The 261,014-nt window shown below is 38.7% G+C and overlaps 16 protein-coding genes and 2 long non-coding RNA genes across 39 annotated transcripts; 7 read left to right on the top strand and 11 right to left on the bottom strand.

Moving 5' to 3' along the window:
* Positions 1–21,218: 21,218 nt before the first annotated feature.
* LOC115429938 (aryl hydrocarbon receptor-like) lies at positions 21,219–44,488 on the bottom strand. Of its 2 annotated transcripts, XM_030149771.1 has the most exons (11): positions 44,168–44,488; positions 39,367–39,545; positions 28,479–28,573; positions 28,307–28,396; positions 28,100–28,205; positions 27,039–27,181; positions 26,752–26,954; positions 26,548–26,657; positions 26,307–26,448; positions 23,836–25,401; positions 21,219–22,919 (listed from the first exon to the last, which is right to left on the bottom strand). In XM_030149771.1, exons 1-11 carry the CDS (start codon positions 44,224–44,226, stop codon positions 22,844–22,846), a joined length of 2,769 nt encoding a protein of 922 aa, XP_030005631.1. In that variant the 5' UTR covers positions 44,227–44,488; the 3' UTR covers positions 21,219–22,843. The 2 variants fall into 2 exon arrangements, with proteins under 2 accessions (XP_030005631.1, XP_030005632.1); XM_030149772.1 differs by lacking the exon at positions 44,168–44,488 and having other exon boundaries at positions 39,363–39,502.
* A 352-nt stretch (positions 44,489–44,840) lies between these two features.
* On the bottom strand, positions 44,841–51,828 carry mat2al (methionine adenosyltransferase II, alpha-like). The gene is made up of 9 exons (XM_030149773.1): positions 51,454–51,828; positions 51,188–51,265; positions 48,171–48,293; positions 47,961–48,073; positions 46,366–46,509; positions 46,056–46,274; positions 45,645–45,827; positions 45,355–45,488; positions 44,841–45,264 (listed from the first exon to the last, which is right to left on the bottom strand). The coding sequence occupies exons 1-9, from the start codon at positions 51,527–51,529 to the stop codon at positions 45,162–45,164; spliced, it is 1,173 nt and encodes a 390-aa protein (XP_030005633.1). The 5' UTR covers positions 51,530–51,828; the 3' UTR covers positions 44,841–45,161.
* Positions 51,829–55,977: 4,149 nt separating this feature from the next.
* On the top strand, positions 55,978–59,627 carry LOC115429187 (vesicle-associated membrane protein 8). Of its 3 annotated transcripts, XM_030148450.1 has the most exons (4): positions 55,978–56,072; positions 56,332–56,520; positions 57,399–57,569; positions 57,701–59,627. In XM_030148450.1, exons 2-4 carry the CDS (start codon positions 56,518–56,520, stop codon positions 57,836–57,838), a joined length of 312 nt encoding a protein of 103 aa, XP_030004310.1. In that variant the 5' UTR covers positions 55,978–56,072; positions 56,332–56,517; the 3' UTR covers positions 57,839–59,627. The 3 variants fall into 3 exon arrangements, with proteins under 3 accessions (XP_030004310.1, XP_030004311.1, XP_030004312.1); XM_030148451.1 differs by lacking the exon at positions 55,978–56,072 and having other exon boundaries at positions 56,128–56,520; XM_030148452.1 differs by lacking the exons at positions 55,978–56,072; positions 56,332–56,520 and adding an exon at positions 56,667–56,990.
* On the bottom strand, positions 59,283–63,473 carry LOC115429184 (heterogeneous nuclear ribonucleoprotein D0-like). 5 transcript variants are annotated; one of them, XR_003936741.1, is made up of 9 exons: positions 62,995–63,473; positions 62,234–62,402; positions 61,916–62,077; positions 61,674–61,805; positions 61,476–61,575; positions 60,814–60,972; positions 60,618–60,710; positions 60,173–60,274; positions 59,283–59,385 (listed from the first exon to the last, which is right to left on the bottom strand). XR_003936741.1 is itself a non-coding variant. In XM_030148443.1 (8 exons), the coding sequence occupies exons 1-7, from the start codon at positions 63,159–63,161 to the stop codon at positions 60,643–60,645; spliced, it is 957 nt and encodes a 318-aa protein (XP_030004303.1). In that variant the 5' UTR covers positions 63,162–63,473; the 3' UTR covers positions 59,283–60,274; positions 60,618–60,642. The 5 variants fall into 5 exon arrangements, 3 of the variants coding, with proteins under 3 accessions (XP_030004303.1, XP_030004301.1, XP_030004302.1); XR_003936740.1 differs by having other exon boundaries at positions 60,173–60,710; XM_030148443.1 differs by having other exon boundaries at positions 59,283–60,274.
* Positions 63,474–63,562: 89 nt separating this feature from the next.
* On the top strand, positions 63,563–67,573 carry enoph1 (enolase-phosphatase 1). Its single transcript, XM_030148444.1, has 6 exons — positions 63,563–63,880; positions 64,242–64,343; positions 65,366–65,568; positions 65,664–65,796; positions 65,965–66,088; positions 66,620–67,573. The coding sequence occupies exons 1-6, from the start codon at positions 63,797–63,799 to the stop codon at positions 66,757–66,759; spliced, it is 786 nt and encodes a 261-aa protein (XP_030004304.1). The 5' UTR covers positions 63,563–63,796; the 3' UTR covers positions 66,760–67,573.
* A 419-nt stretch (positions 67,574–67,992) lies between these two features.
* Positions 67,993–70,565, bottom strand: tmem150c (transmembrane protein 150C). 4 transcript variants are annotated; one of them, XM_030148445.1, is made up of 8 exons: positions 70,417–70,565; positions 70,094–70,186; positions 69,931–69,984; positions 69,805–69,837; positions 69,646–69,713; positions 69,436–69,563; positions 69,140–69,317; positions 67,993–68,553 (listed from the first exon to the last, which is right to left on the bottom strand). In XM_030148445.1, exons 1-8 carry the CDS (start codon positions 70,422–70,424, stop codon positions 68,342–68,344), a joined length of 774 nt encoding a protein of 257 aa, XP_030004305.1. In that variant the 5' UTR covers positions 70,425–70,565; the 3' UTR covers positions 67,993–68,341. The 4 variants fall into 4 exon arrangements, with proteins under 4 accessions (XP_030004305.1, XP_030004307.1, XP_030004306.1 ...); XM_030148447.1 differs by having other exon boundaries at positions 70,094–70,177; positions 70,417–70,545; XM_030148446.1 differs by having other exon boundaries at positions 70,094–70,183; positions 70,417–70,537.
* A 2,385-nt stretch (positions 70,566–72,950) lies between these two features.
* Positions 72,951–88,282, bottom strand: sec31a (SEC31 homolog A, COPII coat complex component). 8 transcript variants are annotated; one of them, XM_030149329.1, is made up of 28 exons: positions 88,079–88,282; positions 87,110–87,189; positions 86,281–86,404; positions 85,999–86,197; positions 85,807–85,902; positions 85,352–85,492; positions 85,085–85,227; positions 84,891–84,990; positions 84,598–84,759; positions 84,097–84,249; positions 83,770–84,000; positions 83,598–83,672; positions 83,455–83,496; positions 82,338–82,745; positions 82,013–82,127; positions 81,616–81,794; positions 81,409–81,535; positions 81,133–81,278; positions 80,516–80,689; positions 79,756–79,998; positions 79,036–79,137; positions 78,292–78,394; positions 76,377–76,793; positions 75,774–75,829; positions 75,434–75,682; positions 75,172–75,291; positions 75,012–75,083; positions 72,951–74,592 (listed from the first exon to the last, which is right to left on the bottom strand). In XM_030149329.1, exons 2-28 carry the CDS (start codon positions 87,186–87,188, stop codon positions 74,413–74,415), a joined length of 4,236 nt encoding a protein of 1,411 aa, XP_030005189.1. In that variant the 5' UTR covers position 87,189; positions 88,079–88,282; the 3' UTR covers positions 72,951–74,412. The 8 variants fall into 8 exon arrangements, with proteins under 8 accessions (XP_030005189.1, XP_030005190.1, XP_030005191.1 ...); XM_030149330.1 differs by having other exon boundaries at positions 75,434–75,679; XM_030149331.1 differs by having other exon boundaries at positions 76,428–76,793.
* A 1,053-nt stretch (positions 88,283–89,335) lies between these two features.
* Positions 89,336–90,251, bottom strand: LOC115430202 (uncharacterized). The gene is made up of 3 exons (XR_003936900.1): positions 90,142–90,251; positions 89,643–89,666; positions 89,336–89,434 (listed from the first exon to the last, which is right to left on the bottom strand). It is a non-coding gene; the product is annotated as an uncharacterized LOC115430202 (long non-coding RNA).
* A 2,372-nt stretch (positions 90,252–92,623) lies between these two features.
* LOC115430199 (scavenger receptor cysteine-rich type 1 protein M130-like) lies at positions 92,624–105,638 on the top strand. Its single transcript, XM_030150113.1, has 10 exons — positions 92,624–92,727; positions 94,340–94,372; positions 94,622–94,912; positions 95,922–96,218; positions 96,300–96,599; positions 97,769–98,071; positions 98,146–98,445; positions 101,110–101,436; positions 103,320–103,405; positions 105,484–105,638. The coding sequence occupies exons 1-10, from the start codon at positions 92,688–92,690 to the stop codon at positions 105,568–105,570; spliced, it is 2,064 nt and encodes a 687-aa protein (XP_030005973.1). The 5' UTR covers positions 92,624–92,687; the 3' UTR covers positions 105,571–105,638.
* A 1,096-nt stretch (positions 105,639–106,734) lies between these two features.
* lin54 (lin-54 DREAM MuvB core complex component) lies at positions 106,735–119,558 on the bottom strand. Of its 3 annotated transcripts, none has more exons than XM_030149576.1 (14): positions 119,447–119,558; positions 116,816–117,582; positions 115,687–115,798; positions 115,425–115,555; positions 114,609–114,764; positions 113,835–114,036; positions 113,670–113,743; positions 113,394–113,591; positions 113,198–113,289; positions 112,838–112,909; positions 111,609–111,711; positions 111,391–111,528; positions 111,096–111,298; positions 106,735–110,031 (listed from the first exon to the last, which is right to left on the bottom strand). In XM_030149576.1, the coding sequence occupies exons 2-14, from the start codon at positions 117,551–117,553 to the stop codon at positions 109,830–109,832; spliced, it is 2,421 nt and encodes an 806-aa protein (XP_030005436.1). In that variant the 5' UTR covers positions 117,554–117,582; positions 119,447–119,558; the 3' UTR covers positions 106,735–109,829. The 3 variants fall into 3 exon arrangements, with proteins under 3 accessions (XP_030005436.1, XP_030005437.1, XP_030005438.1); XM_030149577.1 differs by lacking the exon at positions 119,447–119,558 and adding an exon at positions 119,175–119,329; XM_030149578.1 differs by lacking the exon at positions 119,447–119,558 and adding an exon at positions 118,242–118,880.
* Positions 119,559–120,960: 1,402 nt separating this feature from the next.
* On the top strand, positions 120,961–126,537 carry cops4 (COP9 constitutive photomorphogenic homolog subunit 4 (Arabidopsis)). The gene is made up of 10 exons (XM_030150398.1): positions 120,961–121,089; positions 121,745–121,824; positions 121,965–122,116; positions 122,766–122,869; positions 122,954–123,107; positions 123,194–123,344; positions 123,448–123,618; positions 124,165–124,280; positions 124,462–124,546; positions 125,849–126,537. The coding sequence occupies exons 1-10, from the start codon at positions 121,016–121,018 to the stop codon at positions 125,980–125,982; spliced, it is 1,221 nt and encodes a 406-aa protein (XP_030006258.1). The 5' UTR covers positions 120,961–121,015; the 3' UTR covers positions 125,983–126,537.
* A 1,572-nt stretch (positions 126,538–128,109) lies between these two features.
* plac8.2 (placenta associated 8, tandem duplicate 2) lies at positions 128,110–129,292 on the bottom strand. Its single transcript, XM_030150724.1, is given in 5 exon segments — positions 128,110–128,265; positions 128,949–129,009; positions 129,011–129,059; positions 129,195–129,264; positions 129,266–129,292. Coding segments are annotated over 5 exon segments (312 nt in total). The 3' UTR covers positions 128,110–128,160.
* A 3,807-nt stretch (positions 129,293–133,099) lies between these two features.
* On the top strand, positions 133,100–191,930 carry adamts6 (ADAM metallopeptidase with thrombospondin type 1 motif, 6). The gene is made up of 25 exons (XM_030149898.1): positions 133,100–133,583; positions 134,772–135,193; positions 135,336–135,718; positions 137,397–137,571; positions 138,231–138,454; positions 138,564–138,647; positions 139,870–140,015; positions 143,208–143,251; positions 145,432–145,537; positions 146,987–147,133; positions 153,812–153,953; positions 160,385–160,492; positions 162,952–163,097; positions 165,245–165,308; positions 167,495–167,597; positions 168,473–168,606; positions 173,034–173,157; positions 173,849–173,929; positions 176,661–176,824; positions 178,840–178,978; positions 180,642–180,771; positions 184,984–185,188; positions 185,822–185,998; positions 188,452–188,608; positions 189,522–191,930. The coding sequence occupies exons 2-25, from the start codon at positions 135,094–135,096 to the stop codon at positions 189,629–189,631; spliced, it is 3,393 nt and encodes a 1,130-aa protein (XP_030005758.1). The 5' UTR covers positions 133,100–133,583; positions 134,772–135,093; the 3' UTR covers positions 189,632–191,930.
* On the bottom strand, positions 159,900–161,755 carry LOC115430028 (uncharacterized). Its single transcript, XR_003936863.1, has 3 exons — positions 161,550–161,755; positions 161,159–161,312; positions 159,900–160,178 (listed from the first exon to the last, which is right to left on the bottom strand). It is a non-coding gene; the product is annotated as an uncharacterized LOC115430028 (long non-coding RNA).
* A 15,571-nt stretch (positions 191,931–207,501) lies between the features above and the next one.
* On the bottom strand, positions 207,502–236,348 carry cwc27 (CWC27 spliceosome associated cyclophilin). Its single transcript, XM_030149899.1, has 14 exons — positions 236,122–236,348; positions 235,664–235,760; positions 235,453–235,565; positions 235,177–235,320; positions 234,965–235,063; positions 234,747–234,850; positions 234,544–234,613; positions 234,065–234,144; positions 233,935–233,968; positions 233,626–233,795; positions 222,624–222,727; positions 216,024–216,133; positions 215,788–215,891; positions 207,502–208,063 (listed from the first exon to the last, which is right to left on the bottom strand). Exons 1-14 carry the CDS (start codon positions 236,161–236,163, stop codon positions 207,901–207,903), a joined length of 1,434 nt encoding a protein of 477 aa, XP_030005759.1. The 5' UTR covers positions 236,164–236,348; the 3' UTR covers positions 207,502–207,900.
* A 442-nt stretch (positions 236,349–236,790) lies between these two features.
* ppwd1 (peptidylprolyl isomerase domain and WD repeat containing 1) lies at positions 236,791–243,116 on the top strand. The gene is made up of 11 exons (XM_030149079.1): positions 236,791–236,955; positions 237,060–237,162; positions 237,301–237,404; positions 237,548–237,668; positions 237,748–238,195; positions 238,290–238,480; positions 239,297–239,486; positions 239,576–239,757; positions 240,537–240,618; positions 240,705–240,887; positions 242,688–243,116. The coding sequence occupies exons 1-11, from the start codon at positions 236,823–236,825 to the stop codon at positions 242,829–242,831; spliced, it is 1,881 nt and encodes a 626-aa protein (XP_030004939.1). The 5' UTR covers positions 236,791–236,822; the 3' UTR covers positions 242,832–243,116.
* trim23 (tripartite motif containing 23) lies at positions 242,984–250,798 on the bottom strand. Of its 2 annotated transcripts, XM_030149080.1 has the most exons (11): positions 250,691–250,798; positions 249,808–249,970; positions 249,293–249,414; positions 248,924–249,202; positions 248,158–248,340; positions 247,860–248,075; positions 247,098–247,232; positions 246,881–247,010; positions 246,658–246,768; positions 244,859–244,983; positions 242,984–244,728 (listed from the first exon to the last, which is right to left on the bottom strand). In XM_030149080.1, exons 1-11 carry the CDS (start codon positions 250,787–250,789, stop codon positions 244,549–244,551), a joined length of 1,743 nt encoding a protein of 580 aa, XP_030004940.1. In that variant the 5' UTR covers positions 250,790–250,798; the 3' UTR covers positions 242,984–244,548. The 2 variants fall into 2 exon arrangements, with proteins under 2 accessions (XP_030004940.1, XP_030004941.1); XM_030149081.1 differs by lacking the exons at positions 249,293–249,414; positions 249,808–249,970; positions 250,691–250,798 and having other exon boundaries at positions 248,924–249,007; positions 249,079–249,186.
* Positions 250,799–251,242: 444 nt separating this feature from the next.
* Positions 251,243–255,788, top strand: mzt2b (mitotic spindle organizing protein 2B). 2 transcript variants are annotated; one of them, XM_030149082.1, is made up of 5 exons: positions 251,243–251,350; positions 251,481–251,688; positions 251,779–251,939; positions 254,400–254,537; positions 255,290–255,788. In XM_030149082.1, the coding sequence occupies exons 2-5, from the start codon at positions 251,516–251,518 to the stop codon at positions 255,433–255,435; spliced, it is 618 nt and encodes a 205-aa protein (XP_030004942.1). In that variant the 5' UTR covers positions 251,243–251,350; positions 251,481–251,515; the 3' UTR covers positions 255,436–255,788. The 2 variants fall into 2 exon arrangements, with proteins under 2 accessions (XP_030004942.1, XP_030004943.1); XM_030149083.1 differs by lacking the exon at positions 254,400–254,537.
* The last annotated feature ends 5,226 nt before the right edge of the window (positions 255,789–261,014 follow it).

The raw sequence follows: 261,014 nt of genomic DNA, 5'->3' as shown, positions 1-261,014 counted from the left end.
TAGGTACTTTAAACTACTACAACTAATATTCCTCATGAATTAACAAAACTCTTGCCAGTGAATCCATCCAACAGAGTAACAACTGCTGATGTAGCTGCCTGTTTTTTGTGTTTTGTTTGTACAGAGAACAGAGAGCTGCCTCTTGCTGCTAAAAATGAGGTTTATGTGAATGTTAGTGCAGAAAAATACCATAAATGAGGATATGATTTATTGTAATGTATATATCTGCAGGTTCTTCTGGTTTATGTGAAGTTGATGGATTCAGTGCTTACTTAAAACAGACTGATTGATGAAGCTGCCAGAAAAGTGGGTATAATCTGGTCTCACTGGTAGTGACTGCAGCTACAGGGGGAAACATGATGTAAAAAGTGAAGTATAAATGTAAAGGGCAGTGAGGTATTTTGTAAATGGACTGGTTGGGGAGAGCGTGTTCCCTGTTGTTTGCGTGTTCAGACAGGAACACCACTGGGGTGAGAAGCATGAATGATTCAGGGGGCCCAGATCTTGACAGGAGCTCAAGAGGAGACCAGGGATTAGAGATATTTATTGTGTCAGAACTGCTGCTGAATTGTAGAGAGGGAGCCCTGTATTTCTTTACACTAAAAACCACTGTTCAACATTGTGAAACAGTGAACTTTAGTGTAAACTGGACACAGTCACACATGGTGCACTCTGAGTAGATATATCTCATATCTTTTTGCGATCATCACCAGGAGAACATTTTCAACAGTTTCATCCATGCATAAATACACTGTTCATCACTGTAATGAGTTTATCTGTCTTCTTTTCTCCCCATTTCCAGTTACAGTACCACCTGCTGCTTCTGCAGGACAGAGTTATCAGCAGCCTCATTTCAGCACACATGCTCCATGCTGAGTAAATGATTTAGGCCCCCCTGGCTGCAAATCTTTACTATTGTCTCATTTTACCCTGCAGACAGCACAGTAGAAGCACAGTAATGACTGAGCCTATTCACCCAGCATGGAAGTAACCATAGGTGGGCTGGGGGAAGACAGCAACACACACACACTTATAGTCGACAAAGCGTCTACCTCCTACTAACAACCAGATTGATGTTCATTTTTTATGAATTTAGGGGCATTTTTCTTACATTGCTTTGAATTTACATTCCAGCTGCTCATTATGTCCAGAGATTCTCTTCTGTTTTTTTCACTATTACATAAACACTACCCCATAGTATACAATAGTGCTGTGTTTTCATGTTTTTATTTGAGACGATGAATGCACCAGGAAGGCTTTGCTCTTCACAAGCTACTGTACAGTATGTTGTTGGCTTTTGGGCAAATATTCATGCATGCATTGCACTCAAACAGATTAAAATGGAGAGTAGCTCCAAGGTTATAGTACTTTTTTCCACACACTGCATACAAGAATACCCACACATGTCTTATCAGATATTCATGGTGACTCTTAATTGTAAACTTGCAATGTTTTATTTTGTAACTATATCACTAAAGGTGACCTTTATGTCTTGTTGAATTTATTGTACCTCGGTGAATAACATACATTCAGCTTTATGGTAACATGCATGCATTATATGTGACAACTATTCAGGTATTCAGGCATAAAGAATTCTCCCATTAATATGATTTCTATGGATAGACTCTCTCTGCTCAGCTAAGATGGCTAGTATGGGTGATAATGACACTCTCGCTCACTCCTGGGGATAATCAGACACACACACACACACACCCTCACACATACACACACACACACACACACACACACACACACACACACACACACACACTCACACCACACACACAACACAAACCATAGTATCCTTTCACGCTGGGCTCATTTGCATTCTCATCAGTATGCATGAAATTTCTGGCTGAACTTTAATACCCTAACTGCTGCATAATACACTTTAATGAGCATAAAAGTGAGCATGACAATTAAAACTCGCATTAATCACTAAACGCTGAGGGGTGGGGACGTGGGGATGAAATGAGAAAGAGAGGGAAGATGTGGGAGGATACAGAGGACTGGGGGATACTGAGCAGGAAGAAAAGAAATTGAAAACAGTAGAAAGGATGGAGCAAGTGGATGGTATGGAGCAGAAAAAGGAGGAGGAGAGAATGACAGAAAGAAAGAGGCAATAGAGATGAGAGCTCTTCTACTTAAGTGTTAAGGTTGATGAGGAGCTGGCAGCGGCGTCACCACGGGAACAGCCGATGAATGATGTGTTTTCATCTCAGAAGTGTGTGGACAAGCATAGCCCAGCTCTTCCTGTTCCAGCTCTTTTTTCATCCTGTTTTTTCTATCGTTTTCCGCTTTTTCACTGTCTCTCCTTTGTTCCTCTTTCACTTAGAAAACTGCCAGAGAGTAGGAGTACCTAGCACAAAGAGGATTATGTTCCCTGATAATGAAAACCAAGCAGTTCTTACACCTATACCTTCCCCCCTGCCTTGTTCCTTCCCTTTGGAGGTATGAATATTCTGCTCAAAGAATCAAATGCACATGTGATCCCATTTGGATTTTTCACACCTCTGATCTTTCCCCTAATGCAACACCATGAAGCTCAGTTGTAAATTTCACTCTCCTCTGTGGCTGTGTTTGTGTATTTCCAGATTTTTTGATGCCAATTTGAGTGATGCCACTGGGCATGCATGAAATCTTACAGTCACTCTGTCTTGCAAATATATGCTTGGGCAAATACAAGCTTTACACATTCTCAAAAATGTGTGAACACACAAACATAACCTCTGAATGTACAGACAAAGATATGGCACATATTCACTTGGAGGCACCACATTGACACACATGAATTATTTTGCTGCCAAAAACACTGTATAATTTATTGTGTTCTTACACATCGTAATTACAGCCATTTAATATCAAGATGTCCGTGTTCAGCACACACACAAGCACACAAGATGAACACATACACACTCATGATCTAATCACCATTTTCGTTGCAGAGTTGACACATTTCTAGAGTGTTTGACCCTCCTTTGTCCTTTCTTTAGCTGAACTCACCAGTGAACCCAGAAGCGTATGTGTATGTGTGTATGTGTGTGTGTGTGTGTGTCTGAATCAGGAGGAGGCATAATAAAAACCCCATCTGCATTTCCATAAATCAGAGAGGCATGTTTGTTGTCACCCAGTTGAGGGGCCCAAGAGCGTGGCCCCAGGGTCTGCAGGGATTATAATCCATGCAGTCTATGTGAACACGCATGTGTGTACGCGCATATTCATGTAGATACAGTATAAAACATTCTCTGTAATGGTACCCACAATTCGTACTCAGAACATCCATTTATTGTTTAACGCAGCTCTTTTCCCTTTTCTTGTTCAGTCCGTCTGGTCTCTTTCCTCCATTTTTAAATACCTTTAGAACATATTAAACTTGCACTTTCAAGAATTTCTGATAATGATAAAAAAAAAAAAAAAAAAAGATCACTTTAAAACAGTCTTTAAACAAATCAAATAAAATCAAATAAATCAATAAAAAAATCAAATAAAAATAAAATCAAATAAAAAACTCTTGCTTCCATTTTTGAGATTTATCAATCTCACAAGTATGCATTTAAATGAGGTGATTAACATGAATACATATTTACACTGGCACACTCAGATAATCCACTTCATTCCATTTTTCTGTAAACCTGATCACTGCCTGTGTGTTTTTGTTTAAAGTCAATCAACAGAAGCTCCAGAGCGACAAAGTGCAGCAAACTGTCAAGTCATAGCCACTGAACATAAGTATAATCCTTAATAATTTATACCATAATGCTAATATGATAATATTAATGTAATGATAATGTAAGATATGTACCAGACATGAGTTTTAAAGTGAGTCGTCCCGATGAATAATTTATTTCATGAACTTGCTTAATAAATGTTTTAATAATCTGGATGCATTCAAAACGTATTAGTGTAAAACAGATTTGAAGGGAGATTATACAACGGAACACTTTCATTCACATCAAACTCAGAGGCTACTTTTAAAATAATACGGAGATCATTGACAGCCTTTGTTAAATGCATCTGTCTTCTTGTTTCTGATATGTGGAGCTGTCATTCTGGCTCGCCGGGAAATGACAATCACATCATATAGTTCATCTAATGTTCATATCAAACCTTGGAGGATGTGATACATTCATGAGGGAGATATATCAGGGACAGTTTCTAAACATGTCTTAGCTATTCATTTAGACTTTTTGGCCTGAATATTTTTGTTTTGCTTCAGGTTATGTTTATATCAATAAGTGTCAATTTTGTAGAATTTGAAAGTTCAGATGTCCTTCACTCTGCATGGTACCATTTAGACCAGTGTTTCCTGTATTTTCTGCATGTCCTCTTTACTTGTAAGAAGAGCACATTTGTGCATAAATTAATCCCCAACCATTTTACTGCCAGCTCGTTCCACAGCACTTATAATCATATACATTGAATAGGTAAACCAACCATTTCAAATCACAAACTTGCTAAATATTACACTTAATATTTAATAAATGTGATGATTAAATGGCTTTAGACACAGTTAATAGGATCATTTTTTTCTCTTATCACTAAATAACCACAATAGCTAGCTTTGTATATAAGATTCAATGTAATAAGTACAATTATGAAAAAGGAACTAACAAAAACATGCATTCTGTGATTGATGTGAAGGAGTGGGAGGCATTTCTCACAGAGTGGATGATCTGTGATAAATTCCTTTCATAGAGTGCAATTTCAAGTGTCTGAACCAAATTCTAAACCGCAGATCTAGTTTTTTATGGCATAAATAATAATAATAAAAAAAGATCAGTGCTTGATAAATGTTTTCCAGAATCAACCTCAAAAGTTTTTTGCACCTACACCATCAAAATATGTTTCATTTCTACACATTTTTTTGTAGCTTCGGGAAAAATATTTGGGCTAAATTGTAACCGTGAGCCTGTAACTACAGATGAATATTAATTTAGATTGAGGTAAAGCTAAGTAAAGGTACAGTGATCCTTTGTTGCAGCGTATAACTTTCATCACAAATATTTTTTTCACTTTTGTAAAACCCTAGTGATAGCATAATTATCACTAATCCATTAGCTTTTCCTTGCTTACATTCCTGGATCACTTCCATCACAGTGAACAACTTCAAAGATGACTCCATCATAAACACAGTCCATTTGTTTACATAACAAACCAAAACGTCACTTGGGCCTTTTCAGAAATTTTATTGCAAAGTGCATTGTGGGAGTGGGAATTCCACACAGGAGCAATTTTGCTATGTCTTCGTGAGTGCTGAACCCAAATGTTGCCTTTACCGCCATCCATTGACTAAACTCATTCTGCAAAACAACTTGGTGGACTGTAATTTTACGTTGTAGCGATCTGATACGTTTTCTTGCCAAATCTGAGAGAAACCACTTTTGCTTGGTCACCATTCCCGCAATGCACTTTGCGACAAAATTTCCGAAAAGCCCTGAGTGACATTTTGGTCCAAGTCATCTTCAAACTTGTTCACCGTGAGGGAAGTGATTCAGATGCATAAGCACGGAAAGACTAATGGATTAGTGATGATTAGGCTATCACTCGGGTTTTAAAAATTTGAAGAAAAATTTGCGATGAAAGTCATACGCTGCTTTAATGGCAGAAAATTGCGTGAATATATCATATTCACACAATTTTCTGTGTCTTTGCATCTGAGCTGTAGGAGGCTTATGTCCCTGCATTCCCTGTGTCTTAGGACTGTGGGTGTTAAGATGACAAAGACAAATCTCCCATTTAGTCAAATTTCACAAGTCGTAGAGTCTACACATACCTCTTTCCTCATTCCCCCCCCCCCCCTTTTTCTTTATTTTAAACATTAGATAAAACAAGGACAGAGTAGGAAATGGAGGAAAAAAAACTGACCCAGAGCCTCTGGGCATGTCATGTAGCAATTTAAATTAATTTGAGACTCTTAAACGTCTCCAAGCCCATCATTTAACCCCCTCTATCATCTATGCTCTTTTCAATTACACAAAGGATCCTTAAACTGTTATTAAACCACAACCCACCCCCTAAAAGTTAATCAGAAACTTTCAGTAAGAGTTTTTGAAATAAGTTTTTTTTTTTTTAATCCTCTTTTTTTGTTGAAGAACTACCCCCAAGACTTCACCCTGCTCCTCTGAGGGCTCCCATCGTCAAAGATAGCGTGGGCGTATGTGTGATTGTGTCCCATCTGATCTGATCCAGTGGGTTTGCAGTGGTGAAATTGATCCCTGTGGTAGCTACACTGACAGGCCTGAGGAGCCAGTGTTCAAATGAATTAGGAAGAGGAGAAGAAGACAGCGAGGGCTTTCTGTTTGTTCTGCCTCTAAATAATACAACACGATGACAGCCAGCAAACAAAAGCATTTGTGTAACGAAGAGCGATACAGGGGATAGGATATAACACAGTGGAATGCTTAAATTACAGATGAGAATGGAAACATCTTTTTTGATGTTTTGTTGTCTGTTAAACATTGATGGGAGCCAAACCAGTGGGGACGGAGCTAGTGAGGAGGCTACAAAGAGCTGGCTCAGTGGTTGTCCGTCCAAAAATCCAGGAAAGAAACTGGAAGCCTGCGAGCAACAAACTGGAGCACTGGGCTCTGCTCCCAAATGGACACCACTCTCTTTTTTCATATTCGCCAGCGTCATATGTTTCCAAAGTTTGCTCCATTTTAATTGTGTTGCTTGGGGGTGAAAAAACAAATGACAACCAAGTGATTGTATCTAAATTCCCTGAATGTGATTAAACATAAATGTGTAAAGGGTCGGCAGGGAGATTTAGCACTAAATAATTGACAATGCTCTATTATATTGCTGTAGGAATTATTCTGCCTTAAAATACTCATTTCACTGTGCATGTGTTTTTTAACATTCATAGCATCTCAAAAATAATTGAAGGGCCTGTGTGTTGCTAAATATTTCATCTCCTTTGCCTCTTTTCCAAATTTCGCAGGATGAACGATGGCTTTTGCACCCAAAAAAAGAAGGATATGAATATTTCAAGCATTTAAATAATTAAGTCCAAAGTGTTTGGGGCGGCAAAGCCCTGATAAACTAATCTGAGACGGAGAAAAGAAAAAGGTCTGAGAGGGACATTAGAAATTTATTATTTTATCAGCAGCTATTTATTATTAACATAGCGAGATCCCATTAGCATTCATAGACAAAGGGACTCCTGGGAGGATGCCCTGTGGATTTCAAGGTGATACATTAAACAGAGAACTTATAGGAGGAGACGGTATCCACCACTGCCCCTCATCTGCATATTAGCCAACATCTTTCACTCACCACAAGCTCTGGGATATCTTCAGGTGGATTGTGCGAGTGGATGGCAGATTTAGGACATGAAAATGAACTCTTCTGACTTCATAGTGTCACATGCTAAATACTTCATGACAGAATCTCACAATAGGGTCACAGCTATGACCGGCAACACTTCACTTGACAGTTTAAAGCAGCACTAATGAATATTTTCATATGACCAAATTAATGTATAATGTAAAGGTGCTGCTCAAAGTGTAAAACTGGCACTAGCATCACGCAACTCTGCAGCGAAATACTACTAAAAAGATTCAGGCCAAAAAGTCAAAATGAAAGGACATTTTAGCATCTTTCCCTCAGTACTTTGCTTTTATAACCCACAAGGTTAACGATATAATTCATGGTCCCCATTCATAGTAAAACCACAGATGCGGAGGATATTTGTTTTTACAAAAAAACTCCAATAATCCCCATTCACGCTGTCATCTTTATCTGTCTGCAGATTACATTAAAAAGGCAGGAACACAGTGGTGGACTTAGCTGCTAAAGTCTTTGATGTTCATCTTAGGAGGAAAAGGAGACCAAACCAGCTAAACAGGAAGGTGAATTTGGAATTACATAGAAGCTATAGTGCTAAAGGACTGAGTATTTCCCACTTCATTCCAGATTTTGGAGAAAAAAACAACAATGCCCCAATCATTGTTTTCTATATTTGTGCTTTTTTTTTTTCAGGTTGCAATTGTGTTGGATGGGTTTTTCAGTTGGTTTCACTGTTAGATATCACTAAATATTACACAGTGGAATGAAAACACCTACATCCTGCAAGACAGTGGAGAAAGTATTAAAGTAAATTCAAACCCAACCCTATCTTGACCGCTATGCATCCACCCTATATTCAACAAGGACGTGAACATTTCTTCCTGAATTTCTTGACATGGTGTCAAAACAATCCAATGGCGAAATCTGACAGAGTCTGAAATTCTCCAAATAACATCTCTTGTCTGTTATTGAAGATTAAAAGGTTAAAGGTTAAGTTGCTTTATTGTGTCAATAGGCAAATTCCATCTCTGCATTTTACCCATCATCATCAATATCAACCTAGTATTGACCAATATATGTTTTAACCAACCTATCTGTTTTTACTTTACACCTTCACATTTGTTCTGTTTTTGTTATCGTTAAAATTTATGGGAGAAAATGTAAAACCATCAAAGTGGCTAACTCCCCTCCTTCCAGCTTTGGCTTCATTTTCAGGAGAGAAGTACGATGTAGTGTTGATTACACGTGTAAAAGTTACACATTTTGCAAACAGTGAAGAGAAGAAGCAGGAACACTACACTGGCCAACAACAGGATTCACCTCCCATGGGGTCTCTCAGGGTGTTTTCACACCTAAAAGTCTAAACCCAGGCACACATTTTCTTCTTTTTTTCTTTTACAGTGTATATATTTGTTCTGGTTAGTTTTACACTGCAATTTTGGGAACAAATACATCCTTTTGTCATCATCTATGTGTGCTGCATCTCCCCTCAGGACGGCCGCGCATCTGATGTCTGTATGTTGTTATGTTTGTCTTATTTATTAATTTTTAAAGTTATTTTCTGGCCATTTTTGCCTTCATAAGAGACAGAGATTTGAGATCAATGTGTAAAGTGGAGAGAGACAGAAAAGGAGGGTGACATGCAGCAAAAGCCAGGGAAAAGACCGGAAATCAAACCCAGATGTGTTTCCCCAATTTGCCTTATTTTTTTTTAACTTCATCCACCTTCTGATTTCCTTCTTACACTATTTTTTGTATCTTTGCCTAGATTCCGATGATTGGTCTGAAAGCCCAATCTATCCTCAAACACTAAAAGTATTTTCATACTGTACATGGACCCAAGTATGGTTCAATTTGATCTGACTGGATCACATCTTTTGGTTGGACCGTGGTGCAGGGGATGTTTTACACTTAAATATTTTTTTGGCTCAGCTCAAACAGGAAAGTGCCAAAGTCCAGACTGAACAAGGCAGGTGTGAATGTGCTCTGATTATATCTATAATTCCACTGTGGTGAATTCTCACAGGCTGCAGTATCAAACAGGTAATTGACAAAAAAAGTCTAAAATTACCCCATCTCCCAGTGGTGGAGAATCATCTAACAGCTCTGGAAAATGATCTAGATTTGTATTAAAAAATAGGAAATACAAATTTATCTGTTTCACAAATTGTCAGAATTATTTTGTATAGATTGCTATAACAAGAGCAAAATAACAGGAGCAAAATTCAAACAGTTTTTCTGTCTGTGTCTCAATGTACATTTAATTTACATATTCATTTCTTTGGCCTGCTCCGTATAAAAGGTGTAGAGTGTGTAGAAGGTGTAAAAGGACACAGACTGGTGTCAGTGGATTTGCCTGAAGTGGTGGGACTCCTCTGTGACCAAATACCCATCTCCTCTCTCACCCAAAAGAACCCATTAATATTTCAAATTAATGCAAATAACCCCAAATGATGAATAATTGCCCCATATCAAAATTCAATTACTGTTAAACACTGACGAATAGCTGATTGAAAATTATGAATAATTTCTTTGACAGAAGCAGTCATAGAAAAAATGAAGCTCTCCTAATAAGACAGAGACAGACTGAGTTGGACTGAAAATGTACGAACAAAAGGACGCTTTTACAAAGTCAAAGTCTGTATTTTAACCTACTTGCCTTGTGTACATCAGTCAGTCTCTTTTACAGTGTAGAATGTGCGTTTATATGGTGTTTAAATTCTTTTCTATGAAGATAATGCAGGGTTAACTGAGTCAGAGTATGGTATAATGCAGAGCACAGGCCGTCATATCAAGTTTAAAGTGTTTATTTTAATTTAATTTACTGTTTGACTAATAAAACAACCATTAGCCTTTAAGGTAGAATTTTTCGTGTGGGCTTTAAGACTGAAAATCACCACTGTGAGATGAGGTGCTTGAAGAAGAAATGCTTTGTTTATTTCAGGGCCTTATTTATGCACAGATAGAAGCTCACACACCAACCAAGGACAGTCAAGGTGTGAGGAGGACCGTCCAAAAGGAAGACTCTTTTAAACCCAAAAGCTACGTCAGGCTTTTACTGCATGCATTAGACACATGATAACAGTAACAGTTCACACACAGGATGGAGTCTGACATATAGGTTGATATTTTAAGATGAGAATATCACCTTGCTGATACAAAGAACAATCACACTACAGGACATACAAAGGCCATAACAGATTAGGACACATATAAGACTACTAAGAACGCAACTGGGACACTGCGTAAACTGGGAAACTGAGGAATTTTTCTAGCATTCTGTCATCACAGATTGTGATGAGAATGTTGTCCTAACAAACTCCAAACTGTAGATACTGATTCAGATTTGTTTATTTTTCTTATATTCCAGTCGATTCTTCCAGCAGGATAACCACAATTTCCACAAAGGCCGGAACATTGTCAAAAGTGAAATAAAGACTAAAGGTACTTGTTAATTTGTTTGAATCTTATTCAACTGACGTATACAAAAAAGTTCACTCTTGGATTTAACTCAGCAAATAGTTCAGATCCATCCATTGGATAATTATTACAATGATTACCTGTAACGTGTTTCAGCTGCAACAAGTTCTTTAAGTGATACAGTGAGTGGCTTCTCGTGTCTTAACCCATAAAGACCCACAGCAAATTTTGTGGTAGTTCCCAAATGAACTTTCCCTCTATTTTTAACCTTTCTTAAATGATTTATCACAAAAAGTGAAAATCAGGTATTTCGCTGTATTTAATTCACTAATCATGTAGATGTTTATAAAAGCTCAAATTAAAGTTGAGGGTTATTATATGAAAAGCAGAGAAAACTGAAGAAAAAGGGACTTTTTCAGTAAAATATACCATGACCTGAACATAAACCAGGCATCTCCATCCACTGTCATTGATCCAACTCCATGGGTTTAACTGGTGAATCAATGTTGTAGAAGATGACTGTGTTTCCACGGTAACTATGGAGCCTCTGAACATCCAAATCGGTCATATCTAATGACCATGAAAACCTGATAAACTGTATTTTACACCAATTATTTACATGTATTGATAGGATTAGTGGCTATTTAACTTTTTGTATCAGTAAGTGATAATGGTCGCCAGTGGATGTTTGGGTCTTTATGGGATAAACAAACCATCAGTTTTGATACAGAGCATAAAGACTGGATTGTGTTTCAATGTCATGTGGTCTGATGAGTCCAGAGTGATGGCTGCATCAGGGTGAGAAGAGAGGCAGATGAAGGGATTACCCATCATGCCTAGTGCCTATAGTACAAGCCTACGGGGGCAGTGTTATGATCTGGGGTTGGTTCTGTTGGTCAGGTCTGGGTTCAGTAACTTTATTTGTCCATAAAATGAGTTCATTTGAACCTGAATAAACTGAATAAACAGGTCTGAACATCAGTGGATTTTTTCTTTGCTGATGACACAGACATATTCCAAAATGACAAAACCTAGATATTTTGGGATCAGATTGTGAAGGAGTGGTTCAGGGAGTGTGAAACATCATTTTAACACGTGGATTGGACAGCATGGAGTCCAGACCTGAACCCCAGTGAGAATCTTTGGGATGTTCTGGAGTAGACTTTACACAGTGATCTGAGTTTTCATCATCAATACAAGATCTTGGCTCAAACAAATGCATCTATGTGATGCTTATTGTGATGCTGCATAAGCATTGTGTAGCATAAAAAATGTTACAGACAATGTGTCCTGGAATCAAAGTTAAAGGTGTTGTGTGACTTTTTGGACAGGTTGTGTGTGTTAAACATACATATATAACTTATATTTGCCTGCCCTGGTCACTGGGGGTGGGATGGGGGTGGGGGATGCACTAGTTGAAACCAGAAAAAACTCCAGGTTATGATGATGATGATCCAGTCGTCATCCACCTCAACAAACCTCTGTATCATTTACAGAAACACTGTCAGGTTCTTCAGCCCAATTTCGTCTCAGACGGAAAGAAAGACAATGCAAACGTTTGCTGTTTTGTGAAGAAAAATCTGCTCTATTTGTTCTGATAAATGCTCCAAACTCTGAAATAAAGAATCACACATCAAAATTATAGGGTGATATTCAGCCGTCTCGGACCCACAGGGGGAAGGGCCTCCACTAGTCTACTGCTTGACAGTTGAAGTGGCCCAGAATGCACTGCTCTCAATGCTTCATAAATCCCCTTATTTCCTTGTGAAAACAGCTGACAGTTTCAGAAACAGATTCACCGGAGGAAGGAGAGGAATTATTGTCTGACATATTAATTAGTATAAATGCAAGAATTTGTTTTTCAGATGGTTTGAGATGGTTCTACTGGAAGAAAAGATGTAATTTGGAATTCTTATTAGGTGTGATTTTAATTCATCCTGTCTGTTTTTGTTTATTTTGATTCCGGTTGAGTTTTTTTGTGAGTGTATAAGTGGGTTTATTAATGCTTTATTCAAAGTAATTGACAAGCATTTATTTGGTTTGATTCAGTTTTTGTGTCAGTCTTATTTTTACAGGTATTTATGATTAAAGTATTGATTTATTCACAAAGCGGAAGACTGAAAGAACGCATGATATCAAATATGATTTATAAGAATAGTTTGATAAAACACATTTATGTTTTCAAAATTGTTTTAAGCCTGCATATTATGAACCAGTAATGGTGAGGAAAATCTAAAAAGAAGATGCAACTCTATTTTGTTTAATTTATTCTCATTGTTCAGTGTAATTTTACTTATTTTTTGTGTTTCTGAAATGTTTCTTTCCATACATATTATTTTTTCACTACTAGTTTTCATCGTAGTTAACTATGGAATGAGGTGAAACTTCATGTTCAGCTGAAGGCCAACAAATACTCGGAGCTCGTCCTACTAACAGATGATGGACAGTCAGGGTAGGTCCACCTTACGACCATCAGCATCATCATCCTCACCATCTGTTTCTACATGTGACTCCAGTGCTGCAGACTGAGGCAGGGGTTTCTGTAAAGTGGAGCTGCACTGTCACAGATCTTTTTCCCATGAGTCTCCCAATTTTCACTGCCTACTCCTGTGAGTACTCCAGGGATGTAACACCTCCTGAGTATGACGCCTCGTTCCAGTTTCCACCCATATGACCACAGAAAAATAACAAATAATAACAAGATGTCAGTGGTGATGCTTCACAGAGATGAAGCAGTGTTAAATCAAAGGGTTCACTCTGGTGTGGGAAATAATGAAAATGCGATCATTTGGTGGCTTTGACATGAAACCATGATGTTTTATTAGACATAAAGGCAATAGAACTGACATTATGTCTATTTGTGGTTCAAAGTATGGAACAATTTCTCTTCTTTGACCATGCTGAAATGCGTTTCTCTTTGTGCATATCCCGAATTAAAGTTCACTGTTCTCTGGTTCAACCAAAGATGAAAGTACAGGAAATGAATTGTATTAAAACAATCATCCCTCCTCTCCCAGGTCAAGTAGCTCTCTGAACATTTCCTCTGTTGTTGACAAAGTTCTTACTTTGGCAAAAAATAACACACATTCAGGAAACAACCAGCGAGGCCTGTGTTCACCAAAGTAATATCCATTTGAAGTTCTTCTCTGACCTAGAAAACTAACTCCTGCAGAAATTGCTCTCCCAGTCAGCCATTGAGCTGACTCATTCAGAACTCTTAACACCCTTCCTCCCCGTGTTCAGACTTTTACTGCAGCGTGTTTCTAGTTTCCAGTACTGAGAAGTCACACTGTCGATCACCAGAAACATGAATCATATTGTTCCTGCACGTGCATGTGAATACACAGATGAACATGAATATATGGTTGCAGTATGTGGACAAACTAATCTCAAAATCAGTCCATCATTACTCTGAGAATAAAGAAAACTTCATATTACCACTGCGTCGCTGTGAGAACATGATTTCCGTTTTAACTCATAAGGACCCAATGTGACATTTGTGGCAGTTTCAAAATGAATTTTTCTCTATAGTTAACCATTCGTAAGTAGTTTATCACCATTTATTGTAATATTATCTTATGCATTTTGGGCTTTTTTCAGTGAAAATAACTACATATAATTTACTGTTCACTTATACTCCCTTATATGTCATATTGTGTGGGAGTGTGGGGCTCAACATATAAAGCGACCGTAAATACTATGGTCCCCCTACAAAAATGAGCCATACGTATTATTAATAAGGCCGGTTACTATGAACATACTAATGAATTGTTTATGAAATCCCATATTATGAAATTTAATAATTTGGTTTACTATAAAATAATGCAAATAATGTATAAAGCCAAATTAAAGTTACTCCCCGTCTGTGTACAAAGGTTCTTCTCAACACATGAGTCTAAATATGATTTGCGAGATGTTTGTAAATTTGTTGTACAAAAAGCTATAAAAAGAGACAAAAAGAAGATGTATATCTGTTGTTGGAGTTAAACTATGGAATGAGGCCAGCATGGATTTAAGAATGTGAAGCCCATTTTTGATATTTAAAAAACATAGTACGTAAGGCAATTTTTGAAGGATACAGTTGTTAAGCTCTAATAAGTAATAAGTAAATTATTTATTTTTGATACTACATTAAATTACCATTAATTTGGTGGTTAAGTTTTCTATTTCTCTGGTTTATTTTCACCTTTTTATGTTTCGCTTGTTTGTTTGCTTGGATACATTGTTTTTTTGTTTTTTGTTTTTTTCTTTTTCCTATATTGGATGCTGGGTAGCTGAATTTGTTATGTAGGGCAGGCATTAATATAAGCATTTTGCTTCTGCCTGTGCCTTTTCAGTCATTAACCTGTTGGTAATGTTTGTAATGTTTGAAGTGTTGTTGTTGACACTGGTTATTATGTGATGACTGAATAAAGAATTTCATCATCATCATCATCAAAATCAGGTATTTTCCAACATTTAATTTACTGATCATGTAGATGTTCACAAAAGCTCAGAGTAAAGTTGAGGGTTATTATATCAATAACAGAGAAAAGAGAGGAAAAAGTGACTTTTTCAGCAAAATCTCCCATTAACTGAACATACACCCAATGTGTCCATCCACTGTCACTGATCCAACTCCATGGGTTTTACTGGTGAATCAATGTTGTAGAAGATGACAGTGTTTCCACGTTCACTATGGAGCCTCTGAACGTCCAAATCGGTCATATCTGATGACAAACTGCATTTTACACCAATTATTTACATGTATTAATGAGATAAGTGGATCAACAGGGATTAAACAGTTACATCAGTAGAGGATTTTGGCAGATGGGGGATGTTTGGGTGTTTATGGGTTAGTACAGGAGCACTGCCTCTCCATCGTCCACATCATCCCACTGACAGACAGGTCCCATGATGCAATTTTCCTGTAATCAGCTGACCTCTGAGACTGTAGCTCATATTTTTCCTCCATTTGTGAAAAGGCATCTTTTCTTTTTAGGAACATTACTTACCACTTTATGTACAACAGTTAACCCAGCGATGCACCTGCAGGACTTCAGCCACAGACTGAGCACTGACAATACAGCAGCGCCATCTTCAGGAGGTGCATAAACAGAACAGCTGTACGTGTTGTGTTATTATAAAGATAAGATAAGATAAGATAAGATAAGATAAGATAAGATAAGATAAGATAAGATAAGATAAGATAAGATAAGATAAGATAAGATATTCCTTTACTGATCCCACAATGGGGAAATTCACGGTGTTGTCAGCAGCATACAGGGTGGGGAAGCAAAATTTACAGTGAACATTTAGTTGTTTTTTCTCAGCAGGCACTACGTCAATTGTTTTGAAACCAAACATATATTGATGTCATAATCATACCTAACACTATTATCCATACCTTTTCAGAGACTTTTGCCCATATGAGTAATCAGGAAAGCAAACGTCAAAGAGTGTGTGATTTGCTGAATGCACTCGTCACACCAAAGGAGATTTCAAAAACAGTTGGAGTGTCCATAAAGACTGTTTATAATGGAAAGAAGAGAATGACTATGAGCAAAACTATTACGAGAAAGTCTGGAAGATACTATTGAAGAATGGGAGAAGTTGCCACCCGAATATTTGAGGAACACTTGCGCAAGTTTCAGGAAGCGTGTGAAGGCAGTTATTGAGAAAGAAGGAGGACACATAGAATAAAAACATTTTCTATTATGTCAATTTTCTTGTGGCAAATAAATTCTCATAACTTTCAATAAACTAATTGGTCATGCACTGTCTTTCAATCCCTGCCTCAAAATATTGTAAATTTTGCTTCCCCACCCTGTAAAACATACACATAAACATACACATACACGTAAAACAAACAGTCATATAAATTTGAATAAAAAAGTGTTTAAAAAGGAGAGTGCAAATATGGTTTGATATGATGTAGTGCAATGGTTATAAATATATATATATATATATATATATATATATATATATATATATATATATATATATATATATATATATATATATACTTCACTTGTTTTAGCCTTAGATATCGACTCTTCTCTCTTTAAAGTAAAAATTGTTAGCTATAAAACAATGCTCTATAATAAGCATTAAGAATTGCTAGAGCTGTAGCTTGTATGTTACTGTGTTTTGTGTGTTTTATTGTGTTTTGGCCACTTGGAGGCAGCAAAAAGTAACAAAACACAGACACATCACAGTCACATAATAGTCCTAATTGTGGTTCCTTATGGTTCTGCTCTGCCTTGTTTTCCTGTGCTCTCTATGTTGAATTTAGGCACATGTAAGGACAAAAAAAGGCTAAATTTACATAAAGTCATTTAGTTTTTGTGTTTACAATAAATATATACAGATCCTTTTGAGACCTAGCAATGCATTTTAGTCCTCTGCAGGGGACAAAGGTCTCACAGCTTTAAGAGTTTCTCAAAGCTTTAACTTTTTTTAGAGAATAAAATGGTTGTAGCTCATGTGATTGTTGTGTGATTATTTTGTGTAATAGATATATTATAGACCTAGTCAGTGAGTGACAGATAATGTTAGAGCCATTTATTATTTATTTATTTTAGCTTAATAGCCATAAGAATGGCAGTGTAAATTGTTTTAATGTGTGTAATTTTATGTAACTATGTTTTTGTTACTAAGGGTAACATGTAGCATTTTAATTTCATATAAACACTTTTAACCGGTTGTATAATGTACTGTCCTTTTTCAAGCTCTCTAACCTCTTGGAATAATTTGGTTAATCTTTATAATTTGGTTGCTTACAGAAATGAGTCAAGTTTCCAACTCAACTATCATACATAACTAACATAACTATGACATATTCCAACCTGTGAGGCTTATACGAAAGAAAATTTTCCAAACAGCATCATGTAAGGACACAATTTTTGTTAGATGTTTGAAGAGGTTTTACAACTATTACAGTTGCATTAACTAGTTCCTTGCTCACCAGTTTACACTTAAACACTAAATCTACAGTTTCTGAGTCTACAGTTGTTGTGGATGCCTTGAGAAATGTTTGAACTTTAACCTTTTAACCTTCCGTGGTGATCCAAGCATTATAAAAAAAAAAAAAAAAAAACAAAGGATTTGTTTGTGTATTTTTGGGTCCAATATATTAATAAAGATAAAGTGTAAAAGAATGATCAGATAATATAGGTGAAATAGTGCTGAAAAAACATACCAAACACAGGTATGGTTAACATTTTACATGTGCTATATAAAGACAAAATCTGAAGTATTGAAAGACGGCTAAAATAGGCTCAGACCCCCAAGGGTTCAACACCTGCTTCCATTACAAACCACCAGATAAGTGGGCACAATCCACTCATGAAAGGACATGCTCTATAAAACCAACTGAACCTTTGTCTTGGTTCTTTTACAAAAACCGAAGAAAAATATGAAGTTCATGCGGTTTATTGTAGTTACAGTCTCAGGTTACAGAGGTGTCATTTTGGCTTTTTGTGGGAGGGTCTGGTCTGGGGTCTGGGGTCTCTGTTCCCCCTCACAGGTCCATCGCTGACGTCTCCTACGATGTTATCTACACACACATCTAGAAACATCAAGAGCAGAGGTATTCAAATCTGGTCCTCGAGGGCCAGTATCCTGCATGTTTTAGATAGTTCCCTCTTCCAGCTCACCTGGAAACAATGACATCATTATCAGGCTTCTGCAGAGCTTGAAGATGAGCTGATCTTTAATTGAACATGAATATTTGCATGGATTTGGAACATTGGGTGAAGGTCAGGTGACACCACTACTACTACTACTGCTCCTCCTACTACTACTACTACTACTACTACTGCTCTTACTACTATTACTACTACTACTACTACTCCTACTACTACTACTGCTCTTATTACTACTACTACTACTACTACTGCTCTTACTACTACTGCTACTACTACTACTACTACTACTACAACTACTGCTCTTACTACTACTACTACTACTACTACTGCTCTTACTACTACTACTACTACTACTACTGCTCTTACTACTACTGCTACTACTACTACTACTACTACAACTACTGCTCTTACTACTACTACTACTACTACTACTACTACTACTACTACTACTGCTCTTACAACTACTACTACTACTGCTCTTACTACTACTACTGCTCCTACTACTACTCCTACTACTGCTCCTACTTCTACTACTACTAATACTGCTCCTACTTCTACTACTACTACTACTACTACTACTACTGCTCCTACTACTACTACTACTACTACTGCTCCTACTACTACTACTACTACTACTACTACTACTGCTCCTACTACTACTACTACTACTACTACTCCTACTACTGCTCCTACTCCTACTCCTACTTCTACTACTACAACAACTGCTCCTACTACTACTACTACTCCTACTACTACTGCTCCTACTTCTACTACTACTACTTCTACTACTGCTCCTACTTCTACTACTACTACTACTGCTCCTACTTCTACTGCTCCTACTTCTACTACTACTACTACTGCTCCTACCACTTCTACTACTACTACTACTGCTCCTACCACTTCTACTACTACTACTGCTCCTACTACTGCTCCTATTACTACTACTACTACTACTGCTCCTATTACTACTACTACTACTACTGCTCCTACCACTTCTACTACTACTACTGCTCCTACTACTGCTCCTATTACTACTACTACTACTACTGCTCCTATTACTACTACTACTACTACTGCTCCTATTACTACTACTACTACTACTGCTCCTACTACTTCTACTACTACTGCTGCTCCTACTACTACTGCTACAACTACTACTGCTGCTCCTCCTCCTCCTCCTCCTACTACTACTACTAGTTTTCTGCATCTTCTACCATGTCCTCCTTCCCTTCATTCATAACATAATCCTCCTCTTTGGTAGTTCAGTTCCATCTCCATCATCCTTCTACTAGTATATTCCATATCCCTCCTCTGTAAATGTCCAAACCATCTCAACCAGGCCTCTTACTTTGTCCCCAAAAGGTCCAACCTGAGCTACGTAGTTCCTAATCCTGTCCATCCTTGTCTCTCCCAAAGAAAATCTCAACATCTTCAGCTCTGCCACCTCCATCCCTGAACAACACTAATAACATAAAATGGCCAGATAATTTTAATAGTATTTCAAAATCAATCACAAACAGATATTATTCAGATTTGGACTTGTAGAAAACAGAAACTACTACTTAGTGTCTTTGTTGACCTATTACTGTTACTGCCACATGATGGTGCCAAAGTAACATTTTTACTATTTTCTAAGCTGTTTTCAGGTTATTCTGATGTCAGAAATGGGTCAAATTAATAGTTAGTTCCATGACAATGACTAAATAGATAACCATGGACAGGTGGACAGATTAAAACTCTCAGTATGTGGAGCCTATGTGATCAAATTTCAATCTAATTTGTTAAAAATGACAGGAAGTCACATAATATCTTTTAAAAGACTTCTTTCTTCTGTGATATCCCATTGGTCACTCCTGATTTCTTATGTTCTCAACAAACAATGCATAACTAAACCTGAACTGCTCTGTCTTTTCTCAGCCAAGTCCCAGAACAGTCATTTATTTTTAGAGCTACTTCCTCTCTCCCTCTCTCCTTTCCTCTCAAGTCATCTCCCACTCTTTGTTTTGCTTTTAACAGAGCATCAGATTCCTTGCGTGAGAGTGTCGTATTGGGTCCAGTTGATTGTGATATTAGGTTACTTTATTTTTCAAGTCTTTAATCCCTCATTCAGACAGACCAGTCAGCCTTTTCTTCAGGGAAGGCTCAGATTTCTGAACTGGAGAGATGGCCTTGAAAAAAAAAAAAAAAAACAGCTTAAATACAGGTTTTGTGCATTTTTATTTTTTTTTTATATATACAAGTAAAATAGTGGTTTGGCATTGAATTAGGCGATAGCTCACTTAGCAAGAACTCAGGAATCTAGGAGAGAAACCTAAAAGAACCATACAAGGAGTTGATCATTTGAGTAGATTGGCTTGCAGCACCTCAGAATACTGCAACAGGAAAAGAAAAAGATCTACTGTGGTCAATTATATTCATTTGACAAGCACTCAGAAGTCATTAGGTGGATTGGTGTAAAGGTGCTGACAAATAAGCAGTTCTGTTTTCTTTTAAGGGTTAGTCAAAGACAGAGACATTCCTGCCCAGAGGAAACTGTACAGACTGTGAGGGGAATATGCTGTGTAAGCTCAGACTGGTGGTTACATAATGGCTTGTGGGAACGCATATCTCAGAGGAGGGCTGATATGGGAGCAGGAAGACTTGAACAAAACAGCAGATGTGCCATCATGCCCACAGATAGCCTGCAGATAACAAAGAGGTTTGACGCTGAAGCTGGTGCTGCAGATGGAGCAGATGATCCTAATGGGCTGAACCCGATACCTGCTCGTGTCTCGGTCTGTTATAACGTTGGCCCACGACACAGTTTCAACACAATGAGCCAGTGTCCCTACGTGAACTGCACAGATAACGCTACATGTGTGGCATGGGAATAATACATGAGGCTAAGCAAGAGGTTACATCTCTTTAATGGCAAAATAAATTAGACTTGTCCCTAATGGTTATATCGGATACACAAAGGATTCAGCTACAGAGTGTAACATTACACATAATTACAGAAACAGAATAATATGGCAACCTCCTACAAGCAAATATCCAAAAATGTACATATTTTGCTGCATGTATGTGGTATGATTTAAAATAACAAACAGAACACAAGCAGATGAGATGGTTACATTATTTAAAATCATGATATGTAGTATACTTATACACTTCTGACTCACCCTCATTCAAATCTTCACAGTGAGCAATAAAGATACATCTTTCCTAAGTAATAGTAAAAAACAATGGGTAAAGAGAGAGTGTACATTATTAACTATAGACCCAATACGCCTTTTTAAAGTACTTTTTAAAGCACAGAAGTTCTTTTTGCCTTATTTTTGGTTTAGTTTTATTTATTTATGGCAACTGCAGCAGTTGTTTCCACGTTATTTACTGTCTTGTCTGTTTGAATAAAAAGAATAAATATAAAGATAGTTATATGATAGATGCTGTAAAATGTGAAGTCAAAATATCATGGTCAGAGGAGCTACCATGTTGCTTCTGTGTTGACAAAGTCTGAACAGTGACTGGTACATAAAGCTGTCTAACACGTGTCCAAAAACACCTGTGACAAGACACCTACAATCCCATGATCCTCAGTCCCAGGGATGACTTTGTACAAGAGGTACAGAATATTTTGACCAATTATGTAAAAAACAAAACTGTTTTTAGTGTGTTAGAAATGCATGAGCAGTGGTTAGAATAGAAGTAGATGCTCAATTTAAATACATGTTACAGTACTTTAATACTGTATTGTATGTGTTTACGTCATACATACTTACAAGATACAAAACTGCATTTAAATATAGTTCAGTCAGATGTCTTTCCAACAAAAAGGTGTTGAGAAAATATTCATTTCTATTAATTTCACAGCTGAACACATCCAAAGTATTTGGAGACTTAAACAAGGCCAATAATAATAATAATAATTATAATAATCATCATCATCGCCTCTCCTTGGTCACAGAGAAAAGGCTGCATTTTCTCTAAACAAACTAAACGAATGAGCCGATTATTTTCTTCGCTTTGTCAAACTGTACAAAGTCTTTTTTTTTTTTTTTACTGTGATGTGTAACAAAAAAACAATACAAACAACCACACTGACACAAACTGCAAACAACAGTGTTTTTACAGATTCACACTGTGATATATATTCAATATGAACAATTGATTGACTCCTCTTTGGGAGCAGTTTAACATTTTGTAATTCCTCAAACTCTGTGATACAGAAAGGCTAAAATTTGGGTTTCGTCTCTTCTTCACATATAAGTCTGCATGAAATATACCCGGCTGCCCACATCTTCCATTTATCTGACTGAATACTTCAACATAGCTGGCTAACTGCAATGTGTATAACATAATGTGTTTAAAGCAAATGACTGCATAGGTAATTTGAGAGGATGACATCTGCAAACATCAGCGGCATATTTCTGAACAATGCTTATTTTACTTGCAAGTCTTTAGTTGTGTGTGTAAAAGATAAAAGAATACAACATGAGTGCATGCAGCAGTCATCGATCACTGAGCAGCTATTGACCAGTGTTCTGGGAAAGGTTTGGAAATGCAGAGAATGTAAATGGGTTGACGACATCGTTCATCATGGATCTGTGGGAGAAAAAGGAAATATTGTTATCTATCAGATCAATTCCTCTAAATTAGGGTATTATTACTGTTTATTAAGTCCACTTTATCAGTCAAAAGCCTCCTGACCTGAAATCTTTACAGGTATGCAACAATTTTACAGATATAATAAATACAGTCCTCTTAAACTACTGACAGATGTGAACTTATAATTGAATATTGGTTTAATGTGTCTGATATAAAGCCTTTAGTTTTCATAATGTGTAGTATTTTAAGAGCTCGTCTGCTGTTAACATTGAGAAAAAAGCACAAAAGTTAACAGGGGATTCACCATTTAAACAGAAAACTTATTTACAAAGTTTCAATGGCAATTATAGTAATCAAAGCCACTGTCTTGATTCTGTGGTTCAGCTGATGCTAATATGATGCACCAGGAGTCACAATACGTCAAATCAAATGGGTATTTCCCAGAGACCCTTTTGTACAAAATGGCTCCTTTGTCTTACTATCTAAAAGCTGCACAGGGAAATAAGAGGGGATTTTGCATTAAAAATCAATCCTCCCAAATCTAACTAATCCTAGCGTACTGTGTGTCCATTCAGGTTGTGCAAGCGCTTCAGCTGTCTGTAATTTAATTTTGTGTGCAGGCAATGAACAGGACTTTAACTCCCACAACGACGGACACTTGAAATATTTCATCCCAAGTCTGTGATTGGATTCACACGGAGAGGCTCATCAAAACAGAGCCAGAACTGCCTGTGGCCTACTTAATATGGCTTCTAAGACAAATCAAAACCATCTGGATGAAGGATTGAGACATAGTCATTCTAAGAGAGAAGTAATCCTTTAATATAAGCCAACCACAATTAATATTCTAACAACATTTTAACTCAAAAAAGACTGGAAAGTTACTCAAAATGATGTCTGTACTGCAACTTACCTTTGATTCAATGTTCCTACAGATGAGTCAAGAGAATAATGATTAGTGGGATATTGTGATCCAGCTGAGTTCAGACCCGAGCCGTCTCCTCCCAGATCACCCACACTGATGTTTGCACAGGGAGCCACCTGCATCGTCCCCTCATGTGGAGCTGCGAGCCAGATACCTTCAACTGCAGCAGCCATGCCTGAATGGGGAATAATGAAGGGAGTGTTTGTAGTGGTCTCAGTGGATCCCGCAGAGCACGGCGGTCCCAGGAGAGGCCTGTTCTGTGTGGTAGAAACAGTAGCAGAGTTCGGTATGTGACCTTCTCTGTTTCCATACTTGCAGCTGCCTGATATTCGCTGCATTTGTGAGCTGCGCTGGAATGACGGAGCTGCTGGCTTCACACTGGCCGATGTGTGCGAGGAATGTGTCAGCGTGTGGCGGTGAAAACTTTGAGGCAGCTGCTGCAGCTGTTTCCACGCTGTTAGTTCACATTGTTGTTGAGATGTGCCCTGACTCTGTGGATGTGGAAAAGTGTGCTCCAAACTTTGCCCTCTAACTAAACCAGCCTGAGTGTGGTTTACTGGATAATATAGACTTTGGTTCATCTCCTCTAAGCGACAACAGTGGCTGCTGTGAAAACTGTTGGTGTTTTGCGCAGATGGAAGCCAAGTCTGATGTGATACTTCAGGCTGTGGATGAGCAACGTGGCAGGATTTTGTAGACACCATTTGATTGTCACAATGGTGAGTGCTGCTGTTTGAAGGCCAAAGCAGTGATGAGTGTCCCTTGTGGGTGTTGGCGTACTGTGTGAGCGCCCCGCTCTGAGACACGCCTGCAAAAACACCTTTCAGTCCAGTCTGCTGCTCTGTTCCATTCTGGTTAGGCTTGATGTCTGTCATTCCCTGCACAGACCCGACATGCTGAGCTTGATTGGACAAGCTATGAACTGTCTCAGCTGCATGAGATGCAGACTGATCTGAACCTGGCAAATACCCTCCAGTCTCCCTCCTCAGAGCCTCCTCTACATATGAGAACACATCATTTGGCAGGATCTGATTTAATTCCCTCGATGCGTCTCCTCTCTCCCTGTTCATCCTGATCAGTGTGTTCTCCCACTCTTTCAGCTCTGTTGCCTCAATCTCAAGATCCTCTGCCCATCCGTCTCCAATGTCTCCCAGTATCTGTTCCAGTGACTCAATCATGGCTTCTGATGTGAGCTCTTCTACACTTGTCCTCTTCTGGGACGTCTGGGGCTGACCCGGCACGTTGAGCAGAGCGTGGCTGTCCAGGAAGGCTTGCTCGAAGGCCTGCTGAGGTTGTTCAGAAGTGGAGTACTCTATCTGGGTAAAGTCTGGGAGCTGGGGGCTGGGCGGCTGAGGCTGGGTGTAAATAGTGTGGTCCTGCTGGCGGAGGGATCCCAGCAGAGAGGCGGGGTCCAGGGGCTTTTCTGCTGTAGAGCCAGGAGGACCAGGGATGGATGCATCCAGGGAGATGTCGTAGAGGACGGCTTCACCTGTGGCGATGTTAAAGGGGAGCTGCAGCCTTCTCTGGCGCAGGTGTTCCTCTCCTTCTTCATTCCTACAGAAAAACCAGGAGGGATAGTTTTAGATACTGGAAAATAGAAAATGATCCTTTTAAACTGCTCCTTTCAGAATTCTTTTATTTTTTTTATTGATTTTATATGACTTATTCTAGTTTTATTTATTTGTTAATTTTAAATGGTTTTGATCCACATATTAATTCTAACTATTTGTTTTTTTTTATCTTTATGTTTTTTTTAATTCACATATATGATTTACATTAACTGTGTTTCTATCTTAATTTTTACACACTGTACCTTATATTGGCACCCCACAAGTGTGCTTTGCTTGTCCTAATTAAAACCCTTAGGAGTCCCAGGACGTGCCGTTGTGTCCAAATCGCGACAGTTTTAAAATGACATAGCAGCAAGGTGCCAGTCATCACTTTGGTGTGCATTTGATGCAGGAAGAGACTGTAAAAACGGGCTTCTAAGAGAAGTGCTTGCATGAAAAAACCCATGTGGCATCATATTCTGACACCTTTTTTTAGTAGTTGTGTCTTGCTTTCCTAAAAATGCCTGAGCCAAATAGTTGTATAAAACTTTATTTCCTAAATTTATAATTTTTTTTTTTTTGAAGTTTTCAATTTATATGTTCATTCTAAGTTATAAAAATGGTTTAATCAACATGTTTTTGGTGAAAAACAATAAAGAATCTAACTTTTTCCTATTTGGATTTCGTGTTTTTTGTATGGTTTTAGGTTCAGTGTTAATACAACATGTCAAATTGAAAAAATAACTGTAAAGTCACACAGGTGAGGTTGTGCTGAAAAAAATTATACCAAACAAGGCAATGTAAACAGTTTTTTTTTTTAATGAGAAATATAAAGGCAAAACCAAAAATATTCAAAATTAGCCAAAATGCACTCTGACTCCTAAGGGCTGTGGTAAGGAAGTGACTTACGTGAGGGCTTTTTGGCGAGCAATGATGAAGTCTGGTCTCTCCCCCTTAAAGACTACCCTGGCAGAAGCCTGAACCCACTGCCAATGCCCCGTTTTGGTCAGTAGTCTGAAGTATGTGAAGCCACTGTCTCCAGTCTTGATCACTAAGAACAAAGGTTGCACAATAACTCAGAATTTGTAGTGGATTGTACATGCTACTCATTGTTTGTGATCTATGCAGTAGGTCTAATAGAGTAACTCACTCCTGAGGTGGTTGTCAGCGCAATACATCATGTCAGCAGCATGGAGGAACTGATAGCCAGAGCCCACTGTGACAAGCTCCATCTCTGAAAAACCCAAAACGACCTTCCCCCTGAATAGAAAATAAAACACAAGGCCACAGTTCAGAAAGAGGTCATTCCACTTTCATACTGTACTGTGAGTTGCAGAGTAAATCTGACACTGACCTGGCGTCAATGCCCATAGGGGCAAAGTCCATTCTGTGTTTAGTCTCGAAGATCAGGGACTTGGTGCGGATCTCCATGACTGAAGGAGGTTGTACAGGCATTGCGATGGCGAACAAGGCCAGCTGAGGATGAGCCACACCCCCATCAGCCTTTACATATTCTTGCATATGCAGGTACTTCAGACGTCCAGTAAAGTTTAGAGCCTGGGTGGGTGGAGGAAAACACATGTATCAAGTTCAGTAATTCTAAACCTTTCTTGGCGCAGATGCTGAGGTGATCATAGTTACCAGGAATCCGGAGGTGTTATCAAGGAGGCAGCGAACGCGACAGCAGAAATTTCTTTCCAGGAAAGAGGAGTTTTCTGGAGGGATGTACTGAGGCATGAAGCTTTGAGAGCTGCTGCTGCTGGTTTTAGAGTTTGGCTGCACTTCTGTAAAGAAACACATCAACCTGGTATGTTTCTATACTGTTAAACCTTTCATCATGTTGTTACCCAGGTATATCTTAAGGACTGTAATCAATGTAATCTATTTATAAAACATATTTGTCTCCAATATGTACCATCTGTCTGAAAGCTACAGGAGCAACAACAAAAGGCCAGAATTTGACAGTGTATTCTGCAGCTTTCTCCTGTCAGTCCAGATCAAAAGACTTAAAATAAATACAGATGACCTGATGTGATTTCATAGAGTAAAGCAGTAGAGGCAATTCCAAATCACAACTGACAGAATCTCATCAGTAACTTGGAATTACAACTTGCAGTTGTGTGTACAACCCCGTGCCTGTCTGAAAACACCTGATCAGCCAAAAATCTGCGTCACAGAAGAGATTTCCTAAAGGCTTAAAGCACAAAGAAGGAATAGATGCAGGCATTTCATGCCCTCTCAGACCACTTGAATTACAATATGCTGAAAGGTAATTCTGTATTTTTTGCCTAGTGAAGCTAAGACTAACAAGCACTGAGTCTTTATTATAATACATGCACATTTATGGGCACATGGAGACATCTTGGACCTTTTAGTCTGATTAGTATTTTTTAATAAGTGACTCAAAACTTTAACTCTAATTATTTAGATGTACATGTACAAGTAATGTAATTAAAAAGTATTATCAATGCAATCTTAATCTCACAAAATCTGGTTTTGCATTTGTTTTTATTTTCAAAAAAAGGTCAATAAGACGTCAGGAGTTTTGGCAGTGCATCTTGTGATGATGTATTGACTGTGAAACCTTTGAAGGAACACACCTACCAAATTACCTGCCTGTGTTTCTAAATATCTATAAGTGATCAAGTGATCTATCAAAAATGTAGACACAAAGATTAGATATCGATGGCCAGAATCCATACCTGAACTGGTCCCGTTGGGGTTGAGAGCAAAGTGGAGCTGACACTTAAATAGCTCTCTGTCGTCCATGTGAATGAGGTCATACACACTCTGATAGACCACATCAGACTGACAACAGAAAAGAGGAGGAAGAAATGACACACATTTAATCTTGAATCTCTACAACGCAAAAACACAACACTGAGGTGTGTTCAGGGCCTCCATGTTACCTGACGGAAGCCCAGATAGTCCTCGATGGTCCGGGACGTGTAGAAGATGGTGCCATCACTCATCACAACCAAAACAAAACCATTCAGCGCCTTCAGAAATGATGCAAATACACCACCACATTAACACTTAAAAACACACACGTACACATATATAACTGCATGTGGACCGTACCTGGAGAAGTAGCTCTCCCTCTGACAAACTGACTCCATCCAGGGACACGTTGCTGCCGTTGCTGGGAACCAGACATGCATTTTTCTGGAGTGCTGCTGCAATGTATAGAAAGTAAACAGCTTAACAAAAACAGCTAATATTTTTCTGTATCTTTATGGAAGGGTACATGCAATTTTAATGCCATGAAGCAGAGTTAATGTACAATATAAGGAGGTCATAAAACACAAATAAGATGGTGGAAAAACATTTATTCAGTCCAAGATAAGTAAGAGGAGCATTTAGGCTCACTTTCTGAACCATAATCAGTTGGACTGACATTACTGTTACAGAGCTTACAATACAAGAACTCATTATCATTTGTATGAGTTCTGTTTGCGTTCTGCAAAACCGTCAAATAACAGAAAAAGGACAGCTGATTAGATTACAGATCCTAAAAACATTAACTAAGGCGCCTTTACTCAACTGATGGAACCTCAGTATGGGTGTGATTAGAAAAATAACCATTGTACCATTGTTTTTTTTGACTCATTGATCCCATTTCCCAAGCAAGCCAAATATCCAGTGTGGTTGTAAAACAATCGCTGCATGCGTCTTTGCTGCTTAACCACATCCCTGCTTATGTTTCACTGGTTTGATTCAGGGAAAAAGTATCAATGAGGCAGACCAAATGCAGGCCAACAACAAAAAAATACACAAATCACACGCTGTCAATAAGGCAATGTGCCTTAATGTGTTTATGAAAGAAGGGCTCACAGTTAAGACATCAAAAATGAATGCAAGTTTAACTGACCACAATAGTCACTTAGGCCAACTCACAGAGAAATTCAATGTTGGGGGTTTTAGAGTTTTTTTTTTAAAAAAAAGCCCTAATTTCATTTTAAACTTTAGCAAAATCCTCTGTAATCTAATCTGTGATCACTGGCATTCAGTCAGCTCAGCAATGCTTCCTTTCCTTTTCTTACAGTAATGACTCTACTGCACGCTAACAAACGTTCCTACCCCCCCTCATTTCCTCCCACCTCTCTCCCTCCCAGTTTAAAACAAACTCAGGAATGCGCCTTGACATCCCGGTCAAGAGAAGCTTTCTAGAACTCAGCGAGTGAAAGAATCTCGAGTTTGTTATTATAGCATGAACTGTAACTAACTCTGGGGATCTGCTCAGTGGAGTAATACATCAACATGTCGACAAGAGTTAAGCTCTGCGTGACACCGAGACATTGGACATTATGTATGACATACACAATGATGTGAAAGACTAAACAAACTGGACAGATTTAGTGACCCTGTGCTCCCCCTCCTCCGCTAAGGTGTGTGTGTTAGCAATGCAACGACCACACATCAATGTAAGTGGCTTTAAACTAATGTGAACAGGCTCAAAACAGTTCAACGATGTAAATATCCAAGTAAGACTATGTGTAGCATTACTTATCTGACAGCACTCACAAAATACAGTTGAAGCTAATTAATTCTGCAAGTACGTAGATATAAACCAAAGGATTTCAGGACAAACAGGAAGGATGTGTGACCCAGCTGGTTACTGAGTGATATAGTCAGAATGTGATGATAAAATAAAATATTTCTTCTTCTTCCTCTGATTAGATACTCTGCTGGGGCCTCATGTATAAAGCGTGTGTACGCACAAAAACCTGGCGTACGCCCTTTTCCACGCTCACGTTCAGATGTGTAAAGACTGAAATGATCGTGGAAATGTGCGATCCTTCACGCCAAGTCCATAGCTGCGTACGCACGTTTCTAGTGCTGTGGAACCTTCTGCGACACTTAGAGGTGACACTGGGAAACTGTTACTAATGTGACAAAGGTCATTCCTCTGATTGATGTGCACATCAGAGATACACAGAAGAACAATGAACACACCAGCACGTCATCCTACTGCCAGAGCAGCACATCCACCACCAGAACCAGAACCAACCAGACCCTGGACCCATCAATGCCAATCCTGCCTGGGAGGACATTAAGCAAAAACCATATAAAGAGACAAGGACCCAAAATTCATCGGTTGATAGATGCATTTAATGTAGTGTTCATGTCTGTGAGAACATTTATTAGTTGGTCCAGTCGCTAATTGACTCCACCGATTGTCCTCATGATGTCCTAATGTGACCCGGGTCAGCACGGACCCATGCCGGTGTTCTGGACACCGGCCGGCCGGGCATCAGCAGTGGGCTGTGGCAGACTGGAGGACCAGCTGACGCCAGGGAGGCAACAGGACGCCTCTGTGACAGGAGGATGATACTGCGTCTGACCGTCCTCTGTCTCATTGTTGGAAAATAATAATTTGAGTGATTAAACATGAGTCAAAGTCTTTGATTTCCTCTTTGATATCCTGACATGATTATGCATGAACCTTTATCTAGTTTAGCTGTGATCAGACTGTTGTATGACCCGTAGAATAAACTAATGTGTGACTTACACAAATACTAAATATATATTTACCCTGGTGCTGATCCCAGTCAGCCCTGTGAGAAAAGTGTCACCCACAATATCGTCAACTTTCTGCTCAGTCTCAGCACGTCTCTTTTCTTCTTCTGCCTGTTTTGGCCTCCGCTTCACATCCACCTTGACGTCATCATGTGATCATACAGACAGGGGAATCCCAGAGGGAATCCCACCTGCAGACCCCGTTTATACTGATTTGCATATTTAAATGTGGGCGTGGAGAGGGAGGAGTCAGGTACTCTAACATATGCGCTCAACTCCACGCTGACTGGGATGTATAAAGGAGGTGTACTTGGATTCGGGCGTACACTCAGTTTTATACATCTGGATTTTTTTGTGCGTTCTGACTTTTCTGGATTTGGGCGTACACCAGGTTTCAGTATGAAATCCACGCAAGTCTTTATACATGAGGCCCCTGGTGTTTTACACCCTCTACTGACTTGTGATGTGTGCATGTGCATCAAGTTGATCATACTGATACTGAGGAAAATTATGCAGCCTGATCAAAAAAGTCCCAGCCGAATTTACTCCCGCAAATAGCTGAGATCCTTCCACTGGATAATTACTGCGCTGATTAATATGTTTCAGCTGGAAACAAGTTCTTTAACTCTAACTGATGCAGTGAAGAGCTTCTCATTTCTTAAACAAGCATCAGTTTTGATAAAGAGCATAAGAACTGGATAACACCAGCATTCGTCAGGCTCATATTGTGAGAGTTGTTCAGGGAGTATGAGACATTATTTCCACACATGAACTGGCCACCACAGAGACCAGACCTGAACCACATTGAGAATCTTTGGGGTGTGATGGAGAACACATTACGCAACGGTCTGACTCTCCATCATCAAAACAAGATCTTGACCACAAGTTATTGCAACTATGGTCATAAAAAATGTTGTAACATTTATCATAACCCTGCATAAACATACTCCATGAATTACTGAAATTCTTCCTTAAGAAGACAATGCTCAAATTTCTCAGTAATCCTCCCTAAAGCTGTTGAGACATTTTACTTGCAACCCATATATGACCAACCAACTGATCTATGTTGCTGACTAGATCTAATACAAACACTAAGGGTAAAGGAGAAATAGAAAGTCATTGGTCTAAAATGCTGCTTTCATTAAAGGAGTGATATTTTGTCTTTTTAAAGGAAATTATGCATTTTAAAACATTTCCCTGTGGTCTAAATAAACTGTAAATGCTATGCTTGGGTCTGCATTCTTCATTAATTAAACTCCACAGGTCCATCTTCAACCCTATTTCGGACTAATGACACGAGAAAGGTCATTTTGAGCACTGGCCCTTTAAATCCCAATGAGCCACTTCATGCCCTGCCCCTTCCAGGTTGCTGACCATGCTTTCTCTCCTTTTCAGCCACTTGTGATCATTAATGCAACCAAGAACTGAACATTTTAGGCAATCGGCTCAAAGTTTGGACATATTTTCAGTTTTTACAACCGCTGCTGCTGATAAATCAAATTCAAACTTTTTGAACTATGAGGGTCCCTAAATACACAAATAAAGGTACCAAAAACTAATAAAAATGGGTTTAGCAAAATATGACCCCTTTAAAGTTTGTTATTCAAATATGCTTTTGGGGAACAATACTCAAAGGCTGCAAAGACAGCATTGGCTCTCAGGCTAGAGTATGTGGGTTCATCACATTTATCTTGTAGCATACTTCTCACAACACTAATCTACTTCCTGTGTTCAGAAGTGAACTGGGAACAAAGCGGTTCTGGTTCAGAGTTGGGTTTGGGCAGCTGGGATTATGGCCCGGATATGGAAGGTTTGAGTAATATCCTGGATATTCGCTGCTTCTTTTTGTGGTTATATTACTGAAGATACAATATGGTTGTAACATGACACCTGAAGTTATCTCGCTGCAATAAATTCAGCATAATACATACAATAATAGTAATGTTAACAGTGACTACATTTCATTTAGACACTACAATTTCAATATCAGTTTTCTGACACTGTACAAATTGTCGTGGTTAGTGGGATATGCATGTTATTAACAATGTACATGTACTTTACATTACTCCTAAACAAACAGACCATCTCCTCCTGTCAGAGGATAGATTACATTGCTTTTTTGCTTAAAGGTTTTCTTTTTAACATGTATATGGCTGTCTTCTGTCAGCAGGGACACGGTGTCAACCTTTGTTCGACTTTCTGTTGTCAGCCTCCAGGTGTGTGGTCTCTGTGAGGGGCCTCAAAGGGTAGACACAGAGAGGGAAAATATACACTGACAGCACTAAAAACATGGAGAACTGAACTGAGAAAGACAAATGCTTCTCATCAGTGTAAAATCAAAGGTGTAAATTACCTGAAATGTTAGAATAGAGGATATTTCTTCTAACTTAATAATCTGCTGCCAGTCCTAAATAATATTAATTTATCTCCCAATTAAGCAGCAGGTTCACATACACAGTATTCATGCTCAGCATCTCTGTCCTGTCAGTGACTCAGTGGTGCAGACACAGATTTATCTTTCTGGAAAAATGCAGCTGGACGTTGAGTTAATGACCTCACTGACCTCGCCGCAACCTCACTCAACCCCGTTATCAACAAACACAGGAAGCAGACACGCCAGCTCACCAGCCAGCCACGACCCAAACAAACACTCCTCTCTTTGTGGTGTCCGACTTCCTGGAGAGTTCAGACTCTGCACCTGTTACTATGGTGAGCAGGAGTCACTGTGGTAACCTCCACTCCTGGTGATGACATCGCCAGAGACTCTATTTACTTGAGCATCATGCTACAAACATACAGAATAAAACAGTAAGCTTTACTAGCCTTTTATAATCCATGTTGTTAGACTGACAACTATCCCTTTGAGTTCAGCTCTCTACTGGTAAATCTGTAAACATGGTCTCTACATCAAAATTACAAACACGCTCAAGGATGCATAGATTATATGGCGACAGAATCATAAACCACTCTTACCTCTGATAGCTGCATTAATTTTGTAATCTTAAAACCTAAACTCAAGAATCTAAATGAACATTCCACTATCATGACCTAGAATCCAGTTAGGTTTAATTAGTTTTACCATCAGGCAGTATGGTGGTACAGTGGTTAGCACTCCTCACAGAAAGAAAGTCCTGGGTTCTCCCCGTGTCTGCATGAGTTCTCTCCGACTTCCTCCCACCACATGCACCTTAATAGGTCAACTTAAATCACCCGTTGTTGTGGATGTGAGAGTGAAAGGTTGTATATGGGTCATTCCATATGAAATAAACAGATTTTAAGAAAATTTCCCACCTGACCCTCTCAGAGTTTTCTAAATTTTTAAATACTTACAGAGCATTATAAATTATATAAATAAACAGATTTTAAGAAAATTTCCCACCTGACCCTCTCAGAGTTTTCTAAATTTTTACATACTTACAGAGCATTATATACGATGGGAAAATCCAAAATTTCAAGGCTTAATTGTAAATAGCTCCAAAGTTATGACCATTTGAAGTAGGTAGGGGGTACCCTAAAATTGTGACCAAAATTAAGACTTGAAATTTTCGGCTATTTTCAGGCTTCTATAACTTTTGAACAACAAGAGCTAGAGGTCTGAAATGTTCAGAATCTACAGTCCTAAGAAATGTGAAAATATTCACTTAAAATTTATAACTGAAAGTTACAGAGAATGACAAAGTTGAGATTTTATCCATCGTGAACTTCTAAAATGCTACATTTGGCCACTCATTACACAAAAAATAATCATCATATTCATTAGAAATTTTATATGCTATACCTTGGCTACTTAGGGAATGGATCTGTGTACAATGAAGGTCCTATGTTATGTTATGTATGATATATGAACAGCTTAAAATCAAAAATATCTGTCCGATCTTCGGATTCAAAGGTCAATATCAGCATGTGGGATAGGTAGTATCACAAAATAAAAGACACCATGTGAAAGTACAGGAATTGCCCTAAATTTTTACACCAAGCACAACTTGCTTCTATAAATCCCATATTTTAGCCGAAAACATACATATTTAATTTGAACATTTAACACAGAAGGATTTATAGAAGCAAGTTGTGCTTGGTGTCAAAATTTAAAAGTAAAAGACACCATATGAAAGTACATGAGATTTATAGAACTGATGACACATCCAGGGTGTACTCTATGCCCAATAGGAATGGGATAGGCTCCAGCATCCCCGCAATCCTCTTGAGGATTAAACGATTCAGAAAATTAATCAGTTTTACTCTCTAATGATGTTTCTTCATTTTGATTTTTACGATGTTCTGACATCTAGAAGAGTAAAAAAAAAGATCGAGATAGAGTTAGACTGGACTAGACTTTGGTGTAAATAAAAAGCTGGGTACAGTTCTCAAAGCAAGGTTTTCTGGCCTTATATTATCTTAATAATATAGATTAACATTAGCCTGCATTTGGGGAAAAGGAGAAATAAAAACTTCCTAAACATAAGTGAAAGTAATACATTTAACAAATGCTTAAGCACCTCTTCCAACTAACAGATATCTTCTTTAAAGCAAGTTAACTGTCATGTAAAAACATTTACACAACAGCTTAAAGCTTCCATTGAATATTAAAATATATCTATTATATTCAGTGTAATTGCAGCTCTACTGATATGAAAGTGTCATATATATTTCTGGTAATATTGTGAGGTGACATATTATGGGCGGCCAGAAACAAAATAGTGTTTCAGAGCAAAACAAAGAATTTGTTTTTATTTTACACACGTAAACTACACCAAGAAAGTGTATCATACACCAGCCAGTCTCTGTTTTTGTCTTTTCTTTAAAACAAAGACCTCAAACACCTGAGAGAAGTGTGTGAGAGAACTGTGGCAACATCTTGTGTTGTTTTTACATGAGCCCTAAACAAACATCCTGTACAATCAGGGAAAACTGCTGTGGAAGATTAGACAAATTAGGGTAAAGCCACAGGAACAAAAACACAAACTACAACACTTTGATGCAATAAACACATTACACTATCACAGCTGACCTTGTAATAGTCAGATATGATACTGCTTATACACTCTTTATAGGCCACGAACACACATACAATAGCCCCTTGCTTAGCCCTTGCATGACTAAATCTGGGTCAAGAAGATTTAGTGTCGCCTCTTCATTTCAGGCCCCAGAGGGATGGGTCTGTTCATTCTGGTAGGTAGATAAGAATTAAAAGAAACTGGAGCATAATCGAGTCAATAAAGAGCTCAAATGACCACAGCACATCTTATCTGTTAACTTGATTCAAACTTATAATATTTCCAAGTTTAATTACAAAACTTTTATTTTGTTATATTTGGCTCATTAAGGTTTAGGAGAATGAAATAATCCCTAATTAATAGTAATCACATGACAAAAGAATTGCTCTGTTAGATTCTAATTAATTGTTTGTATTTACAGAGAAGGCAAATTACAGTTAAATCGCCATGTTTTTACTGTAGCTTTGAATGTATAGTACTTTTTTCAATTTTATTCCACATCCAGTACTAAGGTCCATTACTGTCATCTATGATGTTTGAATGCGGACCAGAGTAAAAATCCCCTTGACTGAAAGGCCCAGAGCTGACAAAACAAACAGACTGACTTCCATTTTGCAGCCACCATAGGAGAGGATAGGGTTTATTTAGGTTATTGTTGGACCAGTGTAAAATTATGGTTTGACATGAACCAAACCGGTATACTGCACTTTTTTGCAAGGTGTTGGACATCGACTCAACAGAAGAGACAAAATGAGACTACCAAAGCCCATGACTGAGTATTGCAACTCAAGCCCATTTACCAGCGGCACTGCATCACTAAGGTGGTTTAACAACCACCAATAAACACTAAATAATGAGGTGAAGAAGCAGGAACAGAAGCAAAACCGTAACATCTTCAGCACTGTCGAGATGGGGCTGGTGTTGCAAGACAAAAACAACACCATGAACAGGTTTGACATTAGTTTTTCCTGCAGGTTTTACATGCTATGTCACCTCTGTTTTTCAGATCATCTCTTGGCAGCCATGTTACCATGTTGGTGCAGTTTTAGTCTGCCATGTAACCTCAGATGTCACCTCAGAAAGAACGCAAACTTTCTAGTAAACAAACACAACATTCATTGTGTGTCTTTCCCTGTTGAAATGTGATCTTCCTTCATGTTGCCAACGTTGGCTTGCAGTACATTACTTACAGTTAATCAGAGACCAGTGGCTCCATTAGTCTGTTTGTAACAATACAATATAGAACAATATACTAATATTACGTTCATCACTTTGTTTTGTTACTTATTAGTGATGCAAACTTCCCTCTAATTTAGTGAAATGATCCCATTGACACAGGTTGCTGATGTGAGATGCAATGTTAGTTAGGAGGTCTGAATAAGTCATTTAAGCTTCCACACTAGACTTTCATTACTGGATGTCGTTAAATATCACACACTGAACCTCAAATGCTTGTAATCATCTGACATAGCCTTCAGTGAATCTTTCATTACAGCAGAAAGTCTAAAGCAGTGTTTTTCAACCTTGGGGTCGGGACCCCACATGGGGTCGCCTGGGATTCAAATGGGGTCACCTGAAATTTCTAGTAATTGATAAAAATTAAAAAAAAAAAAAAGGTAAACTCAACACAGAAAAACTCCGGTCTGACTAAGAATCGAACCTGGAACCTTTATCGGTGTTATCACACTAACTGGCCTTGACAACCGCTTGTTGTGATGCTGAGGAGGATGGATGTCAAAGTTGCGTGCAGATAAAATATCGCATGACGTACAATGATGCGGGAGCAGCTGTAGTGACGTAAATCCAGTCTTCTTTGGGCCAGACTCAAAATGAAATGAAATTATTTTCTTGTTTTCACTGTAATTTCTGTCCTTAACCACAAAATCATGTTTTTGATTTCCAACTATTTCTGACAAGTATAATGTACATAAATAAATAAAGCTTCATAAATTTATGAACATGGCAGTTTGCCCAACATCGTCAAGAGCCCTCATGTCGTGCCACTGTGCTTCAGCGCTGCTGGCCCTCCTCGCTCTGCGCCCTCCACCCCCTCTGCTCCATCAACAGCAGTGATCAGCCGGCTGATAGCAGAGCCAAAGAGAAAGAGTCTAGAGGGAGAGGGCTTGGAGAAGTCCCCTTCTCTCTGGAGCCTTAATGTCACAGGTTGAATATGTGGATCATAAAGGGAGTAGTATGTGTCTGATGACACCACAGACAATCCTCCTCTTTCTCTAAAGGAACAGTGAATACCAGATTGATCAACATATGACTCCAAATTACATGCCAGTATTACTGTGACTACTGCCTTGTCAACAGCAACTGTTTATGAAGCTTATCTGTTAGAAAACAGCATATTGTAAAACTACCAAAGGAGGAGTGGAGGCAGCACAAATTTGACAAAGGTGGCCACTTCCTAACTACCTATAATGGAAAAACCCTGCAGATAAGTTACAAAAGAATTTGTATAAGTGACCTGTTGTGCGATTTACAGTTATCAAGTTGCTTCTGTGCATGTAAAACCTACAGGTTGATGGGAAGTTTTACAAACTATCAGTATCAGTTAAACTTGGCTGTGGCAGAAGGCTGTACAGTCTCCACCTGTCACACTGGAATATTTGAAGCCTGTTAGAGGACTACGATGTACCAACAGAACTGGAGTTACACACAATAACCAGTACACATGAAGTAATGGTAATGTCATTGTGTCCCTGATTTATATTGAAATGAAATTTAACATAAGACGTCCTAATAAATTATAAACGCGATTAGATTTCTCTTTGTAAAGCATGTTTCTGCTCGCAGTTATCCGCCAAATTTCCCTACTCCAAACTGTCATGATTATACATTTGTACCAAAGTGTAGTAAATACACAGAAGGAAAAACGCATTAAAAGTAAACTTCATGATAGTCAGTCTCCTAGTAATGATGTGCTATTTAGTCTAACAAAACAGTGTGCTGTACCAGAGGTCATCAGGGTCAGCTTGTTTTGGGTTTGGTGACAACAAACTTACACCTTAAGCTGATCCTGTGACAACTTTCACAAAGGTGACTATTTCAGCCAAATTCATCAGTGTAGGTAACCACCTCAGAGCTCTGCCTAGGCACTGAGCTGCTGCTCTGCCTGTCTCACGTTCCTCTGCCTCTTCTCTGCCCCACAGCACACTCCTCCTGTTTCCCACCCAGCAGGGCTACTATTCATTTTTCACAGCATCAAGTTCCCTCTCAGACACCCCAAACACTCAGATAGGCCACAAAAATGTCTGGAGCAGCATATTTGAACACCCGACACACTGTCCCACATACACACACACTCCTGCACAACATCTTTGAATGTGTATGTTTCATGAATACATGCAAGTTTTGTTACTTTTCATGAGTAAGTGAGGCTTTGCTCTGAATGACCACAAATATCTGGGTGTGTGAACTGAGCACATGAGAAAGAATATATTACCGACCATGGAAGTAACTCTTAACCTTGAGGTATCCCACACTGAGCCGGAGCACTGACAGTTTGTCCAAGCAACTCTTGACCTCTTCGGGGAAGTTCAGGAGGCTGGTCAGGCGGTCGAGCTCTGTGTTCAGCCGGTCCCGGTGGCGTTTGGACGGATTGGTTTTCACAGGTGGAGGCTTCACACTAAACAAGACAAAATATGTTCAGCGATACTGCTTGCTAAAACATGTTTGTTGTTTTGATAATCTGCAGCACACAGTGGAATTTCCATGGGTTGAGGTGGAAGTATCTGGTATAAGGTTGAATTTTCATATCCTGTAACAAGCTTTAACTGCAGCTGGGATGTGCACATCAAAATCTGTGGATACCTGGATGTAGGATATGTGTCACATTCATATACATAAACTTAAAAAAGCATGCATACAATGCTGTGCATGTGCGTAAAATCCCAATATTGAATTTCTAAAAGATAAAGTTGGCTGTTGTCCAAATTAACTCTAAAAGACATCAAACAATGCATCAACTTAATGGTTTGAAGATGTGACAAAGACAGAGAGTGTTGTCATATTTTGTTATCACCAAGTGAGAATTACACATTCATTCCCTTTGTCTTGGATTCATTTCTAAAAAAAGACAAACAAACACACACACAATTACAAAGGAATTTGTTGCGGAGAAGCCCAATCCTGTGTTACGTCAGAATTTTCAGACAGCATGTGTCTGTTGTTCTTCCACTTGGTCTATGCCATTATTACTACAAATTACACACATAATTCCTCTCATACAAGTCCCAACAGGCAGCAGCCGTGTGTGCCGTCTCTCCTTAACTAAACACAGAGATCTAAAAAAAGAGGTGAATGAAAGAGAGAAGCTGGCAGGAATGAAAGAGGGAAAACACAGGTGAACCACAAAGAGAAAAGAGTGAAAATAAAAAGGAAGAAAACAAAAATGTTAAAAACCTGAATTCAGCAAGATTTGAAATTCAATACGATATTTGTAATTGCATTACAGACAGCTGCTTAAAAAAACAAGGTGGAAAGTAAAACAACAATAACAGCATGGTCCATTGACAACAGCAAGCTGATAAAAGCAAGACAAAACAATGATTAGTGTTATAGGAATAAACAGCTTAAACAGGATGAACTCAAATAGAAAACAAGAATAAATTAAGGTATAATGCTAAAGAGAAACTGCTTTGAAATGATCATCCTTGTTTGTTTTGGATATTTTACGCAGCAAGGATCAACAGCCAATCTACATATCCTGCATTCACACAGCATTTTTTTTTTAATAGATTCAGCGTCCATTACAAAGTACATGATTTTAACATCCTCACGTCTATCACAGTGTAATGTGTTTAGTTAGTCCTTCTAAAGTGCACACTGACACTGAATATGACTCATATTGCTGTTTTATACACATTTTATAGTTGAAAGATGGGATCTCTAAGTGAAAATGAAACTTGGATAGCACCACATCTTCACACATCACATCCACGACTCTTCAGGACCAGGTTTTCAATCCTGGGGTTAGGGTGGTTAGGATTTTACTTTGAGGCCCAAATCTGATATTGAAAAACGACCACTTTCACACAAAAAGTAAAATAACTGATCAGTATCCTATGTACTATGTTATGTTATGCCACTGTAGGTTATTTTCACCACAATAAATACTCTACTCATTACTCTCTGATAACTGATCCCCATTTTCCCTTTAGTTATTACATCTTTAAAAATTCCATGGACATGTTCAGCTGCTTTGTCATCATCATCATTTGCAAAGATCTTTTAAGTTTTTAAGTCTGTACTGCGTCTTTTTAATGGGTTTATGGCTGACTTTGAGCACATTAATGCAAACAAGATGCAATCGGTAGCATTTGCAGCATCATCGTGCATAACTGTCACGTACATTACTACAAAAAGTGGGCAGGGACTGGCTCAGCTATGGATCTTTTGATGGTCAGAACCTCTGTGGCGCTACATTAGTTTTAAAGGAATGATACCCCCCCTCCATCCATGAGTCACATAACACCTGTCCTGCAACAATTCCACTGGCTTCCTGTTAAATCTTGCATCATATATAAAATTCTACTTCTTACCTTCAAGGCCATAAACCACCTTGCCCCTCAGTACCTCAGGAACCTCCTCAACACAAACATTCCCACCCGCAGTCTCAGGTCATCTTCATCTGTCCAACTCACCCTCCCACCTGCCCGCTTGACTACCATGGGGTCCAGAGCTTTCAGCCGCTCAGCCCCCCACCTCTGGAATGCCCTCCCAGAACACATAAAAAACTGTGATTCTATTACCACCTTCAAATCCCAGCTTAAGACTTATTTATTCAGACAGGCCTACTCAATTCCATAATTTCACTTTTATCTACTGCCATTTTATGTACCTATGTGTTTTATATATGTATATATGTAATTTTAATTGTGTTTTATTTATTTTTAACAACTTTGTACGGTGACCTTGAGTGTCCTGAAAGGCACCTATAAATATAATTGTATTATTATTTTTTTTGTTTGTTTTTTTAAATGAAATTATGCATTTTAAAACATTTCTCTGTGGTCTACATAAACTGTAAATGCTATGCTTGGGTCTGAATTCTTTATTAATTAAACTCTACAAGCCCATCTTCAACCCTATTTCTGAGTAATGACACAAGAAGGGTCATTTTAAGCACTGGCCCTTTAAATCCCAATGAGCCACTTCATTCCCCGCCCCCCCCAGGTTGCTGACCGCGCTTTCTCTCCTATTCAGCCACTTGTGTTTGTTAATACAGCCAACAGCTGTACATTTTAGGCAATCGGCTCAAAGTTTGGACATATTTTCAGTTTTTACTACAACCGCTGCTGCTGATAAACAATTATGGCATACATGGAGAAATGTCCATCAGAAGTCTTGACCTTATATGTGCAAATGTCATGACGTAACTAGTTATAAAACTTACCAAATTAAGCAGGAATTGAAACAGGTTGTAGAAATCCACTAATATAAAGATAGCTTTGCAGCACCTGGAGGGTTCAAATTCAAATTTTGAGAACTATTAGGGTCCCCAAATACACAAATAAATGTACCAAAGACTAATAAAAGTGGGTTTAGCACAGTATGACCCCTTTAATTTTACTATTTTAATTTTACAAAAAACTAATTTAGCAACTCAGCAAGCTAAATCATAAAAGAAAGGACCTATCTATGAAATAAAGTCTTTTCTCAAGCTGAAATGATTTCCTAACGGATGATACGTATTTCACATAAACCACACACATACATTTAAGTAGTCAAACCAGTGGAAAAGGCTTATTAGCAGTTCTTTTTAATGGCCTTGGAGCAAAGTCAAAGAACAACTGTGCTCATTTAGACAATCGTGGCTCTGGATCCAGAAATGTGAGGCCCAGCTGAGTCAGGTTACAGCTTAGGTGGCACCTTCCTGTTCCATACATTGTCAAAAAGAGCTGGGGTTAAATATATATTCTGGCTTTTCTGTGATGTCTTTGTTAAAAGAGACTTCAAAAAATAATCTATACAGTATGTTTGATTGTATATGGGCCCCCTGGAAAAAAAACGACACGAGAGGATTATCTGTACAAGGAAATGTTTACATAGTTATTTGCAAAAACCACCCTCACACTACCATGTGTTGAAGAAATAGAGAAAACAGGGAGCTTGTATTAGACATCTAACATAGCAGAAATGTCTAAGATCATTCATTAAAATCTACTGTTCAAAACCTCATTTGATAGCGATAATTGTATTTTAATTCTAATACACAGATTGGCCAAACTTTCCAATAAAAAAATCTTTAAGCATAGAAGCCTGGGAACTGCTGAAACATATTTAGTTTCTCCTGAATATGCAAGGCTGAAGTGCAAATGTCTTAGGCCACCTTTAGCAATGCTGTTTCTACAAATGCAACAAGAATACACAGGGAAAGAGGGCGCACAGTATTAAAAACTCACAATAGTATGAACTAAATAGATTCTACAGGCAACGGTCAGCATTTAATGTGACAAAAAAAAAAATAGCCAAGCCAATCAGAAACAACTGATATGTTGAATAAAACTTGGTGCAAAGAGCAGTAAATATCATATGGTGTGCCCAGAAGAGATGTGTACTATGGAGGGAAGTCCCACTAAATAGTGGAATCTTTGTTTTGTTTTTGTTTTTTTGCTTTCAATGTTCTTCTCATATTTCCTATATATTCCACTTGTGAACAGAAACTGAGTACCATAATTTTGGAAAACCAACAAACCTGGTAGCCTTAGACTTTTGCACAGTGCTGTACATGTATATAGTAATTTGTAAGTATTAGTTGTTTAATTGTACATCACAGCATACAGCACACTTGAGATATGCTGTTTTTTTACTTGATCAAGTATGGTTATTGTAATTCATGTTGGCTAAAAGTTTCCAATGAGGCTGACTTCCTCTGACCTTTCACAGCTAGAATAACCACCTCCACAGCCTCCATCTCACCTATTTTGATGCCATCACATTAAGATGATGGCTTTAAAATGCAGATACTGTTCACTGACAACAAATATATATATCTAAAAAACACTCCTGTATGTGTGTAAGTTATGTATAAGCAGAAACTTAGAGGAAACCTCATGTGGAGATAAGAAGTACTGATCTTCACTGATAGTACCAATTACAGTTTGATGACTGTTGCTGATGATTGACGGATGCTAGCTCCGCCCACTGTCTGCGACCTCCTGGCCATGTCATTGTTGTATCCTCTGTTATTTCATACCCTGCGGACACGTATCATAAGGGTAAACGGCGTTAAGAACTAAAACTTACTTTTTCTGAACGGGTTTCTTCCTCCTCTTCACCGCGTACCCTCCTCCATTCCCCAGCATGGCGCCGCTCAACTTACACCAACTTTCTGTGCTCCGTCACTTCACAAGGGGGTAAAAAAAAAAGAACCAAAACAGCACAAAATAACCTCACACACAGACACACCCCGTCTGCTCTCCTTCTGGTGTACAAACTCCCATCTTATTCCTTTAAAACACACTCTATTCCCTGCGTCTCGGTGAATAATCCAGATGTGTGTAGCGTCGGCCCCATTAACCGACCCTGTTCCAGAGCAGTTTAAAAAGTCGCACTCCCAAACACACAAGGCAAGTACAGTACAGCCCTCCTCTGTCCAATGTCAGCCAATCACAGACGAGCTTACATATACCCATGTCTCTAGAGGCTTATGATTGGTTCAGACCTCTTTTTATCTATTTTTGTGGCTCCAACATGTACAAGTAACTTCATCTTCCTCCAACCGTTGTAAATTACTCAGTACAGGAAAACCAGGCAGCTCAAGCTCACATTATGCAGTGTAAAATCAGCTCACAACTGCAGATGCCATAACACAACCATATTCAACTTCCTCATGACAATGTTGTGTAACCTGTAACTCCCTCCAGTGGAAATGATAGTTATCACAGGTTGGTCACATGGATGAGGAAAAGAACACATACAGCATATTTGGAATTTCTTACAAACAAGATTTTTTTATTTTTTTTATTTTGACAGTGGTGTTCCAAATATAGCACCTTAAAATCATTGCATACTAGTTTGTATTAAAAATCGTTCCTAAAACATTTGCTTTGTTACAAAAAGATAGAAATAAATCAAAGGTCATTTATTATTAAAGGTACTGACCCCTACCTTTGCACAGTTTAAGGTCAGAAATCACACAAGACATTTATGCTTTCAATTACACAATTTTAAAAGTCATAGAAGTATTGTTTGAGGAATCATTAATAAGACATGGTTTGAATGTCTTCAACCCCCAGACTCAAAACACCAGAGGCTTTGGCTTTTCCCAGGGGAACTCCGCTCTTCCAAAGTGACCGTAGCAGGCAGTGGCCTGGTAAATTGGCCTCTTCAGGCCCAGCTCTCTGTAAAACAAACAGTAACAATAACAATATTTTATTTGTAACATCAACTACCATATGAGGTTTTGCAGGATGCAAAAAATCCACACATACTTCACTATGACTCCAGGTCTCAGATCAAAGTTCTTTTGCACAATCTGCAGCAGCTCATCTTCATCCCTCTGTGAAGTACCGTAGTGGAACACTGAGATGGACAGTGGATGGCTCACACTGATAGCATATGAGATCTGAAAAAAAAAAAAAAAAAAAAAAGAAAAACACTCAAGACCCCTCAAACATTAGATCATAAGATGTGCTACTGAAGTAAGGGTAATCCCTGTGTAACTAAAAAATAGTCTTGTGGTATGTGAACCAGACAGGAGCACAAACAGCTACATCCTCACCTGGACAAGGACCCTCCTGCACAGCCCAGCTTTGACCAGAGACTTGGCAACCCAGCGTGCTGCGTAAGCCCCTGACCGATCCACTTTAGAGTAATCTTTCCCAGAGAAGGCCCCTCCTCCATGCCCGCCCCATCCTCCGTAAGTGTCCACAATGATTTTACGTCCTGTCAGGCCTGCATCGCCCTGTTGATCCGAACACATCACAGTCACCTAATGCTCCATCTGGACATAGAATCGACTCACTAAACAGTAATGAAAGCACAGCTTTTTTATGATTATACACTAATGGAAACATAATTCTGCATATTGCATTCCATTTTGTCATTAAATCCTTTTAAAAGCCCCCTACATCTTACACACTTGACCAAAAATGACACAGATTACACATTTAATTCAAATCCCTTTACTCACCTGTGGACCTCCAATGAGAAATTTCCCACTTGGCAGTAGATGGTAGATTGTCTTTTCATCCAGGTACTTGGCAGGAATGACAGCCTTTATCACTTTCTCCCTCAGGTTGCGCCTGATCTCCTCTAGGCTAATATCAGGACTGTGTTGTACTGAGATGACCACAGTGTGAACCCGCAGTGGCTCCATGGCTCCCATGTTGTCAACATACTCCACTGTGACCTGCAGGTTGAAGGGACAGTGGGACATCATCACTTTATAACACTGATAACAGAGACAATGTACATATGCTTTCAACACTGCAGTGGCAGACCTGTGTTTTGGAGTCTGGTAGTATCCATGGACACTCGCCGTTGCGTGACAGCTCCCTCATTCTGTAGTTGAGCTTGTGAGCCAGAAGGATGGTTAAAGGCATACACTCGTCAGTCTCATCTGTAGCGTAGCCAAACATCAGACCCTGACGAGACAAACAATACAACGGATGTCAAAATACAGTCATAAAAAGATGCAGCACTTAATAGTTTATTGGCACAATTGGGTAGAAATGTCAAAATAACCTTTCAGTATTTTGTAAGTTAGGTGGTCTGAGAGGAAAGAAGAATTCGACCTACCTCTCTAGACTCTGTTTTTGGGCCCTAGAACATGTACCCTCATTTGAAAGGTTTAAATATGTGACAGCTGTAATTACTGATTACTGTTAAGATTGTGTCAGATATGACAAACGTTGTAGTCTTTGATTCAATGTTGAAGTGTTTTCACTTTTGCAAACTGGTGTGAAATGGCATTGGATCATGACTTGGACTGAGAGCTGCTGAAAGAAGGTGTGTATTTTCAGATTCTGTTTTTTTATTTTCCCGATTTTGCAACTTAACTTGGTAAAATTACTAAACAAAGATAAAAAGCCCAGAAAAAGTGTCTATCAGGATGTAATATTTACCACATTTGATTCAAGTAAAAATTGTTGACCAAAATTAAAACACCGGAATAAATTACCAAAGTCATATTTCTATTGTATAGTATATTTATTATATTTCATTTTTATTTGCTCTGGTCCAGTTCCTATAAACCTATACAGTGGTACCTTGACTTACGAGTGCACCAACTTATGAGTTTTCCGAGTTATGAGCCATCATTCAGCCGATTTTTTGCTTTGAGTTGTGAGTCAAAATCCGACATACGCTGCCACAGGTTGTTGTAGCCAATAAAAAGAAAAATGTTGGAGGACAGCCAGTAGATATCCTTGTGCTGGATCCTCAATCTCTCTGCTCACCACGGGATCTTGAGGAGTACTGATGGGTTCCTCCTGTCAACCCCATTTTTATATAACATATCGGTGGCTCTGGAGTCTCATGAGGCTCTTTCATCCCTGAGGCTCCCTGAAGCTTTGGAAAATTAATGAGTATTTAATTTAATTTAATTCATTTTAGTTTGTTAATTTTTTAAATGTAATTCTAAATTTGAAGATTATGGTGATATTAGGTATTACAGATATTATCTCCTGCTGCACAACAAAGTCTGGTCGCTGTCCAGAGAGGAGGTGCTGAAATGCTTTGCCACGTGTCTGGAAGAGGTGAAAAGAGGTCATCCAGAACGCGTCAAACACGTCTACAAACATCAATATGCGTCGGAGATAAGTTCAATACAAGTTATACAAAGGTTCAAAGCAGGTAACTCATAGGTTAGTAATATGTTTTGGATACGTTAGACATTATCTCGATGTATTTCGACTCATGGGGTTGGAATGGATTAATGGCATTTCAATGGATAAAACTAATATACAAGCAAACTGAGTTACAAGCTCAGTCACAGAACAAATTACACTTGTATGTCAAGGTACCACTGTATATACTTTGTTTCCTTCTAATCCAAGATAGACTATATTTGAGGATGAAAAATCAAGTACTGAACCTGGTCCCCTGCACCGATGTCCTCCTGATCCCGGCCCTCAAAAACACAGTCGGATATTTCCACACACTGTGGCTCCAGTGCCACCAACAAGTTACAAGTCTTATAGTCGAACCCTGCACATCATAAATAGGACAAAATCAACAAACGCCTTAAACTCGACTATTAGATTTATTGGTCATTTTATGAATACTAAATATAAACATGCTTTACCTTTAGACGAGTCATCGTAGCCGATCCTCTTCACTGTGTTTCGGACCACAGACTGAAGGTCCACGACGGCTTTTGATGTCACTTCTCCAACTAGTAAAATCATGCCCGTCTTTGCAACACATTCTGTTACAAAAAAAATACCATTTCATCCATTATTTTTACAGGTTAATGGTTTAACCTTCAAAGATTTGCAGCAATTTTCAGGGTGTCTACTTCCTCTGTAGGTATTTTGTTTTGAGTGGATCTCTCCTTCACTGCGGTTCTCCCCGAGGTTTCTCTTTTCCCACTGGGTTTTTGGAGTTTTTCCTTGCTGAGAAGGACTTAATCCATTTCCTTCATCTACTGTTTATTTGACTGTTGTTTATTTTCATATTCAACTAATTCTGTAAAGCCCTGTGAAGCAACCTTGTTGTGATATAGAGCTCTACAAATAAAATTAAATTTTTTTATAACATATTCTAGCATAATTTTCTGTTAATTTCAATACATTTACTTCATCTGAGAATGAATGAATTTACTAGAATTAAAAAAACGAGACAAAAATGTAAAGTTGGACTTAAATAATTTATATTTTTCTGTGTGTATCAAAACTTTGTCTTTGAGTTGTTTTTCAGTGAAAAAAGGTGTATTCTTATATTTCATTTACTGAGCCTATAAATGTGTCCAAAAACAAGTCACTGAGTAAAAAAGTTTACTCTATTGTGAATTCAACGTCAGCTGAACATGAACAAATGTAAACAGCAGTAACATGTGATAGCATGTATGTATTCACTGAATAGTTGAGAAACTCTGCTTTATCTGACTTTTTAAAGTTTAAGGACAGGATTAGCAGTTCAAATCTTAATATGTATTTAAGAACAAAAGCTATTTATAGTCAGTAGTGCGTTAATCAATTACATTTATTTTGCTCTTTACACCACTGTATAGATAAATACTCCTCGGTTATTTAATTAATGAGGCCTTATCTACATCAGTGTACTCCAGCATCAAAGAATGGTTCTATAAATGATTCGCTAGCCAGAAAATCTGAGTCACTGTTTTAATACAATCGACATAGAGAAGCCTCACAGTTATGACCTCTAACAAATGAGGATGACAGGAGTTATAGGATTCCTCCTTTTTGTCCATGTGTCTGTCAGTAAGATTGTACAAAAGCTACAGTGCGTATTTTCCTGAAACTTGCCGGAAGCGTAGAGCATGAACCAAGATGGAACCATTACATTTTGGAGCAGATCCATGAAAAAAAAACAAAAAACAGGCTTTTTTTTTTTTTTTTTTATACATGGGTTGGACTAAATAAGGTATGTGTTCTCAGAGCACAGGGTGTCCTCCTAGTTCCTGTTGTCATTACAAGATTAGAAATGTAAGTTATGTCTATTTAAAGGGAACAGCTCTACAGTATTTGAAATATATCTATCTTCAAGGTCACTATGGTAGTGTATATTTCTACTGAGGCCTCACAGCTGTGTAATCCACTGCACGAAGCCAGAAATAACTAAAAAGTAAATTCTATCTTTGACCCTCTGTACTAACCTCTTTCAAAATGTAACAGGGTCATCCTTAGGCCCGACTCTTATCCCTTTTACTCTTTTTTTTTTTTGCACATACTGATATGCACAGTCATGGCCAAAAATTTTAGAAATAACACAAATTGATTCCTCGTTTAATAACAGTCTTTGAAATCTATATATTACTTCTAATTGTTCTTCAATGTACCTCAGAAACACACGGGAATTTAAAAAAGCAAATTTTGCCAAAACAATTAAGGATGTAACATGTATCCCTGATAATATCATGTTTAGATACTATTCATGAGTTAAACTTGCATAAAAGTTAATGAATGGTTGCCATATTATACAGAAAATGACATCTTCCATCAAGTTTGATGAAAATCAGTGTGTAGTTTTGTGTAATCCTGCAGGCAGACAAATGCAAGTGATCGCATAACCTCCTACCTGGATGGAGGTGATAATTTAGTACACATTTTGTAAGAATGTGTTTGGTAAACAATGCAACTGGCACTCAGTGCATTTAGTATTATTCACTGTTATACACACATCTTCTTTTAATATATTGCATCGTAGGAGTATCCCTTACATTTGACTGTGCTCTGTACAATGGCAAAAAAAGGTAATTCTATTTCTTCTAAATGTTCATGAAACTAAGGAGAAAATTCTTAACCTGAACTGGATGCAAACTTTAAGGAAACTTTTAATTGTGAAAACCTTTTATGGTATTTCTAATGGGCAATACCCAGGGTTTGCACAATTTTTTCATGGTAAAATTCAAGCAATTTTAAGGGTCATCTCCAAATTTTCCAGCCCAGCACCTTATCGATGGGGTCAAATACATATCTACAGGAATTCATATACTCATGATTATTTTTGTCACTTTTTATCACAATGATGTACATTGTATTATGCTACAAACATCTAAAATTACGCTTCATAATAGTAAAAAGTTTAGAAAATAAAGGAGAACACAAAGTTTTATCTAAAAAAAGGGAAGCCATTTGGCGTTCTTTAGACACACTCGCACTGAGCCAAAGATTAAGATAAAAAGGTACCTGGAGTTGACCTGAGAGCATTCCCTAATTTTCTTTTTTGACATAAAGTTTTGTTTTTCAAAATGTTTCACCTGTCTGTAAGTAGCTTTGGCTTGCCATCTAACCTGGCAAGCCAAAGCTATATATAATATTAAAATGAAATAAATAAATCACATCACAGAGTTAGAATTGCTGGCACTTTCAAGCACTTAAACTGAAATTGAAGCACTTTTCAGACCTTGAAAACACAACATTGAAATTCGAGCATTTTCATGGATTTCAAACACCCGTACAAACCCTGAATACCTAATGTTTGGATTGGACTATTCTGTTCAGTGATGAATAGTATGAATGCATTGTTTGTGTACACATTTTTCTGCCTTTAGAAGTTGTCTTTGTACAGCGAGGTTGTCATCCTGACTGTGACGTGTATCTATCATATGGGTGATGCTTATATATAGTGTATACATACCACAGGCCACTTTGGAGTCAGGGTCTTGACTCAGGTACGCATCCAGCACAGCATCACTAATCTGATCACACATTTTATCTGCAAACACAAACACACAAATGAAGATGATGCAATTCACACGTGATCACAGCAACGACAAAAAATCACAACTGGTGACAAGTTAAACGTAATGCATTAAAGATCTGAGTGTTGCACGTGAGAGTCAACATTTCGACGTGGACTCTGCATGCGCCGACATGTCCACGGAGGAAACATGAGCACAGTACCGGAGTGTCCCTCTCCCACGGACTCCGACGTGAACAGGAAAGTCCTCCCGCTGCGTGATCCGCCGCCGGGGTTCATCTTTAGTTTAACGGTCGGTGCAGGAAAGTTGAACCGTGCGGACCCAGGCGGGCTGGAAGGAGAAACGAGGTGATGTAAGGTCGCGCGGTGTGGCCTGGGCTCTGATGTTCTCTGGTTTTAAACTCGCGTGCAGAAATGATTAACCCTGAAGGCTGGACCTCCGAACCAGGGGCGGTGGGGGCGCGCGCGTCTCTGCAGGAGGGTTTAGTCCACTAGCACATCCACTAATGTCACAAATATAAATGATCTTAAGTACTAGTTTCCCTCTCCGTTGGTTTCCTGTCAAAGTTACAAAACAGGTGTGTGTTTACGAGTTCCAATCCAATCAGGCATCTGCACGGACAGCCTTAGACATGGCTGTAGGACGGTCCACGAGACACAAAAATACCACCTGCACTTTAAAATGTCCACAGGGATTCACAACAGCAGAATAAGGACATTCGACTAAGAAACAACTCTGTTTGCAACTTTAATTTGAGAACGTTTTAAAGCAGTTTTGTCTTAACCCTTAAATTCCCACTTCTATTTTTGTTACAACTTCCAAATACATTTTTTTTTTTAACCAAATATTTTATCACCATTTTTTTTTTTTTACCTCCGCCAAGGAGGTTATGTTTTTGTCGGAGTTGGTTTGTCTGTCTGACTGTTTGTCTGTCTGTGTGCAAGATAACTCAAAAAGTTATGCACGGATTTGTATGAAAATTTCAGGAAATGTTGATACTGGCACAAGGAACAAATGATCAGGGGCACTGATCTGCCTTGGCGGAGGTCTGCGCTCTACCAGTGCGCAGAAAAGAGAGCATAGACCTCCGCCAAGGCAGATCAGTGCCACCCCACCCCGGATCACCACCAAAATTTAATCATTTATCCCTTGTGCCAGTATCAACATTTCCTGAAATTTTCATCCAAATCTGTCCATAGCTTTTTGAGTTATCTTGTACACGAACAGACAGACATTGGGGTGGGGGTGGTGGGGTGGCACTGATCTGCCTTGGCGGAGGTCTGCGCTCTCCGAGTGCTTCTAGTTATAATAATATCCTCTGCATTTTGCATTTTCAGTGAAAATCAGCTTTTCCCTACATTTAATTTACTAATCATGTAGATGTTCATAAATGCTAAGTAAATTAATAGGTTAATAGATGAAATCAGGGGGAAAATGTGGGGGGAAAAGTGGCTTTTTCAACAAAATATATCATTAACTGTGTCTCCATCCACTGTCATTTATCAAACTCCATGGGTTTTACTGGTGAATCAATTTTGCAGTAGATGACATCCAAATGGATCATATCTGATGACCATGAAAAGATGATAAACTGCATTTTACTTCAGTTATTTACATGTATTGATAGAATTAATGGATCAACAGTTATTTAACATTTTAGATCAGTCGGTGCTTTTGGTCAGCAGTGGATGTGTAGGTCTTTATGGGTTAAGCTCTTGCCTCATTTAAATGGAAGTTATCCTAACACTAAAATTTATACAAATTATACCTTGATACCATAAAACTTTCATTTTATATTCTTTATAAAGTGGAATGTTTCAAGAGTTTTTTATTTTCATTTCGATAACTTCTGTTTACAGCTCATGAAACTAAAAAGAAGCTTTATCTCAAAATATTGTAATATTTCATGAAGTCAATCAAATATATATTTATAATATAGAATTTTTAAAATTTATTTATTAATTAATTTTTTTAATTTTTTAAATTTTGCCTTTATGTAACCAGGGAGTCCCATTGAGAATAGAAATCTCTTTTGCCAGGGAGACCTGGCCAAGGTAGAAACCATGCAAAGTCCAAACAACATAAAACTCATGACACACAATGAACAATAAAACACAATAACAACTTTTCAACCATAAAGGCATCAAGGAAAACAGTGACATTCCTCCTTCACTGCATTCTCCAAGATACTTTTATAATCATTAACAGAAATTAATCTATGTAGTTTTACAGTCTTTTGAAGATTATGAAATGTCAAACTTCAACCCTGAGTGTCGTTGTTAGTTTATTTATATTGAATGCCAGATAGCAAAATCATTATGGCTTAAATCTGGCCCAAAACTGGCATGCCATTTGGCAAAGTTCTGGGCAGATGTATGGGCCCTAAATGGCCCAAAATAGGCAAGCCAAAATCAAACCAGAAGGAAGCCAAAATTCACCCAAAACAAATTGCGGACTTCCAAAATATAGCCATAATTGCCCCAGAAAAGCCCCAAATCCCCATAATCCAGCCAAAAAGTAGCCAAAACATGCCATACCATCCCTATACTTGATCCCGCTCTTTGCCCAGTCTTTTGGTTAACCAGACATATGCCATAACTCAGCCATATATTGCTATTGCCTCCATATCTATGATGGATAACCTTAATCATACCACAGTTAAGCTTAAAGGTTTTCATAATGCCAAAAGAAAGCCAAAAATGCCAAATGTATGCCATAATACTGCCAAAATATTTGCTATCTGGGATGCCACTGCACACTCCACACTTGTCACCTTTTAACCTGCAGTGATTCATGCTGTTGCACTTTTTTACATAATCTCTATGCTGCAGTTCTTTATATTGTATCACTACAGTTAACATGGAATTTAAATGTCCAATAAATAATATAAGCACAGGCCACTTTCATATACCACTGTACATATGATACTGAACTTTGGGATTTAACATGTGACTTGTATATAATACATTCCTTTACATAGTCTCTTTCCCACTCAATGTTAATTCAATTAGTCTTTTTTATACTAATGTCTATTCTATTAATACTGTTTTGAGTTGTGGGCCTCAAATTTAATGAGTCTAGAATGCATACCATTATGACCTTCTGAAAATAGAGTAAAGTTGTTCAAAATATTCTAGTTTTTTTAAGATGCACCTGTATGTACCTAATGATCATAAAATTAAACCAACTAAAAATAGGTCTGTGGTTAACGATCAATGTGTATGAATGAAGATGATAATAAAGAGGAACTTTAAAAAAAAAAAAAAAAAAAAATCCAGAATAAAATCATCTACAATAGTGAGCATACATTACATTAGAAGTTATTATGCTAAAGATAAGGTGTAAATGAGAGCAGGTCAGAATATTAAAAGGCTCAAATATAAAGTAAAGTAAAGTGCTTTTTGAGGACTCGATGATGTAGCAAAAAATGATCAGTTAAAAATGTCCATATCAGCTAACATCACAGTAAAAGTATCAGAGCAAATATCATATTTCTGTTGCTTTTGGGACTGAAGGTTGATTTTTGGTTCTGAATGAAAATTGAAGAAACCAGACAGTTATTTGTGGTTCTATTAACAATTGTTTATGGTCAGAACATGACAAACCTGAACATTTGAGAAATATAGAGGTTAAAAAAAAAAAAAAAAAAAAAATCCTGAAAACAAGATAAATATTTCTATACTTTATTTATTCACAGTATAAATTTCTTTCTTTTTTATCTATTTTATTTAACCTTCATTTAGTCCTGGCCAAGATAGACAGCTGCAAATGCTACTCACAGTTCCAAGATTACACAGTTAAAACACAAATAACAGACACATTTAACAAGAAATAGTTAGTTAAAAAAAACAAAAAAACAACAACATTTAGGAGCAGATTAAGAAAAACAAGTGGAAGTTATGGAGTTGGCCTCAAGAACTCTCAGTTTGGATTTAAAAGCACTCAAAGAAATCAGCTCAGTTTCTAGTCTTTCTGCAGCTGATTCCATGCATGAGGTGCAGAGTAAACAAAAGCTCTTTGACCCAGTTCTGTACAAACAAATAGAACAGAAAGCAATACATGATCATTTGTACAGAGAGAACACATATTAGAATTTCACTTCACTATTAATATATGTGCTGCTGTATTACTTTTGTTTTTGTACGTGCAAATCCAAAGACAACATTGACAACAGTCCATTTCCTCTTTTTTTGCAAATGTCTTGTGAATTAAAGTTCACTTGATAATATGTTGATGTGATGCTGCTCTTACAGACTCATGTGTCACACAGGTTCAATCAATCAATCAATCAATCAATCAATCAATCCAATTTTATTTATATAGCGTCATATCATAACAAAAGTTATCTCATGACACTTTACATACAGAGCCAGTCGAAACCAGACTCTCAAGCCAGGTTGTCTCCTGAAGGCTGATCTATTAAACCATTAATCATCAAGGTTTGACTTGATGAAACACCCTCTGTCTGCGCAGGTTAATGCCAACATCCTCTGTTTTTTTTTTTAACCCAGCCAAGGTGTTTTATTAACTCCTAAGAGTCTCTAGCAGTGTTTTTTTTAGATGTATAACTTCACATACAAGCAGAAGAATGCATTATTTCTTGCCATGTGTTACAGCTGATCCTCTTCTTCCACACCCTACTCTCTACATCCTCCTATGCAAAACTGATGATGCAGCCTGTTCCACACACATTGGTTCCTCTAATACAACGTATGATGGGAAAAAAGCTGAAAGAGGGGAAGGAAAAGTGAAGGGGGGAGGGTTTAGTTTTAAAGTTGCGCAGTGAGAATCGAGCCTGCTGTAGCTAAAATAACAGATAAAGTAAGTAATCAGTTTAATTTATCAATATATTGTCTTTATTTTCACTCTGCTGTGTAGGCTTGGAATAATAAGATTAATCTTTTACTTCTAAAAAAGTTGAACTTCTCAATGTTTGCTTAAGATCGAAGAAAACATCAGGATCTGGACATTTGCCTTGTTCCAGCACAGGACAAAAACTGTTAAAATTCTTTGATCTGTGGACTGAACTGAGCAATCCATGCTTTAAAGCTGTTTTCATTCAGTGTATCTTAATTCGCAGTCTGTTGCTCATTGGTTCCTCTGGTGAAGTAACAAGCCACACAACACAGGACAAGAGGAAATAAAGTGAAGCAACAACTGACTTCACCCTTTACTGCCTTGCAAATCTCTCTCTGGTGAACAAACAGAGCCCTTTGCCCAGACATATCAGCTCAGCGTTGGCCTGCATCTGATCTTCTCACAGCTGATGGTATGTAAATCACATAGATCTGACATGAACAGAACAGCTATGCTCAGTTAGATAAAATGGAAACTTTTTCAGCTTTAAGTGGTTATGTTTTCTGAGTGATATTAATGTAAACCATTTGGATGAGGGTGTAGCGGGGGTTGCTCACAAAAAGCAGGAAATGAAAGTAGAGCATGTTCATCCTATGAAATCTAGATCTTTGTGGTGGTGATGACTAGCTCTCTCTCTCTTTTTTTTTTTTAAGCCAATAAGACTTTGATTGAGGCAGTAGGTAGTTAATGAGTAACACAGAAGAGGTGCAACCTTCAGCAGACATTTGTTCTGCTCTTACTGTTATGACTCATACAGTCACAAGAAGCTCAGATCTGCACATTTGTTTATCGTCCTGGGGAACAGGACTTTGTGGAGGACTTAATTTTTCACATGAAGCTGAGTTCTCCTGTTGGATTTGACTGATTATTAGTACTGCCATGGTAAGTAGAGCATATGTTTACACTGTAGTTAAGTTTGTTTGATTTTTATCCAGGTTTTATCCGTCCTTTTCAATGTGACCAAAGTGACGGTCGATATTCTCTTTGTTTAATCTAAAACTAGTATTTTTATGCTTCAGAAAGTCTCCACACTACATTACTTGTTAAGCAGGGCTACTGTGTAACTAGCGCTTGTGGTGTACATGTGACAATCACACAGGCCTGTGTAAACTCAGTAACATCTGATAGCCTACTTTCCTATTAGCACAGTTACAGGAAGTGAGCTCTGGTCATTAGAAATTGGAGGTTGAGTGCCTGTGTTGTTCCTGTGTTTCTTTGGCAGATTTTACTGTAAAATAATGGTGGTAAATTTGAGCAAAAGTTGACCAATTTTTCTAATCTTTCATGCAGGCTGACCCAAACTTTCAGTCGCCTGCCACTGCCTCACCGACCAAGCTAGACCAAGTGCAGGGTCAGGTGAACGAGGTGAAAGTTATTCTGAAAGACAACATCAACAAAGTGCTGGAACGAGGGGACCGATTAGATGATCTCATTGGCAAGACTGATGGCCTGCAAGCGTCTGTGAGTGTCCGATAACCTGTCAGCTCAATCAGCTTGGAATTATGTTCTATTACATCTGTTTTTTGTTTTTTTTTTTACAACAGGGCAGTTAAAATGTGTCATTTATGAAGGTTTTGTTGTTTTCTTCACAGGCTGACTCATTCCAAAGAACATCCTCTCGGGTTGCCAGGAAGTACTGGTGGAAAAACATTAAGATGATGATTATAATAGGCGTGATTGTGCTGATCATCATCATCCTTATCATCCTCTTTGCTACAAAAGTAATATAAATCCAACCACTTGACTTTAACCCCGACATTTACTGTTGATTACCATGATATAAACATGTTGCCCTCAACAGATAGGAGGATGATAGTGTCCCCAAATCTAAAACTTATGACTCCTATTATACATTAACTCTTACTTACTGTTTTATTAAATTTTGACCTGTTTTGACATTTGACAAAACACCTCATACAATGTGACAAATTAAATAATTCATTTTTGTTTAAAATTTAATGGATTTTCCATGTGATTCCCCACATTGATGCTCTTCCAAATCACATCTCAATGGGAAATTAATTTATTTTTGTTACAATCATCATGGTTGTTTTCATGTTAGGTTAAAATAGGGTATTTTACTGTGATATTAGATGCTTTTTTCTCCATAAACTTGTTCTGTAAAACCTTAAGAACACGCTCTGTGCACTTTGAAGCATGAACTGAGGTTTACCATCTACTTATTGATGTCAGAGAGGACATTTATACATTTTAAATAGACCTGTGATTGAATTGAAGGTATAAACAGTACGTAAGAGGTTGCTCATAGAACGCATCCATGGACACTTTCATCATTTGAAGACATTTCTATGGATGGCTTAAATAGTGCATTGTCCAGATAAATCCATAGTATTTCCAGTCCTTTATGTATATCATGATTTTAAAGGGTTAAAGTAAAGTGTGTCATATTTGACCTCCTCTGCTGTGCTTAAGACTGAAGATAATGTAATTTAAGAATCTTACCTACAGACAATTTCCACTGTGTCATTTAGTACCAAATTGCTTTTATAGGTGAGCTCATCATATTCTACAAGATTTTATATTTCCAGATCAAAATATTTATGAAAATACTTAAACCTGTGTAAAATTTCTTGAACAGGTTACTCTGTGATGACATCTTGTACTGTGAAGTTAAAAACCAGAGTTGTATATTTCAAAATGCTTAAAGTATGTCTTTTAACACTCCAACTGTCATTAACATGTAACACAACAGAAATACATTTCACAAAGGATCACGACTACAGATACGCAATTTTAAGTTTTGTTTTTTTTTTTTTATTGTGGCATTTCTTGATGACCAATACACTGTATATACTGTATGTTTATGATGCTCAAAACTCTGTAATAACACATGTATTATAAGACTGATGACTATGATAAAGAGCATAAACTGTAAAGATGCATTGTGTTGCTTTGCTACCACCGTACTGTAAATATCAGTGATCTGTTCCGACCACTCAACTGTTGCCGCTGTGTAGTAAATGATGTGATTCACAAAGGGCATTTTAGAACATTAAATACAAAAACAAGACAGGATAAGGAACTCGGCGGAAAAAACTTGGCAGTAATCTAAATAAATGCAAAACATCAAAATCCAAAACGGTAAGATACAACAAATACTCTGGTAAATATTGAGAAAATGTAGGTCATAGTGCTCCTCGTTATTCTTTTTTTCTTTTTTTAAATCCAGTTACAAATGAACTTTGCTGGATACCATCATCTCTCTGGAAAACGCTCCTCCTGTCCTCACGACAGCAGTCTTTGAACACTCTGAAACCTATGAAAAACAAACAAAAACAATTTAGCTATAGATGAAAAAAATTACCGTCAGGCTTACACCACAAAAATAGGAATCCCTCGTGTTTATAATGTCCAATGTAAAAAGCAAACTGAGAACAATTATTTTAACATTTTACAGTTACAAAAAGTTAGTCCATAAGCTAGAAATCCTGAAGTGCAATAAATTGAAGTCAAAGCCAAAATACTAAATGGAAGAAACCTTCAATTGGTCAAAAAAAATACACATTAAAGAAAGCATTACATGCAAATTTCTGGAAATGTAATGACACTTTGATTCTTCTTGTTTTACAAAAGGTTAAGAGGAAAATTTGTTACAGGAAAATTATAGAGGAGTCTTTTCCATCGCTGTCAGTAACAAAAAACAGAGTAATACATGTACAGAAAAGTAAAGCACTTTATCCCCCAACACAGTAGAGTCCAATACGAACCAGGTTTTAGCTCATGGACTACTGGCTACAAGAGCTAAATAAAGAAACAAGCATTTTAGGTAAGATTAGGAATGCATATATTAACAATAGGAACTGGAAAGTCCAGAGAAAGCTGTACGTATCCTTTGAAAAGCAAATTGTTATTTTATCATATTTATAATCATTACTTGTGGGGGAGTAAGGGCCTGTAAAAAATGACAATTACATGTGTATATTTTACGTTTTACATTACATACATTTGCAAACAAATTAAAATAGAAAGAAAGATGACAAAGCTGGACGTGTCCCATATTGTTTAGTTTAGAAATGCTGATACAGGATGTTGTAAGACCATACCAAATGGCAGCATTCGAGAGCGTATGCTTCTCGTACCCGGTCCGCATTGAGCGGGCCCTGAGAGTATCTGGGAGTCAGCTCATGGCCTGCAAGGAAGCTCCGCTGGCAGGTACAAACAAGGTATGTCAGAGTTAGGAGACAACATACTTCCTTTTCTGTTTCCTTGCACATCCTTAACTTTGGCATCCATTTACTGTAGTAGCAGTACTTTACCTGTTAACTTTACAGTTAAAAAAAAAGAAGGTGCAAAAGAGGCAGCAGAAGGCCGGCTGTGTTAAAATAATCGCCACAACAGTGTAGCCTCTATGTTACCACTACTGTAAAGCACTTGTGGGTGCTGAGAAAAAGAAATTTATAAGAGGAAATTATGCATAAAGTTACCAAACAGCAAAGTAAATGTAACTACTTAAGTTTAAAGCAAGTAGTATTGTGTGTTTTTACATACCTACTGATCTGGAGGGTTTTCCCCATCAATACGGCTTGTAACTGTTTGAGTGACCACCACGCCTTGGCGACTTGCCATATCCACCAGACTGATCTAAAATACAACATTTATGTCATTTGATAAAAGTTAAATAACAGCTGATATGAGACACACAGTATAAAGCATGTCAAGATGCTTTTGGGACAGGTTAACTTACTATTGTAGTCACCATATCCACCATAGTAGTTGTTGTAACCAGAGTAATCATAGCCTCCGTATCCTCCATATCCTTGATTACTGTATCCATAATTTCCATAATTTCCATAGCCTTGATTCCAGTAGTTGCCATAACCCTGGTTCCAATTTTGACTGGGACCTGCAAATGAAGAGAAAGTGTAAAAGCAGAGGATGTCATCACCAGTCTTCCTTAGGGAGTTTCATCAGTGAAAAATTAATGTTAATAGGGATTGAAAAGTAACTGGCTACTAGTAACACATTCTGATGAATTTTACAGTTATGATACAGGTTTAGTGGAAATGGTCATTCTGGCATTTAATTTTCAGAAAAGAAAAATATAATGACATTGAACTCCAACATAGAGAGCAACAGAAAAAGAAGCATGTAAGACACAAACTCTCAGCAGAGTGTCCTTACTATATGACTTCACTGGTCAACCGGCATGTGCCATTTTACAAGTTTTACATTTATTGTAGCTAAAATCATAATTTCATCATAATCTCATTTGGAAATTGGTTTAACACCCACTCTTACTTGGGAATATTCTGAGTTCTATACCATTTTAATTATGTTCAGTCCTAAAATACATTTACTTTACATGCAATACTTTATGTGCATAAAAAAATGGCCTCCTCCACTCACCACCACCTCTTCCTCGTGACCTGGAAGAGTATCCACCTCTGCCTCCCCAGTACTGCTGCTGCTGGTACTGCTCCTTGGACATGGCCACTTTGATTTCGCACTGAAGAGAGGCAAAATTACCCGTTGTGTCATCACACCTCTGTTGTGAAAACGGATTTTAATGTGGAAATGGTTTTGCTGAAGACAACAAATATGTACCTTGCTTAGTCCAATATTATGGTACTTCTTCTCCATGATCTTCTTAACTGGCTCCTCATCATTGAAAGTTATGAAGCAGAAGCCTCTCCTTTTGTTTGTTTTGTTCTCCATGGGAAGTTCAATTGACTCCACCTATTCGTATCATTATTACAAAGTTATAATAATAAAAAGGCACATATAAAGAATCATACTGACAAGATTTGTTTGTATACAACTCTGAGAAGATTATATGATGTGCATACCTCTCCAAAGGCATCAAAATACTCTCTGACTTTCTCTTCAGGAGTGTCTGGAGAAAGACCTCCAACAAAGATCTTCTTCACGGGTTCCTTACTCTTCATTGCTTTGGCCTTTTTGGGGTCAATGACTTTTCCATTTAGTTTATGTTCCTTCTGTGAGGCAACCTATTTAATAGAATGATAATTTTAGATAAGGTGGCACACAATGAAACTATGACTTTTATGTCAGTGCAAAGGACACTGTAACGGTGTAGCTCTTTCCCATTAAGATGATAAGCTTAAATAAGGTAAAATACAGTGCTTAATGGGACAGGATAATACCTTATCAACACTTTCAGGTTCTTTGAAGAGCACAAAACCAAAGCCCCTTGAACGGCCAGTCATGGGGTCGAGTTTTAGTGTGCAGTCTACAACTTCGCCAAACTTGGTAAAGTAATCTTTCAGGTCTTTCTTGGTTGTGTCCCAGCTGAGGCCTCCAACAAACATTTTCCTATATAAAAGAGACATAGTTGAGAAGCATGAATAGCAGTTTTACTACATACTATAAACATCACAGAACCTTTGTACTCTTTTAATTTTAGCATCAACCTTTTCAAGCAAAAATGCTAAACTTTAAAAGCTTAAAGTTTATCAAGTGTGAGAATTGGTTTGGAATTACTTATTTATAATATACACATTACCTTTGAGAGAAATTATACTCTTTGTGTTTGCTTCTTTTTTCCCTATGATTTATTTTAACATTTTATAAAATTATTATTGTTTAAATACTCTACCAGTGTTAAAATGTAACTAAAATAGAAACAAAATAAAATAAAATGGATATAAAAGGTTAAAGAATTTCTGGAGTCTCTCCAAAGCTGCATCTATAACTTGAGTACAACATACTAAACAGTTATTGACACTTTCTGTTTTTTTAAATACTTATTCTGCGTTTAGTCTTTACAATCAGACAACAAACATATATCAAGTCCTACTCAATGCTTGCAGTCATATGTTCATAGAGCAGTTTTGTGTCTTCTTGCTGTGTTTTCTGCAGCTCCGGAGCCTTTCACATTGGTGAACTCCGTGTCATGTTTACTCACCCCTCATCCTCCTCATTTTTACTGGCGTCAATTCTGGATCCTTCGGCCTCTCCCCCCGCCAGGCCAGACTCACAACCGGCAGACATCGGGTCATCACTGTTGGCTTCTCCATCCTCCTCCATTCTCATCATGGTCGGGTCTTCACTGAATTCGTAGTCTTCCGACATGTTTAGTCTTTCAGGTAGATGATAGCTGATTAAAGTTAGTGCTGGTATGCTGCAAAACTCACGCTACGTCAGAATTCCCTGAAGATGCTAGCAGGCTAGTTAGCCGTCTGCGCTAGTGCTAGCTTGTGGTTCGCCGATAGTGTCTGGTTCTATTTTTTGCCGGTTCGTTTAGAGCCGCTGCAGGTTGAAAAAAGTTCTTCAAGTAGTAACGTTACTCTGAAAGCAAACTGTGCCCTGTTTAGGCAGTTTTCTTCAAAACCTACAAACTGTATGCGTCGTTTTGTTTTTATCGCTGTATTTTCCCTCTTCCTGTCGTTGTCGCTGTTGGATAAATACACAGTACCGCCCCCCACTGAGCAGGAAGATGAACTGACAGTTCCGCACATGTGTGTTCACTGCTGAGTCAAGTCAGTTAGCTAGGAAGCGATGCGCCCAGAGCTAGCTAGCGGGCTAGCTAGTTCATGACAACTACCGTTAAAACGCTGCTCAGGTTGACAGATACTGCACGGGTAATATTTGTTCTGCTTCGTTTTTCTGTGTAAATAAGTGGAACCAGTGCTGCCTGGGTTCAACATATTGGTGCCGTAAATTAGATAAGCTAAAGTCAGCTAGCCAGCTGCAGATTCCTTTGAAAAATGGCTACTGTTTCAATACCCGCAAATACTAGTGCACTTTTACTGGACATCGAAGGTACAACCACTCCAATCACATTTGTCAAGGTAAGTTATGACGGACACACACATGCACAAGTTAACATACAGCCCAGACCTGTAGGCTAGTCCTATGTCGATACTGAGTTACATGACAGTCTTTGTTATGCAGTACATGTTTTACATCTGCACATTTCTATGTGCATTTATTTATTTATGCGAATGTGACCAGTGTTATTGCTCTTAAACCGCATATGGCTCATAAAAGCTACCAATCCATATTAGTCACATATCGACTAAGACTATGAATTAGAAGTAGCATTTGATGCTACTGATTGTGGTTCAACTAAAGGAAATAAGTGTGTCACTGCTTGGTGTCTGTAATGAACCTGTGATGGTTCATGTAATGACTCTCTGATGCCACTTGCAGGACATCCTATTCCCATACATCAAGGAGCATCTGGAGGATTACCTGTCCACTCACTGGGAGGAAGATGAGTGCAAACAAGATGTTCATCTTCTAAAGAAACAGGTAAGGGGACAAATAATGATCAAGTGTTATTCACCACTGATAACACCCAGTTAAACAGCAACTTTTACTGTAAAACATGCTCTTCTCCTGTAATTAGTGTTCACCGAAGCCCACTGATTACACAAGCACTAATTTAGAGCTGAAGGAGTGAAGGCTGAAGACTTTGCCCTTTGCCATGTACAGCATGTCTTTTACATGCTTTGGCTTAAGTGATAATATTTTATTGTACTTTGTAGAAGATGACCATTCCAAATAAGCCTTTAAATCAACATGGGTCAAAATGGGTTATAATTTGTATACTGTTCACCCTATATTTGATGTAAACTGGGAATGGGAATTTAATTACATTGTCAAGCTGAATGATCAAGCCAAGTTAAGTTGATTAGTCATGATGTCATCAGTAATACATGACTTCCACACAAACAACCTCAATTATTATTATTGTTGTTGTTATTTATTTTATTTTATTTTTTTGCTTCATAAGCTTTATTTCTGCATCTTTATGAAGTAAAACATTAAACTCCCTCTGTCACCCTATGTAGAATTATTCAGCTGTGCTTATCATTTTGACTAATTGATAAATCATGCATATCATGTATCAGATATCAGTAATCACAACTTTAAACCAAGTCATTTTGTTAAGTCCACTGTGTTGCAGAGCTGGAACAAAGAAGAGCCAAATGTGAAATAACTGTGTTGAATAACTTAGTGTCCAGTAAAAGAAAAATCTAGACCATTGACTATTTTTTTTTTAAACATAGCGATAAACTGTTATGATTTGTAAGCATTGCTTATATATCTTTTTAACACATTTTAAAGTAATTATCTATTTTAAGAGGTAGTTGGTTATGAGTTGGATGTGTGTTATTGTAATGCATGACCTTACAGTAACCAGACTGTTTGGGTGTGTACTACATTATGTGCAGCGATGCTTCACAACATTTTGTTATCTTCATATTAATGTAAGTAATTCGCTAAACACACTACAGTGCTCTCCTAATGAAAACTCACTGTCCTGACAGATTGAAGAAGACATGAGGCAGAATCGGGCATGCCCTGTACACGCCCTGGACCAGACGGTTCACACAGATGAGGAGAAGGCCATTAGGGAAGTAGTGGATAATGTGCTGTGGCAGATGGCGGCAGACAGGAAGTCGACAGCGCTCAAACAGTTCCAAGGTCACATGTGGAGGACGGCATATGCATCTGGGAGAATCAAAGGCCAGTAAGTGATTCTCCAGACTTTTATTTAAGTCAAGCTCAATAAAAATTAAACATTGTTACTTCTTTACATTCTGATGTTGCTCCTGTTGTTAACAGGGTATACCAGGATGTAATTCCCTCGATCAGAAGATGGCGAGCACAGGGTCTAAAAGTATACATTTACTCTTCTGGTAGCGTGGAGGCACAGAAACTTTTGTTTGGATACTCTGTTGAAGGAGATGTTTTAGATGTAAGTAGCACCACTTCTCTTATTGTGTACATAATATTCATTTCATTGAAGTTAATCTATTTATTTATTTATTTTTTTAATATTTACCTCAAGAAATGGCCAGTTTTAGTTGTTGAGGCATTTGTTCAGTCAAGGTATGGGAAATAATTAATATTCTTTTACTTCCAGCTATTTGACGGCCACTTCGACACCAATATAGGTGCTAAGGTAGAAAGTAAAAGCTATGAAAATATAGCAGAGAGGATTGGCTGTCGAGCAGAAGAAATCACATTCTTGACAGACGTTACTCGAGGTAAGTACTGTTCTGAATGCGTTTGTAACAATTATGAGACCAGCCTGAGAGCGAAAATTCCAATCAAATGTCCAATCACACAATGTCAGAGTGAAAAAAAAATCCACATCCTGTCTATTTTTATGGATCAGTTCCAAAGTTTATTTTATATTTTGTTTATACAACTTTGACAATTCACTGTATAAATGCATTTGTACTTTGTGATTCCCCACTCTCTTCCTGTCCATGATAACATGATCTGTTCCAAAATGTATTAGATTCATACTTTACCCTTTCCACAAAGGTTCATGCAAATTGTTACAGTAGTGTTTTACTTAATACCTTTGAAAGACAAGTTAAAAAAACACACAAGGTGATAGAGTAACATGTAAAGGATTCAGCAGAATCTACTAGACTTACAACTATGGCTTAGAGTGTGTCTTTAAGTCTTTGTAGATTGCAATGACCTGATATCAGCTAAAGCTCTACTGAAGTGGAATTACAGTCTCATTTCCATATGTTCTTAAATGTATTTGTGGATTTGTCCTTTAGAGGCTAAAGCAGCTGAAGATGCAGGGGTGAACGTGGTGGTGGTTGTGAGGCCTGGAAACCTGGAGTTGACAGATGAGGAGAGAGCCCACTATAACCTCATTACATCATTTAACCAACTGGAAGTAATGGGACATGCTTAATGCAGAGTGTGGAGGGAAAATCTCACTGACGACATTTCATAATGACTTGTTCCGTCTCCTCTTTTCTCCCTTAACTATATTTGCAACATTTTTTATTTTTTTTCGTTCCATGGTGATGGTTTGAGATGTGTAGGAGATACCACTGGGACTACAATTAAGCCACCAGTAAGGCTGATTAAAATCCAGAACAAGAAATGCTTTGGATCCCTGGTAAATGTACGGACATAAATCTGTGGAGGGGAAACATCACTTTCTCATGGGGTCATCTCATTGACTCGAAGGAGAGGAGAAAAGTTGTAGATAAACAGGTCTGGGTCGAGGTGTAATAAGTACCAACCCTGAATGAAACTGTACTTGTAGGGTTATTTACCTTTTTACCTTTTAGATGGACAGTAGATGGTCGCCACTTTGGAATTACATCAATATCAAGTAAACTTTCCAATTCTGTGTATTATGTGTCAGTTGTATCTGTCCGTGTTTTGTAATGATCCATTCATGTACTGTTTCCTCCTGCTACACATACACAAGTGGTGCAGATGTGTGGAGTTTTATTCAGTGCTCATACCGTTGGAAACACAATGTTGTAGAAGTAGAGCTGCAGTAGAGGTGCACAGGAAGTTTTCATCTGGCACTTTGTTCAGATGTCTTAAATACAGGTGAATTATTTCAGTTTACATGTGCCATTGTCATTGTTTATCTGTAACTGTATCATAGAAGGTGAACTAAAATTGCCAAATTGTTAATTTATATGTGAAACATAATGCAGGAAACTGTAATCTAAAAAAATAACCTCCAATAAATGCCTTGTATCACATACCATGCTGTTTCTGGCTTCAGTCCGTGAATTTAGAAAAATGTATTGATTTACTCCAACACCTTGATTCCCACCATTCCAAGTCATTTATCATTGGGAGCTGCAAAGTTAGTGATAATTGGTTCCTAATTTCACTATAAATTGTCGACAAACATTGCTTTCTTTTTAGTTTGGACATTTCCCAGACACATTTAAACACAATACAGCCAACAAGTTTATGGCAACATAACTTACTCAACCTACCATATCAAATTGAATACCTTTTAAAGACTTTTTTAAGGTATTAAATGCAAATTTGTAAAGTCAAGACTTCTAAGGCTTTTTAAGACCTCGCAGGAACCCTGTGTATATGTCAAAATCACTTCCACTTGAGAAGAACAGATATGCAGTTGTGGGTGACAAGCATGTCTGTGCAACAATACATGGAAAAATCTGTAGTTTTTATTATGAAAAGTATTACATGTATGTCTTATTGAAGAATTGACCACTTGACTTGAAGCTAAAGACACTCAAAATGTTTGGAGTAAATACTTCAATGCTTCCACCTACAAACAGAATTCATACCCATGCAAAACTAGATTAAATATTTGCATAGTCACTAAAGTCAAGTCATAATCTTAAATCTAACGAGTTTTGGCTGTTCTGTAAGATATCTATGAGATAAGATTAAAAAAATGCATTTGATAAAATATGGAGATAAATACAAGTACGTAATACAATGTAACTAACAGTACCCAGAAATATCACATGAAATACTGCATCATGTTGTTAATCAACAATATTCTGCACATGTGTCATGTTCAGGTCAGTGTCAGAATCTTTCTGCTCATGCCTACAGTTGGTTTCTGTACACACAATCTCAAAGTGGTTGTAGCGAAGCTCTATGCAAAAAGAGCTGATAAAGATGAGGAAGAACATAACCAGAGCCCACTGGCTGCGCGCTGCATGCATGTGGAGGCGCTGGAACATGAGAGAGAAGTCTGCACCGGGGAGTTAAGGCTGAAACAAAAGTGACACAACATTGATGTAAAACAGATATGGTTGGGTGTAAGATTCACTTACATACAGTGAATGAATGGGAATTAAATCCACCTGCCTGAGCACAGAAGTTTAGAATAATTTCAAAGGTCTGTTTTAGATTTAGTGGGAAATAGGAGGACCTGTTTGCAGAAAATTAAATCATCATTATACAATCCCAACAAATGAGAATTCTGATTTCATTCATGAACTCTTGCTATATTATAGCTACAGAGGGACCAGGTTGCTACATTGCAGTGCCATAATTCTGCATTAGCGCTGAGCACATGTATTTTTTCCCATTTAACTGCAGGTGTCATCCAGTCTTAAATGCATTACCCCCACCCTCATTTGTGTTAATATCCATGTAACTAAAAAGCCCTGAATGGACAAAACAAACACTATAGACAGGAACTTCTGAGGCCACTGTAGGTGAAGGTGGGGGGATACTCAGCTGGTTACAAATTCCATCTTCCCTTCAAGATGTCACTAAATGTAACACACTGAAACTGTAATCATTGAATGCACCAAGTCTGGGTAAAAGGATACAAAGAACCAAGCAGAAAGTGATGCAGCCAGACAGCAGGAAACGCAACATACTTGTCTTGAACCCTTCATTCCTCAGGTTAACTTTGAAGGTAAGATAGGACTGACCCCAGCAGAAAACTGTCCCCAATCCGAAGGTCAAGAAGGTGCCAAAATTGTGAATATCCTCTTCAATAAATAGCTACAACCAAGAAACAAAATCAGAGATCCTTTACTGTACAATCACAGTGTGTGTCAAATCATCTATAAAATATCTTCTACCCTGTTTAATAGAAGTATTTGTGAATGGTGCACATTACCTGGAAGTTACCAATCAGGGTCATCCCAAAGGAGCCAATGGAGAATACCACTAGACTTGTGACGTTTTGCCAAGCCTTGTCTATTCTGTTTTTTAGCTGAAGGTATCGGAGAAGGGCAATAACGAACCCTAAAAGACAAGGAACCAGAGGCAATCTAGAAATCGAGCATTAAAATGTGCATCTATAGATTAAAAAGATCAACACACTAACCCCCAAATGCTGCCAGGTTCATGACCTCGCTGAAGATGCAACTGGCTGGAGGAGAGTTCCCTGCAATACTGAGAAGCAAAAAAAATAAATGTAGATGTGTATGAGCTGTCCAGAAAGAAACACCAGACATAAAAGTAGAAATAAACAGCGCTCATGTACCTGATGTAGGGAGGACGTGCGGATCCATTTCGTCTTTTGAAAGAGATGAGTAAAAATAAACAATCCACATACAGTATGTCATGTTAAAACTATTATTTGCTGTTGATGTTTTGGTCTGACTCTTGCCTGTATTGTGATGTCAGAGGGACTACCTGTCCAGTATTGACTGCCACAAAGTACCTGTGCACCACAGTTTATTATAAAAACACTGAATAATAAAGATGAGTGAAATGATATGATGCAGATATCAGTATGTACAGGAGAGGATGTGTCTGTGTGACAAACTTACACCACCCACAGTCCAATAGTAACACACAGAGAGTAGAGTGGAGGCAGAAGAGCCCACAGGCTAATCCCTCTCATCCTACCTCCTCTAACACCACTGAAGAAGAAAAGACAATTAGTATGGAAGGTAGTAACTTATTAAAAGCTGTCTGTTTCCGGTTGGACTACATTTAAAGTCTGTAAACAGCTATCCCACGCATACCAGTCATTTTTTTAAAGACGTCATTTCAACCGGAAGTGACTTGTTTTGACACAATAACATCTTTCACGTGCAGGTTACAGTTAAATGAATACAAGGTTTCATCGGCACATGGCTGTTAAACATACCTGTCCATTTAGTCGACGATAACCGGACGTAGAAGACCTGCATAGACACTGTCACTAACACTGATAAACATTAAGTGTCTCTGTGACCAAGGCGGGGCTGTTTTTTGGCATTATGCAGGACATTTCAGACACACATTTCAGACACACTGGTGTTAGGTTTCATTTGACTCCGCCTCTAACTAAGCAACAGCGGGAGCGCGCATTCGGAAACAAGCTCGCCCATGAGCTAGGCTACTGTACTGTACACAGTTATGAACCTGAAACCCCAGTTCATGCATCTGTCCCTAAAAATAAAGACTGTGAAGAGGAACTCAGTCTTTTTCAACTTTTTCTTTAACCCTTTCATGCGCTACTTATGTGAAATTTAGTCAAGATATTTTTCTGCAGTGTTTTTATTCCTCTTTAGACATTAAAAAAACAACAACAATGTGATCAATTTAAAAAAAAAAAAAAAAAAAAGTTACAAAAATTTCCACTCAGCTGGACACCATGTATTTAATTTTTGAAGCAAAGAAACATGTATTTAAAATCTAACATCAGAAAATGATATGGAAAACTATGCAATAAAAACATTTTTAATGCTGCTAATCAGATGTTTTCTCACATTTGAATAAACTCTAATACTAGTTATTATTCACTGCATGGAGATAATATGCAAAAAAAAAAAGTTTAAAAAAATACCTGTCAATTACAGTCTAATAACAATTAGCAATTGATTTACACTAAAACATGTCACTGCAGATCAGGTTCATCAAGAACAGCAAAGTTACAGTAATGGTATGAATGTCAGTGTATTATGGGATGGTGCATAAGTGTCTACTGTGTTGGCTGATATGGAACTAAAACAACCAAAACCCTGAATATACAAGAGAATTGCTGGAGAAGAACTGTCCACTGGAGTGACCACTGTGCATGAAAGGGTTAAAATCCTGTAATAAGCAGAGCGACAGCACTTTAACCCTTTCATGCACAGTGGTCACTCCAGTGGACAGCTATTCTACAGCTGTTCTATTGTTTATTCATGTTTTGTTGTTTTACTAACATATCAGCCAACACAGTGGAGCTTATGCATCATCCCAAACACTGCAATTCATACAATCACTGTAACTTTGCTGCTCTTGATAAACCTCATCTGCAGTAACATGTTTTAGTGTAAATCAATTGCCAATTGTTATTAGACTGTAATTAACAGTTTTCAGGAAAAAAAAAAGTTTTTTGTTTTGTTTTGGGGTTTTTTGCATATCCTCCCGAAACCCAGCAATGCATTTTGTCCTCTGTAGGGGACAAAAATTTGACAGTTTTACTTTAAAAATGCTGCATTATAAAGAACATTCCATTAAAAAATCAATCAATACATAAAAATTATTTTAAAAATGTATCTGAAAAAACTGTTGCATTATGCAGTTTACAATCAAGACAATTTTTTTAATGTAAAAAAGCTAAAACTGTCAATTTCCTGGGTCTCAGGAGGATATTATCTCCACGAAATGAGTAATAACTAATACTAGAGTATGATAACATCTGAGAAAACAGTAATAATTTAGCAATTTCTGATGATGAGTTTTTAAATAAATGTTACTTTGGTTCAGAACTTAAATGCATGGTGTCAAACTGAGTGGACATTTTTGTAACTCTACAAAGAATAGGTTCATTAAAAAAAAAAAAAAAAAAAAAAATCAATTGCATTGTTTTTTTCATGTCTAAAGAGGAACAAAACCACTCAAGAAAAAAATATTGACTAAGGTTCTCATAATTCATGCATGAAATGGTTAAAGTACACTGGTTTGCTGCTGTATCTCTGTGAGACCAGTTTGAGCTCAGGTGGGTTATAACCTATAAATAATAACCTCAAATTTTCTCTTTGTTTCAGTGTAAAAAAGTATGATTTCATAAAAATATTTAGGTTTGCAAGCAATCCTTTCACAATAAAACAACTTGAAATATCAGTGCAATATGGGCTTGACTAATCCGAATGATAAATGGCATGGAATAACGAATGACCACTGGGGTTAGGGTTAGGTCATTCGCTATTCCATGCCATTTGTCATTTGGATTAGGAAGGCCCATGCAATATTAACAATATTATGCCTGTTACTAAATGTTCGGTGGCTTCCTTGATCCACTGTGATCTGCAAGTTGTAATGCACATGTGTAAATGATGAGCTGAGGCATAATATTATCTATATTGCATTTATTTTTCTTGAGAAATTCAGGCTGTCCACATTATTCACATTTTTAAAGGATAGTTTGTAGATATAAACATTCTCATAATATCATTTTATTTTTTCACGCTAATACATAGAGAAAAGTTTGGGGTTGACATTACTTAAGCTTATTATATTATTGCTTTTACTGGCCTGGCCCTCTTGAGATGATATTGAGTTATATGTGATCACTGACCTAAAATAGTTTGACAGCCTTGCTCTACATTTATCTGTTTTTGTTGGGAAAATGGCCTTCCCATGTCCACCTATGAAGGTAAGATGCAAGTTTACACATCACACACACATTAGAATCAAAGAAATGCAAACTCATTTTGTAAATAAATACTATTTATTGAAAATATTGCATGTAGTCAATCTAAAACAAAGACTGGTTTTCTTTTATTAACAACATAAATCCAGAGACAGGTTGACCACTCAGACTACAGCCCTCATCGTAGTTGGAATCAAAGTCTGGTTTGTCGTTCGTTCTTCCATTCTCCCTCTGAGGTCTGATTAAATAGCAGATAATCACCCCAAATGACTGTAAAGATGACTGGTAGCATTTGTTTAAGCATGCATTTTTAAAGCGCAGTCTTGTAAAAGTGTATTGCACGATGCGGAGTATCATGATTACATTGAAAAATGTATTTAAAAAAACTAAAATAAAACAAAACATTAAAATATCATCAACAGATGTGATCTTGTTGCTTTGGACTGACATATCCTACACAATGAGAATACCTTGGTCCTATGTGTTTTATGCATTTTGTAGTGACACCAGTGGTGAAAGCAAGTCAGCAAAGGCAGAAACATGAGATTGGAGTACTAAAACATTTATTTAGGGGGTTTCAACTGGTACTAAACACGACACCTTTAAACTCTTTGTCTATGGCTTCATCTATGGTTCAATACAAAATGCGTGCAAACTATGATGTATTTCTATGTCAAATTTAAGCATGATGTGGCCTAAAAGATATGATAAAATGCACTGGATTTATGAATTACAAAGTACCTTTTGTTGTATCTAATGTATTAGTGTTTAGTGGATGAAACTGACTAAATGATAAGCTTTGCAAATGACTGTTATCTTGATCACATGCTCTAATGTCTTATTGGCAGTCTCTTATTAATTATTTAAATTAAAAACATTTATTTTGTTCATCTTAACAAAAAAGATTAATGCCCTCACTGCTTGCAGCATGCAGAGCTCAAAATTCCTGAATTTCCTCTTCTTCCTATTGTGTTTTAATTCCTGATCATGTATTATTATATAGTCTTATATCCACATAGTTTTTAAGTAAGGCTTTTTAATGAATCATAAAATATCCAGTACACTGGATAGGAACCTTCTCTCAGATTCTAAACTCATGTTTGCATCATGATTAAATGTCATTTACTAAAATCTTAGTTAATTTCACTCAAAGAAGAATTAACACATAATGCTTCAGTGACTAACTTGCTGACAGATTTAAGTGGTACTAATGACACAGTTTGTAGCCCTTTCTTTGCGGTCCGTCTGTGTTTGTTCATGGTCAGGGCTTTACTTTCACCACTGAGTGCAACTGATAACATGGCTTGTGTAAGAAAACATAAATGGCACAAAGAAGAACTTAACAGTATTTCCGTACATCTGAGAATTCTTCATCAAGTACGTCTACGTTGTGAGTCAAACGGAGCTCTCTGTGAAAGAAGCGACCAATGATTTTTACAGCTGACACTCAGCTCGACCCCTGACCCGTTTGTCTCTGCCCACCGCTCAAACACTCAGGAGTGGTTCAGAGTTTCTGCCTGCTCAGACCCCGAGTTTGTTGGCTTGTGTCAGCACCACCTTCAGTACAGGCATGAAAGCTGAGGTCTCACTGAAGTTGCTGCTGCTGACTATGTGGGTGTGGATGTTGAGGCCCTCTGTGTAGGACCGGGACTCTATAGTCCTGGCTATGTTATGAAGTCCTCCAACAATGGCAGGAGAGAGCTGGAGAGGAAGAGCAGGAATAACTTAAAAATTGAACTGTTTGTATAAAACCATGCTCAGACTAAAGATTCACAGCACAATAAGCAGAAACTGGCTACTATTTGCAATGTATCAGTCTGCAACGTTCAGAAAACCTGCCAGTTTATACTAATGTAATCATTATTCTACCACTGACATAGTAATATGACTGCACTGTTGTAACTGCCAGTTTTTTATACAATATGTAGTGTATTAAATATGAATAAGGGCATAATAATGTTATATATTACAGTTCCATTTCTCTTCTCCTTGCTACTTCACAAAACCTTGTCATAAGATCTTGTCATGACTCTTTTGTCTGAACTGTATAGAACAGGTTTTTTCCAGATGCCCGACAGTGACTGTTCATTAACAGAAACTGAACCAAGCTGAATACTCACAGTCTGCTCTCTGAGTTTGTCATAGAGTGCCTCCAGACGCTTGTTGGCATCATCAAGTTTCCTCTTAGTTTGCTGTAAAATGACATATGAATGATTAGATACCCATTTGTTCAGTTTGTTGTGAAAAGGGTTATTTACACCATACTTCGCATTGACTCACAGGGTCTGTAGCTACAGCCAAGCATTTCTGGATGAGCCCCTCGAATGTGGTCTTCAGGACCAGGTGCTCATCAGGGATGGGCTTCTTCATAATCTTCTCAGCAGGAATGGACTGCAGAGGCTGAAAGGGTTACAAAAGAAATGATTCAAACTCAATTCCTAAAACACTGACAAAACCACACATTGTAAAGTGAGGAGATGCTTAATTGTTTCATCATGTCTCACTCAGTTATTCACTTTTGTGACACTTGAGGGCTGTGTACCTGTATGACATCACCAGTGGGTGCCCCTGGTGCACCTTCCACGCTGGTCTTGGGCATAGCAGGGTTCATGGCTGGAGGGGACAGCTGCTGCTGGTGCATGCCTGAATAAGGGGCCTGGACACCATGTGGGGCCTGGTTCATGGCCTGGGGGGTCCCAGAGGATATGGGCAGAGCCTGAGGGTCAGCACCCAGTGGAGCCATGATGGGAGAGGTGATGGGGGCGGGAGGTGTGTAGTGTTCTGGAACCTGCTGGATAATGTCCCATGCAGTTTATGTAAAACGTGCAGCATGTTGTTTTTTTTTTTTTTTGTCTAAGTTCTGTTACAGATCAGTGACCTACCTTCTTCTTTGGTGCTCTGCTCAGAGCTGGAGGGTCATTCCAGCCGTTCTGAGGTCCTACAGAAAAAAATATCCTAATCATTCATTCATTCTCACGTAACAGAGTATAATATTTGTTACCAAATATAGCTGAATTAAAATGTATTGAATTTATCAGGGAAAAGCTTTAAAGCCCAGTATTGTTTACAGCATGTTTAGTTTGTTAATAAATTGAAAATAGTATCATCATCTAATCACCAGGACAGAAAAACTAGAAAGATATCAAATGTTAGGAGTCAAATAAATGGTCGAAAGAAAGTACAACTTTAATATTTAACAATGTAATTTTATGTTTAATTTGTGTTTTTATTTTAATTTTATCTGTGATTCTATGTTATGATTCATTCATTTATATTATTTCAAAACTTGATAAAACTTTTACAATACTGATTTGAAAACAGTTTGTCATATCACATGTCTCATGGTCGACATGCCAGCATACAGTTTTACAAGTCTGTATAATTATAAATTAATGAAGTGAGTTAATCTCATTTGTGTGTGAACATTCAGGCTGAGTAAGTTTGTGAAGGACAGTCACAGTGCGGGTGATCAGAGCCATGCAGACCTGTTTTCTGAGAGGCGGGGATCAGCTCAGGGTCAGAGTCGAGCTGTGTACCTGAGACTCCACTCGGTGGAGGGAGAGGCATGTATGACCCAGGAGATCCTGGCCCGCCATGCTGGAAAGACGCTGCCGAGGACGGAGGAATAGGAAAGGACGAGGAAGAAGTCGGAAAGAAAGTTGGATGGGAGGGAGGAGAGGAGGAGAGGCAGTGGCTGATGGGAGGTTGACCAGGATAGACTGGGGGGGCAGGCTGAGAGAGGATGGGCTGAGTGTACTGAGAGAGGAAGCCAGGGGGGTGTGGGGGGGAAGAAGGCTCTGCAGGAGGAGGAGGGGGGGGAGCAGCAGCAGAGGAGTACTGAAGAGGCTGATAGATAGGTGCCCCCCCAGCTCCAGGTGGGTACTGGTTGACCTGGGCATAGGCTGGGATTCACACAGGACACAACAGATGCTGTTAGTGAAAAACTAAACATATCATGCAACAGGAAAGAACTACAGAAGTAAACAGAGTAGACACAGTCCAGTGCATGCTAAAGTGATTCATGTTTAGCTTTAGGTTAAAAAAGACTCAACAGGCAAAGAGATAAATGTTTTAAAGTGTTACTTATACTGACATTCTGATCCTGTGTTAGTGAATAGTATTTAACAGATAATTCCAGCTCATTTCAACTTAATCTTATTTTTGTAGATTTGAAGAATTTCTGAGATGTGAGAACTAGAGGTCAGATGATAATAGTGATAATAGTTTGGTGGAGGAAAAAGCAGATAGCCGATAAATACCCCTGAAAAACAAAAATCAGTAAATAGATACAGTTGGTGGGCTGCTTAATTTTATTTTTGTTAATACACAGATGAGGTGGAAATAATACTTTGTTATATCAAATGTGAGGGACATATCCATTCTCTCTGTTAGTTACCTTTGACATTTTTCCAGTTTATTATTGGCTTGCAGCTGTTTCAGCCAGAAATGACATTATGCAAATATATGTGACTATATGTAACATACATAAACATGCACTATTGTCATGTCTGCTGCTGTTTGGTTCCATTATGCACCTTCTCACCTCATAACCGTTATTGTATTGCACTACTGCTACTACTGTAAATAGATTGACATGTATACTTTATATTATGCTCTAGTTTATTCTTTATACTGCTTATTTATTCTTATTCTATTTTTATCTCTTTTTTATTTATTTATTTATTTTAAATGCATGACATTTAACAAGGTGAGAGAGAAACAATATCTCAGTTCTGTGTGTTCTGTGCATCTAGTGAACTGACAATAAAGAATCTTTGAATCTTGAATACGGTAAATAAAACCTGTCTGAAACATGTCACATCAGATACATTTTTTATCTGGAAATGTTTGATAGACAATAACAACTCCCACAAACACCATTAAGCTAGTATGTATTTTGTTGTAGTTTTGGGAGACACTAAGACCATAAATTTACATTCTGTGTGTTTAACATTTTACCCTCAACGTCCCTTTTAATTATTTTCCATGTCTTTTAAAAACATGGATAATCATCTTGGTTTTTTACCCTTTGAACTTTTTGAAGTAAGTGTCAGTATTAGTGAGGGGAATAATTCGTCAGATCTACAAAAATGACATTACAGTTGTAATTGACAGGAATTATCCTTAACATAAAACAGTCTAAATCAAAGAGCAGAAATGTTGTCTAGTCAAATGTCACTAAAGGAAATGTTTATCAGTGTTTCAGAGAGGATGTGAGGCAGGAAAATGTCTTGTACAAACTTGTTGGTGTATTTGAGTTATTTTCATTTCACTTGCCTATTCCTGAAGGCATCTTAAAGTCACAGAACAGAGCTTTACCACATCAAATTAGTAACATTGAGGCTGGTGTCTGATTTTAGTGGCCTGTAGATGCACAATCCAAAGACTGAAAATACTTACGCTGGAACTGATGGGAGTACATGTATGCAGGAGTGGAGGAGGGCGGAGGAGCAGTGGCTGTGCCGGATGGTGGCATCCCGTACATGGGGTTTGGAGGCTCCACCTGCAAGAAAATGACAGCACTCTGTGAAAAGTGGAATGATGTTTCAAGTTGTAAGAAAAGGCAGTAAGTTGTAAGGTGCCATGAGAAGGGGTGGGCAATACTTTGAATATACTTGATGAGCTGTGGCTCTTTCTAACATGTAGTAAACTTGTACAGTATCAAAATTATTATTAAATGATTATATGTTGACTGGTGTAGCTTTTCTCCACTTTGCAGCACTGGGATGAAAACTTCACTTTTTGTGAGAAGTACATAGTCTGAAAATATAAACTGTCTTTCAGCCAAAATATATCAAAATCCGCTTTTCTTTTTCTGTCCATACTGCCCAGCTCTACATGTGAGCCAATGTATATTCGCTGCATTGCCCAGGAGGTGACGTGCATGTTATGAACCAAAAGAAGTGCAGGAGAAACAAATAAGAGGATGAGTGGAGAGTGTGCATCTATCACAGCCTGTGGAAACAGATGATACAGAGTATCAACAGGAGGTGACGTAGTGAATGGACAGACAAGTGCAAGGCATTACCTACATAATAGAGCAGCCACAGAGGAGTTTGGGATATCAGGCAACAGTCCCATTAATATCATGTGTGAGAACATAAGTAAAACTGTGTGTTAAGATTGGGTAGGCGGTCAGTATACCTGTTGGTCTGAGGCGGTGCCTACTGGAAGAGGAGGAGGGACATTGGGGAGGGCTGTGGGAGTTTGGTTACTCCAGGAGGTGACAGTGGAGGCAGCCCTCACCTGAAGCACACAGAGACACACGGCACATACGAGTGATGGCCGCACCATGGGGGAAAACACCAAACACACCGCCACAATGCACACAAGAGAGGGCTCTGTAAGAGCCAGGGTTCAAATGACACAAAACACAGTAACACCCCAACAAAAATATTAAGCATAAAGAATCCAAAAGCTCTAGTCCATAGAGTCCCTCCTGCTTTAAGCAAGTTGATCATTTATACTAACAGCACAATTTGAGCATGTGATTTAAACCCTGGCTGGAATGGAAACCACAAAACCAATCCATGAAATGACTACAACACAACAGCAATCTACAATGAGTTTTCCACCAGGTGATAGGTTAGTATGTGACCTCAGATGTCACTGGTATTGCAGGTAAAACAGTTATTTGATGAAAAACTGATAACATAACAGTCTGCAGTCAGGTTTAATAACCCAAAAACCCAGATCTCTGTGACTCCTGATGTATTCTGACAGCAAAACATTGAGCATGAAACACCAGGTCCCACACAGACTCAGGTTTTAGAATGCTATGCTTTAGTGCCAAAGTGAAGAGGAAACATTTTAGACCTCATGTGAAGCCATTCTGTATTACTATAGGAGAACAGTGTGACATACTGGTTGGTAATACTGAGGCTGTGCAGGGGCTGAGCTGGGCGTAGGCAGAGGTGCTGGAGCTGGAGCTGGAGCTGGAGTGGGCTGGACCGGGGTGTAGGGATGACGGGACAAGGCTGAGCCATGTTGAATCTGAGAGGCAGGCTGCTTAGTCTGAGCCCTCTGGGTTTGGACCGGAGCTGCTGGAGCCACCGTTTTCTGCCCCAGAGCCTGACTGAGGCGGTCACGGAGCTGCTGTACAGTGATCTGTGTAGAGGAGATGGAAAATGAAAAGATATTGTTTTCTTTGTCCAGAGCCATAAACTGGATACTAAATATATTACGTTACATACATATTATATTAGACATGTCATCCTTTTAAAATTTTTGAATAACAAAAAAATCTAAAAGTTTATAACATTTACCCTTTCTTAAACACATGTAGGTCTGTTTTAATTATTAGTGAACAAAACATTAGTGCCGCATCACTGCACCTAAAAGCTCTTTGTCAACTACCATTAAACAACTAAAGAAGAAGAATGCGTTCTACCAAACACCAGTAAAACATGTTGCTCTGTCATTAGATAGAAATGTGTAAAACTAGAGACAACTACAGGCATCAAATTTCAATGTGCCTGTCTTAAAAAAAAAAAAAAAAAAGGTTCCAGCTCTGTCAGGAAAAACTAACATGTCAAAATTCTGTCACAGTTGTCTTTGTATAATGACTGAAAGGTTTAGAGTGAATATTGAGTACTATTGTGTAACATCTTAATCTATGACGTACCTGGTTGGTGTTGTCAGGTAGGTAGGTGATAGCAGTGGACAGACTGCCCTGTGAGGCCAGAAGGTTGGCATACTGGCTCATCTTCTCAGCCAACAGGACACCAATAGCAGCAGGACCAGAGCGCTGGGTCTGCTCTACGGCACGTTGCATCACCATCACCTTCTCCACCAGGTCCTGAGAGACGGAAACACCACCTCAGCAAGAGAAAGTGGCTACAAAAACAAACTGTTCTGGGCTGAAGCTAAGTAAACTTTAGGGCTCACAGTCCAAAGGTGTGTGACCTTTATTAGTACAGGGTCACAACTTTTCTGAGTTACCAAAAATTTAAGGCATGATTTGATATCTTGTGGATTTGTCTATTTAAAGTCTCTCCATCTATGAATCTAATATAAATCACTAAATGAGTGGTGAAAAAGATGAGATGAAGAGTAAAGATTTCACTTTTTTATGCAAGTGCATGGTGATGTTTCAGACATTTTTTTAGCTCATCCAAAGTCAAAGGCAAAACATTTGATGTAGCAGCATTTAGTTTTTATGCTCCAGACAACAGGAGTCATCTGCACAAAGATAAAATAAATAAGATGAAGAAATGGAGTAACATGTCCCCACATAAACACCTGTAGAGAGAGTGGACTGTGTCCACTTTGTGCCCTGGTCCAGCAAGACACCAGTTTCTCCACGTTGCCAGCACAGATGTAACACAGACAGGCCTGAGCTTGCAGCTGGGTATCTGCCGATGCCTCCAGTCTGTCTCCGAGAAGGTCTAAAGAAAAGTGCTCAGTTAGGCAGAAGTTCACAGCTGACAGATACTGGTCTATAACAAACCAATCACAGACTTTGGAATTAGTCTACTGTTAAGGTCTTCCCAATAAACAAAGGACGTGTAAACGCACCACAGAGGGATGAAAACTCCTCGGGCTGAGCGTAGGTCATGACTGCAGCCAGAGCCTCCCTCCAGTTCTGCAGCTCACATGTCTTCAGGATGTCATGCCAGTCCTTCATCACCACTGCACTGATCAGCTGCGAGACAATACACAGTCATGTCATTCTTAATTACATCTCACTTCATGAACACGGTGAGAAAGAAAACTGGTTCTTACCTTGGTTATCTTACTGTGCGTTTTTGTAAAGTATTTTTTCTGGGTTTTTTCTAGGAGTTCAGCTCCTCCAGCAATGGCCAGGATGATGCTGTCTGCCATACGGTTGTCATGGAGACAGAGCTCCACAGCTCCTTCAAAGTCTCCAGTCAGCAGAGCCTGTGTGATCAGCCCATCCACGTCTTAAGGCAAACAAAGAGTGTTAATAAATAACAAAAGACTAACACTGCAGTCACTTCACACCCAATTTGTCTTCAGTTCCTTCTCTCTGGTTAGAGCAAACACTGACGCTGCTGTAGATATTAACTGAGGGACATCATATCTATATAAACCTACAGGTACTTAACATTTTTAACAAACTAAAACAGTGTTAATGCTAAAAGTGTTTGACAGTTGTCACCTTGACTGATGCTGAGACTGACTCCGTCTGAAGGAGCTGAAGCTTCAGGAACCTCCTCAGTTGGAGCTGAAATCTCAGCAGGACTGGGCTCGTCCTCCACTGGTGCTGTTATCTCCTACAACACCAGAGAAACAACCTGTAATGTCTTATTTCATTTTAGTTTTGTTTTTATTTTGCTTTGTCTTCCAACTATTTTATTTACTTATATGTACATATTACTTATTCATTTTTGTTACTTCAGTCTTAGTACTTTCCATTTCAGCTATTTTAAACAAGTGTTTGTAGTAGAGATCATCTCTGTAAATGTAAAAGTACAAGTGTGCACCTCCTCCAAAGGGATCTCCTCCTCCTCCTCCTCCTCCTCCTCCTCCTCCTCTTTCTTCTCTTCCTCCTCATCCTTCTTTTCCTCCTCTTCCTTCTCCTCCTCCTCCTTTTTTTCTTCCCCCTCCTCTATCTCCTTCTCCTGCTCCTCCTCCACAGGCTCCTCATTAAGAACCTGGTCTCCACCTTCTTCTGCTTCATCTGTAGCAGCATCCACTGTGTTCTTTTCCTCTACATCAAGTTCTGTTGTTTCTTCTGTCTGTGGATTAGGACCTGAGTCCAGTTCCAGTGTGGCTGCTGGTTGCAGGTTTGCTGCAGCAATCATGTCGAATGCTGCCTCAGGAGTGTCAACAGGAGGGGCAAGGCTGAGCTCTGCTAAAGGCTGCAGGGCGACTGGAGCAGGCACTTCCACCTGGGGATTGAGGAGAGAGTATGAACCCAAAATCAGAGAACACACATTTTAATAAGTAGAGACCAGATTCAAGTAGTCATTGAGGAACCAGGACCAGGTACAGTCAGCTTCAAAACCTTAAACCTCAGGTTTAGGGTTAGTGATGTTTTTTGCACAGTGTAACAAATTTAAGCAAAGTTGAAACCAAATGAACAACTTCGGTGAGTTTAAAAAAAGGGTAAATCATGTCCACCTTCCTCAAAAAGTAAGCAGCATTGATACCAAGATTTATCTTACCACTTGCAACACTTCCTTACTGCAATTGTAGGACAGAGACAGTTTACAGTCTTACAGCATGTTAGCCAGGAACAGTAACACTAATTACTGCCAACTGTAGTCTATAATTTTTTTTTTTGTGCTGTCAGTGGAAGAATGTGAAAGGCACAGTGGGTAGGAACAAAAAAACAAACAAATGGAGAGTGGTAATGTGCAATTTGGAATCATCTCAAGTAATGAAGAGAGGATGCTATTCCCAGATGTCACCCACAGTGATTTAATCTTTTTAACTGTTCATCAATTTTTCATCTTATTATTGAAACTTTTTACATCCGAAAGCTGAAACTGCACCTCACATAACTTGAATAATCTTAGTAACTCTTACAGTTTTCTAACCACAAGGCTTGCATTATGTAGCAAAACCTGCAACATAAAGTGATTTGAAACAGTTTACCTTTGGAGGATCAGCAGGCTTTTCCTCCAACGCTGCTGAAATCTGAGAAAAGGATACATTAGTTAAAAACAATTACATCAAAAACACTAAAGTAGCATACTTGGAGTAAAGGCATATTGAATATTGGTCACATTGCATCTCACTTTTAAGGCTAGCTCCTCTTTGTTGTACCCCAGAAGCTCCAAGAACCTACTGCGGATATCACTATCGAAATTAGCCTAAAAACACAAACACACAGAAAACTATAAAACTGACAGCATTATTTATTTGAAACTGAATATGATGATTAGTAATGTCTTCTTTTTGGATTCAAACCTTGAGAAAGGACCAAACAATCTTCTCAAACTCATTTTCAGCTGCATCGATCTTTTCCTGGCAGAAATCCACAAAGCTGCCTGCACTCAGAGTGGCCTGCAGCTGATCGGAGCGCTTCAGAAATGCTGTTTCTGTAACAACTTGGCTGATATGTACAATGTGCGATGTGGGCTGCTGAGGCTGCTGGGGGTTCGGCTTTGAATTCTCCAAAGATACCAGCTTCCCACCGAACTGACCATGAAAAAAAGCCAAAACAAAGCCAGTGTTTTAGAGGGAAAAACATTGAAAATTAAACCTCAGCGAGACAAAGTAAAGAAAGACACTCACAGCAAAAGTAGCTCCCACAGGTCTGCGAATCCACTTGGGTGGTTTCTTCAGGGGGTTGATTGTAGCTGGAGTGGCAGACGCCTGGGGAAGCTGCAGCGGAGGCAGAGTTTGACCCGTACCAAATGGATCCATATTCCCAAATGAGTTACTAATCTGCAACAGACACCCAGGACAGAGGCTGAAATAAACTAAGAAGTGATTAAGATTGTCCCATCCTGGAAATAAGCTTTTTCAGAAAGCTCATTGTACATTTTGAGAGAAAATGGGAATAAGGACAGACATCAGCAAGTACAAAAATCATGAAAAATAGTATTTCCAAAGACTCACGCAATCATAGAGTATCTGAAATAGCATCAACAAACACAAGGAAGCAGAAAAACTACAAGTGTAACAGTCTTTTTCTAGTCATGCTCTGCTGTTAACTTAAAATTTGGCTAAGCTTTTGATACATCTTATTTGCTGGCCTTTCTTACACTTCAAGGGAGTTTGATTTAGTCTTACCTGGTCTGCATGCCTCTGGCTTTGTGCCTGATTGGTGCCTCCCATGATGGAGTAGATATCGATGTGTCCATCAAATCCTGCAGCTGAAAGCACTGCAGGGTTCCTGGGACACCACTGGATGTCAAAGCACCACTGACTGCTGGTGGGCAACTCATACAGAACCTGAAAAACAACATGACTCAACATTAAAAAGATAGGATGTAACTCAAATAGGTCTTCTGTATAACGTCTTGATTTGTGTAATTCTTCTGCTTCCATTGTGTTAAAAAGTTGTATGCAAGGCAAACCTTTACCTCTGCTGTGTTTGGATTCCAGCACAGAATCTTACTGTCTTTCCCACAGCTCAGAAGCAGCTCAGGGTCAGCCAAGCTCCAGGCAATGGCCAGGACACCGCTGCACAAAAAGAAAATGACTTCAGAGTCCAACACACAAACAATTTTAAGAACACAAATGAACAACCGCAAGCTGTTTCAACAGGTCTATTTACCGTGTGTGATTCTCAAATATTTTGAGAGGTGAGGTAGCAAAACGTAAGTCCCACATCTGGATGACTGGCATCCGGTCGTCCTCAGAGGCCAAGACCAGCTGAGTGGCCACTTCTGGGTTCCAAGCCAACCCAGAGCAATGCATCTACAACCGAAGACATGAGCATCAGAACAATGTTTCCAGTTCATCAAGATGTCGGAATAATTAAAACCAAATAAAATCAAAGCAGTGTGCATTCCATCATTTGACTCCAAGATGAACAACGTACTCTGTTGCTATGGTCGCTAACTTTAATGATGAGGTCATTTTTGCGGAGGTCCCATACTGAAGCCCGCCCACTTGGGCTGGCAGAGGCAAGGATGTGTTGAACCTGTCTGTTCCACGCCACACAGCTGATATCTTCCAGAGGCTGTAAAATGAAAACGCCACCATTTTATTCACTGTCATCAGTTACTGTCATCTAAATACTTACAAACTGAAATTAACACATTATATCATTAGCACTGAACTGCTCATTACTATAAAAAAAAATTAACACTGGATATTAACACAAGAGATACATCAACAAATAGATATACCAAGGACATTCAGAATTTGCAATGTCATTTTCCTCTGCATAAGAAGCTTTGTATTCTGGCAATGCTTTTCACGTGCATTATAGAATTATGCAATGAAAGACTGAGACAACTTAGTACCTGACAAGGAGCACAAAACTCTGTGTACCTGTGTTTTAGGTCCTGGTGTCATTGGAGATCCAAAGTTATTCATATCCCAGATATATATTTCAGACTCATTCCCACCTGATGCAACCAGGTTTGTCTACAGTCAAAAATATACACACATTAGTCACTGGAGATGAAACATTATGAAAAAGATCACAGGAACACAGTGTTACATTTACTGACTAGAGCATACCTGGAATGGGTTAACGTCGAGGGCTCTCACTGGCCCTGTGTGTTTGTCACTCTCAGCAATGACTACATCGCTTTCTCCAGCAATGATCTTTGCAGGGTCATAAAGGATGACGTTGCCATTTTCCCCTCCAGCGATAAGGACCCCAGATGGGTGACCCTGAGCATCAATGCCAAATGGACCCCACACTAGTTTGTGGTATCTGATGGCAGGAAAAACAATGTGTGTGCCTTGAACAGCAACAAAGAACCAACTAGGCCAACAACACAAAAGTGATCTGTGTACCTGTGAGGAGATGAGAAGCTGCCGCATGATTTCATGTCCAGAGATGGATCTGCCAAGTCCAGCTTGAAGAACTCCAAGGATGCATTGGTGCTGAAGGAGGCATCAAGCTGCTGTGCTGATGTTCCTTCAGAAAAAAAGAAGCATAGAAGTCTTTGGTGCATGTCATGTTAAAATGTCATTACATTTAAAGAGTGATGCAAAAGACAAAATATCATTAAGGAGTAGAAAAAGACATGTTTAGGTTCTGTTAAATGTGTTTAGATTAAAAAAAAAAAAAGATTCAATTTTGTTCCTTCTGTTCATGTGGCCATGAATAGATTCCTTGCCACAGTTCTTTCAGTATGAAAGACAACAGGGAAAATCTGGTCTTTGTTCTCTGTAAATATGTATTAAAAAATTATCAGATGATAACAGGAGTGTTCAGCTGTCTGTTTTATCAATTGTATATCACCAAGGTACAGTCTTTTAATACCAAAATCACAGTGATGTCACAGTTTTGCTGTTGAGCTGTTAGGGAATTATGTACTGAAATGGCTGCAACTCTGACAGATGTTTAAATTCAGATAAAAGCCTTAAATTTTCTTCAAGTGAAGTGGTAAATACAATTTTGCACAAAACTGAGGAATGTCGAGCCTGTCTTTCATAACTGATGGATTAGATAAATCTAATGTTCACAAGAACATCTGGAAATTGTTAGACTTAGAAAACCCAAACCCTGTCCTCCTTTATATCAGTCTATGTTTAAATAGCTGGAAAATTTTTTTAATTATGTCCTGGTAAAACACGAAGCAGCAGCAGGCCAGTGTTGGTGTCTGATGCATGCTCATACCTGTTGCCAGGTAGATGGGGTGGTGCTCTGCAGGACTCCAGCTCTGGATGGCTGTACGGTTGACCTCTTTGAGTTTCATCCTGTAGAAATAAATTCATATTTGTAGGACAACAAAACTACAAACTACTATTGATATTACTGAGCTATATTTCTATCAAATACTGATGCATAAACAATCAATACAGCAGGTAAAGTATAGATGAAAAGTGCTACAGGCACCTTTATGTTACAAAAATTGTCCAATAATATTTCTACAAATAAAGATAATTTTACTTCACAGTGACTACTTTTGTTTTTCATCCTACTACTCTTTGTAAATTAGATTTTTGCATTGCAATGCATACGCATCTTCCACTGAAATATGGCACTGGTACTAACAGTGATGTTCTCTGTAATACACATGTTTATGCTGTAGTAAGTAATGTGTCCAGTGTTCTGAAACTGGTTTAGGTGCAGACTTATTTTCTCCTCAGTGCCTCGTGGCGGCTGCCTGTTAAATAACCTGCTATTGTTATACTTGTAAACACACTAAGTACTTTTAGTTAAAGGCGCAAGACAATGACCTCCTCTGACTGACACTAGTAAATACACAGGTATTGCAATTCGCATTTTCAGAAATAGCGTTTTGTCAAAGAAATTACATTGCATTTTCAAGTTAATATTAAAAAACAAAAAGTACAGTACGAGCTAGCAAGCTAACAGCTGATGAATCAATTAGGAGCCATACAGGCAGGTAACAAACTAAAAGGAGCTCATTAGCACAGAAAAACAGTCAATTAGCATGAAACAGACTAATGTTCACCGTCACCTTTTGTCCTCGCTTAGTAGTACACAGTGTCTTACTGCTGCAAGGCGAAATAACGTTTTGCTGCCTGCTAGCTGCCTGTGCAGGCAAATTATGACAGTGGGAGGACTGTTCACTCTTACACAAACCCACACAGATCTTATTACTTCACCAAAGAGGCTTACCTTCCCTTCTTTTCTCCTTTTTACTTTAACGCACACATAAAATGGGTTGCAAACAATATACACCCTCCACCCGTACAAGTTCCCCTTTCGGTTCTGCTTAAGGATTACAGGCTGTAAAAACACTAGAAGCTACCGGTCCCGGCTGCGGACTCAGACAGATTTCCACGTCCCCACTGGTCTCCATCAACGTGGCACTAAGCAACAGCCTCCTCCTCCCACGAAGAAGAAGCACTTCCGGGCAATGTCCGCACGCCTACACACACTCACATGCTAATAATGCTACATTAGCTATTAAAAACGTTAAAGGTCAAAATAGTAAAGACCATAACAGCTCTTTACTGTCACGTTTTAAAGTATCGACACGGAGTTTATGTTTAAGAAAGTATGACATTTTAAAGAGTTACTTTTGTCACTGTTTAGGAAAGGAATGTTGAACACTAATGTTGGAAAGAAAAACAACTCATCTCTGGTTTTACTTTTTATATGTACAGTATGTCATGGGCAAAAATGAGTTTTTGTTTATTCTATAAACCAGACATTACTCCCAAATTCCAAAGAAAAATGCCCTTTAAATTATTTCTTTCACGCTGGTCAAAGTAACAAATAGTGTTTTCAGACCTAATGCAAAAAGGCAGCATATTAATTTGTGAACAGCACAATACTGTTTTGATTTGGGAACAGTTTAGATGTCAGTATTTGAGAGAATATTAGGTTTTCTGTCATAGCTTTTATGGGCATCATCCTTTACATTTACTGGCTCACTTTATGCCACAACTACTGCAAAAGTGCAAGTTACTGAGTGATAATGTGAGAACACCCATCCTGAGGTTTCCAGTGGAGTTGTCTGGAAATTTTAAGTGGTAACTTATTCATAGATTTTTTTTTTAGCTGTATTTATTGTGCTCTTGCATAGTGTTCATTCCATATTTTGTCTTTTTTATAGACATTAAGTTTGCAACTGGTTGATTGGTACACATACACTAATTCAAGGATACTCAGACTATACTATACTTAACTATAAAGCTACAAAACAACAGCTTTTAAGTGACATAAGGAATTATTAAAACTACAAATTACTTGTTTTGCATAAAACATCTGTAAAGTCTGATAAACCTTAATGAATGTTGCCACATCTGAACCAATTTAATCACACATCCTCTGGATAGGAAATTATATACTACTATAATAAGATACGTATGTACATATTCTAACCCTGTAAAACCAAGCCACTGATTAGACAAACCCAGACACATCTACATTGGTTCACAGTTTTTATTCTTTTATTTGGTCATATGCACATTGGACTTTCAATAGTTGCGTCAAGGCGTAGTCTTCATTGTCTTCGGCTGCAGCACCCTGGACAAACACAAGTAGATACTTAATGTAAGGGAAGAAAAAGTTCTCTCAAGAAAACTGAATGACAAGTCAAATAATCCACCCTCATTCAGAAACTGGTTTATAATCTTCCCCAAACATATGGGTCAGATGGGTAGTGATTGGTATAATCATTGGGATGGTCGTTAAGTGGGAAGTTAATAAAGAACAAAACAAAACCAGTACGTACTTGTCCACAAGGCGCCTTCCTCATCTATAAAAGAATGAAACATTTCGCATTTATTTTTTCCCCAGCACAAATGAATCTGTCAGACATGTTGTACAGAACTATACAGATCTGATCACAATGGGGTCAAAAGAAAACAAAACAGACTGTCAGGCAGTCATCCTGACAGTCATCCTACAGAAAACGTTTAGACTTATTTCTGAATTAACATTTACTCTTTATGGTTCGTTACTTAACACGGGTCAAGCATATGGCAGACCCCCCCACGGAAACACTACCTGTGACCGCGTGGAGCACAGGAGACGGCCGTAGTACGTCAGACTATAGTTGTTGTTTTTTTTTTTTTACTTGATCACCAAATAATGAGCAATAGTAGCTTTACTCTATTAAATTCACAATGCTTAGCGAGCGAAGACACATGTGACAGATAAAGGTCCGGCTTTGTGTTAAACGAAGTGAACCTCATAAACTGTAATTAGAAAAACGAGCAAACGATACCTACCTACAAAAGTAATGTTATCCAAAAGTGAAGCAAATATTACAAGAATGAAAAACGGAGCATGCATTTACAACATGTGGGACGACTTCTTCTTCTTCCTTCTTGTCTTTCTTCTTCTTCTTCTTTTATTGGAAAAAAACATTACTTGTCTGCCCAGTGCTCTTTACCGCCGCCTATTACATGGGAGGACGTTTATTTACTTTTTTCCCTTTTATTTACCTGACTTAAACTCATTCGTAAACTTATGCTTTTTAGCAGGGTTTATAGAAGAGTCTATATATATATATATATATATATATATATATACATCTATCTATCTATCTATCTATCTATCTATCTATCTATCTATCTATCTATCTATCTATCTATCTATATCTATATCTATATCTATATCTATATATATCTATATATATATATATATTTATATCTCAGTGGCGGCTGCTCGTCTTTCAGACACGGGAAGCTCATTGTCGGCTTACATCAAAACAAACAAACAAAAAGAGTCAAGTTATTTAAACATACATTCGGCCCTCCGTTCCTTTTTAAGAAAATGCTCAGTGACCTTATCGTACCAAGTAGGCGTCTTTTCCAGGGACTGGACCAGTGTCCTCTCTGCTTAGATTGCCTTGGCCCATTGTGTTGTGGGTGTAAGACTTCAGCCTTTTTAAACTAGAGATGCTCCTTTCACTCCGACCTGGCCGACAGTATGATTGATTTAACTATCTACAAAATGATATTAAACTCGAACAAGAAATGATTAAATTATGTAACTGAAACAAGAAAACAGTGAAATTATGTTAAACTGAAACAAGGAAGTCCAATGAGTGTGCTTTATTTACAGTGCAAGAAATGAACGAGTAATTTCGTAGTGGTTTCTCTGATTTCACAGCAGAATGTGTGACGGTATTAAACTGAACTGTGTCTGTGAAGTAGATCTGAAAACAGCTGTCAATCAAACGGGATTCAGCCTTTCGACTGATCCTCCAATCAGCACGTGGGATTCTGGCGTCCAGCCCGGCCGAGCTCCGCCCACAGCTCCATTCACCCCCAGAGACGCCCAGCGTCCGGGGGCGGGACAACATCGTGGCATTTATCCAATTACCATCCGGTTTTGAGGCAATGAAAAAAAAACTCTTCCACTCAGTCCCATTGAAGCCCAGAGACGCCCACAGTCTACGGACAAATGCACTGAGCAGAGATGTATGAGAAAACAGAGACACGGGAATGAATGAGAAGTGAACATCGTGTCCGTTGATTTGTGATAAAGCTGATTTGAACGAACTCATCTTTAAGATGAACGTGTTCTAACACATTTATAGTCAATAAAATGTCAACACAACCGTACATGTTTAACCATTGAATTTTCGTAATTTTAGGGGAAGCCGGGCCTCCCTTGCAGTCTATGAGAAATCGCCACTGATATATATATATATATATATATATATATATATATATATATATATATATATATATATATATATATATATATATATATATATATATATATATATATATATACACACACACACACACACACACACACACACACACACACACACACACACTACTAGTCAAAAGTTTGGACTCACCTGGTTTTTCTTTATTTTCATGACTATTTACATTGTAGATTGTCACTGAAGGCATCAAAACTATGACTGGCCACATATGGAACTATGTAGTTTAAAAAAGTGCGACATAACTCAAAGCATGTTTTATATTTTAGATTCTTCAAAATAGACACATTTTGCTTTTATTACTGATTTGCACATTCTTGGCATTCTCTCAATGAGCTTCATGAGGTAGTCACCTGAAATGTTTTCCAAAAGTCTTGAAGGAGTTCCCAGTGATACTGAGTATTTGTTGGGCATCTGCGGTCCATCTCTTGCCATTTAAATTAGAAGGTGAGTCCAAATTTTTGACTGGTAGTGTATATATACATATAAAATTAATTAAACATATTCTATTCTATTTTAATATATTAGATAGAACTTTATTTATTTATTTTCTCACTAATATCAATTGCCTCTATATATGTGCAGAGTTTGAAGTAAATTGAAACAAAATTGATGTTTTATAGACATTTGAAATTCCGGCCATTATAAGTAAATGGGAGAAGAAAATTTTTTTTTAAGAATTCATAAAAAATTTTTAACTTTGACCTACTTTTCCCAAAGCGTAATCAGATCTATTCTGGGTAAGTGGCAATCTTTTAATCCAATATTGTTTGAATTCAACCGATAGTTTTGCTGCTAGAGTGTTAACAAAGAAAGAAAGAAAGAAAGAAAGAAAGAAAGAAAGAAACAAACAAACAAACATACTGAGATGAAAACAATACTCCTTGCCTCCCCTTGGGGTGGGGGGGTAATAATGTAGCTTTCATCAACCAAAAACACCCTGCAGTGGGCATGACTTAACTGGAAACAAGTCATAACTCACTATTTGTCCAATCATCATTCATTTAGATTTTGATAACAGACAGGATGAAGGACAAAAAGCAAAAGAGGTAGCTGCATCGAGCAGCTGCTGCACATTTGACAAGTTGAGTGGGCATGGATCACAGAGTGCTGATGGTGTTTCTGTCCGTCTCAGGTAAGATGAATGATAGATGAGCTGAAAGGGTTAACTGTCATACTGTGTTTCCTGTTGATGATGTGATTGAAATGACTGAGAGATGAATCAAAACTATTGGCTTATTTTAAAAATCTGTATGTTTGAATATGATTATTCATTAAAAAATATTATTTTAATGTCAGAAATTACACATGTTTGAAGATGTACTGCTTTGACAACTGATCAGTTATTTAACTTATTACCTGTTAGAAGGAAATTCTATTTGGAAGATCTTATCTTGAAAAAATCCTAATTACTGAATCTCTATTGTAAAATTTTGTACCCTTCCTATTTCCTTAATTTTTTTTTGTTATCATTTCTTTTATGTCATTCAAAATTATTAACTAAAAATGAAAAAATGCTTGCATACTGCCCAGCTGAGTATAAAATGCTGTACACTATCCTTAACACTTCCTTTATTCTTAGATTCTCATAGGTTTTGTCACTTATAATGACCCACACAATTTATGTCATTCACACATGTTCTATTTGGTTAAAATAAATTTAAAGTTAAACAGTTGTGTGTTTTTTTCCTCTCCTCTTGGCCCTTCCTTTAATCCGTGTTAACTGGTATTACACACTACAGTGACATAACCTGCTAAATTTAACATCTGTGCCCCTAAAAATGACTAAAACAGTGAATGGATTTACAGTAAATCTGCAATAAATAAATACTTACATAATACATATAAAAATGTGTTGTTTTTTTCAAATTAAACCATATAGACCCAAACAGCCACTGGCAACCAAAAGCATCTATGGATCAAAAATGTTTAAAAACTTCTGAACCACAAAATATATCAATACTTTGAAATAATTCATATAAAATGCAGTTTGTCATCTTTTCATGAGATATGAGCCATTTGGACATTCAGGGGCTCCGTAGTGGACGTGGAAACACCATCATCTTCTACAACATTGATGAAGAATTAAAACTCACATAATTTGATAAATGACAGTGGATATAGATGTTTGTTTTTCTGTTCAGTTGATGATATCTTTTCTGAAAAACTCACTTTTTCCTGACTTTTCTCTGTTTCAGATATAGTAACCCGTAAATTTAATCTGAGCTTTTATGAACATCTACATGATCAAAAAATTAAATATAGGAAAAAACCTGATTTTCACTGAAAAAGATGCAAAACACAGAGGATAATATTATAATAAATGGTGATAAATTACTTACAAAATGTTAAATATAGAGAAAAAAATATTTTGGAACTGCCAAAAAAGTAGCATTGGGTCTTTATGGGTTAAACCATCAGTCATAAATGAAATATTAACTTCCTTACTGTTAGTGGTTTTGTTTTATGGTTACAGTTCTTCATCTGCTCATGTTTACCCAACTTGATATGAAATGTGTAGGCGATATTATGCAAACATTTAGCAGAAGAACATCCCTATGAACCCAAACCACATGATTTCATATGTATTTAGATTTCATCTGATGACTGTGAGTTTCCTGTGTCTAATCTCTGAGAGGAGGCTGTGATAGCTAAAGAAACACCAACTTTGACCTATTTATTTATTTATTTTTTAAACTTTATTTTTTACTCTTTTTGCTTATTTATTTTCTGATTCCTCCCTGTAGGGCTACTGGCTGAAAACAAAGACAACTCAACAGGTAAAAATGAATAAATGAGAAATAAATGAGTGCTCTGTCACAAAGGTTTTTGAAAACTGCTTTGAAAGTACCACAATGTATGAAGACGATAATATTTTAGAGGCCAATTTCATTTATAAAATATTAAAATTGTGCTTAAAAGAGAGTGAGCTGGGTTGATAAATCATAAGTGAGAAGCAGTAATGTAAGAATTAATAGAGTGATATTTCAGAGATGGTGTATTGGTGGCATTGTCGTGTCTCTCTGCAGGGTCTTATGACTTCAGGTTGGTGGGAGGAGGAACGCATTGTGCTGGAAAACTGCAGATGAGACAACAGGCTGAGGACTGGAAACCAGTGGACGGGTTTTACTGGACCCTGAAGTTAGCAAACACAGTGTGTGCAGAGCTCGACTGTGGATCTGCAGTATCAGTGAGAAGTCTAAGTGTGGAGACCCTAGTCACAGATGTGTGGGAAATCAGACCCAACTGTGAATCCTCACTGTGGAGCTGTTTTACAACTGGAAAATATCCATCCTTAGTCCTGCAGATGACATGCTCAGGTACCAGCATTATTATTCAGCAGTGACTCTTACCCTGGCACTGTTGGTGACATACATCCTCTTGATCTGTACAAAAGAGAAACAGGCAAATATAAAACCAGACTGTGTAGGTAAAACACAAAGAATTCAAACATGCCTTACCAAAGCACTGCAGTTCTCTAAGAAACAGTCAGATTCATTAATTTTGATCAACAAATGCATTTGGCAATAAATAAATAATAATAAAAAAAATTCTTACAGTTTGTTTCATGCTGAAGTTGATTCTAGGATATAACATATTAGAAATATCATGTGTATTTGTTTAACATGTATTTTGTTTCGTTTGCAAAGTAAAATGCACTAGTTTGTTAGTTATGGTTAGGATTTGAAAACTACAATGTGTTTGTTATCATTGCAGGGCATATGTAAATATATTTTGTTAAGGCTGGAAATCAATCAATCAATATCCAGTTGCCCTGTTGAATGTTTATGTCCAGTAAATGTGTATATCATATTATCACCTTCCTAAAATAATTTCAAAAAGTCTTTTTTTTTTTTTTTTACAAGAAGGACTCTTTTGCCTAAATCATCAAATACTCAATTTCTAGTTAAGTTTTTTGTGTTTCCTGAAAAATCTGAAAAACACACACGCACGCATGTGCATGTGCATGCACAGACACACACACGCACACGCACACACACACACACACACACACATATACCAAATACACATCTTAAACACTCTAAAACACAATTACAACAGAAATTTGTACAATATGTACTAGACACATATTATCAATATGATAAGTAATAGAATACACAGATTTGTACAAAAACATAGTTGTATGTCATTATAATTATATGATTATATGGTGGTGTTAAACAGTCTGACGGCCACAGGCTATTATACTGTGCATTAAGTAACATTAGGTACATTTATATTAAATTAAAAAGCACAGAGGTGGAACAAAAGTGTCCAACATCACAAATGTATTTTCTTTGATCCAGTACTGTTTCTCTGTCTGCACAGACTCGGTCCGGCTGGTGAACGGTTCCAGTTTGTGTTCGGGCAGACTGGAGGTCCAGTCCAGCTGGTCCTGGTCCTTAGTGTGTGCAGCAGATTTTGGGCTGCAGGCCGCAGAAGGGGTTTGCAGGGAGCTGGGCTGTGGGGCTCCTTCTGGTATCGAGGGGGTCCTCTATGGAGAAGATGAGGCTCCTTTGTGCAAGACCGTCATCTGTGAAGGCCACGGTTCTGTCCTGCCAGACTGTGGAAGCTCAGGCTCAGATACCTGCTCATCCAGAAGAGCTGTGCACCTCACCTGCTCAGGTGGAGCTTTGACTTGAATGAAATCCTCATCCATTCCAATCCCGATGATCGCTAATTTGTCTTCCATTTGTCTTTGTTCAGACCCTGGTGATGTGAGACTGGAGGGAGGAGGCAGCCGCTGTAATGGCACAGTCCAAGTCAAACACCTCGGAGACTGGAGAAACCTGAAGAACTACTATGACTGGACCCTGAGGTCTGCAGCTATCATATGCAGTCGATTGGACTGTGGCTCCCCCGTGCACACAGGGATAAAAGACCATGAATCAGAGCATCTTGTGTGGGAGGTCAGACCCTCATGTGTTCAGTCCACACCCACACTGAGGGACTGTGTGACAACAGAGGACAGAGGCAGCTACTTCAGCCTGGAGCTCACCTGCTCAGGTACACAACTAATGACATTTCTGGTATATGGTAATTGTACTATCATATAGTCAGGGTTAGGGGCAACCCCCCCCCCCCCCCCAAAAAAAAAAAAGAACAATGAAAGTTTTTTCATTGGACAATCTTTAACATTTGAAATGTCCAATATATAGTGAATAGTATTGACAAATGGACTAAATATACCCAGAAAAACAAATAGTAAATAGACTAAAGATTTGATTTTAACATATTCTATTTTCTCAGTGTGAAATGAGCTGTGGAACAAGTCATCCCTCTCTTATCATTTCTTTTCTTTGAACCAGTAAAATCAGTAAAAACAGGAAATTCACCTCAACCAGAGCAGAGGAGGCAAAAAGTGCACACAAGTACAGACACTTGTGTGTAAGAAAAAAAAAAAAAAAAAAAAAAAAAACTCTGGTAAAAGTAGAAGTACTGATGCTGTAGAAGTATATACTCAAGTAAAAGTAGAAAATGACACACTCTGAAATGTCCTCAAGGATTAGAAGTAAAAAGTATTTCCACAGTTCTACCAGCTGTTCTGTGTAAAGGTTCTGAACCTCTCATCATCCATGTCAGTGTTAGTTATTCTGGTGTTGTCAAGTCTCTCTATTTTGTCTGTTTCTCCTGCTGTTTTACATCTCTCTGTCATGTGTGAACAAGTCCAGTGAGTCCATGTAGGCTGAAATTGGTACTGGTGTTGTGCACAATGATGTAAAAGAAAAAATAACATCAGAACCTAAAGTAATGACCCTGTTTTGAAAATGTTAAGACTATAAAGTACATGTGTAGGGAATAAATACAGAAGAACTGCCTCAAGTCCAGTTACTTCCCACCGCTGAGTTCTATAGGTCAGACACATGAAAACTGTGTGCACTATAGACTTCTTTTCTGTAAAGCAGCCACAGTAGTTCCTACAGACCACTACAGCAGCCTGTGCTTCTGGCTGATAAAACTGTATTTGACTAAAACAGGAGCTGTCTTTGAGCTTTTGTCGTCACATGAGTCTGTTTTTGAATTGTTGTGCTACAGTATCCTCAGGTCCTGTTGAAATGAACGAGGTCTGGGTCTTTTTCCTGTTGAGTGCAGTTTTAGTCTGATGCTACTGCCAACAGCCTGATCAGGACTGAGGTGGAGGTCTGTAGTGAATAAGTGTCTTTGTGTGTCCACAGACTCTGTCAGGATGCTCCATGGAACCGGTCTGTGTTCAGGTAGACTGGAGATCCAAACAAACCAGTCCTGGTCCTCAGTGTGTGACGGAGGTTTTGGCTTGCAGGTTGCTCAGGTGGTCTGTAGGGAGCTGGGCTGTGGGGCTCCTTCAGTCTTCCAAGGGGTGCTTCATGGAGAGGATGAGGCCCCTGTCTGGACCCGAGAGCTCCAGTGTGAAGGCAATGAGTCTACCATCCTGGACTGTGGAGGGTCCAGCTCAGGGAAGACCTGCTCAACTGGGAAAACTGTTGAACTCACGTGTGCAGGTAAAAAAAAACCTTGGGGCTGTGGTTTTGATAGGACTCTGCTTCTTCAACTGACTCCCCCCATCTCCACACAGAGCCGGTCAGGTTGGTGGGACAGCCGAGCAGCTGCGCTGGTGCCGTCGAGATCAAACATTGTGGAGAGTGGAGACCAGTGACCGACTTCTACAATCAGTGGGACCAGATGTCTGCAGCTGTGATGTGTAAACACCTGGACTGTGGTTCGGCTGTTTCAATCAACAAAAGATCAGACTTTTCAAGCAGACCCGTATGGTTTGTTTCACCTACATGTGTAAATGTGACGTCTACACATCGGGATTGTGTAGAACTGCATCCTGTCAGTGAAGATGAATCTGGCCTGGAGGTGGTGTGCACAGGTAAATTCAAAGTTTTGCTTTTATATATATATATATCAGTGTGTGTACTTCTACTGGATCAAAGAAGCAGTACCTTAGCCACGTCTGTACTGCAGTGGTGCAGAATCCAGCTCCAGAAAGTAAAAGTCCTGCCATGTATTTGTTCCAACCATTCACTGACCCAGCCCATTTTGATGAGCATAACTCCTCATCCAGGTAGATGGGATACTTAGTGGAATCATGAAAAAATGAAGGAAGGTCCGCACAACCTGTAAGCTCCCAAATCATTTATTCTGTGACGTTTCAGGCCGAGGAACTTAGGAAGGACTAAGGAACTTAGTCTGATGAAGGGCCTCGGCTCAAAACGTCACAGAATAAATGATTTGGGAGCTCACAGGTTGTGCAGACCTTCCTTCATTTTTTCATGGTTAGTTTTTTTGGGATCCTGCACACTTCCTATTTTTGGATGTGCGTGTCATCTATGTTTTTTCATAATTAGTGGAATCACCTGTGCTAACCTATAAAGACCCAAACAGCCACAGGTGACTAAAAGCATCTACTGATCTAAACTGTTTAATACCTGTTGATCCACTAATCCTATCAATACATGTAAATAATTGGTGTAAAATGCAGTTTGTCATCTTTACACGGTCATCAGATATGACCCATTTTGATGTTCAGAGGCTCCATAGTGAACGTGGAAACACCGTCATCTTCTACAACACTGATTCACCAGTAAAACTCATGGAGTTGGATCATTGACAGTAGATGGAGACACTTGTTTTTGTGTTCAGTTATTGATATCTTTGCTGAAAAAGGCAAGTTATCAGTCAGTTTTCTCTGTTTCTGATTTAATAACCCTCAACTTTAATCTGAGCTTTTATGAACATCTACATGATAAATGAATTAAATATAGGGAAATACATGATTTTCACATAAAAAACAAACATGAATGGAGATAAATCACTTAATAAAAGGTAAATCTAGAGGAAAAATTCATTTGGGAACTGACACAGAACTAGCACTGGGTCCTTATGGGTTAAGTGAACAGGTAGAACCAATACATGGCAGGATTTTTACTTTATAGAGCTGGGATTCTCCACCACTGCTGTATTGTGACTTTCTGGAAAAAACACAACATATTTCTCTGAGTCTTATTTAGGCAAACGGAGAAAAGCCTCACATTTGAGACTCTAGCACATGGGTGCCAAACATACAACCCACAGACCAAAACCAGCCCACCAAAGGGTCCAATCCGGCCCACAGGATGAATTTGTGATGTGCAAAACTGACACAGAAGACATTAATAGTGAAGAGTCACAGGCCTGTACTTTGAATTTTCTTCAAGTCACTTTGATCATAAAGTTAACAACTATATTTTTCAGTTCCAGATGGCTGTTACTAATGTTTTGTGCATTTGTAGGTCCACTGTGATGTGGGTCAGTCCATCTCAGATCACCCAATAAAATGGCATTTTTAAACCTCACCCCCTCCAATTTTTATGAAATTTGGTATATAGGTAATTCATAACCAGAAAAGCCAAAATTTCAAGTTTTAACTTTGACACCATATGAAAAATGTAGCCTTATGTGTCAGACTGAGATAGTTGTGAAATTTTCAATGACTTTCGGTTTGTGATTGACAGTATTTCTTGGAATACATCAAGTTGAGACACTGTGTATGGAAGTACGCAGAAAGGATACTGAATGGATCTCTGAAGGAATGGGCATGTCAGCTTCTACATGGTATTGCATGAAAATAAAAAAGAAAACCCCTCCAATTTCTTTATATGTTGTAGTTGACACATAGGGCTACATGTTTCATATGGTGTCAAAGAGGTCGTGCGTGTCCCACAGTGTTAATTTCAAGGTCAAAATATAAATCAAAAGGTTATCCAACTCAAAGGTGCCTAAATGTACAAAAGAATGCTAGATTTAGATTCCTTAAGGTCCCCCCTTTACAGAAATACCTTGGTTTTTAACATTGGGCCAGTGGTTGCTGAGTCACAGCAATTTGAAATTAGGCTGCCACAGCTTTTTTCGCAAAAAGTAAAAAAAAAAAAAAAAAAAAAAAAGAAAGAAACTGCCATATCTCGAAAACCGTAAAGTTAAATTTTAAAGTTTGGCTTTTATGGCAATGAATTACCCATACACCAAATTTCATCAAAATTGAAGGAGGTGGGGTTTAACTCATTGGTGAACTGAGATGGACTGACCCATGTGTAAGTTGTAATGTGCATGTGTAAATAATAAGCCGAGGCATGATATTGTTAAAATTGCACACATTTTTCTTAAGAAATTTCTCGTTGTTCATGATTGTTCAGGTTATTACATGTTTGTGAGAAGATAGCTTGTAAAAGTAAATATTTTCATAATATAATTGCGCAATTTGGAGTTGACTTTATTTATAACTTACTATGCTATTATTTTACTGGTTTGGCTCGCTTGAGATCAAATTGTGCTGTGTGGCCCCTGAACTAAAACAAGTGTGACACCCCTGCTCTAAACCTATTATGTTTGTCATTCTCGAAGCATCAGTCCTTCATGTTTTCTTTGATCCGTGTTAATCACATTCAAAACTCACACGACAAATCACATTTCCTCACTGAGAATAGACGCAAGACACTACTCATGTTTTTTTGTGTAACATGTCTGTGAGTTCATTCATTTCCCTCCATCTGAACAGATCTGCTCCTTCAGCCAAACATCTCCCTGTCTCCCTCCTCTGACGGGGTATCCGAGGTCTATCAACATGGGTTTCGGGTGCTTATGTACGCCGACTTCACCATCAGATGTTCTATTGAACCACAGTACCCAGGCGGCTCCTTCCAGCTGATCTCTGACACCTTAGAGTCACAGAACCGCACTGAGCCAGCTGTCAATCACTCAGCTGACTTCCTGTTCTCTGCTGCAGGCCACGCCCACCGCGGGGACTACACATGCATTTATCATGTCCATGTTTTCAACCACAGCTTCTCCTCTCAGAGCCGAGCCCTCTATCTCACCATTGGAGGTAACTTGAATGAGTATCCACATGAGTCTATAGTCTGTTTGCTGCTTTTCTTTCAAAACAATTGGCCTCATGCAGCAATATTCTCTTGAATTTGTCTTATATTTTATTTCATTTTTCCATTAAGAGAAAAATGTAAGATTTTTTTTAAAGAGAAAAAATAAGATGGAACAACTCTGGATGCCCCAAATGTTCTTACTAGCCATATCTGCTCTTCCACAGGTGTGCTAAATGTTGAATGTTGAAGGAAATATTGATATTTATAAACTATATGGACAAAAATGTTGGGACACATCATGGCTACAGCTTGTAAGTTGTCCTGTTCATGCTGACATTAATATTTACTTAAAATTTAATGGTAGATTATTCTTTCTAAATGAGATGTGCGGAAAGTTACGGAAGAGGATTAGGGCCACTGAAAAAAAACAAAAAAAAAAACAGGTCAGATATAATTTTTTTAATTATTATTTTGAGAAAAAAGTCAGAATTCTGAGATTAAAGTAAGAATTCTGAGATTAATTCAGAATTCTGAGAAAAAAAGTCCGAATTCTGACTTTAATCTCAGAATTCTGACTTTTTTCTCAGAATAATAATAATTTAAAAAGACATTGGACTTTTTTTTTTCTCCAGTGGCCCCAATTCTCGTCCATAAGAACACTTACAATCAAAATCATGGTTAAAAAAACAACAGCAAAAAAAAAAAACAAAACAAAAAAAAACCAAAACAAGTCCATGTGGAGAGAAATTAAGTAAAAAAAACAACCTTTGAGGCATTTTGGAAGTAAAGATAACAATTTAAAGAAAAGTAACCAACACAATACAATGATATTTACCACAATATAAAACTATATTGTGACATTTATCATTATTGTTTTGTCGACCAGACTCCTGTTAGAAAAGAAACATGTCCGAAAACTTTTGTCTTTATAGTGTATGTAGTGCAGTTCATACACAAGGGCAGATGAAAAATCCGACAAAAATAAAAATAATGTATATAAAATACAATATTTAGGAATATTATGAAGACAGGACAGAGTACATACAGTCATAATGAAATAAAAGAGACTAAAACTAGCAAAGACTTATTAAGATGATTAAAGACAGTCTAATTACACAGCAATAAGAATGGTTTTAATGTTTAATCAAAGAGCAATTTAAGTTTTTCTTTATTTTAAGATAATTGTAAAGTTTGATGCAACACAATTTAAAGTTAAACCAGGAAAATGAATCAAAGTTGGTGTAAAACAGTCAGTGTTTAGAAATCTTCATGCCTGCTTCCTTTTCCTCCTCCGTTTAATTCATTTGGACAAAACAGAGGAATCATATTTGGCTGTGAACCCAATCAACTACACACTGTGGTCTTATTCTGTCCACAAACAAACCCTGTAATGACCCTGTTGTTAAACCAAGTGAAGCTGTATGAACTTAGATGATGAGTTACAGAACATCTGCATCTTCTAATGATTCTGTATCTGATCAGGAAAGAGCAGTGAGGCTGATTTCTTGTTACTGGGGCAGATCTCTGATTGATTTGATCTGCTTGAAGGATGTTTCGGGTATAAACCACAAAGTACCATAGAACACAGGATGAGTGTTCATGGTTACATCAAAAAGCAGATCTAGACAGAGATCTGGATCTGTTGACGCACACACTTTGAACAGCTCAATTTAATTTTTGAGACAAAGCAAAACCTCTGTAAGTTTAAAAAAAAAAAAAAAGTGACGAAAATGAGCTGAGTATATATGTCCTTAGGAGGAAAATGTTTCCACATGGTGAGAAAACTTCCTTCACAGAGAACATAAAAGACAACTAGTAACTTGTTAATGTAGTTTTGGAGGTTTCCTGTGGCTTTACCTCCAATATGATGGTTTGTGGTTGGTTTCAGCTCCAGTGACTGAGCTTATCATAAGGACGGTGGTCGTTCTCCTGCTCATGGTGCTGTGTAACGCTACCCTCTACTTCTGCTGTAAGGTACTGTTGTCATCTGTATTCAGTGGACAAGTGGATTGAATGATATTTAGATTCAGACAAAAGCAGACTTAACGGGGTTATATTTTCCTAAACCAACTTGTATTAGTCTTTGGTACATTTATTTGTGTATTTGGACCCTACAGGGTGGGGAAGCAAAATTTACAATATTTTGAGGCAGGGATTGAAAGACAGTGTATGACCAATTAGTTTATTGAAAGTCATGAGAATTTATTTGCCACAAGAAAACTGACATAATAGAAAATGTTTTTATTCTATGTGTCCTCCTTCTTTCTCAATAACTGCCTTCACACACTTCCTGAAACTTGCGCAAGTGTTCCTCAAATATTCGGGTGACAACTTCTCCCATTCTTCTTTAATAGTATCTTTAAGAAAGTCGACATTGCTGTGTGATGTTCTGTTGGTAGCATGTTCTAAAACGCCCCAAATAGCAGAATCCAGAGGGTTTAGATCTGGGCTAGAAGGCGGCCATAAACATGATTCCCAAAAATCGCTAAAGTTGGATTTGTTGCTGTTGTCAACAAGTGTTTTGATGTTCTTGTGTAAGATTTTAACTTCAAATCATATTTTACTGCATTTCTAACAGTCTTGTTGTCTACCTCAAGTTCAATTGCCATTTTTCTCATGGATTCGGTTGGATCCTTGAGGATTTTGGATTTGAGAGCTTTAATAAAAGCTTTGGTACGTTTTTTGTTGCTTCTTCCACTTCCAGACTTTCTTGTAATAGTTTTGCTCATAGTCATTCTCTTCTTTCCATTATAAACAGTCTTTATGGACACTCCAACTATTTTTGAAATCTCCTTTGGTGTGACGAGTGTATTCAGCAAATCACACACTCTTTGACGTTTGCTTTCCTGATTACTCATATGGGCGAAAGTTTCTGAAAAGGTATGGATAATAGTGTTAGGTATGATTATGACATCCATATATGTTTGGTTTCAAAACAATTGACGTAGTGCCTGCTGAGAAAATACAACTAAATGTTCATTGTAAATTTTGCTTCCCCACCCTGTAATAGTTACAAAAGTTTGAATCTGAACCCTCCAGGTGCTGCAAAGCTATCTTTATATTAATTCCGGCAAAAATCTAGTGGATTTCTACAACCTGTTTCAATTCCTGCATAATTAGTTACATTTTATAACTAGTTACGTCATGACATTTGCACATATAAGGTTAAAGTTTATCATCAGCAGCAGCAGTTGTAAAAATTGAAAATATGTCCAAACTTCAAGCCAATTACCTAAAATGTTCAGTTGTTGGTTGAACTGCACCTGGAGGGGGTGGGGCGTGAAGTGGCTCATTTGCATTTAAAGGGCCAGCGCTCAAAACGACCTTTCTGGTGTCATTACAGGGTGGGGAAGCAAAATTTACAATGAACATTTAGTTGTTTTTTCTCAGCAGACACTACGTTAATTGTTTTGAAACCAAACATATATTGATGTCATAATCATACCTAACACTATTATCCATACCTTTTCAGAAACTTTTGCCCATATGAGTAATCAGGAAAGCAAACGTCAAAGAGTGTGTGATTTGCTGAATGCACTCGTCACACCAAAGGAGATTTCAAAAATAGTTGGAGTGTCCATAAAGACTGTTTATAATGGAAAGAAGAGAATGACTATTAGCAAAACTATTACGAGAAAGTCTGGAAGATACTATTAAAGAAGAATGGGAGAAGTTGTCACCCGAATATTTGAGGAACACGAAGCGTGTGAAGGCAGTTATTGAGAAAGAAGGAGGACACATAGAATAAAAACATTTTCTATTATGTCAGTTTTCTTGTAGCAAATAAATTCTCATGACTTTCAATAAACTAATTGGTCAGACACTGTCTTTTAATCCCTGCCTCAAAATATTGTAAATTTTGCTTCCCCACCCTGTACTCAGAAATAGGGTTGAAGATGGACCTGTGGAGTTGAATTAATGAAGAATTCAGACCCAAGCAGAGCATTTACAGTTTATGTAGACCAGAGTAATGTTTTAAAATGCATAATTCCATTTAAAAAAGCAAAACGCCACTCCTTTCAGAGATGTCTGCTGCCATATTTCTTTTCCAGGCCAACAGGGGGCGCTTCAGACTGAGGAGTCGAATCAGGTCCTCGGTTCATCACCTCCAACATAATGAAGAGGAGTCTGTTCTGTAGATAACATTTCTTTTCTGTCATTGCACATTATATACATCATCTTCCTGTATAAGAGGCCTATGTCTTTTTTTTTTTTTTTTTTTTTTTTTTTTTACTTTTTATCCAAGTTTTAAATTTTCAACCATTATTCTTACCATATTTGTGAAAAACAGCTTGCAACACTTACTGTACTAATAGTCAAAAGTCAACCCTTAGAGCTGAGAAAAGTTACCCTTTTTTCTTTTTTGTAATTTTCATGTGAATGTTTTAGTGATTAAAATTAAGTGCCATCCCAAAAAAACTGTAGTGCTGTGGTTAATCCTTACATTTGTGTGGGAAAACCCTGTGGATGTTGGATCTTCACCAGGGGCTGGGTTCTGAAGTAGACATTAGCACTAGTTCTCTCTCACCATGACATAAGGAAAGCACAGTGTGGAATAGTTTGGTTTCTAGGGGTTCACTAAAAACCAAACAGTGGGTTGTTAGTGAGTCCCTTGGCTTCTACACACACGATGACGTCATAAGAGGTTATAGACTGTGAAGTCAAATGAAGCAACATTTCAGTTAACAGCACCATCTACTGGTCACAGACGTCACATGTAAATATGTAAACAATGTAACCTCCTTTACACATCTCAACTTTAGTGGAAGCTACATACTTTTACCACCAACTGTTGTTGCTGTTTTGCTTTTTCAGGGAAGGCCTAGAAACTGTACTGTATATAAAGATGGACACCACAGGTCACTTCCTCCCACTGCGTAAGTATTAGGGATGTGTGATTTATCCATATGAATCACAGTCCATGATCTGAATCACAATTGTCTCACCTCTTAAAAAATATAGGTGAGTTACAACCAAACAAATAACATGTTTCCCTCCAGTTTTGTCTGCTTTCTTTTATTGTTATTTGATTAGAAACTGTGCATTTTTGCATAATTTTGGGCCGACTTCATTGCAAAATTGATAACATCTAGATGAATTTAACATTATCTATCTATCTATCTGAACGATGCACACAAATCCAACTAATGTTACTCAATGAAATGTGTTGAGGGGCTTGGATCTAAGACCTGGATACAAAATGGTTTGGTTTTAGTTTTGAGGAACCATCTCTGTGCCCATCTTTATCTACAGTCTACACTATGACCAGAGTCTGTGTGTTGTGATTATGAAAGAAGCAATGATTCTCATTACTAAAGCTTGATTTATTTTACAAATCTGCAATTTTATCTTTTTACAGGATTTAAATTTTAAATCAACTTTATACATGCTCACAAAAGTAAATGTGATGAAAGACAGTACAAAACAGATCTCTGTACTGAAGGTTTGTGCAAGGCTACTCTGACGCTGTGCGTACTGTATTATATGAACGGTAAGACAGTCATCTTAATAACAGGGTAGTTAATCAGGTTGCGGCTGAAGTCAGGATTTTGTTGTCTTTCCGTTTGTATCTGTTATAGATCCAACGAGAGACAGCAGAGATTAGAAACAGGAGAAGCTGTAGATCATGGTATTAATTCAACTCAAGTATCAAGGGGTCGGTGAGCCTGGATTAAGGAGTTACCAGGAAAGTGTTACCAGCTGCAGCTGAACAAAATATACACCTTACAAAGTCAAGTAGAATATTTAGCAACCCTTTAACATCTTCATTACTATCCCCAAACTAACGTACCAGGGAAGTGCAGGCAGTTAAAAGTAATTAACGTTGAGTCAGAAGAAGCATCTGGACAAGTGTTGATCTTAAAAACTGTGATACAGTTTAATTAAGTCAGGATGGGAGGTCAAGTGAGACATCGCATTTAGCTACAGCCACAATGATGAATGCCAACCCACTGCTAGCCCTACATCCAACACTCTGAAGAGGTTGTACGGCTGGATTACATCATGTGAGGTACTAACAAGAGCATTAAAAATAAATTAGTTTAAAAGAGATTAACTGCATTGATACATGATATCTCATAACAGAAAAATTAACCAGCTGTGACTTAACGGGGCCATTGTGCTTGTGATTTCTTTTAATGTTGCAACCTTTAACTCCAACTAAATGTGGAAAAACATTGTTTTGTGCAGACAAACGACTAGATGAGCTAAGCTTTATGGTGAATTTACAGATACAAAAGAGAAAACAAATGCTCCATTTTAAGACTGTAGATTTGATCTATATTTTGCATACTTTGTATCACTATTCTGGGAATGATCCATTTCCATCTGTCCCCATGATGAAATGCTTTTAAGCAAAACTGGACTGTCAAACAACAAGATTTGTAGTTTTCAAAAGAGGGGAAACAGGTAGTGGGCAAGTGAGGAAAAACATTGGAGCTCATTATATGAGTTTTATGTCCTCCACTCACATATCATTGGTGTCTGAAAGACCACATTTATAATTTATATAGAGAATATTTTACCTTAACAGCATAATGATGGATGATTTGATTCAGTCATGACTTTGGAAAATCTACCAAATAAAAAGCCTTTTTTCACAAAGTACATTCAAAGCAGAAAAGCACAGAAACTAATATTGCTGATGAGGTGTTGGTTTGATATACAGTAGGTGAATGCACAGTAGAATACCCAGGAACACACATTACAAGGACTCTGAACAATTCAACGGCTTTGTTCAGACCTGCAAACAAAATGGACTTTTTACTCATCCAGATTGCTTTTTAAAATCACAATCTGGTCAAGATTGAAGTTCATCCTAATCACAATTGGAGATATTTGGAAATGTTACTCCAGTCTATTTGGATTTGTGTCTTCCATGTTACATGTAATGTTGCAGCTAGAAAAGTGCTATGAAGAACAACATGGAGTTAATGTCTGAACAGATAACAAAACAAATAATCTGCTGGTTCTTTGGGGGGGGGGGGGGGGGGGTTGTCAATAAAAAAGGAATAAACACGAAAACATGAACTTATGTCACCAGTGCAGCAACATACCTACTAAATGGAGAAATGTGGCTCTATTTTCCAAGTTTTTTGTGATTTGCAAAGGCACCACTAAATGTGACACGATGAACCTTTTATAGTTAAGAATTAATTGTTGCAGCTCATGTCTGGACACAAATTTGATCACTCGCAAAAGGAGTGATGACCATCTGTCCTACATTATCTTATGTCTTCTTAAATGTTTTTGTCCTGCAGTGTAAGATGAATGCAGTCATTGGTTAAGGTGTAATATTTGCTGCTGTGCTTTTTCTGCAGTGACACATAAAAACACTCGACTCCCGATTTGTGCTCCAGTGACACCAAACCAGCCATGATTGGTTGGGTATAATTTGCTCTCTGCGTTTGTGTTTCCTAAATTTGCTGATTATTAGGAACAAGTAACCAGAACATCACTGAATGATCCATGGTAAATTTCTGATTTACTTGTGAAATCATGGCCTTTATAAGCATGTGACAAATAAAACTGATAACTAGGAACTAGGCTTCAGCACCACAAAATATTCCCCACCCCAAACCTTATACCTCTGCCAATCCACCCTTGTTCCAAATGTTCTGAACACTTCTCTGTGTGTGTGTGTGTGTGTGTGTGTGTGTGTGGGCATAAACCACTATAGGTGTGCACTGATTTACAATTTCCTTTCGGATAAAACCAAACATTGCCTCTACTCATTCTCTTTCAAACAATTTAGCCTAGGCTTAGTCAATAATTAACAATTTGCAGCACTATAAGCCACACAATATTAGCGCTCATAATGGTTACAAATATTTGTCAAAATAAATATCAAAAGATACGTGTTCTGTTTGTCTACTATAAGCACAAATATACTGATTACATAAAAATTACAGGCAACTTTTTGGAAAAACCTTGAAATGGGAAATAATAAAGGAAAACAGAATAAAATGGAAGAACAAAAGTTTGGAGAAACTGATTTGCCAGCGTCTTGTAGGACAAAGAACGTGGAGAAAAAGAAAAATGTAAGATTAAATTTACCCCTAAATCTGTTCAGCACTGGAGTCATTTTTGCTCACCACAGCCAAGGTGAACAACTGTGATAACGTCATGTGAAGGCAACTTGCTGGGTCTATTTGTCCTTCAATTACTTGCTTACAAACCAGGTGAACAGTACAAATGACTGCTCCGCGTCTGTTATTCCAGCTGGCTTTAGCAAACTCAATACTAGGGAAGCCATGTAGTCTGGGGCCATTGTTCTTCCTTTTGATGAGGGAGACAACGTGAGAAGCCCCAGGGGCCCGGGACAGTGCACATGGGTCCACGGCCCTCAGCCCCCACAGCTGGGCCAGGTCAGACGGTGGACAGAGTCACAGTGCTTGGCCTAGCAGTTGATGGAGGCACAGTCTACTTTGGCTTTCCCCGCCGAGCTGATAATCCTCATGAGGCAGTGTCCAAACTCCTCCAGGATCATCCGCTCTGCCTCTGCCTGAGGCTGATGAGTCTGTTCTGCCCGTTTGGCCTGTTCCAGCAGACACTCACACGTCGCTTCCAGTACTTCCTTTGTTACAAACGTATATGGTAATCTGCAGGACACAAGGCATTAATAAATTATTGTCTGTGCCATCACCCCTCCTCTACCAGAGTCGCCAGAGTTATAGGTATGTGACACAAAGTCTTGAAAAAATATAACAGTGACAGTTCTGTTTCCATACATGAAAGTTGTTGCTATCTATTCTTAACATAACGATCTTTTGAGAAACTTTTTATGATTTTACATGTGTCTGTAAATGGCATGTTGAAGCCTACGCTTCCTCTATCACCTATCATTACCCATTATCATTTATATACAACATGGAATAACCTTCAGAATATTCTACAACTGTGTGTTTTTGTCTCCTTGGGTGAATTTAACATTATACAACTGAAGAGTGTAATTGCTATTCCGAAACTGAATTTTGTCTCATGTACCTCAACATCTGCTTTATCACCCTTTTTTCTATCCGTTATTTACTTGTATCATATTCTGTACATTTTTGGTATGTTTGAATTGAATTTTGTATGTGCTGGGATGCTTTCTTGGTCAGGTCTACCTCAAAAAATTGATTTTTCAAAGGACTTCATGATTTAATAAAAAGATGTAATCTACATGCATTTAAACCCTTTAATGAAAAGGAAAAAAGTTTAAACATTCTTTTTTCAGCTTCAAGTAAATGGCACTATTATGATAAATTTCTCAAATAACAGAAACAAATTAAATAGGGATTTGAAAATAGAAGTGGAAATTTCATTTCACTGGTGCTCAATTTTTTAATTAATAAAATAAAACTAACCATCTGAAAATCACAGAGCATTTATTCATATTCATGTCAGCATCCTAACACTAATGCAGAGAAACTGTCTAATTCTCATTTGTTCTAGATTCTGTCTGATGTTTCACATTAAAGGCACTTATAAATAAAATGTATTATTATTATTAAGCTCAACACAGTTTATTTCAGTCATAGAAAGTCTTTGCTATGCCCAACAGCCATGACAAAAGAAAAGATCAGAGGCATTAAAACTAACTTATCTGTACAATTTAATCATATTATTATAGTCCTATAGAAGTCTCTTACTTTGTTGTTGTTGTATTAAAGTATTAGCGTACCTTCCGCCTCCACTGGAAATGACGGGTGTTGTTCTCATGAGCAGGTCTGAGATCTGTGATGACAGTTTGGTCTTGGCTGCAGTTTGCTGCTGCACTCGAACTTCTGCTGCGTCAGCTAAATGCATGAGGGTCTTCCTCTCTGGACTTTCCTCAAAGTTTTTACAGCCAATGCATTTACAAATGGACGAGCACATGATCTTTGCCTTTTAAAAAGAAGGAACGCCTGTCAAACATCTATGTTGAGAGAAACATAACAAAACACTCAGTGCAAATGATTGAGTAGCTGATGTCTCACCTCGTAGCATTCGCAGTAGTTCTTCAGGCATCCTGATCGTTTACAGTTGCAGCCTTTGCTGTGTCGACGGTCTGACTCACCCTCTTTACCTTTACCAATTTTAGGTTTGAAGGCCTCTGGATTCCGGTCCAAACACGTCTGTGAAGACACATTTTGCCTTGATCACATGTTCCTGAAGATGCAACTCAGTTACACCAACATAGACCCTTCCAGCTTACCTTTATAGCTTTGAGTCGCTCTGTCTCATGCTCCAGGTTATTGAAACAGTTATTGCAGTTACAGTTATTGCAGAATTCTCCGTTTGCAAAGCAGTCACAATATCTAAGGAGAACAAAAACAGAACAGGCTTACTGAAAGTGAATAGTTGAGCCTGAGTGAAATATGTTGTCAATCAATTTTATAGGCTGATACCAATATCAGTGGTTCAACCAAAGGTTTGGCTCATAGCAGATGATGACACTTTTTTATGTGCATTTTTTTCTAAATCTTTATACAATATAACTCTAGTGTCTCATTCTCACATCATCTTTGACTGCACAATTTATCACAGTGGTTCCCAACCTTTTCTGGCTCATGACCCTATTTTAACATTACAAATTTCTGGCGACCCCAGACATTCAAAACATTGACTTTTTTTTGGCTAAAATTAATTTGTTTTTGATCATGTAATAATTTGCTATACTATGTTGCAAATAAACATTAATTTTAGACAACATTTAGTCTGTATAATGTATATTACTATGGACGGAGGCAGAAAAGCCAGGTGTAGATTACTGCACAAAGTGAGAAATTTATTTTCCTTGGTCAGGATACGAGGGCCGTTCAATAAGTTCATGGCCTCACCCAGAACAGAACAACACAGACCGATAATTTATATTTTATTTTTCAACATAATCTCCATTTACAGCAATGCACTTGGTCCATCGATGTTCAAGCATCACTATCCCACCACGAAAGAATGTAACATCCTGTATTATAACAACCAGTATTTCTGGGTGAGGCCATGAACTTATTGAACAGCCCTCGTATGTACAGTCAGTCCAGCTTGGATTTACAAGGCTGACAATTAATACTGAACAAACAATAACTTGAACTAGGAATTATGACACAGCTGCAGCATCATAAACTGACCACAATGAACATTTGAAAGATAAATAGTACCACAGTGCTTCAGTTTCAGCTTCACAGAGTGTCATGTCCTTTATGGATTGGGATTGTCTCTCCCAACTCACCATATATTTTTAATTAGTACATTTATTTTTATCAACAACTAGAAATTTCAGGCGACCCCATCTGAATTCTAGGCGACCACATGTAGGGTCCCGACCCCAAGGTTGAAAAACACTGATTTATCACCTATGGTAATAAGGGAAATTGTGTGTTAATTGCCAATATCAGCAGAATTACATAGCATCAACAAACTGATCAAAATTACAGTTGTACTTACAGTTTGAGACACTGTGACTTGGTGCAGTTGCAGGGTTTTCGCGGTCTGGACGTCGTCTCAGCTGTTGACAAGCTGTGAATCCCAAAATAATAGAATCTATTAATATAACACTAAAATTCCAGTATGCCAGTATTAGACCAGTTTTTCCTTTATAATCAAATGATCAAAACACTGAATTGAGACAAATTGGTTAGCAAAAAAAAACTACCATTACAAACAGATATTATAATATTAACATAATAATATAAAATTAATTGAACATTTTTATACTGTAAGCTGCTTTCAAACAGAACTTTAGTGCTTCAGTTGGTCGGTCAGTCACACACACTGTGCATTAAACATCTTCCTGTCAGTTCTTACCCATTGAGTGGAAGTCTGGCCTGAGTCTGGATGCCAGCGGATGCTTGGAAACCAGAGCTGCTGGCAAGCGTCACAAAAGGTGGCTGCTGGAGCTAAAGAAATACAGGTTGGAAAGAAACAGGTCACCACAGATAAATATTGCAAAGTTTTCAACTTCATTTGCAGTTCGTACATACTGATGCTGACAACAACTAACCTGTGTGACATATTGTGCTGGCACGACTGCGTAGCCCACATTCCCGGCTCCTGGAGCTGGTGCCAGGACGGTGCCTGGAGGGAGGTTGGTGAAGTTGGGCTGGATCTGTGGTAGTGGCGTTGCAGGCATGATTAGGCGTTGCTGCGTCTGAGTGGCGGTCACCACCTGGGCTGTTGATGTCAAAGGCTTCGGTGCCACCTACAGGAAATGACTGAACTCAGCTAAAGGTACTCTCCAGAAAAACCCATGCTGAATGAATATACTCCGTTCAGTTACCTGTTTCATGGTCTGTGCTGGGACAATTGGGACCGACATCCTTACTGCTCCTGTACTGACGACCATCGGCTTAGCTGTGGAACATTAAGCGTCAGATGCTATGACAAAAGAGCTTCTACACGTACCTTTACTAAGAACTGTTAGATGTCAGATGTTGTGGGTCACCTGTTGGTATGGAGCTCGTACTGGGACCACTGGGCTGTCCTGTGCTGCTTGCTGTTGTAGCTGTGACAAGGCGAACGTAGTGGAACCTGCTACCTGGCACCTGAATCTGCTGTACATTCGGCTGGGTGGCCAGTGGGATGATGGTCTTGAACTGGGAGCCACTGACACCTCCCACTGTCACGGACTGCACTGGTTTAATATTCTGTAAGTGGTCAGATTGAATAGCAGATGCATTACTGTCATTTTCTCAGCTCCTTTAAGTGTTATCTTGTAGATGTAAACAAATCATTTCAGAGTGATATGGGTTTGAAGGATCACAGCTTTTGAACAAAATTGCATCACAATGAAAATAAGACAGAATAAATCAATTTCCTACCATCCACCTGAGGGTTGTGCCTCACTCGTTAGAAAAAGAGACAATAATATATTACAACTTTACAAGGATTTCTTTTAAAAAGTGGGAGAATCGCCTTTTGTAGCTGACCAAGAAAAAAAGTCCTGTCCTAATTAAGTCAGCTCTGAGTCTTTCTCTTCCAACAACGAAGTGTGACAAAACAGAAGGCCTAGTCAGATTTTACAGCCATCCATGTGTAATAAAAGGAAAAGGGTACTAGCTTAACAAGAAACACAAAACAAATAAAAGTTAGGTAAGTTAGTTATAGTCACTCAAATCCAGTACAATATTGATAAACAAAAACAGATCATCTGCAACAAAATCCATGGCATCAGTGCTCACACTTCAGCTGATCAAACAGCTGTGGGCTCTGGTCTCACCTGTGCTGTGGTTTGGCTGGTGGCCACTTTGACGGGCGAGGCTGATGTGGACTGCTGGACTGTGAGGATCTGCTGGCCAAGTGCTACATTCACAGGCAGTGTGACGGACTTCTGTGGGGCACTAGGGGTTGGAGACGCCACAGATACCACAGTCACCTGCAAATATGGAGGAGAGTGGGATACTGTCAGTCTAACTATTCATCCAGTCAGACATTTTAGTATTCTATACTGTGTGTGTCTGTTTGCTGTTCCAGGTCACTGCCTATATTCTGCATATTTTCTCAATGCTGAAGCACAGAAACTACTTTGGACAGGTTCTCACTAACATTTTATGCTGGGTTCCTCTCACATCACCAATGAAATCACAATGACTACCTGACAATTACAACGTCTTTCATTTGGTGCAAAGAAATGTGAAGTTACATTATAACAGGTAACAAAACATCATTTTACAAAAATGCATGTAACATTTACCGCTTCTCTTAAAACTTTACATGATTTTCAAAAAAACTGCGAATGCCTTCTTCTCATCCTTTCAGACGTTCCCTTCAGAGATCGCCACAGCAAATCACCTTCCTCCATTTAACCCTATCCTCCTTTATTTAAAAAAATAAAACTATATTTATGTAACAGTGATAGTCAGTGAAGTAGGAGCAACATAAAAGAACACTCCCGACTGTTACAATGGGAACTATTCCCATTGTTTTTCTTCTGTCACCATGATGTGAATGTAACTAACAAGATGCATCTGATCATGAATTTAAGAAAAAGTATTAAATTACAGAGTGTCCCATGTATGAGATTTGTAAAATTTACCTTACTGGGAGTCTTAAGGGGTGAAATTGCAATCTTTTTTCCAGGTATGCTTTGAATACTAGTGTTATGGGGTTCAGTCAGAGTAATGGTCCTTGCAGGCATCACTGGGGAATTCTGTGTGAGGACCCGTCCTGTAAAGAGATGATTTAAGGAAATGGATACTTACAACAGAAAGAGGGACGTCATGTCGAACACCTTAACACCAAAAACTGTTCAAATTTAACAAGTGACTAATCAACAATAACTCTGAAAATACACTTACCTGCAATAACAGGTGACACTGATGACTGAGGGCTGAGACCTTTGCTGTTAACAGTTTTTGTGATGATAAACTTGATCGGTGCTGCTGAGGATGCTGGTGTTTTTTTAGCGATCTGCAGTGACATTCAGAAATAATTATGGTATTTGTATGTATAAAAACACATGAAAATAACATGTTTAATCTGACCAAATGCCAAATAAATCTATGTGAATTGTAAAAATGGCATTTTCTCATACTTGTGTTCATTCTAGGAGCAAATCAAATCCATTTGTTTTCTCAAGCTGATACACTTGCTGATTTATAATGTGTGAGTATACCACTGTCTACATTAGATTTGTATCACATTCCTGTATTATATGTGCCTGTAAATTTTCAAATATTGTAGATGCAAATATATACCCACATGAATGTCACTTTTATGGTTGAGTAAAGCTGCCAAATACCTGCTCAACTGTGGTAACAGGTTATAGGTAGACAATGAGGCAAAGTTAAAAATAAATAAATAAATAAATAAAAGTGAAAATTTGTGCTCTGCTGTACACACTCATTTGTTCCTCAAACTGTACATTGACTAGAGTCAGATCTAAACATTTGGCTTGTAGAAAATTTCTACATCCCTACTTTCTACCTGAGTAACCAGAGAAGAACCTAAGAAAAATAGAACGTCTGTACCATCATGATATGTAACATATGTGTCTCTATTCAGCTCAGATCAGATCATGGCTGGCAGCCCATAAGTTTACATGCTGGATGTGCCCTTCAGAAGTATTAATTGCTGGAAAACTGGCTACTGCAGTGGTTAGCAAAGCCAGAAAGACTGGATTCTTTTTGAGAGTTTATTTAACTCCACAGCTGTAAGTTGTGTTTATACAATTTGAGCAGGAAGTTATAACTCTGAGTTTTGTATCAGCTGTTGACTTGATATTTACAGATGCAATCTTGGGCTGAAGTACATTTGCACCAGGGTTTTCACCATCATTCCATTTTTATAGACTAAGCCAGTTAGCCATTGCTTATTATTAACCAGTAGATGACATCTTAATGGCTATGAAAAATGTATTTTTAATATTTTAAATGTTAAAATAAACAAAACCCCTTATTGCACAGTATCAAAAGGCACTAATGTTACCTGTACAGTCTTCAGCTGCTGGGCCTGCAGTGTCGTCACCTGGTTGGTACTACTTCCCACCACTGGCTTGAGCTCCGATCGTCCCCCAATAGTCACCACTTTAAACTGTGGGGTTTGGGACTTGGTATCTCCTGAAGTCTGGGCAACCCCAGCCTTACTGCCGGTGTGTGGCAACTGCAACACAATAGGCTGCCCCGACTTCCCTATAGCTGTAACCAACAATTTCTGTCCCTCCTGCTTAATGACTTGGGGAGATCCTGCAGACTTTGCTGCTTCAGTGGCCTGTGATGAGGCCACTTTGTTGAGAATGATCTGGTGGTTTGCAGCAGAGATGGTGAAGGGAGCACTGAGCTTTTGCAAACCACTTGTAGTGATACTAGTCCCAGTTACACTATCTGTAGTCTTGGTGGTGGCTGTTGAGGTGGCCAGACATGGTTTGAGGGTGAGAAGGGGTGATGACAAACTAGAAATGGAGATAGGAATCGGATTTCCAGAGCTGATGCTCAGCGTGGAGTCTGTGGAGGTGATCAGACTCTGCGCTGCTGAAGTGGCATCTGAACAGAAGCCACTTTCAGAAGCTACAGGTGTGTCCGTTTCCATTGGAACTGATGTGTCCTCATCGGGCTCTGACTGCACAGTGGTGCCATCAGACTGGGAGTGAGGAATGTCTTCTATAGCCTCAGTATCCATGATCTCATCAGGAAGGAGGCTGTTGAGCTCTGGTGACACCACGTCCATGACTGCAGAGTCTCAGCGGTCCCTCAATTCTGCAAGAGCAATATAACTTTAACTGTCACTGTAAAATGAGTCCAAGACACATACTGTACTAAAGATGGAAAAGCCATAAAATGTGGCTAAATACGCAATGCTGAAAAAATGCATTTTTTTCTTAACCCTCCCAATAATTTTAATTATTTTAACCCAACATACAACAAGGGATGTGCACTTGTGTTATACTCCAAATATACACTTAAATTAAGAACAAAGAACATTGTTTACAATGTTCTTGCATTTGCATACAATATATTAACAACTGCAAGAATATTTATAGTTAAAGTGCTTCAAATACTAAATAAATGAGGAAAATGATAGTCCATTTCAGAATATACCATTCTGCAAAGAAAATAAACAAGTATAGCTGTATAGCTAGCGAGTTAGCCGTGCACTCTCAGCAGAAATGCCCGTTTTGATAACTTTATGCTGGTCAATAAATCACTTATCAATAATAATCAAGTGGCATTTAATCAATGAAGAAGCATGCGTTAGTCACGTTTGCCTTCTGCTACTGTTGACAGGGCCTGACAGCTGATGCTGGTTTAGCTAGGCCGCACCGATCATCTCAGGCGGATCTTTGTCCTGCTGCACTCTACTCAACATTAATCCACCGAAACACACATATGAACCCTACCCACCCCAAACCACTCACACTCAACTCACTGCTCCAAATATTTTCACGTCCTCGGATGAAACAGACAAGCGCAAACAACACGGAGCAACATTAATTCATGTAAAAACATCTCCAGCAGTGGTCCCAGCTGGGGCAAAGAGTGAGAAAGCGACAAGCTGTTTGTTGGCTTCGTTACTATTTCAGGCCGGGGTTGGATTTCGAAAGATCCGCCATTTTTACATCGTCATCAGCTCAGCTAGCTTCCCGGCTAACACAAAGCTATGCAGAGTGAGGAGGTGAATTTATTAATATTCACCTACGTAAAGGCAAGACACTAAGCAAGCAACCGCAAATCAGAACAACTACATATGAGCTACAGATAACACTAACTAGTAGCTGTTTACTAACGTTACTAGTAAGTGTTAAACTATTTTAACAGAGTCTGACAACGTAAACAACGCTAGCTCTCAATAATTCCATCTGTCACTTGGGGTATTCTTTTGGATGAGAACATTTTAGCGATGCACCATTTTAAAGCACTGAGTTTATCCATGTATAATCCCTATTTAAAGCCTAGGCTTTATGTCTACATTTCAAGTTAGCGTGGCCTGACCAATTAAAATAGACACGTCCAAGTTAAACGTCAGGTAAGTCGTACTGAGAAAAGAAAACGTATCATATACAAGTCTAGGTCCTACACAGCAAACATGTCAACTACTAAAGAGATTTTTTTAGAAACGTGAAAATAGCTAGCAGCAAATGTAGCTAAACAGCTGACCTATCCCTTTGCGTTTCGACAGAATACACTAAAGACACAGATATCGGCAAAGGTCCACTTGACCGCAAAATAAAACAATTGTCAATACGCGTCTCTGTCATGCTAAGTTAACAAGTTAACAGATATCTTGCGTCATAATTTCACAACACATTATAACACTGGTTATAAATACTGCTAATACAAACTCAACACACAGAAGTAATCACTGTAGCTGGTCAGCTGCATGTACTATGCCGTTCCCCGGGTGCTGTTTTGGTGTCTACCCTTTACTATCGTTATCATCATCAGCCTCATCAAGCCAACCCAGCGGGCAGGACAACTGTACTAGCAAACTTGCTGAGCTTGCTAACCCCAGCTAGCTAGCACTATAATATCCCTCAACATTCACCACATTCTTAGGTGTGCTGCTTTATACTGGATGCAGTGTCACAAAGCTTCACTCGGCCTTATACATAGCTGTGCTTACCCGAATTTTTGCGCTAGGCAACGTTTCCAGATAAAACGAGGAAAGGAAAAAGCGATTGTTCAAAATACCGCGCCGAGCGCCATTCCTCCCTGACATTTCACAGGCCGACCACGCCCTCTCTGCAATACGTCACCTAGATGTCACACTTAAAGGGCCAGCAACAAACAAACACCTCACCATAGTTTATCTTTTAACCAATATTCTTGATTCATTTCCAATAATTAAAATAAATTAAAATGTGTCAGTGACCACCGGTAATGTCACTATAACTAACAAAGAATATTTTAATGTGTGAATATAGTGCACACTACATATGGGCATTTATAAATAAAAAAAATATGATAAACAAAAATTAATGTCATTGCAAACAGTAACATTTGATGTGAGAGCTCATGATAGGCTTATGCACTGATGTAAAAATATCTAGTGTAAGTCACAATGTCACTTTGTCTTTGTCTATGTCTAACCCTATGGTGGGCGTACAGGTGGGAGTAGGAGAGGGTGACATTTACTGATCACACTGATGACCTGGAGGTACATACTGTTTGGGAGTCTACTACTACTACTACTCTACTACTACTTTCAGTTGCTCCCTTTAGGGGTCGCTACAACAAATCATCTGCTTCTATCTGATGCTGTACCCTGCATCTTCTTTTTTCACACAAACCACCTGCATGTCCTCCTTCACCACATCCATGAATCTCCTCTTTGCACCTCCTACCTGGTCGCTACATCATCTTCATCATCCGTCTACCCATATATTCACAATGCACATGTCCAAACCATCTCAGTCTGTCCCCAAAATGTCCAACTTCACCTTTCTCTCTGATGTGTTTGCTCCTAATCCTGTGTTTTTACTGTTGCTGCTGCATAGATTAATATCACAATATGTAAAATGCTGTTATTTAATCTCTATCAATTAAGATGATGCTGCACCGCATGAGTAGCAGCAAGTTAAGGTAAGCCCCCCACCCTTTCTTCTTGTTTTTTTCCCTTTTCTTTATGTTTTTGCTTTGTTTGATATTTTTTCTTTAATGTGGTCAAGTCCAGCTGCAACTGTGCACATAGAGCAACTACTTACTGTTTTGTGAACTTGTTGGAACTGCATCAGGAGTTATCTCCCATCTGTACTGCCTGACATATTGCAGTTCTACTTCATATAGCCTATATAATTTTATTACTTACTACTATAATTATTATTTTTCGATTGTTTGATTTTTGCACTATTTTTATGTATGCACATTTTCTTGCACCTTATCCTGTTGCAATAAAGTTTAATCTAATCTAATCTAATCTAATCTAATCTAATCTAATCTAATCTAATCTAATCTAATCTAATCTATGTTGACTGTGCTACTTTTGTAGCTGCTTTAACCATAATATGAAACCATTAGTGGATAAACTAAATACATAAGCACATACATTATTCTCGGCTGTAAACTCTCCTTCCTCCGCCGATGCCTGTGTTGGCCGCTGTGGTGGGAGTGCGCTCTGCCTGAAACACACCGGAAGTGTCGGTCCTGTCTTGTGAGAGAAAACTGATGTTGTTGACGCTTCAAAGAGACGACAATGGCCACCGAAGTGAGGCAGGAGCTTGCACAGCTGATGAATTCAAGTGGATCTCATAAAGATCTCGCTGCCAAGTATGGAACTGTGAAAACTTAACAGTGCCTATTAATATCTGTTCGTGGAGTCATGCTTAGGATGTGAACGCTGCAGCAGCTAGCAGTGAAGTAGCACAGACAGACCGAGCTAAGCTAACGTTAGCTTCTTAGCTATATTAGCCATATACTTGAATAGATTAACGTATTTTTTGTTATTATTGTATCGTTTTAACCGCAATAATGCACAGATCAATCAGCGAAGTATCTACCATTATGCTATTGTTTTTATTTTATTGAGTTTTTATTTAACTAATAGAAGATAGCTAGTGTTTACTAGCTGTACAGGTGGATTGACCATATCATAGGTTTCTGTTTTTACAGATAATGCTATTCTCAGTTAACAAGCTTCCAGCGTGGAAAGCTTTTAGCGTAGCTTATTTGGTAAAATGGTTAATGGAGACTTACGGATGCTAACGACACTGTATTACTGCGCCGGCTTAACAATAAGAACTTGGCTTAAACTGGTTACTGTTTATTGGAAAGGCAGTCAAATCAAATGTGCATTTGAATGAGCTTCATTTTATAAACTGTAAATATTTAAAGTCACCATATTACTGTATCACTCAAGTACTTGTCCATTGTTAGTTTCATTGTATTGCTACTAAAATGTATAATCTTTAAAATCTTTTTATAGATATCGACAAATTTTGGAAAAGGCCATTCAGTTTACAGATGCAGATCAACTGGAATCCTTGAAGGCCTTTGTTGAAGCAAGTATGATGTGCCTGCTTGTTTTTAATGTGATCTTTGCTTTTTGCAATTATTCTTTAATCACAAGTCATTTTGAGAAATGACACATTGAGTGTTGCGTTATTCATGACAGTGAGTGTAATATGCTGCTCTATATTTTACAGTGGTCAATGAAAATGTCAGTCTTGTCATCTCACGACAACTACTGACTGACTTCTGCACACATCTGCCTAACCTGCCAGATGCAACAGCTAAAGCAGTGTATCACTTCACCTTGGAAAAGATCCAGCCAAGGGTCATCTCCTTTGAGGAACAGGCAAGTCATCTCATGGTCTCTCAGTATTAATACATTAAATTTGCTCAGCATAACTTAAACTGTCATAGGAAAAAAAGCATCATTTGGCACCTTAGCAGCTCACCTGGTAGAATGCATTTTGTGACTAAATCACTGCTCTGGGTAGTGGTGGTTCCAAACAGTGATTTAAAGCTTTGGTTTGATCAGCCATTTTTGGTGACTCCCTCTGAAGTGCAGGGACACACTTCTTATTAGGGAACGCTAACACTGAATGTTTACAGTGATTTTAAGTGACCATTAGTGTGTCTTTTTTACCTATACAATGCAAATTTGACACAAGCATTTACACAAGCACTGATGTGTTTCATAACAGTGGAATCACATAATGCAGTTTACAGTTCCAAAAATAATTTTTGTTTAGTCCCTAGTGAAACATGTTTTTTTTTTTTTTTTTTTTTTTTTTACGTGGTGATGGAATAACTGTGGAGTGAGCAACCTTTCATCCTTCTGAACTCTGTTGAAAGTTGCACATGTAGATAAAACATAACAATTAACTTTGGCCTCTGTTGTCATTTAGTAGCCACCCATAAATAAAGCAGTCTGTACAAGGTTGTAAAAACTGACAATGGATAGTAGGTTTTTGACCCATCTTTCATATCTCTATCTTCAGGTTGCCTCAATCAGACAACACTTAGCAACCATTTATGAAAAGGAAGGCGACTGGAGAAATGCTGCCCAGGTTTTAGTTGGTATTCCCTTGGAAACCGGACAGAAGTAAGGACCTAGAAGGTTTATTATTGAATCCTTGCCAATTTCTTTTTTTAAAGATTGTCAGTATGTTTGTGTTTTCCCCTTTAGGCAATACAATGTTGATTATAAGTTGGATACATACCTGAAAATCGCCCGTCTATACTTGGAAGATGATGATCCAGTACAGGCTGAGGCTTACATTAACAGAGCCTCATTGCTTCAGAATGAGTCCTCAAATGAACAGCTGCAGATCCACTACAAGGTTCACATATGCACATTTCACAGCATTTTATTTGCACTTACTGTTGTTTGGTAGTTCAAAGCTTTTCATGCTGCTTTCTGTCTTAGGTGTGCTATGCCAGAGTTCTAGACTTCAGAAGGAAGTTTATTGAAGCTGCACAAAGATACAACGAGCTGTCTTACAAGTCAATTGTCCATGAGAGTGAACGTTTGGAAGCACTGAAACATGCCCTTAACTGCACCATACTGGCCTCTGCAGGTATTCTCGCAACTGTTATACTTATGGTTTAACTGTTGAAAATGAATATAAATAAAAAAAAACTTTTGCTTTAATATGTACGATTTATTTTTCCCTGTTAAAGGCCAGCAGAGGTCTCGTATGTTAGCCACCCTTTTTAAAGATGAGCGCTGTCAGCAGTTGGCTGCCTACGGTATTCTGGAAAAGATGTACCTGGACCGTATCATCAGAGGAAACCAGCTTCAGGAATTTGCTGCCATGCTGATGCCACACCAAAAGGCCACCACAGCAGATGGTGAGTAGAGCTATTAGCCTTTTAGACACACTGCTGTATGGCTAGATTTGGTGAGAATAAATGTAAAAACACAGGGACATTTTGTACAGTTTTGATCAAGACAGCAGGAAATATAATAATCAGCCTCTGGACTCCCTAATGATTGCACTGGTTGCAGGTAAAAATATGCAAAATGTCCACTATGAAGCCATCAACAGCCTCAGAAAACCATTTATTACAAAATATTACAGCTGATTTACAGTAAAAGTCATGTGTGACAGCTGATAGCCTTGACCTAAATCAGGATAGGAGAGTTTTTATTTCCTAAATGGCACAATGAAAAAGGGTGCAGGCATCAAAGTATGACACTAGTTTACTGATCCACCCTTTTATGGTGAAATTCTAAGGATAAGCAATTATTTTTAATAAATGTTTCCCCACAACATAGAGGCAGAGCAAAGTGAACTTGCTAATTTCTTGATTCTGTTAAAATGAAAAGAGGTACAGGAAATACAAAGAATTTAGAATCTTATGTTTAAAATATGCATTTTGTCTTGTCCATTCAAGGCTCCAGCATCCTAGACAGAGCTGTGATTGAACACAACCTGCTGTCTGCGAGTAAACTGTATAACAACATCACTTTTGAGGAACTAGGGGCATTGTTGGAAATCCCACCGGCAAAGGTGAGACCTGAATTAAATTAACAAATGACATGACGCAGTAGACTCTACACCGGTTTGTCAGCTGGACAAAGACATCTTTTGGATCCAAATTGAAAACTTATTTTTACTGTGTAATACAATATGTGCTGCTCTTGTTTAAATATTGTACCTGCAGAGAGTCACTTCCTGTTTTTGTCTTTAGGCTGAGAAGATCGCCTCCCAGATGATCACTGAGGGACGCATGAATGGCTTCATTGACCAGATAGATGGCATTGTACACTTTGAGAGTAAGTCATCATAGAAAAGGAAAAGTTTTTAATGTTGTTTGCTTTAAAAAAAAACACATCTTGAAATGCTTAAGAAAAAAATACAATATAAAACAATGAAGATATTCTATCAGTGTTAGTATTTATTTATAACCCTCAAAATCAGATGTGATCTGGTTTAGGGGAACCTGAGCATAACATGAAAAGTAATTCTCCTTTTTCGCCACTTCAAGAAGACTGGCCCAGAACTAGTTGCAGTCTAAAACAATCGGTTTGTTTATAGCTAAAAAAGAGAAAAATCCAAGAATGAGTTAACTATGAGGGAAGCCAAATCAGCAAATAAAACACTCTGTAGTCTTAAATTATTTATTATTTAAATATCTAACAAAGGAAAGGAAAACAAAATGCAGTTTCTTACCTATGTAAACTAAATGAAAGAGGAGAAAAGTATCAGAAAATAAAATGGCTGCTCACCCCTACATATAACTGCTGATTTTAAGCATTTACGAAGGTTTACAAGTATTGACAAACAGTCCAAAACACAAGTCACTCTCTACAGAATCACAGGGTTGTCAGAGTTGTTTGGGATTGGAGAGAGAGTCTCCTTTTAACGCTCATATCATCAACCCTCCACCAATCTGCTACAATACTACAATACAAACTAGAAAAGAGTTATAGCTCCTCCTTCAGGTAGGGAGGAGGAAAAGAGAGGATTCCAGTAAAAAAAACATGGTGACCACAGGGTTATAGAAATTAAAACTTTGCCATTGACTTTGTTTTTCTTTATTGTTGACATACTTATCAGGTATTATTGTGTATCCCTGAATGTGGGATAGTGGTGAACCGACAGTGACTATACACAGACACTGATGGTCTAGTGGGTTTATTTATACTAACCAGTTAGTGAGAACGCTGAATTATTCCCTCATGTTAAAATGTACAAAAATGGTAACATACATATACATGGTGATTCGTATATCCTCTATAAAGCAGAATCAGATGACCTATTTGATACTTTCAGCATTCCACCCAGTCCTGGCAGAAGTAAAGTTGTTGACTTTTATCATTTATCCAGGCATCTAGATATAATTTCTTTTCAGCTCATATGTTTGAACCTGTACTGGTAACATTTTTCAGGTGTGATGATTTCTATTAAGAATTGTAATGCATGTCCCTGTCCAGTAGGGGCAGCAACTTTTACTGGATGGACTGCCGGCTTTAACGCCACATTCATCAGATCTTCCTCACGTTCAAACATTAATCTTTCGTTCTATTTTCATGTAATGCAGGTGTGACTAATATGTTATCCTCTGTTTCTGGCAGCTCGTGAACCCCTCCCAACCTGGGACAAACAGATCCAGTCTCTGTGTTTCCAAGTCAACAACCTTCTAGAAAAGATCCGACAGGCCGCTCCAGAGTGGGCTGCACAGGCCATGGAAGCCCAGATGACCCAGTAAAATATCCTCTTCAAAATATTCCCCACGCCACACCCTTGGCTCATCCTAAAATTTTGTCTTCCTGCTAGATAATATCACTGCTTTAGGCTCAGAAATGGAAGCACCCAAGGGAAACCCTTCTGGTTTTGCCATCACTCGTTACAGATGTTTCTCTTTTTGTTAAATGTTCAGAGAGCACAGTTTTAGTACTTTTTTCTCCATTAAATAGGATTCAGGGTTTTTCAAAGCTTCTGTCTGGCATACATATGATCACAACAACAGTAAGCGTAACCTGACCTGTAGGTGTGGCTGTGTTCACCTCCTGACTCACATGGCATGAGAAGAAAACACCACATGATAATTTATAAACTTAACAGAATCCAAAAAGAGGTCAAATGTGTACATCTGGTCTATTTAAGCCTTTTCATTTCCACACACTGTCCTGATTTTAACTTAAAAATGGTGATACAACTCTATCTGTCAAGTGGTTCTCGATTTATTGCTTCATGTAAACCTTATGGCTCACACTTATGAAATTTCAGCAAAGAGAATTAAATTCAAAGCTGAGACAAGAAAGTCTGCACTGTGTTCCTTTATTTTAGATAAAAGATTGATTTCACTGAAGTATTGTCATATCTTTAAAAGTTCACTGCTCGTGTTTTATCAACAGTTCTCCTGAAGACACCACAGTTTGAGTGTTGATGTGAGTTTTCTTAGTGTTATAACTCCTACATTTAATGAGGCGTTTTAAATCATAACCAAGTTTACAATGATAAATCATCAGTCACATAGAGTAGTAGTTCTCAAACTTTTTACAGTTAAGTACTCCCTGAAATACAGGGGTTGGACAAAATAATGGAAACACCTTAAAAAATCAACAAAATATAATTTAATATGGTGTAGGTCCGCCTTTTGCGGCAATTACAGCCTCAATTCTCCGAGGTATTGATTCATACAACTTGTGAATTGTTTCCAAAGGAATTTTAAGCCATTCTTCAGTTAGAATACCCTCCAACTCTTTTAGAGACGATGGCGGTGGAAATCGACGTCTTACTTGAATCTCTAAAACTGACCATAAATGCTCAATAATGTTGAGGTCTGGGGACTGTGCCGGCCATACGAGATGCTCAACTTCATTAGAATGTTCCTCATGCCATTCTTTAACAATTCTAGCTGTATCGATTGGGGCATTATCATCTTGAGGTGAAGGTGTTTCCATTATTTTGTCCAACCCCTGTATATATATATATTTTTAGCCAAGTACCCCCAACTCTCACTTCAGCATTTTCAATTACTCAAATAAACTCACCTTTAATAATATAAAATAGAAATGTTCTTAAAATGTTACCAAAGCTTAGGTGGGGGGCTCAGAGTTTTTAAAAAATATTGAAATGAAATAAGGTCAGGAGCGTCAGTTTTATTATATGAATGTATTTACTATGTTTTATATTTATTTTGTATTCAGTACATGATGATGTTTTATATTTATTTTGTATTTAGTACATGATGATTTACTTATTGTATTTTTCCCCAAAAAATTTCAAGTACCCCCTGGGGGTCCACGTACCCCCATTTGAGAAAGTCTGATGTAGAGGATGAGAGGGGAAAAAAGAAAACAAAGCACTACTTTCTACAGGTCTAAAGCAATAAAGTGTTTTTTTTGTGTTATGCCAACATTTATTGTAAAGGTAAATATCCTCCTAAGTATTCCCCACACCACACCATTGGCTCATACAAATTTTTTCCTTACTAGTTAATATCACTGCTTAGGCTTTTTCATATTTTTTTTTCTTTTATACCAACATTTACTGTAAAGATGTAACCGTATATTTGTTTTTTATTTTTCACCTCAAGAACAATGACTATAGTCCTAAGTCAAGAAAAAAAATTAGATTAAAATAACAGTAAATCGCATTTCACCTGAATGCTTTGTCCTTAATGACTAATGTTTAATTGAGTTGAGTGAAGGAATGTCACTTCCCTCCAAGGATTATACTTAGTTTTATCTTGAACCTCCTATTGTCTTGTTCCTGTTGATGAAATGATGAATTAGCCATTTATTAAAATGCATGGTTTTCTGTTAACAGAGTAGTTCCATGAACTTAAAAATATCACATTCCAATCATGCTATGGAGTAGGATGAATATTCTGCAGGAGGTTTGTTCATGTGGGAGCCTTTGTTGAGACTCCTGCACATGTTCAGAATATCATCAGCTCGTTCCTGCGATCGATGTCCTGCTGCAGTTGGCAGATGCTGCAGAGTGGACAGCACAGCATCACCATGAAAACACTGCACAGTGAGCCCTGAACACACAGAGAAGATAAGAGGACTTAATTCATCTGGAAGCTAAATATTGTGCTAGATGTTACTCATAGAGAACACTAAGAAAATGAAGAATAGTGAATATGAATTTAAAAAACATTTGATTAATTAGGAAAGTTAGTGTAAAAAATATGTGATGCTGACTGGTAAATGAACTTGCAGTTATACAATGCTTTTCAACCTTGGCTCTAACAAAGTATTTTACAACATGTCGCATTCACAAAAGTGTCCACTTGAGCTACAAACTTCCCACTCTTTTATGGTAAATAAAAGAACCTGAAGCAATATAAGGTCACATTAGCCACTTTGTTGATATTGGTGTTGAAAGTAAGAGTAACTATTGAACATTTGTTTGTTAAGGTTGGTTGCATCAGTGTTCCATGTTGTTTATAGTTGTGCATCTGCCCGAGCCAAGACAATCAACCCTATATCTGAATGATGCGTCACATGATTTCATCTGGATTTTTTATAGTGTAATTGGAGCAAACAAATTCCTACATCTATCATATAAAAACTGAGAGATTATTGAAAATAGCTTTAAATCTCCTTTTTCAAATCTTAAACTCCTTCTAATGAGCATTAAAAACTACTGATAACAACACTAATACAGCACAACGCCATTCTGCTTTAGTCTCGCAGCACCATATTTCTACTGAAAGCTTACACTGATGTATCTGGTCCTGTAGACGCTACACATGGCCATTCTTAGACCACACAGACAGCACTATGTCAGTGGTGATGGAGCAGCCCAGACAGCAGCACAGACCGAGGCAGCCTTAGGCACAAGGGGAGAAATTATTTAACAAAAAACAAAACAAACCACAGCACATCTTGCATACAATCTCACTGTGATTACATTTCAATGTATACACACAAAAAAGAAATCTTACTGTTAGGAAGGAGTACTTACAAATACCACAGTTATCAAAGCAATCACACAACCTGGTCTGGAAGTGTGTGTGTGTGTGTGGGGGGGGGGGGTCTGCCTGGTTGGTTGGTCACAGCCATGATGAAGGCAAAAAACTACTTTTTCTCTGAGTTTTGTCTCTGACTTTTGTTTTTTATCGCTATTCTTTGGCTTAACACAAAAGAGTTATGGCCTACTTTCTGTATCTTCCCCTGCAGAGATAAAGTATAAATTACACCTCTTTTGAACATCAAACAATATGGAAACAGAATGTAAGTTATCCGTTAGGGATTTCTCAGTCAAGCAGTCATTATGAGGTAAATCTTACCAGATGGATGAACAGTTGAAGGATGGTGAGACCAGCGGATCTCCTGGACTACAGACTGAGAATAAAGGAAGTGTGAGCCTTTACAACTGATTAAAGTAGGTTGAATTGGTTTATTGTGCAATTTCTTCCCATAAAAATGGGCACTGAAGACACCTACACCACGCCCAGTTTATAACAATATACCCCAGCTTCATTATCATCTATCTTGTAATATCAGCCGTCCTTTTTGGAACCATAAAACATTTTTCATAGTTTTGGGTGAAAGAAATCTAGGTTGGGTAAAAAAAAGAGTTGAAGAACAAAAAAAAAAAACACTGTTTATTTGATTTGTATTCAATGTATTAAAATGTTAACACCATACATGATATAAATACAGGACTATGCAGAAAACTGAGGCCACCTCCAGCTTTGTTTGCTTTGATAATTATCTATTTCTCACTTTCTTTTCTTCAGATACAAGAAGAAAATACAGGGGATATGTGCACAGCCTTAAAAGCCATAGAAAAAACTGAACTAAATGGGTTCCAAAGGTTAAAGTCACTATTAAGTGTGACCCCTGACCCCATGACAAGAAGCAGCACAAACAGTTAGAAACATCTGACATGTGTTGAATGACACCTAGAATAAAACACAAGAAAATAAATGCAATAAATCTCATATTGTCTGAACAGAAGGGTTAAAGATACTCTAAGTGCAAAGGCGGGGGTGGGGGGTGTAACGCTAAATACAACCACTTTACAGTATAGAAGCTGTTTTTTCCACAGAAAATTTTGTTTTCACTGCTGTAAATACTTCCCATGCATTCAGATTAGATCTTAATACAGAGACTGACAAATGCATATGTGTGGTTATTAGAACTTTACCAAACCAACAAACCTAATGTTGGCCTAGGAACTTTACACAGAACTGTATGTTTTTGTGCCTTTTGTCATTTTTTAGTTGTTGCACGATAAAAACTTCAGTGAATTGAAGTACAATACAAAAGGTTGCCATGTAAAGATTGTCTGGACACTGAAATATTAGTCAAATGACAAAGATTAGCTGTTTTTTTTTTTACATTCTGACATCTGATTTTGAAAAAGTATTATTAAAGTACAGCATAGCAACCCATATTTTATGTTTCCTGTATCACAGAGATTTGCATTAACCCTCAAAGACCTACACAGTTACAAGCAACCAAAAGCATCTACTGATCTAAAATGTCCAATAACTTTTCAACCATTAATCCTATCCTATGTTAATAATTCAAGTGAAATCCAGGTTCTCAGCTTTTCATCAGCACCAATACGACCCATTTGGACATTCAAAGGCTTTGTAGTGAACATGAAAACGCTGTCAGCTTCTACAACAGTGATTCACCAGTAAAACCCATGGAGTTTAATAAATGACAGTTGGTGTAGATGCTTATTTTTATAATCAGTTAATGGTACATTTGATTGAAAAAGTCACCTTTTTTTCAGTTTTTGGCCTTCAGCCAACTTCTGGCCGAAGGGTATTGTAATCGTTTTGTTGTTTGTCTTTCTGTCTGTCTGTCCATTCAATGACATAATCCCATTATCTGAAGAATGCATTGAGATATCTGCACCAAATTTATACTGTGCATGCATCTTGGCATGGAGCAGAAGCCTATTAAAAATAGATGACCTTGATATACTTTTTTAAGGTCAAATGGCCTTGTGCAGTTGTAATATCTGAGTACTTTCAAATATAAATATGTATGTAATAAGTTTTACACAATGACAATCTAATCTAAATTATAGGGCAGTAACTTTCAACAGAATCTTATACTATATTTGGCCAAGGGGTATCAAAAGAGTGCAGCATGTTATGTTCTCTGTTTTGATATAATAATATTTGAATTTACTCTGAGCTTTTATGAACATCTACATGATCAGAAAATTAACTATATTCAGAGGAGGATATAAGAAATGGGGCTAAAGCACTTAGGAAAGGTTAAATGTAGGGATAAATTAATTTGGAAATCACCACAAAAATAGATGGGGAAAGAAATAATAAGAATGTAAGTATGTAGAAGAATGTAGTCTTTTTTTTTATACTGTTTATGCAGATCTTACCTGTCGTCATTTATCTCAGACGATGACAGCAATGCAATAAAGATCACATACTGTACATACATAGGGTCACTTGAATTATAAGTAAAAAGGTGGACCATCCATGTAACCTACTCACCTACACAGGAAAATTATGCAAAAGGACATGATATTGTTGAGAAAAAAAAAAGATTCTTTTACTTTTTTAACAGTAAAACAGTGTTTTTCAACCTTGGGGTTGGGACCCCATGTGGCATTCAAATGGGGTGGCCTGAAATTTCTAGTAATTGATAATTTATTTTTTTAAATTACTAATAAAAAAATACATGGTGAGTTGACAGAGACAATCACAACACATAAAAGGCAAGGCAAACTTTGAACTTGAAACTGCAGCACTGTGGTACTGTTTATCTTTCAAATGTTCATTGTGGTCAGTTTCAGATGCTGTAGCTCTTTCATAATTCATAGTTTGAGTTCTTGTTTGTTCAGTATTAATTGTCAGCCTTGTAAATCCAAGCTGGACTGACTGTACATATCCTGACCAAGGAAAATAAAATTCTCACTTTGTGCAGTAATCTACACCTGGCTTTTCTGCCTCCATCCAGAATAATATACATTATATAGACTAAATGTCATCTACAATTAGCATTTATTTGCAACATAATATAGCTAACTATTACATGATCAAAACCAAATGAATTTTAGCCAAAAAATGTTGCCATTTTGAATGTCTGGGGTCAGCAGAAATTTGTGATGTTAAAATGGGGTCAAGAGCCAAAAAAGGTTGGGAACCACTGCAGTAAAACATTGTACACATATCATACACTGAGTACTAGACACACATGGGTGTAAAGAAACAGTACTTAAGTGTTACCAGACTCACTTGCTATACTCTTTTCGGACACATGGGGTCGCTGCTTCCCACAGACTCCTCACGCGTGTCTGTGTGTAGGATGGAGCATGTAATGACGACCTGACTGTAATGATATGGGCTCCTACATAATGAGCAGCTGTAACTAAAACTCAGGAATAGGCATGATTTTCAATTTCCTACAGACTAAAGATAGACGTGGGTAAAATTACATGTAAATACACTGGGCTGCCATTAGTTTTAGAGGAGCTGCAGCAGAAAATACAGCCCACCACACACTCATTCACCTTTTTAGTCTTAGGACACTGGCATTATTGATGTATATCTAAGATGCATTTTCTTATTATCATGACATCACTTTTGATTGGGGTTAATTCACAGTTAGAGCTATAATAGTAATAATAATGTGTTTTTTTTCTGATGCTTTTAAAAGATCTGGTGCAGGTCATAATTCTCTTTGCCAGTGCATGTGTTTGTAAGTTGATTTTCTATGTTTAATGCTAGATGTGATAGTGAGGGGTGTATTCTTAAAGAAGCTGTGAGTGTTATTGCAGGCCTGGACTGATAGACATGCGCACAGCTGATGGAGAGAGGCACATCTGCACTGACGTCACCTCCCCCCTGAAAAAGCTGCCAATTTGAAGCTGACCGGACTGGGACATACCCGGTCTCTGCAATGTAGTGAGGGGAGCAGCTTCAAAAGCCAAATTTTTTTTTTTTTTTTTTTTTTTGCTCTGCTGTTTGCATGCACTTTCTCCAAGCGGTTCGCAGAATACCCTCTGCGACCTGAACTAACTTTTTAAGCCCTCTGAGCCATCACACCAAGTCTAGATTATAAAGACGACAGATAGGCTGAAAATAGAACCTTGTGCTGGAGCAAATCCAAGACTTTGAAAAGCTGAGTAACTTTTTTTTGTGTCTAGAGACAGTGTTTGGTCTGAGGTACAGTTTAGGCTACTTGCACGGGTGTCTTGTGTGAAGGGGAGAAGCACATTGCAGCTTCAGAGGATGGCAGAACCCAAAAGGAGATGAACAGAGGAGAGCAGCAGAGGTTTGTGTGCGGAACTTCAGAGCAGCAGAAACCTTTTGTCCTGAGGTCTCCCTGCACAGTTGGACCGGAGCTGACAATGAAGATGAGCATGGTAACTATGTCTTTTACACTCCCAGTCTGTGTAGGAGCAGACAGTGTCCTTTCAGACACTTTTCAGTTTCAGGGCAGATTCGGCCGAGCTTCTAAATCTTCCCAGGGACGCAGACTTTGGCTTGCAAACCAACATTTTCGCCTCATATCTGTGCGCTGCGAGTTCACACAGAGACTAGGGGGCGGGTAATTTAAGAAGAGACAATAATGCATCTAAGAGTTGCACATTTACTCTGTGAATCAACAGTTGCATTGCGCTCCGTCAACTATTGCATCGTTCTAGCTCCACATCTGCAGGGGCAGTCCGTTTGTCTGCGTTTAACTCACTAAAACACACAACAGAGCATGCTTTGCACTCTTTTTGCAACAAAACCAAAGGCGTTAAAGTGATGTCAGATAGTCAGATTTTTGCGGTTGCAGCCCCTCCTGGAGGATCTCGGTTGTGTTTGAGGTGCCGGTGTGCGGGCCGGCTGCCAACTGTCTGGGTCAGAGTGGCCAAGTAGGTAGCGCTGCTGTCTGGACCGGCTGAGTCTGAGTCTGAGCTCAACAAATATACACAGGTACAAAATGCTCTTTTTCCAAGGGTTTCTGTCCGTATTTGGAGCCCAGTTGCTTGGATATCATCCTTCAAGCCCGGATCACTGGCGTTTGTTTACAGCAGACTAGTTTGCACATGCTGCCGTTGTGCGCGTCACTAAGTAGGTAGACCAGTGTAGACCACAATCTACACAAATTCTACTGTCCACCAGTCAGCACGGTCGGCTCTGTCAAGATTTATGCATGTAAGGTCCTTTATCACCATCTCCAGTAGATCAATATATATATGAACCACTCACTCAAATAAATTCCTCACTCATCTTATCTTTACTAGAGTTTGTCCTTTAAGTGTCAGTTACCAGACTTCTGTTGTCTGAGCAACAATCTAAAGCCCAGAGACAAGCAGCAAACCTCTGATCACATGGGAGGCAACTAGACAGCATTTGGTATTTTTGGTTAATGAATGAATTAAAAGTGTGACTGATTCTGTAGATCTTCGTAGAGTGGATGAACTAATGCTTACAGCTCACGTGTGGAGATGTCTGGTGAGACTAAACCTGTGCATTTTCATTCATTATACACACACAATGTGATTAAAGTGTTGGCTGCTTCTAGTTGAAATACAATAATTTGACCTCTGATTCCTTTACAGGAATGCAGATGGATTGGTCAAGACAAGCTCCCGATATAGAGCTTCCTCTTTGGACTTACACCTGAATGTGATTGTCTCTGATGGATTACAGTGTTACCTATGAGCTGCTGACATGACTTCAGAAGCCAGTGAGACGTGGAAGCATTCGCTTTCAGGAGAAATCTGAGACCTGGATGAGCTTAGCGAGCACTTTGAGAACATTTCACACCAGTGAAGGAGACAGACCATGGACTTGTTATGGTGTGGTGTCGGACTGATCGTGTGCTTTTAACCTGTTTGTAGCACCCTCTACCCCACCCCATGTCACATCCTTCCCTGAATTATGGAAATTTTGTGGAAGACGCTGACTTGGACACTGAGCCTGGTGGTGATGGCTGCTTCTGAATTCCAAAGCATCAATAGGCTTTCACACAACTCTCAAGGTATGATGTAGACAGGTGATCAGGAGGGATGTAAAACCTCATGAAACCAATAGTATTTTCATAACCATGATCTTCTCTTCTCTTCTCTTCTCTTCTCTTCTCTTCTCTTCTCTTCTCTTCTCTTCTCTTTTCTCTGTAAAAGAGGAGTTCCTGTCCTACCTGCAGCACTATCAGCTGACTGTCCCGGTACGGGTGGATGAGAATGGAGAGTTCTTGAGCTATACTGTGAAACACCACCGGCCAGGCCGACGGAGACGGGGGGTGGTGGACCCCGTAATGGGATCGCTGCCTGCGTTAGACCCCCCAGAGTCTCGGCTGTTCTACAGACTGTCAGCCTATGGAAAGCACTTTCACTTAAACCTGACACTCAACCCCCACTTGGTGTCAAAACATTTTACAGTGGAGTATTGGGGCAAAGAAGGGCTGGAGTGGCGTCATAACATGGTAGATAACTGTCACTATGTCGGATTCTTGCAAAATCAGCACAGCACGACTAGAGTGGCACTCAGCAACTGCAAGGGCCTGGTAAGTATAAAGCAGCCTCTTTGTTTTTATTCCAAGTGGCCAGTTCACACTGTCCGACTGACACAAAGAGTTAACACTCCCCTTACCTCAAACAAACCCTGATACTAATGTCAGATAACTAATATATTCCTAGCTTGTGCTGCACTTATGTGAGCCAATCTTTCAGACACAGCGCCAGAGGATTAGACCAATTGTAGTTTGCTTAACAGAATCTTGGCTTCCTTCCACTAGCGCACTAAGTCTGCAGGCAGCTTGGGGTGAGGTGATGCTCATGGAGAAAAATCACCTCGGCTTCCTCAGCAGTGCCTTTCTTCTCATTCGGGCATTAAATGTCACACATTATTCTCATGTTTCAAATGCAACAAGATGATGTTTTTCTTTGTAAATCCGTAACGTGATGAGGGCTTTGCTTGCATTTTTTTTTTTTTTTAAGTTTTATGTTCAAAAACAAAACTGAGCAGCACTAACAAGGCATCTAATTATCCTGTCTAAGCTTTTAGTGCTCAGCCTTTCATCCACAGACAGTGTGACCGTCCAGGTTCTCTCGGCTAATCAAGAAATTGGAAGAAATTTAATAGCTGTTATCCCTTTTTCCTTCAGAATAACTCTAAAGAAGGGAAAAAAAAGATCCTATTTTTTTATTGGCAAATGTAATCATGTGGAGAAAACATGTATTACCCTTGTTGTAGCCAAATGTATTGGCAAGACCTACATGGAGTCATCATAAATTGAATTAGTGTTTGCCCTTTTTTCTAACAGCACCAAAAATGGACAAAACTGTGTCTGTGCTTTAATGTAATCAGCTGTCTGAGCGGTTTAAAAGCTTGACATCACACACCATTAAAACTTAAATCAAATCTAGCTTTGTGTGCTGGTGTGATATGTGTTTAATTGCTTTCATGGTAGCTTTCACAGAGCCAAGAAACATGCCAGTGTTCTCTACAAACTCATTCTGAAGGACTTTTCTGAGATTATGCTCTACAGGGGGTGTTAAAGGGCAGCGAGTAATTTACCTTGGTTGAAGTCCAATTAACTGCTGTGTCGGTCTTGATGTAATGTATTGCTTGGGGTTTTGATGTTTAATTGCAGACTAGTGATCAATGTATTGCAGGTGCTAAATTATGACCCCATCACCAAGAATGTAGCACACAGTGAATAAATGAGTCATTTAAAAGGACACTCTGGCTATTTAGTGTATTTAGTGCTTCCACAGCGTTTGTAAGGTTGGACAAGAATGAAAAGAAGCTGTCAAAATCATAGCAGCGGAGCCTGGTCTTAGTCTGCAGACTGGGTCATGACACTAAAACCCCACCACGAAGCTCAATCGTATCTTTCACTGGACATTTCCTGCCTTTGAAATGCATCCTCAGTTTATAACACTGTGTTTTCTGTAAAAATAGAAAACCTCCAGGCTATGTAAAATAACTCTCATGACATCATCAGAGTAACCTCGGTTTCACACACTGCAGCACAAAAAAGACAAAAAAGACTGTTCACACCCTCAAAAAACCTGATATTTAAAACTAGTGGGATGCCCTTTTAAAATGATTTAAAATATTGAAAAAAATAGTCAAAATGTTCCCCTTTTAACACAAAAAAGTTGATGTCTACATGTATGCATTTACCTATAATGTTTTTTCTGTTTATGTGTCTTTCATTGATTCTCTTCCCCTACAAGCATGGCGTTATTACAACAGAGGAAGAGCAGTATTTAATAGAGCCATTAAAGAACATATCCTCCACAACCTCCAGTGAATGGAACCTGGAAGAAGCACAGCAACATGTTATTTATAAAATGTCTGCCATTCCCTCACCACAAGAGCATAGCCAGGAGTTCAGCTGTGGCATTTCAGGTTGGTGAGCCTCCATCTGGGTTGGACTTTGTGTGGGTGGGACTGACGTAAAGGAATAACTATACATAGCAGGTTAGGGGAAGCGCTGGTTTGGTTGTAGGCCCAGGTTCTGGTAGACATGACCAGGCCTCTTGTGTGCTATAGTTGCTCCTGGTCTGGACACCTTTCAACCTGTAGAGAAAGCCTCACTCTAGCTTTCATAAAAAGGATCTTCAGAGTATAATTTAAGTCTGTCAGACTTTTATAGAAGTGCAAATCCTATTTATAGAACTAACAATCACATTGAGATTTTTAAATCCAGACAACTCATTTATACCAAATGCCATGTCTGCTGTGATATGACGAGTTGGAAAAAGAACCAGGTGGATATTTAGGTATTTGGGCCAAGGTCTTATAAGACACGGCAAAGGCTGTCATCGGCAGGAAGCCAGCATGCCCTAACATGTACCATCTTATAGCTTTTTCCCAGAGCATCTGGGTCATAAAGCAGAGGCTTTCGCTGCAAGGTTCAAAGGGGCAGATTCCCTAGGTGCATTTGCCATACACAAACCAGTAACACAATCTGTCCAGCAGATAGTGTGTCATCAATTATAAGCACATAATTCATGATTTCATAATTGGTCATGACTAACTTGTCTTTTTCTCCCTTTCCTTCACAGACCTCATTAAAAGCAGTGCACCTTGTCAGGTCAGCACACCTTCCCCGGTCCACTTGTCCCCTATTCCACAAAATGACAGTGAGCAGTCTAACAGTACCCACAGACAGAGGCGCTCCGTCAGCACTGAACGCTTTGTGGAGACTCTAGTGGTTGCTGATAAGATGATGGTCGGTTACCATGGACGCAAAGACATTGAGCACTACATCTTGTCTGTAATGAATATTGTAAGTTTAAGCCTACTTTTTGGTCATGTTGTAGGCTGATGATTATACATTGCGACATATGGACACAAATTGTCTGACTTTGTGTCTTTTCTTCTTTTCTGGAGGTCAGGTTGCCAAACTTTACCGTGATGCCAGTCTAGGAAATGTTGTGAACATTATTGTGACCCGGTTGATTGTTCTGACTGAGGATCAGGTATGAAAACCTCTATCTACTGACCTTTCTCTGCATTACTGGTATTTAATCAATATGTTCACAAAAACACAATTAGACAGGTCTTATTATATTGTCAGTCCCCTCACCTGTAGTTCAGTGTATTACTGATGGTCATGGAGTGAATGAGCTCCGTATTTTATGTGATTACCTTGGTTGAATGAGAGAGTAGAGAAACTTTTCAGATGACAGATGTGCTCATGCGTCATACCTTAGGGAGACTCAATTGTAGATCTTTACATGCATTGTACATGCATGTATGTATAATGAGAGAAGCAGAACATGTTCCTAGCATCTGTCTTTGTAAAGGGCTTATTGCTTGGTTTTATGTAGCATCTGGTCCAAAACACAAGATTATATTGTAATGTCAAGTGGAGCTGCTCTTTGATCCAATATGCATAAGTGATCTGTAAATAGTTGTAATGGTCATAAGTAGGTCAACAGATGAATGATAAATGGAAGGAAGTAGCCTGTTATGTCTCAGTCTTTGTGCTGAAATACCAATGCACTCATACAGCAATGAGAATCACTGATGGGCTGTTGAGTTGTTCAGTATTGTCGGTAAACTCACATTCAATCAATAAATGTCTTTTGCAGACCTTAAAATTCAACCATTTCTGAAAAAACTCCTGCGACTTTTTCCACTTATGCGTTTTTAGCCAATTTATCTCTATGTGCCCAGAGGATAAAGCTAATATAGCTGTTAATGTTAATGCTCATAAAACTAAGGAAAGATGGAACATTGCAAACATCGAGGTAGCCTCATCAGTGTCACCGTATTACCATGCTAATGCAATAGAGCAGCGGAATCTAAGCACAGCTGTTAGCAGGCCTGCGCATTTCCACTACTGCAGCTACTTCTAAAAATCTCATCTTTCTTCCTGCTGTAAATGTTTCTACTTTTACTAAATCAGCTCTTAAATCAAATCCATAAACATATTGGCTGTTCCAGCAAATGCTCTTCTATCCTCACCCTGATCCAAGTACATTACTCCTCCAAATAATTCTTCTAGGTAATTCTTGTACTCGGACAATGAGTGTGGCTCCAACTGTCAGCCTGACTTTGACTCTAAGTTCATTGTTTGTTATAGGCTACTGCTTAAGAAGTATTCTAGTTATTCCACATATTCTTTATGCAAAGAATGCTGTCTACATTGTAAGGCACTTACACTGTGCTGTATTTGTACTATGTGGTCTTTTGCAGCCTAATCTGGAGATTAACCATCATGCTGACAAGTCTTTGGATAGTTTCTGTAAGTGGCAGAAGTCTATCCTCTCCCATCACAGTGATGGTAACAGTATCCCAGAGAACGGCATGGCTCATCATGATAATGCTGTTCTGATCACACGGTGAGTCTGGGCTTGCATCACTCACCACATTTTGCTTGATATAATTCACAATGGAATGGACTTTGTTAGGAGGGTTACTTTTGGGATGTAATAAGTTACAGAATATTTAACTTAATTACTTAATCAAAACATAGTAACTTATTGCATTGGTACTTTTTGTCCATGTTTCTAACAAATGTTTTAAACTGGGCAATTTCTTTGCTGCAAATGAACGATAACAATGCTCACAATTGGAGTGCATCCCTTCAAATGAATGGAGCCTGTTTAGATGTAGTAACATTTCACTGTATGCACCGCTGTTGTCTGGAAGTCTGGCATTCCTGGATGGTGCAAAGGTACAACAAAATGAATATTATATTCTATATATAAGCTGTGTAATGACATTTTAATATATATTTTGTCTCACTAGCTGTAACATTTATTTTTTAATAGAATTTCATATTGGCTGAGCGTTGACATTCACTGAACCTCAAAGAGTTGTTTCATTTACCTTACACTTTAGAATAAGTCATTTTCTAATTTTACCGTAAAAGTTTGCAGGTTATTTTCTGTGCTGTTGATGTATGACTGGTGCTCAGCTGCGGTTCTGCTCTAAAATGTAGGGTTCAAGTGTTTCCTAATAGTGGACACCAGCTATGGTGCTGGTTGTACCAAATGCCCAGCTCGTCTGCACACAGTTACTGAAAACTATTAAAAAGCTGATGAGAATAAAGGCCTCAGTTCTGAAAATAAAATGTGCAGACGTACTGTACCTGTCACACTGCAATTTATGTCAAGGGTGTTACCATAAAACAGCAAACCTCTGTCATTACCTGGAATAGACCTCATTGTTGCCAGAACTGTTTTGGCTACATAACCTAGCAACTACAGTGCATATTCCTTCCCCTCACCAGTTTCTCTAAAGAGAGGATGGTGTTTTGTGATCGACATGGGCTAAAGCCAAGCATTTTGACTTGCTGAGCTCTGCACAAAACAGCCTTTCTATCATCTGTGTGCTCTTGTTTGTTGTCGGTGCGTTGATGTTTGCCAGCTCCTTTGGCTTCTGGTTTTATTATTGTTTTTAACTTCACTCACAAAGCATTTAAGGCCGCTTAGTGGAATCTACATGCATTTTTTTTTTTAGATAAATGTGTAAATGTACGCCTATTGTCTTTCAGAACTTAGTCACATGTAGCTCTTGACTTATACTGTTATATTTAGGAGCCATGCAGATCCACCTAGCGCTTCATAGTTGGTTAAAAGCAGAGAAGAACTGCAGCTGAAAACCAGCATTTCCACATCCAGATTTGCAGTATCAGTTATTTGGCTATCTAAAGCATTGATAAAACATTTTTCCCAATAGGGGGCAGAAGAACTCTAAAACAAGCAGACATACACACACCCCTAACATATTATTGACATATAACTATTATTGCTAACATTTAATAAACAGTTGCCTCTACCACCTTTATCTGTTATTAGGTTTTTTGCTAGCATTAGCCGTCCCACCTCCTTCACCAGCTAGTTGCCAGCTAACATTTTGTTTAGTGATATATGGGTTGTCGGTTTAGCCAAAGACTGTATAAAACTTGTTTGCAAAAAAAGCATTATTATCTGCTTTGAGAAACAGAGATGGTATGATGAATTACAGCAACCACATCACAAATATGTAGTTAATATGATCCAAAACTAGCAACGAATTCAGGCTAAAAATTTCAGTAAGCACAGTTAACTAATAATTTCTTGTTTTTAATCAGTCAGTTATATAGTATATTTCAATAAATACAACTGAAACTTTTTTTTTTTTTTTTAAACCTTTTTTTTTTAAATCAATGACTAAGGTTTAGATTAGATTGGTGATAAGTGTACATGTGGAATGCTAGCTTTCAAGGATGTTTTAATATGACAAAAAAAAAACTTAACCATGTAATGTCATCTTCACATAATGTATCATGATACATATCCTTAAAATGATCACATGTGGAAGTCCTATTTCTTAACAAGTTGAATAATACATGAAACAAATGAATGGTCCTAATTAATATTTGTATATTTTCTCATTTTATTTGGAAATGTTATTCAAAGTTAGAATTATGCATATAACAACATATGAATTATCAATATAGAAAATATGGCTCTCATTCATGTCAATCTACCCAAACCATGTCTGTGCATCAGTAGGAGTCCCTGCCTTAGGTGTGAGCTCCTTCTTTTGTGTCAGTTTCTGAATGGAGACCCTCCATTCCGTTACAGTTACTTTCCTCCAAGTTTGTTCATGTTGCCTTCATCCAAATTTCCCATTTGCATCCATGCAGAAAAAGACAAAGTGTCATCCAAATAATGTAAAATATTGCCATGAGGAGGATGATTTGTGACACAACATGGTAAATGATCAATCATAATGTGAAATGACATTGCCTATCATCACAGAATGTATATTGTTATATCACACAACACAACAGGAAACATCTGTCACTCAAATGAGTTGCATATCCTTGTATTCATTACTATAAAATAGACCTCTCTACTGTTGCTTTTGGTCAGTATTTGTGGCTTGTCACTTTCATAAGAGACACTGAGAGAAATTAAGGATATAAATCAGAACAAACTGACTTCCTACACGACGTCAGGATTGTACCTCATGGGTTTGATGGTGTTCTGCAGGGAAGGGGACAGAGCAGGGGGAGGATGAAGAGTTTATAGGGTGAGGGAGGGAGGACCAGGAGGATGAAATTAAATTTGCTGTGCCCTTGGTTTTAATAGATTAAAAGCTTTAGGAATGATTGGATCATTCATTTGAAATGTATGATGTGTTCTTAAAGTACTGTGGCTCCTTGGCCTCTATTGGATTACCTGTATGTGAGTTACGCGGGGCACCAATGAGGACGCAGCATGACCGGAGCTTTTCACTTCATTCTCATTCATGTCTGAACACTCAGTGTTTGCTGGATGACATTTTGCCAAAGGCTCATGCTGCCGATGAGAGGGTGAACCAGGTGTTTTCCTAGAACCAAACCTAACCCTATCACAACTTCATTATGGCAATTGTTATGCTAAAGGTTGAGATTATATCTCGCCAGACTGTGATTAAATGTGGAAAGAATGAAATGGCAAAGAGCCAGTGGAACAAAATACTGTAAAACAGAAAACAAGAAAAAAAAGAAGTAGAGTTAATTTAATTGTTAGTGTTTCTTCTTTTTTGTCTGTCTGAAGGTATGACATCTGCACCTACAAGAATAAACCCTGCGGTACCTTAGGTGAGTGGACTGTATGTTATACGTTAACATGTGCTCTCTTGCCAGTTGGCAAACTGAACTGATGTTCATTATATGATTCTCAAGTTTAGGAGTTCATTTTCCCCCTTTTCCCTCTTGAGGCGTTTTTATTTTCACGTTTGCCCTTCAACGTGTCCTCAGACAAACCTTATTTAGCAGTCTCCTTTAGAAGAGCACCAGACAGCTCCACTGAGACATAATGAGAAGGATGTTTTCACTTGTGTTATTTTATCTCCGCTCTGTTTTTTGAGGCCGGGAGCCCTGAACCTGGACAGCTGTGGTCACCTCCTCACACAGCCTCCACTTTATAAAACTTTTTTTCCCCGCTGTCTCTGTCCTCTGCCTCTAACCTCAGTTTGTCTAAGGTGTTTACACTTCCACCGAGAAAGGAAAAAGGTATGTGTTGGAAAGCTGACTGGGGGGAGGAGAAAGGGAGTTAAAGAGGAGAGTAGTGACAGAGGAGGAGATGGAGAAGGATAGGAGGAGTTGAAAAGAAAATGGAAGGGGAAAAGAACAATTATAGGGAGTGTTAAGGGTATGCAGGAGGGAGATAAAAGTACGTGATATGCTGGTTGAGGTGGTATAGGGGGTGGATAAAGGACAGTGAGCAGTCACTGAGCATAGACCCCCTCCACCTCTCCACTTCAACCCTCCGCCCCACCCTAAACCTCCAACCCACCCAGCCCTTCTCGCCCCATCTTATCTTTTGTGAAGGCCCTGAAGGCACCACAGTATATCTTGGAGGTAATATTGTGACTTCAGGGGTGGTTTGACAGATTGACCGCATTCGTCACATTCCCCCGTCGCTTTAATTGCCCTGGCATCTGCTTGGTTTCCTCGTTGTCTCACCCTCCCTCCACCCCTCAGGGATCATGATCCCAGGTCAGATCCCTGGCCTTTAGGGTCGCCGAGTAATCACGGGGCTGGAGATAATACAGAGTCCACCCTGGTGTTAAGAAAACAACTTCCATCGCGGTGTGTGTGCGTTTTGCACTCAGCCACGACCACGCACGTACACACTCACATTCACTATGCTCTCACACACTCACATTCTTAAACTAATCGTAGACTAGCCACCCTCCTTCCTTTCCCTCCCTCTCCTCCTTCTTTCTTCACCTTCAGGCTCCTTCTTTCCCTCCAGTAATGGTTTCAGTGGCCTCCTGATTTGCGAGTCTATTCTTGTTTAGCCTCTTAGTAAAGAGAATACAAAAGCCATGCCACTTTTTGTAGGGAGGGAAGAAATTCCTGCAAACTATACAGGAAAATCTGAATCAGCACTAGCCGCTAAGCTGTAATTTATGCAGTTGCTCAGAGGTGCACATGCATGTAGCTGCGTCACACTTTGTGAACGACTCAAAACACACTTCTGGGTTTAGCTGGGATGTGTGCAACTTGTGATTTTTTGATTCTGAACTAGTTTAGATTTTCAAGTTCAGTTCCAATATGAGATCAGGTGATGTTACATTCTTTTCACTTCATTCTTAAAACTATTAAAAGTTTGTCATTGTGCTTTAGAAAAATTAAAACATCTTCAAACACATTAATGCACATCCCTGATACACACACACACATACAAAAGGAGACACACACACCTGCTTTGCACTGTCATACGATCCGCTCTCCAGTCACCTGTAGATGTAATCTGTGAAGAATTGCCTCCTGTCTCCCTATCTGACCTGTCAGGCTGAGGAAAAAAGGACCTGCGACACCTGGATTGCAGAGCAGTTTTAACTTTAAACACCCTCTCCTGTCTCTCTTTTTCTCTCCCCTCCTTCTCTGACTCTAGTTCTGAAATGAGGAAAACATCTATATTTTCTGACAGATTTCTGGTGGGGCACGCCGTTGGTGAGGGAGTTCTTATATTCCCTACCTTGGCTTGTGTTTGAGGTGATCCCTTGTTACATGAATTGAAATGTATAAATCTAACCTTGTCTAGACATTTTCCAGCAGCCACTGTAGTTTGCGAGAAAAAAAAAAGCATGTCTAGCCAGTGATGCTAAACTGAACTCCCCCTGGTGAATCTACTCGCTGAGACTGCCTTTCAGCACTGCTATAAACAGGAGATCATATGAGTGGAATCCTGATTTTATGATCATGACTCCTAAGAATGCTGCGTCTTGACCCTGTGTTTGTATGTTTGTCTGGCATGTGTGTGTGTCTAGGCTTGGCCTCGGTGGCTGGAATGTGCGAGCCGGAGAGGAGTTGCAGCATCAATGAAGACATCGGCCTCGGTTCTGCTTTCACTATTGCGCACGAGATTGGCCACAAGTGAGTGTGGTTTGAGATTTATGACACTTCTAACATCTCTTTTTAATGCAAATGAGATTTTCTGTTTTGTTTTATGATCTTTAAATCTTTTATCACCTCCATGACTCTCCACTACTAATAATTTCTGCTAAACAAACAAAACCTACCAGACCTGCTTGTAGCCTTTTTCCCCCTGCAGACGCCTTGAACTGTATCTCCACATTTTTCCTCATGCAAATGTCAGTGTCCACATACCTCTGGCTCTTTCTTCCTGAATATAAAGCAAAATAATGATGATGTATTAGTCTATGTATCCCCCTCTGGAGAGTTCAGCAAGATGGCGATTTCCTTTATTATGTCTCATGTCTGCTTCTGTTGTGGGACAGTTGTAAAAATAGTCTCTGCTTCTAGAGGATGTATAAAAAAACACTGCAGCGGGGGTTTCAACCGGGTTGATTTATTTCCAGAGTAGGGTAAAATGTCATAAACGCCAGCCTTACAAAAACAGGTTCAGGCTGTGCGATGTGGTTGGGTTTGTTATATACATTAGACCTGATCTGTGCTTTTGGACTGTAAGGAAAAGTGAGCTTTGACATCCTGTTGTAACCTGAGATTTTCTCTCAAATGATATCCAGATAGATTTAATCTGTTGTTAAATGATTCCTTTTCAACCCTTAGTGTGAAATAAATTCTTGATGAGCTTTCCCAGCAGAGCACAAGGATAGGAGCTGTTTTTTTTGGTTTTGGGTGTCAGTCATTGATCAACAGGATCTCCTTGTCCTGCTCCTGTCGATGGCGACTCTCCGTTGTGGCCTGCTCAGACCTGCAGGCGCTGATTGACAGCCAGGCATCACAGTGGTGATTAGAACTTTCTCAAGCTCCAGACAGAGTTTGACCCTTAACCTTTAGTTCTCCTCCACACAGCTGTTTCAGAGCCATAGAGCTGCATCTTTACAGCCATGTCCACTAAGGTAGACATCCTCCATTCAACAACCTGGACTGCCCACAGTTATCGAACCTGTGCAGTTAACTGTCAAGGGAGGGACACTTTTATGCTAGTGGTAACTAGTAGGGATGCACCGACATATCAACCAGACATCGTTTTGGTCAGTGTGAGCCCTGCTGACTGCTGTTGTTGTATTGGCAAATAAGATGTAATTTCATTGATTTCAGTGATATCTGTATGAATTTGCAATAGTAAATTTGTGCTCATTCAAAGATTGTGTGTTTCAAAATGGTGACAGATGATAATAAGGATTTCTTTGTTTTGCTGGCATAGAAGGAGGAATTATAAAAATTTTAAACTAAAAAAACACAAACAAGAAAAATTCCCATCTATATCCGCATCAACTAATGACCAAATTCTTATTTTAAATATTGGGACGAGCCACATATTTTACAACCAGAGCATCCTTAGTTACTTGTGATCAACAGCCGGCAACATCAACTTAACTTTTTCCTTTTTTTCAGTTTTGGGATGAACCACGATGGTATTGGGAATTCCTGCGGTACCAAAGGCCACGAGACAGCCAAGCTGATGGCTGCCCATATAACCGCCAACACCAACCCATTCTCCTGGTCTGCCTGCAGCAAAGACTACATTACCAGCTTTCTCGAGTAAGTGGATGATGGTTATTCCCTGTGGGGACTGTGTGTGGATTAGCCTGTGTGTATGCGTGTGTGTGTGTGTGTGTGTGTGTACGTGTGTGTGTGTGTGTGTGGGTGTGTGTGTGTGTGTGTGTGTGTAGAGCAGAGAAATAGGTGCATGCCTGTTTTCCTGCTCAGAGCCGTCTCCTTCATAACCCACTGCCACTGGCCGGCTCTTGTGGTGACCCGCTAGGCTTCGTATATGCAAGTCGTTTACCTCTTATTCACATCCATTTCATCACAGAGATTCCTGCCAGACCTCCTTGTGGCTGCGTATGATAACTGGGTGCCTTCCACCATTGCATCTTCACACCACAAAGTGGCCAATGTTAAAGCTAATGTGGTGCGTAGTGGTGATGCGTAGGCCAGCTGTCTTGGCTTTGACCACTGCTCCACTGTTTCATGGATAGGTCAAAGAAGACAAAGTCTTAGAGAGCACTAATATACCAAACAGTACAGCAGTGACATTTGGCAGACAGAGGGACCGCTAGCTGAACTGAACCGGAGAAAGTGCTCCCAGCCTGGCATGGTAACAACTCACATAGGTCCCCAGTCCTGAGTTAGAGAAGGCCAGCTCCAGACAAAACATCTGGAGTTCAGTGTCTGGCAGGGAACAGATGCCTATGATGATGACAGAACTGAATGAAATAAAAGCTACTACCATGATCCCTGCACGTGGGCACATTGTATTTAGTCGCTTTTGGCTGAGATTTTGATAGAGCTGCTTTTAGAGAAGGTTTTAGTGTCCTATCAAAGGGAAAGTTTCTCTAATAAAAGTTAATTGAACCTTTCTTGGATAGAATTAGACTGCTTTCACACTTTGCCTGTTTGGTTTGGCTGCTGTTACCTGATAATTAAAGTCAGTGCCCAGCGACCCATTAGAACAAGACCACCTAAAAAACCAGGCCATTATTCATGATACATTAAGTCCAGCACGCTCAGTTATGCCCTCATTAACTCCTAGTGACACAAGAGAGGATACGTTAATATGTGTTGTGCTTTAAAGGTGCGGGAGACTTTCGTGACCAATTTTTCATCAAATCTGTAAAACCTCAGTCATAGCCTAAGTATCATGAATCTGTAAGTCTTTCTGCGATTACTCACCTGAATCTCTTGCATTACGGTGAACAATTTTGAAGTGTCATCCACCATAAACAAACCATGTGTTTACATCCAGAGCCGGAAGGTAACTCGGGCATTTTCGGAATTTTGTTGCGACGTGCATTGTGGGAAAGGGAGGTTCACGCAGCCGCCTGCAGCAGCAGCGGCAGCACGACCATATGATATTATATGGATGAAACAAACACGCGGAAACGGCTGAAACGCGGAAACGGCTGGAGGAATATGCATATCGGGAAGGGAGCTCCTGCCATTGCCGTTGTCAGGTGGCTGCACGAGCCTCCGTTTCCCACAATGCACATCGCAACAAAATTCCGAAGATGCCCGAGTTCCCTCCCGGGTCTGGATGTAAACACACGGTTTGTTTATGGTGGATGGTACTTCGAAATTGTTCACTGTAATGCAAGAGATTCAGGTGAGTAATCACAGAAAGACTTACAGATTCGTGAAACTTAGGCTATGACTGAGGTTTTACATATCTGATGAAAAATTGGTCACGAAAGTCTCCCGCACCTTTAAAATGCTGCATGAGCTACAGTCAGAAAATGTAGCTTCATATTTACCTCTTGTGGTTCATATGTGCGTACTAAGCAGATCAGAGGTAAAAAGGCAGAATCTGTCATTTTTCCAGTGCTGCATTTGTGTTTCTTTACATATCAATGAAAAATGAATTCATCAGTACATATACAGTCAAAACATTTACAGAAATGTGGAAGATGCTCATGGTGATTCCTTATTGTTTGAAAGAAGTAAGAATTTATCTAGTTGTGCTCATGGGACTTTGCTTGAGAACAAAACTGCTTCATAGTCAATGGCGAGAGACATGTAATTTTTTGATAAAGTTAAGAAAGTCACAGTTTGTATCAGACTGTGAAAACATTTCAGTAGAAAGACTATACACCTGAAAGCCACAGTCTCACTCCAGAAAATCAATTAAGATGTCTCTGCAGCTTCAACGTTACCAGATTTGAAGCTATTTTGATCCTTTTTTAATAATTTTTCACATAACTCTTGGAGAATTTGGTGTTGGGACCTCATACTGTTGAAATGTTTTACCTACATAAGGCTTCTTTGGTAATATTCAAGTTTTGACCCTCTCTGTCTGTAGTAGCAGGTCATGTAAGTTATAATATGGATTCCTAAACTTAACAAAGAGCATGTATCCAAATGTAATAAATACATCTCATTTGCAAAAGACATAAGGACATATTATCCTCATGTAGACTGTTATGATTTGGTGGATAATAGAGCATTGGATTGAAAGCTGCTGCTGCAAAAAAGTTGAGTAGGTTCCATATATACAGTATATCTAAATATGTAGTTTCCTTTTAAGCCATAAAGACCCAGTGCTACTTGTGTGTCAGTTCCCAAATAGTTTTATCTCTATATTTAACTTTTCTTAAGTGATTTATCAACATTTCTTATAATATTATCCTTTGCATTTTTTTTTCATTGAATATCAAGTATTTTCACATATTTAATTCACTGATCAGGTTGATTTTCATTAAATTATAATATTATCCTCTGTAGTTTGCATTTTTTTCAGTATAAATCATGTATTTTCCTGTATTTAATTTACTGATTATGCAGATGTTCTTTAAAGCTCAGAATAAAGTTAAAGGTTATTATATCAGAAACAGAGAAAACACAAGAAAAAGTGACTTTTTCAGCAAAGAAATCAATAACTGAATGTAAAAACAAGTGTCTCCATCCACTGGTCTTGATCCAACTCCATGGGTTTTACTAGTGGTGAATCAATGTTGTAGATGACAGTGTTTCTACATTCACTACGGAGCCTCTGAACGTCCAAATGGGTCATATCTGATGACCAAGAAAAGACGACAAACTGCATTTTATCGGAATTGTTTACATGTATTGATAGGATTACTGGTTCAGAAGTTATTAAAGCTTTTAGATCAGTAGATAATTTGGGTCAGATTTTGGCTATTTGGGTCTCTATGGGTTAATACTACTCCAAACTCACAGATATAATTTACACATAAATCATCTTTTAATTATTAGAGGTCTTTTTTTCCTCACTCATAAACCTGGGTGTGGCTTCAAAGTCCAGGTACAGCGTTATGGTGATGCATGAAGACGAAGCCTCTGCTGTGTGTGTCTGCTTGTGTATTCATGTTTTGTTACCGAGACCCTTCAAGAAAGCGGATAAAAGTGGTTGTGGTTGTCAGATGATGTTTCCGGCTGAAAGCTGTTAGAGGGAGGTTAGTGAACAGCGCCTGTGACAGAGATGACAGTATTATACGCCAGCTTCCAACTGGGAAACAAAGCGCCGCTTCTCTGCTGCTCTGTCGGGTTCCTCTCCACTTCTGGCTCGAGCCTCTGAGGGTGAACAAGCCTTAAAAAAAAGAGTAAAAGTTGCATTACTTCTTTTCTATGTAGGATAAACTATTGCTTAGCTTAAGTTATATCTCTGTTTTATCAGTCTGTGTGTCTGTTTTTCTTTTCATTTTGGTTTTATTGCCTTTAGCCTTTGTGTTTCTTACAAAAGGGTTCTGTCTGTAAACTCCAATTATCCTCCCTTTCTCTCCCTCAATCAGACTTTTGGATATCGCACATGCTTCTCCTTGCCAAGTAAACAACTTTGGCTGTGGTGTTGGCCTAGATTCACCGTCTTGCAAGAGCAATATGTGGTGCTTTGTTTGGGTTTTTTAGGAATGGTTTATGAATACACTCACAGTTCAGTCATAGTTTATTCTCTCGTGTTTGCATGCCAGCTTGTTATAAATGTTAAAAGGCAGGCATTTTGAGTTTATTGAGCTTAGTGAGACCACATATTCTGCTGCGTTTGATATTAAACTTGTGCCTTAACATAATTGTTAGGTTAGTCTGGCTTTATCATGCTACTGTCTCACCATTGGTTGAATCCAAGTGACACGGGTCATATGTTCATGAATGATCAGTGTCAGAGTTCAGAGACTGCTGCTGTTCCCGCTTATTAGAAGATATTTCCGCTCAGCATAATGAATTTGGCTGAATCCACCGGACGGGAAGCCTTCACGACAACGTCAAATAATAAGCCTCTATGTTTAATCTTTGACTATTTTGTCTCTCTCCAAACCAATAAATAGTGAGGCTTGCCCTGGGTGCAGAGGGAGTCAAGGAGCCTCAGAGGCCGGTTTGTCTGTCTTTCTCCCTCTCTGATGAGAGGGTCCTCCACGGAGCAAGAGCCAAGAAATGGGATTATTCCATTCACTAACTACAAACAGGGGATGGAGAGAGGAAGAAAGAAACAAAAGAGAAAGAGGGGAAAGGGGATAAGAAGTAAGGAAGAAGGAGGTCATTCCCCTCAGTCTGGAACATTTAGGTCCCACTTAAAGTGACTTCTTTTATTTGCTTCTGTGAGATGAAAACAAACAGCAGTTTTTGATCAAAGAGGAAATGTGCAACTAATGAAAATCTAATTATCAACAAAACAAGAGAAAATGTTGTAGTATTTTTTAATGTATCAATTGTTTTAAGGTATTTTTGTGTTATTTGTTAGAAAAGGTTAAAATGTGGTTGCTTTTTTCGGTTTTTGGCTAATTTTAGTACAGCGCTCTTGAACATGTAAGAAATGCACAGAAAACCCTGGTATTTTTGTGCATTTACTTCTTAGAAAGAAGTGGAGAAAAGAAAGAAGTCTGTGGAAAAGGAGCCGGAGAATGAAATGAACCAAATGGACGAGTCAGCTGGGAATTGAACCGGGGACTCAGTGCTCATGGGATCTGTGGTGAAATTTGTCTAACCACAAGGCTTTTAGGTCGCCCCGTTTGGTGAAATTCTATATTGCAACAAGTATTAGCTGTGTAGCTGAAACCTGATGTAGCTTGTTATGTTTCCATAGACGGGAGCAGATTTTAGTCAGAGAAGAGTGCGGACCTCAGAACTGGGTCAGTCCAATCCATGACACACTTCACAACTGGTCAGTCATGATGGGACACTGTCAGTACATGAGCAAATCTTGAAAACCTCCAGTATTCTCAAAAACACATCCACAAGCCAACACATAACATGTTAATTTATAATCATCTGTGTCACTGTCAGTGTCTTCATTTTAATTCCAAACACCATATTTGGTGAAATGATCATCAGTTTATGTCCATCTGCAGCTGAAAACAGTCCCTGACAGATGCACTATTAACTTCTACTTCAGACATGTTTGCTAAAAACCAGTGTCCAGCTGCTTCACCAGATCACTGAACCTTTCTTAGAAATAAAAATAAATATTAGTTGTCAAGGATTTATCTCTTCCATAGAAATGAGTGGACTATTCTTGAAATAATGCATTCATCTATTCTCTTAATGTAACTGCGGTGGTGTATGTAGCCAAGCATACACTTCCTTATCTCAAATCTTGGACACATAAAACTTGCATGGCTCAAAGTAATTAAGTGCAATCCTTTAATATTCTCATAATTTCCGTCTGTACACTTCAAGTTGTGTGCTTCAACACCAAACACATTTCACTTCCTTGCAGTCGGCGTCTAAGTTGCAGTCTGCACAATCATAAAGCACAGCACTACGTTATTGTTGTCACCCGGCCCATTTTTCCTTTCCAGGGATGGGAAGCATTCCACTGCATGTTGCAGCTGCTACAGCTGGAAAGAACACAGTGTTATAGTAAATAGTCATAGTAATATTTTGCCTCGAAATAATCAGCTGCTTTAGAGAGCAGAAAACAAAGAACACAAAAGAAAGAAATCAAAATGAAATCGGTCTTTATTTTCTTACTGGCACAAATCTTCAAGATGATTTCAGCCTCTTTGTCAATTTTCAAACAAATAACAACAAAAAAAAAGAAAGGAAAGGAAAAAGTCCACAATCTGTGAGACACACAGACAATTAAACAAGTTCAACCCAGAATAAACAGTCACAGCAACAAAAGTCATCCTGTGTGCTTTTTTGGCTCTCGCTGTAGCTCTTTATTTTTTGCTACAGAACAGTGCTTACTATAATATAAAACTGCCGTGTGTCTTTTTTTTCCTGCAAGTTCTTTGTGAGCCCACATATTTCTATCTGACAAAACAGACTAAACATAATCCAAGGCCTGGACATATGACCGTAGCTCACTCCAGATTTTTCTCTTCCCCTTGCTTTGTCATTTTATTGGCTCTTCTGTGGACTCAGTAAAAGCAGTGACATACAGAATAGAGCTGCACACATAGCCATATAATCAGAGGGGGCTGGTTTTCGAAGACAAGCATATAGTCCAACAGCCTGCCCTCTTTCCCTCTGGTAAAATGTCTCTGCTTGTGCTTCAACACTCCTTTTGATGAGGAGGTGTTGATGTGTAATATCAACATTAATTACATGTCATTTGAGATCTTTGACAAGCTTCCTACAATAGTAGTTTGGTGGTAAAATTAAATGAGTCAAACAGCAGCAGGCGAGGTTTCAAAGACAGAGGAGGAGGGTGAGGGGTGACTTTAATCGTCCAGTCCTGGCATTTCTTTCTCTGCTATCAGCCAAGTGTAGAAAGGTTCCTTTTGTGTAAGAAACAATCCTATTGTAGGTTTGTTTTTTTGACAGCTCAGGTCGGGGGACGTGTCTGGACAATGAACCTCTGAAACGAGACTTCCTGTACCCAACAGTGGCCCCGGGGCAGGTGTACGATGCAGATGAGCAGTGTCGCTTCCAGTATGGAGCCTCTTCACGCCAGTGCAAGTATGGGGTAAGAAACCAGCATCTTTCACCTGTCTATCCTCTTCCTTTAACACTGACCTGTAGAGATCTGTGTTTCCTTCACAATGAGAATAAGACAAATACATACATTTGACTTCGGCCCCCATTAGAGTTGTGCATTTGTGTCCCCTTTCACTCAATAACAGTTAATTTTAGTTGCTGTAATGCATTGACATTCATCTACTTATGTGACAAAGTTTCTCTGTGCTCACACAAATCTCAAAATGTGTGACATAACAATATTTTGGAGCCAGTCAAGACCTAGTATATAACTTTTACAAGAGCGATGTATCAGACATGTCAGACATATGTAATTATCCAAATCTGGAGTATTTTTTCTTTTGAGTCACAGCATCTGTGGAAGTATAAAGTACTTCTTTTATTGCAACAGGATGTGCTAAAAAAGAAAACCAAAGTTCAGACGTGTGACTCAGTAGTTTTATTTTGACTGTGACAGCAGGAGGGAAGTAACCTAAGAGTTTTTATTTTGGGTCATACTACTAATCTTTTGCCCTCATCATGTTACAAGATAGCACATAGATTAAGAAAAACAAGTAGTGCTCTGTATCTGTATCAGCGTTAGCTGACGTGTGGGGGATAAAAATAATCAAACTGAACGAAAATAAATGTAAATAAGCCTTCACCCACTTAAACTTGCAACTTCAAAGACCTTCAGATCAGAAAAGAAAATATATGGCATAAAAGTAATAAAATTTCATTAATATTAATGAACTAATCACTTTTTTATTGTCTGTAAAACTAAATATTATGACCTTATAATTCTTGAACCTAATCATAAAACAATGTATAATTCATACACTATGTCTGAATGAATTCTAGTTGAATGTTGTGTTCCAGTCAAGACTAAACCTCCTAGCTTTGTAGAAAATCAAAATGTCACATGACACAGGAATTATACTAAATACAAATAAACAATAAATAAATTATAAATATTGCCTTATAAGTCTTAGATTTCATGTCATTTTGTTTAAAACTAACCCATAAAGACCCAGTGTTACTTTTATGTCAGTTTCCAAATGAAATTTTCTCTATATCTAACCTTTCTTGAATGATTTATCGCCATTTATTTATAATATTATCCTCTCTATTTTGTATTTTATCAGTATAAATTAGACATTTTCCTACATTTAATTTACTGATTGTGAAGATGTTCATTAAAGTTCAGATTAAAGTTGAGGGTTATTATATCAAAAGCAGAGAAAACTGCAGAAAAAGTGACTTTTTCAGTCAAGTATGTCATTAACTGAACATAAACCAAGCATTCCCATCTACTGTCATTCATCAATGTGAGTCAATGTTGTAGAGGATGAAGGTGTTTCCATGGTAACTACGGAGCCTCTGAACGTCCAAATGGGTCATATCTGATGACCATGAAAAGATGACAAATTGTATTTTACACCAATTATTTACATGTATTGGTAGGATTTGTGGTTTTCAAGTTATTAAACATTATAGATCAGTAGATGCTTTTGTTTACTGGTGGATATTTGGGTCTTTATGGGTTAAATATGTTGTGAAACAATTCTAAATAGAGGTAAAATTACAGTTAAATAATCAGTTCAATTTGAAAAATAGTAAACATTAGACAATATGAACATTAGGCCGACATAGAGAATCCTTTACAAACTTAACTTACTGGTTTTACGTACTGAGTTCCTGTGATGTATATTATCTGTTGGGCTACTTTTTAATTTGTTTGACAGTGGGATGAAAAACAGCAAGAAAGCAATTTTCACGTCCGATGGAGGCTGCTCTGAAACGTCTGGGAACTCTTGCTGTGCATGAGAATCTGTTCCTTAAACAAATCAAAACCAACAAAAACAGTTTTTATTTCATTTGAAACAATTAAAGCGCAAATTCTCACACGGTCATCAAACGGTAGAGGATCTCTCTCTGGGATAATGACAGCTTTCCTCAGGTTTGTATTTCCTCATTGAGGTTTAAGGGGGTAAACATGTTAGGCTGATTATTGTTTTGTGATTTCCTGACAACTAGAGGTGGTTCAGGAGTGTCTTTCCACACATTGCTTTATTCTTCTTTCTTATCTTTAAACATCTCAGGCAATGAGATGAAGGATTGAAGTCAACACTCCCTTCATCTGTTTAGTTTGATTCTGTGATGATAATGATTACCCCCCTGGCTGAGTAATGAGAAAACCTCAGTACATGAAATTACAGAGGCAGTGAAAGACGAAGAACAACCGCACTGTAAAAGGAGCGGTTGAAAGAATCCTCAAAGATTTAACGAACAATAATGAAATATTGTTTTGAATGATATAAATATTTGGGCACATGATGGAAATGGGACAAAAATTAGTTGAGGTCATCCAATTATTTCATTTCATTGAAAGAAATATCTGACAGCAGATTATAACAGGCCCTGAATCAAGCCCAGTTATTTTGGCTCTTAAGCTCATAATTGTGGTTTTAGATCAGCATGAAAGAGCGTCATTTATGAGAAGACTGGTTTCCAGCACTGATTCAACAGAAGTAGATTGGAGTTTTTCATCCGACTGACAATTAAATGTGTTTCATGCAGCCGAATGTGAAAGACATACCCTCTGTGAGGACAAACACGACTAGGAAAATGGATCATATCTGTAGAAGAGTATGGTTTCTATAGCTAAAAGTCACATTTAAATCAACATTCTTGCAATTTTCCTTTTGTTTCTCACTAATATAGCACAGAAGAACAGTGATTGGAAAATAAGGGATGTTTAGCCAGAGTGTATCAGCTTTGACTGTAATCACACTCAGTCATATTGTGCTGTAGTTTTCATATTTCACTGGTAAAGCGTGTTGCTTAAGAAACAGACACCAATCCATCTTCTTCTACAGCAAGATAACAACATGAGTGATGTGTTTTTCAGTGCAGAAAACTCTGAAATCTTCACCACAAATCTGCGCTGTATCCATCCATCTTCAGGATTTACCAACACGTGATAATACTCCTAAAGAAGCATTAATGTGGAGCAATGCAACAGCAGTGTTTCTTTGAACGTGACCCCTGACACATTCGGGGGGTTCATCTAAATTGTAAGTTTTCCAAAGCCCGTGACCCAGTGGGGGGGTGTGTGTGTGGAGTGGTGACATAATACACCATGTTGCACCATGTTCCTGTGTCAGAGGTGGGAAAAGATACACAGAAACTGAGGAGAGGAGTTACATGAACAGAACACATCAACTGGAAAAATACACAAATACTTGGTACACACTTTTTTTTTTTTCAAAGATTTGTTTTTATTAATAGAAACTTTTACAGTGAGATAAAGCACATTTTACAGAAGGAACAAACATAAATGTACAGGGTGGGGAAGCAAAATTTACAATATTTTGAGGCAGGGATTGAAAGACAGTGTATGACCAATTAGTTTATTGAAAGTCATGAGAATTTATTTGCCACAAGAAAATTGACATAATAGAAAATGTTTTTATTCTATGTGTCCTCCTTCTTTCTCAATAACTGCCTTCACACGCTTCCTGAAACTTGCGCAAGTGTTCCTCAAATATTCGGGTGACAACTTCTCCCATTCTTCTTTAATAGTATCTTCCAGACTTTCTCATAATAGTTTTGCTCATATTCATTCTCTTCTTTCCATTATAAACAGTCTTTATGGACACTCCAACTATTTTTGAAATCTCCTTTGGTGTGACGAGTGCATTCAGCAAATCACACACTCTGACGTTTGCTTTCCTGATTACTTATATGGGCAAAAGTTTCTGAAAAGGTATGGATAATAGCGTTAGGTATGATTATGACATCAATATATGTTTGGTTTCAAAACAATTGATGTAGTGCCGGCTGAGAAAAAACAACTAAATGTTCATTGTAAATTTTGCTTCCCCACCCTGTATAAACTTACAAATACACCACACAGGGATGATTTTTAAACATTAGGAGAAAAAAGAAGAAATAAATAAATAAAAATAATAAAAATGAAAATCGAAACAAAACAAAAATATTACATGAACTTTTCCCATCCCACCCCCCCACACTCCTCCCTCGTATGGCTCTCATTTTCCTTTCATTTATAATACTTGGTACACACTTGAGTGAAATAAATAGTCAGGGTTAGAAATGGTGGTGGGACAAATGAAGACTGACAAACAACCCCACCTCAAATGAGCTGATACTTCAACTCCATTCATGGCTAAACAGATGACAGTTTCATTGAACTCATTTCACATAGTCTTCAAATGACCATTGACACTGCAAACATGTCAACCAACAGCTTGACTGCTTTTATTTTTTATTTCAACATAACTTTTGCTTTATGGCGCTCCCACTAAAACTGTCTCCAATAATACTTACTGCACTTGACATGGCACTTCAACATAATTGAGCTCTCAAGCCGTATTCACATGGGACCAGTAGAACCTGTGGACTTCCAGATATTTGGAGAAATTAACCCCCATGTTGGTATTTCATACACTTACTGGTAGTTCTGGTGTCAAGATTTACTATTAATAGGGAAACACTTAAATATAACTATAAAAAAATATAAAAATGTTCCTCATTGTAGGTGTCAAGCATGTCATCCATCTCATTGTCTTTTGAGATGTCTCTCCTATTAAGGATTTAGGCTTCTTTCAGTGAATATCCATACTATATTGTGACACGAGCATCCTGAAATTTCCGCCAAAACACTTTTAAGGCTTTCATTTATCATCACCAGCGCAAAACCCATAGTCCGCAACCAGGAAAGAGGATGAATAAATACATAAAGGAAAAGAAATCCCAGTTATATTGATTTTCACCAATTTTATTACATGATCTCTTCATTTACTGAAGAGGGTAGCTGATTTTTTTTTACTTCACAAAGTACAGACATGGCAGATTTATACATGGCCTTATTCTTTCAGTTTTTTTTGTCTTATAAGTCAACTTTTAACTTCTATACTATTTACTCTAAAATCTGCTCTTACTGTTAAATATGAACATCAACATGTATTTCCTATTTTTAATCTGAATCTGCCTCCTATTATTTATTACATTCTCTCTGCAGTGTGTAGGCTCCACCTCAAAGTATGTAATTGCTTCAGAGGTGGAAAAAGCTGCACAGATGTCAAAAGAAGTTTTAAAGATTATATTCAGAATTTATGGATATGGTTAAAATACCCATCTCCCGCTTTGCACCGAGAGCTCAGTGCTCAAAGCTACCAACCCTGACAGATTAACCTCTTGACTGTTTCCAAACTTCATAGAAAACAGGAAGTTGAAGGTATGAAAAACAAACACCCTTTGATGGTTATATTAGTGAGGCCCTTACATAGCCCTTGCCCTTTTTTTACTGCTAGCTTGTTCTCTGTTCGCATAAATCCATCAGGTCCACATCCACGTTCGTTAAGGCCCCGGACCGCTGACCTTTTAACAGGGCCGAGATAGTGAATGGAGCAGCGGGGTGGCTTATTGAAACCACCTGGCCAAGGGGAGTTGCTGCAACTGGAGAGTGGCAGTTTGCCGCTTTATTTAATCTGGATAGACTCAAGGAGCTCCACGGCCATGGCATATTTACTGACCTCAGGGGTCAGAATCTATACGCGGCATCATAACTCTTTTTCATTGGCTGGCTCTTCTGCTGTACACAATTGTCCTGTAAAAGCCTTTGAAATTGAGCTGCAAGATGACCCAGATCTGTTTAAAGGGAAATCCAATGCGAGGTTGCGCAGAGCTGGTTGTGTAACATGTGTTCACTTTATGGTCTTATTTATTTGGGGGCAACTTAGTGCTGTCCCACTCTGTCTCTGTTATACACACACGCTCCTATCCTTCAGTAATCTAAATGAATTCCCCTTATGTTCTAGACTGAGGAGCACAGAGTAGAGGATGGAGATATGGCGTTTATTCAGACCACTCAGTAATACCTAAGATATTTGTTAGGCCTACAAGTCATCTTTATCTTAGACTTGGGAGGCCTATTGCTCACTCTTGATTTCCCATAAGAAGCAGAAATGGGATTTCTTGAACTGATGTCACGGTCCCGTGTGGTCCTGAGGTGAACGTGAGCAAATGTTAGTCATGGTGTTGATCCAGCTGACTCTTCATTTCTCATAAGAGAACATTAAGAGCACCCGGTGACCTTTGGCGTATTGCTCAAGATGCACTGTGATCCAAAGCATATGGGCCCTTGAAGTTAGATGCCTCAGCCATCTTAATGTGGTCTCGTCAACTCCTCTCATCCTCTTGATTTGATCTGGAATCATACAGATTTATAGATGAGGATTTCCATGCTGTTTGTGTTCTTTTTTTTCTCACAGCTGTCAGAGTGGAGAAGAAAAACACTAAGAGGAAAACCACCAAAGACTACTGATAAATCTTTCTCACTCTTATTCAACAATCCACCCCTCAGTCTATTGAACTGATTTATTCTGACCAACTTGCTTTTGCCTTCTTTCCTAGGAAGTGTGTAGAGAGCTCTGGTGCCTTAGCAAAAGCAACCGCTGTGTTACGAACAGTATCCCTGCTGCAGAGGGGACTCTGTGCCAGACAGGCAGCATTGAGAAAGGGGTAAGTCTTAAACTATTTCTCATAAAGGAGCCCTGATCACTAAGTCACAGAATAATCAGATGACTCTTCAATTCACCTCAACTCCATAGAATCTGTTTTTATTTATTATTTAATTTTGCACATTGTTAATTTGCTGTTTCAGGGTTTTATCAAGTCCTTAAAAAGTCTGGTTTAGCAATCTGAATTTTACAACTTAGAGATTTTATAAATGGAATGGAGTATGAAGTTAATGTTTTTACCAATGCATTAACTTTAATCTCCCTTATAAATGTGTTTTTGGGAATAACTGTATTGCTTGTGCTGTATCAAAACCTACATGGAACCAGTAACCACTAATGAGTGAATTGAGCAGCATTTTTAGAAATTAGGTGCACACTCTTATATATAAAACAAGTACTTTGTTAACTTAAAATTTCATGTGATCACGTATGGGTAAGCTCAAAAGTACAACCAAAAAAGTTGTAAAATTGGTATGTTACTACACTTAAAAAGTCTTAAATTTTGCTTGTTTAAAACTGTACTTAGTTAGAGATCTAAAAATTTGCACTGTGTTGAGTTTTATTTAATGACCTGGGTAAATATAACCTTTATGGATTGTGTACATGGATCAGTACCTGCTGATGTGAAATAATAGCGCTCTGTCCTGCGTGCAGAAGTTAGTGTTACCTCAGTGCCTTGGCTTACATCAATTGCACTCTCAGACACACACATGCAAGCACGCCAGGCTTTAGGTCATCAGCCCACTGTTGATGCCAGCCAGGTTAGGGGAGACAGTTTTAACACGGATTACGGCAGCCATTGTCACCGGATGGTCCGAGGTCTAAAAGGGAAGAATAGGAGAGTGTCATGAGCTGTCACCCGTGATTACCATTAGCTCAGTGGAGCCTTTGAGGACCGGGGCCAACGGACAGGGTCCTGGACAACACAGGGGGCCCCAGGTTGAGCCTGGGGGGCTTTGGAACAGCTTTTGGAGCAGCTTTAGGAGAGCCACTGGCATACCCTGTCTGCCCCTGCCGGGGACAGCTTCAAAGAAATATGAATGTCAGCCATTTCTCACCCAGCGTGTAATGGAGAGAGGCCCTTCCAACAGGAGGGGGACGGGGGTGGGTGGGGGGCTGAGGGAGGTGAGACAGAGACAAACTGGCAAAGATGCTGAGGAAAATGTTTAGTGTCTAATATCACCATTTAGATACATCCTCCTACTTGCATCTTCTGTTTGTATCACTTCACCTTCCGTCTGTCATTCTGCCATCTCTCCCTCCTCTCTCTCCTTTCTACCAGTGCTAATCTTGTTTAGACAGTATCTCAGGACGTGTGCAGTGAATGAGTTGCTGAGAGAAAGAGGGCAGTAGCTCAGCATAGCCCTCACCTTGACCGCCTCTGTCTCTATGGCTTCTTAGCCTACTGACACAGTTCAGAGGCCTTCTCTGATCGCCTTCACCTCTCTAAACCATCAACAGATTAGCATGAGGCTTAAAACACTTGTACAGGACCGTGCCCTCATACTGACCATTCAGAAACTACATTGGTCCTGCGTATTGTTTGTTTCACATGTCGTTTTGTTTGGACTGAACTACCTTTAATTTAAGAAGCAGTGAGAAAAAGGTGAAATCAGTTCCTTATCTGCTAAATGAACAAACACACCACAAAAAACAATTCACACAAATTACTTTAATCATTAAAAAAATGTCATGTTTTCATTAAAATGTTAAAATTTCTAAAATGGGGAAATTCACAAGTAGAAAAGTAGCTACAGGTTAACATTAGCCTCCTATGTTAATATTACAGCTAATATTCTTTAGGGAAAAAAAGCAAACATGACAGCCACCACCTATTGTAGCAGTAAATATTTATTTCAAGTCTTCACATGTAGATATACTTTAATGTTGATATTAAATTATGAAGATGTAGTCTGTTAATAGTTTTCTAGCAAGGAAAGCTGCTCTCCTTCTTTAAGCTGGGCTATGATAAGCTAACACCACCCAAAAGCATTTATCTACTTAACTCAAGGATATAAAAATTATTTATATTTTCTTGTCGAACCCAAACAAATAATAGAAAGTGACACGTACGAGAGCAGAAATAACAGGGCTAATGTGGAAATGAAATTATAGGGTGAGTAATGGTAATCAGCTAGTAAGTTAGTGTGTGTTTAAATACACACAGAGGTGCAAAGATTGTGTCACTGAAAGAAGACTTCATCCGTCAGGTTTTGTATAGTCTACATTTCACTACATGCAGATGCAGGTTAATTTACAGTGTGGACATAAAGATGAAAAACTGTAAAAGTGACACTTAAGTATTCTCTGTTGCAATAAATAACTGGATGATGTGTGTCTGAACAATTCCCTGATGTGCCTCAGTGTTTTTGTTGTGAGAAACAATTCAACCAGACTGCGTAACAGCCAAAGTTTCCCTCATTTGTCTGTCTCTCTGTATTTCTGTTCCTCCCCCTCCAGTGGTGCTACCAGGGGGAGTGTGTTGCGTTCGGTACCTGGCCTCAGAGTGTGGACGGAGGCTGGGGGCCCTGGTCCATATGGGGGGAGTGCAGCAGGACCTGTGGGGGCGGTGTATCCTCCTCCATGAGGCACTGTGACAGCCCAGCGTAAGTAGGCAAAGTAAGCCACAGCAAGCTGAACACACACATCCAGGTCCTGCCTACAGGTGTGTGTTTGTGTACATGTGTGTGCGTGTCCTGTGTGTTACATCAGGGTGGGAACAGAGTAAATTAGTTTGTAGATAAGGTGTGGTAAATTAATAATACGTTATAATTTCCAAGGAAAAATTAACTTTTAGCTTTAACGCTCACACAGAGAGGTTTTTCTGAGAACATGAACTTTTAATTGTACACATTTTATCGTCAGCTCCTGCAGAATGTAACAAGTTATTTAGCTAAAGTGGAGATAAAGACAGGGATAAAGACATGTAAAAAGTATATGATGTAGCATCATGTGTAACCACAAATTGTTAAGATCTCATTGACTTTATAAACTCACTTTGTACTGAAGTAAATCAGAGGAATCCATCCCTGTCAAAGTGACAAGTTATAGGTTTTGGAGTAAATGTCAGAGGGCCTAAAAATTATCAATGGACATTAAAGTTTTATGAACCTGATGACACTGCAAAAGCTGCACTCTGTAAGTGCTCATTTTATGGGATACTTAAAACAAGAATATACTATGCTTTTAAGCCAAGAAATAGTGCAATATTTATCTTCAGAAAAATGGACCATTAAAACACTGATTGTTTCACTACACTTTAATGTTTTTTTTTTATTTATGGGATTTTTAGTAGCTGATGTTGCCTCATGTTTGCAAATCCAAGAAGATATTACCAAGTTCTTTTCATTACCGAGTCACTTTGGTGACTTCATGACTGTATTTGTTCAACAAATCGACACATTTCTCACATTTGTAGTTTACACGGTCCCTCAGTTGGAGAAAGGTTTGACGTTTCCTATTTGTTGTTAAATGTTCTATGATGTTACAATGGCATTCTCTCAAACTGAGATGACACACATTTATGGCTGTGATATCCCAATGCACAATCCAAAGGATACAGTTATCCTTGGTCATTATTTTGCTAAATGCAGCCAGAAAATATAACATTCAAGCAAAGTAAAAGCACAGTATGACCTAAGAACCAATGAATCAAGATAAAGCCGACTCTTTTCAATCCTTAATATTTACTAGCGGAGATTTAAAGTGATTATTTATAAGAACTGATATCTACTGAGCCTCAAACTTTTCATTCGTGTGCTCCTGTGGAGAAGGTTATTTTAAAGATGCAGTGGTCAGCACTATCCTCAATGTCAAGCTGAGCATGAAAACATGTCCTTGTGCAGTTTGAGATGTTCCATGTGCAGTAAGTTAAAACAGGGCTGCTTATTTCCCAGCTGTTTCAGCTCACTCTGTCATGTAGGTTATTGTGCTGCTTAGCATTGTTTAAGGGCTTCCCATATGCCCTCATTGCACAAATCATTGTCCAGTGTATCCTTGGCAAGAAAAATTAACCACTCGGGTCTCTAACGTCCTTCATCCTTGCGTTCCTTTGTTTTTTGGAAGCTGGATATTACGTAAAACACGTCACGGCAAGACAAGAGAAAGAGCCAGGGTGAACCAGAGGGAAGGAAAAACAGGAGGAGTGCAGTGGGGGAAGAGGATAAGGCATAATGTGGAACACCTGTGTAAGGTGATCGCTGAGTCTCAGGCATCAGTGCAGGGAGGGAGGCAGAGAAAACACAGGCAGTACAGTCAGACCAGCCTCCAACACATTCATTACACAGCCTGTCTCTCACTTTTTTCTTTGCAGTGAAGTGGAAATAGTCATGGAGGGAAGGGACGCTAATAAAGGGAAGAAGAAGGCAAGAGAGGATAAGAGAAGAAAAATAAACTTTTTTCAGAGATGTAGTAGATGTTTAGTGGAGAGAGGAGTTGTTCTGAGGTTTCATGCTTTAGTCTGCATCCCAAATCTAAATGTCATGTTACACTTAAGAGCTCTTAGAGCAGCTTGGGTTTCATGAATGAATCACTGGCACAGTGCCGGCAGATGGGCACATACACAGCAAACGCAGACACACAAACACACGGCTCTATCCGGCTTTGATTTCTTTTTGTGGCTCTTTCCATGACCATGAACCTAATGTAGATTCCTAAGATTAATTGTTGGGATGTTTTGGGGGTTGTTATTTACAGTGTTAAAAGTGCCCTCATATTTCACTTCCCACTGATCTAAGTCTTCTGTGTCTCTCAGCCCGTCAGGAGGAGGCAAGTACTGCCTGGGAGAGAGGAAGCGCTACAGATCCTGCAACACCGACGTGAGTACATACAGTACATTGCCTTTGGCAGGTCCATGCCTCCCTGCTTTGCTCTGTCTGCTTGCTATGCATGTAGGACCACCTATGGAAGTGGACCACATCAGAATTGAACAGATCAGATTCCATGTGGTTTGTACTGTTCACACTGTCATGGAAAAAAAAACTTGCATTGGAGTCACATATGAGTTAAAAAAAAATTTTGATTTGGGCAAATTCTGCCTGCAGTCTCAACACAGCCTTAGAGGACGCCTGTCTGTTAGCACCATCACGCACTTTGAAATTATTTTGACATGTTTTCAGCCTGGAACGCAGGACAGATGGTGATAAAAATGCATAAGGCAGTATTTCAATAAATGGGTTTCCTAGCCTCTTCTAGCTCACATATTGTTTGTGACTTTTCTCTTGAGTCAGCGCTGATGACAGTTTCACAGTGTATTTCATGAAAAGCAATTCGCAGACCCCTTTTTTAGGTCTGGAGCAATACTTTAAACAAATATTTAACATGGCCGCAAGTTGAAATCTCTGTTCAACTATTTCTAGGTGGCCTTTTTTTTCTCAAGGTGAAAATTGAAATAGTTAGGGCCCCGGTGGACATTCAACCGCAAGTCTTAAAAATAACAGAGGAGAGCAAGCACTGAGTGTTTTATTTGGAAAACAAACAACATCCCTAACCGCTATTTCATCACACTGACCACACCTTTCCCAGGGAAACTGTGCGTCTGTGAGCAGCAGATGCAGATACAATGACAAATACTCTCTCACACACACATAGATTGATGTTTATATCCCAACTATTTTTACACTGATCAGTGGTCAGATATTTTTTGTTAACGGGGCCTCCCTCCCTTCCTGTTGCTACTACGCATGTCCTGTGGGAGGTTACTTTATATTATAAAGATGGCTGTCTCCATTAGTATAACGCTGCATGCCAAAGCTGTAGAAAGAGGATTGGATACAAAGGCTCAGTCAGATGTATTGGTTGCATTAACTATTAAAGAAGCCACATTTGTGGCTGAAAATAATACACTGCAAATTTGTAATATTTGTTCAAAGGACAGACTGTATCAGGAAAATATTGAGGCGTTTAAAAATATACATACATCTTGCACTTTTTTTTAAAGCAATTGTGCCTGTTGGTAAAATAGCTTGAGACAGAGTAGATTGTTTGGTCAAATTTGCAATAAGCAAAAGCAGGAGAATATGACAACCCTTCTTTTCAAATTTTTCCTGTTGTGTAGATGATGAACAGATGAATACATAACGCAAACAATGCTTAGGCCTACTTGCAGTAGTAGCAGTGATTTTTCTTTTTTCTTTTTTTAATTTTTAGATGATGTTTTTCTAATCTTTTTTATATGTGTTACCAAATTTGAATCTCATTTGGTCCCGTGTGTTTGTGCAGCAGATACTTGACTCAGCCTGCATGTCTGATGTGCAAGTTAAAAGCGGCCATATTGGCAAAACACTCAAGTGGCTCAGCTTCCCTGTGGCCTGCTCTGACATGGAACACTTTCAGCATCTGAAATACAGCTTTGACCTAAGAGTTTTTATGTGTCCCAGGGGAGAGTGTTTTGGGGTTTCTAAGAACCTTTTCACACCAATAAACTCTTCCTTTCCACTTTTTTTTCCCTCAAACTCTTATTGGGCAACATCCATGCTCATAGGTGCCAACTCAGATAAGCCTGTCCAGAATCGGTCCCAGAACCAGGTCTGCACCAGCCTGCACTGGGCTCAACTTCTACCTCCTCTGGCTGTGTTTATGCTCCTGAGTACCCAGCCAAAGGAGAGCTTCATTATCCATCATAAATCCACACATGAAAACAAACCAATCCCTCCAAACAAAAAAACACACTGTTCTTAATTAGGAATTCCAAGAAAGACATCTGCTTTAGTGTCTGACAATGAAATGGGACATCTTAAGCTTGTCCAGTTGTTAATAACCATGTTGTCGGCATAAAAACTTCATAAAATAACAGTCATTGGAGATAATTCACTTAAATAGCAACATGTGTCTCAAGATGTTAAAATGCCCTACCAGTGTAATGACATATTTTAGCTTTTGTTTTCCTGATCATTTCTTAATATATGTTGCATGCTTTTTTTTTTTTTTTAATGGATTCCAGCTACAAAAAAGAAACAAATGGTGACCTTATTGTTTATTTTTGTTTCCTTTCTTTTTTTTGTAGGCCTGTCCTGCAGGGTCTCGCGATTTCCGAGAGAAGCAGTGCGCTGATTTTGACAGCATGCCTTTCCGAGGGAAGTATTACAACTGGAAGCCTTACACTGGTGGTGAGTTTTGAGTATTTCGTGCATTGTATTTTTTTTTTTTTTTTTAAACCTTCCTGTCATCCTTTTTGCATCACAAATAACAGACTGCAGGCCATTCTGCCTTGTGTATCCAGTTAACACCAACAGTGGGGAGGTCTCTTTTGATGGGTTGAGATTCTTCAGATTCCTGCACACTCTGCTGCATTCGAAGGTCTTCTCTGGACCTGCTGTTTGTTCAACCTGGAAGATTTTACATTTTGGGCAAAAATCCTGACATATGTAATGTCAAGTGGCTCCCAAAAGCAGGACTCTGGATCAGAACATATCTGACTGCGCCAAAGGGGTGGAAGTGCTATTGTACTATCACAATTATTGGCAGCAGTCGAGCAGAACAAGCCCTGTGTCATTGTTTCCCCAAGTTATCTCCTTGATGTCAGATCATGGAAAATATCCACTTAACTGAAAACATAAATAGCTCAAAGAAAAAGTGATAAAAGTTTGAAGCATGTAAACACAGCTTTATTTTCTTTCAGAGATGGAAGAGCTTAAGTCTGATCTCTTTTATCACAAGGGTATGTTTTGTCCAATCCATCAACTCCTTATTTCCAACGCTCTGTGGGCTGGGAGCCATCATGTAAAAACAGCAGATAACCTGCGTGTGGATGTCAGTGTAATTGTTGTTGGCAGTCGGTGCTTTCTCCGCCGGTGTCAGTGTCAAAGTGACGTCAGGCTGCGGGTTTTAGATCTGAGGGCTGCTGACGTTCCTGCACATGATTATTATTGTCAACATGTGAAAGAAGAGGGTTGCGAATGCTGGAGCAACACCAGTGTCAGTGGTCTCAGGGTGAACTCCGGGTAACCATGGCAACTGCCTGTGTGTATTCTGTGGAACTCAGGTGGTGTGAAGCCCTGTGCACTCAACTGCTTGGCAGAAGGCTACAACTTCTACACTGAGCGCTCTCCTGCAGTGATAGACGGCACCCGATGTCAGGCTGACTCTCTGGACATCTGCATCAATGGAGAGTGTAAGGTAAGAGAGCACAGCAGAGGATACAGACCTTATAATAATTTGCATTTCTAGAATAAATATATGTGATCAGAGAGAGTAATTATCCTTTCCTGTCTCTAATGCTATTTTGAATCTTCTCTCTAGACATCAAGAATAAATAAATAGGAAAGAAAAATAAAAAAATTTGAACTCACCATTTAAAAACTGGTTTACTTAAGCTCAAGTTTTATTTGTGGATTTATTAGTTCTAATAACACTCTACTAATGCTAAAAATAAAGTCAAAATCACCATGCATAAACAAACATGGCTTGATTGTATCTTGTCTTACCAGTAGGATCGCCTCCTTTGACCAAGTTGCTGAGCTCTGTTCTCTCTGATTGGAGAAAAAGGCCAAAGCCTAAGTTGTGATGTGCTATATCTGTCTTTTAAACACTAGTTTGCTAAACTCATAATAATTATTTAATTTTATATATATATATATATATATATATATATATATGTTTAACAGAGCCATTCTACTCCAACTCAGCCCACCAGCCATCTTATGGTCTGCTTTAGCAAAGTGATTTATCATGATATGATGACTCTGGCATTGTGACCCCTGACCCCTGAAAAGACTCCATCCACAGAGGGAATGAAAAACTATTTGCTTAAATTTGAACCATATACAGTATTTATTCAGAGGATGATCAGCCTTGCAAAACACAAAGGATTGACTCTTTGTTCATCGATTCTTACCTGATAAAGGAAAGGTAAAAAAAAGTTACGTCTTAAAAAAATATATGTGATCACAAAGGACCACTTTAAAGACTGAAACTGTATCGACATACTGGTGGAAAGAAAATGCATTTCATAAATATTAGTTTAATGCAGCTCCCTGAAATGAGCATCAATCATCATAAATTAAAATTATGCTGAAACACAGCTAGATTAATCCTGTGTGGCCTCTTGTGATGGTCTTCTGTCTTTTGTCTTGGCCTTCCCAGTCAAATCACAGCTGAGTTACACTTCAGCCGCACATTAGCTGACCTTAGCAAGAGTTTCCTCAGTCTCTGTGCCAGGTTTTTTGTTTTTTTTTTTAATCTCTGACAGCATAGTTTACTAGATACTGATTGCGCAAACATGGCTGCCAAAATACAAAACCACACCATTCTCCAGTGAAGAACAATTAAGCCTTTGAGTTGCTGGTTGTTGCTGATTGTGATCAAATAACTGGCATTGGTCTTTTTGACTCTTATCAGGACTCTGCAGCTTTGGGCAGGATTGTTTTGAGATAAATAAAGCACAAAAATCATTGTTTTTGATTGAATAATAATTTCATCTATGGTACCAGCCAAACATATGGACACACCATCTTATTCTGTGTTTTTTTTCCTTTATTTTTTGTTATTTTCTAACAATGTGGTAGCCGTGTTAAGTTAAATGCACCTCAACATGAATAACAGACAGTGTCAGCAAAGCACATCCACATCATCATATGTCCACATTTATGCTGAACATCCTGACACTTTGTGTCTTAGGAGCACAGACCGGCTGTGACCAAAAATCTCAAAATACACATTTCCACTGCATATTTCTTATTTATATTTTTTCCTACTGGTGTCCCTCAGAGTGGTTACTTGCAGCAATACAACCATGAAGGCCTGATTCATGCTGTCTTTTCAGAATAGTTAATGCTGACATGTGTCTCTGGAAAGCATTAATGTGATCTCTATTCTGAGGAGTTGTAACTGCAGAGGATAACGTCAAGTTATCCTCAGATGATAATAATAATATGATATGCAGAGGTGGAGGTAACTCTGGGTTTTTCTTTACTTTGTGAGACTGTTGGAAGGCTGCAGAAAAGTGTGCATCATTATGTTTGATGAGGTTTGGGACTTTACTTACAGGTGATTACCTCAAGAAGCTGGTACAAGTATGCAAAGCTGTTATCAGTCCAAAAGGTGGCTTCTTTGCTTTTTACACTTATTTTACTTGCTACAAATTCCATATGATATCTAATGACATAAACAAAGAAAAACATGTAACTAGAGGGTGCATCCAACCCTCTGGCTGGTACTGCATATTTGAAAATGCTGAGTTATTGAAAGGAGTTGGCATTTTATACTCTCTTTGTTTTCATGAGCATAAATCATTTTGCATTGTGTGTGTATAGTTGAAGGGTTTTGTGTATTTTGAGAGATGGAGCTGAAATAACCCTTTGGTTCCTCACTTAAGTATTTGCTTTGACTTGCACCTGACCGTACAGTTTGATTCCTGTTTGGCATAAAAATGAAGAATCTGTGCCCACAACATTACTCTGATTCTGAAAGAAAACTCCAACATGATGTGTTTTTTAATGGGAACAGAAGTCAAAGAGATGGAATATTCCTACCAGAGGAGCATTACAGGTTTATTTCCAGTCTGAATCCAGTATGTCTTTTTATTTCAGAGGCTGGCTCTCTGCGTTCACTGCCACACTGTGATAAATCTCTGGAACACTGTCTGCTTGGAAAGATTTCAGAAACACTCAAAACTGCTATGCTGTGCACATGTGTTGGAGAGAGGGAGGCACTACATATAACAGAGAATGATAGAAGTACAAAAATCCTGGTAGAGCCTAAGGAGGAGTGGGAGAGTCTGTGACAACAATAACTCTCCCATTTGTATCATCATGAAATGTTATAAGCAGTGATAAAGAAGCTGTGATGATTCAGTAAGGTTATCGGATAGTCCCAAGACATGAGCTTAGTTTAACACCAGTGTAGTAGTGGGTATAAAACTGATAAGGAGACTAAACAGGTCAGTATTTTTAGTGTATTTAGTAATTTAGTAATTATGTATTAGTGTAATTTCAGTCAGTTCATTCATATTTATTTAAAACAGAACTGAACAATGTGAACTGCACAACAAACTTTACATAAAGTCAAGAGAAAAACCCAATAAATCCTCTGTGAGCCAACAGGAGTTTTAAATACTACACATTTCCTGATTGTCCGTCATCCTAAAATACTGTATAAGAAAATGTAATGGGTTTATCGCTGCCATTTCCAAACTTAGAGTCAGGATCCAAAATGGGTCAACGAGCTGTTTTTACAGTAAAATCCACAACAATAATAGGAAGAGTGTTGTTTGCAAGAGGTTATTAAAGTTGACCTCACCAAAGCTAAGTGAAATTTAGAGAACAGTTTAGATTACACAAAAAATACAAAAAAGATGGACAATAAAAATGACAAAACTTATATAAAGAGAAAAAAAAATTACATAAAGGATGCAACAGTATGGAAACGGTGTGAAAAAAGGCACTTGGAGACAGTCCTTTGGTAGCAGAAAAGTCCATCAGTTTGTTGTTTGAGCTGCCTTTGTAAGTCCTCATTTGTCCTGGTCATTGTTCATTCTTAGTTGTTTCTAAAGTTCAACTGGACTGGTTTTTGTTCATGAAAACATTTCGTCTTTCATTCAAGAGACAAAGTTCTTCAGAAGTCTCTTGTATGAGAGAGGAAATATTTTCAAGAGCAAAAACCAGTCCAGTTTAACTTGGGAAACAACTAAGGATAAAAAGGTTTGTGTAAGTTAGCATTTCAGTAGCTTGTTTCTTGTATCTGTGACTATGCTGGTTCCTGTTACTACTTGTTGGGATGTGAGTCTAGATGTTATCTTACTATCTGTGATTGAGTCTCTGACATTCCAGCAGAGTGGAAATTGCCATAATACTTTTTTTACTGACTTTACCACCATCAGAACAATTCGTGACATATTTATGTAAATTTGGGTTCAGAGGAATTTTGGGGGGCTCGATATGAAAAAGTTTGGGAACCACTGCATTATTCATTTCACTGATTTATTTCTATGTAAATAAATGTCACTATATGCAAAATTTGTCATTGTTCATGCCAAATATTTAACATATTTCAGCACATCTGAATAGTGCTAACCTCATCATTTTAAGACCTGCATAACAGTCATTTAAACAGTCGAAATAGTCGAACAGGGGTGAATAGTTAACAAGACATTTCTCACAAGCTGTTTAGGTTAACCCTCTGAGCTCTAAACCACAACGCAGACAACAGAGGAAACTTCATCTGATGGTGGAGATATATAGATAAATAAAGAAGTGGACCGTGAGTTTTTAAACTAAGATGCTATTTCCAAGATTAATTTTCACACTCTTGTACTGGCCAGACATAAACAGTAGAGGACTGTATGAATGCAAAGCAGGGCATTGTATTCTGTTGACTTCCTCTATAAACACACTTGACAAATATCTCACAAAAATCCCCCAAGCAGTGCCTTATTTGAAGTATTTTTGGATTCAATGAAGTCTGTGGTCTGACCCTTTGTTAACAAAAAAAAAAAAAAAAAAAAAAGTGAAAATATGTTGGATCAAAATCTCAGATCTGTTTTTTAGTTTTCTTTAAATGTGATTTGCTCACTCTAATTCTCTGAATTGGTTTGTTTGGCCTCAAAGCACGTGGGCTGTGACAACATCCTGAGCTCTGACGCTAAAGAAGATCGCTGCCGAGTGTGTGGAGGGGACGGCAGCACCTGCGAGGCCACGGAGGGACTCTTCAATGAGTCTTTACCCAGAGGAGGTAATACAGATACGGTTTCCTAATTCTGGCACTTCTCCTTCATTTATATGGAAGCTTTAAAGCCAATTGGACTCATTTAGTATGAAAAAAGAATAATATGTTTTGGTTTGTGACACATTTTAAGTCACTAGAGATGACTGTGAAGAAAGATGAAGATGGAGTAACTCATTGTCCTCTTGGCAAAGCAACGTTTGTCCAAAAGCCAATACATCCCTGAAGCCAGGAAGATAATCTTTCATGGAAATGTGTCTTTTTCCTCTTTGTCACCCATCGACAGAGCATATGTTTTGGCCTATTTAAAATTATGTTGTAAGAATATAGATCAAAACATTGTGTTTCTCTCATTAATTACATCATGCAGTGAAGAAATCAGGAGTAGAGATAGGGACTTGGTGTTGGCTGCAGCCCGAGGTCATCTATAGAGAGCAAGAGAGAGAAAACATATTTCTCCTTCTATGGTATGGCTAGTAAACCATCTAAAAATACTGTGTGTGCATGTGTGTGTGACTGTGAATAAGGGAGGGGATTGTTTTGTCCTCCTGCAGGATTGCTTTGTCCTTTTTTGGGTGATTCAGAATTTATTCTATATGTGGTTTTACCTAATGTGATATACAATATGTGTCTGCTCTGTGTCATTGGGGAGTTTGAGTGCAGAAATACCACCCTAAATTTGCTTGTCCTTCTTTTCTAGGCTACATGGAGGTAATACAGATCCCAAGAGGCTCAGTTCATATTGAAATCAAAGAGATCGCCATTTCAAAGAATTATATAGGTAAGTAAAAGCCTAGTTTCATCAGTAACTAACTATGTTTATCATTGGAAAAAAGGAAAATAGCTTAATGATTACTCGGCATCCACCATTTTTAGAGACTGGTTCCAAAAAACCCTGGTTGACTTCCACTCACAATTTCTTGTGTAGAAATACTAATGTAACCAAGGGTTTTCTATTTCACTCCTGTTTACAAAGGCAACAATACGGAGCCAACAAAGAACAAAAGGCCAGAACCAAAAGTCAGCTTTACTCCTGCTGTAAGAGCAACAACAGTGGCTGAACAGTGGCTTTTCCATTCAGAGTAAAAGCTCTAAACTGCACAGTTAACATTAACTTAAAATCACTCTGAGCCAACAGGTAATACAATAAAGTTCCTTTACATTGAGTAAGTGTTGATTTTATAGGATTCGTAATGCAAACCTTTTAGTAAGAGCAATGACTATGACACCTAGCAGGTTAGCATCATTTAGCTGATTAAGCTAATATGTGCAGTTGGCTATGGTAGTATGCTAATAACTGGGAATAGCCCAGTAATTACTTTTTTAAATGTATTTATTTAACTATCCCTAACAGTACATGTCACTATTTAATGCAAACTCTGTGTTTGGAAAGTCTTGTGGAAAGATGGTCCTGAACATAAGCCACAACTCTGGCTCCGATGCAAACCACTGGGTGATCAAACACCGTATCTCCATCTCTGTATACTGTCAATGACTGGGACACAAAATATTAAAGCACATCTGAATGGAGAGGTAGCTGAATATGTTATTTTTAAGGTACAGGTGAATATACTTCCCAATATACAACAGCAAATACTAATAACATCAGGTGATCTTGCAACATCCACTCTTTTTGTTTATGTGAAAGGAAACATCTCTTCACCTCTGTGTTTAACATGTGGCTGAAACAAAACCTAAACTTTATCAGTTTACACATGCCTCAAATGTAACTCCAAACCTAAACCTAGTTGATATTATATATTCTTTATTTAACCAGGTGAAATCCTCATCAACATTAAAAATATCTGTCTTTTTATGACAAGAGGTAAGAGAAAACAACTTTCAAAACTTACAAATCATTACATATCTCAGTATACACAGATGCTGAAAAACTTCTAAATTGGTATAGGTACAAGTTTAACAATTAACTTAGTGCAAATTTAGAAGTAATTGCATTAACCAAGCTTATTGTTTTTCCCTAAAATAACAAATTCTAACAGTTTCAGGTCCCTCTATTAATCATTTAATGAGGAAAGGGCAACATATTGAGAAGCTGGCAAGAGGTTAATGTGATTATTAAATTTTACTGAAGAAAAATCTGAATGTGGTATTTTTTAACCCCCTTTTCTAAAGTAAAGAATATGGCTTTTTTTTCTCTCTGTTTTCTTTTCGCACTTTGGTCTGATAAATTTTTGACATGAAGCTGTTTCCTATTATGTGTTCTGTTCTTTGTTAGCAACATTTCCAGCCATTTCCTTATGTCATTGTGAAAAGGCAATTATAAGACGCCATTGTGTCATCCCCTGTTGACTAATGTGTAATCATAAAACAGCACAAAACTGCTGAAAAATATCTCTGCACATGTGATCGCCGCTTGGCATCAGACTCATCTGCTCCACGTTCCAGACTAAACAAAAGGCTGTTTGCAACACTGGCAACATCAGAGTCAAAACAATCAAACAACCAGATTCAATTAAGCCAGTTCTGTGTCTTTTCATTAACAAGAGAAAGACATGTGACAGTGTGTTGAATTTATAACGGATGGTGTTGATGGAGGGCTTAAGTTACACTTTGAACCAGAGAGCTGTGTCAGATTTATAGGGCCGTGGTGACAGCTGCCTGGTCCACCAGGATTATGGGGGATATGATGTCTATATATCAAAGTTTAAAGAGTGCAATTTTGGCTATTGTGTGAACTCAATTTCCCTCCCAAGCAATTTGTAACTTTGTTATAAATTTCATCTGTGACCCCAGTGATAAAGAAAATATTTTTCTTTGTAGGATTGTCTGAGTTCTTGCTATTTAGTTCTGAAAAGTTTGGATTCATTTATGTTTTATTAAAGTAAAACCTGAGCGCAACAACACAAAACAGGTGAAGACTTACATGAACTATGCATTTGAAAATAACAATCACACCATTTACAATCTCTGCCAGATGTGTTGAGAATTAATTTATTGCAAAAAGGATTGTCATATGTTAAGAAAGGGTAAACTATTGTTCAACTAATTTGCGTAAACTCTGCAGAGGAGAATCTGCGACCATGAGCCGCAGAGACAGAAAAGTGAATGGTTGGATCATTTCTCCTCAATTTGGCTCCATTTCAATGCAGAGAAAGTGGATATTTTCAGATTTGTTGTGCTTGGAGACCAGCTTTTGTTTTGACAACCAGACTGAATGGTATTCCTGAGGTTCATCCAGCCTTTCACCTGAAGTGTGTTTTCTCCCTCTTTCTAAATTAGACGTATTTACGTGTCGGTGCACGTGAATGTCTTCCTTCCCAGTGTTTGTTCAGGATTGTGTGTGTGTTTCTGCTCAGTCTGTCGAGGAATAGAATAAAAAGTCGTCAGTGACATCAGGCTGGTTCAGAATGATGATGATTGTGATGAAGATCAACAACGGCAATGACATCACACCAAATGATTGTCTCCACCTGTTGTGTCAGCTACTGTTCCTGCCTGCTTTTGATTTCAGCTTTCTGAAAGGATTTGATTTTTTTTCTGTGGTTCTTTAGCTTTGAAGTCTGAGGGGGATGAGTATTACATCAATGGCGCGTGGACGATTGACTGGCCCAGAAAGTTTGACATCGCTGGGACGGCCTTCCACTACAAGAGACCCTCTGATGAACCGGAGTCTTTAGAAGCACTCGGAGCGACCACTGAAAACCTGGTTGTCATGGTAACGACAATATACTTTTTGTGGTTAAACGTGAACATAAAAAAACTAAAGTATCACATACACAAAGGAGAAGGAGCTGAGTAATTTATTTAATCATACTAAAGGTTCATTAGTTGGGGATTAATTTCTTATGTCAGTTTGGTTAAACAGTACAATGTCATTGTCTATGAAGAAGAGCAAAATTAGCACCTGACATTGAATTGTTTTAGAATTAGAGTTTTTACCCCTCGGCCAGCTTCTGGCCAAAGGGGTATTGTAATTGTTTTGTCGTCCGTCTGTCCATTCAGTGACATAATTGCATTATCTGAAGAATGCATTAAGAGATCTGCACCAAATTCATACTGTGGATGCATCTTGGCATGGAGCAGAAGCCTGTTGAAAATAGGTCACCTTGACCTACTTTTTCAAGGTCAAATAGCCTTGTGCAGTTATAATGTCTGAGTACTTTCACATATAAATATATATGTAATAAGTTTTACACAAAAACAATCTAATCTAAATTATAGTGCAGTAACTTTCAACAGAAAATTACACTATATTTTGCCGAGGGGTACTAAAAGTGTGCAGCACGTTATGTTCTGAATTCTGTTTGTAAAAGTTGTAATCTTTGCAGAACTGACAGTTTTAGATAATTTTTACCTATTTGCTTCTTGGATGTTGGGTTAAGCTGTGGAAAGCTGTATTCACACTGCTGGTCTTAATGCTCAATTTGTGCATGGTAGTACACTTTATTATTTAAATGCGGCTGCTATCAAACCTATGTGTGAACAGTCTATGCACCTGTAGTGACCGGCATGAGCAGAAGAAGCCTCCTTCAGTGCAGAATTGTGATGTCTGTCGCATTTCAATGACATAAAAGTTCAGACTGAGGGTTCCTTGCAAAACATCAGATATGTATCATATAGACATCATCATATGTATCCAATTTAGAACCACATATGAAAGTGACCTTGGTTTAATTTGAAAAAAATCAGATTTGTGCTGTTCAGACTGTCAAAAATAATCACACATGGGTCACATGGGTAAAAAAAAGTCAATTTGGGGCACTTTTGCCAACAGTGTGAATGTGGCCAAAGGCTTGTATAATGTGGCTCTGGTGGAATAATTTGCAACTTTATATATGTTAACCAAAACCCTGTAGAAAACTGGAAGCTTGAAAAAGATCTGGACTAAAGATTTAACCAGGGCACTTGTAGACTATAAAGATGGTTGAACTTCTCAACTCAATTCTTAGAAGCTGAATGGGATTTTGACATTTCCCCCCAGAAGACTGCTCTTGCTTCACAGTTTTATATTTGTGCATTTTTGTTGTTGCTGTGTATTTAATGCTTCATGCTTTTGGTCGGTCTCAGTCCACTTAAGCTCAACATCTGGGTCCTAACCTCAGGTGACCCTCAGCTAGTGGGCTGGGGTGAAAAGCTATTTATGTGTGGATATTGAAAAAAATTGGCCTTGTGTCAAACACAATGTCACTGGATTTAGTGAGCTTTTATGTTGTTCTATAACAGTTTTGTTTTCAGCATATTGTGTGCTGTATAGTATACTGTATGTGCAGCAGTATTATGTACATCCTATGGTATGTAATATATGTGCATTTGGTTCTTTTTAATGTGTTTCATGACATTTCTTTGTGTGTGGCTGTTTGTGGATGTGAAGCAACTGTGAGGTATTTTCTTGTTGTAATACTCAGTGGTTTCTGCCATGACATGAATGCTGAAAATACCAGACCACACAGCACCGCTGGAATAGAGAAGCAACTGGCCACTCGACCACTAGCCTTTCTTTGCGGCTTTCAGAGCTCTGCCCGACTCCCTCAGTCTTTCTCTCTATCCAGTACAAACTCCACATGGCCACACTAACACAGACACCTCAGAGTGCATTTAAGATAAACGATTATATCCAAGTGCTTTTTTCATACTTACATAAAACTAAAGGTACCTTCACTTTTTGCTTGCTTTTATTTATAGTATTTCCTTCTCTCTGGCCTGACCTCTTGTTTTGTGTTTGATCTGCAGGTGCTTCTTCAAGAGCAGAACCTGGGGATACGCTACAAATTTAATGTGCCGATCCAGCGCACAGGAAGTGGCGACAATGAGGTGGGCTTCTCCTGGCACCACCTGCCGTGGTCTGAATGCTCAGCCACCTGTGCTGGAGGTAAGTCAGTGAATGCCACCACTGGTCTTGACTTCATAACTTTGAAATGACTTTGCATTGCATGTGGTTTGTCAAAAAAAGAAGTTCAACAGTTGCCATGTCAGATACTTTATTATTACTCTAAGCTATTTTGAGTATAGCACTTTCCCGTTTTCCTTTTTCATGTGTAGTCATAACCACTGTTTTACAAACACTGCTGCTCAAGTTTTTATGGTAAAGGTTTATTTTTCTCTCAGCACATACTACTGGCTGTTCAGTGTCAACCTTCAGCTAAGCTCCAGTGGTCAGCAGCCTTTTGAAAAAGAAAAAAGAACGTACTCTGAGCATTTAGGTGCTGTGGGTGTTTAAATTCTTTTTGGATATTTCTAACCTTCTCAAATGTTTAATACTTCAGGTCTTGTGTGTGTGTCATTCTGTAAATCTTTCCCAACCCGTAATTCCACCAATGCCGAAGAGCAGTGTGGGGAAACCCAGTATCATAATTTGCAACGGCTTTCCAAAATCATTACTTTATAGCTAGAGATTCAACCTCTAATAAATTCAATATGTATATTTTCCATATTTTAGCCAGCGTAATGAATATGGTGTAATTTCTGTGAATGAGCTGCTCTGCATAGCTTCTGGTTTACCAGTGCTGTGCTCAGATACAGCAACTCTTCCAGTGTGCTTGTCCTACAAAGTCAAACATTCACAATCTGAAACCGCAGTGAAATGCTGACCATGGCCTCAAGTATGACTAAACCAAACCTTTTAGCCCAAAAGCAATGGGTTTCATGTAACAATAAATAGTGTTTCTTCCCAGTTGTCAAGCGTGGCCTGGACGAGTTTGTAATATTTTGTAGAAGCATGACTGAATAAGCATGTGGGTTTTTCTGAGGAAGGATTTCCAAGTCCAGAGGACCTATTCCTTAGATGGGGAGGCACACTTGGCCTTCCACTGTCATAAACATGCCTTTGCATTGTTGATCTAAATGATCTAATTTGTGTCTGCTGTGTGTCTCAGGCTACACTGAGCTTCAAATCCTAAGAATTATGTTTAATCAGGTACCCATTTCATATAACCAGCTGAGCTAATCATGAGCTGTTGTTTAATATATCACTACAGTAATAAAACCTTTGAAAAACACCTCTTGACAGCCTTACAACTGAAATTCTTTTACCCCATGCTTCGCGCTATTCCTCCAAACTGTATTTCACTTTGAGCACAGATGGGTAGATTTTCTATACTTCACGCATACGCACACACACATCCATATCTTATTACATCTGCCAGACAAGTCTGCTTTAGGATATATCCCATGAGGGTCCAAACAGACCCTTTCTGAGTTGGTATGACATACACATACATGCCCGCATGCACACACAAAACACATGCACACACATACACACACACAGTGGGAGGTGTGACACTGATACGGTAGCCCTCACTCTCTCTGTTAGAAGCCAAAGTAAAGAGCTCCCTGCTCTGTAAAAGTGATTTGCCAAGATATCCTGCAAAGAATCAGGAATTTACATGTCTGGATTTACTACAGACTGAAAGCGATACCATCTCCGCCCGAACACAGCGCTTGACACGACAACCGACTTCCATGTTTCTGAAAGAGTTTTATGCAAGATCAGCTGAGTAGTGTGCTGTCTTATTGATCAGTCATTTCCCCTACAGGTTCCCAGAAGCAGGAGGTGGTGTGTAAGAGGTTGGACGATAACTCGGTGGTCCAAAACAGCTACTGTGACCCAGACAGCAAACCTCCAGAGAACCAGAGAGACTGCAACACAGAGCTGTGTCCTCCAGAGTATGTAAAACTCTAGTACTGTAAATCCTACACATTGTCATTTTCATTGACTGTGGAAACTATGAGAATTTTAGGTGAAAAATGATCATCATGTCATGTTTAGAGCCTGAAGCGACATTGCTATTTTCCTTAATTTGGTCCATATTAAACTATTTATATTAACAAAAGCAGTACAACATTACATTTATTTGATTATCAAATATGTGCACAGGATAAAGGGGAGGGAAGCTGAGAAATGGACAGTAAAATAGACTTTCACCTATATAAGACCTTTTTACCTTGATGTTACTCAAATGCGTCACAATCAAAATCTGAATCTTTATTATCATTATACAAAAAGTACAACAAAATTGTATGCAATACGATTCAGTGTGAAGAAAGCAATCTTAACTATCTTACTTAACATTTCTTCCTATGAACAAAGATTAAAAAAGAGAATTACTAATAAATAAACCAGCACAATAAAGAAAAAAAAAATCACCCATTCACACTCACAAACACACACCAGTGGAACAGTCAAAGGGATTAACTTGGGGATCAGTGTTTTGCTGAAGGACAGGGGTCAGAGTTCAAGACCTGCCCAATTTATTAAACCAGAGCCATCCAATTCAGTAGTCACTAATCCTACAAATTAAGTTATAATCACATTTTGTAGATGGTGCTGTGCCTCATTTCCTGTTTTTGATTTGAGAATAAACTCAAAATACATACAATTATCATTTTTTTCATGGATAAATGAATGAAGAAGTACAACTTTTTTATACTAATTTTTAGATTTTGGATTTTTTACTAAGTATAAAATGACAAATAATATGTGGATTTTTTTCCCCCATTTTTTCTTTAGAAGTTAACACTGTATATAATATATATTTCCTGCTCTAACCCCTGGCATAAATATCTAAATACATTATGTGGGAAAGACTTAACTATGTTGTTGGTAGTGTCTAATGTGTTTTTTCAGGTGCTAACACTGAGATCATTAAGGTTAAGCAACACTGGTGAAGTGGTGGGTCAAGAACCAAAACAATGAGCTAAAAGGATATAAAATGCTGCCTCAGAATGAGGTGATAACTCTCTGTGGGTTTGTCATGACAAGTAACCATGTTTGCATTAGACGCACACATTTCATTTATTGTTAATGTACAAACACAGTATATAGTGAACTTTAAAAAGCAAAAGCCTCCATAAAAGACTCATGATATTAATTCACCTTCAGTGAGTCCGTGTGGTAAAATGTGTTTGGAAGAAAATAATGAAATAAAACGGCAATGATTTATAGCTTCATATGTTAACTATTTTCAGTGTTTGCCTCGTGCCAAAAATAAGAGCCCTGAAAATGACCACCTGTGTTTGATTGTTTTGGCTACTTTGCTGATCCTTGAGGGGTAATACACACATATACAGGTGGAATATGAACTTTCATTTTGTGTCCAAATGTTCGTAAACTCAACACTGTAACTGGAAGCATGGCCAGACTTCAATCACGTCTGGAAGAAAAGGGATTAAAGGCATCAGGTTAATTAGTTTCAGACTTTCAGACAATTGTTTGTTTATGAGAGAGTGTATTTGTGTCTTTCAGGTGGATTTCAATTAAAAAAAAAAACTAATATCACTGTAAATCTACTGTATAAGTGGGATTTTGTTTTCATACAGTCAGGCTGCAGTCGCATTATTTATTTTCACATCTGTGTTTAGTGGACGCAGACTTGTGGTATCCCATTTGTTTTGGTTAGTACTTGAAAGGTAGTGTGGTGAATGTGTGTGTATTGAGTTACAGTGAACACATGACATTTGTGTCTGCGAGGAAGGTAAACACACCTTCTGTTGCTCAGAAAAGGCCAGCTTAAGGAGACCGTGTAAACACAATTGTTTTAAATAGCCAGGATTTTATGGGCTCCGGTAATGAAAGCTAACACAGATGTTTGAACACGCTGTTAATTCTGTATACATTCCTTCACATGATGTAATATTTCAGCGGCTGGATGTGTTTGGAGGGCTGTTGTCTGGGCAGTTTTATGATATTCCATTATTAAGTCTGTAGTCGGTGTGTTATCACTTTATGGACTGCCCTCAGATAGTTTAGCACTGATCTCTTAATCACACTTGACAATAACACAGTGTTTACCAGACCGTCACATCACAACATGCAAATGTTAAGTTGTAGTCAAAGTGTTATGTCCAAGAGATGCTCCTGTCTAATATTACTTTCATTTTTTAATGTGTGTAATAGTGAATATCACTTGTGGTTACTCTTACAAATAACACATTATACACGTTTTAAGAGAATAGTTCAACATTTTAACAGATTTGCTTAACTGTTTTATGTTGGTTGATAAAAATCTTGAAATATCACAAAAAACATTTATACTTGGGAGAGGTGGAAAGGTTAATGTATTGAGCAAATTTAGTGAATGGATGGACAACTGTATTAATACAAGAAAGAAACATCAATGTCTGACAAAGGCTGTGACAGAGTTTAAAATGATGTTATATGATCTGGACCAGTTCAGATTAAGAGTCTATGGGCCAGATCTACTAAGATCCCAATTTGTGTGTACTAATTTGCTTGCGCAATCTAGAATTTTGCGTGTGGGGTGTAACCACGGTTTGCGGATGATTTACTAAGATTTACTAAGAAGCGCAAATTACAACAGGTGCAAAGTCTTGGAGACCGCCCTATTTAAATGAGGGTTTTGCGTGTGCTACTGGAGACAATACACTGTAAAAACTGCTCTGGGATCCGCCAGCACTAATGGTAACAGTGCGCTGAATGATCCAGACGCACGGAAATGTAGCGTTGGAGGAATTATTAGTTAGTATTGCATGACTCATTCATACATTCATTTTTCATTTTAAAGGTGTGTGTGTGTGTGTGTGGGGGGGGGGGGGGGGGTAGTTGGATTGAATGACTGTCAGGTGCACATAATTTTGTCACACTGTAGCCTAATGTTGGTGTGTATTTTTTATCACAATCATCAGGAGTAGACAAGAGTCCCGTAAAGTGTGTGTGTGTGTGTGTGTGTGTGTGTGTGTGTGTGTGTGTGGGCATACGTCTCAATTATTTTTTCTTCCGTCATTCTAAAAATGTTCACACAAGGGTGAAAAATGCATTCTCTGCATCTCATTTCATCATTTCGATGTCTCCTAACCACTTCCATGTGTGTGCAATTACGCATCCAACCCGTGTGCACCTCCTTTTCAGACGAGTTAAATATAGACACAGTTTCTATGAGCAAAATTGCTTTGGGGTTTGATAAATCACTTTGCGTGTGCTAAATTAATATATTTACATTTTCTCCTCCCAGCACACGCACCTGCATGTAAACGCCCCATATTGCATATTCATTGTGGCAAATGTACTGCCTGGATGCAGACACACTATTTTGCACCTTTGAAAGATGCAACCCGTAGTGCACACTGCTAGTAAATCAGTTTGTACATTTTTTTTTGCGTTTGCAATGAGTTTGCATGTTTTAATACATGCAAACCTTTAGTAGATCTGGCCCTATATGTCTAGTAACTCCTCAATCAGCAGCTCACGTAGATTATTATATGAAATACTACATTTAACCCCAAAGTTTTAAATATTTTAATACTCACATAATTGTAGTCTATGGAAACTAAAAACTGCTCTAACTTTTCCTTTTCTTTTGCCGATTGTGTGAAAGTTCTGCAAAATTTGTGACACGTTTCTTTGAAAGCTGGTCTTCTTTTGTTAAGTCTTGAAGGGACTGAACACAGACAATTATTTGGGCTTATCCAGCAAAATGATGCAATAAGAAGTGAAAGTTTTCAAGGAAAATTTTGATTTTCATAAAAAATTCCTCAAGATTAAAGCTACAGCAGATATTCTTGACTCTCAACCGCTAGATTTTATAGACTGAAAACTGAGCCTAGAAAAGGTGCAGAAGTCAAGGTTTCCTCTCATATTTAAAATATTCTGAAAAATTGTCAAGTTTTTGCCCAATGACACCAAAAAAGAGGTGCTTACTGCAGCTTTAATGAAGGATGAACTTGATTTTCAGAGCCCTTTTATTTACTTTGCGCTGTGTCATGCATGCTCCCACTGCATTTTGGCAACAAGACCTTGATAAAATTCTGAAATGTAAAATATTGTAATCCCATTTTACCTGCTTACTGACAACAGCCTGTTACTTGTAGAGTTGCATGACACAACAGCTTCTGTTCATACATCATATCTCTCTCCTGCAGATGGTTTATTGGCGACTGGTCTGAATGTGGGAAGACCTGTGATGGAGGGATGAGGACGAGGACAGTCCTGTGTATCAGGAAGATCGGCCCAGCCGAGGAAGAGACACTGGAGGACACCCACTGTCTGACTCACCGACCCATTGAACGAGAGTCTTGCAACAACCAGTCCTGTCCGCCAAAGTGGGTGACCCTGGATTGGTCAGAGGTAAGAAGACTTTCTGAAAGTAACGTTCTGCTTAATCATAATGGAAAATGTAATGTTTTCAGTGGTAGAATGCAACCAAATGCTTTTACTCTTGTTTACTTTACTAATTTACTACTTGTTCTTAAGTATTTCATCTTTAAATTTCTACTCCACCACATCCCTGAAACAAATAGTAGACTTTTTACGTCTACTTCTAACACCTGTTCTGTGACCATTTATCTCCACATGTGGTGAATTTGATGGATAAAGTGCTCCTTTATGGGTTCAGTTTAAAATTCTCTGTCTTAAGCTAAATAAAGGCTTAAAACCCTAATTGGAGTATCTGGAAAATGCATGTCATTCACATTACAAACCTATGGTGCATTTCTATAGCTTAACCTACACAACAGTATTTAGCATTATCCAAATGAGTTCAGCCTTAAACATGTGTACATGCATGGAGTTGTAAAAATGAAACCAAAAATGTTATATTCAATATTAAAACAGGGACCATTTTACTGTAAAATGAATTCTTCACTCTTAAATTTTTAGTGTATTGTACTGATAGTGCTTTTAAGAGCTTTAACTGGGATATTTTCACAGGATGGTGAGATACTAAAGCCTTCTTTCTTACACCTTCTTCTCTCTCTTCAGTGCACACCTAAATGCGGCCCGGGTTACAAGATTCGCATCGCTTTGTGTAAAAGCAGCGACATGACCAAGACCTTTCCGCCCGCCCACTGCCCGAGCAACAACAAACCTCTGGTCCGAATGCGCTGCAGTTTGGGACGCTGTCCTCCTCCTCGCTGGATCCCTGGTGAATGGGGACAGGTAGGATGGTGCCTTCTTCACAGAACAGCCTTATTTTAGCTAAAGCACGATTTCAGTGAGCTTCTCAGACAGTGGTGGACAAGGTAATCCTTTAAAAGGAAAACTTGAATGTTTAAAAAACAAAGGATGCACAGATAGATTCCATGTGTTGGTGAATGGTTAATATAATTTACACCTGGTTGACACACAGGGCTCTAAGCAAGTCTGTGACGTATGTATGTGCGTGTAGAGACCGTGTGTTTGTGAGTCAGAGTGCTTCAACAGTGCTGGCTCAATGGCAGTAATATCCCCCACGGCTGTTTGAAGTTTATCTCTGCCTCAGTCCAGGCCTCTCTGTCACTTCCAGGAACACAATTTAGAGGAAGGCTGAGGAGTAGCATTCTTGGGTTCACCCTGACAGTGAGGCTGTTGAACACTTTACAACACAGCTGACTCATGTTGCGGAGAGAACGCCAAAAGATCATGCGTCAGAGGAAGCTCTATCTACAAAAAATATGGTTTGTTGTTTTGTAGGATTTGTTCAAAATTTAGTGGAATTTTAAACAGTGAACAACGATGTTTAGAAGTGTGGATGCTCTGGTTAGAGGTGATGGTTGAGGTGATGTCATTCCTTTAACACTGTTTTTCAGGTCAGATGTCAAAGGTCAGGAGTCAGGCAGTCTAGATTGCAGCTGCCCCTTGAAGCTTCTCCTCATAACAGCACACACACACAAACATCAGTGACACACATTTGCAATTCAATCAGTGCCAATAACAGCCATAAACAAAGCTGGCCTTCCTGATAACCTCAGTGTGGTCCATCAAAGAGCGGGTTCATAGCCAAGCTGAGCTGAGGTTAATGCTCCAAGAGCAACAGCTGGAGTCGGCTCTTACACAGCACTTTCACATGGACTGCAGAGTAGTGCATCTTTCTTTAGCTGTAATTACGATCCGTGCCATCGCTGCTCTGGTTCCTCCCAGGAAGGCGTCAGAAAGAAGAGATTGTTGCAGCTACTGAGATCTTGGACTCCCAGGCCAAAAGGTCACTGGTTCAAATCCCACTTAAGTCTCACCATTGACGTACACCATCTGTCATGGCCGGCAGCAGGCCCTAATAAAGACTCTCTAATTGGGAAGGGATGACATGCGAGCTCACTGATCTGAGGCAGTCAGAGAGGATCATTGAAGGTGACAGAAAGCCTTGTAGTTCTCTCATCAGGGGCGGCCCTTTGTTGATGGCAGGGTTCATATCAAACACACACACATATACACGTAGTGATGGCTGACAGGTGTGTTGTTTCTCAGTGTGTGGAGTAATTATGGAGATATCCACCTCATTTGAGGCTGTTGTTTTGCTGAAAGTGTCGGTACCTGCTGGAATTTTTTTGTAGTCTTTCTTTGTTTAATGGCCATGCTTACAACTGATTTGAGTTTTTATTACATTTGGCACATCAATAGAAGTCTGTTAAAGAAGTGCAGGTGCACATTTTTGGGTTCAGTACAAGAAATGTGTCAACAAAGTTGTTTTTTTAACGAGTTCTGTGGTGAAATTAGGTCATTTTTTCATTGGTGCTAATATGTACCATGTGCTACAGGGGCATCTTTGGACATGTCCTCAATGTACCTGTCTTTCAATTTTGTATCTTTTGTTTTTGTAGAGTCAGTGAAAGACATTGTCTTGTGCACCCTTGCCTGTCTTACATGAAGTTTATGTTGGACTCTGTATTGTGCTGGGAGTTGGTCATTTGTTGATGATGTTAGGAGACCATTACTAAGTGCACATACACAGAAAATCTGAAATGAGTTCACAACACAGATGTGATGTACAAGCTCTTATCATGGATTTAGGTAATATCAGGGCAGGAAATGTGTTGATTTTTTCAAGAACATTGTGATCCATTCACCCATTGGAAATAAAAGGACATTAACAGTCAATGGTCCATACTTCGATAACACTTCCTCAGAGCTCCTTAGTGAGCAGATGAGTTCGTGTTGCACCTGTGCTCAGTATATTTGCTTCTACAGTTGCAGCTGTATTCATTTATTTTGGTTTGTATATAACAGTATGAGCATCCATCAGAAACACCTGGCTTTAATATTTCATCTGAATGATTCACCACAGTCGCCCAGGTATACTGATGCGGCTCAGCTGTTACTCACGAAGGAATTAGTGCTCAATACCTCAACACTATTCTGTCTGTCTGCTTCTTTTTTCCTCATACACATGTGATATGAACACTAGCATGTGCACAGAGGGAAAAGCCTCAAAAAGAGCAACAGTTAACCTGCTTTCTGATAGTCAGGAAACACTGAATCAGAGTAGAGTGAAGGGGACTCTGGCTGGCTATGCTGGGATTACAGCACAGTGACACCCGGGTCAGAGTGGAAAGAAGGTCCTCATTTACCCTGTTAGATTGGAAACCTCCTCCGTGACTGCACAGCTAATAAGTTTGTTCTTATGTTTTCTGTCACAGTGCTCTGCGCAGTGCGGCCTGGGCCAGCAGATGAGGACAGTCCAGTGTCTGTCTTACACCGGCCAGCCGTCTAATGAGTGTGCAGAGTCCCTCCGACCCACCACCATGCAGCAGTGTGAGAGCAAGTGTGACGCCACTCCCATCTCCAATGGTGATGGTAAGATGACAAAGTCAACACAGTTCACATACACACACAGTTGAGTCTGCCATCACACTTTAATAGCGCTGGCTCAACTTGTCCGTGTGACGAGTGGTCTGCTTACAGTTTTCATCACATTTATGAAGAAATTTAGGTTTCTATTTACAACCGCAGTGCTCAGGTCGATTAATGTGAACCTATTGTACTTATTTGTGCATTACTTTCACAGTGCCCCAACTGAAAAGGTTATATACTGTCTTTATCTTGATCTTCACTGTTCTGCTATGACCTAAACATGCTTGGATGACACACTCTTCTGCACAATGCCAACTACATTAATCTTTCCAGCGAGGTTGGCTCCTGGTCAAAGTGAAACAGCTCAACCTTCCATATACACTTACACATGATGGATGGCTATTCAGATGCATAGAGAAGGGCCTTTCGATTAGCCTGAATGGAAAACGTGAGCAGCGTTTACAGGCTGGCTAATGGGATTAGCTGTAGGCTAATTGTTCCTTTACGGACAGCAGTGAGGCAATGTCTCGTTTCATTTGGCTCTGCAGAGGCAGGGGCCAAAGCCTAATAAGGGAAGACACTCTGATCGTGATAAGGCATTTAAAGCACTGCCTGTCCAGCATCCAGCAAGCAGTTTGTCTGTGTGTATGAGTATGCATCGTAGGGATGGCAGACAGCCCAGCGAGTGAATGAGGCCAGGATCTGTCTCAGTTTAGCCTCTGCGTCCAAGTATAGTTGCAAAGTTTTATTCTGTTGAGGCCTGAGGGAGATCCACCAGCCGTCACATAGCAGGTCACCTCTTAAAAGGAGATACACACTCATAAAAAAAGAAACATAAAGTTATTCAGGAAGCTAATTTAGAATGTGTTTCTTTTGGATATGTCTTTAATCCAGACTTTATATTTCTTTCCTGCAGAATGCAAAGATGTAAACAAAGTGGCCTACTGCCCGCTAGTACTGAAGTTCAAGTTCTGCAGCCGTGCGTACTTCAGACAGATGTGCTGCAAGACCTGCCAGGGGCACTGAGCCTTGGAGCACAAGAGTAAAACATAACGAAAGAGTGAGAGACAACAAAGACGCAAGAAAGATGGAGGGAGGCTGATGCAGCACTGAAAGGGAGAGAAGAACAAAACAGGGCAAATTGAAAAAACAAACTAACTCCAGACCCAGAAGAGGATAGAAGAAGAGTTTGGGAAGAGAAGCAAGGATTTCCCTGTTTTATCACATCTGATCCTCCTGCCCTCCATCATGGTGGAATTCAAACCACTGCTCAGCCACTAATGCTGACACAAATCTTTTCTTTTTTTTTTTTTTTTTTTTTATTTCACTTCTGTGAAGTGGAACTTGGAAGATTATTTGTTGGTGATGTTATTAATTTTATTATAATAATAATTATTAATATCATTGTTAGTCTTCCTCCATGTTTGTTGTTTAATGAATCCAAAGTGCTGGACACATCGCTCACAGAGGATGTACCACGGAGATGGAGAGACAGACGAGATGACTCCTCACTTGAGGAGGGGAGGCGGGAGTCGACAGCGACAACCTGTGTGTCGCGCTCCTGTCTTTTGATTGTGATGGTGCTTTTGGCAGGCAGGTGTTTTGGCTTCGGTGCACTTTTTGTGTAAATACTTCGCCAATTTATCGCTCAAATACCTACCATATGACAGAGAAACCCCATCGGCGTACTGTATATTTATTGTACCATTCCAAACAGAGTTGAGACATTTTCCTCTGACTATGTCTTTTGTCACATCGTAGCCTACTGTCAAGGAGGGGAATGTAATGTGACTAAAAAAAATATTCCGTGTCTCTGTGCTGGAATGAAAATATTACATACTGTAACATACATTAAACCCTTATATACTGTTAGGATTTGTATTGCATATGATCAGAAAATACCACATGGTTATTGGACATTTTGTTTTTGCAGAAGGGTGCCTTAGTTCAGAAAATTCCCCCAGCGTTGGTCAGCTCTGTCCAAAGTAGTATGAATATATGGTCAAATGGTGCCTGGGCTGCATGAAACACTGTTACACAACTGGCCTTTCCTAAACATCCCACTGAGAGAGCGTTTGGTTCGCTATTGAAGGATTCATTTTGAAGGACTCTATGAAGCAACAAGCAAAGACAGTCATGGTTTCAGTGCTGATAAGTAAGGGGCCGGCACTAAATATATACACACACACACACACACACACACACACACACTGCATTCATCATGGATATGCTGCCAGACCACACATATCCAGGCTGCAGAACCCCCTCCCCTCCACTCCAGATAAAGTTGTCCTCTTTCCCTCTTCTACTCCCCTTGCTGACAGAGAACAACAGTGAAAAACTCAATGGTGCTTTTCCTGTCTTTGATTTTTTTTAAAATTCCCATAAGTACTGTGCTTACCTCTCCTTTTCCTCCTGCTCTGCTCCAAGGGGTTACAGCCTTCCCAGGCTTCTGGTGCTACCAAGTGGGTGCTTCCATTCAGCTCTTTCCAGTGCGCTTAGAAGTGAGGCTGGATCCAAACAATATGAAATCATATCCTCGTCAGTATCTGTTACTAAATGCTGGTCATGTTATTGTTTTGTTTGTGTTTATACCTCACACTGGGAATTTTTCATTAACCGTTTATTGTTGTTTAAAAGAATACTCACCTGGTTGTACTCTGTCTTGTGATGTCATGTAAAAGAAAAAAAAGAAGACCCATTTACCCAGATGGCCTTCCTGCTGGTGTAGGGGTTGTGAAAGGGAACACCTATAAAACGTCTCCATCACACACTTGTTATGGAGCTACAGTAAGGGTCCTTGAAATCTAAGAGACAATGTAAGGAGTGCGCAAGGATCTCACCGGAGCTGTTAATGACTAATTTCTAATTTGCTGCTGCTACTCTTTTGTAGCCACCTTCAGTATGACAATGGACAGATATCAATGAGGCAATTGGGAGGGATGATGGATGCAGAGAAGCTTTTGAAATCAGTTGAAATAAAACTGCCTGCAGGATTCAGAGCCTCCAGAAAAAGAAACGAAGTGAAATCAATCAAACTGGTACTCATTGCTGTGAACTTGGATGTTTGAATGTCACATTGCTTATACCTAAAGTGCAAGAGAAATGAAAAGCATCATGTGATTAGTTGCGTATATTTTATATTCAGTATTAATGTTGGTACACTGTTACTAATTTTTTTTTTTCAAATGTAAATTATATTCTAATTTATTGCATTGTCCCACCTGTACATTTATTTCACTGCATGCAAACTGAAATTTAGCATAGTGAAAAAAATGCAGTGATACAGCCCTTCACCAACATTTTTTAAGTAGATACAATAAAAGAGCAGCTTTTAAAGAGACTATGTGTTAATGGATTCATTTCTTTCCCTGCATGTCAAAACACATCAAAACATGTCTGCACAACATTTTTTATAAGGGGAAAGCGCGACATACACTGCAGATGAAATGAGAAGTGTTGGTGCCAGGGTGGATGGTCTGTTCTCACAGGCTTTAGGAGATATATACCCTTGTCCTTCCACTCAACTCTTGGAAAGCACCCACAGTGTGAGAGCAGCTAATGGCATAACACCAGGATACCCGTTACCACCTCTGAAGAAATCCATTCATTCGTTGCCTCAGTTTAGGGTGACCAAATTGGAGGAGGTTTGTAAAAGCTTTTGTTCTTACCTAGCTAGGTCTAACACTCAAGCTGCAAGCTTCAGGCTTAATAAACATCAAGCGTTCATGTGGCTGCTTTTCTAAGTAATTAGTATGAAACACCTTTCTGCACTGTCCCAGCTCTGTTGCCATAGTGTTGGTATGAGGCCCTCCATCCTCTCATCCTGGCTTCAAGTGTCTGGATTCACTCTTAGGGAGCTGTGAGGTTTCCACTCTCCTTGGTAATTAATTCCAAATAAACAGTAACTAGCCCACTTGGCTGGGAAACGCTGCCGTCTCCTTCTAATCCACAGTGTCCAATTACAGAGGGAGACAGATGGCCTGTTTGGTCTAATGTAACCAGTTTAGAATACCTGTACGTCTGGCCCAGCTTCTGTCTCCCGTGCTGGACCGTCTGCAGGGGTCTGTGATTACATTAGCCCTAACCTGCAGAGCTGAAGGTGACAACAGAGCGAAAAAAGGGAAGGTGACAGAGTTCAGGCAGAGGGATTCCGCATTTGCAGACGACCTGACAGTCTTCAGATGGCTGTTAACACGCTTCATGCTTAACATTGGCACGTGCTCGTGTGTACACATGTGTTGTAGATCGCTCACTGGACATACAAAGAAGGATTTCCAAGAGAGAGGTAAACCTTCCATTGGATACTGGGTGTGCTCACATGGCCAAGAGGGCTCCAAATAATGAGGCAATGAAATAAGTTCAACACAATACATGCTGTCATACAGCTTTATTGCTTATCTATGTTGCCAAAGTACTTTCAGCACTGCTGATTTCAGATTTCAGGGTAAAATGCACACTGAGTTGATGTCAGTGTGATTAAAACAAAAACAAGACCGCAGAGAAGTACTGTTTCTGACTGTTTTTGATACTTCTCCATGTTGACTTTACTGGTGAAAGGGATAATATTAATCTCCTTCACTGTTACCTTGTGTGTTTAACTCAGTATAAGACAAGGTGATTTCCCAGTGCATCAGGTTGCTACATCTTGGGCTTCTGATGATAAGAGGTGTAGACAGGATGGGGACCAGGTTTCTCCATCTATGCCAGGATTCTTCACTTCAAATGGAAACTACTGACAGTGAGAGAAGCCACTGCTGTTGCTTATCAGTTTCTAAATATCCCCAAAAGCTTGAAAAAGTGATGCAACATAGGGCCAACAGTAAAGCTCTAACAATCACAAGGAAGAAAACATTCACAAAATACATACTCATTCAATTTCATGAGTCAGACTTTAAAGATTTTAACTACACATTAATGTCCCTTGAATGATAATCATTTCCCTCCCTGCAGTAATCCCAAAAACCTGTTGCCTTACCTTTGGCCGCCATGTACCATAGCTCTGATGTTAAAGACAGCAGCTGTGTTTTTTACTCCAGCTGAGAGGTGTGAGGATTAGCATAGTGACAAACAACATAGCTTTCTAGGGTTTATCTATGTTAATCAAAGCTGCTGTGGTACTGCGGTGTCATCGATGAGTACTTGTAGCACTTCAGGCACTCTACTGCTTGTACACGGTGCAGCAGGGCAAAAGGCTCCAGATGGTGTGGCTGGAGACAGTGCATGAACAGACCCGGGGGGTCTGACAGGCAGGAATGCCGGCCTGGGATGGGAAGGTCACGGCTCCAGCACCTGCTATCTACTAGGGTCTGTTTGGGCTCTGTCCTGTTAAGCCCCGCTGCTCCTTCCTTCAGCTGAGGCCAGGACTGAACTGCCAGGGATGAGATCAAAGCCCTGAGGGGTGCAAGCTGCACAGGAGACGGCAACAGCCATCCCATCACATACACTAGGAGGATGTGTTTTTTTACCTCACACCTTCAAACATGTGAAGAGAAATTCTTCAGCTGTGCACCACAGCCTCTTTCATAGCTGATTTATACCAGTTCTACACTTACTTTATCAACTGTGAAACCACTACACACTAGTGTGCATACGGTGCATGTGCAATAACCACAGGAACATTTTGTGTGTTGTCTTCACTAAGCCAGAAACACTTAAGTCTTAAAATCCAGGGTATGTCTGAAAGAAAATTACTTCAAATTATTACTCATACGGAGAGAACTGAGGTTATATCTAATTACATTGTTTTTCCATGTATCATTAAACCAACAGTTGGTGTTTTACATTCATTCATTCAGTACTTCTGCTACAGATGTTATGTGATCACTCCTGTCTGTCTGTCTGTCAAAAAAAACACTGTAGTTATTTTCCTGAAAATTAATGGAGGAATAGGGTGAGGACCACGGTTCAAGCCTTTAAATTTGGCAACAGATCCTTTAGAACAGGGGTGTCCAATCCTGGTCCTCGAGAGCTACTATCCTGCATGTTTTACACCAGGGGTGTTCAGACTTTTTCCACTGCGGGCCACATACAGAAAAATAGAGGAAGGGCTGGGCCACTTACTAGAGGTGAGGTATATAGCCTCGCCTTTAGTGTATTAAAGTTAGAAAAATCAATTAAAAGTTGGTCAAATATGCTATATTATTGAATATAATTACAGAAAAAAATGCCTTCATCACAGCTTTGCATAAATGGATCTTTATTAATTTATACAGAAAAAGGGTTGTCAGCTTCTTCTCAGAACAGCAGCTTCAGATTTCTTCTTAGTCAGGATGGTGACCCCCCCACAGGACAGAGAAAGAACAATAAAGGGGAAAATGGAACGGGCACATTTCAGGCTTGTTATTTAAGTTATTAGGCTTATTAACACACCTATTAACATTCGTTAGAAAATGTTTTCAACATTAAAAGACTGAATTGGACTTAATAACAGGAGTGCATACATAATTTTAGTAAATTATTCTGGTGAGTATCAGCTGCGCAGGGTATTTAAATTGGACCATCCTGCTGATCCGATGCCACTCGTGCCAAAAATCCGCACAAATGTCACTTGATCAAGGAGTCATCGAATCAGCATCAGTTGAGATCCGCTGATTTTGCACAGTGTGTGCGCTGTGCACAGCGATATGTACTTTGCGTGTTAACAAGAAAAACGCATTTAAGAAAGTGGTGCGCAAAAGCGGAGTAGTGACAGAACTGATGCGCATTATTGATATTTGCCGCATGTGTACCTGCATACTAGTTATGTGCATGCATGCTTATTAACACACGGATACTGTGGAATATATTTTTAACTCACCTAAAGTGGGAATTTAGACGTTTCCGTCTTCCAGCACATCTGACGGTCATTATCAGGCTTCTGCAGAGCTTGATGATTGGCTTATTATTTAAATCATGTGTGTTAGAGGAGGGATACATGTAAAACATGCAGGATAATAGCTCTTGAGGACCAGAATTGGACACCCCTGCTTTAGAAGGAGAAAGAGCAACTTAGAACAAGATAACCTCTGAATTCAGTAAAAAGCCTTTAACTGGGACTAATTAATGAATTATAATTAAAACATTTGTGATTGTGGTAACTCTGGATATGGCTCCCAGCATTCAGTTTGATGGACTAATGATCAAAGAGGATGACAGTTTCAGTCAGGACTCTCACCTCTGTGTACACATATCACTACTGATAGGTGTTACTGTTTTCAAAGGGACCTCTAAGCTGCAACTACAGGCTGAAAATGGTTGGTTTTACCAAAGACATACTGTGCATTCATTCATTCATTCATTCATCCTCTGAACCCACTTTATCCTCACAAGGGTTGTGGGGGGTGCTACAGCCTATCCCAGCTACATATGGGTGAAGGCGGACCCTGGACGAGTGGCCAGTTCATCGCAGGGCTGACAGATAGAAACGAACAACCCATTAGTGTTTTTGTTCTCCACAGGCAAATGTCTTACCAAAACAACTTCTCCTACAGCACAATTTTGCAAAAGCACAGTCACTGCACCCTGTGCTTAATATGGCTCAAGACCAAAATAGTATGACAACAGAAGAGGTTTTCTTCTTATTCCAGAATGATAGTATATGGAGCCAGATCTGTGTTGGTGTGGACATCAGTCTGATGTCAGACTTAGTTACACTAATTTGTGGCATCAATTGACAAAAAAGAGGAAGAGTTTAATAGTAAAGATGTGTGAGGACTTGTGTTTGTGTGTGTGTGTGTGTGTGTGTGTGTGTGTGTGTGTGTGTGTGTGTGTGTGTGTGTGTGTGTGTGGTCTTCTGATTAAAGTGGTAGGGGTCCTGATATGCAGAATGCCTGCAGTTTGAAATTCTTTGCTTGAAATGACACTGAGCAGCAGAGAACAAGAGTTACAACCTTATTTCACCTACTTGTTACGGAGTAGGAGACAGTTGATTTATACATGTCCCTTCATTCCTAGAAGTGATGATCATAGTAAAGGTGAGGTCTGCAATGTGCTGCTTTTTACTTTAAACTTAAAAGACACAAAAACGTTAATAAAAATTGTCAGAACTTGTTCTGTGAAAATTTATAAAGACAGCCCAAGACTGAACAACTGTTAAATTTAACACCTTTAAAAACATGTGAGGGTTGTATTCTGTAAATTGATGGATGCAGAACCTCTGACTTCAATGTCAAAGATCGGTCATGGTAGCATGTTCATTTCTGTAACATTTCATAATCACTTTATCCTCTAGAGGGTCACAGGGGGGCTGGAGCCTAATACAGATGACACCAAGTGGATGTGGGATAAACCTGGGACATTTCCCCAGTTTATCACAGGGCTGACACATAGACATGAAAACCCAGTCACTCTCACATTCACACCTATGGGTGATTTTAGAGTGACAAGTTACCCTATAATCATTGTACTGTAGAAGGAAACCAGAGTGCCTATACCCACACAGACATGGGGAGAACAGGTAAACTCCTCACACTTAGGACCTTCTTGCTACAGGTCAGCAGTGCAAACCACTTCACCACTGTGCAGCCCAGAGCAGCATATTTCAGAAGGCAATTCCATATTGCTAAAACTGAGACCTTAACTCTTCCTGTGTGTGTTGTGGTTACCCAGGTAAGGAGGTCACCTTTAGGGGATGCTCCTCTGTTACACTCTCCTCTGTCAGCATGAAAGGCAGCAGGTAAGTGGATTAAGTGTATAAAGAATCAATAGCCAATCACTTAGGCTGGTGGAGTAAAGCCAAGAGTGTTGGCTCTGTTGTGGATGAGTCTGAATAATATTGTGTATCTCTGTGTGTGTCTTCATTTGGGTAGATGGTGATGCTGAGATGCATACTTTATGTAAAGCATATTTAAGGACATCCTTTCCCCAGAGCATTATGAATTCCATCAAGAATGAATTATGTAGTGATTTAGCCTCTTATGCTCCAACTGCCCACAACTAATAAATGACAGAACGCTAATGAGGACAAATGATAATGGGACTGTAGTCACAGTATAGAAATCATGGCTATTACTGTGTTCGGTTACATTGTAATGCTGCTTCTATCTTTGTTTCATAGCCTGCGTGTCCTTCACTCTTGACAAGGAAAAGGTGAATGTTTTTTATAATACATGGGCGTAGTGATGACATCCAGTAAAAGCGCATTTCAGGTTGGACTGCCACCTTGATGGTGTACCACTGTGTGGGTACTAAGATCTGTTTTTTTAGTCACTTATTATGTTCTAAGATAACAAAATGTTTGATCAAGAAATGAGTCTTCCTATTTTATGGGTTAGTTAGGGTTGTGAGTTGGATTTACCTCTCATTATAGTGAAAGAGGAGCTGTAAAGACAAAGTATCTGCTAGCAAGGAATTCTATTAAATGATCTGAGATTCAAGAAAGCCAAACTGTCAAATTCTTGTTTCAGGAATATATAGACATCCAATTACAGTTAAGATTTGAAATTTTATTAACTCTATAGTCTTTTATATCATGTCTAAATCTACTGTACGATATAATGGTATTTAATGGTATATTGTTGAATTGAAGTGCCTGTGGGAGGAAAAACATAAAGTATGATCTCAAAGATACGAGCACAGCTGTCACCTGAAACTGACAAAAAAAAGTGAAGAGAAACCCACAATAGTAACTACAAATTTGGCCTAAGCTTGTCTTCTTGTACCCAATAGGGGATAACTAAACACGTGTTTCTTGTATCTAAATACCTTTCACCTTCTTTACCTGGAGCTTCAAAGGTTACATACTTAAGATACTATTTCAGACTGTCCAAGAGGTCAAAGGTGGACAGGAAAGAAATATTCACTACAAATACATGGCCTTTTCTCTCAGAGGAGTCCACAATTCATCAAAACCTCATTTGCATTTTGGAGTTGTCTGTTGATGAACGTGCAACAGCAGATGTCAGAGAGTGTATTGTAGGGCTGTAAAGGTTACAGTAGAGCAACAACACATGCATTCACTGCAGCTTGGTTGAATAAAAACATTGTAGATATTGAGAATTTCTGTAATTTGTAAGTGGAGATTTTGTGACTTTGGTCATGAGGACTTCAGCTATTGAATACAGTAAGTCTAATTCGACTATCTGACATCAAATGCTTACAAACAACCTGACAAAAACTGACCTAGATTATGCTTGTGATTGCTTTGACAATAAAACTTCCATCCATCATACTGTATATTGACAGAAGACTGACCTATAGCCTGAGGTGCTGTCTCTGAACACCATCGCCATGACTGGGATCCTGCCTGAACCAGTTCAAATATTTCTTAGTTCACCTGAAGATCGGGTCAGTGGCCTTGGTCAAGACCTTTAGAGACTCAAGTAAGACAGGTAATCTGTATGTTGATTTCTACAAAGCAGTATCTCCGTGCAATCAAAGCAAGAACATCACTTACTGACCTGAATATGCATGACTTATGTGTGTACAGATAACTTCTTTGACTTACGTTTTCGTCTACTGTGATCTAAAACTGGACTTATTGCACAATCTGACATGTAAACACACACATGAAATCCTTTAAAATCACACAAGAGCAAAGATGTTTGGAGGGGTGAAGTGTCTGTTTAAAATGATCTGTAAAATCTGTACTTTATAGACATGAGGACAAAAGAGAGTAAATATTAGATTCCTTAAAGCAGCAATACAACATCAGAACAGATTGAGAGGATGTTAAGATGTAGATTGACCCTTTGTTTTTTGTTTTTTTGTCTTCTGTTTGAAACCATGAATTAGTATTTTGGCTGTCATCATCTTGTTTCTGCAATTGATTAAGCATACGTACTAGTCAGGATGTCAGGAAAAAAGTTTTATTCAATAAAAAGACACTTTGAAAGTCTGAAGAGGGAGTTGCCATACACACCTTTAACAATCTTCTTAAAATCTTGTTAATGGAGGTTTGATCATCCAGAACACAAAAATGAATGAGAAAAATGAAATATGAATGAGATGAGAGAGGCTCCTAGAACAAGGGGTGGCAGTAAAGCCAGACATCTTGGGAGAGATGATGGTAGAAGGAACTGCAGAAGGTGTAGAGATAGTTGTATGGGATGGAAGGTCAAGGCAGGTCAAAGGCTGATGGAGGAAGTGGAGGCAGGGTACATTTAGGAGGCCTGTCATTGATGGCTCAGCCTTTCATGAAATATAGATCATCAGAATTTTGTATGATTTGACTCGTTACTTGTTTGACAAGAACACTTGTCTTATACAGGGTGACACAAAAAACGGGAACATTTTAACAATCCAAAAAAACCAAGAGTGATGGAAGAAAAATATTTTATTCATAGTAATTGAAACCTTAAAACATGCCATTTAAGAAACAATGATGGCGTCCTCCTGTACGAATGCATTCTTGAAATCTGCTGTTGAGATTCCTCAATGACCGCTGCAACATCTCAGCTGGGGTACTGTGTATTTCATCCTGAATTCTCTGTTTTAACTCATTCAGAGTTCTTGGTCGAGTCGAGTACACTTTACTCTTGAGATAGCCCGACAAGAAAAAATCACAAACGGACAAATCTGGCGATCTAGGGGGCCAGGAGTACGAGCACTTCTTGGTCGTCCTGTTGGTTTCTTCTTTAGGGCAGATCCAGTCTCTTCAAAGTTATGAATCCAACATTTTATCGCGTGTTTTGATGGAATAGCACTATGACGTCCTCAGTTGTAAAAATGTCGGAACTCCCTCTGCGCAGCTGTCAAACTATCACCGTTTTTATAAAACATTTTTATGGCTAACGCACGCTGTTGCCCATTCCACTGATCCATGGTTACTAAAATAGGGGTGTGTTTACTTGCTCAAGGTCACTGTCTCGCAGTGCTGCCACTTGCTCATGTCTGCCAATACGCACTTCAAAAATTCCCGTTTTTTGGGTCACCCTGTACAAGTCTTTTAGCAGGGACTTGACTTGAGCTGCTTGATTTTCAACACAGAAACCCAGGGCTTGTTTTTTGCTCATTGTTGCTTGGACATGTGTGACTCACCCCCACCTCTGCAAAAATCACCTATAGAAAGAAATTATTGGATGTGCACATTGAGTTTTTTAGTTTTGCCAGAGCCCTGTAGAATAACATGGATATATTTATGACCTATAGGCTTCATGCAGCCAAACAACAGGCAGAGACTGAACCATTTTAGCTTAAAATTTAAGTGCTTTCTTGTTATATACAGTCTATCTTTTGGACATATGACAAACCTCACTTAAGTTTGATTGTCTAAAAGTTTAAAGAATCCAATCTCTGGTTGTAGTTGGTTAGGAATTGTACCTGTTTGCTGTACATGTGTTTGAAGGCTTTCAACAAATTTCATTATTGTGTTTAAAGAATAAAAGTTTTTCCTTGTAATGTCACACAACATGTAATAAAATTGACCCAGACCTTAAATGGAAATACTATGAGATTGGGTAACAACCACCTTCCATGTTACTCAGTGCCAAACATTCTCTTTAGTCTGACATAAAGTACGTATGAGGTTTTCTTTTTTGACTGTACCCTTGGTTTTAATTGTGGTCCTGGGCCTAATTTATTGTTACACTGGTTTCCTTCTATGACAGAAATAGTTTTCATTTCTTACCAGTCTAATCCAATTGCTGTGGTATTGGAAATTTCACATGTAGGCCTAACATAGACCTCATGTTGGACCTCAGTCGCAGAGGAATGAATGTGTTATTATTAAACTACTGGTACTACCTCGTCCTTTTCTTCTAACTGGTATCTCTCTGGCTACTTGAATTGCCTCTGATTACAAGTAGCCAGAGAGTAGTAGTAGTATGTTCTTATCAAAGGCACATGCTTGGTCTTCTACTGATGTTAGCTCCATTTAAATGATAATGTCTGTTTTAGTTACTTAAATCCATAATAACATCAAGTCCCCTGATTTGTGTAGCAGACTCAAAATGTTTTTTTCTATGAAAATTATTATTTTTGTGCCTTGAGTTCTCACTTCTGCTCTCCTACACCAGGAACAATGTACAACCATAGACTGTTTCTGAACAGCTGTTCTAAAGCCAGTAATTTGTGATTTTTCCATTGTCATGTTTGCTTTTGGAGCCAGAAGTCATCATATGGGGTATCCATACTCTTGAACATGGGCATCACAGGCCATGCACACTCCTGGTTTCAATCTTATCTCACGGGTTGGTCCTTCAAAGTGTCCTGGCTGGGGCACACATCTGCAGTTCACGGCCTTACCACGGGGGTCCCCCAAGGCTCTGTGTTGGGCCCCCTCCTTTTTACCATATACACCACCTCATTGGGGCAGATCATCCACTCACACGGCTTCTCATATCACTGCTATGCTGATGATACCCAGCTCTATCTGGCATTCCCACCTGATGACTCCACAGTCTGAGCACGAATCTCAGATTGTCTCTCTGACATATCTGCACGGATGAAAGCCCATCACCTTCAGCTGAACCTGTCCAAAACTGAACTGCTGGTCTTCCCAGCTAAGCCAACCATACAGCATGACATCTCCATCAGTATTGACTCCTTATCTCTGGCTCCTACCAATGTAGCACGTAACTTGGGAGTCATGAGTGACAATCAGCTGACCTTCACAGATCACGTTGCCTCTGTCACCCGATCATGCCGTTTCACTCTGTTCAACCTAAGAAAGATCTGGCCATACCTGACCCAACAGGCCACCCAGCTCCTGGTGCATACTATGGTTATCTCTCGCCTTGACTACTGCAATGGTCTTCTAACCGGCCTCCCAGCTTGTATTGTCAAACCACTACAGATGGTCCAGAATGCAGCAGCATGTCTGGTCTTCAATCAGCCTAAAAGGGCACATGTCACCCCGTTACTTATTGAGTTACACTGGCTACCCATAGCTGCCTGCATCAAATTCAAATCGTTAATCCTAGCCTACAAAATTCTCAATGGGTCTGCTCCTACCTACTTAGGTGCACTGATAAAAGCTTATGTCGCCCCACGACCACTCCGCTCATCTAGGGAACGTTGTCTGGTGGTTCCCAGACATTGTGCAAGACAATCCAGGCCCTTTTCATGGGTCGTTCCACGTTGGTGGAACATTCTACCGAGCACTACAAGAACAGAGGCGTCCCTGCCTATCTTCAAGAAGCTCCTGAAGACCCAGCTCTTCCGAGAACACCTCCTGTCCTAGCACTGTCAGACATTCCATTTTTAATATTTTAATAAGGTTTTTCCCAGGATTATCACAGGTTTTCCCAGGATCATCTCTGAACCTGCTGCTGTGGTCCTGCCTCTCTCCTGCCTTCATCATCATCACTCACTTATCCTCAACTGCCTCCATGTGTCTCCCCATACTCCCCCCTTCTCCCCCTCTCCCCCAGTCTCTATCTCTATCGCTCTTTCTTTACCCTCTCTCTTTAACCCCAACTGGTCAAGGCAGGCGGCCATCCTCCAGGAGTCTGGGTCTGCTCCAGGTTTCTGCTGTTAAAGGGAAGTTTTTCCTCGCCACTGTCACCAGTCACAAGTGTTTGCTCCTGGAGGATTCTGTTGGGTTTCTGTAAATTGGCTTAGAGTCTGGTTTTGACCAACTCTATATATAAAGTATCATGAGATAACTTTTTTGTTGTGATCTGGTGCTATGTAAATAAAATTTGATTGATTGAGTGATTTGATTGGTTTTCCCCTGTAAGTCACTTTGGAAAAAAGTGTCTGCCAAATGCAAAAACATAAACATAAAAGGCCTGAACTATGGGAGCCCAAGGGGTCAGAGGTGAGCAGAAGGTGCCTTCTGCTGTAATGCTTTTAATGTTCTATGTAAAGCACTTTGAATTGTCTTGTACATGAAATGTGCTATAGAAATAAACCTGCTTTGCCTTGCCTAATGCTAAGCACTAGCTTACTGACTTGTTAAAATGGTCAGGCAAAAAAAAAAAAAAAAAAATCGTTTTATCAAATAAACCCAAACTCCGAAAGGCTGGTTCAGCAGCTGAGAGAGGTGTCACACTGATCTGTCGATCAAAGACTGAAATTGCAGACATCAAAGCTTTAATTCCAAATAAAATGGACGAGACATGGAAAGAGTTCTGGAAAAACACTTTTGACTTAGTGTTTTTCAAGACAAGTCTGTCTAAGTCTATGGGAGCCAGAGCTCTTTGGAGTCAAACCCAGCAGAGTTACCCCAAGTATTACAACTTTTCAATGTTTCTGCATTTCTGAGCCAAGGCCCTTGCCCCTTGTGAGCAATACAAGCTAAAGAATTAACTTGTCTAACATCTACAAATAACTGAACCCATGCTCAGCAAATTTCACCACAAGCTTATAAAAGCACATGCAAAGTACATGCATAACCTTTAACAAAGTGAAATGTACATTGTCATTGATATTTAGTGACATCTATTGAAGTTGTATGTTGTAACTAAATCTCCTGCAGTGAATGCAAAGAAATGTGAAGGGCAGTGGACAGTGACTGTCAACAAAGACCTAGTCCCTCTGTACATCTAAATATCTCTTTCTAAGGTTTCTGAAAACACACTTCTGTTTTTTGTTTCTTTGCTTGTTTTTGTCACTATCCACAAACAAATGTATGAATACTCCATTTGTGCTGTTACATCAGGGGCAGACATCTTTTTCAGGGAAGGCCTTCCATTTTTCAGACAATCCTGCATCTATTATGTCAGCATAGTTTTGTCTGCAGTCAAGACTTTACACCAACATTTGATGCATCAAAAAAATGAAAAATATATCAAGAAGACTGTTGAGCAGCTTGAATCCTATATCAGACAAACTTGGAAGAACATTCCTCCCTTAAAACTCCAGCAACCAGTCTTCTCAGTTTCCATACAATTACAGACTCATAAGAGGAGGGGATGCCACACAGTGGTGTACATAGCCATGTCCCAGCATTTTGGAGATGTCTTGCTGTGATAAAAGTCAAGATAGCCTTTTGTCCCCTCGTTTTCTCAGCTTAAACATTCCATTTGTTTCCTACTTTCTACTGTGGGTTGATGAGATTTACAATTCGTTGTATTCTTTTTTTATTTAAATTGTAGTGTCCCAAATTTTTTTGGAATTAGGTTGTAAATCCTTGTCGTATTGGACAAGTTTACCCCTTTGACAGATATATATCCTAAGTAGCCTTACCTGTGATCCAACAAAATGAAGGCCTCAAAGTGTAGTGTCACTACCATACAAAGGCAGCATTGTGTTGGTTTTTTATCTCAGTATGCTCTAATAAGGGTGAATGCTTGTTATGTTCAGGTGTAATACAAGAAACACATTTTAGGGAATATTTGAAAGAGGGAAAAAAAAGAGAAGAAGTTGTGTAATGAGGAAGAGAGAGGCTTGGCAAAAAAAAAAAAAAAAAATCCTATAAAGTAGCTCTGAAATATGATCACGGACATAAAGGAATTATCCAAGTAAAGCATATTAAAGGAGAGGGGGCCCTGATCCAGTTTATGCTAACAGTCTTTCCACTTGTAGAGACGAAAAGCTGGTAGGCATTGAGGCCACCTGCAACGGAGATAAATGAACCCTCTGATCTGTCCTTGGATGTCCGGGTATGACCAGCCATTAACCATGAAAATCTGCAGTGCCTGTCCAAACCATCTTGGCTTTGATCTTGCAAACTCATCAATATACCTCCTATGAACAAACGCTAACTTCCTGAGCTTGCTTCTTCCTCACATGATGTCCATCACACCCTGGGGAATTAGCCGTGGAGGAGGGGGGCTCATAGGTACAGTTCAGGGGTCGGGCACATGGACCATTCCACTGCATGTCATCTCTGCTACTTGTACACCAGTGCGAAGTATGATTCATGGCAAGAAGAAGAATGATATAAACCTGGAAAGTGTACAGGTGAACACGTGAAGACTCCATTTATTTAAGATCTAGGTATAAAGAAACAAAGAAGAGAAAACAAGTATCCCTGCCAACAAAGGAAGTGTTTGTTGCATTTCTAGGAGATGGCAGGGATTAGTTGGTTATATTTAGCCTGCACCCACAAGGGCAGAAGGAGCAGGGCAGTAGTGGTTGTGTGGAATAGCATGATAATGCTATTACCATTCCATCTTATCCCCAGCTGTCACGTGACCAGCAGCAAAGAGTGGTATTTCCTGCTTCAAGCCTGGCACAGTGACACCAGGGGATGTCACGTATTCTCCTGGTGGTGCTGAAGAGGAATTACACTGTCTTTTCCTTTTCTCTGATCTTCCCATTAAACATAAATACTGATTTAGATGGAAAATTGTGTCCTTGTAAAGTAAGATTTATCTGAACTCTCATGGTCTCTGTACATCTTCATGAAAGGAAAGGAAGGGAAAGATTAATATCAGAATTTCTAGTTAGTGGCACATTTAACCTGACCTGGACCCAGAAGCCCACATATGCAGTTTAGACGACTGTATCACCTGTTTTAGATTTGCAGCAGCTTGGGCCGAGCTGGGCTCATAATGTAACATTAACTCTCCTTCCTGTTCCTTATGAAAATTTAAGCGTAATCCCAGAAGTGCAGTAAAAAATAGCGCGCTGGCAGCTCCTGGTTGCTCACATGGCAGTGGCAGACCATTTACCCCAAAAACCACCAAAGTGAGGTAAAGTCTTTGGTTTAAACAGTTCCTTTTTACAAGCTCTGACCGGTCGGGTGGTGACCTGAGCCGGACAGAGTGACAGATACAGCAGGGTGGTTAGTCCATCACTGGTTTCCACTCGGGTGTATCCGCTGTGATTTTTTTTAAAGAAGCAAAAGCAGGATCAGAAATAAAGACACACCAGGCTTTTCAATAACTGCCTTTTTTTTTTTTTTTTTTTAAGATTAATAGTACTTAAATACCATTTTGTGATTCCTCTTGTAAATTCTTATTCTGTATTTTAGTGCATTTCCTCTGCAGCGGATGCAGAGGTCACATCAGATGCTCCAGCCACTCGCCACTTATGACCTAATTCACTATATTAAATTCTAAATTATGTAATGAGAGTAAATACGTTAAGATCCAACCAACCAACAATGTTGAACCCTTATTATTTTTGTTTAGATGTTTCTTCTTATTATTGTTCTGACAGAAAAACTAGTTCTGACAAACTGAAGGTAGTGCAGAGGTTGTGTACTTTAATTGCCTTTATCTAATAGTGACAATAGAGACGCAGACAGGAAAAGGGGTAATGTGACATTATATGGCTTTTTATCCTGTTATGAAATATGTAGTGCCTTGAAAAAATCCTCACATTGAAATGATAAGGCAGTGAATGTTGCTTTTTCTACAAATCATGTAGTTGAGGCTGTACTCGGGACTGTAAATGGGTCTATTGTTTTGCTTCAGTAAATTTTCTAAATGGGTCATAGTCTAACGATCACAATCAGTACCATTTGTTTAAATAAACAACTTCATTTGATGTTTGAAGCAAATCTAATACAATAACACATTATCTAATGAATTATAACTACAGTGAAAACATTATGAAATATGGAATTTAACCTAGAAGTGTAGCTGTGGGGTGTCTGTTGCCCAGTGGTTTACAGTGGGGCTTCCACAGACTGCAGACTGATTGAAGGTTCGACCCCTGACTCCTCATATTATTTATTTGAGACTGAGCGTTGAGTGAGTGAAACACCGAAAGTATTCCCTGGTGGCAGCTCTGTCGCAACTGATGTGTGAATATGTGAAGAGGCGCACTATTAAACGCCTCAGGTACTGGACAGACATGTTTCCATTATCCATTAGTGTGTGCTGAGGAAAATTTGGTTCCATTTATTTGAGGAAGACGCCTGAAGAGAATAGTTTGATTTTTGAAAACACAGTTCTCGGTTTGTTATGTAATGTCTCACATTAGGAGCTGTGTTCTAGTTTGTGTCCATGCAGACTAAAAAACAAATCACTTACATCTGCTATTTATGGTGTAAAGTGGTAATAGTTTGGTAAAGTACAAAGCTGAGCTTGAATAAAACTGACACACTAAGAGAAAAAAAGTGTCAAACTGAATAATTTAAACTTGTTTACAAATGTCATTTATTTTTTTTTCTGGAAAAATGTAACTGTTACATTTACGGTCCGGACGCCACAAACAATAAAAGCTTTAACAAATGCCATGAAAGAGATAATGACACAATACAAAACTGAATGATGACTTTTATTGTTTCTATAAACCGCAGTTTTAATCTTGATGAGGAACCGAGTGCTGTCTGGATGCAGCTGTCCCACATACAGACGACTTTCCATCACAGATTAAAGGGATGGTACGTGTCCTCAATCCAGATGTTGGAGCTAGAAGACTGTTCAAAAAGCAGGGTGATGGGTTCAAAGTAGAGGAGAAGTGAACTGGCAGGATGCTGTATGATCACATCTTCAGTCACATGGTTTGGATGGGCTCTGACCTCCGACCCTGTGGCCTCACCTCTTGGCCTTCTTCTCCTTCATGATTTTCTTGCTCTCCTCTCTCCTTCGTTTATTGACAGGGTTGCGTGGGTCGTAGATCTCGAAAGTGTCCTCATCCTGCATGTTGGCGTCCTTGACTTTTCTGGTTTGCTCGTCAAACTGCAGAACATGGGCCATCCTAAATCAGGTGGAGAGAGGTGGAGAGAGTTCAAAGAACAGCGGTGCAGGATCCACTAAATCACTGCCCTGTGGAACTTTTATCTATAAGCCCAGTCTCTTTTCCTTAGAGCTGTTTCATAAGAACTTATCACCCAAAAATCTAAATAAACCAAAACATTAAATCATGCAGATCATCGTAAAAAGATTTAACTAATTCAACCAGACAAAGGCATGATAATGTTTCAATATGCTCTATTAGCAAAGCTGTTTATTTAATAACGATTAGTATTCAAATCACTATCTAAAATGCTCAAATTATGATGAAACCTGACTCATTTGCTCCAATATTTGCCTTTTGATGAAGAGTAGCATTCATCATGACAAAAAAATGCACTCACCTACAAGCATTAATGCTGCATCGAATCAGCTGACACATTATTGACATAATATGCTAATAACAATAATAATAATAATAATAATAATAATAATAATAATATGGCAAACCTGAAAAAGGGTTAACATTTTAATGAATAATGAAGGCCCCATTAGGATTACCACTTGTAGTTAGAGGTGGAGAGTAACCACATACAAATATGTTGCTATATATAGTACTTGAGTAGAGTTTTCAGGTATATGGGTTTTAGTACTTTTCTGACTATTTTTTCTTGCATTTCAGCACATATTTCTGTACTTTCTACTTCTCATATTCTCAAAACAGGTACTTTTTAGTTTTAATACATGTGCAGGGAATTATGACTGCACGTCTTCCAAACATCAAAACTGATTTCAACCTAAATGGATGAGACAATTAACACAGCAGAGATGAGCCCATGTTGGATCCATCAATACATATCACAGCAGACACACTTAGAAAACCAAAATAAGAGCCTTTTATATTCAGAGTACCTGCCACAGCCTGTACTCTTTCACTTTTATTTAAAGTAAAGTTTGATGAGATCTTCTACTTGAGTAAAGAAAATATGTACTTTTACCAACTTGGCTTTAAGTTCTATTTCAGTCATATGTTTTCTTATTTAGTTGCTTCATGATACTTTAAATGCTAAATTTGTCTGTCAGATGATTTCTATGGTGTTCACCAAGCAGTGTACAGTTTGTTTATTAGAGCTTTTTCACTAAAAGTAGAGGACACTAGCTGCTGAAGACGGGGTGGACGAAGATGCCAAAACTGAACTTGTACAGCACCAAAATCATCTGTAGTTGATTATAATAAGTAGCCTCTCTCTAATTATATACTGTCACTCAACCCATTCATGACAATATTGATTAATGTAGATTTAAATGCATTCTGGTCGCTGGTTTGAAGACAGGAGAATTTGACAGTTTGACATTGTACACAACTTAATACACACTGATTGGCTTCATTTTGTCATTTAGTCCAAACCCCCAAAGTTCTTATTGCTGCCTGTGGGAAGCCTTTATAGAGACGTGTTAAGCTCAGGTCACACAGACTGTTCAGGGTGTTTGCTCTTTATCCAAATAAAAATTCCAGACTTTTTCCAAACACTAACGAAACTGCAATTTTTTTCCCCTAAGACCTTGACTTTATGTACTTTTATGGATGCGTTCCTACTTTTTTGGTTGAGATTGTACCTGTTATGTGTAGTAGAAAAGTTAATTTTAATAAATGTATGAATGAATGAATGCATAATTCACAGTAAATTATGTTTTACTGACAGAAACGTTTTCGAAACCTACGAAAATCACAAAAGTGCAAAAGTTTTTCATGTTTTCTTGCAATCTGCTTTATTTCTAAGGATTAACATAGGATTACTTTGTTTTGTTGCATATTCAAAATAAACTGAAACTAATATGTTTTCCTCATGTATTTCTTATCTTACAAGATTATGTGCCTTTGAGCATACTCTAAAATTTAACTATGAGAGAAACTTTTTTCCATATTTTATTAAGACTTTCACACAAAATTCCAGACTTTTCAAGATCTGGAAAACAGCATTTCAAAATTCCATACTTTTTTAAAAAAGACTTTCAAGCCCTGCACAAGCACCCTGGCTGTTGTGTCCCAGACTTTAAACTCAGATGGAATTCAGAGACACGCTGAAAGTGGCGACCAGACACATTTACAGTATAAAAACATTAACTGGTCTGGGAATATACCCCATATTTATACTGGTACTCAGTTTTGGAGCTGAAATCGCATTAAGGATTGCTTTCTTTGCTGAATGATGATTAAAAAGACATCTGAAATGTTTTATCTCTCTACATAGTGAAAGATACAGTATTAGCCTCATATTTTGTACTTTTAAATATCTTAGCAGTCCAAAAATCTTGAAAGAAATCAGAAGTCTCCTGAGAACAGACGCTCATGTGTCTTTCATTTCCCCAGTCAGTTTCTCTTTCCCCAAAGACATATTAAAGAATCAGGACATTCCTTGCAGGAGATATCAGTGTCAGGCACTCCACAGATAAAACACATTTTCTCCCACGGCAGCTGCTGTATAAATACTATCAGTAAATCTAGACAACAAAGGAAGAGTGGCTATTGGAGGGATCAATTTCTAAGCTCACTAGAGGCTAAAAAAACCTGACATGTTGTCACCCAGCTATACCCTACATCAAGATCTGAGAACCAGGGATAAAAAAAACACTGGGAAAAAAGATGTTGTCGACGGAAAATTTAACACTAAATACAGTTATTATAGTTACTACAGAGAAAACTATAAACATGGAAACTAAAAATGAGTAAATCCTGGATGTTGAACTGTCACATTCACCACCCTCTTGTCTGGTCAAATCGTAAAAACCAGAAATCAGCTCCAGAGAGTGTGGAGAGTTATTTTCACCAACAGACGCAGAAATCTATGAAGCATGTACAGTCTCTGTTTTTAATAGAACTTTTACATAAGTATGATTTTAAGTTTTACTCTGTGACGCTTTGGCTTTGATTGCATGATTTCAATATGTCAGATTAGAGAAAGCAGAGGCATGATGGGAGATGCACAGTCGCGAAAAAAAATATTAGACCACCCCTTGTTTTCTTCAATTTCTTGGTCATTTTAATACCTGGTACAACTAAAGGTACATTTGTGTGGAGAAATATAACAAAAATAGCTCATAAGAGTTTAATTTAAGAGCTGATATCTAGTCATTTTCCATGTTTTTCTTGATAATAACCAAAATCACTTAAGTTCTTACATCAATAGCTATGGCATTGTACTGCCAAAAACAGTGCTTTTAGGCATCCCATGTTTTCTTTTCTGTCTGTTTAAGTCACATGATACACACAGGAGTTAGTACTTGATTGCATAACCATTGTTTTTGATGACTTTTGATGGTCTAATAATTTTTTCTGCGACTGTATGCATCCACAACTGGACTTAAACCAGGGACCAAGCAGTTCCAAGGTTTGCATTTTACACAGTTTTTTTGGTGTGCTCTCTTAAGCATATGATAAAGGTGCAATATGTACCACTGGCCCACACTTCTGCACTCATGTGATGCTTGTGTTGTGTTGGGAGTTGGTTATCTGTTGGTGTTAGTGGACTCCATTTCTGAGCTAAGCCTTGGAACACACTCTTCACAGGTGTTTCTGCTGCATTATCTGTCAGTATAGATTTTCTTACTGATGTTAAGAGATTAAATGTGTCAGGTGTTATGGGAACAGTGTATCACTTAGAAAATAGAAGAACATTTTTGACATGTGATGGAAAATCTCTCTGTTGATAGTCAAACTGGCATCATGCAGGCTATATCTAAAATCACTCGCACCTTTCACAATAGTTTCAATATGTACAACATATCTGAATGTGTTGCAGACATGACAAAAATAAAGCATTATAGTATATGATCTTTTTCTTTCTCTTTGTCAATCTGAGGTTCAATGAAAATCACGTGACTACTTGAACTCCTCACTTTTCTCACAAACTTAATTAACGGCAGAAGTAGAAACTGACACTGCTGTGTGTAAGAAACACGATGCAGCACAGCAAGGCAGCTGTCACGTACAGCAGGGATAGCGCAGTGTATCCCAGACTAACAGCAGCTAGTGTTGTCCAGCAGCAACAGGCACTCAGGAGTGACAATATGGAATTCTGTGGAAAATCCAACCCACACTACAAAATAAAAGTTAAGGATATTTAATTTTTTTTGTCATTTTTTTTGTCATTTTTGCCATTTGTAAATAAAACTATGTCTGGTCATTAAAAAAATACATTTCAATTCAATTCACATGCAAAAAAAGGAAAAAGCCCTGTGCAAGAATCCCAACTGAAAAAAATAGCCCAAAAATTTAAAATATCCTTAACTTTTTGTTTGTAGTGCAGGTCGTCTACACAGAAATATGCAGTCTATAGCTGGTATCATGAACGGTTATCATTTTGTAAGTAATATTATCAACATTTCACACGTTGGAAATAAAAAAGCAATTAATAATGTAGGTTACTTGATTACTTTATATTTACATATAAAAACAACACAAACAAGCACTTTTAAACATATTGCTGTTTTAATGATAAAAAAAATCTGTTTATCTGCGTAAGTATTTTATTAATTTGATCTTGTCTCCATTTTTTTATATATTCACTCATATTTATAGATTTTCTTCTGTTTACTTTCTAAATTTTGTGATATATTTGATGCCAAATCCTTATTTTCTTGGGTATTCATCATAAAGTATAAATCACTTTGTAATCTCGTCATAGAAAAGCACATAAATGAAATGTTATTTATTCCTTTCTGGGTGACTGGCCATTGGCATGAATGTGTCTTCATCTATTTAAATGTATTTACGCAACAGTGTGTAAATGTGTAAACTGCGTAGCCTCCATAGTAGATTTTCAACTTTTTCGCGGATGCCTTGTGTTGAGTGTGTAGATTATGCACTGCGACTGTTTCTGGCTTGGTGAGGTGTATTTGTGTGTCAGTCTATGTGTGTGTGTGTGTGTGTGTGTGCTCTCTCTGTGTTCATTTGAAATCGGCAGGAGTTGTGACAGCTCATCTAGAATGTCATGGCTAGACTCTGGCAGACCCTGAGGACTCCTGCTGTGTGAGCAGGCCGCCTCTGATAATTTGTCTAGCAGTCTCAGTGATGACAGCACCCCAGTTGTACAGCCTCAGAGTCGTACAGCCCTGAAACGTGATGTGGAAACCTAGCGTTCGGGGCTTATCAAAACCACTCTGTGCTGCCATGATACGAGGCTACAGAAGCCTTTCCTCAATTTATTTTTCTTCAAGTTTTTTTTTCTGTGCTCTAGTAGGGGGTGGGAGTTAAAGGTAGAGCAGGGGAGATGTGAGAGCACCGCCGGGCTCTTTGCATTAAGAATGTGGACTCTGGGAGCTTGTGTGTGTTAGCAGAGACTGAAGGAGAGGGAGGGGGGGGCTGCAGTAGGAGTCAGAATTTGTAGACACAGACACAGATGGAATAGTTTACCTCCTCTGGCCCAGACTTGACTTCCAATGTCTGACCTGTTGTAACCCACATTCTGTTCACAGTGCTCCTAGAGTGGCACAGACTTCCCACTGGTGTTTTTCTAGGACTGCTATGCTACTGCCTCTGTCCCTCCCTCCTTGCCATACCTGGCGGGGGCGTCACAGTGAGGTGTCTACGGCTCGGAGAGGCTCCCATCGCCAGCCAAGGCTTCTCTCAAATTCATTAGGGCCCCCACACACAGACGCACAGACAGGCTGTACTTCAAGGGGGCTTCTCGAGACTAATAGCAACTACAGATTTTGTTATTCTAAATCTCTCACACACAGACACTTTGCTCAAATTCAAACACATGGTATTCATTTCAAACCTCTACTCTGTGTAGTTAGACTTTGAGATCTTTGGTGAAAAACAGAATATGAGAGGAAAACACAGCGTCAGGGCTGATTTCCTGATGGCCAATCTGGTGGCTGCGGGTTGAAATCCCAACTTGACACACACACATGCATACAACTTGAACTTTAACACACATTTATCAAGATGAAGTTTATCATCCATGGATCTACTGTAGCATTTGAACATTTACAGTTGCACCGCTCCGGTTTTTCTAATGAATGGTCTCTTTTCTGACCTGTTAGGGTCCAGTGTGTGTGAAGTTATCAACATAAATAAAATGGACTAAAACTATGTACATCCAACAGAAGCTAATGAAAAGTACCTTCTTGTGCCAACCTGTCATGCTTGGACTTCACCATCCACACAACAGTGTGTTTGCCAAACCCTGTTTGAACTCTCCAGGAGCAATCAGGACTGTGGTGTGGCTCACATGCTCTTCTGTGCTGTGACTAATATTTGCTACAGCTAATGGTGTCTGTGATTTAGAGCTAATGTGAGACTGCTTACACAGGAGGTATTTTATTCTGACTCCAGTAATCTTCTGTACTGTTTGTCCAGGGGACACAGGCTTTTATACGCTTCAAATTCATCATGAAATATGGCAAAAATAATATAAACGCGTCTGAAATTACAATAATTGTAACACATGCTAGACACTAAGGAAGCAGCAACATCTGTGCCAATATTGCAGCAGCAGTATAAATAATCTGTGTAAGTTTAACTTGGTGCTACTTTATTTAAGATAATTTGGGATTTTTGTCATGACTCTCTACAAACAGGTTAGTCTTATTTTGGGGCCTTAAAGTGATGGTTGGGCTTTTTTTTCTGGCGCAGAAGCAAAGTAACACACTGCGGTGTACACGGCCAACAGCACTATGTATTTTAGAAGCCTAAAAAAGCAGTATCAGTTTTAAGTGTATGCTAAATTTAGAATATTTTTACCTCTTTACTTTTCTGTCAGACAGCCAATTCGTTTGGTACTACATTCTCTAAATTACAGAACTTACTTATCATATTCTTAACATGTCCATGTGCCGCTGACAGTGCATTAAGCTGTCTGTCAGAGGTAGAAAAAGCTGACTGACAGCAAGTGGAGAAAATATTCTACATATAGCACACACAAAAACTGAGACAGATTTTTTTAGATGGGCTTGTCTGAAATACCATATTTATAGCCACCCCTTCCATAATAATACTTCAATGCCAGTTCTCCTGTGTGTTTCTCCAAAATGGGGCTGTGATCTATCACAGGTAACACAGATAGAATAGAACTCTACTTCAAACAAAACAAACTGCTTTAAATGTTGACTGTTAAACAAAGCAGTGTTCATCAGTTATTCAGCTTTGTATGGCTTAGTACCAATGCACTAAAGAGGTCTATCAAATTAAACTAAAACTCCTTAAAATGTTAAAACTTTATTTCAATGATGTGGTAGAAAACACAAAGCAGCAGAGACTCAGGTCAAACTCCAAAAAAACAAAACCAAAAAGAAAAAAAAATGGTTCCTATATTTCCAACAATGTAGTTTGATTTGTCTTGTATTTTCCATCTGATACAAACGAGCTGATACACATTAATATCTCTGACATAAATCCAGCTTGTTATGCAGGCATACCATTTGAAATTTAAGTTAAAAATCCCAAGTGGAGATAATTCTGACATCAGAACTTTTATGAAAGGTTACTTTAAAAGGCTCCTTCAGAACCTCAAAACTTATCATAGAACAGTTTTTCACACTACGTAGTACTTCAGATGTTCATGAGCAAAAAACATCAGTTGCTGTAAGAGGTTTAAAAAAAACCCCAAAAAACTGGAACATTGAACTTGAATCTAATGAAACGGCGGCTGACTATCAATTAAGTGGAAAATGAATGGCTGCAAAAAAATATGTAAAGTGGAAAATTTGCACATATTTATGTTAAAAGTAATCCGGCTCACTGACCATCCTTTGTCATCATCCTCTGCCAACTCCTCCACATCTTCCTCTGGATCTTCAGTGATGGCTGAAGACAGCTTGGACTTGAAGCGATCAAGGAGAGCCAGTGTCTACAGAGCAAAAAGAAAAGACGTGTAGCACATGTGGTATTGTTACCAAGGACAGTCTGTCTGCCTGTTGAAACCATTTCAACATATAAAAAAAATAATAATAATAATGAAAAATGTACTGATTTCTTGTACCTGTTCTTCTCTGTTTGATCCTTTTTTACGCTTTTGTTTCCTGAGATCTTCATACTTCTTTCGTCCTTCCAGATACTCAGCCACAGCCTCACTGACTGGCTTTTTTTCATCTGGAGATACAGGACATTATATCAGGGTTCATCACTTGTATATGATCATTTTGTCTTTTAAAAAAAACTATGAATATATCAACAAATGCATGTATGACTCTACTACATGTTCCAAGAAAAGAGGTTCACATGTTCTCACTTGCTAGAGGAGATCAAAAATGGGCACAACATGACCAGAAAGTAAAGATAAAAGAAGGTAAAGCTTGTCCAGCTGGGACAGCTGCTGCCATACAGGATCTGAAACATGATAATCAGAGAGGTGAAAAGATGAGGCAACACAGAACATTCCTCACATCTCAGATTGACATGCTCTGCATGAATCCATACATCTGCCAACCTTCACGAAGATGTAGTGGACGAAAGCCGCAACCTTGTAACCCCTCACTTTATCTTTTTCAGAGGTGACCTACATTTTGGCTGCCACCTTATACCTAAAACTTATTTAAATGATTACTACCAGGAAAGGGAAGACCTCCTTAATCCCAAACAGACGAGTTATGTGTACCTCCTTCCCTCGTTTTGTTGGAAAAATTTACTGGTGCTGCTGAAATATCAGCAATGGATCATCATATTATAAACGCTGGTTTAGTTTAGAAAATGTTTACAAAGAGAAAAAAAATGTTCTTCTGAGAATTATGTCTAATAAAGGAAGACGAAGGCCTAAAATGGAAAACTGAACTGAAGTATACTGCAGCAGACTGATGCTTCAAATAAAGAGCGATGATCTGTGAGTTATTAAACACAGGCAGGAAGAATAAAGGCACAGAACTGACGGCAACACTGGCAATAATTTTCCACCAAACTGTCCTCCTGTGCAGTATGTGTGAAACAGCCTCTGGTTCTGAATGGAAGGAGAGACAATCAGCATGCTGACATTGGTGTCTCATGCAGTTAATGTGCTTCTGTAAATCTCCCAGCTCAGACGCACAGGCTGTGAAGTCACAGAGTGGCAGACAGTGAGCACAGTCTGCTGGCTGGTAGAGCGCTTTCTTTCCACAACAAAATGTGATGTCACACACATGGCGGGCCCCGGGACAGCGTCACCTCACCGGCTTGGCTGTGGCATGTCTGACTGGGTGCTCTGACACATTCAGCAGCACTAAATAAATGATGTAACAGAGAAAACACTGAAGGCCACCACTTGTCATTTAGTAAGAGCTGAAGAATGAGTTCCATTTAAAGTGTATTTATTTATACAAACTGCAACTTTTATCATGAGCAATGACACCTCAAAGGACTTCACTGTAAAAAGTGAAAAAAACAACCTACTAATAAATGAGAGGTTCTACAGCAGCTACAGGAAAGCCAGCAAAAGATGAGACACTAGGGTAAAAAACTATACCGAAACGCTACCATGGTAGTTGGTAAATCCACCTCAAATCACCAGATTTCAGATTCCCAACTGACCACCTCAGACAGCCTTCATACTTCCAATAAATAATGTTATCTAGAAAACACCATACACTGGCTCAAAATCACTTTTTTGCACAAACATTTCCCGACTTTTCAGCAAGCTATCACTTGACAAATATACAACTTTTCCAGAAGTTACAGATATCTTGTACATTAGAACTCTTGAAATTTGAAAAAAATAAATTTTCATATGTCAATCACAACACATTTTTACATTAAAATCAGCATCATGCCATGCTTTCAAAACCCCAATATCTCAAAAACTAACTAATTTTACACAGTGTTTACTACAACTAATTACATTATATTCTGCCTCTGGTGACTTTACATTCCCCCTCATATTCACAAACTGAGGTCAATCTGTCTCTTCAAACTCAAAGCAAGATAGTGCTAAAAATCTAAAATGCACAAACACAGATTTGGATATTAAATGTAGAAATGACGACTTAATTGTTCTTTTGGAAAAGATAAAAATGTTTTCAAATAGTCTGACTCCATTCCACTTGTCAAATTAATTTACATCATGATTATGAGTGAATATAACTTTAAGCATTGATATCGTAGAAAGTAACATATATGGTACCATATTGGTACAGTCAAAGAATATTACATATTTATTTACTTTTAATTTACATTTACAATTTATCAAATTAAAAGTTTCATTTTTAGCTTTAAAGTCTATTGTCGGCACATTACAGCAATAAGTCAGCAGAACTTTTTTCAGAAGTTATCTTGTGTCTACAGAAAATTAGCCCTTGAGTTGTGTTACTGAATAGCTCTTGAATAAAACTATGATTCGGTCTCTGAAATGGAGTTTTTGACTTAGAAGGACAATAATAGGTCAAAATAAAAAAAATCTACTCCCACCGAGATTATAGTTGATGTTCAGTGATCTGTAAGTATGTATTTGTTTGTATTTAAGTATTTATGACAGTTCAACAGTTGTCTGGTGTCTAATAAAATCAAAGATTTCAGACATGTGTAGTACGTTTTCAGTGTGCAACCCCTCTACTGGTTGACTTCTAGTTCGTCCAGTTTCACAGGATCTCCAGTATAAACAACTGCCAACACTATCCATGACAGAAGTCATCTCAGTTGCTGAAAGGTGTTTTTTTCTTCTGTTTTATATTTTGGGAAAAGAACGCTTCTGAGAAACGTAACTGAGCAACCAAAGACTTTCAGTCCCACGGGGTGTTTGGGTTAGCTATCATTTCCACCAAACTATGCAATTACTCTTGTTTCTCAAGGCTTTTACAGCAGTGAATACTCCAAATAGTGAGCCATCACTGGAATTTCCAAAAACAGCCCTGGAAATCTGAGTGGTACACTTCACTGGTGTCAACACGGAAGTGTGCTCTGCTGCTTGAGGGCTGAAGCTTTTTTCCTTTTGATTTATGAGACCAACAATTGATCTCCCTCCATCTCAACTCCCCCAGTCACCTCTCATGCTCGGCCTCCCCGGTGCAGCCTGTGACATGCTGGATGCTGACTGATGATGCCCTGAGGTCCTACATGAGGAACACACATCACCCTCTCCAGCTGTTGTCACTAACTACTATCTTTGAGTTTGATGGCCTTTCTAACTACATTCCTCCCCTCTCCTGTCACCTGGGCTCAAGAGGGCTACAAATCAAGCTGCCGTTGTTGCAGTAACCAAAGGCTGTTGTGGATGACAAAGGCCTCTTCTGTAGGAGAAGAGGTTGCCCTTCTCTGTTGTACACTTAAGTCAAGTCAAAAACCATGCTGTGAGGCAATGTTATTGCTCATTGTCAAAAACACATCAAAAAAGACTGTCAGTACGTGTGTCGGGGTCAACTATCCCTCAACACCAGGAGAACAGACTGTTAATGTGTGAAAATATTTCACTCTTTTAGGGTATTTATGTGTAGTATCCTGTGAAAATAACTAACCTGAGCTAAACTGTCAAAATAACATGCTAATCTCAATCACCGGTAATTGCTGTTTCGAATATCACTCTATTATTATAACATTTTTTCTAAGTCAACAGCATGACTGACAAGGCACCAGTGTAATAAAACACCCAGAGCACACAGGAATTACCTGTATAATAAAGAGTGTTGCCACATCATTTATGGTGGGTATTGAATGGACAGTGGTTTCTGAATGGCTCTCTTATTTTTGGCTGCCATGCCCAGCGGTCATGCCAAGAAAGAGAAAACCAGAGCGTAGAAACATGCTATAATTTATGTGATGACAACTGAAGGGATGTCTGTTGAGAAAATAATTCAAATGATGAAAAAACTGGTGATGGTGAATTCTGATGAGACAATTTGCTTTTCACTTCAATCAAATGTAATGTCCTGCACATGTCAGGCAGCCACTGGTGGAGAAGAATTAAAATACCATGACTATAGAGGAAGAAAACAGGAGAAATCTTCTCTCCCATCCATGTGGTGCCCTCTGTGTGTTTATTCTATGGTCTGAGACTAATTCAAGTCATTAATGTAGTGCATAAACTCCTGAATGAAGGTAAAGCTGGGAGAAGGTGTTGATCTTTCGGGTAATCTTAGGTGCACCACTCATCAACACAAACTCATTTAAAATAATGTGAAGCATTGCATCATGAAAACTCCAAAGGCTTTTCACAGATCTAAGGATTGCACCCAACTGCACCTCAAGCTTTATTTTTAAGCTTTTTAAATTTTTTGGATGCGTTTCCAAATTTTTGTAGATAAATATCAAAATAAATGGTCAAAATCATAGCTAAAATGCAACTTTTTTATTTAGAAATTGTTCAGTTTTCTTGTGGAAGGACTTCCAGACTCTATAATCATGCATGTGAGTCTTCCACAGAAAATGCTAGAACCCAAACAGCAGCTATGCCCTCTAAAAACCAAAGGAAAAACCTGTTAGAAGGACGTCACAGTGACAATAGCAGTGAATAATTATTAAGATCTTGTTAATGATTAAATCTCACCTTTGGATAATGAAATGACACCACTTGAATAATCCGTTTGAAACCATTCACAGGGAACTGCCCCTCTGCACCATTCAAAATTTCCACAAAGTTTTTTTTGGTTAATAAGTGGTTAATTCTCAACCTCTCAGATGTGATTAATTTCCGTTACCTTAAATGATAATTATTAACTATCTATAGGTTTTGGACTGTTGATTATTAGTCAACCACTCTGCAGATATTACATGGAATGATTATTTGACCATTTTACTGTCACTTTACTGACTAAATAATCAATTTTTCTAGAAAATAATCTGGAGTTTATGAAAACAATTTTTAGTTTCCCACACTATAATCGCTCATCTGCTGTGGTCACCATTAGTCCAACAGTCAGCTCTGGATTTGGTTGCTTGAGGTACTGAGTCAGACTGCTGCCAAATTCAGATCAGTTTAGCTCATAAAGTTGGAACAAGGTAAAGGTGGTGAAAAGCAGCCACTGCTTAATAAAGGTGCAGTTACTGTTGGTCACTATTGGTTTACTTAATGAATAAAAATGTATTTTCTTCAAATTCGCCTTTAAGAGCTGTACCATTTTTCAGCTTGTGAGGCCTGTGATTGAAATGAGACCAAAGGTCGACCTTCACTCAGAGGTCAGAGCAGAACCAGGGGAATGATTTAAGCTTTTCAGGAACGGCAGTGTCAATGTGAGCATTAATGCGTGTGCAGCTCTAACTGCTGCTGAGCTTCTCCAATGAGATAAAACAAACCCTCACCACAGTGTTCTTCTGTGGCTGAGCTGAGTTTCAAGATTTACGGCATTTGAGCAGACATCCGTCTCCCCTGCAGTAGCCATTGGCCCATGACATCTAAGAATTCCATCTAATGGAATTAACTTTTGCTTCCAACACAGAAATGTAATGAGGAACCTTTAAAAGAAAGTCTTGCCTTTGGCTGAGCTGCCAGAGAAGCACAAAACAAAGGGCCCTGGCACAGTTAAATACCTTGTAAGATAATGGAGGAGCTTAGGCTAGCTGCCCCCTGTATAACAATGCTGGGCTGTCTGTTAGTGCCTCAGTATGTGAGGACAGGACTGAATCTGTTTAGACAAGGTCTCTTTCTACTTAGGGTGTTTATAGAACCAGCTTAACTTCAGACAGATATCACTAAGAGCCGCATATTAACTCAGAGACACCAATGAAATATTAGTTAATCTTAGTATTAAAAGCTGGATAGAAATACAATGTGATGATTGTATTTTTTGCTCTTTCACCTAAAATCTTGAACCAATTAGACGCATGTCAACAGTGGGCTCAGTGTCTGTGTTTAAAAACATAAACCATCAGTGTTTGTGGAGACAAAAGCAATGTTTGAGCAACAAAAGCCCATCATGGCCTTCAGGAAATTTTGGCTGGTGGTGATCCCACAGTTAGGTTGGTCCCCACAGATCCCCTGTTAACTATTTTGTTTTGTTGCACAACAACCTCAAGCTAACCTCTGATCCTAAGTGGCTTTTGCAATCTTGAAAAAATGTGTTTCGGCATCAGAAACAATCCAAAGATTGACGGCATTATGACAAACTGCAGTGTGGTGAGGACCCGAGGAAAAATGGGGGCCGATTTATACAGACCAAAACTGCAAACTAACAAACACACACAATGTGTGCGATGTGCAACTGAGGCAGACACACAACGATTTTTACCCACACATTTTCTGAGAGCTTTAACACAAAAATGCAGACTTTGTGGGGGGGGGGAGAAAAATAGATGTCTGCAACTAATTGACAAAATCTGAGGGCTGCTTGTCTTAGTGTCCATTAGCAGAGAATGTGGCACAGACCACCCTCTTAGCGATACACACTTCTAGCTCTGAGGTGGACAAAAAAAAAAAGAGTTTCCTAGAAAGAACCTAGTAGTAGTGCGATACCTGTAAGAAGAGATAAATGATTAGCTGATCGGATTCTTGAGATGAGTCTTTGGATTCAGTGTCTAAAAATGTGAGGATTTACGTTTATATAACTATAGCCTGAAAATGTTTGATTTTTTGGACTGTTGGTCAGGCAAAACAAGACATATATGGGGCAAACAATGATAGAACAAGGGATTGGACAAATGTAAAATAAGTGATACGTCAGTAATGAAAGTAAGCATATGTTGTGCTTACCCTCCTTGGTTTCCTCTGTTGCAGGTTTTGAAGCTTCTTCTTTCCTTTGCTTTATGGCCAGTAGTTCCTTCTTCAACTGCCGTGCCTCTTTCCGTAATTCATCACTGTAAAGGCAAAGAATAGTTTTAGACTTTAAACTTAGAATATGTAACCATTAGAAGGGATTTCACCTGTAACAGAGATAAAAATCTCGACAACACTCAGTTTGGCTTCACTGATCCTGTCACATAAACATCTATTTTAACAAACTGAACATTACCAGTCTTGACAAACAACTGTTCTAAAACTCTTTTGTTTCTCAAATTTTAAACATTCACAGCCAAAAATATGAGCATAGAAAAACAAGCATAAAACACTGCTCAAAGTGTCAGAATAAGGAATGTACATTAAAGCTTGTGTTACCCCTATAAATCTGATGGAGCCTTAATCAAATAATTGTTTCCCTTCCAGGTTCTTGGAAAGTACTACATGGGGAGTTGAGGTTTAGCTGAAGTGAGAAATATGTTAATGTGTTTCTTGTTTAGAAATGAGTAATTGTCACTGTAGCAGTACAATGCACTCGTTAAAATATTTAGGAAAAGGGAAAGGAAGCTTTGAAAGGAAGCTGTATTTTGTAACCTTCATTATTGCGGTCACACTGTGGTGGTAACAGTGTCAATAAAAATGTTGTGTGTCTTCTATAAATCTGATTTGGTGCAGTAAAATACCAAAATATGTGCATGTCAGGGAAAATGAGAAGGAAACAGGCATTGCACATAATTTCTCAAACTATATATTTTATTTGATGCTTTTATAGGTTCAGTGTGTAATAATTATTGACATCTAGTGGTGAAGCTGCAGATTGCAACCAACTGAACAACCCCATCCCTTTCAGCTAAGGTGGCTGCAAAAATATGGAAGTCCTTTGTTCGCATCCAGTGTTTGTTTTGTCAGTTGTGAGCTTTTTAATTACGGGGATATTAACTGTGCTCTACACTAAGACAGATTAGGTGGTCATGCACATTTACCTCTGGATGCCATCTGTTATAAAATGAAAAAAAAAAGGAAAAGTCCATTCTGAGCTACGGCAAAACCATGATGAGGTTTATATCTACGGAGAGAGAGGGTTACTGTGTATAAACTGTTCATTATAAGGTAATAAAAACTCAGCAATTCTTATTTTGAGTGATTACGCAGAAATAAAAACCATAATTATGAATAGTATATTCACTTTTTTTTTTTTTTTTTTTACTTTGATCCTTCTAAATCTTTCATGCTAGACCTGTAAGTAGGAATGTTGACAAGCAACACCCTGGTCATGACCAACAAGTCTTAAAGTCTGGCAATTCTCATGACAAACTGAGAATGTTTCAAGAGATGAACAACCAATTATTGGACAAGTGGGACATAAATCAAGACTCAAGTCAAAAGAATTAGGTCAAAGTTAAGCCTGTTAAATAAAGTAACATCCAATAGGTGAAGTCACACAACAATCTCACAAATCAAGTCCTACACCCACTGTTTTGAGCCAAACACTGCGGAGTCCTGAAACAATATGAGTGATTTCCAAGTCAATGGAAGCAAATTTCTGATCAAGTTTCATGTAAATACCAACAAGTGCCAAATCATGTCCAAAGTAAAGACCCATGGGTTCCATTTCGTCCAGTGTGCTACTTTTGTGTTTGAAGCACTTAACAAGTTGCAGATCTCTGTGTTTAAGTTGTCCTTTTTGATTTCATCAGGTTAAAGGTGATTCTGACAACTTGAGTCAACAGAAGCTTAACTCAAATCCATGTCTCTGCAGATGCACACACACACACAGTACACACAGCTGAGCACTGTTCTCTGCATGAAAGCCATGTAATACCATTGAACACAGTGTGCAATACAGCACATTAAAATCTTCCAACACATAAAAATACACAGCTGACTAATATCATAAGTGGCACAGGCAGTAAAAGTGGCTTTTCCTCAAGTGGCAGTACATTAGGTGTTACGGGCACTGCTCATGTCCAGCCACCCCAATAAAACCTTTAACTGGATGACAGAGACAGGCCAAGGCACATCCTAATTTCCTCAACTTGAGGCGTCGTACCTTTTGGCAGGTGGCCCTCAGTCCAGCTCATGCAAGGCTCAATACTATGAAGTCTGAATTGGGGCCAGCCATGCTGATTATTGTTCCCTTTCACATGATTGAGACTACTGCCAGTTGCGGAGCAGATATGTTATGTTAGGAAACGATAATATTTTTGTACTGCCTGACAGCTCTGTTTTTGTCCTATTCTCTAGCAGAGCCACAAAGCACAGGTAAGCTGCACAGTCTGGGCTCCTGGCCTAGAAACATGTGAGGCATCTCCAGACCAAACAATGGCTGCCTTTGTTTCTTACATCTGCTTCTCTGAATTGACATTCATTTATATCCTTTTCTTTCTTTTATCTGGAACTTCCACTCTTCTGCTCGTAGCGTTCCAACGCTCATGTTACCTTTTGTTTAATTCTGTGACATCGTCTGCTGCATCAAACTGAGTGATATTTTAACTCTAAGTGCCTTAGCAAATATTAACAGCTGTGGCTGACTTGATGTCATGTCTTTTCCTTGTTAACATCTCTGCTGCTCCTGAGGATACACATGAGGAATCAGTCAGACATAAAGTTGTTTGCTGAAGGAAAAAAAAAGTCACATAGCTGGATCTAGACTCCGTTGCCAAACGCAGAACTGGTTGGCAGAGTCTGACTTGGCCTGTGTGAGGACGTCGCCTGTCCAGCTCTGACTTTATTTTTGTTTACCCCTGTAAATGGTAATAACAGCTTCACAAATAACCCAAAAAGGGGAATCCCCATAAAAGTATCTGTATGATATGTGGTTCTAAAAAAGAGCTATGACCATGTAAGTGTATACTTCTCCCCGCTCCTTTTTGGTTGTGAATCTGTCATTTGTTTGTGCATTGACAATTTGCTGAAATATTTACTGATTGTTATTTTTTATTCTTTTAAATGACACAAGATACACACTATGGATAGAATTGGTACAAAACTGCTCATACCCCTACTGTAATGAAACTAGAGGTACAAAGATTAATTGATTAGTTGATGACTGACTTAATCAACAACTTTTTTTGATCAATGATAACAAGAAAAAGACTCTTTTTCTGTACTCCATTGTTACAGTAAATTTAATGTCACTGGGATGTGGCCCAAACTAGACATTTGAGGACAACATTTAGGGCTTTGGGAAACTTTTTCACTATTTTCCACTATCATACAATTAATCAGGAATGTAATTAACAGATTGCTAATGTAAATAACTGTTTGTTACAGCTATAAATGAAACTAAACTAAGCTTTATAATCACAGTGATCACAGGAGGAATATAACACTGGCTAAATAGTAATCCCCGTGACAAATAATCAGAGTTTATTAACAAAAATTCTTTGATTTTGCTTTTTGGGACAACACAAAACAAATGTAAATTTTTTTTGTGATACCTACTACATTAAGTATTTTTAATTATATATTATGGAGAAAACACCTTAAAATCATATCAGTACATGCTAAAGTAAAAAAGCTCAAAACGCCTTGCCACAGTAGTCACAAATGAATACTTATTTGAAAACTGTACAGAAACATCTTAAAATTGTCTGAACTGACACAGCAGACTATCCCATAAATGACCTTTAAAAGAGCATCTATTACAGGACTATTGAATTACATTTTATTATATTGTTACACCATTCATGTATTGTTTGATGAGCTTTTCTTCAATACTTAACTATAAACAATCACCTTCTTCTCAGAACTCAGCTTTTACATGTGTATTTTACAGTAAGAAACAGTTTGGACTGAGCGATCGTCTTCTGCCTGCCTTGACATGCTGCCATTGGAAAACAAGAGACGTATCCACGGCAACAGCCAAACAATTGGCTCCACAGCCCCAGTGCCAATAAAGACAGTGAGAGGCCAGGGAGGACAGGAAAAGCCCCCAACAACACCTGTTCAGACACTCCTTGGGGCTCAGCAAATTCCTCAAAAGACCCTCACATCACAACACTACAAATTATTTGGTTTCCTCACTCCTGAAATCAAAAACTACACTCTGACGGCTACATTTTTGACTAGCTGAACTATACTCAGACTATCAGTTTTTCATTGTCAGCTCTGATCAAATCACACCTGCATGAAATAAAACTCATTGTAGTGTTTTAGCCATTAATCAAGTTGTTTTTGGAAAATCTTATAGGTAATTAATGATTAAAAAAAATCTGAAAGTCATCCCAAATACTGAACAAAAAAGCCTTTTCAAGTAAGGGTTGAATGATATGCTTAATATTACTTTCAAAACAGAAAACTGCACTGGAGTAACCCCCATCCAGAAGCAGGTGGAATAAGAAGAACTTGTGAAATTTAAAAAAAAAAAAAAAAAATTTACTAGTGAATAACAACACCTGAATGACTAAAGAATAACAAGGGTTTAAGAGAGTTTGACAAAGACACTACTTCTGATCACTAATAGAAATATCCATATTCGTCAGGCCAAAAGGAAAAAGTTGCCTCCTGGCCTTTGATGGAATAATTATACTGGATCCAGTGAGTGGCTTCTCATTTCTTAAATAACCACCAGTTTGATAGAGAGCATAAAGACTGGACTGTGTTTCAATGGAAAAAGGTCATGTGGTCTGATGAGCCCAGACTGACCCTGTTCCATAGTGATGAGTGCATCAGGGTGAGAAGAGAGGTGGATGAAATGATTACCCATCATGCCTAGTGCCTACAGTACAAGCCTATGGGGGCAGTTTTATGATCTGGGGTTGCTTCAGCTGGTCAGGTCTAAGCTCAGCAACATTATGTATCAAAAAAATGCAGGAAATAAATGTTATGACACTATATAAACGATTCGAAACGATGCAGTGGGGAATGTCAGTGTGGGACTTTTTTTGGCTAGAGTATGTTCTTTTAATTCATCTTTTTATTTTGTTTGTACTCTATCGTGTCCTGCTTGTCTTTAATGTGCTCCTTTTAATAACATATTTCTATAAACCCAAACCAGAGACTAGAAACATTTCTTCAGTTCAGTATTAAGTATTTTCAGTTCAGTTCATGGGTATAAAGGATGTCTTGGTAGACAATAAGGCCAATCAGAGACAGTAAATCCGCTAAGATGACAACACTAGTTGTCAAATAAACAAACTGAAATGGGCAAAGCTGAGTACATGAGGAACCTTTTTTCTGACTCCCCCTGCGGCCTGGGTACTTTTGGAGGCTGCCAGTTAGTGTCACTGGTTTTCAAAAAACCCCAGAGCGCTGTGGATGATTAACTTTTCATAAAGAAAGCATATGAAATGATTGGCAGTAGACCAAGAACTCTCTCATGATTCAGGACCTTGCATTTAATACTCGGGTGTCTGGCAGGAGTCTGAGGCTGACACAGGAATTCAAGAACTTTAAAATAGTGCAGTGATGACTGTATGGTTTCATCAAAAAAATTCGGTCGTTTTCCAAAATGTACAATCGGGCCTACTTTTGTGAATTTTTCTGTAGTCTCTACCTCCAGTCCTCAACTGACTGTAGAAATATTATTGATAAAGTTGAAAAAAAAGTGCTTTAGCCGCAGTGTGATTTCACAGAGCTGAACGTCTATTTAAATGTAAAACCAAACACCTCGGCCTCATTCAGACCGAGTACACCACAAGGATGGCAAGAGCAGCTTCTCCCTGCTACGGTGGACTTAAAGTACTCTAATGACTGAGCAAGTGATGTGGATGAATGTGCTAGAATAACAAGATGGCTGGGTGAACTCCCCTCAGGGGGCACTCCACGGCTTGGTCAAAAGCCAAGCAGAACTGTGAGCAGCAGAGGAGGAATCCAACCTCAACACAGGAATTTGCATGACTTTGCAGAGTGATCTGGACCAATCCAAAAACATTACCCACACGCTGGACACTGATGGTTCCCCTTTCAGCAGGGTTCATCTGCCTGACAACTGTTTACTGAATCCTCTAGCCTGCAGTTATTTACCTGTCAAATGTTGACATTGATCGTTGTCTAAGCAAAAACCCTCTGATTTTTGCTTTTAATTTATCTTTAAAAAAGTGTATCCCTCCACATCCCAGACATGCATATGCTGTCTGGAACGGTTTCCAACAAGCAAGTGCCCCATATGGGGCAGACATGCTACAGTGGGCCAGAGATGTGTAAACCTGCCAGTTCCAAAACATACACAATCCCGCTGCCAAGAACTGGATTATCTCAAGCAGTTTTCTGCACAAAAACAGAGCCGAATGCTTTCTTGATCTCTGTAACCTTTCCCTGAGAACGCATTGGGTTATGACCGCTGACAAAAGACAGGTGCAGCCAATTAATGCACACTGACACTTGGTGGAGATAATTAGAGTCTGATGTCTCATTTAAGTTACACTGGCCATGAGGATAAAAGAATGCTTTGGTAAAGTGCTGCACAAACAGTGTGCAAGTCAGAAAGAGAAACATGACCGTGGTGGCAGACGGCTAACCAGTTACAGCACAGGGAACAAAGGCTGGTGCTGAGTCTTTAGAGCGCTAGAATCTAATGGGGCATAATTAACACATGAGACTGGATGAACATTATATATTTTATCAGTTTTCAATTTGGATCTGATTATGTACTCATTATACATATTCATAAAAGAAACAAAGTCACTGATAACGAAATGAATTTATTTTGATGTGAGGCAGTAGAAGACAAGTCTGTTCAGTGATTATTTGGGTTTTTTTTTCCAGCTGAAACAATGATATTAGTTTTGTGTAAAACAAAAAGTTAATGTTAGTGTTAAATTCCCTGAAGGTCAATGTACATATTGGTTAGTTCAAGCTTCTCTCATGTGAAGACCTGCAGCCTCTCCATGTTTTCAGATGAGTTCATACACCCCTACAAGGGCTTGTCTGTCCAATCAAATTTCACAGCTATTTCAGATTGATTTGACATATTTTGAAATAAATAACAATTATTTGATTTGGTATTTAGCTTGTTATTACTAAAATGCTTCTTCTGGTTACTGTTTTTTAACATTTTATTGCAGTTGCATTTTTGCCTGATGTCAACCACATGCTGACTGTACTCACACTCCTACATTATGCTTATGCAAAGACACAAAGACATAACATCATCAAAATGATTCTCCGGGCTGGAAGCAGGCAGACTTACACAGATGTTGTTTTCACTTCTAATGTAGCTTGGTCTGTTTTTTATACACAGAAAATGAAAAAAACTTACTTTGTTTTCTGTTTTGAAGAAGCTTCTTAACCAAAGCTGAATCAGCTAATCAGCTTGACTGATGCTCAAGACTAAGATGTATTTTGACTCCTCTGTGACCTATGATTACCCACAACATCCTTCTCTGTGTATCCAGAGACGTTTACATCTTTCTTCAGTGTTAGACAGGATTATTTAGTTATTTATGTCATTTACCTGGTGTAGAAGGACATCATATTGTTGATGTGATAATCATGGTGCTAACAAGTACTTCTATTTACAACTCTATTAAGGTCAATCTACCTGTATTATTACATATAATTATAGCTCTACCTGTATTATGTATACAACAAATAAACGTATGTGGTAACAAGTGATATAAATAACAGGAAGTAGAGCTCTATCATTATCTTGTGCCTGCAGTGACGGAGGAGCGATTAGCAGAGACAGCAGAGGGAGCCCGGCCCTGCTGGCAGAAGCAGCTCCCACTGTGTCCCACAGCCATATGGAAGCGTTTTGCTTCCCCAGTCATGCCCCGTCGGGTTTAACAAAAGTGGCGACTACCGCATACGCTGCTTTTGGGACTTTATTCAGTGGTGTCTCTTATATGGTAAAGCCCCCAAAAAGGGCTACTTTAAACACAACAAAACCTGATTTGATCAAGAGTAACATAAAAGAAGTGTCAAACTGTGAGCACAAAAACCTAACCAGAATTACCAATAGCATCAAACATCACAAGTAGGCCAGACACAGTGAGTGTGGATCGGCTCTGTTTTGACAGACGGCAAAGTTTGCATTCATGTGATTGACTTTGGCAGATCTTTGAAAGTCAAAAATTGTCCTGCTCTGCATACAGTGCCGCATTATTTGGCAAATTGCTCATGAAATGTGAACAAGTCCAAGAATTTTGCAATCATGGAATACTGTAGTGGAATATCATCTGGCTGCTGGATAGCAGTGTAAGATAGTTTTGACCTGATGTAAAAAGCACTTTAGTTTCAGAACGACTCCTAATTTCAAGGTTGTCTCAGTCTTAAGTTTGAGAAGGAAGATAGAGTTAGTGTAGTAATATTCTCAAAGCTGAGGCTTCAGTACTGCAGACCACAAACCAGGCAGATATTCTTTACAACACACATCTAAGATAACACAGCATCTGAGTGTATGTTAATTTAGGAAAAACTTATACAGAAATTGTCATCTGTGAGGTAAGTGTCTGTCTTCAACATCTTGTCTTTGTTCCCAGGTGACTAGATATCAGTTGGTGTTCCTCCTTGCATACAGAGCAGCTGAAAGCCCAAAGCAAAGCAACAGTGGGAGAGCACAGCTCACCCTGCAACAATGCCCCCTTTGTCCCGGACCAACACTGTACCTACCAGCCTGCTCTTTGATTCCCTGCCAAGACAAACCACTGTGTTGGGTTACAGTTCTTGTAGCAAAACAATCTGCGCTTGTGTTTAATATACTACAGTCTGCCTGCATTGGGCTGGCTGTCAGTCAGGGGCACACAACTGACTGGGAGCCTGCTCCTTATCCCATTAGCACTAATGAGAGAAGGGCATGTTGATTATGTGTGTTGAGGGCTACCTGTTAAGAGGACACAGAGGAGAGATAACCGGCAGAGCAGCAGCATCAAAGAGAGATCAAAGATAAATCACTCAGGTCACTTTCGTACTAATGGTGTCCCCTTCCACTCTCACTTTCATTTCTCTCACATCATTGGCTCATACAGGCGTAGTGTTTGCTTCTACTTCAGCACAGTAAGTAATTTGCTTTGTGCGCCAACATTCCTGTTTCACAGCAAAAGTCTGCTGATGTTGGTCCAATAAGCTACAATTCTGATATGTATGTGTTTGCAAGTGTAAAAAGTGAGGGAATGTGTGAATCGGATGAATGACGAAGAGACTAGGTCTGTGTGGCATTCAAGACATATCGTATGGACTGTAATTATGAGCACTTGTGTGGGGATAACCGTAATTGTCAGCTTCCTCGTTGTAAATCCAAGTCAGAGATATCAGGATTTTATGACAATGACAATACTTCCCATTACAGAAATGACTGCAAAGCATAAAAAAAAGTGCACAGCCATAAATGGTGGCAGTGATATCTAAATATTAACACTAATAAGGAGTTCTTCACCATTTGTTTGGGTTCACTTATTAATGAAACACTCACATTTAGGACATTTACAGTGAATAATGAACTAGCAGTTGGACTAAAATGTAACACTTCTTTTTATTCTATCAACACTGTGTCAACACTGCATTGGGAATCCAGAGGAAAGGGAATTATTTAATGTATAACATAAAAATTGTACTGATGAGAAGCTCTGGGGCCTTGGTATGAAGCTGAACCACCGGGACATATTTTTGAGATGACAAAATATGTACATACAATATTCTCCATTTCAATTATAGCTGTGTGGTATAAATATTTAAAACATGTAAGATGAACATAGTTAAATTATGGCTATATTTTAAAGCTTGCCTCTTGGAAGATTATTGGATTTAAGTGTTATAAATTGTACAGTTTTGATTATTAAAAGATACCTGCGGTATACTTATTGTAACAGATCAAGCACACATCAACTTGCACATCAAACTATTTTGTTAAAGCTTTTCTAAGTAACAAATACAATTTGGCTTGGGGGGATTTACTATCACAGAGAAGCAGTGATTAATTCATATAATTATTGTTTTTGCTGTGTCTAGGCCTCAACAGCATCTGTGATTCATCTGCTCTGGATCTTTCCTTGTTATCTTAAAATTCACAAAACTCTCAATAAAAATGTTGGCCTTCTCTATGTGGATTTACATAATGTTGTCTTGGTCAAAAAAGCAAAGTTTGGATGGTTTATTCTCATGGGAAGATATGAATTAAAGGGGAGAGGACTACTTGTACTGTCTCCTGATCAAGTCACTGTATTATATAGATCAACAGCCCCCCCACCAGGTTCTTACACTATATTACAAGCACAGCTACAACTTTGTACAGGGGTGTCAAACTCATTTTATTCCAGGGGCCACATTCAGTGCAGTGTGATCTGAAGTGGGCTGGACCAGTAAAAAAACAATAACAGTGAAAAAAGTAGAATTATTTTATGAAAGTGTTTACATCTACAAAGTTTCCTTAAAACACGTGAAAAACATGAACCTGAAATGTCTTAAGAAAAATAAGTGCAGTTTTTACAACATTATAGCTCAGTTTATCACTTACACATGTGCATTCCAACTTACAGATCAGAGTGGATCTACAAATACACAAAACATTCAATAACAGGCAGAATACTGTTAAAATTACACCTACTTTTTTTTGTTGTTCATATTTGTTCAGGTTATTCAAATTCTGTGTGAAAGGATAGTTTGTTTTTAAGTAATTTTAAGTAAGTAATTTAAGGAAGTAATTTTTTTTACACTAAAATAAATAAAAAATGTTAGTGTTGCCATTATTTATATGTTATTATAATAGTATCTTACTGGTCTGATCCACTTTTGATCATATTTGTCTGAATGTGGAACCTCAACTAAAGATTTTAACATCATTGATTGTTAATATCTTCAGTGTAATTGTTGCATTTCACAAATTCATCCTGTGGGCCAGATTAGACCCTTAGGCAGGCCGGTTTTGGCCCACAGGCCATAAGTTTGACATCTATGATTTAGTACAACACCACTGAAGCTGTTAATGTTGAAACAGGTGATTTATGAAACAAACTGGTCATCTTTGGGATACAGATTTGTATTCTATAGTGAGTAGTCAGTAGGTTAAATGTAAGTAAAAGAGAGAAACTTGTAGCTTTACCTGCGGCTCGACTTCTTCCCTCGATCCTCCTCATTGGCCTCTGTTGTTTTGTCTGAGCCTTTTTCCTTTTTTAGCTTATTACTGATGAGCTCTCTCATCTTCTCTCTCTTATCCGAGTCATATTCTTCATCATCCACGTCAGGTTTAACATCATCATCATCACTGTCTGTCTGAAGGAGCGCATTTTCAATTAATAATGACAGAAGAGCTAAAAAAAAGCATGTTTGTACACACACATATACATATATATATATACACACACACACACACACACACACTTATTTATTTATTTATTTATATAAAACTTACTTCTCCACCTCCAGATGTTCCTTTCTTATTTTTCCTTGTGAAGTAAGAGACATATAGGCAAGATCAATGACTATTAATGTGGGAAACTGCTTAAATTACAACATAACAATTCATTAACTTTTAAACGTACTTATCAATTGCAGGCACAGAGCTCAGTCTGGGATCATCTTTCAGCAGGTCGTGGCTACTTTTGCTTTTTCCCTTTAGAGTCTGAAACAAGAAACAATGGTGACCGACTATATGCAACTCTTTTTTTTTCTTTTAAAGCAAAGCTGAAAACAATAACATATAGTAGTGGTATGTTTCCAGTCAATATTGGATATTTAGCACATGCTTTTTGATATTCACACTTGTCATCACAACCCCTGAGCAACAAACAATACGTTTTAATAAATATATAAACATATAAATATTATTTTCTTATTTATACCAAACAGGTTTCCTTTATTTTATGCAGATAAAACAATATAGTACAAAACATGTTCCTAAACAGCTGCTTCTTCTATAGTGGCTTAAAAATTATGTTGTTTAGACAGTTGTAGAGGTAAATCAACGCTGAATTCTTGAAGAAGAATCTAAATATTTTGGGAAACACAGAGCTTTCAGTACCTGGCTGACTTGATTCACCATCTCTTCCTCTTCTTCAGCTTCTTCTCCGAATGATAACAGACTGAAGTTCCTACACAGGCAACATATTGTTAACATAAAAGCAACAACTAGACAAATGAAAATAAAAATAAGTGGCCCACACAGTGCAAAACCCTATGACATTTAAAGTGATTTATAAAAACAAAATCGATCTGAGTGCTCACTTTGTGGCTTTTGACTGTGATTTCTTCCCTTCCTCTTTATCTTTTTCCTTTTTGCTTTTTTTTGTTTCTCGTGGTATTATGTCATCAAAAGGAGAATGTAGCACCTATTAAACACAGACAAAACAGACAATAAATCACAGACACTAGATGCAAAAAAAAAAACCAAACAAACATTGCTGGGATAAAGTCAATAAAGAAAAAGAAATAGTGAGTAATACCTCAGCAGATCTTATCTTGTGAGGATTCAAAGGTCTTTCATCGTTGTCACATTCAACCTCTGCCAGTCTGAGCAAATTATACACTGTGTCTCCGGTGACCTATTTGGGTGTATTAATAAAACAATGATTGTTCCTTTGTAAATAGCAAAACCATTTTCACATATATAAAGTGGAGTTAAATCCCAGTTCACACATACTGTCCAGTCTAATACCTTGCCGAATATGGTGTGCTTATTGTTGAGTTCATCTGCACGTCCCAAGGTGAAGAAGAACTGACTTCCATTGTCATGTGGTCCAGCATTTGCCATAGCAACCAAACCTCTCCGAATGAAGCGCAATCGTGAGTGAAATTCATCCTAACAGAAGATTTAAGACAGCATGCAGTCATTTTTAATAGTTTCATTGCTGAAATTATGTTGTGATCATATTCTTCTTGTGTATTTCATGAAGAATGTGCAAAATAGTAAGAAGAAAAGAACAACTCAGACCTTAAATGGCCGGCCATAAATGGACTCTCCACCTGTTCCTGTTCCTGTTGGATCTCCACCTTGAATGATGAAATCTGGCACCACTCGGTGGAATATTGTACCATCATAATAACCTTGAAGATTAAACATCATATAAAACAATCACATGGGTCTATTGTAACTGGAGCAGTATTAATGAGGACATATAAAGGTGGAACTAGTCTAGTATTACCTTCCATGCAAAGCTGCACAAAGTTCCTGCATGCTTTAGGAGTCTCCTTGGACCACAACTCAATGTCAATGTCACCTGCAGAGGTCTTGAGCAGGACCTGAGAAAACAAGTGAACTTCAAAATATAAATTATGCATTTTTTTTTTTTTTTTAGTTTGTTTTATATCCGTGTCATACTAAAAACACACGGGGGCATTTTCAAATTAAGTTATTCCTAAAAAGTACATTATTTCACTACAAAGGCTGAAAAAACTTAGCAGAGACTGGCATGAACATCGGTGAAATATTTCGTTGCTGAACTTTAACAATTTAAGGATGCGAGTCAATGGGCAACATAACTACAACGTGTCTTAACGGTGGATGACCTCAGTTTAGTACGCACGGAATTGATTTTGAGGTCAAAATATTGCTCATAAATAAATCGCATTACAGTTGAACGTTGGAAAAAGTCGCGCTTACCTTTCCATTTGTTGGTGGCTCCTGAATGTAAATATTACTCATTTTGTCTCAAAGGCTAGTTTTTCTGAATGCAAGCAAATGTAGTTCTTCTACTTGCTCTAAATAACAGACTCAGACAGTATGAAACAATAGATAATAGCAATGCGTGATATTTAATCTTCTTTTACAAGTGACAAATACTATATCTATCTCTACACAGCCATATTGATCGTACATGTGGGATTATTGTTTACTTCGGTCGAAGGGGGGGATTTTTACGTAAAATACTATTTATATTTTTGTTGCTGTAATATTATTATTGAAAAAAAGACTTCAGTAGTATTTTTGTTATATATAAATTACACATTTTCTCAAAAAGTGTACACGTAGGTGCGCTGGTGAGAGTTAAAAGCTGTGAGTCAGAGAGTAGACCCCTGTTAATAAGTTTTTTTGGTTTGAACCAAGTGCACCACAATAATCAACCCCCGGAAACCACAAAAGAAACGAAAATGACTTTTTGCACAACAGCGACAAGTTTAAAAAGAAGCTTCACATCGGTGTATTTCAGCAAAAAAAACCTGCAGTATAGTTTTTTAATCCATGAAAATGCATTAAAGAGATAGGTTTCATGACTTCCAAGAAGCTTTCTGCTAACCAAATGAGAGAATTTTCATCAAGCGGAAGTTCACTGACGGAAGAGACAACACGGACCATCAGCTACAATGGCGGCGGCAGAAAACAATGTGGATCTGAAACGAAAAGCAGATGATAACCAAGATGAAGAGGGAGAGGGAGAACGTGATGAATGGGTCGGACCTATGCCAAGTGAAGCTACAAAAGTTAAGAAAAGGAAAGGTTGGTTTCTTTGGTTTACCTCTTGGCCATTCACGAAGAATATACATAAATGCTAATGCAGGCTAACTGTAATGCTAAGTGTATATTTGTTTTGTGTGTCCCAGTTTTGGAATTTGAGCGGGTTTATCTCGACAATCTTCCATCAGCTGCTATGTATGAACGAAGTTACATGCATAGAGATGTGATCACTCACATAGTGTGCTCTAAGTAAGTGCTGAGTTCCTTCATCAAACCAATCCTCCCCAAAAGATGTCCTGTTAGCTTAACAGTTGAGGACTTTATTCCTCGCTTTTGCCCCTTTTGCTTGAGTTTGAGTTTATTCAATTCAGTCTCTTCCCTCTTCAGAACAGAGTTCATTCTCACAGCCAGCCAGGATGGCCATGTCAAGTTTTGGAAGAAGAAGGAGGAGGAGGGCATAGAGTTTGTCAAACACTTTAGAAGTCACCTTGGTAAGACCTCAATAATGGCAGTGGGTGATGCATCCAATAATTTGTACATTTCATTTTTAGCATGGGAGTATTGCATTTTACACAAACATACAATATATTGTGTTGTCTGTAAGATAATGACATTTTTGCTCCCTGTTGTGCAGGTGTGATAGAAAGCATTTCTGTTAGCGCTGAAGGGGCCCTTTTCTGCTCTGTTGGAGATGATCAGGCCATGAAAGTATTTGATGTTGTGAATTTTGACATGATCAATATGCTGAAATTGGGGTGAGTGTGTTTAAATGTGTGCTTTTAACAAATATCTATGAGTGATTATTTATTTAATGTTTTTCTCTTATCTTGGTAGATATCACCCAGGCCAGTGTGAGTGGATCTATAATCCAGGGGATGCCATCTCCACTGTAGCCTGCTCAGAGAAATCCACAGGCAAGATCTTTGTCTATGATGGACGGGGCAGCAACGAGCCCCTACATGTCTTCGACAAGATGCACTTTTCCCCTCTCTCCCAAATCCGCCTAAATCCGAAATTCAGAGTGATCGTCTCTGCTGACAAATCAGGAATGCTGGAATATTGGACTGGTCTCCCAAATGAATTCAGGTTCCCCAAACATGTGGACTGGGAATACAAAACAGACACAGACTTGTATGAATTTGCAAAACACAAAACATATCCCACCAGCCTTGCATTTTCCCCAGATGGAAAGAAAATGGCAACCATTGCCTCTGACAGGAAAGTCAGAATTTTTCGCTTCTTAACAGGGAAACTGATGAGAGTGTTTGATGAATCACTTACAGTAAGTTTTTGCTTGTCCTTCAGCTTTGATCTGAAGTGATGTGGCTTATTCACAACTTATCCTCACCATCTCTCTTTAAACCTGTTTGGTTTAGATGTTCACAGAGTTGCAGCAGATGAGACAGCAGCTGCCGGACATGGAGTTTGGCAGACGGATGGCTGTGGAGAGAGAACTGGAGAAGGTGGATGGTATCCGTTTGACCAACATCATCTTTGATGAGACTGGCCACTTTGTCCTCTATGGCACCATGCTGGGCATCAAGGTCATCAATGTCGAAACCAACAGGTGCATTTATGTGGAGCTATAGATAGTAACTGTAGTCTGAGCTGATTAGTTGATGTGGGACTCTACCCACAATGGCCCATTTCTCCACACTGCTGGGAATAGCATGAATAGTTGAATTTAATTAAAGTCTCAGGAGGAGGTGTAAGGGTGTATTATTAGGTCAAAAATGTCTTAGTTCCCATTATGTTTCAAATGCAACGCCTCAGGAGTGGTTGGACAGAAAGTCACAATGAATGAAATGGAAAGATTTTGATGGTCAAAGTGGAAACACTTTGCAAGGATTTTTTTCACATTTCATACAAACACCATTATGATTTAGGCATGAAGGCATTTGATTTTGGTGGCCAGAGGTCAAAGGCCAAAACACATTTTTGGTCATAACTGCTTTCAGGCTGGATGCATCTGTACTTTCTTTTTTCCTTTATACTACCCAGAATATAGTAGTTGTTTTAAGATAATATAAACTTGATTCATATTCATATGTAAAGTAAATGATTCGGAGGCTATTGTGTCTGCTTATACACAGAAATATTTTGGAATGAAAGAGTCACATGATCCTGTTGCCAAATCAGTTTCTTTTCTGAGCTTTTGAGAGACTGACACTCAACTTTGCAGTGAATCAAATCAGAAAGTGGTAAAATACTCTTCCACTATGATGAGTGAGCTGACTTGTAAAGTTTGTAATACTGTTCATATCACTTGAATGAGGATTGGTTTGCATGATTTAAATCTATGCCCATGTTCGTAATGAAAAATCATCAAGTAAATAAATAGTCACTGTCAAATATCAAATCTGTTGTTCTGGGTCTTCCTTAGGTGTGTGCGGATCCTTGGGAAGCTGGAGAACATCCGTGTGGTCCAGCTGAGTCTGTTTCAGGGAGTAGCAAGTTCCATGAAGGTAGCACCCACTGTAGAGATGAAGGCATCTGACAACCCCGCCTTGCAGAGTGTAGAGGCGGACCCCACCATATTCTGCACTGCATTTAAGAAGAATCGTTTCTACATGGTGAGATATGTTCACACGTACCACAAGGTGACAGCTGTTACATTATCAGTGACGTTATCTGTGTTTCTTGATGCATCTTCTTTCTCAAGTTTTCAAAGAGGGAACCAGAGGATACAAAGAGTGCAGACTCTGACAGAGACATCTTTAATGAGAAGCCATCGAAGGAGGAGGTGATGGCCGCCACACAGGCTGAAGGCCCTAAGAGAGTGTCCGATAGCGCCATTATCCACACCACCATGGGAGATGTCCACATCAAACTCTTCCCAGTAGAGTAAGTTTCCAGTGTGAATGGCTTTATTTGGAAACCACATTCATGCTTAAAATGAAAAAAAATAAATAAATAAAGGAAAATGAAGGACGCAAACCCTGTGCATAACACTGAAGACATAACATGTAGTTAGTCTTTACCCTGGCTGAACCAAAATGGAATTATTTCTAGACTGTCAATCAAGTGTCATAAATATCATTGTAGTTGTAATATATGCTTGACACACAGACACAATATTTATTAAAAAAATCAATAACTTTTGAAATTTAACTAGAACCAATGTTGTAGTGTGATCACAGAACCACCGTCTTATCTTTATCTATCTCATTTTGTTTTATGGGATGTGTAGCTAGATACAGTATAAAATAATATAACAAGATCTATTTTTATTGCTGCCACAAGATACAGTGGCTAAGGGCTACTGTAGCCACGAGTTAGCAGAAAATAATTACTTTTAGTCACTGAACCACATGAACACAATGCATATCTTCATGTTTCAGTTTGCTTTGCCATTATTCCTAATGAACACAGATAAAATGTTGATTTGACCTCTTTACCAGGTAGAGACACTTTGAGGGAACAGTGTTAATGTTCCTCTATTATGACTAAAGTGAAACCTGACTCTAAACTCTCACTAGGTGACAGTATTAGACTGAAGCTAAAGAAATAGATTAATGTATTTTCAAAGTATATAGTGTCAGAGGCCAAAAAGACTTTTACTCTGTCAGAATGCTCTATTAGTAATTAATAACTGTTTCTCTTTCTGTATTTTTTTTTTAAAGATGCCCCAAAACTGTGGAGAACTTCTGTGTTCACAGCAGGAATGGCTACTACAACGGCCACATATTCCACAGAGTGATTAAGGTCAGTCTTTGTGACTGAGCATATAGTGATCTGATACCTGAGTCAGCATTGAGCTCTGTCTGAATCCTTGTTTCTGTGTTCTACAGGGTTTTATGATTCAGACAGGAGACCCGACAGGCACAGGGATGGGAGGAGAAAGCATCTGGGGAGGAGAGTTTGAGGACGAGTTTCACGCTACGCTGAGACATGACCGGCCGTACACACTCAGTATGGCCAATGCAGGACCTGGCACCAACGGCTCTCAGTTTTTCATCACTGTCGTACCCACTGTAAGTTACGTCGGCGCTGACATGTTAAATCAGTCAATATTTTTATGAAAGTCACAATAATAATCTGTCCTGGTAATATTTTCATTTAAAATGGTTCAAACTGGAGTTGAGTCATCTCATAATAGTGCAAGAGCAACAAGAATAGGGTGAAACGTGCACATTTTCTTCACAGTATACTTAAGTGTAATTACAGGATAATCTCAGTTAAATGAGTAGAACCACGGATCTGATGCATTACATTCCTGACACTATTTATATAAATTGGTGAGATGAGAACATTAAGCAAAGTGTGTTTAGGAGCTAAATTATTTGCTCCTGATGGCTTAGGCTTTTAAAACCTTAATAAAAAGTAATGTATACATGTCTCCTTCCTATTTTTGGTAGCCTCGCCTAGTAAACAGGTCCCTTAAACTTTAAGTGGGAGGCAAAATTGTTCATGTATTTTAACAGCATTTTTTTAGCACTCAGTTGAAATCCAGTAAAAAAAAAATCTTGTTTCCACAAATGTTAATAACATTTATACTATATGCTTTTACATTATATGCCAAAATAAACTCTTAAATTTAACTAAATCATTTATACTGTGAAGTTATTACTCCTATTAAAGCTATACCGTATGATGTGGCATTTTTACACTTTTCTTTTGTCATCTTAAAATGCTCCTAATAAGTGTGTGTCAAACTAAAATGTAAAAGAAATCCACCAGGTAATAAAACTCAAAAATGTTTAATTCTCATATATTTCTGATAAAATTCTGACCAATCATTTTATTCGGTCCAAATGAAATAATTGGCCGAACCTGGCTGAGCCTACTGTCAGTCATCCATTACAGCTGTCCAGCATCCGATCCATTATCGCCATCTCCGCATCTGATATGGGTACCTCTGAATCTGACGCTTTACTCACGCTGCTCGTCCTGTCTCTGACCACAGTCTCCTGTCTGTGATGTGTATGGATAGAACTCAAATGCACATGTGGAAGGGAAAAAACGGATTTATTAACAGAAACAACAACTGAGGGGAACAAACAGGAGTCCGATGAATGAAGGATGGAGATGAAAGTCTGGAAGTCAGCTGTACTGGACTAAACAGACAGGTCTGCATAAAGGTCAGCTTTTATGACCATGGGATGTAGGATGATAAATGTATGGACCATGAAACCTCAAATGTCCACGGAAAATTCAGAGGCCGCGCGTTCACCTGGGCACCTCATCTCCCAAGTGATGAGAAGACACTGACCCGGCGCTGCACAGACCAGACCCTTAAATACAGGGTCTACTGATGAAACAGGAGCCGCGGCAGGTGGATGATGTGTCTGATTACCGAGGGAGGGGTCCCTGGACACGTCAAAGCGGACCGGACCTCCACCTCCACCTCTGCTTCCACCATGCGCATTAGGTCAGAGGAGGAAAGCGTCAGAGCTCAGGCAGAGGGAAGCGGGCGGGGCTTTGGAGGGACGTGGGTTGTTCATGTTCAAACTTTTACTAAGTGCTGTGAGAAATGCCACATCAGTAGGTATAGCTTTAAATTGTGATTTGACAGAGCGTGGTTAAGTAGCAAGCTGAGTTTCTACAAAATCTAACATTAAGGCAAAAAAAAGGGGTTTTCATTCCTTTAGTGAAACTGATTTCCAACACATTGAGTCATAGATTCAAGAAAATATGTATATATATATATATTTTTTTTTTTTCTTTAATCCTGTAAATCCAGTTTCATGTTCTAAAAATGTGTTTTGCTGCTTTTTTTTTTTCATCATTCTAAAGTTACTAAAAATAACTTCTTGCATTGTTGTTTTCCCCAGCCTTGGCTTGACAACAAGCACACAGTGTTTGGAAGATGCACAAAAGGCATGGAGGCTGTCCAGAGGATCTCCAATTCCAAAGTGAACCCCAAGACTGACAAACCATACGAAGACATCAGCATTATCAACATAACCATAAAGTAACCATACGTGTTTATCAGGCTCTGTACAGTGATGACTTTTTAAAAAAAAAAAAATACAAGTTATTAATGAATACATTGTGTGTCTGTAGTTGTAAGAATGAGTGTCATGTCATGATTTTTTAAGCGTTCACAAAGAAAAAGCTGCCAAACAGATAAGGGCATTAGTTTATTTTACAGCATCACATTATGAATATTTCACAAAAGCTGTTTTTAATCCACGGGGGACATGTACTGATGTGTTTTGTGCTTCTATGTTTCAAAAACAAATGGAAATCTTTCACCAGCTGTGGAAAGGCTTTTCATACGTGCATTTTTAATAATTATATTTTATACATAGTTAACATTACATAGCAATGAATAAAGATGAAATCAAACGCAAATGATGGTGTTCTCAACAAGTATCAGTGTTATGTTTAAAAGTTTCACTAAGTTTCACATTACAGTACTGAAGGCTGTAGATTTAAGGTGTACCTTGTAAGCACTCGGACATAAAACAGGACTTGAGAATTTTTTTTTCCACAAGATGTTTGTTTGCAGTGAAGTTAATGCTCATAGTCCACTAAGAAACAGCAGATAAGTTCATTTGCTTCCAAATGAAAACTCATAGTGAGGCAGCAGTGCATTCCACAAACTCTGCGTGCAACACACTCCACAAAACGGAGGCAGAATCGGCGCGTTGACCACTGAGCCTCGTATCAAAGTAACATCCACTTTCCCCGCTCATACATAAAGTTCAGTAAACGGTTTCATCTGTAACGGAAAACACATTCAATCCTACACTTTACTGGTGTGCCATTTCAAGACCAGCTGTGGCATTAAATAAGTTGACACGTACACACACACACAAAAAAAACTTTCACACAAAACATTTAGACCCCATATTAAAACCATAAACCCTATTGCTTACGTTAGACGTCAAGGCAAAGTGACAACCAAAAATCAGTGTGTAACCACCAGACTGAGCCACTGGAAGTCTTCAGGGTCCATTTAGACCACAGTGAAATTTACTATCAATCTCACTACCTACAAATATACTGCATTTAATGATGTGTCATTCCGAATTGCACAGCGCCTTAGTGTACTTACTGATGTGTTGGGTGAGACCACTGATTGAACACAAATGATATAATTATTACAATAGACTACTCTGCTTTTAGTCAGGATTACTGTTACATATGGTGGTTATGATGAGTTATAGGAAATATAGATACAGTCCGTTTTGTCAGGGCATAAGGAGCGTTTGTAACATGACTCAATCTAACTCAACTAGCTACAGATGGCAGATGCACAGCTTGTCTCCTGAAAAAAGGGTTAGACTAAGAAGAAAACTAAATTAAGTAATGTGTTAGAGCATGTACGTCAAGCAGATGGGAATGTGGAACAGCGAGCTTATATGTAGAATTTGCGCAATCGTCGGTGGAGTTGGGTGGGTGTGACTGATGGGACAGACTTTAGAGTTTTGTTGGTTCTGTGTTACCATTCAAAGAGGCTAGATAATGTATTTACATCTTTGTTTTCTTTGCTTCAACCACTATGTTCTTCACAGTGGTGCACAAAGAAGGCAAGATGAGCAGGGTCATGAAGTGGGTGACAGGCTTTAAAGCTGCAGTTTAAGAGTTAACAGGAAGAGGTGGTGGGAGTTGATGGAGCTTTGAGGCTGGGCTCAGGTTGGGTTTGTTCGGGGACAGTGTCAGTGTAGTCCCACACGGTTGCCATGTTCAGGCTACATCCAGGACGCCGGCTGCCACCAGCTGTCTGGAGAGCCAATCCAGGCCCTCATGCAGACCCATCCCACTGCGTGCGTCGCAGCCCTGGATGTGCCAGCTCCTCCCACAGCACAGCTTGTGTAGGCTCAGCAGCTCCGTCATCTCCTCCACAGACACGGCTCCGGGAACATCCTAAGTACCGAACACCACAAACCCAAGGTCAACACAGTCTGAGGTAAGACAAGACCGGACTGAAAAAATTCTCCCTGAGGTGGGTTTACCTCAGCGCTGTGATGAAGTGTAAATGTTGATCTAAACTCACCTGTTTGTTTGCAAAGATGAGCAGCAGAGCATCTCTCAGCTCCTTCTCTGTCAGTAGTTTGGCCAGTTCACTGTGAGCCTCCATCAGTCTGTCCCTGTGGCAGCTGTCGATCACAAACACCACCGCTGCATGGAAACAAAACTGCAGTTATTGGTAGAAATTTAACAGACAAATAAATTCATATCAAAGTTCACATTGTATCCGAGTACACTGGGTGTATTAAAGCACAGTTATGTAGTCCACTATTACAATAGCCAAACATGGACAATGAAAGGTAAATGCACTTATATAGCACATTTTATACACATTCATGGTGTATTCAAGGACACTTCGATATGTAGATAGTCGGAGCCAGGATTCGAACCGCCAATCCTTTGGTCATTGGACAACCCACTCCAACTGAGCCATAGCCACCCCAGTGAATAATAATACTCTGATCATTATCTGATTTCTGGAGCTGTCAGATTATTTAAGTGACAAAGTAAACAGTACAATCTGATATACGATAGATAGCAGTAATCTCATAATGAGAAACCGGAATAACACACCTGGATTTCTCCCTCATACTCTGATGTCTTCCTGCATGTATATGGGTTAATTGATTTATTTTGTTCTTTTACATCTGCGTATGTGTAAATGCAATTAAAATTGTAGCGAACGGAAGTTATGTAGTCAAACATGAGCAGAAGACAACAGGAAGTGTAAGTCTACCATCACTACATATGTAATGTACTCCGAAATAAATCAGATAATGGACTGGAGCGTCTAAACTAGGTTTTGCAATTATCGCATTTCTTAAGTGCATGTAAATGAATTAGATGTGATCATTACAATTACTCGATTACTCCCAGATATCGGACTTTTATGGTCATGTAAAAAGGCTCATTGTTAAAGATGACTCAGCAGAACTGCTTTTCTGAAAATGATCAAAACCAGTCTAGCATCATTGCAATGATGGTTGATTTTCCACAAAACCCAGTTTGTTTCAATTAGTCAGAATGGTTCTGGATAAAATACATTTAGATAAACGAGGCTTACTCTGTTGGGGGCCAACAGCAAGGGTATATCCACAAAATCCCTCCAGTCCTCTGGTATATATAAATATATCCATGATAATTGTTAGACAATCAATATGAACTAAATTTGAGCCTATTATTGCTTGATTTATGTCCAAAAATCTGATTTTCAACTAAAGTGCCCCCATCTGGGCAGCCATGGCTCAGGAGGTAGAGCGGGTCGTCTAATAACTGAAGGGTTGGCGGTTTGAATCCTGCTCTGTCCTAGTCAGCCCATTGAGTCCTTGGGCAAGACACTTCACCCACCTTGCCTCCAGTGCCACTCCCACTGGTATATGAATGTTTGGTGGTGGTCAGAGGGGCTGTAGGTGCGAATTGCCAGCCACGCTTCTGTCAGCCTGCCCCAGGGCAGCTGTGGCTACAGGTGTAGTCTACCACCACCAGAGGGGGAGTGTGGGAGTGAATGAATGGGTCAATAATGTAAAGCCCTTTGGGTGCCTAGAAAAGCGCTATAGCAATCTAATCCATTATTATTATTATTATTATTGTTATTATTTGGATGACTTAAAATACTCCTAGAGAAGCTGAAATCAATAGGGTTCTTCCACTAGGGGTCCCCTATGTTGGTTATCAAGAGATAAGAAATGCTACCAAATCTGTCCTAGTTATCGTGTTCACACTAAGGATATCTGGTGGTGGCGGCGTTTGGGGTAAAACCATTATATCCCGAAACTCGATTTCAGGGATATAATAACACCAAGAAAACTATAACAGTTTCAGTACCTTGTGTGTTCAGGTAATAATGTTTCCAGAGGGGTCTGAGCTTATGTTTTCCACCCACGTCCCAGATGGTGAATTTCAGGTTCTTGTATTCAACAGTCTCAACATTGAAACCTTAAAAGAAAAACAAAAGAAAGGGGTTTTGAGAATGTGCTCCTGTAAGTAAAAATCTCATCACCAGTGGATAAGACACTGAGCCATTGTACATGTATGTATGAGTATTTACCAATGGTAGGGATGGGCTGCATGAACTCATCTTGCTTCAGCTTGAAAAGGATGGTGGTTTTTCCAGCTCCATCGAGGCCAAGAGTAACTACACGAATCTCCATCTTTGGACCAATGTGAACTCGATTGTCCTGAAAACACAACATGATTTTTGCTCAGGCCACCAACAATTTCTGGACAGATTTGCAGGCATCATTCTGAGTGGGGACAGTGCGTACCTTGGTGAACGTGACGGGGATACCAGCATCGAGCTGAATGTGATCTGCCAACTCTGTGAACTGGTGCTGCTGCTTCTGAAGTGTCTCCAGCAAACAGTTAATCTCCTGTTTTGCCAGGACAACTCTGCAGTCATCCTACAACAGACAGATACTGGAGGTTTATTACTGTTTAATGTGTATTATTATGTTTTTGTGTCAGTGTCTACTATTGTGTTATGTACTGTCTTTATAGTCCACCTCCACACAAACCTGAAGGCATCACTACTGACATGCTGTAAATTTAAGGGACCTTTAGGGGATAAGCAACGAGCAACAGTTAAACTTAACAGTTAGAATCAACAGTTAAACTTGAAATGAACAGTTACACATCACAAGACTGATTTATTTTAATGAGGATAATAAACTTTTCTGTGTAATAACCACATCAGAATCTGTTTATTACGGAGTATTTTTAGGATGTCTTACAACATGACCAGACTAGGTCTTTATACACTTTTTAATGTTTTTACTGTCTCTATCATATTTCCTGTTCACTCTGTTTCTGCCTGTCTTTTTGCACTTTGTTTTTTATATTTGTGTGGCTACAATTTCCCCACCACGGGACCAAAAAAATATTATTTCATATCTTGTCATCACATTTCTACACATGTGAACCAAAGATAAATGTCTGCTTTTAATAAACAAAAAGGAGAAAATTATTTTCAACCCATTTCAATTACAAACAGTTAACGTTTTCACTGAGTTGTTTTTCTGGTCTCCTACCTGTTGAAGTGTTTTCTCACAGTGCATACAGGCGGTGGAGACCTGGGACAGCAGGATGGTCATGTCCTCCTGCTGCTGTCGGAGCCAGATCAGCCTCTCTCTGACGTGAGCGTCAACAACACTCAGAGCCATCTCCTCCTGCCGACACAGCGTCTCATGCAGATCTGCAAAGTAGGCTCGTACACAGGAGCGTGCGCTCTCTGCTGTGCCTGGAACCTGCAAGAGGAACATGTTAATGTTACGGGAAAATTATCACCATTCACATTTCAGATTCTAGTTGAGTTTTATAGTATCTTACATGTTCAGTGTGTGCCATGCCAACCCCATCCTCTACTATCTGCTCTCCACCTTCTATTTGCTGCACGATCCCCACCAGTTTTCTTGAATACTCTGACACCTCATCTGTAAAGGTCCGGATGCAGTGGGCCATGTCCAAAATGGACGCACGAATCTGATTAGCTTCAGTCTCAAGAACAGCATGCTGAAAGTAAGACAACACGTAAACATACAACTTACAATCAGCCTTTATTGACTAGAATCAGGGTTATTGCATTTATAGAAAAACTAAGACTAGCAGTAAAAAGTGTTTTTATTTAACTTAAGAATAAATGAAACAACTAAATGCAAAGTACTATGAACAATGAAACAAACAAAAATGAAAAAGAACTGGAGGTAAAAATCAATTTGTTTTCATTTTCATTTTGATTTGTTATGGAAATTTAAGATGATGGGACATACATTTTCATAAATATATATCTTAACTTAATGCAAACTATTTACATTTCTGCTTTTTGCTTTATCTATAGGTGCTATGAGCTCTGCTGCGGTTTGACTAATGTAAGAATAAGACTGACTTGCAAAAGATTGGACCTTCAATAAACAAGATTTTTAACTTGTTTGATGATCATCATTCTTTGACTGTATTTTAGATCCTGAGCTCTTAGTGGTCACTTGGCCAAAACACACCTAAAACAACCTTGGTAAATCTAAACTGAAATCATAAACCAAACAAAACACTAAATCAAGGAGAATTCTGATGGGAGTGTAGTATTTTATGTACGTACCTTATGTCCTTGGTGCTTGCCATACTCCTTACACACACAGCACATGAGGGGTCCAGACTGACAGGCCTCCTCCAGACAGACAAACTCAATGGCGTGGACCTGGTGCTGTGAGCAGAGGGTCTTTTCATGAGGCTTGTCAGCCAGAGGCACCCGGCGGTGTTTGGCCAGAGTACGAGTGGAGTGGGTGAGCTGCGAACACTCGGCACACAGGTGGGTGGCACACACGGTGCAATACATGGAGGCTGTGTGGCTTTCATCCTCATCACAGCGAATAATACACTAATTAAAAAAAAAAAAAAACAGATGTGAATAACAGGTGCAGTACGTCTAAGTAGGATGCACACACTGGGTGAAAATTCACTTCCTTACTTCTCCCATGCCTTTCAAGGCATCCTCTGCCATCCCCGACTGGTTCGAAGCTCCATTTTGGAGTCGCTCCAAGAGTTCAAGCAGAGCAAAGTTCTTCTTCAAACCCCAAACTCCAGAGTCCCCTAAAGGGTTTGGAAAAGGGGAACAGAATAATAACAACAAAGATGAAGATACAACTGCTAAGAAAAAAACACCCAAAAGCAAACATAAAAATGCATGTATGTTTCTGTTTTGCAGTTTTTTTGTGCAGAGTTGCTCTTTGGGTCAAAAAACTTGCAATACAATGTGACAAAATAATTTTTAAAAGTTATTACAGCTATAAATACAAACAACACAGAAAACAACACTGACATACTGTAAATGAATGAAGACGTATACAGCTAATATGGAATAAAGGATCAAGGTTCAAGTTTAGAAATTATTTCAGTGTGAATTTAGGAGTGATTGCATTAGACAAAACTACTATTACATCTGCAGATCCTGGATGGTGTGGGAGCAGAGACCCCTAGACTCACCCAGCTCAGTGACCTGTCTGTCAAAAGGGCATCGGACTGCTCTGCCATGGAGGGGCAACCTGGTGAGACAGTCATGGCACACTGTGTGACCGCAGAGCAGAAGACGTGGGACCTTGTCTCCTTGGAGAGAGAAGACATCCTCACACACACCACACTCCAACACCTGTAAACAAATGAGTGACAACAGATTAACTGCCTGGTAACCACTGTTTGTGACAGTCACTGCAGCAGAGATAGTCACATTTACAATAGAAAACCATTTAAAATGGACTGACATGGTCTACATGCAGACCTACTGTTAAAAACCTAAGTGAGAAGTCGATGAGAGATATTTGGGTGCATAATGCATTTACTTCAACAAGTTTAACAAGTTCAGTCCCTGTTGCATACGGTTACACCCTACTTAGCTGTTTAGCTGCAGTTTGAGGATGCTGATCGCTTTCTAAATAATATTACACTGATGCCAACTCTGCAGCCCTTCTTAAATATTACCACGCCACTGACGTAAACCCACCAGGAGCTGCAGTGGAGCTTAATGGCACATCAACAGCCAGTGCAAACGGCAGCTAGCGATCACTAACCACACAGCCCTGTTAGCATGTTGCACACATTCACACACACACATCAGCTGCGTATTTTCACATAGATCGAGCTAAATTCGTTTTATAAGGACTTGGGTATTACTGTTCTTTGATACAACTCGAACACAAAGCTCCTACATAATAAAAATAGATGAGTGTTTGGTATCCACAGCCGCCAACGCGTTCACCTAAAACCAGAAGCCACGAAGGCAGTCTGCTGCCGAGCTTTCATACAAATCAATCAAACGACTTAACCACCATTAGCCTAATCTCGATGTGCATTTTGGTGAGAATATTACAACCTTAACAGTGCTTCCATTTGCCCCTCTCCCGTGTCGGATACAGGGCTCCATCGTCGCTACGGCACTCTGCTTGTTTATTCCTGCTGCAGCAGCGGCCATTCTTGGAAGACACCAAAGAGTATGAACAGGTGTGAGAGGACTGTAATGCACACACTTCCGGTTACGTTTTCTACTGTCGACATGCGGTTGTTTTGTCTTATATTTGTGTTTTGTCCATCAACTTTGTTATATTCATCCACTGCAAGTTCATGGAATGTCTCGATATGACGCTTATACCGTTGCGGCTGTTTGATCAAGTACCGCAGTTAGCGAGATGAATGGTATTTGTACTTGGGTGGAATAAAAGCTTACTGCTAGCAACACAAAGATTAGCTTACTTCGTTTTATGAATCAAGTTGGCAAACACATAACCAGGACATTATAATGGACATTTAAATACGTATATACCCACAGTTTATAGCATACTGAGAATAACACCGGAAATGCTCAATAATTCTAGAAATCATATAAATATATCTTGTGCACTCATAGGTGAACTTCAAGCCCCATAGTGCATCGCGTGTTGTCTTTCTTGATGACGAGTTTTTGGCGCGCCTGATGCGCTAGGAGGACCTGGTCGCTGACGCTCTGGAAGCTGTCAACATAGCTCATTTAATTGAGGTTCGTCTGTATTTACGTGTGTGTTTGTTAATATTCTAAATTAAATTACCTCTATGGTTCAGTCTTAGCTGAAGCCGCAGTGTAATAAGTACGCAGTCTGATGTCCTTCGCTTTATTGATTCTTTTTTAGCACAAGTGTCCCGATCCTCCAGTTATCCATCACTGATGTCTCAACAACAACAAACGGTGCCCACTGCCCCGGACTCCCCTGCTCTGGTGGTCACTACAAATGTGCAAAAATATGCGATTAAAAAGAAGAAGGTCCTGAGTGCTGAAGAGTCGGAGCTCTTTGAGTTAACACAGGCTGCAGGGATCACTGTTGACCAAGAGGTTTTTAAGTAAGTGTCCTGACGACCACAGGAAACTGAGATGAAGGCAACTTTCAGATTTTAAGTCTAAAATTTCCTCTTCTCTTTTTCCCCTCTTAGGATCATTGTGGACCTTTTAAAGATGAATGTGGCTCCTCAAGCTGTCTTCCAGACTCTGAAGGCCATGTGTGCAGGCCAAAGGGTCGCTGAAAGCTGCAGTGGAGAGTCTTCAGCTGCGGCCCACACCACTAGTATCCCCACAGCCCCCACAGAGACCAGAGGTGAGTGGTAAAGGACACGGTAATGGACGCAGTGATGACGACATTGTAGCTGGAAAGCTTATTCTTAACATAAATAAATTTCCTTTTCCATTGCATGGTATGTTTAATTTGACTTTGACAGTTTAGAGGTCAGATTATCTCTTGGAAATTGTGTAACTCTATACAAAAAAAACATAGAAAGACACCAAATAGATGTCATTCAAGCCTGGTCTGCATGTATCCACAAAGAGGTCTGTTAAGGCAAAAATATCTGAAACCATCTAAAGGGGTAATACTGTATTTAGACATGTGTTTTAAGAGCTCTTGTCTCAAATTGGCAGTATTAGGGACCCACCAAACCACCACTGATAATAAAGATCAGGGGTTATCATCAGTTTTTTAATGTGTCAACATATGAGATTTCCTTTTTCTTATCCCAAGAGAAGACACTGTTAATAGTTTTACTTACTTTAATGAGTCACTTCAGCCATGATAATATGAGGCTGTAATGTGAATAGGACTTAAATTTGAATGGAGTCAAATCAGTGTTTGAGATTTGTGGAGATTTAGGAGAATCTAAATGCAGAAATTTCAGATATTATTCATAATGATTTTTTAATTGGTATATAAAATATTTATCATGTTTTCGTGTCACCCCCTTAGCCTGCTGTGTTTCTGTACTCGTTCATAAAGGAATTGCTCTACTCCATTTTTCTTTCTGTTTTATAGTAAAACACACCCAGCCATGCACTGTGTTTGAGTATATAGCAGAGTTAATCTCACCTTAATTAAAAAGCCCAGAGCAGACAAAACAAACACTGGCTTTAACAAAAGATGTTTGCTTTTCTGTGGTCACTGTACATGAGGGTGTTGGGTATCTTTTTGGTGGTAATCTGCAACTTCACTGTTAGATGTCACCAACTGAACCATTTATTTTAAAATTAATGGTTCAGCAACATTACATTTTCATTTTGTGATGTTTCATGACAGATTCCAACTCAGAGCATGTGACGGACAGAGTTTATGCATAGCTTCTTTTTTCCATAGCAACTGTTTTATTAGAATTTGTGGCTGTAACTGCATATTGAAGGGCTTGGTAAAGTATTGCCAGAATAATCCTAAACCCACGTGATTCTGTAATTTATAGATAAACAATGGATCCTGGAGATCATGATCGTATTTGTCTTACATTTTAAGTATCTTATGCATTGTAGAGGTGAAATATCCAAATCTCCGAAAATCTTCATTAAAGAACATTGTTTTAAATCATTCATCAGCTATTTGTTTCACACATTTGTGAGCAAATTGGTGTTGCTGCTTTTGTACCAAATTATGTTTACTATGGCTGACTGAGATCAGCTGTTTCAACTTGCATCATCAGTCATTATTCATTTAAAATTGACCCCATTCTAACTTTTTTTGCCATGTGTTGCAAGCCTAAATGTCAGCATTGGATGTAAATATACGTCTGAATGAAGCTGACTAGCTTCAAACATTGAAGAGCAAGAAACATGAAGTATTTGTAACTAAAATGGTGAAGGAGAGCCTCTTGGACTCAAAAGAGGTACTCTTTGATTTGGAACATATGTGACTATAGAAATCAAACAATCACCTGCCAGGCACTCTCTTTGAAAAATATTAAAATGCCTCTGTTGTCACAGCATGGTCACATTTAGACCTTTAAGTACAGCTACTTCAATGCGTGTCGGCATTAAGCCAACCACCTTATTTATGTTAGGCCTAAGACTAATACAAAACTAATAAGAATATAAAGACTAATACACGGTTTTCTTTTTTTGGGTACAGTATGAATTCCAATCATATCTGATTTGGGGTTGTACATGAAGCAATTGTGAGCCTCTGATTGCCATGCCTCCATTTTTATGACAGTAAATAAACTATTAAAAACCTGCCTGTTGATTGTCACAATATAAAATGGTAGATAGTGGCTGTGAAAAGACAGTAATAATAATGTAGGAATGTGAATAGTTATTGAGGGGCCACAGTGGCTGTTGAAACACCAGTGAGTGTTGTGCACTGTTGTTTCCATTATCTGTTACAGGTCTGTCGGTGTGTGAATGTGTGTGTGAATTGTTTGACACAATGAAGTATAAAGAGCTCAGGGTCTGCTAAGCACAGACACTCAGCTGTTTGTAACAATGTGTAGACAAGGTTGCATGATTTCCAGAATTTTTAAATGTTTTCTTTCTTTCTTTACTGCTCTCTGATCCTCACATTGCTTTAAGTAATCACTTTCCGCCACTTAAGCACTTCACATACAGTGGCTGATGTTTTTGTTGTACGTTTTGCACCAAGTCCCACTCACTTACACACTTCCCTCTTCACTTGACTTCTCCTCTCCAATGAAAACCAAGGACAAACCGTTGATGCTACACAATAAGAAAAACAGCAGCTGATCCTCACTGTGTGTATGACACAGAGCTTTCTAACATCTTCTCTATCCCTCATTCTTTCCTGAAGAAGAGGAGTCTTTGGGCTCTGGAAAGAGCCCTAAGCCTGCTGCAGCTCCCCCCGCAGCATCTGGCTCCAGAGCCACAAGGGTCAACACTAAGATCGTGGTCTACGGCCCCCAAGATGCTAGCTCCTCTCACTCTCAAGGTCCCCTCTAGTGCACCTTGTCCTACATGTCCATCCTCCTGCTTGCTTCCCTTTCTTATAAATGTCACTGTGGTATTTGTTCACTTCTACCAAGACTAGACTTGTGCCAAAACCACATGCTGTACATTCATCATGTCATGGTTTTGACAACTGTTGAGTTTATGCATGTGTGTGGAGTAGAAAATAGAGGGTCATGTCATTGTATTCTTGTGAACATACTCACTGCACATCAGTGAAACATTGGCTGGTGTTGGAACATGTCTGAATTAGAATAGAACATACACTAATCTTTTAGCATTAGGGAAATGGGAATTTATTTAGGCTCTATTTTTCTATTAAAATACTCTTCTTGAGTGAAGGTTATATTTTCTGTTCCCTACAGATGTTGTTAAATATAACAAAGGGGAAATAAAGCCCAGTCTACAGACTTGTAGCAAAGGTAACTTCAATGATTTTAGTATGATCAGCTGTATTAATTGAATAAGTTTCCATTTTTCAGGAGTGCAGTGTTAATGTTCACTGTTAAAGTTCCATAATTGTATGAAATGGCAACTATAACAAATCCTGCTGTATCTTTTTATTTGGTCGTTCATTTCCAGTTTGTCTTTTCTACTTTGATTTTAGTCACCTTCACACCCCATGTTTGACATTTCCATTTTTGTCTCTTGGAACATGTCAGGCAACAGTTAGAGCTGCTACTCCTGCTGCCCATCTGCTCCTTAAACTCTGGTGTCTGTTCCTACTTTCTGCAGTGCGTAGTAAAGCTGGGGCGAGTCACAGCGAGAAGAGCCGAGAGGCGTCCAGCCAGAGGGTACAGCGTCAGCCCAGCGCCACCAGAGGGCAGAAGACTAAGAGCTCTGGCAGCAGCAGCTCCTCCTCCCAGATAAACTCCACATGAACACTTGCATCTGAGACAGCTGTAAATATCTAGGCTTTGTAATATTCAGTTTTTGTTTGTTATTGCTCAAAGGATTCTCCTTTACAAAAATACCATTCATATTTATCTGTGCATTAAAACTTTTAGGTGAAACAGCCCTAAAACTTTCCTAAGTGGGTTTCTCCTCATCCTCATCGTGGCAGTTGTTACTGTTAAGCCTTTTATCCGATTGCCTTGTAATGTTTAAAAAACAAATGACAGGAAAATAATGTAAATCCTGAAAGATCTCAGATTTTGTACTTTAAAATGAAAGTGTTCAGTGTGTATGTTTTTATATATGAACTAATCTTTAATAAATATAATACTAATATCCAGATATGACTGTCTTCTGCTTTGCACAGCCTGAAAATGTCACTTAATATTTCATGCAATGAAGACAATACAGCAGCAAAAGAAAGAGACTGGCTTCTCTCAGTTTGCTGTTGGATGACAATTGACAGCATAGGTGTCTGTTTAGTGACAGTGTGTCTTTATTCTGTCTGCCTGACATGAAGTAGGTACAGCAGCTCTGTCTTTGCCACTTGAATGGCTGACAATACTGTCTGAACCTTGGAGACACTGTTTATTCTGAAACGAAACACTGACTTGTAAGTGTCTCTTTCCAGAATCCTTACTTGTATTGATCTTACTTTAACTTTCACGGCCATATTGATTTTGTTTTCTCTTTGTGATCATGAGAAAAAACTGTACGGAGTGGATATACAGCAGAAGTTTGAGCTGTAATGCGTGTGTCCCTGCTTTTACTTCCATCACATGGGGGCAGTAGAGGCACACTGTGTTTTAAGGTTGTTGCCCAGTGTTTCCAAGTCTTTCTAAGCCTCTTCAGCTTAGAATCATGTGGGAAAAGTGGATCTAAAATACATGCATTTGGAATTTGAAACCCCTGTGTATATATATTTAAAACATACCATCCCTCATTCACAAAAAGAATGTATCCCACCTAGAGAGGGGAGTGTTTGTGTGTTTGTTTGTGTGTGTGTCTATGAGGCAGGCTGCAGGGCTTTATGTAGCTGCAGGTCTTTTATGTGGCCGTTTGTCCTGTTTATGTGTTCCTGCCTCTCCTCTCGTCTTCTGTGCGCTCTGCACTGATGGCAGCGTGCCTGTAATTGATGGCACCATATTGCTGTGGTGTAGCAGGTTTAATGGGGCTTGACAGAGCAAGGGAAAGCAGCATGCAACCAGGGAAGGAACTTAACCCTTTCACACACACCCCACCTTCCTCCTGTCCCTGCCTGTACCCCCCCACCTTCTCCCCCAACCTTCTTCATCACCACCCTTGCCTGTTTTTTGGTTTCAGTCCCTCCCTCTGCACATCAGTGCATGAAAACACAAACGAGAATCCTACTAGGCCCCTGGTGATTAGCACTGTTATGATTCCTACTGTTTTCAGCGGTCACGGTAATGGTGGCTTGGTTCATGAACAAGAAAGCTCCCTCTGACTCCACTTCCAAAAATAAATACTAGCCAGCTGTTGGTGTTCTCCACTGTTTTGCTTGGAGAACCCTAAATGTGTTTGACAAAGGTAAACGGCTGGGAATTTATCTCCTCCAAGTTGTTGCCAGACTGCAGTCCCTGGTGTCACCTATAGGGGCCAGTGTGGCTCTAAGCTACTGCTGTGGCCTTCCTCTACCTTTGATTTCCATAGGCATCCACTCCAGCGTTTTGGATGTGTTTATTTTGTTTTTGAGGGAATTTCATAGCCGGTCCAGACTCTTCCATTAAATGGAAAGTGTTATCCTTCAGTCAGGCGTACCACACACACACACACATACACACTCAGGCGTGTGAATTTGTGCACGTGCACACTATATGCACCATTAATCAATAGAGACGATGAAATGATGCTATTGTGTGCAAGGAAAGCCAAACGGCACATTGAAGAATGAGCTAGTCAAAGCTGTTGGCAAATCATTAATGTAAGGTGTTGGTCTAAACCAAGTTCTCACATTCTCTCTGTGCAAGCTGTTCCCAGGTGACAAAAAACTGGGAAGAGACACTATTTTAAGCGCTGATATCACACCTCTCTTTCTATATTTTTTTTTTTTACCCCCATCACTTTTATTCCCTTCTGAATCTCCTATGTGTGAGAGCACTTGGGGTGTGGTGCAGGGAATATCATCCTGTTTTCCTTCTCTTCTTTCTCTCAGGTATTATCCCTTACTGTGAACTCTTGGTCCACATTTCTCTCCAAATTTATAGGCCACTTTTCCTCACTTGTTGTCTCTCTACATTCACTCCCTCTCTAACCCCTTCACTTTCCATCATCACACCCGCCCTCATCCCCTCCTCTCCTCCTCTCCCCGCCATCACCCTTGCTTGCCAGTGCCGACTGCAGATTGGCTATTTCCTGCACGCGCCCAGTAGAGCCCTTATCAGTGGTAGAGTGCTGATTGTTGGTCTGTCTCTCAGGCTGACTGACAGTTGGGGCTGCGCTGCTGAAATGCCTGATTTGGTCAATGTTTGTCTGTGGGGCCTTATCTCCACACCTTATATTAACTGCCTTGACAGTATGTGCAGGCAGTCTCTCTCCATCTTGTTGCACCCTCCCCACCTCCCTCCATCCTCTGTCTCTATCTCCATTCACTCTCTATACTCTCTGCTACGCATTTTATTCCTTCAGCAGCTAAACATTGACTGCTGCTCCTCCTCTTCCCATCAATCTTTCTGTTGCATCTGGATCACTACATTCAACTCCAAAAAACATATATCTTCATCTCATTTTCATTAGTCTTTTAAAAAAATATGTACAAAAATTAAAGGTGCACCCTCATTCCAAGAATTTTTTCCCCTTTTTTTTACTACTGGTTTCAGATTTTCAGGTATTCTTAGTAGGGCAATATCAGCCCTAATTTGTGCATTTACACATTATTCCAAAAATAATTCTGGTGAATGCTTTTGTTTGTTTTGCTCGAAGCAGTGACATAAAAAAATCATCAACAATTTCTTTTCAGAAATTCTGTCCAGATTATTCTAATCAATAACATTGCTGTGAGAGAGTGTTGCAACACATTTTTAATTAAGTCCCCTCCATATTTACATTATTATTATTATTATTATTATTATTATTATTATTATTATTATTATAACAATAATAATAATAATAATAATAGTAATAATAGTAATAATAATAATAATAATAATTATTATTATTATTATTATTATTATTATTATTATTATTATAGTATTGTGTAATGTGTCTTATTCATTTCAGCATAGTTGTTATGTCCTTAGTTCATAGATCTGTGTTACATGTCATTGTCTCCACTCTCCTTTCCTTTAACTTGTCTCTTTTATTGAAATGTAGAAACAAAAACACTCAGTAAAGGAGGGAAATAAACCCTGGACTCAGATGGTCAAAGCAATACGTTGCTCATGAAGGTAAACCTTTCTATTTAGTTCCTGTGTTTAAGATCTGGCTGCTAACTTTGTCTGTGTAGTTCCAGGCAGGCAGCTTCCACTCAGTTTTAAAGGTTTTTTGTTGGGAAGTGGTTGCTTGCTAAAAAAGAAATAGCGAGTGGTAACAGCTGCAGATTAAAACGTGCTTGGAGAATAGCTCCATCGAGCTGAAGGGAACTGCAGATTTAGGTGGTGAAATGGATAAATTAAAAGGAAATTTAATTAAACTGAATCCCTACACCTGGAAAACATATTTAGCATACTGAAGTGATTTGACAGAATAAACTACGTGATGCAGTTGAACCAAAACTTTTTATGGGACTTTATTGCTAACGTTAGGTAATAATATATGTTTATATGTGGATGAACTGATCTGTTAAATGAAGCATGTACATACACCATAACTTAGCTTTTGTTTCAGTTTGCTCTAACGTTACAGGTGTTTTCTATTTTCCATAGAATCGCTGTCCACCAAAACAGTGACTCTTAATTACTAAAAGGTAAACATACGCCATAGACACAAGTTTATTCACACATACACTATTCACTGTTCTAGGGACCTGAAAATTCACTCTGCTTTTTGTTAAGTAGCACTAATCGACAGAGACCAAGGAGGTAAACATGGCCTTTTAAGCGTTATTTATTTATTCACTTTATTAGCAAGAGGCTGTTCATTCCGTCTGTTAACAGCAGCTGTGGGAACGAATAGAGTTCACACTCACTTGGACCCCTATTGTGTGGCAGACTGTCAGGTTACATACACACTGTGCACACGCAAACATGTAAAAGAAAAGACACTCTGCACAGATGACTGCAAGTTGTGTTTTAGATTACCAATTTTTAAGTTCAGTGTGCTCACCTTAGCCGTGTATTGCTTTGTCAACTGTGTGCATGTGCCTGACAGTTCAGCCTAGCATTATGTAGGTTCATTAGGCAGATCTGTAATTACGCAGTTGTATTGTAAAAATATTAGTCTGTAAAGGACATTCACTTGTATAAAATGTCTAAATTAATAGGTAACTTATCAAATTAAAAAATAACCAGCACTTTACACAGAAAGCTGTTATTTAGTTGCTGGATTTGGCCTTTCAAATATGATAATAATACAATAATTATGTGTATTTCTATGTTTATACAACTGTAAATTAAATATATTTGTCTATTGAGCTGCTTTTTGGAGACAACATGCACTATGAAGAAGTTGGCCCAGATTGCGCATCAACAAATCTGTGTTATTTGCTATTTTCTGACATTTAATTGGACGAACAAGTCACACTTACCAAATGCAATGAAAATAGTCTTTGGTTACAGGCCTAACCAGGGCCATAGGTTCTCACCCTGAATCCTTTTTAATTTGTTGCTTTTAGAAAGCTGCAAGGAGAACCTTTGACATTTCATACATTATTTAATAATAAAGATAATTACATAGTTAATTAAAAATACAAAAAACACAGTAATTAAAAAAGTGAAGACCTTCCTGTTGGATTTTGGCCAGAATGGCAAAGGGGGCTGCTTATTTGGGGAACTCATGACCTTGGTCTCTTTAAAAATCCAAGCTGTGGCCGTGGGATGAGACACACTTTAAGGGTTTTTAGGGTGTTCTTGATGGAGTCCATTTTAACCATGTTGTTACTCCAGACAGAATGAAGTGAGGAAGGAGAAATAACAATCACTGTGCTGTATTATGAACTGCTAATTGTTGACAAAAAGAATAAACACAGAAGAAAAGATGAGTTTAATCATTTCCTAATTAAGACACTTCCAAGGGTTTATTTGTGCCCATGTGTCTGTTACACTGCTCCAAACTCTTTTTAATTAAGGCAGAAACAGAGGTTACAAGTCTATCTTTGTCTAAGTTGTGGTTTGTGAAATTTCAATTTTGTGTGTTTTTGCTGTGCAGATTTTAATTGATTTTAATTATGCATATTTAATTAATACACCTTCAGTTTATAGTTTATGAACTCATAAACCTTCATTTCCTCACTTTCTCTATTGCGGTGCATTTTTTTCTTTTACTTGTGAGCTTCAAATAAATAAAAGTTGAAGAACAAACAGCAATTAAGAACCTCTCTATGTATAACTCAAAACTTTTCTTTTCTATACAGTCAGTTGTATTCAGTGTTTATTGTTTTGTGATTGAAAAC

Source organism: Sphaeramia orbicularis, chromosome 12 (genome assembly GCF_902148855.1).
Source record: "Sphaeramia orbicularis chromosome 12, fSphaOr1.1, whole genome shotgun sequence".
NCBI classification, from domain to species: domain Eukaryota; kingdom Metazoa; phylum Chordata; class Actinopteri; order Kurtiformes; family Apogonidae; genus Sphaeramia; species Sphaeramia orbicularis.
This window is presented reverse-complemented; position numbering and strand designations above follow the sequence as displayed.

Excerpts from the sequence above, each read along its gene's own strand:
- LOC115429938 (XM_030149771.1), bottom strand. The coding sequence starts at position 44,226 with ATGCTGGGGAATGGAGGAGGGTACGCGGTGAAGAGGAGGAAGAAACCC. Across the intron at positions 26,449-26,547 it reads CGCTGACAACCACCTCAGGA|TGATCAAGACTGGAGACAGT; the intron begins GTGAGTTACTCT and ends CTTTGTTCTTAG. Across the intron at positions 25,402-26,306 it reads GCTCGCCAAAAAGCCCTCAC|GAATGAAGAAGGAGAGGAAC; the intron begins GTAAGTCACTTC and ends GTTTTTCTGTAG.
- mat2al (XM_030149773.1), bottom strand. The coding sequence starts at position 51,529 with ATGAACCCCGGCGGCGGATCACGCAGCGGGAGGACTTTCCTGTTCACG. Across the intron at positions 48,294-51,187 it reads TGACTCCAAAGTGGCCTGTG|AATGTGTTGCAAAGACGGGC; the intron begins GTATGTATACAC and ends TTTTTGTAACAG. Across the intron at positions 45,265-45,354 it reads AGACCTGGAGTCATAGTGAA|AGAGCTGGGCCTGAAGAGGC; the intron begins GTATGTGTGGAT and ends TTTGTTTTACAG.
- LOC115429187 (XM_030148450.1), top strand. Across the intron at positions 57,570-57,700 it reads CTGATGGCCTGCAAGCGTCT|GCTGACTCATTCCAAAGAAC; the intron begins GTGAGTGTCCGA and ends TTTTCTTCACAG.
- LOC115429184 (XM_030148441.1), bottom strand. The coding sequence starts at position 63,161 with ATGTCGGAAGACTACGAATTCAGTGAAGACCCGACCATGATGAGAATG. Across the intron at positions 60,973-61,475 it reads GTCACGAGGAAGAGGTGGTG|GTCCCAGTCAAAATTGGAAC; the intron begins GTGAGTGGAGGA and ends CTTCATTTGCAG. Across the intron at positions 60,711-60,813 it reads TGGATATGGTGACTACAATA|ATCAGTCTGGTGGATATGGC; the intron begins GTAAGTTAACCT and ends GTTGTATTTTAG.
- enoph1 (XM_030148444.1), top strand. The coding sequence starts at position 63,797 with ATGGCTACTGTTTCAATACCCGCAAATACTAGTGCACTTTTACTGGAC. Across the intron at positions 63,881-64,241 it reads CTCCAATCACATTTGTCAAG|GACATCCTATTCCCATACAT; the intron begins GTAAGTTATGAC and ends TGCCACTTGCAG. Across the intron at positions 65,797-65,964 it reads TTGAAGGAGATGTTTTAGAT|CTATTTGACGGCCACTTCGA; the intron begins GTAAGTAGCACC and ends TTTTACTTCCAG.
- tmem150c (XM_030148445.1), bottom strand. Across the intron at positions 69,838-69,930 it reads CCTCTGACATCACAATACAG|ACGAAATGGATCCGCACGTC; the intron begins GCAAGAGTCAGA and ends CTCTTTCAAAAG. Across the intron at positions 69,564-69,645 it reads GAACCTGGCAGCATTTGGGG|GGTTCGTTATTGCCCTTCTC; the intron begins GTTAGTGTGTTG and ends CTTGTCTTTTAG.
- sec31a (XM_030149329.1), bottom strand. The coding sequence starts at position 87,188 with ATGAAACTCAAAGAGGTCAACCGTACAGCCATCCAGAGCTGGAGTCCT. Across the intron at positions 86,198-86,280 it reads AGCTTCTCATCTCCTCACAG|ATACCACAAACTAGTGTGGG; the intron begins GTACACAGATCA and ends TCCTGCCATCAG. Across the intron at positions 85,228-85,351 it reads TTAGCGACCATAGCAACAGA|ATGCATTGCTCTGGGTTGGC; the intron begins GTACGTTGTTCA and ends CTTCGGTTGTAG.
- LOC115430199 (XM_030150113.1), top strand. The coding sequence starts at position 92,688 with ATGGATCACAGAGTGCTGATGGTGTTTCTGTCCGTCTCAG. Across the intron at positions 96,600-97,768 it reads CCTGGAGCTCACCTGCTCAG|ACTCTGTCAGGATGCTCCAT; the intron begins GTACACAACTAA and ends GTGTGTCCACAG. Across the intron at positions 103,406-105,483 it reads CCCTCTACTTCTGCTGTAAG|GCCAACAGGGGGCGCTTCAG; the intron begins GTACTGTTGTCA and ends TTTCTTTTCCAG.
- lin54 (XM_030149576.1), bottom strand. The coding sequence starts at position 117,553 with ATGGACGTGGTGTCACCAGAGCTCAACAGCCTCCTTCCTGATGAGATC. Across the intron at positions 111,712-112,837 it reads AAGTCACAGTGTCTCAAACT|ATATTGTGACTGCTTTGCAA; the intron begins GTAAGTACAACT and ends TGTTCTCCTTAG. Across the intron at positions 110,032-111,095 it reads ATTTCCAGTGGAGGCGGAAG|ATTACCATATACGTTTGTAA; the intron begins GTACGCTAATAC and ends TGTGTCCTGCAG.
- cops4 (XM_030150398.1), top strand. The coding sequence starts at position 121,016 with ATGGCCACCGAAGTGAGGCAGGAGCTTGCACAGCTGATGAATTCAAGT. Across the intron at positions 121,090-121,744 it reads CATAAAGATCTCGCTGCCAA|ATATCGACAAATTTTGGAAA; the intron begins GTATGGAACTGT and ends ATCTTTTTATAG. Across the intron at positions 122,117-122,765 it reads TCATCTCCTTTGAGGAACAG|GTTGCCTCAATCAGACAACA; the intron begins GCAAGTCATCTC and ends CTCTATCTTCAG.
- adamts6 (XM_030149898.1), top strand. The coding sequence starts at position 135,094 with ATGGAAATTTTGTGGAAGACGCTGACTTGGACACTGAGCCTGGTGGTG. Across the intron at positions 173,158-173,848 it reads TGAGTCTTTACCCAGAGGAG|GCTACATGGAGGTAATACAG; the intron begins GTAATACAGATA and ends CTTCTTTTCTAG. Across the intron at positions 178,979-180,641 it reads CTCAGCCACCTGTGCTGGAG|GTTCCCAGAAGCAGGAGGTG; the intron begins GTAAGTCAGTGA and ends TTTCCCCTACAG.
- cwc27 (XM_030149899.1), bottom strand. The coding sequence starts at position 236,163 with ATGAGTAATATTTACATTCAGGAGCCACCAACAAATGGAAAG. Across the intron at positions 235,761-236,121 it reads AGCCACCAACAAATGGAAAG|GTCCTGCTCAAGACCTCTGC; the intron begins GTAAGCGCGACT and ends TTGTTTTCTCAG. Across the intron at positions 215,892-216,023 it reads GATCAAACAGAGAAGAACAG|ACACTGGCTCTCCTTGATCG; the intron begins GTACAAGAAATC and ends TTTGCTCTGTAG.
- ppwd1 (XM_030149079.1), top strand. The coding sequence starts at position 236,823 with ATGGCGGCGGCAGAAAACAATGTGGATCTGAAACGAAAAGCAGATGAT. Across the intron at positions 237,405-237,547 it reads ACACTTTAGAAGTCACCTTG|GTGTGATAGAAAGCATTTCT; the intron begins GTAAGACCTCAA and ends CCTGTTGTGCAG. Across the intron at positions 237,669-237,747 it reads ATCAATATGCTGAAATTGGG|ATATCACCCAGGCCAGTGTG; the intron begins GTGAGTGTGTTT and ends TTATCTTGGTAG.
- trim23 (XM_030149080.1), bottom strand. The coding sequence starts at position 250,789 with ATGGCCGCTGCTGCAGCAGGAATAAACAAGCAGAGTGCCGTAGCGACG. Across the intron at positions 249,415-249,807 it reads CAGACAGGTCACTGAGCTGG|GGGACTCTGGAGTTTGGGGT; the intron begins GTGAGTCTAGGG and ends CAAACCCTTTAG. Across the intron at positions 246,769-246,880 it reads GCAGCCCATCCCTACCATTG|GTTTCAATGTTGAGACTGTT; the intron begins GTAAATACTCAT and ends TTTTCTTTTAAG.
- mzt2b (XM_030149082.1), top strand. The coding sequence starts at position 251,516 with ATGTCTCAACAACAACAAACGGTGCCCACTGCCCCGGACTCCCCTGCT. Across the intron at positions 251,940-254,399 it reads AGCCCCCACAGAGACCAGAG|AAGAGGAGTCTTTGGGCTCT; the intron begins GTGAGTGGTAAA and ends TCTTTCCTGAAG. Across the intron at positions 254,538-255,289 it reads TAGCTCCTCTCACTCTCAAG|TGCGTAGTAAAGCTGGGGCG; the intron begins GTCCCCTCTAGT and ends TACTTTCTGCAG.